The sequence below is a fragment of the Neopsephotus bourkii genome, unplaced genomic scaffold (genome assembly GCF_033783945.1).
Source record: "Neopsephotus bourkii isolate Nb327-2 ecotype Australia unplaced genomic scaffold, CSIRO-AGI_Nbou_v1 NB_1052, whole genome shotgun sequence".
In the NCBI taxonomy this organism is placed as follows: Eukaryota; Metazoa; Chordata; class Aves; order Psittaciformes; family Psittacidae; genus Neopsephotus; species Neopsephotus bourkii.
In genome coordinates, this window is record NW_026901541.1 from 1,610,534 (window position 1) to 1,877,500 (window position 266,967).

The following is a 266,967-nucleotide window of genomic DNA, read 5'->3' on the forward strand; positions in this document are numbered from 1 at the left end:
GGCAAACTTGTTTGCTTTTTGGAATTGGCCAAATTCCAGAAAGCAAATGGTTCTGAGATTTGGAAGAGACTAAGCAAAAACCCCTTCAGCAGCAGGTATTTTACAGCTCTGTAAGCAATGCCATGCCAAGGCCTCTACACATGTATTCCAAATGTTCCAGTGTTTCTCCCTATGCCTCTAAACAGATTCGTAGTGGCCTCAGAAAGCAGAGGACTTTGGTTTAGACAACTGTAATCAGATGTTAGTACAGTTTCTTGTTTCCTATCAGTGGCATGTACACTTCAGTAGTGGTGGAAAACACGCTCTTTGCAAAAAAATACTGTTTGATTTACCATTCTTTCCTGGTATTCTTTACTGTTCCAATGCAATACAATTCATCATGCTAATTCTTACGAGAAAACGCATTTCTTGACAGGTGCATACCGTTGCCTGACTCCTAATTCATGATTTATAATCTTCTTAAATCACTGGTCTATTTGGGATTTGATGGAATCAGGAGTTGTATGTTTACTGAGAAGGGCAATCACGAAAGAATAACTACCGCATTGCTGCTTCCTCGGCTCTGGAAATTTATAGCAACTCATTCAGAGAAGAGAAACAAAGTACATTTTAAAGTGTAAAATTCTTTGTCTGCCCATCACACTCAGCTGCATTAAGCTGCATGACACACATACTTCATAGATCTCCATCAAAAGTTCAGCTGCAAGAGCACAGCCTTATTTGGCTGTAGTGACAGTAATGTCAGTGTAACTGCCCTTGATGTTAACACCTTCCACAAAGTTGAAGTTACTCACCTGGTTTATTTTCGTTTCATATTTTCTATCCTCTTCAAGAGGTTGAATACTAATACTGGTTCTTGAACATAGGCAGACAGGTCACATTTTGAAAGCTGTGTTTACAAAATGCATGTCTTATCTTCTTGAAATGAAAGCATGGATTTTGCCATTGAGTACTTTCCTCTGATGAGCTAAGATAAGGATGTAACTACACATACAAACAATTACACAGAAATATTCATTCGAGAGGACATATACCACTCTAGAAAAAGAAAATTTGAAGGCAGTCTGTATCTCTAATATAATATGCATATCAGTAATGTGATAATTTTGCAAAAAATAAGGAATGAAATGTGGCTAAGCAAGAAACCATGTAGGTCAAAGTGCCTTAAAAGATTACCTTCCTGGGTAATGCTGGCAAAGACCACCTAACTCAATTTTGCAGAGGAACACAAATCTTGGAAATTGTATCTAAAAAGCAAGTAGCTCTGATAATTTGGAATGACTGTGATGGAATATAACTTTTGGGAATCCAAAAAGAATATAATGGTTTGTCAACAAATTCCTTTGTGGTTTCTGCTTGTTCTTGATTAGCCTCTTTTGCTCCCTATGTCTGTTCTTGTGTCAGCTCTCCCTGTTTCTTGACAAGTCCTTTACTTAGTGTTCATTCTGTAATGTAAAACCTTGGCAGACATAGATGGATGTAATCTCAAAATGTTAGCTACCTGAGCTGCTTTGCTCCTCCTTGTGCCCACAAACTTTCTAGACATATATTGAAAATGTGCATTTCCTGTTTCCTTAATAGCAGTAGAGCATATTAATTTTGACTGTCAGAGATTACAAGTTCTTCTCCAAATAGTAATTTAAACATCAGGAACTGCTGTAATTTTAAACTTGGTTTTGAAATGTGTGCTTTATGAAAGATCTGGTTCTGGGATAAAACTTAATTAAGTGGTCACAAGATGATTCAATTTAAGATAAAGGGGAAAATTAAGGTAGTTTTGCAACTAAGCTCCCTGATTTTGAAAGCACAATTGGTGATGATTTCATAGGACTTATCACTGAAATCAGCTGCATGAAGTTTAGGGACTTGAATGTAGAAGTTGTAACCTGGAGCTATACAAAAAAGAAGCTGAAACCTACTGGACGAATAGGAAAAAAGTGAGTACCAGAGACTATTTTAGCTTGGTAAACCACTTCTCTCTAGTACAGAACGCAGTGGGGCAACATGAGGAATGCCAAAAATTAAACTGACTCAAAGTTCACAGAGAACTTCAAAGTAAATGACAAAAGGTTTTGAGATGTACAATGTATCTGAGGACAAAGAAAGGAAAGTTTGATCAACTGTATGGAAATGTGATGCTGGTATGAACCCAAAAGGAAAGGTTGGGTCCAATAAGGTTTGTATACTAATCAACACCCAGTCAGGAGTGCCCATGCAGTTATTTGTTATGCATTGACTGAGGAAAGGTAAGTACTGTTAATGCAATTTGTAGCACCAGAAGGCTGTAGAGTTCAGGCATACGTGAGACTTAACAGAGAGCATGAAAGGGTATTCTAAAATGATGTTTGTCTTCTAGATTTAAGCATCCTATTTAGGGCTACAGAAAGTGTCCCAGTGAGGCCTGGATTGGTTTCTGTGCTTAGTACATACCTTACACTTTGGGATGTGGCTGACTGGCTCATGGCTTCCTTAGCTAAGATAGGGAAGAGGAATAAATGGAAAAAAACAACAGTCATTTCTGCAGAATTATTAATTAAAGCAGTCAGCAAAGATGTGACTGGAGTGACATCCCATTCCTCGACTTGTGTAAATCCAAACCTCCAGCTCCTCGGTAAATCCTGCAGACTCCATGACAAGTGAATTAGGGAGCAGGTGTGCTGGAGACACACTTCAGCCTCTGTCCTTGTCAGCCACACAGCTGCCAATGCAAGATTCATGATTTCAGAAAAGACATTAGACCTGACTTTGGGGTCTAACAGGTAAGCGATGTAGTCAGACAGGAAGACACCTAACATCATCTCATCTTTCAGTTCTTGTTATATCCAGTGAAACAGGATAAAAGGCTGAAACAATTTTGGTTTAAGGAGCCATCTAAACACAGGCCGATATAGAGAGTCTAAGCTTGTGTTATCTTTATTGCTCAAAATCAGTAAAGCAGAAAAGCTTCCATCTGGCTTGTTCACCCCTCATAACTGATACCAGCACTTAGTGGGGCACAAAGTCCTTCTGCAGTGCACAAAACTTTTTCAGAGTCTTCAGGGTGATATTAAAGCAAAAAATGACATAGCATCTTTATAATTTCCACATGAGTGAGGAAATCAATGCCTCTTGCCATATAGTGCAGAAGCAATCTGTGCAGGGTTCGCTTTGTGGATGCAGATTTGGGCTCTTTCTCCCATGGCAATGCTTCAGTGCTTTTGTATCCTTCAGTTTCCAAAAGGTGCCTGCAGTGTGACCACGCTTCTGGAACTGCTTCTTTCTACCAGGGCCTCGAGGGAGTCATTGTCACTAGGCCAGTCTCACAAATTAAAAATTCCTGCATCTCTAATGACTGGATCATCTGCAAAATCTTTTAATCTAATTTCCAAATGTTTCAAAGTAACAGGAGTCCCATTCTCTGCTGGAGAAAAGGAACAGCAGGTCTACCAGTTCCCCTGTTTCTTGAGTAGCAGCAGAGCTTTTACCTTCCTCAGGAGGCAGTTGTAAATCTGTTGATTACCTCAGGGTTCAGATGGAGCAAAGCCAACAGATTTGCTAAGATGTTTGAACTGACCTGTATTTGGAAACTCAGGCTTGGTGTTCATGTAGATGGTATCTACTTCAAAATCTCTTATGTTTTCCATGCAGTTTCAAACAGATGGAGTGTTTTAAATTGCAAGGCAGTAGTGTTACTCCTTATTTAAAATGCAAACAAAAAGCCTTTAAAAAGCCCAGTTCTTCTTTAAAACTCCATTGCAATGATTTTGCTGAAAAATCTCTAATGGATTCAGTTCAGGCATACTACAAATGTGCCACAGATTGGGCCTGTGGAGGATAACATAATAGTACTTAAGAAGTTTATTACGTCTCACAAAGTGTCCTGTAGTCACTCACAAGGTTATGTAGTAAGATCCTAATATTGCAAGAACAAACTGATTTTTTTCTTGCAATTATTTTGCAGTGATGTCAAGTGATGTCAAGCCTTAATGTGCAAGTATCATCAATAATCATTGCTCAGGTTTGCAAAGTCCACAAATCTAAATAACTTAGTTATGCAGATATTTAACATTACATCATCTAAATTAATGGAGGGCCCAGGCATCTACATACCCCTGCCAGTCTCAAGTCCAAAGGCTGATGTCCTATATTACAGCAATCCTGGGAAGGTCAAGGTCCTGTACAACCAAATGCAACAGGAAGAGTTAAGCTTATTATGAACATATTAATGTCACAAGCAATAGCAGATAAAACAGAAAACAAAATTATCTGGTTCATAAAGCAGAGCTAAGTGATGTCCTAATGCTCTCACCAGCTATTTGGTGTGTGGTAGCCACTGCCATTAGGCTGATGGCACTTTTAATGCAACAGCTACATCACATTCTTGGGTCTTGTATTTGTCTGGACATGGTCCCTCTTCACTTCTTTCATCAGCCAGTAGCAAGTGGCTTGGCATAGAAACCGCAGTAGGCACCAGAACTGTCCAATGTGGATACACAGAAACACATGGAAGAGAAAAGTCAAATGTTCCCCATACTTCATGGTCTTTGCTGTCTTCTCCCATTCACCTCTAACCACCCTTCATCTCAGAGTCCTCAAAGCATGGCTCTGCCCTCAGTTTCTCCAGAAACTGCAGCAGTAACACTTCAGAGAGACAAGATGGCACAAGATGACCCACTAAATAGCTGTCTTATTCCTACCTAGTTTCTGACTATACTGGACACTCAAGAAGGAAGCATCATTCAGGGTACTCTGTTACCTAGACAGCCTAAAATCATGTCCCCGGCACTGCTTGATTTACAAGTACAAAAGAGGTGTTAATCTGTCAAAGGCATACCCAGCAAAACAGCATTAGCAAACAAGGTTTTTGGTGTTGGCCGGATGTCCTGCGACTCTTCTGCAGAGATGGTCCCAGCAGTCTAGCCTGCTTGCTCTGGGGGAGGGAAAAACACTTCCCAGGACTCTTAGGGAGGCATGCAGGCTGCCAGAGTTGTCAATGTGGAAAGGCACCATCCCTGACAGAAAACTAACTTTGCTCTTCCATGTCTAAGAAAAGAAATCTTCCTGGGTTTGCCCTGGAAGCATACCAAAGTATGGTTTTGGCCTGCAACAAACTGCGAGCTCCTTCTGCAACGTGGGTGAAAAACAAACAGGCCTTGAGGCATACAGGGAGCTTACATATCTTGGTTTGTCCTTGGGGCTTTCTCATTAGATAGTTGTGTGTTGTTCTAACCACACTAGCTGGCTGAGTTGCCTTGGCTGAGCTGGCTGAAGGCAAAAGCCATAGGCAAAAGGCCCATTTAATTCAGGAGTCTACTGTGAAAGGTATAGCCAGGGAAGTTTCATCTGGTATCATGGAGTCTTTCAGACCCCTGGCAGCCAAGTTCTGCTATCCAGTGCCAAATTTCTGAGCTTTCTACAATGATCTGAGGGTGACAGTCCCTATGTTGCTGTGTCTTGAGAGACCTACAGGGAGCATGAGGTTGTCTTTCTCTGGGTGCAGGCTAGAAGGGTCTACATTTGCCCACGACCGTTATGAGGAGAATGAAAATATTCTATGAGCAATGGTAACTGGTTTCTGTTGGGTTGCAAATACATCTTGTTGCAGATAGGCCTTACTGCCCAAAGTACTCCATTCTCCTGGCTTTGCCTATGTCCCCCAAAAGGATGTGCTGTCTGCCATCCAGTGATCTGAGCTCTTCTGAATTTGGAGCACCCAAAGAGGCATACAGGCTTCCTGCCAAAAGCCAGGGATAGAGGGAAGCACATGGCTCACTGTAGGGGTGTAGGTGGGGAGGCAGAAAGGTCCTGCCCCACACCAGAATTTGGGCAGGCTGGGCTTACAGGAATGGGTTCAGGTCAGTGACTCTGGCAGGGTTGCCAGGTACACTTCAGGAAATCTTTTGGGACAATATGGAAAAGTTATTAGCCTGGGGACTGGTGCTTGATTTTTACCTCCTGTTTTCCTATTAGACCTTGATGGATAAAGGCACAAGGTGATTGTGTAACATAGTCAGCCAGTGCACATGGTGCACATACATGGAGTGTGTGGCACAGGCACCATGTGGGAGAGGTGGGGAGCATGGTACACTTTTGGGCCCTGCCACTGCAATAGCTTTGCAGCATACACAGTGTTCTCTTAGGGAAAACTGCCTGTTTGAGTAGCTCTTCCTTTTTTAAAATGGTTGTTGCAGGTGTTATTGGTGTTGCTCATCTTTCACACTATGGTTAAAGCACTTGAGCAAGAAGTGTGCATTTAATGTGCATAGCAGGGATAAATGGCATCTTATTTCTTTGTAATTAAAAAAACCCACAAACAACTAAACACAAAAACCACTCACATTTAAATATCTAAAATTTAATTTTTTTATTTGTCTGCTGTGATATTTTATGCCAGATCAGTTTCTGGGCAGGAGAGGAGACCAACTGGAGGGAGGCAGTTGTGTGTAGCTGTTCAGGGAAGTGGATTCATCTATGTCTGTGTAAGAGTAAATGAAGTGCATGCTTTTGATCTCGATTGCATCCTCTGACTAATATGGAAATGTAATAATAAAAATCTGCTTATAATAAAAATGAAAAGGTTAATTATTCCAGTGCCTGTGCAGATGTTATTGATAATGCCTTTTGTGTGAAAGAACATGAACAAAACGGACCCTGGACTTTTAAAGAGACCAAAAAAAAAAAAAAAGGAAGAACACCAATAGTGTGCCAAGTTTTAAAAAGAGAAACCCTTAAGGGGAAGAAAAATAGGAAGATTGAGAGTGTAGAGTGAAAAAGCAAATATTAAAAACTATGAAGAAAATCTTGTCACTACCACATTCATTAGAAAAATTCTATCCTGAGTACCCTTTGTAAAATATCAAAGTTTTATACCCCAGCAACAAATAAGAAACATAAATGAAATCAGGAGGGTTGAATTACATTATATATTTCATCAGTTAAGTCTTGAGTTACTTGCATCCTCAGCCTATAAATGCACTGATTCTAGAAGACAAAAATGTCCTTTTATAGGAGCAGATGAGTAGAAATCTTTGAAACAGATACTGCCAAAATCCAGTAATAAATATAACATCCTTGATTTGAAAAGCCTACTTAGGGCAGCGATTCTCAGAAGGTTTCCTGTGAGAAGAGGCATGAGCCAGGCAAGAGCTAGGGGGCCCTGGAGCTGAGGGGCAGCACTGCTGAGTTACAGAACCAGCAGGAAAAGTCGGGGATGTCTGCCATGTGCTATCCAATTTTATTTCAGGAAAACCCCACATGCCACATGTACCACAAGATTCAGAAATGCTAGTTTGGAGTCAGTTTAAAAAGAAAACATGAACTTGTAGCCCTAGAGGAGCCAAGAAATGATGCCTGCTAGTCACAGAAAAGGGATGTTGATAAAAAGCCAAATAGTGATAAATTTAAATGTGGGCTCAGAGAAATGAAATGCAGCGAGAGATTGCTTCAGGCTTAATAAAATCTAAATTAAAAGTTTGGGGTCTAACAAATTTTTAACTTTTTCGAGGGGATAGATAGAGGAGGACTATCTGTATTGTTGAGTTAGTATGAAAGGAAACACAGGGAAGGGGGTATGCAGGGATCAAGGTACGCCAAAGAGAAAAATAATATATAATCATAATAAAAATAAATTATTTTCTGAACATTCCTTGGATCATAGCTTTCTCAAACCATGTTGCAAAATGTTCAGTGGTCTTTTATGGAAGACAAGTAACTCTGGCAAGACAATTTGTTACGGATTTATGAAACTGTGTCAATAAAAATCCAAATTGAAATTGCAAAAGCAAAGAAAAATATTTTTTTATGTTAAATAAAATGTTTTAGTAATTCTCTTTGAAATCACTTTTCAGTCTGGAATTTCTTTTAAGATCAAAAATGCAAAGTGCTCAGATTCACAGGCTGAATAAAAAGCTTTCTTCAACCTGAAATTAACCTTTTCTGTGAAATTGCCACCAAATAAGAATTAAAAAAGTATCATTCACATAGGTTCATCCATGCATCTAACCACCAAAAGAGCATCATTTTTCCACTTCCCTTACTGCTTTCACTCTCTATCTTCTGTCATTTATTATCATTTAATCATGCCACCATTCATCCAAGCAAGAGCTGAACTGTGCTTGTTGTCGCATGATTAGGTAGCAAAACCTTTAAATTAACTGTTTCACTAAAGAAACCTATTAGATTAAAGGCATAAATATAAAAGGGTTTAATCGAATATTTATCCAGTGCAGTCAACCAGGAAAAAAATGGTTGCCATGGCAGCCAAAATTTCCCTGTACAAGTGTCGGGAGCTGCGATAGTTCACTGGTCAAGCCACAAACTTGGGAGGCCCTGCTACTACAGACTTCCTCTTTGGAAGGAATGTTGGAATAGGTAGGAATGTAGCATAGGTATCTCTCTGCTTTCTTCTCTACTCGTTCAGCTGACACCAAACTTAAGTGTGTGCCGTCTTTTAAGTTGCAATCTGCTAAAGAACATGTACCTTTCTGCCTTCTGTATTGGTCCCTTGTCACCAGTACAAATTAGGTCCACCCTAAACATGCTTTGCAAATGATCTTAGCATCATGTCCCATTGGGGAGATAAGGATGTGCTCAGCCTAAGTGTTTTGCTTTATGACCTGTAATAGTTCTCAGCTTGAAGTAAAATGCTAAACATATGTACTGGCTATTGTAGGGCAGCATGAGCAGAAACTGAAATGCAGGCTTATATAGGCATTTATGGAATTAGGCCGTCATATCACCACTGCTTTGATGTGTGATTTTTCTCCTTGCGGCAAAGGCAACAAGAACTGTTTCTATGTTTCTTTTGTAATGATGACAAACCTTTACAGAAAAGTACATTATGTGAAATGTCAGCTAGCTCACATAAAAGTGACAACGTGTCACTTTATATGTGATCTGGACTCCCAGCTGCTTAAATCCTCCTGAATAAGAGTTGCAGAGATGCTTAGTGATGTATTTTGTATTTAGACTTACCTGAAGGCTTGTACAAAGAATGGGAACAGGCTTTGGAGCTCACTGGGAGCTTAGTAGGATGCTAGTTTTGTTTTCATTTCCAAAAGCCCTATTTACTCCTATTTACCTGTTTGAGTGCTCTCACTCTAATTTATATTTAGATATGTCCAACAAAACATCTGGGTGTACTGAATTACTCCTGCTGAACAGAAACTGTGCAGGAGGAAGTGGAGAGCACTTACCCAGTTCACTTAGTTACAAATGTTCCGATGCAGAAATTAATAATGCCACGCTTCTCTTATTCTGGGTGGGCCTTCTTCCTTCAAAGAATGACCTTTCTATAAGGGAATATAATTCTTACAAAATTACTAAAGGAAAATATTTTTTAAATTTTTGCAGGTTAAATGACTCATTCAAAAGGTCATTATTTAATGTGTAGAACAAAAGCTGGCAAGATTATTCTTATTCTTTTCCTGTGATAATGTAGCTTCTGGGAATGCTGCTCCTGAAGGAGGAGTACTATGCCAGTACTAGACAATTAAAGAATGAAAAGGATAGTCAATGCCCAGAGGAGCTCAGCATTAAACTATGAAGACAGTGATTTGTCCAATCCTCTTGTAAACTCTGCATTATAAAGATTACTTCTTAGGAAAATGACTGGTCACTAAGGTTTTTTACTCTCCATTTTCCTCTGTTGAGAGGGGCAAGAAGGAAGAGCCATGTAGGTGCCACGGTGGAGGGGGGATTCAAAAGATCTCATACACATTGCTAGCAGCATGGCAGGTTTATGGAAAACTAATTCAGTCAGAGGCTCCTGTTAGGTGTTGCCTGCACTTAGGAGGTGGGAAAATTTGGTCTTTCCTTTTAGTTACTGCCAGAGAGAGAGGTGGTGCTTTTGTGCAATCCTCTGATGGCTGGTCATCTCCTTTGAAGATGATCTGGAGAAGAAAGGCGCACACATGGTAGCACCAACTTTCTGTCAGGAGAGACGATCGCGTAGCATTTGGCTGCTGTGGAGTGTATTTTGAAGTGTATAAAATGCATTTAGTCACAGAAACTGAATTACAGCGATATAGCCTAAATCCATCCCCTGCACAGAGATATGTGCCCAAATCTACCCCACCTATTACTGCCTGGTCACAACCAAGGGAATTTGTAAGAGTTTCCTCTCTGTCAAATTGGTCTTGAATTTCAGTTGTTGTCAGGACCTGATGCATATTGGTGGCATCTATTTGACACTTCACCATCTGCTGGTCATTTTAGTACCTGACACAACCATCCTCCTTCCCTGTTCCACTTTCATGGTTAACCTCACCTCATGCTTGGTCTTCTACCCTTCTACCTCATTTTCCTTGCTTCTCCCTCTGGCACCAGTTTGGTCCCACATCCTTTGCAAGCCTTGGAGAATACTTGCCCCCTTCTTACATACAGCCTTTCTTCTGTTCTTATTCTCTGTGGTTCATCTAGCAGTCCTTACTACCACAACTGTTGTTCTTATGCTGACATTTCTAACTTCATGGTTTTCTCCTTGTGCTGTGCCTGGAACTACTGTTCCTCTTCTGAAAACATCCACAGCCTTTTTATGTCTTTCTGGTCTAGGTTGAAAGACCATCAGAATGAAGATAGAGGCAGAGGATTTGATCAGAGAAGTAAGAATTGTCTGGTAAGGATGAAGACACTGATAAAGATTGAGATTTAATGAATGCAAACACGGCCACAGGATTTCCAGGAACGCTTTGCAATTTAAAAGCAAAAGGAAAAGGTGCATATGTGAAAGTTTACATCTGGCCAGTTCAAGTCACAGCATGGGAGTGCTCCCAAATCTCTCACCAACACTAACCTTTTGCACATTAGCAAACGCAAGTACTCTTATCTCCCACAGAATAGGGCACTGTGAGTTAGTTTTGTGTGATGCATCTGAGAGCATGACATTCCCCTCTCTTTTTTACATTTACCCACGTGCCTGTTCTCTCAGGACTACACCCACTCTTGGACATGAAGTCCTTGGCCCACAGGAAGTACCATGAAGTACGGAATACAAAGTGCGCATCCCCAGGGTGACAGAGAGTACAGTAACATGTATCTGTGGTCGGTTCTCTACTTTGTCTTCCATAAACTATCGCTAAATTCAAGTTCCCAGTGCTTGCCTTCCAAGTGCACTGTTGCTTGCTCTCAGAGATCTAAATAAATGCCTAAATGACTCATGCAAACATCTTTCCACCACAGAGGAAATAGAATGTCCCTCTGTAAGAGCAAGCTATGTAGAAGACGAAGTTTTCCATCTTGGTTTGTCTGAGGCTGAGAAACAAATAGTCACAGCAAGGGAGCACTAAGGAAGACCTCACTGCCTTCTGCTCTAACCACAATATGTAATGCTTCAAGCTTTTTTTCTGTAACCTAAACACAGCTGTGGGCATATTAGCTTGAAGTTGCACTAAATCAAAACAGATTGTGAGCAAGAATAAACAACACTTGACATATTAGTCATGGTACTTAAGATGTTGCTAGAAGATACCCAGATTCAACAGTGATTAAGATGTTGTAAGAATATACACACAGAGAAACAGTGGGTATGTAAATATCCTTGGTGCCTGTGAGGGATTTGAATCATAGGTTGTAAATTAGGTTGGAATTAGGTTGGAAAAGACCCTTAAAATCATCGGGTCCAACTGTTAACCCAACACTGCCTATCCAACACTAAACCACGTCCCAGCTGCCACATCTAAACATCTTTTAAATCCCTCCAGGTATAGTGACTCCACCACTCCCCTGGGCAGCCTGTTCCAGTGCTTGGCAACCCTTTCAGGAAAGACATTTTTCCTAATATCCAATCTAAAACCTCCCCTGACACAACTTGAGGCCATTCCCTCTTGTCCTGTCACTTGCTACCTAGGGAAAAAGAGACTGACACTGACCTCAGTACAACCTAGTTGTAGAGAGCTGTAGAGAGCAAGAAGGTCTTCCCTCATCCTCCTTTTCTCCAGACTAAACAATCTGTGGTACTTAATTTTGCTTAAATTTACCATTTTAATGTAAACCAAATAAATTAGCACAAATATAATACAATAATTACATTACAAATATTATAAAACTCTGGCTCATAAAATGCATCCCATTTAGAAAAATCTATACTCTTATGGAGTCCACCCTTGCTTGAAATACCCCAGACACATGTTAGGCAGCCAAGAAAGAATTGAGAAGAGCCTTACAAGAGTTGTGTGCTTAGGTGAGGAGGATACGAAGATATCCTGCAGGCCAAGGATATGTGGACTCCAAAAATTGTTTTTTGGGAGCTCTGCATTGGCAGGTGGTCTGCTGAGAGCTGTGCCCAGTAGTGTCAGAGAAAGTTCTCTTTCTTCTTTTTCTGATGCCCCAGAAAAGTGGGAATTCTGCGTGACCCAGACAAAAGGTCAGGCTGTGGACGTACACATGCTAGACCCTGGTGAGGCAGCTGAGAACTAAGGAAGACCTAGTGGTAATAGTGTTGACAGACTGCACTGGCCAAGGCTGAGAGCAACTACGTTTGCAGTCATTTGACCTTGTTTGTGTTCTGATTTGACTGTCCATACTTCACAGCAAGTGCCTCATACACAGGTCACAAAATATGTGACATACTTTGAAGATGGCTCTGCTGGTCTTAGCTTATTTCTTTTAGAACAGAACTGCATTACCCATTTTCATGGGTCTCTAGCTTTCCAGTAAAGTATTGAAAACTGGGTAAAGCATCCTCTTCTTTCTCAGCATAAAAATGAAGAATAATTATGATTTTTTTAATTGTCATTTTTAATTACTATTATCTTCCTGCATGCAGCATCTTGCTAGAATGCTGGGTCTCTGTCTGTGCCTTCTGTTATTTAAAGCTAACTGTATATGTACATGCAGTGGTACTTGACTTTGCATTGAGGTTCTTATTAAAGATAGAAATCAAGTTTTCAGAGTGCAGTGTGAGTGTGTTTCTTTTGCTATTAAAATTTATGAGAGTGCTTAATTTTGGGACCTCTAAATATTACTGCACCTGTCAGTATTCTAGCTATTTTCCATCTTCATCCAGGATGCTGGATGACATTAGGCTTTTGCTTAGGCCATTGCTGGCAGCAAATACTACCCAGGCATCTCAGAAAAAAGTGGAAAAAAAAAATATATTTTTTAGAGTCATTGTTACTGGAAGAAATTTGAAGATCTCTAGTCTATAGATCTGAAAGTGCATACATCTATAGATCTGAAGTTACCATCTGCAATTACTATTTTGAGGTTGGAAGTACTGTCTTATAACAAAATAAATTGTTTTAATTATGTCCCACCTCCCATCATAGTTGATATAACTATGGTATAACATAGGGCAAAAGCCACACTGTGCCACTCAATTTAAGCAAGCTTTTCTGTGGGTTTATGTTACAGAAAGAAAAAACCCTCAGATCTATGTAGTAACCTATGAATTTGTCTGTGTTGTCTTCTGTCCCCTGGCTGTTGCCAAAAATAACTTTCTTAAACATAAGTCTGGGAATGCCAGATGAAATACGATGAGGATCCAGATGACCTTGATGGTGACGTTTGGTTATGAAAAGTGACCTACATGCCTTTTCTTCTCAACCTTGTTGATTATTTGCATTATTACTAGAGGGAAAGGAATTCTTCTGGGAAGAAAGGCAGTTTTGTTTGAGCATTTGTACATTGTTTATTTTTCTGATTTTAGCATAGAAGCTGAGTGGCTTCAAGAACAACCGGAAACATCTGGGACATAACGGTGGACCTGCTGACTGTTTTGCTGTGTAACTTGTAAATGCCTGAGTGCTCATGATCTGCATTTTCCTTTCTTCTTTACTCCTCAGGAAAGGGAAACCTTCCATGGTTCCACTTCTGATGTCTCTCCTCTCCCTCTTGCCTATTCAGGTTGACACTAAACGAAACAGATCATGCAACAGAAACCATGTTGCGTAAATGAATGTGGAAAATGCAAGAGAATGCTGTAATCAAGAAAAGCTTTGAAAGAAGCACAGGTTTTACTAACTCAATTGGAAGAATGTTGTTTGTTTGTTCCTAGTCACTTTTGAAAACAGAGGTTTCTAACCAAAGCCACGTGAATTCTGCATTTTTCAGTGTTGTATGTCCTAAATGTTGCTGTAGAAAATTAAGACAAAATTTATACTCGGATTAAAAGGATCTTTTGATCCTCCAATCTGTACCTCAAGGGCACAGTATCACTGCAATCAGACCTACATGAATGGAAGTGGAAATCAACCATTCACCTCCAGGCTCTGAGAAGACATTTCAAAAAATAATTTCCCCTTTGTTGTGTGGAAGTTGTGACAAAACCCTGGCAATCTTGCCTAGTCAAATGAGTCCATGGGCACTGGCATTCACAGAAAACACAGATGTCAGGAGGTCAGTTAATCCACTTTCTACCCTTCGATTTAGGTTGCCTATGTTGCGCAAACATCATAGCAGAGATTATAGAAACATAGAATAATAGACTGTCTCAAGTTGGAAGGGACCCAGAAGGATCATTGAGTCCAACTCCCTGTTCCTAGCAGAAACAACCTAATCTATTTTTTAAATGTCAGGGATGAGAAGTCTTCATTTCCCTAGGCCATCAGTCAGTCTGCACAATGCTTACACAAGTTTGTTTTCTGTTTGCTGACTCACCCTTGCCCTGAAACAAGTTCAATTTAATTTTTCTGTTACTGTAATTCACTGTTGCTTGGAGATTATCCTGGGCTGTGTGGGCTAGTATTAAGCTAAAAAAGCAAGAGATCAGGATAGGAAAAAGGCAAACAAAGGGCAAGATTTTCTGCAACATACTGTTTGAAAGAGAATGTAAAGAAAAACTTTGCTCTTCGGAAGCTGTATTATCAATATTAGAGATGTGGGTTAAAAAATTGAACACTTGAAACAGTAATAATAGAAGCAGGAAGTTTAATGTCTATTACCTCATGAGACTAGAACAGTGAGATAAGCTCTTAGCTGCTTAGGAATATAGGAGGAGGGCTATGTAGCTCAGGACAGCAATATTGTAAAAACACATTATTTGGTGTTTTAACTAATAGCACAGGGAGCTGCTGCTGAAGGCCTGCTGCAAGCTCATCCAAATTACTGGACAGAAGTATCAGTCTCTAAGCATCTGTGCAAGAAGTATGGAGATGAAATTGTTAAGGGCAGCTGAACAGGTGGTAGGCGTGTAAATTTTAACTTTATTACAACATTTTCTGATACTTTTCTACTGCATCAAATATTTAATAGAAAGTAACTGGTTTTGAACCTCAGCAGGTAATCAGTACAAACTATTTGCTATGGATAAATGATTTTAACATAGTTTTGTGTAAAGCAAGTAAGTGGACATCAAAACATCAAAAGAACTAAAGTATGAAAGTTATCAGAAATATATAGTGTGTGTATATGTGTGTGTATGTGACAATTAGAAAGACAAATGTGAATGGAAATTAAAGGTTCTTTAGGGAGAATCATATTGGCCAAAATAACCTTATTGTGTTAGTCAAAAGATGGAGAGGACTCTGGCTTAAACCCCAGACTGATTCAGAAGTGAAGATGGTAAGGGTGAGATTCAGTAGTTTAAACATAGGTGCCCACTGTCAATTATAAGGCATCAGACACATGAGCACAGGCTGAGGAGATGTAACACAGTTAATGGAAGACCTGAAACCTGGAGTGGTAACTTGTGGCTGAGTGGAATACCCCACCATGTCTAAGATGGAAGAAGGCACCTCTGCTTAGACACCTGAACTGCACCTTAATTTAAAGAGAATGAATAAGTCAATTAGTATAAATAAGAAACTGTGGCATGTATAAAATTAACATGGGGATGTAGTAAAAGATATGAGGAAAATAGAGATGGCTAGTGGGGTAACAAGAAGAAATAGGAAGAGAAGCTGAGGTATCCCACTCTGATCACCAGACTGAAATAGCAAAACTACTTACAGCTTGGTTCTGCAGCACTGACATTTGTGTTCTGCAGCTTAACAAGAACAGGCTGCTATGTCTGTATTGCAGAAGGATGAGAAGCGACTCTCGTGGATACGTCAGTGAGATGATGAAACAGGCCACCGGATAGTGAGAAGCTGGGCTGACAGCCAGTGGGACAGCCTGTGTTCTTGCCTGTGGCATGGCAGCAAATAAGGCTGCCTGTTTGTTTTCTCAGGCAGGCATACAGTCCGCCTTTCTGCCTGGCTTCAATCAAAAAAACATTAAACTCAAACAATGTACTGTTGTAAAGCCTTCACATTCTGCTATCATAGCTTGTCTCTGGGAAACTACTCCCTCTGATGTCTTGCAAACAGCTTTGAATCTGACTCTGTCCCTAATACTGCCTCGGAGACACCATGTAGTGCTCAGCAAATCTTTAATACATTCTTTTCAGACACACTCGTGCATGTCCTGGTTCTCTAGGTGACTCTCAAGGCCCTGCGGTATGACGTGGTGAAATTGTTCAGCCCTGAAATCAATGGCTGTTTGTCTGAAAGGGAGAGGTTATAGGGCTACATCCTCCACAAGAGTAAGCTTTCCTATTGCATAATAGGAATTTCCTATTACATAATCCTAGTGAGGTTCCTATTGCATAACAGGGATCAGTGGCTGTATTTCACCTTAAGGTCCACACTCTTCTTCATTCACCATCTGGGATTCGGTTGAAACTGCCCAATTATCTTCTCAGGGTTCTCAGAACAGCAGTTTGTGAACTCCTGGTACTTTAGTGATAAGTGCCACAGAAAATGCACATAAAGAAACTAGTCAGTCTGACTGCATTCAGAATGAGAAGAGAGTAGAGCGAGGGTTTCAAGCCACACATTGTACAAATGCTTAATGAGTGACTATGGTCATTCTTGTGCAGTGAATAAACAGGGAATCTTGTGTGTTTTCATGTTGGGACACCCTCTGTGATCATAGAATTGATTTCCTTAGCACAGTGTATATGCATAACAGGTTTAATGCAGATGCAACTGCCTTAATTTGGCCATTACCCTATTTGAGTAGTTGGCTTTGCTAGACTGTTACCTGTATTGCAGATTTACTAAGCCGCACATAGTGTGTTTATATCTTGCTTTTCTCTCTCTCTAAACCAGAAAGATTATTAATTTCATTACTCTGTTATTTTTCCTTCCCCTTCCCGTCCATATGCAGTCTCAGATTTTCTTGAGCATTTTAGTTGCTAATTGCTTCACACTTCTTTATTACTGCCTTGGTTTCTAATGGTTGTTTGCACACTTGACAGACAAGAGTTACAGATTCATTTGGCTTTCAGGGTATTATGGGGTTTGCTGAATTTTATTTTCCCCTTCCTTTTTATTTTTTCCTGCTCCAAGAATTTGCAGGGTGTTTTGTTTTGGACTTATAAGTAAACCCTAATACCTATTTTAAAACCAAGTAGTGCCAACATTTGTTGCTGATAAGTCCAGCAAAGGAAAAATGTACTTCTTAAGGTTTGATCTTTGTCCTTTTCCTACCATTACAATCACACTGCAAAAAAATGACTTTAATATTTTGCTTTAATACTTTTAACTGCATTTTTTAAATAAATTAAATGTTCATGACCCGTATTCTATTTCCTTGCCCAAACTAAGAAATGTTTGTATAATCTTTCATTGCATACCTACTTCACAAAGGTAGTGTTTCATGAAGTCAGTTTTAGATTTACATCTTCCTTTCTCTCACTGCTTGACCCAAACTTTACTGGTGGTTTGGGACTTGCACGGGGCTGTCATACCTTTTAACTCTCCTATCGGTACCAAGTTAGACAAATTTGCTTCACAGAAATCTAAGCCTGACAGATTTTGCTGATGGGCAGAGCTTTTTTTTTTTTTTGTATGTTTTGGGAGATTATTCAAATTAATTATTCAGGTTCTGGAATACATGTCCTTTCAAACCACTGCACCATTTCTGTAAGTTTATTTCCTTGTTTTAATCTGGAAGGATCACAGACAGTTGTTGACAGGTGTACTACTTAGTGCTTGAAAAATTCTGTGACATGTTGTCTATGCTCAAGCAGTGCATGCTGCTGCCAACCTCATCACTGTTTACTGACAGCAAGCTTAAGCTTGATTTGTCTGGCTTATGGTTATCATAACATCCTTGCAAGCGTGAATTGATGCTGCTCCTTCAATAATACAGTGTGGCCCAGACTCTACCCCTTTTATCTCAACAACATTGTCAACTCCAATGCCTCTAAGGTAAGTCAGATGCCACCCCTGTAAACTGTTTCACTGGCAATGCATTTTAGTGGGAAGAGACAGGGCTGGTTGCATGAGATGAATACACAGAACATAAGAGTGGTGCCTGTCTTGGGGCTGGCTTAGCTGGGCTGGAAAGAAGCCCAGGAGTTCAGGACTGTGATTAGTTGTACGAAGTCTGGGTGGAGGATATAGCCGTGTATATCAGGGGACAACACTAGGTTCAACCTGAAATACAGGAGATTCCTTCTGAAGACTGAGGGTGGTCAAGCACTGGCACAGGTTGCCCAGAGAAGTTGTGGAGACCTTGGAGACCTTCAAAATCTCTCTGGGCATGGTCCTGACAACTGCCTTTAGGCTATCCTGCTCAAGCAGCAGGGTTGGACCAGATGACCTCAGAGGTCCCTTTCAACCACAGCCATCCTGTGATTCTGAGACCACAGAAAAATAGCCAGTATGGCAGGGACCCATACTGCCAATTACATTGTCATGCAGATTAGCAGTTCTTTGTTAAAGATACATGTCCCGCAGTCACTTGCAGTTTCCTCTACTCTCTTCGGTTGTACTCCCGGTGGCAAGCACAGTGACAGTAGTGCAAAGAAGTCTGGTGGTCACTTGCTGAACTTTCGAGAATGGCTTCAAGGATTTCTGCAAGGTACCATCTCCTGGAATATTTAATTCCTACTACTAGCTACTCTTTCATTTGCACCACCAAACTATCCTAAATGTTGTTAAACAATGAGGAGTCTTTTTGGTTTTATTTTATTTTATTTTTTTTTACAGAATCATAGAATCACAGAATGGTTTGGGTTGGAAGGGACCTTAAAGGTTATCCAGTTCCAACCCCTGCGATGGAAACGGACACCTTTCACTAGACCAGGTTGCTCAAAGCCCCATCCAACCGGGCCTTGAACTCTGACAGGGCTGGGTCAATGGAACCATCTGCAACATCTGGGAAGGAGAGGTGACAGCAAGCATTGCTGGTGATATTTGGTCCTATTAAGCGGACTCACCCCTCACCCTTAGTGTGTTTTTCTACCCCAAAAGGCGCTTGGCACCGTGCTCTTCGAGGAGATGCATTCCATCTGGAAGGGACACACACAGAGGCGAGAAACCAGGGGCAGAAGAGCGAAGTACCCCCAGCCCGAGGCTGCCTCCACGCTGAGGTGACCCATCGTGCGGCACTCGTCCCCAGCCGGTGGAGACGCGGACAGCCTGAGGGGCGGATCCCGCCCGGCGCGGCCTCCGGGGCTGCCCGGCGCCTCAGCTCCGCGCTGTGGCGGGAGCCGCGGGCGAGCTGGGCCGGCAGGAGGCGTCCTGCGGCGGGAGGGAGGGACGAGGCGGGGGTGCCAGCGCTCCCGGAAACAGCGCCGGCCGGCGGCACAGCGGCGGCGGCTGCCGCGGTGGGAAGTCGCTTCTGGTCCTGCGCCCTCGCCGGGACGGGTTGGCGCGGCGGGCGGCATGGAAGCGGTGCCCCGCGAGGAGAAGCCCAACCCGCTGCGGGATGCCAACCTCTGCTCCCGGCTCTTCTTCTGGTGAGCGCCCGGTCTAAGGCACGGGGGAGGGCGGCGGCGCTGTGCCGAGGCTTAGAGCCGCTCGCCTCACTTCACTTCACCTCGCCTCACCTCACCTGGTCGCTGGGCTGCGGGGCCCAGCCCGCGGGGACGGGGTGTATGTGCTGAGCTCCGGGTGAGGGCAGCTCGGGAGGGTCCGGGCGCCTCGGCTGCGGGCGGGGGGATGGGAGGTGCCTGCCGGCGCTGGTAGTGCCGGCTGCCGGTAGTGACTGTGCAGTCGCGGCTTGGCGCCGGCGTGTCAGCCGTGCCGGCCGGGCGGCCGCTCGCACGCAGGTGGCTTCTGGAGTGCGGCGAAGTCTCCTAAGGTGAAGCCGGCAGCCCGCGACGGGCGGGAATCCCCGGCGGCGGTCCGGGGACAGCGCAGCCCTCGGCCTGCACGCCTCCGGCGGCCCCGTCGCCCCGCTGGAACACGTGTTCGATTCCCTGGGGAGCTGCGGAAGCGTCCTCCGCCGCTCTCCGCTTCCTTGCCCGGGTCCCCCCGGCCGCGTAGGGGCTGCAGGGCTCCTCCCTGGCACTGCTCCTCTTCCCCGCTTTCATAACGGATCGCGGCCAGGTATTGCTCATCTCGTCAGGGTTTGCTAATCTTGATTTCGGTGTGGGGCTTTCCCCCGCTTGAACGAGGTGGTTTCTGAGCTGAATAGCGGCGTGGGAGTTTCCCTATGGCGGGGCAGCAGCCTGGCTGCTCCCATCCCCGATTCAGCTGCAGTCAGTCTGCTGATTTGGCCCTGGGGAGGCTTAGGGCATAGCAGAATGAAGGCAGGGTCTGCAGAAGTGCTCCACGAGCTTCCGTGGGAGCAGATGACTGCTGGTCCAAAGTTAGTGCTTGTGCTCTTACCAGTGGAGACTTTGGCATGGGTATGTAATAATAACTCAGAGCAGTGAGGAATTAACAGCTCAACAGTGTAGTTGCTTAGAAATACAACTGGAAAAGAGGTGCAAAATGAAATGGCAGAACTTCGAGCTTGGCTGTCTTAGCAGATCCTCTTTGGAAGAGAGCAGTTACAGAGGTAGTGTAGATTGTTCATCACCTCCTTTAGCCAGAGTCAGGGTCATACTGTGTTCTGTGGGGGAGGAGGGAGAAGGAAGAGGTGTATGGCAGGTGGGGCTCTTTTTTTGGAAGCCTCTGAAACAGAAGTGAAAACCACTTTGATCCTATAAGTGACTCAGAGCAGGTGCAGAAATCCCTTTTGAAAGGTAGAGAGATTTTAAAAGCCCTGACAAATTTTAACTAAATATATTTTCAGTTGTGGAGATGGCCTTAGAGGTACTCTGTGCAGAAAGGGGAAAAAAAGGAGGTTGTGCAGAACTCTATGTTCAGTATTTTGACTTGTAGTTTCTTTTTTGATACTGGGGTAACAGTGTTGGAAATAGCTTTGCTAGGAATCCCAGGCAGAATGGGATGGGATGAACCTTGGTTGGCCATGTAGCTTTCCAGAGCTCCTTCTGTTCAGTACCCTTTCCTTTGCTCTGGAGTCTTGTGGTGGTACTGGTTGTTTCGCCAGAAACAGCCCAGCTGGAAGTGGAAAAGGAAGTGTGTGGTGCTCATAGCTAGGTTTCTGACGGATCATATCATCCTTTTTTAACCCTTCTCTATTAGTCTGAATGTATTGCAGTGAAGTGTTCAACAGCAACAACAAAGTACCTTAAATTTCCCACTTTTTGGGTGGACACCTGAAACGTTCCTTTTACCCCAGACATGTTTGTAGGTTCTCACTGTGCAAAGGGGAGGGTAGGTAGAAGTCTGTGCTGCAGGATGACAGGCCTGCTGAAAGGCCAGAGATTGACTGTGACTTCATGCTTTGCAGTCAAATGGTAGTCTGTAACTTTAGGGCTTGTGCTTTGAAAAAGGGTTTAGTGGGATATGAAAAGCTTTAAAATGCTCTGTGTACTGGTTTCAGGCTTTCACAGCTGTATAATTCACAAGAGTGGAAAAACCGTTTTAAAATCTCTTTTACCTGTGTTGTATGTCATAATGAAAAATACCTGTATATCCTTGATGTTTACTAGCCGGAAAGCATTAGTATTTTCTTAGTGAAAGTTTCGGGTGAAATGTTGTCTGCAGTGGCTTAAATTGAGTAAGCAGAGGCTGTCACTTTTCTGCAGGTTAATATTGTTTTATATGAAATCAAGGAAGTATTGAAACACACTGCATGAGCTATAAATCTCACTTTAGGGGTGGCTTCAGGAATTGCTCTTCATTTCTCCAAAGTATATAGCATCTGACAGCTGTATGAGTACTGCTTTGGTGCTGCTTCATTTTAACTGCCATCTCGCACAGGATGTTCCAAAATGTTTTTTTTCCGAAGAACTGGAAAAGCAGTGCTTGAGGAGGGCTGGCCTGGGAGTAGCCACAACCACCATGTGATTGCTCAAGTGTGCCTGCTCTGCTCTCCCAAATCCCAGGTGCTGGCTGCTTGTTATTAATGAGGGTAGAAAGTAGGGCATTGCAGGTAGCTAGGCAAGGGTTCTTCTTGCATTTATTTTACTTATATTCTGCTCCAGAAGTGCAATTTCACCATTGTAAGGAAGCATACTCTCATTTGTTGCCGGTGGTGCAGAAGAAAAGCTAAAATTATTGCCTGGCAGAAACAGGATCAAACTCACAGGAGAAAAGAAGTCATGTTTTCATTGAATTATAAAATGAAGGTAATGAGTGTGTAGGCTGAAGACACATTCTTCTCCCATTGTTCAAAGCTTGTCTTCTTGCTTTTGGGTTGTGACTTTGACAAGTATGAGCTTGATGAACATTAAATGCTCTAGTAGCACATTCATGGGAAAGAGGAGCATCTGGATTGTGTATGAATATTGTTATTTTTATAATGCATCCCTTGTGTAATATTAGTCTGCATGTCTCAAGAATAAAAAGGTATTTCTGACAGAAGTATAAAGATCAGGGCAGTCCCAAAATATTCTTGTTATCCCTGTATCTCACTGAGTTGTCTGTATTAACACAGGATTATCAAGCTCAGGTTGTTGTTCTGGATGTTCCAGATGTGACTCTGAAGGTCAGTAGTTACTCTAGTAAGTTCTCATGCTCACCAAACATCTTTAAGTTCAGGATGGTAGTTCAGTTGTAAAGTTAGCAGAGCTGGGGTATATTTCTGGTTTAGTTCATCTATATTTTGTTGTGGTTTTGGTTTGTTGGGGTTTTTTTTATATTTTTTTTTTATTGCCGGCTCAGCTTGCTGGTAAGAATGAAGGCTTTGAAGGATGGATAGGAGGATTTTCTGTCTTTTTTAGGTATGTCCAAGGAAGAGAATTCAGTATTTCTTATGTTCAGACAGTTACTCTGTTGTAGAAACTGTTTTGAGTGCAAAAAGCCTTGTACTCCATACTTAGAGAACAGCATTTTCACACGTTTTTTTCTGCTGGGGATGGTGATGGGGAGTATTAGTAACTGTACTAATAAATCAATAATAAAAGAGTATCTTTTCTAAATATTAACACATCTTTGAGCTTGCATGTTCATTAAGCAGCAGGTGTATTTTTATTTGCTTATAGCGTTTGCTCCCTTGGGTTGTCAAAGGTACTCTAACCATACAGCAGTTGAATTTTTATGCACTCTGTTGTTCAGGCATCAAGTCTACTTCAGTGGAGAGTTACTGAACATGGGCTGTGATTAAAGTTTTAGAAAACTTTTGGCCTGTTAATAACATGAGAAGGAGGGCAAGCTGGAACACCCTGGAAAGGGTATCTGGTGGTTTTGCTCAGAAAAAGAAAAGAAATTAAAGTCCTGCTAATTTTAATACATTGTAATGTATTTTTAATAATAATTACTTACCCATCACAGACTTGCTGTGACTATGACACATTCTTGGCTCCTTTGGAGCACTGGATGCTATCAGCATCCTGAAGCTGGGTGCATTTTACATCATCACTTGACATGTGGCAGCTGCCATTAAAATAGCTGCATTAAAACATGAACTGAAAACTTGCCCCTAGGCATCTGTGCAGTTAATGATCCCAAGGAAGAAACAATTGGTTTATGATTACCTTTTGGTGTCTGGACAGCATTGTTCTTGGCTTGCTAAGCATGTGCTTTAGGGAAAATGACAAAACCACTAAGTCTTCTTCACATCTCTGACTTGGAGCGCAGTGAGAGAAGAGTGAAAAAAATCTTTACCTTCGGATTGAAATGTGGACTGAATGAGGTAAACACAGGCATGTGAGTCCAGGGATTTTAATCGATGACAGCACAGTATGTAGCTGTCTGACCAAAGGCATTCATGTTGCATACCTCCTGTGTAGCAGAATAAATCTGCACGCTTTCCTTAATATCTTCCTTCTCTCTCACCCTTTAGCTTAGAACCAGAAGGGCCAGTGACTGATTTAGTTGGGCTTCTGAGTAGGCCAAAGTATCACCTGCATTTTAGTCCTGTAATGTTGCTCTCTACAAAAGCATGTCTTGCCTTGCACTGAATGAAGTTAGGGAGAGAATTCTTTGTGTTGCTTGGAAGTTCCAGCCTGAGTCCAGCAGTGCCACCGTTAAAATTGTTCCATGTGCCTTACTTTGTCAGTGAATAGATTTATCAGTGAGGATTTTACATGTTCTTCAGGTAGCAAATGAGTATTTCAGTAGCATCAGTCATTGTAATTTGCCATCCTACCAATTCCCTTAAATTGGTGATGGTGGTGACTCTGAAATATGCCAGTTTGTAAAGATCTCTAAGGAAGCTAGATTTTACTTCATTTATTGACTTACTGGTGCAGGACAATTGTGGTACTGTAAGAAACTCTAAAGAAATATGTAAGTATCTGCAGTATAGGTAAACAGAAACCACATTTTCAATACCTAAAGAATGAAATGGCACTTTTTCTCAATTGAAAGAAGACTGAGGATCATCCATACAACTTTGTTTGAAGATAATGCCTTTTCATTTGTCAGATACTTAGTATCCTATAATCAAATTTGAATCATTCAGTGTCTTGAACTACTGCATTTATCTGTAAGTTTTGCTTGTTTGAATTGCAAGGTAGCTGTATTATGCAGAAGATACTGTTGACAATCACTGTTTATGAGCTAGTGAGGTTAAAATACGGGGGTAAAGAGTGCTAAATAGATTATATCATGTACAGCAGTGTGTATAAATATCATAATGTTAGCACTTGCTATCTACAGTAAATATCTGTGCTCAGATACACAATCAGATGAGCTGTTTTGAGTACAACACCAAACTTTTTTGCCTTTGGAATGCCTTAAGTAAAGCATGCTGTAGCATTCAGAAGAAATATCCCTCTTAAGTCCTTCAAAACTTAAAAATTAGGAGTATGTTGTGCCGTGTTTTTTTTTCCGTTTTTTCCAGAAATCTTTTTTTGTCCCCACTTCTAGAAAATTTGTCAAGGCTGTAAGTAGAGTGGAGAGGGAGATAACACGGTTAGATTCTGGGAATAGAAGCTTAAAAAGACCAGTCATCGGGTTTTGGGGGTTGTTTTTTGTATCCCTGATACTAGACCACTTGTAATACCAGTGTGAATTCACAGGTGATTTTAAATCTTCCATTACTTGTCAAAAAGGAAGTTAATACAGAAAACTGCTACCATTAGGTTTTAGTAGTTGTGTTTTCTTTTAGATATTGAAATCAGAGACCATTATGCTGAAGCAAACTTTCTGCTTAACACTGGTTTCAGGGTCTGAGCCTTTTTCTTGTTGTTGGTTATTGCTTTTTGCTATTAAACACGTATGGAAGGTGTTAACAATTTTTAGGTGCACTCTGGCTAAGTTGTTTCAGTGGTATCTGCTTTTTTTCCCCCTTTCCCCTTTCCTTGCTCTGTTTGTACTTTTTCTTGCCATCTGGAACATCAGGAAGTACATTAGAGTAATCAAGTATCTCATACCTGGCTGATGAAGGGTAGCTGAACAGCATGAAAATAGCCTGCAATAAATGCAGTTAAGTACCAATTGAGTTACTGTCAGCACCAGAAAGTGGATGTTCAGCAACTTAGCTGCTTATGCTGTGCTGTGAAAAAGCACCAGCTCAGAAGATGAGATGAAGCTGAGTATCAAAGGTTAATACAGTCTGGCATTGCAACTGGAAGCCTGAAGGGTGTTTTTGAGTTAACATGGCTTTGAAGTAATTTCATTGTATTCCTATTTTTATTTACTGTAAGCAATGAGAAAATCTACTGTTCAGGCTGCAGTAAGCCAGGGAGGGAAGTTGCAACAAAAACACCAGTTGAAAAACATCTCAAGAAATAACTAGAACTGACTGTGTTTATTAACTGTAGGTGACTGCGTTGATAAGGGACGTGGGAAAAGGCAGCTTACTGAAGAGAATGAGTGAGCGTGTGAAACACAGATAGGTTTAAAAAAAAATGACATGATGATTACAAACTATTGCAGTGATAATTACAAATTTTTGCAAAATAACACTGGAGACTGTCAGTGTATGTCCTTCTGTCTCTACATCCCATCCCAGCAGTGCTCCTGTGGACTGAAAGCAAGTACACAGCAGTGTTAGATTTGCACTGCTGATGTAGAACTGCAGCTCACAAAGGTGGATAATGAGCAGTACAACAAAGCAGGTGGACAGCTGAAGTAAGCTTTGGAGGATAATCAATATGGATTTATAACCAAAGGTCCCATGAGGAAACCCCATTTATTAAAAACAACCAACCAACCAAACCAAAACAAAACAAACAAGCTCCAAAGCAGGTAATGAAAGAGAACGAAATACGTGTTACTCTGCAGATTAGAGTTGAAGTAGTGCTTCCAAGCTGCTTAGAGAAATGAAATCCCAGTAGAGGAATTTGAGTGAAGAAAGACTCTCCTGTGCAACTGTTGAAAAATAACTGCAAATTGAATGTAAACAGATGATGCTTGTAATGTAATGCACAAATAGGCTTAAGAGGAATGGGGAAAATGGCGTTCTTAAGCCACTTCCTTAAGGAATTAGTTGATGAGGGTATAACGGATGTGGCTGTAAAATTACCCAGAAGTTAAACTTCTGGGTACAAATAAAGAAGGACGAAATTAAAAGATTTTTCTAAGTAGAAAAGCAGCCCATGTAGATTGATTTTTCTGACTTGGCTTGTGATAAAGCAGAGGCTTTTGGGAAACTGGTGAGAGCAACATTTTGCACTTATGCAGAGGAAGGTACTGAAATGTGTACGTGACTGACTATGGTGATACTATTGTGTGGCTGGTCAGGGCAATGGAAGCTGGTGGGTGTATGTCTGCCCAACAAACCCATCCTTTGATCCTGGGGTGTTTTTTTATTTGTGCCAGCTTTGTAACGTAATTCCAAATTTATAATGTAATTTGTAATGTAATTCCAAATGTGTCTTGGCTGATGTTCTGTGACAAACTTTCTCAGTTCATGAAGAGCTTGCAATATATGCCTGCATTTCTGGAAAGCTCTGCAAGCCTGCTCTGCAGTGCGAGAATGGTACTTTTTGGATCATTTGCAAGCAGGATATGATATAAATCCAGAGGTGCAGCAGGTCCTGTCCCTGGGTTAATGGACTAGTTCAGCTGGACACTGCTTTTAGTTTAATGAACTTACGTGTAATGTATTCTGGCTGAAAAGAAATTATTCTGGGATACTAGGAAACCTGATTTCAAAGTTTTCTCATTTAGGAAGTTGTATTTCATGTATGAAACAGAGTAGTGTGACTGTCCTGATTGTGTAAGGACTGTGCCTTTCAGATAGGGCCTGAGCCTCTCACACACTGTCTCTGTGAAGAAGGGGGTGACTTGAGACCTCCCCTTGATGTCTCATTTCTCTTACAAGGGTATGGAAACAGTGAGCTTTTTCTGAAGATCTTAGAGTGGTTCTGAAATTCTTTTGGAATTGCTCTAATTGCAGCTGCTAAAAAATTGCACTTTCCTGAACAACTACGTAAATTGTGGCTGGTTGACTGTTGTAATATTACAGGGTGTGTAATCCAGGAGTAGGGAACTGCAGGAAGTGAATGTTTATATTGTGGTCTTTGTGTATCTGCTAGTTCAGAAATGAATCACTTTCCTTTTTTATCAGTGCCCAAGGTACTGCTGTAAAGGTGAAAAGCTTTTTGGGGTCAGAGCAGTGAGTTTTGCAGTTGGCTATCTCTTGGGTTTGCACAAGGTTACAGGGGGGATTTTTTAAATTTGATTTTTAATCTATTCCTAGCGACATCAGTATTCTGGCAATAGCAGGGACTAATTCTGGGCTTCTTTCCAGACTGATGTCTTTGATCAGCTAATCATCTTGATAGAAAAAAGGCATTCCCAGTAGAACAGAAGGTACTCAGGATTCTTCCAGATACTCAGATTTTTGTGTGTAGTTTGTGCTAGGAAAAATTTGGGCTAAGCTCTTTGAAAAGCATCATGTGAGCCCTGTGTTTTTAAGAGTGTCTAAAATGAGGTGATGTGTAAAGAACCAAATAATCATGCAAAATTCTTAGCAAACAGGAAGATACCTGGGAAAAGAGAAGACAGTGGCTAATGGGTCCCATTTTTATTTGAGTTGAACAGCTTCTTCAGAGAGAAATACGGAAATGTGGTACTGAGGTGTGAGTCTTTACACCATGTTGTTTTTCTTCAGGCAACAGATTGCTAGCAAGTCTATTTTATACCCTGTCCTTGGGATAATAGTAGTTTGCATCACTGTCAATATATTCCCTCAATTTCTCTCGGTCATCTTTAATTTTGTTCATTGTTTTAGCTTTTTTATTAAAGAATAATGCAGCTTGCACAGGTTTTGTGTTCATAGCAAATTCTATTTTTCATTGGGCTTCCTCCCCAACCTCCCACTTGAAGAGATCAGTGTTATCTGATGTCTGTTTGGACAAAAGACAGGCCACTCTAACAAGTAGTCTTTCTTCATGGATAAGTTCAGGTTTCAGGGATGTTCTTTATGTAGGCCATTGCGTTACTTGCCAGCTTCCTTTAACAGTCCTCTTACAGCACTCTTTAATTTAACTGAGCCTTCAGGCAAGAGAAGGGCTTGGTTCGTTTGCTTGTTAGGAGTGTGTGACTCCAGTAACAGCAGGCTGTGTGAAATTGGTTGGTCTCAATTCTGCTCTAAATGCATAGATTCCACTGGGTGTAATCTAGATGTAGCATCCTGGTGGAAATTACTTTAATGATTGAATATGAACATTTGCTAAGTCTTCTGTCTGAAAGCGGACCTACTGATGTGAAGTTCAGCGCTTATCAGTGAGATGTGAAACTTGAACTGCTCTTGCTGTACAAAGAAATTGCAATGGACAAATAGAAGACCTCATTCTTGGGTAAAAGCTCTTCAAGGATTAAGCGCAATTTCAGAAGAAAACTTTTTAAACACCTTCTAAAGATCTTCAAGTATAGTCTACAGTAACACAACATGCTGTTAAAAGCTTTTGTATTCTCAAGACCTCCACAGTAGTAGTACATCCTGAAGATGAGTGTTCTGGGGGAGAGTAGTCAGAAAGCCCAACAATGGGTGATTATTCTATGTTGGTTCTTTTTGTCACATCCCCCCGCCCCCAACCCTGCAGAAACGTGGACTTCTGCTGAGTCTTTGCCATGTTGTCCATCATAATAAATGAGTCACAAAATGAATTACTATGGCTTTCTGCATACTCTACAATCCTTGCCTTCTTTAATGTCAACATATGGGTTATAGTGCAATGTATTACCATTTTCAAAATTATGGATTAAACTAATGGAAAAACGTGAGAAGCCTTGAATTTGCACTAGGTCTCATTGGAATTCATAGTCTGAAAACCTTCAGATTTTGGGCAGTTTTTACCCTGCACTATTATCTCCATCTGCTACTTCATTTGGAAAATCAGTCTGATGGTATGTACAGTGCTTGATTGGTGTGGAGATGAGGGGACAGAAGGGATTTGGTACAAATTGTAAGAACTCAGTGGAGGTGGGTATATCATCAGTAAGTATTTTAGAGAGTCAAGGCCAAAGGGTAAGTTAGATTATTCTAAGGAATTCTGTAGACTCGAGACCATTCAGTTGTGTTTCACCTGGTTGCTTTGGACATGAACTACACTATGGCTGTGGTCCACACTTTCTGCTGCTGTTGACTGCAGCGCTGTTTAAAACTGGTATTAGGAGCAGTCGCTCTCAATAGCAACATTGTTCCTCCTGTGGCTCGGTTGTGGTTTTTTGAAAAGTGAAAGTAAAGGAATGGTGTTCTACAGAGTAACATTAAGAGCATTGTTTTGTTTCTTCAAAGTGTATGCTAAAATATATTTTTAAGTGTTTTTTATTCTCCTCTGTGCATTCTCCTACGTGCCAGTAATGGACAGCACTATTCAGCACGGGTGAGGCCACACAGTTCTGGGCTCCCCAGTGCAAGAGAGACATGGGCATACTTGAGAGAGTCAGAGGATGATGCAGGGGCTGGAGCATCTCTCCTATGAGGAAGGGCTGGGAGAACTGGGACTGTCCAGCCTGGGGAAGAGGAGGGTCAGGGGGATCTCATCAATGTATTTAAATACCTGAAGGGAGGGTGCAAGGTAGGCAGAGGTAAGCTCTTTTCAGTAGTGCCCAGAGGCAGTGGATTCAAGCTGAAACACAGGAGGTTCCCTCTGAACATCAGGAAATACTTTTTCACTGTGAACTTTAGTGAGCATTAGCACAGGTTGCCAAGGGAGGTTGTGGAGCCTCCATCCTTGGTCATACTCAAAAGCTGCCTGGAAATGACCCTGGACAGCAGCTCTAGGTGGCCCTGCTTGAGCAGGGAGGTTGGACCAGATGAGTTAGAGAGGTCCCTTCTAACCAACCCCAGCATTTTTGTGATTCTGTAATAAATATTTATGCTCCTTGTTAAATGTCAGAATGATTTTTGTTTTCACCACCTTGGCAACAGTAGCTGGTGGAATCTCGTAACCATTTCCAAAGATGTGAGAAGGATTTATGCCTTTATTTTCCTGAAGGAACTGCCTCATCCTGATTCTCACGGTAAAAGAGCTGGGGAAGAGAACTTGTTCTCTATTCTTCCCTGTCAGACAGACCTGTGACTTGTTTATGGAGTAACTCTTTAATATTGATGTTGCTAGAGGAGGAACACTTGGTATCAGCCACATGAGTCAACTGAAGTCTGTAGATCTTTCCCATAACTGTCTGTCCTGGAGCACACAGAGCGTCTCTTGTCCAGAAGCCTGAAATTGTTTGAATGGCCTTGAGGGTATTTGCATCATGTCTACTTTTTACCTGTGGTTGGCTGCAAGAACTGTGGCTGAAGAAGTATTTCAGTGGAGCAGAGTCATTGTGTCAAACCAGGCAGAAGCTCTTCTGCTGGTTGGAGCAGTTGATCTTTGAGAGACTTTGTTAGGACCTGTAGGGAAGTTGTGGCAGGGATTGGAGCCCTGGTGCTATTTGACCGTAGAGTCCAAGCACCAGACTTGTCTGACAAGTACTTTCTGTTTCTAATTGTGCCTTTAACATACATTTAGGATTTAACAGCTCACATACACAAATCTTTAGTACTCACTCCAAGAGTTTAAAAAGGGCTGTTAGGCATCAAAGATGCTACTCTAAGGATAAACTCTTAATCTTTGAATGAGTCACACAAACACTGTGCTAACATGCTATGCAGTGAAGGTAAAACACTATTAAATCCCATTTGTTATAAGCAGTTGTGCCATGGAGACTGTGAAAAAGATTTTTGCAACAGTTCTGTCTTCAGTGAAACTCTCTGAACCCCTTCTTCTAGGATTCAGCCTGCCCCTCCACCTCAGAACTAATCAACAAACTTCTTATAAACCAGTGTATACAAAATGTAATTGGAACATGCCCGAGCAAGAAATGCAAAGCTAGTTGATGAGTATTCATAACCACTGTTGTGGTTGTGAATAAAGAAATGCCCTCATTGTAAACCATCCCGGTTTTGAATTCTCACATGTAGGCATTCCAGAAGATAATACACTTCACCTAGTGCACCAGGTGCTCTTTTAAAAACTATGTTGATGAAGTCAGGGGATAATTAAGCATCAGATACTAAACAGCAGTTATGAGCTTTCACAGGCAATAGAAACTGCACAGACACCTTGCAGTGAGTGCAAGAATATGTTTTCCTAAACAGATCCATTCCTGACCTCTTGCTTCTGATCATGTTGACCAGCTGAGAAAGCACTTGTAGTAAACAGGCCTGACACCCAAAATCTGCATTTCTTCTGGAAACCAGCTATCATGGATTTGGTAGAGAGACAGACTAAGTGGCAAACTGCAAGTTTCCTAACTCCCTAGCAAGTTGATCCCACTTGATGCCTGTTTCAGAGGTGTCATTCTCTTTTGGTCCATCTCATGATTAGCTTGGTCAGTTTTGTGCTTTCTGCCATGCATCAGTCTGCTCTGTGGAGTGCAGCTGAAACTGTTTGGATCTTCTTGACCTGTGTTTCAGGCTTGAAGAAGGATCTAGATGCATAAAAGCTAGTCTTACTGTTCCCTGACAGTATTATTTGAACTATCAAAATGCTGCATTTTCCAACAAACCTACAGTAGCACCATTAAAGTTTGTCTTCAAAGTGCTGTCATAAAATACTGAGCTTTTAAAAATCTGTCCACTAAGAAAACTGAGCTGTTAAGACAACATTTTCCTTTTTGGAATCTACACGCTCTGACTGCGTGCTTTTTGTTCGTATTTTCAAACATGGCTAATATCACTTCTAGTAATAATCCATTATTTACCCATTTTTACATGAGTGGTTGTCTCTGAGTTACTGACCTAATTGCTGTCAAGATGGTAGTTAACAGCAGTTAGGTTTTTTCCTCATGTAAGTGAATAGTCATGGTAGTTACAAAAATGTCTTTTAACGTGTATTACCATTTTATTTACAACTCTGTCAATATTTTAATAGTTGGATTAGGTTCTGTGTTTTTTCCTAAATATTTAAAGGAATGCTAATTTTCCTTAAACATATGGAAACACTGTAAGAAAACAGTTGCCTTAAGGCCAAGAAGAATTCTGCTGGCTGTCAAATAGGGTGCTATGGGCATAAAAAGCTTTAGGAAATGGAAAACATTTTCCCATTTGTGAAAGGGAGGTGACTTAATTCTTAGGTAAGAGAAAAGTGCAGTAAAATGCACGGGTGTTGGGTGATGCAGGAGAAGAGGAGGCAGGAAAGGGATAAAAGAATTAATAAGTAAAGAAACTACTCTTTTGGTTTGCTGATCAGTTTATTAATAATTTGTATGTAAATAGGTGGTTGAATCCCATATTTATCATTGGCCATAAACGGAAGCTTGAAGAAGATGATATGTATAAAGTGCTGCCAGAAGATTCCTCAGAGAAGCTTGGAGAAGAACTGCAGTGGTAAGAAGGAAAATAATTGTTCCCTTTTATTGAATTTCTGCTGGGGAAAGCAAGAGTTTTATTTCTGGGCTAAAATTAGAAGAGGTGGTTGTAAAGTTTAACAAAGTCTGCTGTCAAAAATGCTGATGAACTAACGGCAATATTTAGAACTTGTTTACCATGGAAGCATTTTAATGTTTTTTCAAGTTATACATTATGAAAATGCATTAGTCTTTCAGTTATGTTGTTTATAATTAATCTGACACTTCGCAGAATGCTTGGAAAAGAACACTTTTCATCAACTGTTACTGCTGTAATCCATAATAAATTAATGTGAGCCTTCTGTCCATGAGTAGAATAGCTGTGGAAACTTGAAATTTCTCTCTGTGAAAGTGGAGGAAAATCTTAGGGTTTTTACTTTGTTGTTTTCGGTTTTGACACAAACTGAATTAAGTGACAGCTGTCTACCCTTTATGTATGTGTGCATATAAATGTATGTATGTTGAAAATACGCCCCTCTTTAGTGAAGTGGATAGAATGCCTTGAACATCTGAAGCTTGTGTCTAGGAGGTGTTTTTAGTTTGTTATAAATACTCTTTCATGGACTGTGTACCAAGTCATGTTATTATGAACCCAGGAAGATCTCTCTCTTTTTTAATAGTGAAATATCTTCCAAGAATAACAGTTTGTCGATTGTCTTGAACCTTGCAATAGCTAACATTTTTGTCCTCAAATAATCTTTTGTTAAATATAATTGGAGGAAGTGGTGTCTCCTGGTGAAAGGTGGCCTCTGTATTAGGGAATTGTGGTCTTGCTGTTTCTTGCCATTACACTGAAGGTAGAGCAAATCAAGTTTTCTGATAGTTTGGTTGGGGTGAGAGACTCTTCAACAAGTAAAAAAAATCTGGGAATGAATGATTATGACAGGTCATGCATCATCCTGCTCTGGATGAGTTAACTGAAGGAAAAGGGTAGGTGATAACCTCACAGGAGTGCAGCTTTTAACATCTCTGTAGCTGGAGAGCTTTGCCAAGTTCTACAGCTGTGTCTTGAAGTTCAAGGAGTTAGCTGTGGAGGAAGATGGACTCTTTCCAATGATTCTTACAGTAAAAGCACACACTTTCCATGAGTCAGGAAATGGTAGAAAATACAGCATGCCAAAAAAAAAAAAAAAAGAAAAAAGAGTGGTTTTTAATTCTGTAGTGTACCTGGCCAAGAAGCACACAATATAATTCATAAATAGCCACCTAAGGAAGTAGCCTTTTCTCTTGGGCCAGCAAACACAGGAGAATCTACACAGTTTCAATTTTGATTCCAAAGTATTTAGACAGTAACTCTCTAACCCTTCAAGGGGGTTAAAAAAACAGAAAGTTTTATTATCCATACTGTATGCCTCAAACTTGTGTGCTGTGTTGCAAAATAATTTGGCTCTCATGCCTTAGACTCATTTCAGCTCTCAAACTAACAAGGTCAGAAAGTCTGGCAAGAAATATTTAGCCTCCAGAAGAAAGGGTGAGTATCCTGTCTGATAACAGCATGCTTTAAGAAGTCTGCTTAAGTTCTGATACTTTCTTCTTAAAATTGTGCTGCTTGTTACTGTCTTTGATTTTAATGTGAACAGATTGCTCCCTCCTTGTGGGCAGACACACGGTGATGCAAAGGTCTTTGCCACTCTGCTGCTGTAATCCTTGCCTTCAGAGAGACATGTGGAGTGTTAGGTGACAAAACTGCTGCAGAGAGTTGCGTTTGTGCCATATCTGCTTGTCCTCATCAAAGCACGTGGTAGGAAAAAGAAAGATCAGGGCATGAGAAGAGGTTGTTCATCACGGCCTCCCTTGGGAAGTGCAGTGCTTATATGACAGTGAAGACAGCCCATGCTTCCTCAGTTTAGTCCGTAGTCAGGAGATCATATGGTGTTAGGCTCTTAACTAAGTTAAGTGTCTGTCTGAACTGATAGAAGAGGAAAAAAAGGGTTCCTCATCAGCAAGTATGTCAAAGGCAATAGTAGCCAACAGTGATGAATTGTTTGTGGTTGTGCAAGGACGAATAGGCCTATAATAGTGTACTATGTGTTTATGTGAATGAGAAAACATGACTATCTGTTAATTTTGTGTTGTATAAAAGTGAGCACGGCAATCTGTCTGTATATCTGAAAGTATTTTATTCCAGGTAATTGTCTTGTGGTTTTACTTCTGTTCTCCATCACGTTTGTGTTCTGTTTGTCAGGTACTGGGATAAAGAGGTGCAAAAAGCAAAAAAGAGAGGGAAAATGCCACATTTGACAAAAGCCATTATTCTTTGTTACTGGAAATCCTATTTAGTTTTTGGGATTTTCACAATGATTGAGGTAAGTGGAGTAAAATGTCATACAACACACTTCGTAGGTAAGAGCAGTGTGAAGCTTGGCCTCTTAGATTGCATGATACATCCTGGTGACTTCATGCTGCGCTGTTCATAGAACCTGTAATGTTCATGTACTCTCTCAGAAAAGTAAAACTCTCTTACTCTCAGAAAAGTGAAAAAGAGCCATAGCTCTATAGAGAATGAAAAATTTGAGTCATAACTGCAGGATTATGGATGTGGAACACAGAGCTGATTTCAGTGCAATGTTTTTGAGACATTACAAGCCCTTGACTTGCATTGTAAGGCTTAGCAGTGTTTTATGTATCTGAGTGGGGTGCCCAATAAAAAAAGGTTTTTCTTGCTATATGTAGATGACTGTAAAGGACACACTGTCATCAGTGTAGTACATACTAACTTTTATAACATCACAGTTTTTATTGGCAATTGCGAGTTCTTTTTAAAGAATCAGCTAAATTTTAATGTGGAACATAGTTCTTTCGAATTACGTGTTGACAAAAATTTTCATTTTGGAGCGCAATAAAGATAATATGGGATGGGACTTGCAGCAGTACTTGGCTCTTGTTTGCTTGGTTACAAGCTTGGGCAGCATCGTGTGATATCAAATTGTTAATATTTTTTTCCCCTTCTTTTTCTTTCAGGAAACCCTCAAAACAATTCAGCCAATATTTTTGGGAAAAATTATTAGTTATTTTGAAAACTATGATCCCTCAGATGAGGTAGCTGTGAATTTTGCATATTGCTACGCAGCTGCTCTGTCTGTGTGCACGCTTATTCTAGCTATAATGCACCACTTATACTTCTATCATGTACAGCGGGCTGGCATGAAGCTGAGGGTAGCTATGTGTCATATGATTTATCGGAAGGTAAGCAAACGTGTTTATGGTATATTTGGCATTCGACAGCTTTTTCATTAGGGGAGTTTAAAAATACAGTTATTTGTTCTGTTCATGCTTGCAGTTCCATTGAAGCTTTGTAAAAATGTAACTCATGCCAGTATATATCAGACCATAAACGTACATATGTGCTCTTGCTCTCTCTTTGGTCATATGGTGTTTGAATGACAGCTTCAGGCCTCCTAGAGAAAGTGAATTAAATAGCCCTAAAGACTAGGTAGAGGTTCTGATTTTTGCCTGCTGGTGCTGTTGGAAAGGGGCCTTGCCATTGCTGGTTTGTGTGCTGGAGCTGTCAGAAGCAGTTAGGATACAGCAGAAGAGGGGCAAAGCTCTCCCAGGGAATGCTGGCAGTTACTCAGCCCTGCAGGTTCAGCCCTGGAGAGGATGTTATACTTGGCTGTCATCACCTGCTTCAGTTCTCTCAGGTGTCTGGGAGCCGCTTCACTGTCGTTTCCCCCACGACGCTTTTGTGGTTAATGGTGGGATTTGTTTATATTGGTTTTTCAGCAGTGCTGTAGAACTGGTGAGTTGCCTCCTTTGTGGGTCAGAGAGGCTGCCCCCCTCTCGAGCCATCCGTCAGGTTAGTTTAGGGACAGGCAGCAGTACTGCAGTACTGCTACTGCCCCCTCCGGACTGGACGAGATAATTACTGATTACTTCGTTAGTATCCCGACTGCTTTGGTATGAGGAAAGAGGGGCGTGGGCACAGGAGACACGGTTCAGAACCATGCTGAATTCTAAAGGTAGGTTAGAGCCATTTTTTAGTGTCAGTTACTGGTTTTATTGTGGGAGCACTGGAGTCCTTCATTAAAGCCAATGAAGTGGAGGGATGTACATTTAGTAAGCTGTGATTTTTTGCTCTGTGTGTCCTGATCAAGAAATAGCTGTCTTTGACTACAGATGGAGCTGAGGCCACTCTGAGATGGACAAGAGAAGTTACAGGGATTACTTCCAGGAAGGAGCGGAGTGACATCCAGGATGATACATGGGCTCTTGTGTGCTCTGAGGAACAAGCAACCCAAGCATATATATATATGCTTTCCTCTTCTGAAGCTGTTGGCAGTAACCAAACCATTGAGCTGGTTTCCACTTCCAAGTGGGAAGTCCCTGCTGGGGATGTTGGAAGGGAAAATGCTCTATTTTTTTTTTTTTTTGCTTTAGTACTGCTAGAGTTGTGACCTGCCAGCAAAGATGTTTAATTGAAGAATCAGGACTGCAAAGTTTCTTTAGAATGTGAAGAAATTCATGCTAATTTAGCCATTCAACATAGCTACCATGCAGTTAAGGCAAACTCTTGTACTACTGGTATGGTCATGCAAAGGTTTTGGACAAAGCAGTAAAGTGAGGAGAGTAAAATTGTCCCCGTTGCAAGTGGTGATTTCTTTCCATGCATATATTTATTCTCCTCCCTCTTCTGATACTTTGGAAATTATCCTCTGGGAGCTCATCTCTAACATGGCACACTGCTTTCTTGTACATAAACATCTCTCTCTAAGGTATTAATTTGCTAAACTGATTATCATAACAGAGTTTGAAGTTCATGAAATATGTATATAGCGATGTTGTTTTTTGCTGTGTTGATATTAGCTTAGAAGCTTGGAAAAGAAATGTTCATAATATGCACCCTTATTTCTAGAGATGTGATTAAATAGAAAATTAATCTCCCCTCATAAGTGTTTACTCCTGAGGGTGGAGGCTGAGGTCACATCAGAACATTGATAAACTTTTCTAACCATTTGCCCTCCTTATCTGAGGCTTATAGATAGGTCATACTTCCTCTTTATCCTCATAGAGACCTTTGAAAGAATCTGGATGCTGATTTACTAATACTTTTGCAGTGTGTGTTAATTGCTGTAGTAAATACAAACTTGGATTTTCAAGGGTTAATGGTTGAGTGAGAGAGCATCCTTAATGGAGAACTTATGCTCATAATTCTTAAGTTTTAAACTCTTTTTCATTTCCTGGAAAGTTAAAATGCCATTTGTAAAACCCCTGTATTCAAACACTAAGGTGTTTTGTGATCAGTAAGAAGTATTAGTGATGCACACAGGAAGCTTGTAACAAAAATGAAAACTGAATCTGTTTTGTGACTCAGTCTCGTGTGTTAAAACAAAAGGCTACTTATGGTATTGAGGTTCAGAATAAACACTAAAGCAGTTTAAAGTGTGAAGTAGTTAGTTGAGACTGAAAGCTGCCAAAAAAAGTGTAAGCAGTTATTTGACCAAGCAGTTTTATTATTCTTTTCTGTGGTCAGTTTTCCCTTTTTAATGTGCTTTTGAATTAACTTTTGGGGGCAGAGAAAGGTTAAAACACTAAGATGGGAGTATGGGAGGCAAAAAAATGGTTAAAAAATTGAAGTTGGGCCACTGCAATTACATCTTTGGGGTAAAAAAAAAAAGTAACCTAAACATCAAGTGTACGAACCATTCCATTAGTCCATATAATTAAAACCTATTTTTCTTGAGAGAGGGTGCTTGCTGGGAAATACATCTGTACAGAAAATTTATAGACAGAAAGTCAAGCAGATCTTTGTGCTGAAAACAGGCAGATAATTGGCAAATGTAAAATAAAATTAAATTCAAGGTGCAGTTGCTTTTAAAAAGGTGTGTGGCTCTAGATTCGTATTTCTTACCTTCAGGGTGAGTTTTAAATGTTAAGGTCAAAATTCAGTCAGCTGATCGGAGCTAGACCAGCTAGAGCCGCAGCCGGCACGCTTCAGCGACCGCGAGGTTCAACTGAGATTAGGAAAATCAGCGAGGATAACGCAGAGCCATCGCGATTCCCGAAGCCCCAGCAGCCCTTGCGAGAGAGCGGCTGACAGTGCGGAGGGGCGTTCCCACGGTGACAGCGGGAGATTTAAAAGCAGATGAAACTCGTTACTAGCATTCAGTCAGCTGATCGGAGCTAGCCCAGCTAGAGCCGCAGCCGGCACGCTACAGCGACCGCGAGCTTCTACCGAGATTAGGAAAATCAGCGGGGATAGCGGAGAGGCATCGCGATTCCCGACATTTCGCGATTCCCGAAGCCCCAGCAGCCCTTGCGAGAGAGCGGCTGACGTGGCGGGGGCGTTCCCACGGTGGCGGCGACCACCCCCCTGCCCCTTCACTTGAAAGAGCCTTTGAGAGTGCAGCGACACCAGGTGCAGGGATGAGCAAGTAGGTCGTTTTGCTGACCAATATGGTCGTCTCCAGAAAGAGAGCTAGCAGTAAGAAGACTGTAGCAACTCAGACCGAGACCCTGTCCCAAACCGTGGCTGTTCAGGCCTCTGGATGCAGGGAGTACCGGAGCCTGCTACTGCTGGGGGAGGGAGGACAGCATTCCACCTGCGTGAGGTGTGAGCAGGTAGAAGATCTGCTTAGCTTGGTGGCAAAACTTAAGGAGGAGGTTGAGACGCTGAGGATCATCAGGGAGTGTGAAAGGGAGATCGACTGCTGGAGTAACTCCCTGGCGGGCCAGTTGGAACAGCTCCAGGGTGATACCCCCCAAAAGGGGATGGACCCCCTGCCCTCTCAGACAGAGGGGGATAGCCCGAGACAGCCCCTTCCCTGTAGCTGTTGCGCGGAGGTAGGGGACCAAAAAGATGACGAGGGTTGGAAGCGACTTCCGGTTTGGCGTCGTGGGCAGCCCTCCTCCCTTCCTGCCCTGCTTCCCCAGGTGTCCCTCCGTAATAGGTTTGAGGCATTGGATCTTGAAGGAAAGGTAGGTGAGGATGTGGTGCAAGGCCCGCCTACAAGGCCACATAGGAAAAGGCGGTCGACTTCGCACCTCAAGACTGCCTCTGGTAAGAAAGAAAGAAAGAAGGGTCATTGTAGTAGGTGATTCCATTCTGAAGGAACAGAGGGCCTGATATGCAGAGTTGACCCTCATCACAGGGAAGTGTGTAGTCTGCCTGGAGCCCGGATCAGGGATATCTAGTTGGGAGTCTAGTTGGAGGCCTGTATCTAGTGGAGTTCCTCAAGGGTCAGTACTGGGACCAGTATTATTTAATATATTCATCAATGATTTAGGTGAGGGAATTGAGTGTACTATCAGCAAGTTTGCTGATGACACTAAGCTGGGAGGGGTGGCCGACACGCCAGAAGGCTGTGCTGCCATCCAGCGAGACCTGGACAGGATGGAGAGTTGGGCGGGGAATAACTTGATGAAATATAACAAGGGAAAGTGTAGAGTCCTGCATCTGGGCAGGAACAACCCCAGGTTCCAGTATAGGTTGGGGAACGACCTGTTAGAGAGCAGTGTAGGGGAGAGGGACCTGGGGGTCCTAGTGGACGACAGGATGACCATGAGCCGACACTGTGCCCTTGTGGCCAAGAAGGCCAATGGCATCCTGGGGTGTATTAGAAGGGGGGTGGTTAGTAGGTCGAGAGAGGTCCTCCTTCCCCTCTACTCTGCCCTGGTGAGACCTCATCTGGAATACTGTGTCCAGTTCTGGGCCCCTCAGTTCAAGAAGGACAGGGACCTGCTGGAGAGAGTCCAGTGCAGGGCAACTAAGATGATTAAGGGAGTGGAGCATCTCCCTTATGAGGAAAGACTGAGGGAGCTGGGTCTCTATAGTTTGGAGAAGAGGAGATTGAGGGGTGACCTTATTAGTGTATATAAATATATAAAGGGGGAGTGTCACGAGGATGGAGCCAGGCTCTTCTCAGTGGCAAACAACGATAGGACAAGGGGAAATGGGTACAAACTGGAACACAAGAGGTTCCACTTAAACTTGAGAAGAAACTTCTTCTCAGTGAGGGTGACAGAACACTGGAACAGGCTGCCCAGGGAGGTTGTGGAGTCTCCTTCTCTGGAGGCATTCAAAACCCACCTGGACACGTGCCTGTGTAACCTTATCTAGGTGTTCCTGCTCCGGCAGGGGGATTGGACTAGATGATCTTCTGAGGTCCCTTCCAATCTCTAGCATACTGTGATACTGTGAAAACAGTACCAAAGTCAGTATACTGACTTTGGCTGGGATACAGTTAATTTTCTTTATAGCAGCTCCTATGGTATGTGGTACATGTTTCAGATGTAGTAGAAAGGGAAAGTACCAAAACAGAACTTTGGGGAGAAATTGGTTATATTAGTAAAACTGCTGCTTTGTGTCTGATGTTTCCATTTCCTTCTGCGTCCTTTGCAGTCTAAACAGGTCCATTCAGCCAGGAAAATGTAAGGCTTATTTCACTTTAAAAAAAAAATAAAAAAATTAAAACCCAGTGCTACTTCAGAAGTGGTTTTGAAGCAGGAAGGGAAGAAGACTAAAATTGCATTAGCACTGACAATGGAAAAGGCTGTGTTTTCCTGGAGAAGACAAACCAGTCACAGATGAACTACCTCCTTTTGGCTCAGATGCTTGCTATCTTGGTCAGAATGAACTAGGGTAATACATTTTGAAAGTGTTTTTGCTGTATCTGAAATAGCTGGGAAGAGGTCAGAAAGGTGATTCAGGTGATGTGTCCCAGACGTACCCAGGCTGTGGACCACTAGCAAGACACCGGTGCAGTGTTCTGCTGGGTGGCTGAAGTGGACTTGAAATGGCAGATACATCTGTGTTGTAAAGGAGTACGTAGCAATAGGTGCTGTAAACATGCTCTGGTGGGCAACTTCTTCTAATCTACACATCATTTGAACTCCTATTATTATGGTCTACCGATATCTTAACAGCTTTTCTAGGAGCTTGTCAACCTTGATCTGTGTTGTGGAGTAAACATGATGGAAAAGTGGATGTGCTGTGACAGTGATACCTGCAGCAGCTTCTCTGGGGATTTCAGATGTATGGGAAACAAGCTTAAGACAGGGAATGAAGCAATCATTTTCTCAAATAATTTAATCTTGTCTTTCATATACACAGTATTCTAGATTTATTATTGGAATCTCAGAGGAATTTCTTAGTGGGGTTCTAAATGTTTCTGGCTCTTGGTTTCAATGTTAGGGTTGGGATTCTCTCTGTGATTAGTAGCTTTGTAAAACAGCAGTGAGATGCAAGAAATGTACAGTCCTTTGAAATTATATTTTGAATAGTACTTTGATATCTGATGTTTTTGCACCTGATTTGAAATATTGGAACAGAATTTTTGAAACAGTTGATACTTTTGAGGTTAGATTATTGATCAGAAAGCAATCCTAACACTAAGTTTTTGGAGAGGGAGAAGTAGATGTGCACTGCCTAAAAATTGAAGTGTTTTGGAGGAGTGAACTATTCTGTTACGGGAAAATATGTAACATGTTTTTATATGTTTTTAATATTTTTTTTTTTACTTGTGCTGCAAAACTGTATTCTCTTTCCAGCAGGAGGAGAAGGAAGCAGGGTCTGTAATCTATAATTCTGAGCAATTTCAATTTGGATCTTTGCAGTCCTGTTCAGACTGCATATTTCCAGATGCTATTTTTTAGGGGATATTGTATGATCACATACTATTTTCTGCTGATCAACTTATTTATTAACCTATAGAAATATTTGTATTTACTCTTTTTGCTTTTCACAGCATGTGCTAAACTTCATTTAATGTTCTTTAGAAATCTTACGATTTTACAAGAGTTATTAAGGAGGGAAGTTTTTAAAGGGATATTAACTCATTTGCAAAGACAGAAAGCACAGTTTGCAGCATTAGCAAGAACTGATAGTGTAAAACACATAACTTGAGGTTTTTGTCTTCAGTCAGGAATCTTATTCAAAACAAAATTCTTTCAGTTGGCCAAACATTGTCCTGATTTTAATTTGGTCTTCAGGTGGAGTACTCTGCTTCTGTTTTGAAGTAGTGTATGGGAGAGCAATGCAAATAAAAAGTTACAGGCTCTTTTGTTTAGTTTTGATAACTTGCTATGTTGGTTTTTTCCCATTTTTAATCTCTTCAGACATGAAAATGGTTACAGCACTTCTGTTTTCCACAGTCCTTCCCTAAACTTTATTTTATACTCTCTTCTTCAGAATGTTTAACCTAACCCACATGTTACCTAAGGTTCTTGAACTGTGCCCAGGTATTCACAGGCAAAAGCTGAGATATGCCTTCAGCTTTTGCCCTGGTGTTGTATTTGTGTATCGAGGCTTCTGCGTATAGATGTACTGTGCTCTGTGAGCTGTGACAATTTTGATTGTTCTTTTTTAGGCACTTCGTCTCAGTAATGTGGCTATGGCAAAAACTACCACTGGTCAAATAGTAAATCTTCTGTCAAATGATGTGAACAAGTTTGATCAGGTAGGAATATTAAAGGTCTTTCCAAGAGGCTGTTGAAGTTGTGGTGTTTTGAGTTAAGAAGTTTTGTTTACAACTGGTGATTGTTTCCTATGAACATTTCTTCTAGCTCTTTCTTAAACATCATACAAAGAGAAATACTCTCTTAAAAGATGGGCGGAAAACATACCTTTTTTTTTTCCCCTCCTTAAGTGTTTTCGGAGGCTCAGAGAAGTATTGGTTGAAGATAAAACAAAATCAGTGTGGTAATTTTCTACTTTTCTGGAGGTTAGACACCTCCATGTACATTAAGGTCTCTGAATCTGGTGCCAAACTCTCACTGGATGCCTCAGTACCTGTTGCAGGCAAAGGTGTTTCTTTAACTTTGTGTTATTAAGGTTTAATTTTTTAAGGTAAGACCAAAAGCTAATTTTTCTTTCTTAACTGTTTGCCTAGGTGACGATTTTCTTGCACTTCCTGTGGGCTGGACCAATTCAAGCTGTAGCAGTAACAGTACTTCTCTGGATGGAGATAGGCCCATCATGTCTTGCAGGAATGGCAGTTCTAATTATTCTTCTTCCTGTCCAGACCTGCATTGGGAGGCTTTTTTCTTCCCTAAGGTAAGGTTGCATGTGTTGGGTTGTAGGTTTTTTTATGTCCTGGATTTTAAAATGGACATACCTGATGGAGGCAGAGTACTGCTGCTGTCTGGTGAGGGTTTTTTTTTGCATTGTCTTTCGTCTTTGCCTGTGTTTTTCGTAGTTGATAATGTGAGAATTCTGAATTCCTGTTTAGGGACTTGAAGTAGACATTTTTCCAGACACGCAGAAAATATCTGCTACTCATTAGCTGTCCATTATACTAGAAGAGCTGGGCTACTTCTGTAGCTTACTTGCTGTAGATGTAGGCATAGAATTTTATAACTTCTTGAGCTTTGCCTTCCTGCATTGATACTTAAGGAGTGGTTACTACAAAGGCAGTACTGTCAGGCCTACTGTAGTTTTGATTTAATGGGGATGTACAGGAATTGCAGCAGAAAGCTTTGAAAGTTTCATGTTTGAAGGTCTTGCTGTCACCCCTCCAAGACATAGATGCAGAGAGGAAAATGGGAAGGAACTGAGAGAGAGAGGAAGAAAAGAATTACGGTGATGGTTTTGATGTCAGCTATGAGGTTTCTAACTGTAAGGTTTTAGGCTGTGGAGATACAGAATGAGTTTGCAGTAACTATCCATTATCTGACAAATTTAATTTGTTTTTTTTTCTGACTTCCCCCTAAAAGAAAGACTTGCCTCAAGTGAGGATATTGAATTATCTTCAATGTTCTGTCTTTCAGACTTTCTTGTGTATTTAATCGTGCTCTACTTTCATTATCAATTTGTAAATAGCCTTTACATCTAGATGGGAATATGTTTATGTTTGCTATTTACACATGCGTAGTAACGTTAACTCATTCTTGCCGCGTTTATTCACGGTGAATTGGTTCCTTCTAGCTCTTTCAGTCAGTGAAACTCTTTAATGAGTTACGTGTTGTTTTCATGTTGTATTTTAAGATGATTTTCTGAAAGTATTGAGACTGGCATTGCTGTTGCATGGCTAGGTATGAAGAGAGAGCTGAACTATGAAAGGAGACTAACTTGTAGATTTCCTTCTATTTGTAATCATTGTGATAGTCTTCAGTTATGGGCTGTTTCTCAAATAATGAGCCATTCAGTGTTCTCTGTCAAATTCTTCATGCTTTTTTATGACAAAATCTGTTTGTGGAACACTTTCAATATATTATTACTTGTGCATTTTCACTGCATGTGTAATATGCATGCGTAAGTATTGAGCTACTTCACTGTTGGGATTTTTTGAGTTTTAAGTTTTTTAGGTTTTGGGCTTTGAGTCAATAGTTAAAATGCTTAGTACTTAACTAGTGCCTTGTCCATGGTGGTAAGCATTATTATCCCCATTTTACAGATGGGAAACTGAGGCACAAACAGATTAAGGGACTTGTCCAGGGTCAGACAACAAGGTGACAAAAATCTCTTCTCTAAGGTATGTATTTTTATAGTTAAGCAGTGGCAGTGTAATGTTATTTGGGTTTTTCCCCCCATTCATTAACAGCCACTTGTTTGGATGCAGTGCAAGGGAAAGAATCTTAACTAAAAGAGCTTTTGTTTGTCTATGGGTGCATAAAAATGTGCAGTGACCAGAAGGAGTTAATGGAAAAGCTGAAGTGGATTCCAGCTCTGTAATGATGGGTATATTCACATGGCAGTTGCTGGCAATCTGCATGGATTTAAGGAAAACAGCCTATAAGGAAGTAATTTAAGGATTAAAGCTTTTGCTAAAATCCAGACACACTCAGTGTGGCAGTTAATTTGTGCTATTATTCATCTTTATACTTGGGACCCAGTCCTGTAAACACATACATGCACACCAGCGTATGATGCAGGCATGAGCTTCAGTGCTGTAGGAGTTTGCAGAAACAGACTCAGTATCCTATAGAATGGTATGCAGTATATTATGAAGTGTTGCTTTTACCTGCAGAGGTACTAGGAATTTTATAAAATACATGACCTGATACATTATTTGAGAAATAGTTCAATTATTGGACTGAAGACCATTGTATATGTATTTATTCACAAGAACTCAATCCTTTCACCACTTAGCCATGCAACTGTTATATTCTGATTTAAAGCCATTTTAGTTTTTTGTAAGGTAAAATCTGTTACTTATGACAGACTTGATTAAAACTGACCAAATATGCCTCATAATGGCAAAAAAATCTGCAACTTGCTTAATTTAGAATGGTTACGAGTGTCATAAAGGGAACTTCTCAGACACTTGCAGAAGCGTGAACAACATATGTTAAGTTTTGCCTTTTGCTGTGACAGTGAGTGTATGGGGAGGAAAGAATGAGCTCTCTCAGTCTTTGAGCAGTTGTTTTTCTTATTGCTGTCCCTTTTTGAAAAAGGGAAAGAGGATTTAGCAAAGATAATCTTGTTCATGTCAGTACAGTTGGTGCAGGCAAAGCTGTCTTCCTCAGTCTTAATAAGAAATCTTGATTGTATTAGGGCCAAGTTTCTACATTGCTTTTGTTAGTTTTCTTGTATAAATATTTCTTCTTGCATAAATACCCTGCTTCAGTCATCTAACCGTTTATGAACACTGGTGTTGAGAAGTTGTTTTTCGTAAAGTTGAGCAGGCGCTTGAAATTCTTTCTACTTAAGTGTTTTAAACATTGCTGTTTCTTCCAGAGTGTCGGAGAAATGTGACAGGCAGGCAGGTTAAGCTGACAAAACCCAGCTCCCTTCTGAAGAGCTTTTTAAAAGTTTATTAATTTATTTTTATTTTAAGTATGATTTCTGAATCTTAACTTTTGTTGCTATATACAAAGTCAGAAATCCAGCAGGGGAAGGCGTGTTTTATCAAAATAAGGCCTACCTTAGCTCACTATGTGTGAAGTAAGTTTATCTACATGAGTGAATTCAGAATTGTAATAGGCTTTATTAGCATGGTTTGTACAGTCATTATGTGGCGTCTAACTTTCAATGCTTTTTCCTAATTAAAACTGTGACTTTATTATTTAATTATATATTTTTTCCCATTTGTTCATCAGTGCAAACTTAAAATAGATTATTTACTTTAGTGATAATTGCAGTTAATGCTTAAATAATATTAATTTGTTAAAGCCATATCTAGATTAGCTCTCCTAAATTATAGCTCATGTACTGTTACTAAGTAATCTTTGCTTTTGAGTTAATCTGAAAAAGACACACACAGAGGCCAAGTTTCTTTAGCAACATCAGAAGAGTCTTATGAGAATGATTGTTGTTCTGCCTTTTCAAAACAATTTTTAAAAGTAATTCTCTGATTTTTGCTTAGTCCTAAATTCTATAATTGTAATTTTTTTCTTTTGAGTTGTTTTTTTTGTTGTTGTTGGTTTTTTTGGGGTTTTTGGTTTGTTTTTTTTTTACACAAATACATAGTTCAAAGAATACCATGTATTTGTGCAAGCTGACATATAACTGAGCATTAAATCAACTTAGTTCCTTGAGAACAGGGGATATCGGGAATGCAGATACACCAAGTCTCTCTGCTGTGTGTCAGCTTTAAGATGCTCTTTTAGGAAGACCCTTCAGTGCAATTAAAATTATATGAATCCTCTATACAAGTCAAAGCAGAAACTTCATTGTTATGCCATTGTAAATACTCTTCTTTTGAGAATAAGAGTTTTTACTTTGTGCTATTTACAGGAGCAAGACAGCTGCCTTAACAGATGTCAGAATTAGGACCATGAATGAAGTCATAAGTGGCATGAAGATAATAAAGATGTATGCTTGGGAAAAATCATTTGCGGAACTTGTGAATGGTTTAAGAAGGTAATCCTGGAAGGATACAGCTTGGTATATGATCAATATCTGTTTCCATTTTTTTTACTTGTCAATAATTGTATTATTTTGTACTTTAAAGTGCAGTTTACTTGAACTTTGGTTTGTTTTTATTTTAGAACTTTCTATAGTTTTAGAGTGAAGTAATGAAAATACAATCTAATGGCACAGAAAAAGGAAAAAAACCTCTGATATTTATAAACTGTGTTTTTATGCTTCCTTTTATGCTGTGTTTAAAACCAGCAACTGATAAACTTGTAGTAGTTGTAATTAAACTATTTCATCCCCAGTTGTGTAAACTAGTAACAGGTAGCCAAGAAGCAAGACATTTCCCTCCTGAGAAATATATGAAATCTGACTTTCTGTCCTAAATGATAGCATCTGCAGGTAGCACTCTTGCTTCTCTTTCTGTGTTTTGAAGTATTGCTCAAGCCATCTGGAAGGTGGAGGGGAGAAAGACAGCAGCTCAGAAATTCCCTAGTTGTTCAACTGGCAAGGCCAGCTGATTTGGTATCCCGAGACATTTCATTTCTGAGGTCCATCAGTATCTGATGAAAACTAATTCATTAAATGACATTTTCAATCAGTATTTGTGCTTTTACTTAACAGTATGAGAGCATTCAGTACTAAAGAATGGTAGTTCAGGTGAATATTTCTCATTTAATTTTCATGTTATGTCTGGCGTGAGTAGATTGTTATTCTGCTGTAGATTCTGATTTTTTTTTTAATTTGTTTTACTTTTTTAAAGGATTTTTTTTTCCTTCATATCTATGTACAAGCTTGCAAACTTGCTAATGTTTCCTGAGACATTTCTTCCCATGCACATAATAATTTCCTCCTTCAGGTGTTAGGATCTTGTGCTGATTGAATGTTCTTGATTGATTGAAAGCTTTGCTGTCTTGCGTGGAGCCAGAGAGGATATTTCTTGATTAAAAGCTTCCTCAGTGGACATATTCACATCACTAAACTTTAGATTTCCAAATTCAATGCATCGTTAGGGTTAGAGGCTTCCTTTTTAATGACAGAAAGAAGCTCTTCCAAAACACATTCTGAGCCCTCTTTCTTTTCTTTAAATTTGCTGTGGAAAACTGTAGTTAAGTCTTCAATTCAGCCAGGTGATTTATTGCCCAGTATTTTGCAGTGGCCCTTGACAGTTGCTCAAGGTGACATCTGAGCCTTGTCCATTGCTCTTTTTTTCCTGTGGCTGTTCTTATTAGTTTTGCGTTTGTGCCCTAAAACCGTGTAGTATATTATATACAGCCTGCGGGTAGGCTGTAATTTATCTGATTTTTATGGAGAGTAGCACAAAGAACTTGCTGATTATTTGCAGATAGTAGAGAGGATTATTAAGGATTATTAGAGGGTGGGAAAAGTGTTTCATCCAGGATTGTTGAAGTAATTGAATTAGACCCAATTCAAATATTTTACATACAAGTGTTCTTTCACTGTACTCTGGAGATCAGAGACTGTGAGCCCTTAAGCTGAAAAAATGTCTTTGAAACTCTGAAAGTCTGTCAATTCATCCAATTTGGCAAGTATAGTGGGAAAGTTGCTTGACTAGTTTTCCAGGAGAGCGTCTCTCCTCCTTCTCTCTGTTAAGTGAAAATTTACTTCAAATTGTATCATCATAACTTGAGTTTCTAATCTTACTGTGGAAGATAATAAAAAATGGTGAAGAATTTCCTTGAGAATTGCCCGAATATTTGGGAGGAGAAATTAGAAATTGTTTCAGAATTTTGTATTTGATATTATTTCAAGCAGATAAAGTCATAGAATCATAGAATAGTTAGGGTTGCAAAGGGCCTTAAGATCATTTAGTTCCAACCCCCTGCCATGGGCAGGGACACCACACACTAAACCATGTCACCCAAGACTCTCTCCAGCCTGGCCTTGAACAGTGCCAGGGATGGACCATTCACAGCTTCCCTGGGCAGCCCATTACAGTGCCTCACTACACTCGCAGTAAAGAACCTCCTCCTTATATCCAATCTAAACTTACCGTGTTTTAAGTTTGAGCCCGTTACCTGTTGTCCCTAATGAAGAGTCTCTCCCCAGCATTCCTATAGCCTTCCTTCAGATACTGGAAGGCTGCTATGAGGTCTCCACGCAGCCTTCTCCAGGCTGAACACCCCCAACTTTCTCAGTCTATCTTCATATGGGAGATGCTCCAGTCACCTGACCATCCTCGTGGCGCTCCTCTGGACTTGTTCCAACAGATCCATGTCATTTTTATGTTAAGGACACCAGAACTGCACACAATACTCCAAGTGAGGTCTCACAAGAGCAGAGTAGAGGGGCAGGATCACCTCCTTCGACCTGCTGGTCACGCTCCTTTTGATGCAGCCCAGAATACAGTTGGCTTTCTGGGCTGCAAGCACACACTGAAGCCGGCTCATGTTCATTTTCCCATCAACCAAGTCCTTCTCCACAGGGCTGCTCTGAATCTCTTCTCTGACCAATCTGTAGCTGTGCCTGGGATTGCTCCAACCCAGGTGTAGGACCTTGCAGTTGTCTTGGTTAAACTTCATGAGATTGGCATCAGCCCACCTCACAAGCATGTCGAGATCCCACTGGATGGCATTCCTTCCCTCCAGTGTATCAACCGAACCACACAGCTTGGTGTCATCGGCAAACTTGCTGAGAACGCACTCAATCCCACTGTCTGTGTCACTGACGAAGATGTTAAACCAGACCGGTCCCAGCACTGATCCCCGAGGGACACCACTCGTTACTGGTCTCAAGCTGGACATTGAGCCATTGACCACAACTCTTTGTGTGCGGCCATCCAGCCAGTTCTTTATCCACCGAGTGGTCCATCCATCAAATTGATGTCTCTGCAATTTAGAGACAAGGATGTTGTGTGGGACAGTGTTGAGTGCTTTGCACAAGTCCAGGTAGATGACATCAACTGCTTTACCCCTGTCCATCAGTTCTGTAGCCCCATCATAGAAGGCCACCAAATTGGTGAGGCAGGATTTCCCCTTAGTGAAGCCATGCTGGCTGTCACCAAGCACCTTGTTGTTTTTCATGTGCCTTGGCATGCCTTCCAGGAGAATCTGCTCGAAGATTTTGCTAGGCACAGAGGTGAGACTGACTGGTCTGTATTTCCCTGGGTCATCCATTTTCCCCTTCTTAAAAATGGGGGTTATATTTCCCTTTTTCCAGTGATCAGGAACTTCACCTGACTGCCATGATTTTTCAAATATGATGGCCAGTGGCTTAACAACTTAATTTGCCAGCTCCTTCGGGACCTATCTGCAGATGAATGTCATCAGGCCCATGGACTCTTGCACGTTCAGGTTCTTAAGATGGTCTCTAACCAGATCCTCTCCTACAGTGGGCCTAAGGTCTTCATCCCCACAGTCCCTGCATCTGCCTTCCAAGATTTGGGTGGTGTGGTCATTTGCCAGTGAAGACTGAGGCAAAGAAGTCATTAAGAACCTCAGCCTTCTCCAAATCCAGGGTAGTCAAGATACATGGGGAAGGAGTAAGTTGTTATGCTGCTCTTGATAAAGGAAGACTTAGGTTAGTAAGAAGTTCAGACTGGCGGCATCCACATTGTAAATAATGTAGTAACCTTTTAAGGGTTGGACTTCGTGAGTCATTTTGAAGTGGAAACTGACGTTTAAGTGAAGTGGAACATACACATCAGCGGCTTTTCAGTTGCTGGAGGGAGACTCGTGTCTGTGCAGTACTTCAGTCACATTTAGGGTAAAGGTTGGCAGAACAATTGGCCTTGCAGATCAGTGTTTCTTGAATTATGAATCTGAATTCCTAGAGAAATTGAAAAAACCCCACAAACCATGAACAGGGTCCAGATCACAAAGGGTTTAAACTGAGATCGAAGAAAATATTGCAAATACTGTGATCCAGCTTGAGGAACAACAGCTGAATAATAGCAGATTATTTTAATGTAGAGTAACGTAGATTAGTATGTGAAAATTATGACCATGTCTGGGTCGTACGTAAACTCTTGATCCTTTGGAAGTTGCCCTATTTTTTCAACTCCTGCATATGTGTTGATCTTAAAAGTTTTGTGACTGAGCTCTACTGGATTTTGGTATTGAAACAATACAGAGTTTGTGGGTGCTTAGCTTTTATATAGAGGTTTTTTCCTCTTTGCTCTTACATGCAACCCAGGAAGATTCAGAGCAAATTAGAATCTGAATTAAATACTGGTTTGACCAAAGCAGAAGAAAAAAAAGTATTTTGGTTTTCTGTCTCCCAAAAATAACTATTTTCTATAGCTACTAAAATATTAAATGTAATAATTTTCCCCACTCGGTTTCTAAGCCATTTAAGTCGTCTTTGTTATTTACCATATAATATACTTAACAGTTCTTTACATGTGAGTTGGGGGGGTCCAACCGGAAGAGAAAGGACATGAAAGTAAAATCTGAGAGTTGTTTTCCTTCATCCAGTTGTTAAGGGCAACTCTAACGAGAAAGTTTGATGTGACTTTTTATTTTGCATTTTTAGGAAGGAGATTGCCATGATTATGAAAAGCTCCTACCTTCGAGGACTGAACTTAGCCTCCTTCTTTGTGGCAAGCAAAATCACAGTGTTCATGACTTTCATGGCATATGTACTACTTGGCAATGTTATCTCTGCAAGTCGTGTATTTGTTGCAGTGTCCCTGTATGGCGCGGTAAGACTGACAGTAACGCTGTTCTTCCCTTCGGCTGTTGAGAGAGTATCTGAGGCAGTGGTTAGCATACGACGAATCAAGGTACGGTTATCAATTTGGATGGTATGTGGATTTCTTCTCTTAGTCTAACATTGTTTTAATGTCACAGACAGCAGCAGCCTTCAGTTTTGCAGTTGGATTTCTAACGAAACAGCTTATTTTGAAAGCTGAATGTGTTGCTGTGTATGTGTGTGCAAAAACATGACGTGTACTCTGAGGCTGTCTGAAATGTAGGAGATAAGAGCACTTGGAAAAAGGTGTTGTAGACATTTTTTAAGTAAGAGGAACATGTGTACAGACAGTTAAAGATATCACGGCTCATTGCAGGGGATTGGACTGGATGACCTTTGAAGATTCCTTCCAACCCAAAGTATTCTCTGATTCTGTGATCTGCTTCCTCTTAGATACTGAACGTAGGACATCGACAGCTATCTCATGTCTGCAAAGTCTTAGCTCAGTTAACTTCTTAACTAAGCTGAGTTAGTTAACTTGTTAAGTCTTGGCTGCGAAGATCAAGATCTTCCTTCTTTTCTCAAAATATTGTCTGCTAGAGCCTGTTTGAGGTCTTTGTGCTTTGTGATTCAAAGCATGATAGATTTTTTCTGGTTTTGTCTTAAAATTGGCTTAACTCTTACCCTTGAATGTCTTTAGAATTTACCCCTTTCCTTTCTAAATGTGTTTGAGCTATTTATAAATGAGGCATCATGAAAAGTGTGCCAGGACTGTGGCTGTGGGACAAAAGTGCATGTTCATGCAACTTGAAGGAAAGGTTCTCTGGCTGGGCTGTAATGCAGAAGTACAGTAGTGAAAGTGTAACGAATCAGTTATGCAGACATAAGCAGTTTAATTTTTTTTATTAATGCCCTGGACTTTAAAAGGAGAAGTTAGGTGATCTGCAGCTACCTTTGTCACTTGGAGAATGCTTAATAAGGGCAGTTAACAGCTTCTTACCATGACCTCATTTTCTTCTGAGTGAAACAACATAAACCTTTACCATGAAAGCAGTGGAATTCTAAGGTATTGCAGTGAAGTTTTCACTTCTTGCATGGAAAGATGGAATCAAGCAATTCTAAGATTTGTCAGTGTTTCAGGGAGAAGACAGGGTGGGTTCTTGTGGTCCATTTGCTTCAGGAGTTCTGTTTTATTGAGTGGATGGTTTTTACAGTCCTGTAGTACTTCAATGCTACTAAATCTACACCTTTGGGGGGTTTTGGAGGGGACAGTTAGCTAGTTAGAGGGACCCTGTTGAAAGAGTTGTGCACTGTTTTGGAAATGCAGTTCTTTGATCAGTTTGTGTTTGGTTCCCCTGCTCCCTTAGTGTTTGTATGCTGCTTAGGTTCCCTTTCTTTCCTTAGTCTCACAATAGGCTTTTCTCTGTTCTTTTTTTCTTCCGTTTCTTTTTTATTGCAGAACTTTCTGATGCTTGATGAGGTCTCGCACTTCAAACCACAACTGCACGATAATAATGAGAATGTCATTATTCATGCTCAGGATTTGACTTGCTATTGGGATAAGGTAAATTTACTTCTACTAAATGTGAAGTATATTGGCACTGCAGTCATTCAAAGTCTGAAACGTGATGTCTGTGTGTATGTATAGTGTGCTAATGTTTTTTTGTTTCATCTTTTGTATATGAGAATCTATTTAGTGTGTTAAGGTAACTCTGTGGAATAGTACTGAAAACACTACCAAGTGCATTTAAAATCAGCTATTCCTGAATATTAATGAATATCTGTGTGTTTCTTTGTGAAAGTATCTCTTAACAGGGCTGTATTGTAACTGAGGTACTTAAATTGGAATTAAGCACAGTAAGGTAGACCTAAGCATGTGGGGTTTTGTTTTTTTTTCTGTAAACTAAATATTGATCAGTCCATTGGTCTTGAATCAGTTCAATATTATACTACTTAGAATGGAAAGCTTTAGATATTAGACTGCATGTGTTTGTTACTCTGTGTATTTTAATTGAGACTGTTCAGCTACAAATTTTTCTCTGCTTAAAATGCACCAAACCCACCAAAATGGCTAGAAAAAGGAACAACACAGAGCTGATAGATCTGTTCTGTATCCTTTTCTGTAAGAAAGGCAAAGGTTGACTGTTGTCTCTCTTTTAAAACTGCGATTTGCTGTGGTAAGCAGCAATTTGTGATGAATTATTTTATGTCTTATGAGCTGCCAATATCCTTGCTCAAGACAGGCTTGAGTCTCCATAACAAATGGTGGAAGCTCTAAAAATGAATTTTGTATGTAAATGTAATGCAAATAAGACATGTCACATATTGCCCTTTATATACTTTCTTCCCATACGTGTGCTGTGTCCCAAGGAAAATAAAGTGTGAAAACATGAGAATCTACCTGATACTACTACTCAGCTACAAAAAAAAAGAATTGCTGTATTATTGAGCTTTACTTTCTAAAGAGTTGTCTCTGCAACATAAATCTTTGAGATATTGAGTGAATTCTTATGAAGTAGTTGATATTAAATTTAATGGTGAATACATTCTAATGCAAAATGGACTGTATGTTTCAGTCTCTTGTTTTCTTCTCAAACCAACGCAGGTAGCACTGTTAACAATTTATAGGAAATGGTTGCATAAGATGCCCATAAAATACCTTCTTTTTTTCCAAGACTTGTTTATATTGCATAAGGCAGGGCAGTGCAACTAGAATTACTGGTTGCCTTTAGATTTTAAAAGCACCAAACCAGCAAACCACCCACCAAACTGTTACTGTAACTTTAATTTTGTATTTAATGCTGTGTGCATGGGAGAACAGTTCTCCCAGAACTATTAAGAGCTGCTCAGAAAGTTTCTCCTACATAACTCTTACAGTGATGCAAAGTAATTATAGAGTTTCTCACCGAAAAGATGATGAGCTCTGAGAGAGTGGAGTTAGGAAAGGAGTAATAAAAATACTCTATCCTTTCTCAAGTAACTGACTTAGCTTGCTACCCTGGCAAGGTTTCTCAAGACTCCTTGGATCTCTGTACAGCTGCATGATAATTTTTTTACTTTAAAGATTGTGTGCTAAAAGAGATACTAAAAATAACTCCCCAAAACACAGCCCATGAAACCAAAATCACTGGAAGCAAAAAAAGGGATTATTAGCTAGACTTTTAGGAAAACAAGCTAACATGGTGTATTGCAGTTTATCAAAAGATAAAGAAAGCCAATTAATTAATGGTCACAGTCATGTTTTAGTAAGACAAGTGTTATCTTGAGTCCCACAGGCTAGTCTGGTACCAGCATGGAACTAGGGATTCTTCACTAGGGCTTTTTTACTGCTGTGCCTTAAATTTACAGAACAGTGTCTGCTCAGCTGAGCAACTTCAGATTTAAAATTAAAGCATTTGAACAGAGGCCAGATTTATCCCTTGTAATTTTAGTCACTTAAATGTGGAGCCTCAGCAGTATAGGACTTCTGTGCAACAAACGATCTCTGTATCCCGTAGGTGGGATGAATTGTTTTTTCTCTCGTCTGTAGGATATGTAAGATCTGCCCAAGCTCACCGAAGGTGTTGCTGTCCCTCAGGGGATCATTCTTGTATCCTGTCCTCACACTCTGTGTATCTGTTCCCTCCCTTGTGCTGGTATTAATGCATGTATTTGTGGTCCCGTGGTGAACCAGTTCAGAGGGATAATGCAATAGAAAATGAATCACTTCTGACATGATATATTTTCTGATAACTGAGTCCCATGACCAGCCTGTCTGCAAGATCAGGCAAGAACAAATGGCAGAAGAAGGGAAGTGAAAGACACAGATAATTGACAGGGCACAGGAGAGCTGGGACATTTGTGGTAATGAGCTGTCAGATAACTTAGTTGGAATATTAGTTTGTGCTCTAATTTAAGTGCCTCAATTTAGTGTCTAAAAATAGGTGTGATGAATTCAGGACAAATTGCCTTTAATTGTAAGGAATGCTATTTTGCAAAAAATACCGTGCCCCTTAGGTGTTTGCTTTCCTTTTGTATAGGTTGTTTGACATCCTGCAATACTACTTTCATATTTGGGCAATAGTTTAGAATCTTGTTGAAAATTTCTATAATGCTTTTGGGCTCTTAGAATCTATATTTAAAAAAACAAACCTGAGCATGAGAGAAGATATATTTGCACTTTGATGAATACAAAAGCACAACCTCAAGAGATCTGAAGAAAGACTTGTGTCTGAAAGCTTAAACTTAGTAAGAGATGTTTTTCTCTTCCTACAAGCTTTGCAGTGGGAAAAAAAAAAAAAACAAACCCCAAGAACACTCAGCTGTCATAAGCTGGTAATGTTTCCCTGACCTTAGCACTAGCTGAGCACCTCAACTCTGTACTCTGGAGGGAGAAATCAGATTCATGGTAAAATGCTGATTGGGAGCGGGGTGGAGGAAAGGAAAAAAGCCTCGTTGATGCCACCTTGTGGACAGCAGAAGTAGTTCTGCAGAGTTGCACAACGTGCGCACATTTGGGTTCCCAGCGTGACTCTCATCTGTGAACCCTGTGATGCTTCTGCGAGGTGGGAGCTGTGGTGGGGGACATGCTCGGGACACGGTGCTGCCTGACTGAGTATCTGTCCTGGCACAGGTAGACGCGTGTTCTAGCCCAGCTCTCCCAGCCATCCTGTGTATGGGTGGGTACTCTCCCTGTGTCTCTCCCAAATAATTTGGAATTAGTTACAAGCTTCCCCTTTTTGCAGTTCTAGAACTCAGTCGTGCAGCATCATTCATGTGGGGTTAGGTGGTGGCCTCTTCAGCCTTGACCTGTAAAAGGTGGATGGAGATTTTAAGCAGTCTGCAAGTTGTTAAGTACACTGAATATTCTTCACCGTGCTCTCCTTTCTTGGAGCTTAAGACCAGGGTTTGTTTGGAATATTTGTACCAATAGAAATGCTACTTCATTTTATTATTTTTTTTAATGCATACATTTTCCTGTTTGCATTTTAGTGTCAGTCATGCTTAGTGTGGTCTAAGATGCATGTAAAGGCGTATCCTGTTAGAAGGGTGTTTTGCTTTAATGAGAGGGAGCTGCACCAGCCCCTTAGCTATTAAAGTCATGAGCATCCTTTTTTCCCACAAGAAAAAGGCATTTTTACAACCTTGATAGGAGAGGTGCAAAATATGTTGGGAAATAAGCTCTTATCAGTAGTGTAACATAAAGGATAAGCATGCTAAAAAAGGAATGTTAAACAGGCAATCCTAAGGTAGTATGTATTCACACAAATAACCCATTATGTTGTCTGTGAAAAGTCCCTGAGAATCCATGATATACAAGATGAAGTTATGTAAATCAAACAGCATTTTACTGTTTTCACTTCAGATAGAGCCTTGACTAGAGCAGATGGAGACCTGACTTTCCTAGGGCTCCACGAGCATTTCAGCCCTCCTCTTTTCCAGCATTTGTGTGGCTACTCAGTGTTGCCAGATGTGCCATTCTGGAGCTGTGAATGCTGGTGCGGTGGCCAGCACAGAGCTCTTGTTTCTGAGGCTGCTGCCTCAGCCTTGTGCTGAGCTGCAGCAGGGATGTGTGGGCTTTGAGAAAGCATTGGTTCTGCTGCCTTGGTATGCATTATTCCTTGAACCCTGTTTTGTCTGCATTACTTGTTTGAGGTGAAGGATTAGGGTCTTTTGAAAGTGTGAATTACTGAAGAAGCAGAATGTATGCCTGAAAATATGGTGGGCATATGGGTTGCTAATTTGTAGTGATTCGTGTACATTGTTTTATAAAGATTGTTTTGATGGTGCATATTTCATTACTGAAGAAGCCTAACTTTTTCTCAAATCCATAGAATTTAGAAAACCCAGCACTTCAACAAATTTCTTTTACTGTCAGACGAGGGGAATTACTGGCTGTGATTGGTCCTGTAGGAGCTGGAAAAGTAAGTCTTAATGTTTAATCCATTCTGTAGTGGTTTTATGAGTGTTAAACATGACTAGAAACTTGAAAATGTATGGTTCTTTTCTTTGTATAATAACACACTTCAAGATACTGGCATTCAAGACAGGCAGATGTCCTTCTGGGAGTGGGAAGGTGATGGTTCAGAGTTAAACAGTGCTTTGTGTGTTGCTTCTAGGCTGTGTGTAAAGGGTACAGGTGCTTTTCTGCTAGCAATAGTTTGAGTGACAGGGTGGAATAGGCCATCATAGCAATAAACACTGCTCAATCTCTGTGATGCCTTTATTGCAAGCTTTTTACTGTTTTACTCTTTTCCAGTCTTCACTCTTAAGTGCTGTGCTTGGTGAGCTGCCTAAAGACAAAGGTTTGATAAACGTTACTGGAAGAATTGCTTATGTTTCTCAGCAGCCTTGGGTGTTTTCTGGTACAGTAAGAAGTAATATACTGTTTGACAAGGAATATGAGAAAGAAAAATACGAAAAAGTTTTAAAAGTCTGTGCTCTTAAAAAGGTACGAGTTTCTCTTGGTATGTTTTATTTTCAGAAGCTTTATTTTTATCTTGATGTCCTTTCAGACTTGTGGTACATACTGCAATATATAATATATACAATTGATTGTGATGAGTAGCATGTGAAGTAAGTCCTGTCGCTTAACAGATTCATTTAGGACAACTGTGAAAGCAAGTTTTTGTAATTCTTGAAATTTCCACTAGAGGGAGTTGTAGCTTGCGTGAAGCACGGATGCATTTGTTAAAAGCTATTCCCAATTATTTAATTTCATAATCATGTTTAGTGCTTTTTGCTGGTATTAAGGTAGGTCTGTGTGTAAATGCAATGAAAGGTGGAAGACAATTGATCAGGCTAGCACTATTTGTGACTACCTTTCTGTAAATAACCTTTATGTTGTTTGGGTTTTTTTAGGTAAATGTAATGTATATCATGTATTATGCATTGCTATCAGCTATCAAAAGAACCTTAGTGCTATATATTGGAGAACTTGCTGAACCCTAGTAGTTCTGTGGAAAAATATTTTTGAAAGGTCTGTGTGCAAAGGAGTTTGTACATGAGATATAGAAGAGGATTAAGCCAGATTTGTCAAGAAACAGACATTTTGCTTGGCAGCTAAAATGGTTTTATGCAGCATGTTACGATATTCCTGTCAGCAGCTACACAGGTGAAAAGCAGATGGTTACTCTGATGAAAATTCTTTTGCAAGGTTTTCACACATGGTAGATAGAGTTTTAATATCTCCTGCTGATAGTTACTCATATGTTGTTGTCTAAACTTAAGGTTTCAGTGAGTTTAAAAGACAGCAAACTGCATTTAAAAAAACGCATTTCATACTTGATGGTAGATTTGCTTTCATAGTTTTCTTTCAAATTTATGTATCTTAGAAAAAGTTGTGAAAAAACCGTCAGAATATGTTTTATAGCTTAATATAAAAAAACTTCAGTATTTCCTGAATAAGAAATACAATAATATGATATGCCTGTGGCAGGGGGGTTGGAACTAGATGATCTTAAGGTCCTTTCCAACCCAAACCATTCTGATTCTGTGATATGGAACAATGTATAATTTTGTTCTGTTACTCATAGTTCTAAGCCCTGTAAATTAACCAATCAGTGTGATGAACGTTGTGGTTATTTCTCTTGTAACATTGCAGTAAGAATAAATGATGCATTGCAGTTCTTAGGGACATTGGCAAAATAATATACTGATACTAATTAGTTCAGTTTTATTTATTGTGACAGCTAATTCTGTTCTAGTAAAAAATAACTAATTTTCTGTTGTACATCATCATTATCCCTTTTAATACTGAGAATTAAGTAGTGCACTTCCCTCTGGTAAAGCTATAGAAAAAGTGAATTTTTAAGATCTCACCTGTTTTTCCTGCTTTCTTAATTATCTTTTGCTTAAGATCCAAAGTCATAAAGTAACTGCAGATATTTGATTTAGTATGAATCCTTGTATTTTAATGTGAGATGATAAGTTAATGCGTTTCAAATAGGAAAATGCTATGTTGAAGCAGCTTTTTCAGTCTTTGAAGTTAAAATCATTAAGAAAATAATTATCTTGATATCTCTTCTTTGGCATCCACAGGACTTGGAATTATTAGCAAATGGGGACCTAACAGTAATAGGAGATCGTGGAGCTACACTGAGCGGGGGACAGAAGGCCCGTGTAAATCTTGCCAGGTTATTGCTTTCTGCTGTTTCTAAAATTAACAAATTGTCAGACTTAGTCACTAAAGTAAACAAATGCGAGACTTCATGATACTGACTTTTCCTTAAACCTTTCAGAGCTGTGTATCAGGATGCAGACATCTATCTTTTGGATGATCCACTGAGTGCAGTCGATGCTGAAGTTGGAAGACATTTGTTTGAAAAGTATGTTACTGCTTCATTTTAATTTAAAATACAACTGTTACCTTCTAATTCCTTATAGAAAACTTTGAGAGAGTATTCCTGGGGAGATGGATCTCTTCACAAAACTTAATGCATTCACTTTCTGCATTTATTTTTCCTCTATTTTATGTATTTGGAAGATCTATAGGGTTTTTTTCCTCTCTGTCTTTCATTTTTTCTTTATTTTAAAAGTCCCGTAAAAGTCTCTTTTGCAGATACAATTAGAATTATTTTTAAGGGAATGCATGACATATTCTTGAGGAAAATGTCAGATTTCATACGTGAGAATAGGGGTGTATGACTATTAGTAGCGGATGAATGCTAATATCGGGTGGGATTTTAAATCACTTGCTAGTTTGCAGCTTTATTTGCATAGTAATAAGCACTTAATTCACGTAGCTAAAGAAAAAGATAGAATGATCTTAGTTCTTTGAGCGATTTTTCATTTTGGTTCTTGAGTGCTTGATACTTCTTTTGGGTAGGTGAAACAGGGAACTGTGGCCCGCAGAGTGACTGTGGATAGCAGAAATAGAGGAAAAGAGAATGTATAAACTTGCTATACATGAAAGACAGATACTGGACCTTCCTCCATTCCTGAAGAAATAGGGTAGTATTCATTAAAAGTCAGGTTCCCTTCTCAATGAATTTCTTCTTCTCTCTCTCTTCTTTCAAACTGCCTAATCTGTGGCACATAGTGGGTATGAGAATAATCCAGTTATTCACGGTCAGTGTTTTGTCCTTGTTCTTCATAGCCTGCAGCTCTTGGTATCAAAAGGTATAATATGGAATTTATTAGGAGTAGAAGGAAAAACTTTCAGTGGGGTTTGGTTGAAACCTTAAATGAGAGCATTTTCTTAAATGTACTTACACCCTTTGAAATCCACGGTCCAAATACATGAATTAATTTGGTTTTACTGTTGTTCCCTCCTCTCCACCCCTAGAGAATCATAAAAACTTGTATTGCAGAAATGGTTGTAGAATTTGCACTGACTAGCATTGCATTTGTGTTTTACCCCATTTAGTATCTAAATTTGAAAATAGTACATCCTACTGATGTTTGCAATTTCAACTTTAGAGATCCCTCCAAAACCCCATCCACGTTTTATTTTATTGATTTCTTCAAATAGCTACTGTTTGTTTCCATCAGCCAGTATGGAGTAAGAATGTTATGATTCATAGGCTTCATGTTCATTAATTCTGTGCAGGATCGTTTTCACCTCCCATGACTGATAGATGGAGTTCATTACTTCTGTAGTTCACATACTCTATCAAATTCCTTTAATGCCTGTTGAAGCTATCTTAGGCTTTAGCTGCTGCTTTCCTGTTTCTGCACAACATTGCTCTACAACTCCAACATTTGACTGTATCAGTGCCTGAGTTCTGAAAGTTCACCCACCGGAGATGTTAACCTGTCTCTCCCGTAAGTCTTAAGGTCTTTTCACCTTAAAGAGGAAAACAGGAAAGTACAGTAGTGCCTTGTGAAGGAGGTAGGTTTGCCTTCTCAGTTTATTCTATGTTTTATGTGGGCTGTAACATTGGAAGGATCTACATCCTACTGTGAAACTGAAAGTCTGCATTTTTGTGTGTGCAGAACCATAGAAGAGCAGAGATACCATTGCTCTGCGAACACAGTGTATGTTTTGCTGATAAATGTGTGGAGATGAAGAGGAATAAGGAGATTATCTTGAAGAATTTGAAACTCTGAAAAGTAGCTGGGTTTCTTTCACTTTTGTTTACTTTTCCTCCCCAACTTAGATCAGTTTGAGCAAAACAGATAAAAGCATTTTATGGAGAAAGCAAATGGGGTAGGGTGGCAAGGGAAACTGAGCAATGCCTCCCTCTTGAAGATCTTAAGGGAGGGCTTTTTTACTAACATGTTGTCTTCTGAGGCCTTTGTGGCAGCTACAAAAGGTGCTGGGATTAATAGAGAGAGTGTTACGTTCACTTTGAAAAGCATGGCAGGGCATGTTCTTTAATGCTTCCTGAGTAGTCCTAGGCATGTCGAGAAGAGAGAGAACTTGGGCAAGAATGATTTCTTAGAACATGCTGCTGAGGAATGTCCGAGACACCACTTCATGCAAGCCTCCCCCAGGAGTCCAAACCACGAGGCATAAAACAATGGAAAACATGGAAGAAATGGGGCTTTGTTTAATGAAAATCTGAAATGGATATTGTTCAGTTCACTCTCTTTTTATTTTTTTGCTTTTCCTTGTTATTTTATATTAATTTTTAATTTTTTTTAGAAGTGTCTCGTCTCTGTGTTTACATCAAAGATAGGTATATTCCTAGTAATTTCCTGAGGCTGTGGTCTGTGGATGGCTGATTCATTACATGTGTTGCTTCTCCCATTCTGTTCAGCTACTGCAGTAAACATTTTACAATATATGAATACTTTTCAAGTGAGAGAGAAGGCGAGAGCACAGCTTCAGTAGGAAGGAAGTCCATGATACTTTTAAGGGGCTGTGTCTTGAGAAAGTTTCTTCATAACATAGACAAGTTGTACTGTGGATGATGAAGCACATAAAGCCAGCTTTCCAATGACTTCCTCTCTCATGGTCAGATTCTGTGGGTCTTCTAAGGTATGAACTGGAGATTCCCTATTTCTGTGTTATTTTTAGCCTCTTTTCTTGTGAGTTCTTTTGATAGTTAACAGTAGGCATGCTACAGTCTTTGCTCAGTGGGGAGGCACCACTACAGTTCTATGTTTTTGTATATATTTGTGTGTATATGAAAATATGCATATACATACATATACATATATACATATATATAAAAATAAAAATAGCTTTTCATTAACTTTTTAGGATGATACTTTGGGACCTCTAATTTTGAAATGCAGGACAGTCATACAGATACAGAAGTACTTTTCTTTGTATGATGAAGCTTGGCATAGCCTGTGATGTTCTAAGAAAATCATTTAGTTGTGCCTGGTTAGCAAGCAAAGAAGTAGAAACAGCATAGTAGAAGTAGGTGTGGATTTTCCTGTGTCTGGCAGACCAAGAAATTTCCTGCTCTCCCTGTGCATCTTTGTAAACATATGTCTATTAATTACATGGTTTCACATAATGTTTGGATAGAAATTAAATTGTGTCCCATTATCAGTGATACTGACTCAAACATGGTGTTTTTAAGAGTGAGATTTGTATTCTGTCCGTCTGTGGAGTCCGATGCTCTTCTCTAGTTACTGTTCTTGTATCTTCTCTGATGACAGGAGCTGTGTGGCAGTCTCAGCCTGATTTCTTTCTGTTCCTCCTCTGTGCTTGTGAGAGTTGCAGGACAGTTCAGTAATCTTTTAGAATCAGACCTTAATTTGTGATGGTACTTGGGAGTGGTCTGCACAGGTGTGTCATTCCTGCTGTGAAACAGAATTCTGCAAATTTATACTTCTTTTTAAGCAGGAGGCTGTTTTGAAGGTATGGTCATTTGTCTTTTCTTTCTCACTTTTGCCTCTGGAACCAGATAAAAGCTGCAGAAGAAATCACTGCATTTATCACAGCACAGTAGTGAACTTTAGCATCTGTCAGATGGAGCACCTCAGTAATAAGGCCGTGGCTTCCTGTAGGAACTCAAAGGACATGTACCTGGGAAATGGGTCATGAGATAACCCTTGAGGCTGACTGGAGAGTCACCTGGCAAGTTGACCAGGTGTCCTGGAATATAAACTCTCTCTATTACCATCTGAGGTAACCGAGCATTCTTCTGCAAGAAGGGGACGGGAGCAGACATGGTTTTGTAGCAATGGTGTCCCTCATAATTGCGGAAAAATGTGAGGAAGAATTGACATGTGCTGACAGCACAGGAGAGTGGCAAATGCTATCATGAGAAGTTAATGACTTAAGAGATACTGAGTTCCTCAGTGGACTCTTACCTAAGTCCCAGAAATGCTTGAGGGGAGGAGCAAAATGAAGTAGGGAAAATGAGTAAAAGAATTATTTAATTTTGTTTTTCATTAGATAACACAGATCTGAAGGTTTACTTTGTCTGTTTAAAGTAATTTGTTCTTTGGAACTCTTACGAGTTCATGAATGCTTCCAGTCCTGTATCTCAAAAGAGGGTATGCTTATAGATCATAGAATCGTACAATGGTTTGGGGTGGAAGGGACTGTGAAGATCATCTGGTTCCAACTCCCCTGCCATGGGCAGGGACACTTTCCACTAGACAAGGTTGCTCAAAGCCCCATCCATCCTGTCCTTGAATACCTCCAGGGATGGGACATCTAATGTAAAACTGCATCTCTAATCATGTTGCTCTTTTTTAATATTGGAACTTTGAGGAAAAAGTACTGTTACAGTGGTGTAGGTGATTAAAAGAAAGCAGAGCTCATCAGTCCTGTAAAACTAGCAGATAAAAACTAGCATGTCTCGTTTCTGTAGAGGGATTACAGACACAAAGTGTGTCAAAGGAACCAAGCAGAAGTAACTCTGGCATTTACTTGGCTGGTGCTGTGTTTAAAGGTATAGATGTATTACATGAATCTATGACATACTTTGTACTCTGATGACAAATGTACAGAGGAGTTGGTGTGTAAAATTAAGGATTTCACTCTGTCCCCCCTTCAGGTAGGATCTCTGTAAATCAAGGGTATCTGTAAGGCGTTCCACTTTGTGTTTTTCTCCTGGTCCATGCCCATATGCCTCTCGATACCACTGCAGAGGTTACAGCCAAACTTGCATGCCCTCTACATCTTTTTTTTTGTATTACAGGTGTTACTCCTGAATACTTATTAGTCATACCTTTACATTTATATGATACAATTGAAATTCCAGGAACTTTGTTGTATATATTGTAGGGAATTAGTATGTTGTAGTAATGTTGCTTAGGGTTGTAGTAATTACTGTAGTAATGTTGGGGAGGTTGGGCTTTTTGCTGTTGTTTTTTTGCTTGTTTTTTGAATTTTTTTGCATTTTTTTTTTCAGAAAGTGAAAAGCATAATTGTGATCACTGCTCATTGTGTGTTTTTCAAAACCTGAAGTTTTAGGTTTTATCTCACCAAAATGTTTTGAGGTTGTGTGAGGTTTTTTGGTGGAGTTTTTTTTGTTTTTTTTTTTTTAATTTGTGTCTTTTTTGTTTGTTTGTTTGTTTTATTTTAAATACCACAAAATCAGGGAAAAAAAGAAAAAAACTAAACCCACTTGTAGAACCCCAGTGTAGTTGTGTGCTTTAATGGTGTGCGTGCAGTTGCAAAACAGGATTATGAATACTAAACCAGAAATGGGCTCAAGAGGGAGGTATGCAAATTCCTGTAGGAAAAGTTCACAAAGAGCAACTTAAACACCAAGATCTCTGGCTCAGAAAGTCCCTAATAGATGGACTCTGGAAGCTGGAAATGTCTACCAAAGGAAGCATCACTGTGTGTTTATGTATATACTTTCTCTAGGTATCCACTGCTGACTGGTGCCTGGGACAGCGTAATGTTAATGGGACTGTACGTTAGCCCAGAGGGGGCAGGGGCTTCTCATGAGATGTGGAGTTAAATGGCTAGCGAGCACAGAAATAGAAAAAGCATAGTAGAAGTAGGTTTTTTTTTGTCTCTAGCAAACATATCACACTTTTTTTTTTTGTGAACTTCAAAATGTACAAAACCAACTGAGAAATTCTTTTCCCTAAGCCACTTAAATGTAAAGGGAGAGGAGAGGAAAGGAAATGTAGTAAGTATATTAATATAGCAAAGGCTTTGTGCCTGTGAGCACTTCTGTATGCTTTAATTTCATTTCAGTGGTTACTTTTATTGAAATAAAGTTAGCTAAAGTTAAACTGGGATGTGAACTTTCAAAAAGGAGAGGAAAAAAGAATGACAAGGAAGAAATTAGAATCATTAAAGAGGAGACGCTTTGCAGAGGTGAAAGAAAGCTGGTTCTTGGAGATAAAAACTTAAAAAAGATTAAAGAACAACTTGTCTCAAATAAAAGAAAACCTGATAGGGAAGGAAGAACAAATGAGGATTTGTATGCAGGAAAGTGCCAAGATGCTGCCTTTGCAACACTGTGTTGTTGGTGGCCGCCGTCCGAGAAAGTGTCTTCTGCTGCATGCTCTGCAGTAGCAAAGCTCAAGCTAATTGATATTTTTTTCTAATTATAGAGAAGTTTGTTGTCAAAGAGCAAGCTGTTGTTTTTTTAGTGGGCAATAGTGCAACATGCAGAAAACCCCATCAAACATCTGGCCGGAACACTTGTTAAGTTTAAATTGTTTCTAGCTTGGGGAAGAGGATGCAACTTTCATAGTCCCTTCATTCCCCCTTTTCTTGTACTGAAGAGGCTGAAGAACCTTTGGTTCTTCTCTGTCTGGATCTCATCTGGCTGTGTGCACACTCATGTATGTGTTCGTGTATTTAATAAGTGTGGCAATGGTGACTACAATTTGTGTAATAGTTTGTCTTGTTGTTATGCATTAAATGTGGTGGCAGTCTAACAGTATGCCTCTTGAGAGTTAACAGAGAAGCACAAAGAAGGTGAACTTTGTGGGGCTTTAGACATCAAGTAAAAAGGCAGTGGCAGTCTGGGCATACTCCAGCAGATGTTGGAACCCTCGGACCTGATACGTAGCCTGCCAAAGCAGGCCTTCCCTGGATTCTCTGTATCCCTGAGGAAGGGCAACGCTGTCAGATGGTGTTTCACCTGCAACAGGGTGCTTCACCTAGAATCGATAGTTGCTTTTCTTCAGCTACACAGAGCAGTATTTCTAAAAGGAGATGTATTATGAACCTAAGCCTTAGTGAACCTGTTAAAAATATAAGTACTTATGGACTGGTTTGTTTTGTGTTTGTTTTTTTTTTCTCAGTTCTAAGACAATACCAGGTTCTAGTAGAATTCACTGAGTTCTCTGGGTTTTATGCCAGCCCTTTTATCACATTCAGTTTTGCTGAGCCTTTCTTTGAAGTCTGGCTTCAACCTATGGCAGCCAAGGCACTGTACAAACTAAATGCTTACTGTAAACTGCAGAGTGGATGCTGTCAAGTGGGAGGGAGGATATTTTAAAAAAGGAAATAATTTAAAAGGTTTTGAACATAAAACCCAAGTAATTCAATGTTTTGAAACAGACGTTAAGTATCTACGTAGTATTTTACTAGTTTTGCAACTTCAGTGTTTCATGATGATACAGTATTTTAAATGGCAAAATTTTCTACTGAGCTGTCTGAGCAGTGAGTTGTTTAACTTGGTAATAGATCTAAGTATACCCTCTTTGTTGCGATTTTTCCTCCCTTTGCTCATGCCATTGAATTGTGACAATTTTTCTACTCCCCTGTTATCAACACACTATTCAGCTAGCTTCTTTCTACCCAGATAGACATGAAATCGAGAGGTGTTGTTTTTTTAAAAGTCGCACTTGAGTGAACTGATGTATCGGTGGAAGTATAAATTTCCACAGAGGTAATTTTTGCCTTCTCTCCTGAGATCAGGATCATGCAGGATGCTGTGCTGACAGCTCGCACAGTTCTGAGTGGTTTGCTCTGATGCTGTGATAATCCACTCTTTTTCTTTTCTATCCCCACCCCCCCCCAGTGCACACTTAAAGTGCAGTGGACTCACTGTGATTCAGGATCGAGGTTTAAAGGTTTTCAGCCATCAGATTTTCTAGTGGCTAGCTTGTATGTCTAACAGCTTATAGGACATCTGGCGCACAGAAAATTCAGTGATGAAAGTGGTATATAGGCTTTGGGGCTATGTAACAGAAAGATAGATCTCTTCACGGTAAATACCTGATACATTCTGTTTTGGCAGCTTTCCTGCTAGGCCTTTCCTGTAGCCTCTCTGATCTTTGTCCAGTTCTCTGGGTAGGTTTTGTTGAAGATTGTTTTGTTTTGTGTCTTTAGCTTGTGCTATAGCTGCCGTGTGGCTTGTTTCAGTGACTGCTAAGGTGGACAGTAAGCACACCAGAATAATATTCCCTCAGAGGGCTTGGTGTATGAATAGTTGCAACTGCTGAAATAGTTATGCAGCTGCATATACCTTGATTAATTGTTATCTTGGTTGGCCACCTTAGAATGACATCGTGGTCTTTATAATTTCTTCTTGAATGCTGCATAGCCAGCATGTAACTTTCTCACAAAGAGTGTTGCCTTTAACTTCATTTTACCATGCTTATTTGGAACACTAATATACTTTCTATATGTAATTATACTGCCTAGTACTAGTACTAACCACTTTATACTTTATTTCCTGCAGTCTTTGTAGGAGTGATAAAATAGATGTTAAAAGCTGTGTGTGGAGTTAATTGGATGTATATGAATAAATGAAACCCAGTAAGCAATATGATATCATTGCTGTCAATATAATGTTCTTTTTCTGCCTTGCTCCCCTTACTACTTATATTTGCATTTCTGCACTGAATTTCTGGTATTGGATTGCTGTGGTTTTCCTTTTGGTATTTTTTGACAAAACCAAAAGGGAGATGATTTGGGAGTGGGTGTTTGCTTTTCCATTGTGGTGAGTGCCACCCTCCTGCGTCATGTTAGCAAATGGGAGTTAGCATGTTAGCAAAAATAAGCCGACAGGACAGATCTGTGGAGAAAAACATGTGGTGCAAAGGAGCCTGTGCAGTTCAGAAGATTCTGCTTTCAGCGGGCTTCAGCCTGGCCCTTCAGGCCTCATGCCTCGTTGGCTGAATACTGATCAGGGATGCTACTGAAGTGTGTGTTCCCACTTGGTTTTGTCTAGAAGTCCAGCTCATGAGCCCCAATACTACTGAACAGTATGAGCAATGGCAGATTGAGTTGAGACAACTGGGAGATGATCTTCAAAAAGGCACTCCTGATGCAAATGGCAAATGCTAATGTGTAAACTTTCACTGGACAGTTCAGTTATACACAATATCACTTTTCCTTGTTTTCTTAAGAGAGCGAGTAGTTGAGAAAGGGAGACAAACCTCTTGAAGGGTTCTGTGTGGTGAAGGCAGTGCTGGTAGTCGTAGATGTCAGTTGTGTCTGTGCTGTCCCCGTTGTACATGAAGAGTGTGCTTGCAGACCTTTGCACTTGTAAACTGTTGCTCCACTGCTATGGTTTTGGATTGGTTTTGGTTGTTTTTTTTTCTCTGGGAGCTTTTCAAAGCTCTGCTGAAAAGATACCAGGTATATTTTCTGCTAAAACTGTACTGGATTGAGCTGCGCTTGCCAAGTGTTTCTGGTGTGCCTGGTCCCTTCATTGCTCTCTCCAAATCCTAGACTTCTGGGAAAGCCTCTAGGCTAAGCAGGTGAGGTACTTGAGAAGGTAGGTAAGCCCTCATTCCATGGGAAAAGGTCAGAGATGGCTGAAGGGTTTTGCTCCTCTTCCTCAATACATACCTGGGTAGAGTACAAATCAGTAGTACTGTATGTTCTTCCAGAACTCTCAGTGGCTCACTGTTAACAGTTGCTCTGAAAGCTCATCGCAAATAAGTTACTTTTATTTCCTGTATTTTTCCATAACTGCCCACAGTGTGCTACCCTGCTTTCTCTTTCTATTAGTTTAATTTTTGTTAAATACCCTCTTTGCAATTCATTTTATGACATGTACGTTTATTAGGAGGATGTTCAAGACAATTTTAATGAAATTTCTGTAAGGTATTTCCTCCTTTTTCATCCAGACCATATGCGTCTGTTTTTTTCCTGCCTTGAAAGCTTACAAAGTTAAATAAGGAACGTGTTTGTTAAGTGTAACTTTTACAAATCTCACATACATGGGCTTTTTTTTTTTTTTCTTATTTTAAACACTGTATAATTGAAGTCAGATACAGTCAAAATGTTTTAGGAAACTTCATTTTTAATTAATTTTTCCATTTCTTTGCAGATGTATTTGTCAGGCCTTACATCAAAAGATCTCTGTGTTAGTCACTCACCAGTTACAATACCTCCGTGCTGCAAATCAGATTCTAATTCTAAAAGATGTAAGTGATTTCAGTGTCTATACTTTTATATCTCACATACTTTCTAATTACCCTTTTAATTTAAGAAGGAAAAAAAACAGTGGTTAAAGGGTTTTGCTTTTAGTTTGTAAATATATTTTCTGTCTACTAATGATTATAAATGTTCTTAAATATTTGTAATTATTAATAAATTTTTTCTTAGAATACCCTCCCTGAGAAATGTTTCTGAATTCTCATATATATAAATGTAATCTTATATACTGATTTTCATCTTACATATGTATAATATAATGTGAGAGAATCACTTATTTTGAGACCATGTTAATGCTTTGATTTTATTCTTGTTCCTTAACACTTCTGAGTGAAATAAGAACTATGTTGATTTTGCAGCCAGTCCCTTTTTTAAATTAGGGCTGAGAAATGGTCATAGCTACCTTTTGAGAATGAGCCGAGAACTGTTTCCTTCCAAACTTTGTTGTACCAGATGTTCACAGGTAGAGGGGGAATGCGAGAGCTTTAGCTGGGGTTCTTTTTCTTTTTTTAAGTTTGGTTAATGAAGTGTATGAAATTACTTTTGGTCCATCACAGTGCGGCAAAATAGGACACCAGCAGTCTTTTTCCACCCATTAAAATCTCTTTAAAAGTTACAGTACTTTCTGGAAATGAGTTTATGATAGAGATGTAGAAAGTGTGTAAATGTCCTGTGTTGCTCTTTGTAGATCTGTGAGGACCAGAAAATTAAGTTGCTGTTTCCCCCTAGCCTGGGTTAATATAAAAAGACTGATATTTACGTATGTAGCTCAACAGCTTGTACTAAAGCTGCATGGCTGTCTCCTGCAGCTTCTCCAAGGAGGCAATCCTGACATGGCTGTAGCTCGGACTTCTGTCATCCTGTTTATATGCTCCTTAGCCTGGTTAGTTGACAGAAAGGGCCTGGTTTAGAGGGTGAAGAGCTTGTTTCTGTGCTTCTAAATGAAAAAATGGTAGGTAGAGGCTTCAGTTCAGTTACTGAAGCAGGATGCGTGCTCAGCAACTGCAAAACTCCAGAGGCAGCAAGGCTAGATAGGAAAAATTGTCCTTTATGGAAAGTATATAATGAAGATAATCAAAGCTTATATTAATTGTAGGGTAAAATGGTGGGGAAAGGTACCTATTCAGAGTTCCTGAGATCTGGCATCGACTTTGCTTCCCTTTTGAAAAAAGATGAAGAGGTAGAACAGCCATCGGTTCCAGGAACCCCCAACCTGAAGTCTGCCCGGAGCCGAACCTTCTCGGAGTCCTCTGTCTGGTCCCAGGATTCTTCTGTCCACTCACAGAAAGATGGGGCAGTGGAACAACAACCTGTGAGTGCTCAAAGGGTAGATGTGTGTCAATTCTTGTTTGGCTGTTTTTTAACGTAAGCTTCAATAAGGACTTTCACTGCTGCGTTTGAGTTTCAGGGATTGTTGGACTGCATTAGCAGGTGAGAGCTTGCCCATGGCGGATCTGCCCCAGCACTGTGAGGCTGGCAGCCCTGTCACCTGGGCTGCAGAGGGCAGGCATCCCACAGCTCTGAACTGTTCTGTTCAAACCCAGCACAGTGAGATTGTTCAGATTCAGCATCAGCTCTGCCGATCATTCAAGACACCACATTGTGCTTCCTTCATCCTGTCCTCCAGAAGCGGTGCTTCAAAGTACCACGTATTGGATGGCTGCTGTGCGTTTGCGCAGTGCTGGACTCAAATTAACACTTTCCATGAAATCTGGAGCTCTAGAAAGGGGTGGCTTTATGCAAAACCTACATTTGCATGGCTGGCATTAATATACACACATGATCTTGAGCTGGCTCTCAGGGTGTAACCTTGGGGCACCCCAGTATTGCTCTCCCAGCCTTTCTGATGGTGAAAACAGAATGCTTTGTGTGGTGCCAGCTTGAATTGAAGGTGCCTTGTTTTCTCCTTTGCTGCACAGTGTAAAAGCAGATGTAAAGTTTCTGTACCAGAGGTGGCCTTCTGCCAATGTGTTTATTACATTCACATAAAAGAGTACAGGAGCCCTGTGACCCTGCTGGGCTTGTGCTAGCATTGCAGCCATGGAACAACTGGAACAAGTAATCCTTGTGTGTCCCTGACACCTTTATGCAATAAGACTTAATAAAAACAACAACAAAAAAGGATGCTACAGACTTTCTGTTACCTTTTTTGAGGAATATTTTTATCCCCAAAGCAGTAAATTTAGCTGGCATTATTAATGTCCCAGTGGTGACTCCACTAGTAAATCCACAGAGATGTGACACACTTTTTAGCAGCATTGGAGCTGTAGGATAGGGGTGAGGGCTGGAGAAACAAGTAACTGAGATGGGCTTCTCTTCTTTCATGGGTGAGTAGGTGGGATTTCTCCTTTCACATATGAGTCATATGTGTAAATACTACCACTCGTGTACAGCTAAGTCTGCTGACAATGAAATCAAGTGTTACGTGTCCACTGAATTGGCATTAGTTTTTCTATCACATGTACTGTAAAAAAAAGAAGAAGTTTCTGAATTAGAATAATTCTTTTACATTCTTTATGCCTGTCTCATTTTTTCCTTTTGTGTCTTTCAGTGAACTGCATCTGTTGTTTGCTTAGTACGATTTGTTGTTTTACTTGTTTTCCCTATTAATGGATGTGTTGTTGGTACTTGCAAGGGGGTGATTAAAACTTCATGGGTAATTTGTATATTCTGAGCATATGTTGATTGATTTTAGTGCACACTTAAGAGTATTTGAATACTTTTCTGAGAAGGAAAGGTTACACACACTTGCATTCTGAAAACAGAATCTTTCCCAGATCAAGCCCTTAGCTTCCAGTGCTGTTATGTCTGAAGGTAGCGAAGAAATAGAAATACCATAAGCAAATGAATGCCTGGTTTAGCAGCCAGTTGGTGTAAATATTTCTGGCTGTAAATGAAGCCATGTTACGTTCTGTGATGCAAGGCAAAATAAAATCCTCACAGTGTCTTTTGCAGAGCAGATTTTTCAGTATTACTGAGACATTCTTTTTGTCAAAGCTATAGTTCTGATATAAGTTTTTAAATGCATCATCACTTTATCTCCTTATTTAATTGTTTGCTAATTCTGAACCCTGGTGTTCCAAGTGGCTTAGTCAGAGTCTGTAACTGTGAGGTTGATGGGTTTTATTCTGAGGTCTTTTGGGTTGTTTTGTTTCGTTTTTCAGGCTGAAAATGCACTTGCTGCAGTGCCAGAGGAGAGTCGTTCTGAGGGAAAAATAACCTTTAAGATTTACAGAAAATATTTTACTGCAGGAGCAAACTGCTTTGTGATCTGTATACTCATAGTATTCAACATTTTGGCACAGGTAAGATGTCAGGAGCCACAAATAGTATTAAATGTATTTGGAGGTGTTTTTTTGTGGGTTTTTTTTTCCCCCTTTTTAACATAGTGTATTCTTGTTACTGTGATGTTTCATCTAAAATGTTTGGGAACATGGTGTTCTTCCATGGTTTTATAGTGTATTTGATCAAATTTTATGTATCAGCATGGAGTTTTGGTACAGCATTGAGAAGTCCCACACTGGTAGTTAAGTCACCAGTTTTAATATTTGAATAAAATATTTTCCTGGCAGCATGGCAGAGAAATTATAAGCCAGTCTAATTTTTGCAGAGAATAAAATCACAAGATTTCTAAAGTAGTGTTTAATAAACCTGAAAATTCAGTGTGTTTCCAGTTGAGGGTAGAGAAGGTGGGTATGGGAGGACAGAGTCTGACAGAAGTGTTAGAAGAAAAGCTCATCTGCTGATAGGTACAGGTTATGAGAAGGGCTCGGAGAGTTGCTGTTTGCCAGAATAGGAAGGATGAGGAAGAGGATAAGCAAGTACTGTGTATAATATAAACTGTAGCAGGTAGGTAAAATAATTTTAAAAGGGAAAATGATTTTGAAACTTACTGAAAGAAGTGGTGAGCTGAGGAAGCTGTGAGAAGATAGCTTATTGCCTTTTTCTCTGTTTCCTGCTGAGAAAGCTTAAAATAATTTCATGAAAATTATTGGTCTTGGCTGTAAAATACATTCTGTATATTTAGACACGTTACTTCCTTTTTGCTTGTCTGTGATTTGAGTCTGTTGGAAAGATAGCTGAGCAAGATCAAATCTCTGCAGTAGACCACCCAGAACTTTAAATTCATGTGAACAGAGGTGTATTTTGAGATAAATGACCCTGTTACAAGTTTGTAGTCACCTCTCAGCACAGAAGGAAGGTGGCAGTAGGAGTTTTCCCTTCCTTCTCTCCTCTCATCCTCCTTCAACCTTCTTTCTGGTAATTATCTCCTGTAAACACAAATTTCTGGACTGGTAACATCAGAAACTTTGTTAATCAAAAAGCATTTTGGAATATCTCTAGTGGTAAATTTAGGAACTGAAAAAAATTAGTTCTTTAATGTGCAATTAACATACATTAGGAAGATCTACTGTATTTTGTTTGCTTAAGTGTAATGCCTTCCTTTAGTTTGCTATCACGCAAGGGAATTTAAGGTAACCTGTTTCTTTGTAGAGGGATCTAATGCACCTTCTAATGTGCTTTGCAAATTGCTGCTGGTCTTGAAAGACTGGATGGCATGCTTTCCTGAATGTGTGATGTTTTCCCAGAGAACATAAAAGAATAGCGAGGGAATTTAATTTTCTAATATTTTGCTTTGTTTTTTTTTTTTTCATTTTGTAAAATGATTCTTGTATTTGCTTTTTTACTGAAGGTGGCATATGTGCTCCAGGACTGGTGGCTTTCTTACTGGTGAGTTGATGACAAGAACTGGTCAGTCAGATGCTGTTTGTCTAATAAAAATCAATGTTGTATAGGTGGCGGGTGTGTGTGTGTGTGTGTGTGGAGCCTGTTTTAGGAAACTTCAGAGTGTGCTTGATTGTTTTATGAGCCTCACTCATTTTGGGTGGGGTAGGGCTGGGGGAATCTTAAATTTCATGCTGAAGTGTAGCCTGTGATTGTTTCCGCTTATGGTGTGATGCATGACAGCATCTGTACATGGGATCTTTTGAACTCAAGATTTCAGCAGAGTTGAATCTAGAAACAGTTTAATGTCCGCAGGAATATTTGCATCATATGATTTGATGATTGTTATCTTCTGTATGTATTTCCACAGGGCATATCATCAAGAAAATTTGAATGTCACAACAAATGTAAATAATGGAGCAAATGAGACTGAACATCTAGACCTTAACTTTTATTTGGGAATTTATGCAGGTAGTCTTATATGCATGTTTGTGTGTCTGAAGAACTATTTATTATCTGACCTATCATAACAGTTTCAAGAGGTGCGAAGCAGCGGCAGCGTGGGGAAGTGTGATTTCTAGCAGTAACTGAGTAATGCCTTAACAGATCAGGAGCCTGAGTCTTGCTTCCTGACTAAATTAATTGGAATAAATAGGAGAAAAATCAAACAGAAGAAATAGGTTGAATGGAGACTGTTATTAATTTACTCTGGCTGGATTGTGGGAAGTAAACTACGAATTGAGTATTCAAAAAGTCAGTCACTGTAAGGTTGTGGTTATTGTCTATACTAATAGGTCATTTGAGCTAAATCTTCAGTCATTATATGGATGGGCAAGAGGGATTAGAAATGGATCTTCATTCTGTGCTATTCTAAAACTTGACATGACTGCATTCCTTTTGACATGCCATACCAAAAGAACCAGTTTCTAAAAGCATCCTAGATGGGTATGCAAAACAGGATGTTAAAAAACATTTCAGTGTATTTCATAAGGTAGCCATATGCTTCTGAATATCCAGCAAAGAGCATTGGTCCTTCCATGCAGGCATCCAGACATCTTGAAATACTGCTCTGAAATGTAGTAAACATTGGCATAGAAAAAATGATGTGTAGACAAACATGCTGTCAGACTTTGCTGTTTAGCACTTCTGGTGATGTACAGTTTTGTATGGCATGGTAATTTCTTGATGGAGATGTAAATAACAGATCTGAGAAAACAGGTGGAATACCAGAAGTTTATGCATTGAATATATTCAGAAACATCTCTCATGGGTGAGAGGATAAGCAAAGATTTTTTTGTTTGGTTTTGTTTTTTTGGGGGGGAATCCATGTGATCTAATTGCTTGACAGAAAACATTGTGCTTGGCCTGGGAAACAACAATTAAGGAGCCAAAATAAACTTGGCTCTTATTTTTGATGTGTAATGTCTTATTTCATGAGCTGTTCCAGGGGACTTCACAGTATGATTAATTGTGGCAGAGTTGGCTTTCTCTGGACATATAACCTGAAACACCTTATGGAAAGATTCATCCTTTAAGGCAAATGTCGTTTTAGGTAGCAGAACAGCAGAAGTTACCTTTAGATTGAAATCTTCCTTCTGATGGCTTAGTGAGATATCTGCAATAGTTGGACAGATAGCATTGACTTACCGACACAGAATTGTAAGTGAAGTTGATAAAATTATGAAAAGGTAGTACATTTCATATGAAATACGTCACAATCTAACTTACTTTTTTCTATAACCTCTGAAACTGTATACAATAATTTGGTATTTTTATTTCTGATTATCAGTGTTTGGAAAAAGAAAAATGTCACAATGGTTAGATGAGATATTAGGAAGAATTTCCTTACCATGAGGGTGGTGAGTCACTGGCACAGGCTGCCCAAGGAAGTTGTGGCTGCCCCATCCCTGGCAGTGTTCAAGGCCAGCCTGGACAGGGCTTTGAGCACCCTGGTCTAGTGAAAGGTGTCCCTGCCCATGGCAAGGAGGTTACAACTAGATGAGCTTTAAGATCCCTTCTGAACTATTCTGTGGTTCTATAGTTCCTTGTAAGTCCTTGTTATTTCTAAAAGACAAAGATGTAAAAGAGTAAAATTTCTGTTAATGGGAAACCTTGCTGGCCAGAACTGTTGTACCAACTCCCCACCTTTTCTATAGAGTGAGCACGCAGAGTTCTTGTCTTTTTCATACTGAGGTGGTAAACTTGTAAATGGGGAAAACAAAAACCTTCAGCATGAGACAGACTGGATTAAGGACCTTGAAAATAGGTCTCATTAATCCCCCTTTTCCATAGCCACTAGGTCTTTTCAAGTGATTTGTTTGGTGACAGTCATGCCAGCAGCTTCCAATGGCTTCCAAGCCTGAGCAAAGTTGTTACAGAAATGTGGGCTTCCTAGGACATGCTCCCTTCCTCCCATTGCTCCAGCAGACTGCTGTTAGGTAGAAGCTCTGCCACAGCCTCCTGCTTAGTGTCTCTTCTGCTCCTTTTTTATATGACTCAGCTTTTCTGTTGGGTACATGCAGTTCCTCTTGGAAAAGTTGTTTTCCTCTGCGTGGCCCAGAATGCAGCGTTCTGGACAAAGCAGACAAACTCTTGTCCTTTTCTTAAAAACTGCACTGTGCAGAACATGGGCAATAAACTGCAAGCAGACAAAGGAAATATTGATACCTTTTCTTGTATCCTGGGAGGATGCAGCAGTGAGCAGAATGGAATAACTGATTGCCTTAACCATATCATATAATTTCAAACCTCACTCTTTCCCACTGCTACTATAGCTGTACCTGAATTGCATCCAGTTTTAACCTGTCCTTAGAATAGGTAATGGTAGGGTTTAACTTCAGGGTATCCTCAAGGCCTGAGCATCTGGGCTTGTGGTGCCTATGCTTAGTTTCTGGAGCAGATCACGTGGAGTCTGGAAGCACTGCCAAATGTAAGGTTGACACCTTCATTGACTGGGAATTTGGGCAGCCACACTGAAGACTGCACACAGCAAACAGGGCAGCAGCAATCTCATCATTCTTTGTTTTCATTTTTTGCCCTGTAGCACGCTTGTCTTATAAGTGGAGATGTGCCTAGAAGAAAGACAAACAATGTGCAGACCAATTCCCTAGAAGGGCTCTATTTCATGTGGCATAAGGGATGCATCTTACACTGTGTTAAAGAAATACACATAATTTAAATTACTTGATGTGGTTTACAAGGGGAAGAATGGCATGAGTGGTTTGGGCTGATTGAGAGTAACTCAAGGTTGCCTCTAAATAGCCTTGTGTATATTACTTGGTTAATACCTGCTGGCAGGTGTTGAATCTTCACAGTGACCTCTGCAAGCCACAATTATACACAGCACTGTGAAAAAAATTTCTTAGCAGAGCTCTTATGCAGAAGGTTTCAAAACAGATTTATTTCATGGGCTAATAGGCTTTCCTGCATTTCTGTAAAGTACCAATTCTTTCAAACTGAAAAAGATAAATTGTTTCAATCAATGATATCATAGTAACTGAAGCTAAGGTCAAATATAAGATATATATGTTCTGTGCTCAGTCTGAGTCCCTAGGCTTAAGTTTGGATTCTTGCTGTATACAGAAGTTGTCAAAATTTGGTTTTAATTAATTTTTTTTTTAATTCCTTTCCTTGTGAAAAATCCACATCTTTATGTACGCTCTGTCCATGTTGTTCTAATTTCAGGTTTAACGGTAGCTACAATACTGTTTGGCATAATAAGAAGTCTTCTGGTGTTTCAAGTTCTTGTTAATTCTGGTCAGACCTTGCACAACAAAATGTTTCAGTCCATTTTGAGAGCTCCTGTCTTGTTCTTTGACAGAAATCCTATAGGTAAGTATAATAGTAAAAAATCCCTGAACATTTCATGTACCTCATTGATACGTTAACTATACTGTTTCTGGGCAATTATTTTCTTACCGTATTTTTACATGTTTGTTGGTTGGTTTTTTTTTTTTGTTTTTTTTTTTTTTAACTTACTTAAAATCTTTAACAGTGTGGTTTTTTTAAAAGTCAGAATGTTGGCTGCTTGCTGATGGTTGATCTTACCTCTTCAAATACAGCCTACAGAAATAATGAATTACCTGTGTCTTTGGTGTTGTACATTGACCTGCTAGTTGCATTGGTGCTCTGACTGATTTACACAGAACTGTCTTCCATATACTGAATATCTATGCATGTATTTTTGTGGGGATGCCTTCTTGTGTTTTTCCTTGAAAGCTTAACCCCAACTATTATTTCCCATTTTAAAAAAATAGTTGTAGGCGTGTGTGCTACTTCAGTTTATAGAAACACTGTAGCTTACTATCCTTCTGGAATTCACAGAAGTGTGGAACATGCAAGTTAAAACTGTAATCCATATCCATATTAACAAATTTTCTTCTTTCAAAGGAAAAAAGATAGAAGTTGGAGCAGGGTTAAGAGGGTGGGGAGGTGAGGTGGTAGTGATTTACTAGCTAGTTTTACACGAGAAACAGGAATCTGGTGGTCTTCACTCCCTTGAAGAAAAGGAACGTAGGCTTGTTCTCATAGTTCCAGAAGCCATTGAATGATTGTAGGATCATATACTGTTTAATCATGTAAGACAGCAATGGCTTTATTGGTCAAAGAAATTAGTAACATTTTCAGGAAAAAAAGTACTACTCGTGGAGAAAAGATTCATGTCCGTAATATGATAAATGAAACACATACAGTTTCCCCTTAAAAAAACCCTTGAAGAATCTAGAACTGCAGAAGTTTAAAGCTGTTGTTACATGGTCTGCTGGTACTATTGACTCTGCTGCAGTGTAAATTCAAGTCCACTGTAAAGCACTATAAGTGAAGCCATAAGCTCAAGAGACAGGTTAGTGAAGAGCTAGTGAGAACACATGTATCAGAAGAAATCGTAGTACTGATGGATTTTGTTGTCAGGTAGGCAGGGATTTTCCTCTGTTCTCCCTTTATTTTTTGCGTGTGTATGTGCAGCTTATGCAGTAACTATTTTTGAGGGAATACATAATCATCTTGTAAGAATGCCCGTAAATCTGGCTCATCATAACAAACTATGAACTCCAGAGTAAACATCAGGGGCAATGTGGAGTAAGGTTGCTTTGTAACACTGTGAAGCTCAAATTAGCAGTGCTTTCTGAAAGTGACATTCATAGAACCTGCCTGTCGCTGGTATTCATACACTGTTGTGACTTACAGATGTGTGTTTCTGCTTATGAGCAGATATGTTATAATAGAAGATTAACTTCAGTGTGCATATATTTCTTGCCCTTCATCTTTCTTTTGATCAGGTAGCATGCAAAGGTACTGCTGTTCTGATATATACATCTTTTGAAAAGGGAAAAGATGACATGTGAGATGATGGTCTTGTTCAGCTCTGCAGCATGTAGCAGTTTTTCAATTCTGGTTTAATATCTGTGTTTCATTGTCTGAATTACACGTGGTTTTACTGTGCATTTACCTTTTCAAACTTCAGACACTTTTTTTTTTTCGTTGGGGTGAGATTTTTTTTAAAGTAGAAGTATTTTTTTTCCCTATCTTTATTTGATATGCCTTAGTATGAAAGACATACTAAAAAGAAATTGAAATTATTAAAGGCTCTTTCTTTCTAGGGTTATATTTGTAATAGCCAAGCCAAGATATTAATTGTTCTATCTCATGTTTAGCAAAGCTGGCATTGCAGTGTCAGATCTGTCATTTTAGCATCCAGCATGTTCTCAGTATTTGCATGAGGTCTCTAAGACCTTAGCAGAAGCAGTTGCTGAACTGATTTAGGCTCTTTTATTTACCTCAAAATAATCAATTAAAAAAATGCCATGGCAAGTATTTTGAACACAGTGTTCCATGTTCCAAAGTTGAGGAAGGAAACTTAAATAAATAGACATCCCAAGCTCTCAATAGTTCTTATTGGGGAAGCAGGCTAATGAGCAGCATCAGGGAGTCGGCATTAGGAAATGGAAATATGTGGTGAATCATGACATGTCTGTCAGCTCCCCACAGTGAAGATCCAATCAGTCGTGGTGAATAAATGAGATGACTTATTTCTAAAAGAATTATGCTTTGTGAATCAGTTTAGGCATGAGCCCAGGATCTCTCTTTACAGATTACATTAGCAATATATAGGGATGGGAGGGTTGTAAAAGAAACAGTAACAAGCATTTTGCCCAGATGATACAAGAATTTGAGTGTATTTTTGGAACCTGGATTACATAGCAGAGAAGAAGAGGAATATGAGGACCCCTCTCCTTTCTCCCTTCCCACCCTAAAATATTTGTATGTACACAGATTTCAGCTTTCTGTAGTTTGGCACAGGTCTAAAAATAATCAGATGTTACTGTTGTTTTGCATTGGAAGAGCCTTATTAATAAATGACTGTCACTTAAGTACTTAACCTAACCCTATTGATCTGGTAATCCTTAGTGATTAAAGCTTCCTGTGTAATCCAGAATTCAAAAAGAATGATCAGATATTTATGACTGAAACTTAAATTTTATCAGCAGACATCTGTACAGAGTCACTTAAATGGCTGTAGTGAAAGCTAGATGGGAAGTTAGAGATGAAGTGGTTGTATTTTGGGTTTTTCACATCTGACTTGTCTGTGTTGATTTGTTTATTTTTTGGAGTGTAGAATTTGACTCTCTTAGAACTTCCTTTGCTCCTCTATCCATATCACAGTAAGAGAATTGCATGCGTGTCAAGGTATCTATAAGGAGGAAAACGTGGATGTTTTCTGCTTCCTAGGGAATGCTTTACGTATTTTCTCTTCATGTGTCACTTGCAGCAAGGGGTTGATTCCTGTGCATGTCTAGCACAAGAGGGCAGCATGAGCTGTTTTATCCCAGTCTAGCATTACAACAGCTTATTAGGATAAGCAAATTTATCTGTTATGGTTTTAGAGGTGATATTTGAGGAGTGAATTGTCAACCTCTCCATTGAGCAATACTAATGTCGTTCTGTTCAGCAGTCCTCATTATCTGCAAGTATAATATTTTCTCTTGATCTTTTTACACAGTAAGCCTTTCAGCTTCATGTGATGTTGAGTTCAGGAACTTTGTTGGCTTTGTAATTAGGGTTATCTGACTTTTGGCCAATACAGAGTTTGATGCTTTGGTTCTGTCAAGGAGACATTCTTCCGTTATTACTGCTTTTAATTTCTTTTTCAAGATGTTTGTAAGATTTCAAAACAAATTTGATAGAAAGCTAGATAAAAGGGACTAGGACTTCAGCAGCAATGACTTGAATTGGGAGTTCCCTGTTTTGAAATTAGTTTCTTCTTGGTATCTTAGGAGATCCCAGTTTTGACAAGCTTCAGGATTTGATTCAAGATTACTTGCTTAGCTTGTAAATGAAGTGTTCTTTTCTGGGATTTGGGAACAGATTTCTTAGAGAAGTGATGCTAATGTGTAACTGCATTGCTTTCGGTAATGGTAGTTTTAGTGGAGATAGTGTGTAATTTTGAATTGCATTGAGTTTAGGAAACTGAACCCTGCTGCTGCTGTGTTGCTGGGTGCTGTGAGAGTGAATGAATGAGATGCATTAATTTGTTCAGATAAAATAGAAATCTTCCCCCTCCAGAGATCTGTCTAAAATTCAAATTGAACCAGAACCGCTACACAAATGCATATGAAAATCTAGCTTTTCTTTTTTGTATCTCTCCAAACTCTTGGTTCTGACAGTTCGTAGAAGGAGGAGATACATTTTGGCAGACATAACAGCATTTCTGGCCTTCCTGGAAACAGAAAGCACTGAGTTGTGTCATGACTGTCCTCTGTCTGTTAAATTAGCAGATTTTCTTTTGGTTTTCCCCACAAATGCTTCATGGAAGCATTAAATAAATATTGATCCCTTTGGGTGTTTACCTAGATTTTGAGATTTGTCCAGGTTATAAGGAGAAATATTTTCCTGTTTAGTAGCCAGTAATGACATGCTGAACTAGCTAATAGCAGCATATAAAAGCAAATTCCAAATATTAAAAGATAAACATGTGAAAGAAGGCTGTTGTTATAATGAAGAGTTTGCTTTTCTTTAAGGCATAAGGATTTTAATTATGGTGTTCATAAATCAAGTGTTGAAATGCCTCTAATTTGACAGAGAAAGTTTCTTTATAGGATTAAAAGCATGTTCGTCAATGCACAAGTGCCTATCTGCATTTTATCTGACAGAAGCTTCAAATGGGCGATGTTGTTAAAGTGTTTAAACCATATAATATTTGCAACAAGTATGATATTTCAGCAGTCTGAAAATTACAATGCTGATAATGAGGTTGTTAAATTATACTCTATCAGTTGGATAGTGAGACTGCTGTAGTTAGTGTACATTAATGTATGCTTGTTCACACAAGTGATTCTGCTGAACAAGTAGCATGTTTAAACAAGAAATACTGGTCTTAAACCCTGTGATTTACAGTAGGTGGTGTTTTGGCATATCATGCAGTTAACAAAGCAAAGCTTCATGTTAAAATATTTCGTTTGTAGTCTCATTCATCACTGATATAAATATTCAGTAGCAATGCCAGAAAATGCATTGTATTCCTATTTGACTCAATGACTCAGTTGCTTCCCTTTTTGTTTTCTTTTTTGGAAACAAGATCTGTGCTCTTTCTGATGAAGTTTTCAGATACTTCCTTGTGGTCAAGGTGAATTCTGCAAGATTGTGAAAAACTATATCAGCTCTTTTGACAGGTTTCATGTCCTCTTAAGCTAATACAAGAAAATACATTGTCCTTAAAGCAGTAGAGGCTTTGTTTTTTTTGACTCTCTGTGCCAAGCTCTAAAGCACATTCACGTGTGCGCAGGTTTGTTAGTTTGTGTTGAAAAGAAGTCCCTATAGGACAGCCTTTTGTTGTAAAATAAAAACACACATTCTCTCTTCCGTGTTGGTAATCACTTGCATTTGTTGTTATTAAGATGGCAACACAATAGATTCCATCAATCATCAAGATCCTTAACAACCACACAGCGTTGTAAATATTGTGTTTGGGTGTTTGAGTGGAACAACTCGTCGCTGAAGTAGGTGTGATAATTAAAACCTGTTAGGTTGCCACATGTGTTTAAAAAAAAAAAAAAACCCAAACAAAACCAGCTTTAATGTTTTTTCATGTAACAATGGTGATATGTACTTTAAACCTTATCAGGCTGTGATAATTAAATGATACTTTGTGGGAGTTGCTCATTTACTGTTCATATTATCGTGGCTTTTGTTAAGAGTTTAAATAGTCTTATGCTTCCACGTGTTCTATCACCATTATGATTCTGTCAGGAACCTTATAAAGTTGATTGCTATAGGAGTAGTCTTTAAAGTTAGTAAATAGTACTCCGGGCTTATGTTTACATTTATTATCTATTAGCATAACTCAATTCAACTCTATCCTATTTTTCTCAGCAATAATGGAATGAAACTTGGCCGTAAACTGATGAGACAAGCCCATTACGCTTTCAGTTCACCGAGTCAGTGCTCACCCTATTTATGCTTAATATGTGAGATAAAATTAAAAGGTTTATGGAAAGGCTGTTTGTGGGAGGGGACAGGATATTATTTGATAGGGAAATAGCGTGAAGCTTGTTCTGACAACCACTTCCAAGTGCAGTCCCCTGCCTTGCCTGCACAGGATTTCACGTCCCTTCTGAGAGATTTTCTATCTCCTTCACATTAATATCCCCTGGTGGGGAAAAAGGCCTGCTGTGAAACTCATTTCTGACCATATGCTGACCTGCCCAGATACTGCAAAGTCTAGTTTTTTCATTTGCTAAAGCCACTGCAGAGAGAGCTGCTCCCACCCCACCTCAGCCAAGCAAAAAGGAGGCACGAAGCAGTTGACCAAGACAGAGAAACCTAATTAAAAGTACGGGCTTTAGAAGACTGCACAGAATCTGTTCAGAGGCATATCTTCCCTTCAGGTGTAGAGGGAGAGTAAAAATGGATTTATATTTTAGTCTTGCATAGGTGGCAGACTTATTTTGATGACATTTGTGAATGAAGAAGGAAGGAAATACTGTTTGGAGATACTTGAAAACAGAGGGAGGGACTGCAATAATATAAATGGAAAAATTGCAAGGGGCTTAAAGAGGGCCTAGCTGAGGTGATGCAGCTGAAAATAAGCTTTAGGAGATAATCCAAAATGGAAGAGTGTTTTTGGTTTTGATAATAACTATTTTAAATATATGGGGTTGGAGGGTCTTCTATTTTTAATCTGCTTAAAAATTTCTGGATGCTGTAGTGACTGTTGTGGATAGTTGGGGATTGGAGGCACTACATGGGTAGGACCTCCTCTCTTGCTGTTCATGGATGCCTGTTCTGGGTGGGAAATGAGCATTTATGAGAAATGCAGAAAAACTTAATCAAAACGCCACTTTTATTCCACCTTGGAAGAAGGCAGAAGCATTTCCATGAGAAGTATTTTGGGGAAGAGGAGGGCAGGGGTAATGAATAGCCAGGTGGTGAGAGCATGTATGTGGAACATGGGGAAGGCCGCCCGGATCTTCTCACTCTCTGATTTAATATGAGCCTTGAACATGTGGCTTCCCCATCCCAGATGAAAGCCTTTCACATCAGGCTCTTGGCTCCATTGGGCACTTCCCTGTGCTGTAACCTTACATTACTGTCTCTTCTGAACACACAGACACAGTTGGACCACTGTGGTGTTTGCAGAAAAACCAGCCCGTTTTGGTGGTCTTGTGTGTGGGTTTTTTAATCTAAATGGCTGTAAATGAAAACAAAATAAATACTATCACAGTGCAGACTCATTTCATTAGCACTGTTCTGCTTTATACTGCACAGAAATCTTTCTCCCAGATGATCCTAGGTAATTTGCACTGCAGCATCTGGTTGAATTAATTAGTCATTTATTTATTTATTTAGATTGCCAGCATGTTGCAGATTATGCAACAACTGAAGATTAGTTTGTGCCTGTGGTGATCTTGGAGAGTGTTTGGAAACAAAAGGCACTTCTCAATCCAAAATTAAAATTGTAGTGTAGAAAAGAATGGATATTGTATGTGACTCTGCCTGTTCTGGCATTCCAGAGTGAAAACCAAAGGATAGAAATCAACGGTTAGGGAAGTGAAGGTATTGAATGGAGCTCAACTTCAGTGTGCTGCTCAGTTTGAAAAATACAAACTCTCTCGAGTTAATTACTAAGCTATTTGTGAATAGTACAACATTACTTGCTTGCTTCCACCCTGTCGTCCCCAGGTGTTTCTTGGGTTTTTCTTGTCAGAATTGGTAGTTAGTTTGTTAGATGCTTTCAGGTTTTGATTTCTGCTGTCATTTTATGCAAGGTAATGTTACATTTGGAGGAGGCAGCATTACAACAAACTGCATATGTTGACAGCTACCAGTCTTAAGAGAGCTTTGCAAAGTGCTTTAAAATAGCATCAAGCATATAAACAACATTTTTCTTTATTAGTTACTGGACAATAGTCCTGTAATTTTAATAGCAGTATGTAATAGACATTAATTATCACTTGTGGCAAAACCAGCCTTGAGGTAGGTAGCTTGAAACTGGAAACAGCAGGTTTGTGGAGGTTTGTTATAATGATCATTTAAATGATATTGTTGAGAGCATTTGCCATGGCTTTTGACTGCAGCTTGAACAGAATATTTAGCTGTGGTGGTCCCCAGTGAAAGGCTGTGAAGTGAGGAGATTTCTGAAATGTTTGGGGAAGCTGAGGCTGCTTCAGCTGTTACTCACCTAATGCTGGAGAGAAGATTGTATTACAGAGCCAGCAGGTGAAGCAAGCTGACTGGTGTATGGGAGAAGTGTGTCCAAGTCTTCATTCTCAAGTGTTCGGTTCAGAGTAGCAGTATATTGTATACTAAGAAGGTGATTTTGGTTTTGTTGGACTTTTCACTGCTATAAAAAACTCGTGAACAACTACTGACCTGCTTGTTTTCTAATTGTAGCATCCCCTCATCCTTCCTTATTTGCTAGTTAAAAAACATAGGGTTCACTAATACTCCTCAATCTTGAGCTTTTATTCCGTGCTACTTGTGCAACATTTATGACATTCATAAGCTCAAAGGAAGTTTAAACTCATCATAAGTTCATGGTTTTTCTGTTCTCCGGCAGGGTCCTTGTCAGTTTTCACCCACCATGTTCCTGAATTTGTCCTCTGCTTTCTGTGTCTGGGAATGGTACTTTTCCATCTCTCCCAACCCCTTTACCCTGTCTTCTGCATACACCCTGCCCTTGTTCAAGCATAAATCTTCACTAGGCTATGTTAATGTTGGGGCACAGAGTGCACAGTGATCTGAAGGTGCATGGAAAACTGAGAAGGTGAAGATTTGGATGATGGACATCAGTGCTGGCAATTACAAGGTATAATGGATGGAGGATAGATGGCTTAACTCTCAGTTTTCTTTTTATCAGATGTCATAAGATTTCTGTGTGTGGCAAACCTGTTTTTTCTCAATGAAGTTACTGTCTGTTTAATATGCAAATGATGCAATGCAGAATACTGCTAATTCGTGCGTAGGCAAGAAAAACCCCTCTGCTTTGTGGTAAGCTTTCCTTCATTGGGAATACATGTTCCTTTGTCCCTGTGTTTATTAATTTCTCAGCATAATTTCATGTTTTTCAGTTTGAATGTTCACAACCCCAAATAGACACAATTCAGTTTAAATTTTCAGACAGATTCCTACATCTGTTTTTAAGATGTCATAAGTAATTTCTTGTACAGGAATACTGTTCCTGCCCCATCCTATCTAGGACATGCCCAGAGGACAGTAAGTGATTAGATGCTGAGGCATTTGCTCTGTGTTGGATTTTTTATTTTTTTCCCTCTTTCCTTTTTAATTTGAACATTTAAAGCTGTAAATAAACTTTATACTATCTCATTCATCTCTTCTTCTACTGCACTTATTTTATGTTTATAATCTGTCATGTTAGTCTATAGAGAGAAGGTGGTGAGTGTCTGTCTTCACTTAGCGAGATTTGGTTTAGAATGTTGAATGTTTTATATGCAGCAATCTTCTCATTACATGGGATAATGACCAATTTCAGAAGTACCTTTGCTGTCTATCACTTGTGTTTGCTTTCTCTTCCCTCCCACTGAAATAGGGAATATATCCTTAATGCTAGACAACTTAATGAAAAATCTTCTATTTTTGTTATGATGGGTAAGCATGAGTAAATCTGTGCATTGCCTAATGAGATAGGAGCTGAACTTTCTTTCCTTTTACAGAAGGAGAAACTAAAAGCAAACTGAAGTGCTGGGGTTCCCAGGCCTGTTCAGATCAGATTTGCTGTATGGCACTTACTTGGTTAAGTTATTGTAAAGTATGAAGTACAAACGGCATCTTTGTTATGGTAAGATTATTCTTTCAGAAATAGAGGTTAAGGGTTCAGTGAGTAAAATAAACCATTTCCTGGCATAAAATAATAGAACTGCTTCAAATCCATTATTATTCCTAGTTTGTAGCTGTTTAGGATTCCACTTTGAAGAGTATTTATATTGAGGAATGGCCAAGTAAAGCGGGGTGTTCACAAAGGTTAACATTAGCCTGGGTTTAGTAGGTACATAATAGAGAGAAAGGCTCTTCCAGGGCATTACCAAGAACACAGTGTTAGGTTTTTGCTCTGAGTTTCAGTGGAGAAGAGCTGTCTTTCCTACTGGATACAATGTGGGAGTTCAGGGTACCTAGCTGTCTGTGTAATTAAACATGGGTATCTTAAAATCTTTAGTGTTCCGAATTAACCACTAAACTAAGAGAAAGGAATGAGCCATGATAATAATATTTATTTTTACTTACGCAAAACCACACACATCTAGAGGAGAAGATCATTTTTGAGACCATTGAAGGAACCTGAAGATGGACAAATCCATGGGACATGGTGAGGTGCATCCACGGTCCTGAAGGAAGTGATGGATGAAATGGCTAAGCCACTGTCCATCATGTCCAGTGAAGTTTCCCCTTTTCCAGTCTAATGACTGGAGAAGTCCCATTTCCAGTCTAATGACTGGAAATGAGGAAATATAACCCTCATTTTTTAAACGGGAAAAAAGGAAGACCCAGGGAACTACAGGCCAGTCAGTGTCACCTTGTTGCTTGGCAAGATCACGGAGCAGATCCTTCTGGAAACTATGCCAAGGCACATAGAAAATAAGCAGGTGATTGGTCATGGCCAACATAGCCTCACTAAGTGCAGATCATGCCTTACAAATTTGGTGGCCTTCTATGCCAGGGTTACAGCCATGGTGGACAAGGGAAGAGCGACAGATGCCATCTACCAGGACTTGTGCAACGCATTTGACACTTCGTGCATGATATCCTTGCCTGGAGGGGCATGGATTTGTTGGGTGGACCACTTGGTGGATAAGGAATCAGTTGGATGGTTGCACTTAAAATAGTTGTGGTCAAAGGCTTGACATCCAAATGGAGACCAGTGACAAGTGGTGTTCCTCAGGGGTTGGTATGGGGACCAAGTGCTGTCTTTGTCAGTGAGATGGACATTGAGATTGAGTGTGCCATCAGCAAGTCTGCCAACAACACCAAGCTGTTGTGCAGTCCACACACTGGGGGGAGGGAATGCGATCCACAGGGACCTTGACAAGTCTTGAGAAGTAGGCCTATGTGAACCTCATGAAGTTCAGTAAGGCCAAGTGCAAGGTCCTGTGTGTGGGTCACGGCAGTCCCAAGCACAAGTACAAGTTGGACAGAGAACAGATTGAGAGCAGCCTTGAGCAGATGGACTCGGGGGTGCTGGTTGGCTTAAAGCTCATCATGACCAGGCAACATGCACTTGCAGCCCAGAAAGACAACTGCAGGCTGTGCTGCATCAAAAAAATTGTGAGCAGCAGGTCAAGGGAGGGGATTTCACCCTCTGCTCCTCTTTGGTGAGACCCCAGCTGCAGTGCTGTGTCCAGCTCTGGGGCCCTCAACCTGTTCAACCCTGTTGGAGCAAGTCAAGAGGAGGGCCATGAAGATGTTCAGAGGGCTGGAGCACCTCCTGTATGAAGACAGGCTGAGAGAGCTGTGCTTGTTCAGCCTGGAGAAGAGAAAGCTGCGTGGAGACCTTAGAGCAGCTTCCAGTACCTAAAATTGCCTACAAGAAATTTAGAGAGTGACTTTTTACAAGGACATGTAGTAACAGGGCAAGGGGGGGTGGCTTTAAACTAGAGGAGGGTAGATTTAGATTAGGAAGAAGCTCTTTACTGTGAGGGTGGTAAGACACCGACACAGGTTGCCCAGAGAAGGTGTGGCTGCCCCATTCCTGGCAGTGTTCAAGGCCAGGCTGGATGTGGCTTTGAGCACCCTGGTCAAGTGGAAGGTATCCCTGCCTATGGCAGGGGCATTGGAAATAGATGATCTTTTAGGTCACTTTCAACCCAAACCAGTCTATGTATTATTGTATTATTCCATTATTCCTTCATTCTTTTGATTCTAGTCTATGATATAAAAATATATACTACTATTTATATATATTTTTAAACCCCATATGCTTTGCCTGATGTTAGCAGCTTCTTTTTTTTTTTCCCTTCCTTCATTCCCCGATCTCTTAGAAGAACAATTCTGGTGCCCCCCAGTCTCAACAACTGGCCAGAACTGAACAACTACTGTTAGCCTTCCAGAATGGTTGTGGTTGTTTCCTGACTGAAAAATGGTAAAATGGTTTAAGGAAGAGTTAGTAAACCGTTATCTTTAGTCAGTTAATATTCCTTTACGCTTGAAGAAAAAATGTGTTTGATGCTTATTTAGGACAAAAAATATCTGCGGAAACATCTGCAGGTTGAAAGCACCAGAACTATGAAACATAGTTGGTTTTAGCTTTAGAATCTTTTTTTCTACTGAACCAAGAACATAGTGGGAACATTTTGTCCCCGGTATTTTCAACAGAAAACTAGTTACAGTAGACTTATTCTAATATTAAGAAATCTTATCTAAGAAGTGCTTTGAAAATAAAAGCAAATTGCAGACAAAAAGTGCCTTGAGCTTTTTTGTAAAGCTGACAAGTTTTAATATTCCAAATATCTAGTGACAGTGATCTTTTTTCATAATCAAGCTTCAAGTATGATTTAATACTGAATTCAAAGCCATTCACTAAATGCCACTTACATTTAAGCTCCTAAAAATCCCCAACAGAAAAATGGGAAAAACAATCCAAACATTTTTTTTTAATGGAGATAAGAAAAATAAACTCTGCTGCACCTCAATTTAATAACCAGTTTTGCTCAGTCACTACCAAAGGCTTAAGAAACAGTGTTTAGAAGTGATTGTTCAGAAATAAGTGTTTCTCAAAGATTATGAGGGCTTATACAGATGATTTTGTTCATCTGCTGAGTGTTTGAGAGTAGAAATGTCCAATCTGACACTTTCCAGAAATGTTTGCTTAAGAAAGAAAGGTTCCCGTGGAAAAATAGAATTTCATTAATTGATTTCCCGTCTTAGCAATTCAATAAAGCAATATTAATACATACTTCCAATAGGGACATGAACAGTTTGTGAAATGCAAAATCCCAAGTTTCTGAAATGGTCTGTTTTCAGCTTAAAATATAGTGCTGTGAGCACTGCTTAATTTGCTAATACCCTGCTTCTGTTGTTTATGGTTCTTATGAGATACAAATTGTTCAAATGCTTTCCTGACTGCTTTTTTATTAACTATAAAGTAGGCATGGAAGAGTTTTGAATAGAAATCTTATGTATTTTTCAATTAAATGGGCAGCAGAAGAACAGGTTAGTATTATGGTTCCTGGAAAAACAGAAGAATATATTCTGTCTTTGACTCCATGAGGAGTCAATACAAGAATATTATCACAGCCAGTGACTTCCAGCACTGGAATAGAACAGAATTTGCAGACTTCTTTGGGTTGTATCTGGATTACTGCAGAGTAAATGTGATTACTTTTAGCACGGAAGAAAAAGGCTTAAAAGGCCCTTTGCACCCCTTATGTTTGGTGTACACCAGTGATTAATGCTTGTCGTCCATGTCATCTTTAAAGGGATGGTGGTTCCTCATAATGGAGCTTCACCAGCAAGATAGACAAAGCATGCTGTTGGTATAAGAAGAAGCGTGATGGCTATAACGTTTGCTCCTTAGACCAAACTTGCCTCTTGCTATGTGCGTTTCTGCTGTAATACCAAAGCAATTCAGAGAGGAAGCAGAGGGAGGAAGGCAGTTATTCTAATTAGTGGATCTAGACTACCCTCAAAGGCTCTGATGCTTCGATCTAATTCGGTCTTCTGATTTTCTGTTGATTCTTCCAAATGCTTCAGACTTACTCAGACAAAAGCCTCTTTCTTCACAATTGTCAAATTTCATTGAATTTCAAGTCTTGGTGATAGAGCTTAATTGTCAGCAAAATAAGTCTTGGTTTCTGTAAATTGTTTGATCCTCAATTGGTTTAGAAGTGACAATATACTTTCTTTTACAGGGTTTAGATATTGTTTCCATGTGGCATATGGAGCAGAGTTGGACCAACTAAAGAAATTATTTCAACTGTTTTCTGTCAGGAGGGCTTAGACAAAGAGCTTAGTCTCACATCCTTTAGAGTTCAAGTATCTGCCACTAGGGGCAAAAATTATTTTCCTGTAGGCATTCATCTTTTATTGTAGATTTACTGTGCTGCTTCACTTGGTTGATAATCTAATTTAAACCTCAGAGATGAGTCATACCTCCTCAATGGGATTCACAGCTAGTTTAAATTCTCTGATGTCAGAAGTTTTCAGTTCTTCCAGGGTCTCTTTTCTGAACTTAATGGTCTTTTGGGTGTCTGAATGCACCAAGGAGGAACAAATGTGACCCATGCAAGTGGTGACGCTTCAGTGATACTGTTTTACGACATATCTCAGGGTTTTTTTGTCAATATTTATTTGGGGGTTTAGGTCAGGGAATTTGGGATGTCTTGACTTAGTTTAGGTTCTAATTGTACCAAGTGGTGCCTGTGAGGAGATTTCTGTAGGTACGAGGGTGGTACCCAAATGAAGTAAGGAACCTTCTGTAAGGTAGAATAGACCTCGCCATATGGATCATGTGCTGTACTAGAGACTTTTGTAAGACCAGCACCTTCTATACCAACTGTGGTATGACAGTTTTCCAGAAAAACGTATTGGAGTCTCCTTTCTTTGGAAAAAAACGGCCAAGCCCCCAGTTGTCCAGAAGGCTCTGCAAGATGTTTGAGTGATCCAAACACTTCAGCTTGTTTGTGACCTTCTCCTGAAAGCATGAACATTGCATAGCTGACCACTAAGAACTTCAGGGATTGAACATTCATATTTGGAATGTGAATTGCTATTTAAGGACTTCCGTCCCAGAGTCAGTCAAGGACAAAATAGACATACAGAAAGTTAAGAGGTGTTGGAAATACCATTCACCTGTGATGAAAAGTTTATTGGATGCTTTTCATATGCTTTTAAAAGTTAAGCTACATTTTTAAAACCATGAGAGCCAACATTTGTTCAAGTATTTTATCTACAATGCTAAGGTGTTACTAATTAATACTCAGTAATATTAATAGTGGTAGGGCTATTGACACAATTTTGCCTTCTGTGGAGTTTTTTTTCTGCTTGAAGTTATCCTTTTGCTTTGTGTGTTTTAATAAGGTATCCACAAATGTATCCAGAATCAAGTCCTGTGCTTATGCTGGTTTGTGAAGAGGGAAGGAAAACCACAATTTTCCCTAATTTAATTTCATGATTATATGTGTATTTTTCCATTTTAATCCTGAATGCTGTCTTATCAGAGATTTGGTTAATGCCTTTTTTCACACAGAATAATGGCAACGCAGTTGTTTTGAAACAGCCTTTCCCAAGGTGTCTGGAACCAGATTATGATCAGTGATTGTTTCAAAATTTGTAGTGTTTATTCCAAAATTATAAATTGTGCTTTAGATCCATGGGAGGATCTTATACATGTCTGTATACTGGATACAAATACCTGAAAAGTACGTATTTTTGTTACAGACTTGCGCTGCTCTTCTAGTTGTCCAGTTTCTTGCAGTCCTGGAACTTCCTTCATTCTGATGTGCCTGATGTAGTTTTAGCAGAGAAGCTGCTGGTTAAAAAAAAAAAAAACAAAAACAAAACAACAACAAAAAAAATTGTTGAAAATGGATGTCAGAGAAAAATGAATGCATAAACAGGTGAACTGTTAAGACCTGCAGTTCTGTAGTTAGAGGAGTGAAATATGCGCCTGTAAGAGTAGTTTGAAGCAAGGAGTAACTGAACTCCTCTGAATTGTTCTCTAAAGGCATGTCTCAATATATAGTGAGTCTTGCCTCATCTGACTTAAGTATAATCTTGTGAACAACTTGTGAACAACTTACACTTGCATCAAACAGGGCTGTGCAGTATGTGCTGGGTGCACTTTGCAATCTCCCTCCAGGCGACAGTGGCCTTTTGATTTCCACAGTTCTAATTTGGGAAATATTTCAGAACATAATCTCATTTGCTGTAAGGATTTCCCATGGTTTTCAATGTAAAGCACGCTTCCTGTGGCCTATATGGCTCATGTGTAGTTATTGTAGTTCCACAATCTGGCTCTTTTTGTCCCTCTGTTTCCAAAACATTAATTCAAGACACTCTTATAGTTGAAGTGTGGCAAGTGTTGCAGCCATCTTTTGTTCACCTTATGTTCTCACTTGCTTTACCCAAAACTCTTCTACGTTTCCTAGCCTATGCCTCACCATGTCAGGCTTCATGTCTTGGTTGTGTGTGCAGTGACATTCTCTCCTCTATTTCAAGTGTGCTTATTTGTATCAAGAGGTTGTGTCTTTCTGTGGTGAAAGGGAATGGAAGAAGCAATGTTGAAGAAAGAGGGAGGAGAGGAAGTGGGGAACGGATATGCAGTGAATGAATCAGAGGGTGAAGGAGAGGGCACGTGCAAGCAGCCAGTTTGCACAGGGCAAAAATTCAAGTCAATATGTACAAAGCTCTCTCGATACCCAAACATCCCAAGTTTGGCAACTTCTGCGACTGTTTCTACAAGCTAGCCTTCTGACAGTTCTGTCTTGGAGCTCCTCCCATGGGCCAGATGGAGAAGAGGCTTTTTCTTATGTTATGACCCCAGTATACTTTGATGTAGTCTACCAGGAGGTGTTGGAAGGAGTGTGGCTTCATTTGAGCATTAGCCTTTTTCCCATGCAAAGCTTTTACTATTTCTGCACCTGGTAACCGGAGCTGTTGGCACATTGCTGGTTTTTTTTCCTCCCTCCATCATCATTTCGCTGCTTTGTCTTTCATGCTTACATCTTTGTAACTTCCTGCTCTCTGTTCAGTGAAGTTCATCCACAAGCTGGCTCTTCCTCATCTTAAAATCATCTCTCAAGATACACCAGTATCATTGTAACCGCAGTATAACTATGCGCTGTCAGTAGTTAAACATATGGGTGGAGAAACTCATTAATTCTGTGACCTCTTTGTTTTCATGTACTTTAAAAAAAAAGGTAAAAAGGCACACATCTTGTCCTGCAACTTTCTGTTCCAGCTTACTGCTACGTCTTCCCTTTGCTCATTGTTCCTTTTATAGTCACTTCTGCTGGTTTCTCTTAACTAACACAACAAACACTTCAGGGCAGAGCATGCTGCTGACTACGTGATGATACAGTGTTCATCCTAGTGAGGTTCTGCCTCGCACTTCAGATATATTAATCCTCTTTGGGGTGTTTCTGTCATGAAAATAACAAATGTCAGTGTTCTCAGGAGTCCCTGGTTGTGGGCAGCACTTCAATATTTTTGCCTATTTATTTATTTAGGAGTTCATAGTGCTGGACAGCTGTAAATCAGAGCTTCACAGTGATGTCTGTCTTTGAATTGAACAAAGACAAAATAGATTGTAAATTGTATTCACTTTTGCTTGAGTGACTGTTCAGTGAAGCCATTTTTTCCTACTGGCTCTGTTTTCTGGTTACAGAAGAGTGAAATGTTGCTGTTAACATACTTAGGTTTATCATTCCAAGCTTCTTTCTTATTATTTAAAAGCCATGAAAATTAGGAAGTTATAGGTCTATGTTAGATTTTTCCTTCATTTTAAGCATCATTTATGTAATATGTTTTTAAAATAATTTGACATATAGCATTCAGCTGTCAAAAAGTCTAGGGGGATGAATTTAAGGTACATCTCTGCATGAGCATTAAAGGTTCTTTAGTTTCCATTTATACACTGTGAGAGCTTTAGTATGGTCAGCAGATACTTACTCCCCTTTTGCAGCTACTTCTAGCATGTTTTTCCTTTTTCGTTTTTGAGCTGAAGCTTTCTAATAGTTGCCCAGTAGAGGGGGTACAATAAAGTCAGATGCTGTGCAATATGACTTTTAAAAATATTCAGCATTTAATAATTTAATGATTAAAATTCCTTTCTTTTAATGTACTGAATGTAACACACAGTAGAGAAAAGGTCATATTTTGGGGTTTTTTATCATTTAAATGTATATTATACACCACATTTCCACTTCAGTGTTGATAATTATAATTTCAATTGTAAAGAAGTTTACATTATAGTAGTATTTTTTTCCCCTCAGAAGCTGATGGCCCAAAGAAACGCATTGTCAGACTGTATCTGGATTCTTTTAGACAGCTTTTCTTGTTGGTTGCCTTCATCTTTTCTGAGACAAAGGATTGTTAGTTGTTTCTCAGGCAAGATTTGCAAGTGGAATTTGGTGCCAGTTACAGATGCGAAGAGGAGGTGAAGTCATTCCCCCTTATACCCTACAGACTGCTCTGCAGGGACGGATCCATTCCATGCTTTAAATCAGGAAAAAAAAAAAAAAACCAAGAAAAAGGGGGGTGTGTGCGTTGAATCCAGCTATCCAGCTGTAGTTTCTCCCATGCTGGTTGCTGTAGCCTTCAGGCACACACTCATTTGCCTTCTTCCAGTGCCATACTTACTTACTGATTCATGCAAACGGCAAGCAGCAGAGACTGAAAGAGGCCTACCGCAGAATTGTCTCTAATAGAGCAGTTAACACTCTCCTGGAGAGGTGGGTGACCCGCATTCAGTACATGATCAGTGACTGGTAAATACAGCACGTTGGCTTGCATCTCTGCCCAGCCTTCACCTCTCATGTAACTGTCCTGGCCCATGGGCTTGTCCAAACCTTTGTAAAAACACAGCAGGTTTGCCAATAGCAGATTTCACAAGCAAATGCTTTGATTATTTTCACAGCAAACTAAGAGATGCAGTTCTAATTTTCTGATGTTTATACTAGAATTTCCCTTGAGTTCAGTAGTAATGGCATTTCATAGGAGACAGGAAAAGTCCTCTCTGAAAATTATACAGTTTCATCCACTGGAAATTCTGGATAGCTAAAATTGTGTTGATGCAGCAGCTTTTTTTTATGGTATGAGTAGTTAAAAAGGAGAAGTATTCCAGGAATCATTCTATGGGTACATGATGAATGAACTTTAGAGAGAATCTCTCCTTGCCAAACAATTCACATTTTCCAGAAGAGGAGAGAAAGAAAAAGAAACTGAAGCTAAAGAAAGACGAGTGATTGAACGAAAGGAGTATGCCAAGCAGAAGACAGGGGTTTACAAAGTCAGATGAAGACATGAAATGCCTCTGCTGTTTGAGCTGCCCAGAGGCTTTATCCCCAGAATGGATGGGCTTAGGTAGAGGCCAGAAGTCTTGGCTTGGCTTTCACAGCAACAGTCTGTATAGAATTCCTTTCCATGGTTTCAGAAAAGGAAGAAAATCAATAGATTACGTCAGAATCATGCTCTTCAGTGTGTAGGAGGGGATCTGAATATATATAATCAGTAAAATACTAGATAATAGTTGTTTTCTGAATGATAACTGCTTTAGACAGATAGCAATTTCATCTGAAGAGCTAAGGAGGCAAAGCTTCGTATTCGGTAATGTTCTATTTGGTTATTTTCATCTAAGACTGGAGTGATGATTGAGTCTTTCTAACTTCAAAAATAGAGAAGGTAAGAAAAATGTTAGAAAGAAGAAAATTAAGATTATTATTCAATTAATTATTCATTGAATTATCTTTAGGAGATGGACTGGTAAGAAAATCAATAAATATGAGTGGATTTGCCAGAGCTGTGTGATATTCCCCCCCCTCATATTTTCTGAAATACAATATTTAAAGGCTATTCTGTATCTAGTCTTGATAATAGAAATAGCACAGGAAAACTCCTTTTGCTGTTGGAAAAACCTTGTGAGAAAGGTGACATATATTTCTATTTTTGTTTTAATCCTTGTATTGATGTAAAATTATATATACCCTCAGATCTGAACGTAGCTCCAAAAGCTGTTTTTTCTCCTCTCATGTAATAATTCCAGCAACAGAATACTCTTCAGGTAATTCAGCCCATCCTGATTTGTAGTGTTCAGTTTAGTTCTTTGTAAGCCCCCCCTCCAGCAAAACAACACTTGGGACGTATTTCCAATCCAAATCGGATTTATAGCAGAAAAGAGAACTAGGCTGCACAAATGCTCTTTCAGAAGTGGGCATGTTTGTGGTTAAATAGTTTAGCAAAGAATGAAATTCATAATCCTGCTAGTAAAAAGCCGATATGAGATTGTATTTCTTACTTAACTATTGTCTGTTTCTATTATAGTGATGCTTTGTATTGTGGTGAGGAGTTGAAGCAGGTAACTTGACATCTGGAATAGAGAAAGAAGGTAGTGTAAATCAACAGAAAATTCTGTACATAGTGTACAATTTAACAACTTTCTAAAGGCCAGTTGATAAGAAACTGCAAGTGGTTACTATTTTTTATTTATTTTTTCCCCTTCAGGAAGGGGAAGGAAGCCAGTGTGAACTCTTCATGTACCTCCTCCTTCGTATAAATACTTTTATTTGGTTCAGTTGAGCTACGTGCCTTAAAATCTCTTACTGCTTATGTTGTAGTATGCAGCAGAAATTAAGCTGTGCTGTTATTTCAGCAGCACATTACAGTTGGTGGCTTGGTTTTAGTTTTTGATTTGTTTCAGTATGTTGAAGTGTTCATTAAGCTCAGGATAACTTAAAATAGCTCCAGCAAATAAAAATGAGTTTAAAAAGCAACAGAAAGGATAACCAGAGGTTAACTTGTGGAGTTGTTAGAGCTTTGTTCTGGCATCTTCATCACAGAATTACTTATTAAAGGTTTAATATTACTTCAGGGGTTGGGGGAGGGGGCAGGTGTGTGTTTTCATTGTCTTTCTAATTGTAAAGCAGAGAGGTAGCTTTGTACTCAGGCTATGGAATGGAAAGTTGTTTTATAGCCACAAGTTTGTTCTTCTGAAGGATGCCAGTTACTTACATTCACAATAAATTACAAAAGAAAAAAAACTGTGAAAGTTATTGGGGTAGGAGGTAATATTGCAGAGACCAGGAATTTGAAAGTTGCTAATGAATACATTCTCTTAGAGCTATCGTGCTTTTGTGGAAGACATCTTTTTGTTAGCAAGTAGAATACAGCACCAAAGTTAAATTCTGTTTGCAAATTCAGTTCCAGCTGCAATTGTAGCCAACTTGGTTACTTGGTAATACATAATACGAAAAGCATTTACAATGCAGAAGGTATTTCAAGATTTCTCATGAAAACAGTTTGAGAAAAAAGGCAAGTTATGCTTCTTTTTTTTTTTTCCCCACCCTCCCAATCAAGATGTTTTTTTGTGTGTGCTTTAGTTTTTAACAAAGGCTTTATATATCCCTTCTATATTGTATCATAAGCGAGGAGGTAAACTTTGGTTGATGATAACTGGTGTTAATACATATACCCTTTTGAGCACACCCAGGGAAAAAAAAAAGACTAATCAACTGTACCACATAATTTAGCAAAGAGTTAAGCTGGCTTGCATGGAGCATTGTCCTGTTTTGATTTTCTACAAGCAGAGTAATTCTAATCATTAAAATAGGTGCCATAAAAATATGTGTGTTTCTAGTGGGCTGTAAAGTTCAAGAAACAACTGTACAGTTAGGACCAATGTATTCGTGCTAGGTAATTTAGACAGTAGACAGTTTGCTAACATCAGGAGTAAAAATAGAAATTAATTTCCAGAGAAGCCTTTTTTCAGTTCTTATCTTTGTCAGAGTTATCCTTCTTTCTTTAAATCCTAAATCCTACACTTAAAAATAAGATCAGACACAGTGTTCACATTTTCTTCTCATTCCCTAGCTGTTTTCCTGTTTGACAGCATTCGTGTAAAAAGTCCTTTTCAAGTAGTAAATTAATTTGGATAGAAGGCATCCCACCTGAATTCATTACATGCTGGCAGTTTAGATAAATGGATATTATGATCTCAGCATATTTTTGCCCAGCACCACTGTGCCCATTTGCAAATGTCTAAGGAAGCGATAATATTCCTGTCAGTTTCAGACGGCTAAAGAAAAAAAAACAGGGTAGATTTTCTTATTTATATTTATAGGATGCCTGTGGGGAAGACAGTAATGCTGTATATATGGCAGTTTGTGTGGACTTGTGGTGCTAAACATATATTAAAAAAAGATAACAGACCTATTGACGTTTCTTTGTAGAAATATAGAAGAAAAACCAGAATAGATCAGTAATTGACAGCTATGCAGGAGATGCATTTCCAGATTTCTTTCTGAATAAATATTTCACAAATTTACAGTTCCTTTCAAAGTCAGTAATCCATCTTTAATTATTTTCTTGATTTCATAGTTGTATTTTACAAGTTTGATGTAATGTCTGATTCCTGCCAACGTTTGATATGGACAATCCACTTTGTCGCTGCTTTGAAATAGAAGGCTGCTTGTAGTTGCAGCACTTTTTCCTTTTTTCTGTTTTTTTTTTTTTTCAGCATATGTGTGCGAACTGAGCACGGCTGAAGACTTATCAGTTACTGAATGCCATAGCTTAACAGCACGATGTGTGGGGAGCTGTCAATTTATACCACTGAGAGAATGGGAAACATATGTAGTGTAGTTAAACTGATGGGCATGTAAACGTTCCCAATTCTATACAGCTATTTCTTTTATTCCTACCTTTGAGTATGCTTTTATCACCACATACATGCTTCTGAGCATTATTTTACTACTGTGTGTGCATTTAAAATGTGTTCAGTTTAATAAACTGTAATTCAGACTGCTAAAGTACATGCCCCATCCCTGGGAGTGTTCTAGGCCAGCCTGGATGGGGCTTTGGGCAACCATGCAGGGGGGTTAGAACTAGGTGATCTCCAAGGTCCTTTCCAACCCAGCTATTCTATGTTGTGTGATTTCCCTCTTTCGGGTAATTTAACACCTCTACTTATATGCAAAGTAAGGTCTGTTGTAGCACAGTGATGGCATCATGCTGCTGTGGCCACCTTGGTGCTGGTGCTGTGCATCCATCGTGCAGATTGTACCTCAGTATATGGTGTCAGCAGAGTGTGGTGTCCTGGGAGCCTTTCCTCCTTGCCGAGTAAAGTAGGTGGCCATGAGGTGTGTGCTTTCGACTAGCTTAGCATGAAGCCCTCTAAATTAGAAGAGCTTCTCTGTGGCATGACTGCCTTCAGGCAAGTCTGCAGTCCCCGTTGGGCTTGCTTACATGTATGCCTGACTACCTTCTTGAATTGGGTCCTAGGAGTACAAGTAGCTTTCAGGTGGGTTTCTGTGAGTTTGCAGCAAGGGGTGCTAAAAACACAGAATTGTTAGGGCTGGAAGGAACCCCCCTGCCAAGGCAGGGCCACCTAGAACAGGTTATACAGGAACACGTCCAGGCGGGTTTTGAATGTCTCCAGAGAGGGAGACTTCACAGCCCTCCTGGCAGCCTGATCCAGTGCTGTGCCACGTAACTTAACGTAAAGTTGTGCTTCCTTATTTTGAGATGTAACTTCTTGTGTTCTAGTTTATGGCCATTGCTCCTCAATCTGTTGCTGGATGCCACTGAAAAGAGTCTGGCGCCATCCTCCTGGCACCCACCTTTGAGTGGAGTGTTAATGAGATAGGAGTATGTAATTTGTTACCTTTTCTGCATGGAGGCTGGGGGGTGTTCCTGGCTTCACTGTTGCAGAGTAGGTAGGGAGATTTGGAACACTTCCCCCCCTAGTAAGTGCAATGTACTTGTGAAAATTGATATTTGGGCTAATTGCCATGGAGGAGTTTAGGTTACTATGCAAAGCAGTATTTATTAATAACATTTACGTATTGAACTAAAGTGCGATGCAATTAGAATTCTGTGTTGAGGATTAGCCTTATCTCAGAGGAGAGAAAGACTCCAGGAGCATGCATCCATGCACACAGAAGTGGCAAAAGCTTTCTATCCCTGGAAGGTGCTTCGATCAAACCATTTTTCTTTTCCAAAGAGGCGAATCGAAGAACTAGAGAAGTAGCAACAAAGTATTTCAGCAGTGTGTGATGAAGCAAGTGGGTACAAAGGCTTTGTAAGCTCTTTGCGAGGTATGTAAAATCAATCTGCCCACTCTGTTGTGTTACACAGAAGTATTTCAGTGAGTGCACTGGCCGACAAAGTATACTAGAAATGCCCAAATACATTTAGAAATAATACACTGCTGCTCTTAGGGTCCTTGGAATTTAGGTTGCACAACACTGAATGCTATGGGTGGCATTTGGCTGTTTCACTGGAGGATCCCAGTTTCTTGTTTAAAAAAAAGCCAAACCCAAACCTTTTCTTTTCTGGTGTTTACATCCCAAGTGTTGATTCAGTTTGGATTATATTTCTTTCATCATGAAGTATGTATAAACATTTTAAATAGGTGTGGCACACTGTCAAGTGTTTTCATTATTTGGATGACAGGTTTGAACATCTATTCCAAAGCATCAGTAGGCACCTGCAGAAGCAAAGTGGGTATGTAGCACCTGAACACATTCTGATTCATGCAATTAAAGCAGTTTACAGAGTGGGACAGAAAAGAATATCACATACTGAAGTTTGATGTCTTTTTCATGGAGAACAAAAGAGGTTTGATTCTTTCACTTCAAGTTTAGCCTAACTATTGTGTAGTGGAGGAGGTTTAATGAATCATTGTTTAACTTTCATACTGCCAAGTATTTGACCATTAAATAGTCTGAAATGTGTACATAGCACTTTGGTGACAGACCCTTATTTAACTGTGATTAATTGGCATTGAATAGTTATTTAATTACTTCGGAAGAAATCTAACAACAGTGTGTGTTCTGATTAAGTTATTTGAGTAAAAACAAACACAGGACTGTTGAAGAGAGCACGTTCCCTTTTGCAGCTTGCTACTGACGCTGCACACCACATGGAAGCCTGAGTGATTAAAAAGGCAGATACTATTCATGAGTTTGGATGCTGTTGTAACATCGGCATGCTTAGTTCTTGGTTTCTTAAAAGACTTTTTTGTTAGTGCTTTCTCGAAATCTCCTTTGCCTTACAAGTTTTTGTGTGTTCTTTTTGCTTTTGAAGCCCAGAGTGAAACTTCCTAGGATAAGTAAAGGATGCAAATACTAAGTGAGCTTGAAGAGTTTTGTAAATCGAAAATACTAGACTAGATCTAAGAATTGTTGTCTTTTGGCATATATCCGTATCACAGAATGCTTACTTAAGGTATTTGGGGGGTTTGAAAGTGTGAAGTATTGTGGGAAGGTGGTGTTGATAGTCTGTAAGTTTCGGAGAGAAGGATATTAAAAGTTCTGGAGAGGAAAATATTTTTTCTTTGTGGGGGAATGAGTCATGCAGGTGAAATGGTTTCTTTAATCTGAAGAACCATTCCCAAAAGTTAGGTTTGCAAATCCTAGTAGAAACTATAGTCATAACTGTAGGCATTTTGAGTCCTGACTCAAAATGGCTACTTGAACTTCCCTATCTGGAATGTTTCCTCTTGCTTCCATGTTTAATAATGCATAAGCGAGCCACTGATTTTATTGTGCTTCCAGTACGTGGAAACAGTTGTTTCTTCATACCTTGCGAAATCTACGTGTAGGCATCCTTACAAATGTAGCAATCACTCTGGAAGCAGTATCACAGTGGCTATGGCACATTTTGCAGATATTTCCAAAGCACAGCACTTCTACTTGGAGTTGCACACTCTGGTATATGGTGAGTGAACTTGCTTTTGTAGGTTACCGTAGCTTGCTTCTGCATAGGACAGATGCCAAATAAAATGCCAATTCAGTTATATCCGTATGAACAGGATCTGAAATACATCTCTCTATACAGTCAGTGGGGTAATATCGTTGAATACCAGCAGTAACAAAAATAGGGCTAAGGCTTGTGGCTCTGTCACTTGCTTTAGCAGTAGAAAAGCATTAATGGTCACCGAATTAATGTTACAAGGTGGAGATGTGAAACTCTTAGCAAGAAGCGAGGTATTTTTCTAGGCTTCATGACTTCAGTTGACGTTTTTCAGAATTACTGTGTGCAAACACTAAATAAATCATAAGTAACTTTTTTTCAGTAACTTGAAAATCTGAAAATCTAAAAAAAAAAAAAAAAAAAAGAAGTTCTGCTACCAGAGATTCACCTGAATGCTTATTTGAGAAGGACCTGGTTCATGTCCCCACTGTTGAAATTGCTTTAGTTGTATCAGGTGGAGTGTAAAAGGCTTCAGTTGTTGAGGTCTGTCTTTTTCATATATTGTTTCTTTTGCTCACTCATATCTTAGTCTATATCATTTTACAGAATTACTGTATTTACATTTTAAAGAGGATTAGCGAGATTAAAAGATGTTTCCATGTTTTATTGATAATGTCAGATTAATTTCCACTTTCCTAGTGGCAGCTCACAGTTCAGTCAGAACACAGTCTATAGAAATAGTGTTATAATTAACAATTTAATAAAGTGATTGCCAAAAATACAGTTTTGGCAATTGATTAGCAGCTTGATTACCAATGGGAATTGGAGTAGTTGGTGGTTAGTGGAAGCACAGAAGAGATAGTAAAGCTAGAGGACTACTGAGGCCAGCTCAGGTGAGCTAGGCTTTTCTTTCAGACCATGTTCTTCAAAGAACTTCCCTGGAAGAGGTGTTGCTGTGGATGGAAATACTGCTGCAGTTGCTGTTGATCTCCAGCATGAAAGCAAGTATTCAGCAGCTCTCATGTTATATATATACCAGCCTTTTACCCATGAAAGCACAAGGACAGATTCGTATCATGCTTGCAGCCTAAAGCTCTTGTTACAACACAAATTTTCTCAGAAAATGGTTGGAGGTTGTCACAGCTTTCTCCTAAGCTCTTCTCCTAAGCTCTTCTCCTTGACACCCAGTCATAGAATGTGTGGGAATGGTTCAAAGTTGAACCAGCAGAGATTTAAACTGGTCATTAGGAAGCATTTCTTTACTGAGAGGGTGATCAAACACTGGAATAGGCTTCCTAGAGAGGTGGTCAATGCCCCAAGCCTGTCAGTGTTTAAGAGGCATTTGGATAAACTTTTAGTCAGCCTTGAACTGGTTAGGCAGTTGGACTAGGTGATTGCTGTAGGTCCCTTCCAACTGAAATGTCGTGTCCTGTCATATCCACAGTTAATGAAAAATCCTAAACCAAAACCCAGACTCACAATCAGCAAATTCCTCCTTGAGCAACATTACCAGGTGATTCTTCTATAGAAATCTCAGGGGAGGAAAATAACAGCTAAATTCTGAGATACTGCTGGAACTGAAACAACCCAAGAGTTAAATCCCTTTTCACAGCAAGCAACATTACATTGAGTTTGTAATGGCCTCTCTAGCCCTTCAGGCCTTGTCTGTACCATACAAAATGAGAGTAAGCACAGTGCTTTTCCAGGAACAAGTTTGTATGTGCTCTCCCACCTGTGGGATGATGGTGATTGTAAACGCATTGCTTGATTCCTGGATGTGCTGGCATTGACCTGACTTGTGCTGTGGCTATGGAAAGTAGCCAGCCTGAGTGACCTTGCTGCCTCCCTGTAGTGTTGCAGATGGTTTGTGCAGTAGCTTCTTACATCAGTCTGAAAACACTGCAAATAAAACTTATTTGGGGTTAAGAGACGAAGGGAGATTCTACAGCCGAAATAAGGTGGGATTTGCTCTCTATGGGAATAATCTTTTGCCCTTGTGTACAGTTTGCAATTGGTGGGTCTCAGAGCATTTCACAGGGGAGCCTGACACTGTCATCTTCCTTGCTCTGCTCTTCAGTTTGTAAAATAAAGTGAAGTCACTCAGGCAAGTAACTATTCTATGATTCCATGATACAGATTGTTAATACTTTGACCCAGTCCAATGTGCCATTTTGCTTCCCTCCTGGACAAGCTGCTAAGGAAAGTCCTGTCAGAAGGAAGCATTTAACCTCTTTGAATGATCCTCTTTTTTTCCCGGTGAAGTCTTGGTTATTTGAAAATAACCTGAATGGGATATTTAGGGATATGCTTACAGCATGCATGCCGTATGTGCTAGATCACTTGCCCACAGCTAGTCTCTGTGTAAGGAAGTCAGAGGAAAAGGAAACATGAAAAAAAAACTGCCTTGGAGTTCCTTCTGATGTGTCTACCCCAATAGGAAATAAGTGAAAGGGGGCATCCACAGCTGCCATTCCCAGTAAAACACATGAAGGAGATGCTGTCTTGTGCTGTTATATACCCTTCCACTTCCATGTGCAAAGCATAAAAATATAGATAAATTCTACTGTTTTCTGCCTTAAGTAACTGCTTTTGGTGTTAAAGTACTGCAGTATAAGCTGTTACTCATCGGTATCTCTCTTTGGAGCCTTGTCCCAGGCCTTAGCAGAGCATGTTTTGTATATTGTTCGGTGTGGAAGAGAAATTCCCTTAAAAGAAGTCAGTATTACGCAACAAAATCCATAATCCTGAGGCAGCTGTGAACAGAAAACTAAAACAATGATTGCTACAGAAGTTACTTCAGTATCTTTTATCTTTGAATTACGTCTCCAACGCACTCCTTGGAAACTTTAAACTGAACTACTTTCAGTTTAATGAGCTCCTTTGAAAAGAAAAAGAAAAGTCTTTTGTTGCCAATGCAGTGAATGTGTTTGTACCAGTTAGAAGTAATAACTGAATCAAGATATATGTAGATAAAAAAAGCAAAGTGAATGCATGTACGGGCATTACACACCTTAGAAAAGGCCAGATTCCCATCCTTAGCTTAGTTTCTTTCCTGGTGAGTAGAGAGATCGATTAATAGCGAAAGATACTAATCCACTTACAGGTGGCAGCGTTGTGACTTTGTTACAGAGCTCTTGCTGTAACTGAATTTTTCACTCAAGTAGAACTTGGGAAAATAGAGAAGCATAAATGCTTCACTGACAGCAGATTAAAATTTGTTTTATTAGCTTTAATAAAGATCAGTATTGTCAGGGTTTTGAATGAGTATAAATGTAAGGCTGCATAAAATCTGCCTCAAGTTTCATTTCAGAAATGCCTGAAATTTGAACCCACATATAATGGTGGAGGCGTGGGAACAGAAATGCTAAAAAGGATCAGTTAGATCAACTAGGATCTATCTGGGACATGTGAGCACTAGTGAGTTTCAGAATAGGAGCAAATTCTGGCTGATGTTACTTGATGAAACTTGCACTAAGTTATCCGAACTGTAAACCTTTACCTGCACATGCTGAGCATATAAAGCACATTTTACGTCTTAAATTCTATTGAACTATTATCTTCAAAGCCCATTTTATTTTTTTTTTCATAGCATTTTAAGCACAGAGTTTATATCTGGGTAGAAGACATTTGTAAAAAAGTATTCTTCAAAATACATTGCAGTGGTTGTAAAAGATTCCCTTCATGGTGGTTTCAGAAGTTGTCTTTTTATCTTTAGATTCCAGCTGTTTCCTTTTAACTGTTACTAAAATGGTAAAACATGGTGTGTTTGAGATATTTTGATCTTTTCTGGAATTATATTTACTTTCTTTTTCTTTTCTTCTCCAACTCTGTTTCTGTAGGAAGAATCCTGAATCGTTTCTCCAAAGATATTGGCCACCTGGATGACTTGCTTCCATTGACATTTTTGGACTTTGTGCAGGTAATTTCAGTTGCTGCTGTCACAGCCTTCTGCACTGCATTCTGAATTTATATTCCCGTATGCTTTGGTGAAGATCAGCTATTTGTCACAGATGTAGCTGAGTTGAAAGAAAGTACTTGTTTGTGAAAGAAGGGTGTGGTTGAAATTTAATGTGTCGGTAAAAAGCTAACATGAGTAATAACTGGGAGGTAGGAGTGGCTATACACAGCTTGCTATTATGTCAGGATTTCAGTTCATAGTAGCTACATGCTTGGTAAATTGCTCCTGATTTGCCTTCAAGCAATCTGGCAAACTTATTGCTGTTATAAGAAATATGTCCATAGTAAAGAAACAATCAACTTGCATGAAAAGATAGCACAGATTAACCTAATTAAATGTCTACTTCCACAAAGAATCAAATGCTTACCACACCATTTTGGATTAAAATAGGTGTGGCTATTTACAAAGAAAAGATTAGTAGTAATAGGGTGAATATAATAGCCTTAATAGGAACAAGTGAAATAAGTTGCTGCAGACAAGAAAGATGGACAAAGCACTGAGATTTTGGTGGCGATGAAAGGATAAGGGATTATATATGACATCAAGGTGATTTTTCTGTTGCAGTTGCTATTTAATCCTCCTTATAAAAAATGTGGAAGGATAAAGCTGAAAAAAAAAAAAAGTGTGCTGTACAAAAATAACATGAATCACACACAATCATGGAGACTAGAGAAGGCAGTGACTTGGATCCACTTAGTGGATCAGAGCTGTCATGCTCAAATCAGAAAGGTTTCTTAAGGCGCTGTTGCTAACTTCTCTTTGTCTCTTAGAGATAACTTGTTCAGGATCTAAACCTTGTTTTGACTTCTTTAAAAATAAGCCAAAGACACTGTGGGTTGAGCAGTTTAATCGTGTTAGTGCTGAACTCTTGAAAATATGAAAGAAAAAGGTATGTTCCAAGGAGTGAGTTAAAAACACTTTTTAAGATAAAGTTTTTCCTAGTTTGTTTAAGTTGTTAAAGTTAAGATGTATGTTTATTTTGCAAAGCATTGCAGTGCCACATGGCATTTTTGGGGAAGAAAGGAAGGTGGTGTGTTTTACCTGTCACTTAAAGTGATTGGGGTTTTTTGAGAGTTAGGGAGTGAATTTCAAGATTTTGAGTTCATGGGCTTTTAAGGCCCTGACAAACCCTTTCCTGAAAGTACAATATAAACATCTTTCTGTAATATACCACTTGTTTTCTCCTGGTTATACAGATTGAGCATCTTCTTCAGTCTGTCTCATTAGACAGACTGTTTTACTTTTTCAGGTCTCTTGGGACAATACATATTTCTTTTTTTGGATGGAAGATCAGGCTGTCCTGTGATCATTATCCTCTTCTCTTAGCGTAGGATTTAACATCCACAAAGTCAAAACCATCTCTTGCACAGTGCTCCTTGGCTGTTAGAGTAAGCAGTGCAGTGGGGTTCGTCCCCTCTACGGCACTCATCACCATATATGTTCATACTACACATGGCCAGAGCATCCTTTGGATGCTGTGGCTTTGATACAATGATTAGCCCTTGTCCCTAGTTCTGTGCACTTTCAGTAATGTGAGAGTTGTGTTGCAGCCCACTTGCGTGGTGTTTTCTTAGCAAGAAACTGAGTGGGTGTCCTGCATGCCCTGGCATGTGGCTTAAAGGCATGTGGGGTTGTCTGAGGATGCAAAATTTGCTGGGAAAGTATTAGAGAAGTCTGCATAAGCAGAGGGAGACAAAATTGGTGTGGTCTTGTCCGTGCTCCCCTTTGGGAGCAGACCCTGAAGCAAACTGTTTTGAGAATTACACTCTTCCCTTTTTCCGAGGGAATCAACTGGTTTGCTCCAAAAGAAAACTAAGGAAGGAGACTACCTGTATGCACGGCACATACAAAGGGCTGAATCATCTACTAGCAGATTGGAAAACTTAAGTTATTTGACCAGTATGTAGATACTTTAGGCGGCTGAATCATCTACTAGCAGATTGGAAAACTTAAGTTATTTGACCAGTATGTAGATACTTTAGGCTGTATATGCTTACCAAAACTTAACTAGTTTGGGATGAAAGAATGAAGGGTGTTGCTCTCTATGTGACTGTTTTCTTCTTTCAGACTCCTGCTGTAATCTGCATTTTTGTAAACATTTCCCCTCATGTTGATTAGTTTTTGCATTTCCTTTAAATTGGCTTTTGAATTATTTCTCAATTCCAAACTTTGAATTCTGAGTGAAAAGTTTTCCTTCTTAAAAAAACGAAGTAGATGTTACATGTCCAGTACACTGTTAAAAAGATACTATGCTTCAAACTTTGCCTGTTTGGCATCAGAAAAGAAAATTTAGGAACTTATTGTTGACTAATAGTGTGCTGCTGTCCATAAGACAAAAGCACTTCCTTCTTGGCAGGTTTCCTCAAACTTACTGTTCTTGATCAGCAGTCTTGTTGGTTAGTGGATGCCTTTTGAAATTCAATAGCAAAGATATATTTATTTATGAAGAAGCATAGATTTTTTTACACAGGATAACTGTTATCAATTATGATAGAGATCTTTTGTCACTTGTTTTGTTTGCAGGTGTCTTTTATAAGACTTTATAATCCCTTCAGGAAGAAATATTTTCTCCCTTCTAAAAACAGTATTAGCTAAATATAAAAGCCCTGATCCCAGCCATTGTTGCTGATTCTTTGAGAGACATTTCCCAACATTCATTGTTTAAATGGTTGTCAGGAGAAATCAAGTGAAACTTAATAAACAATGCAGTAACTGGTTCATCTTACTTTGTGTGTAGAAGCTTTTCTTGAGCGGATTTTCATTGAAGAAGTGGTCGTTTTTTTGAGTTACTGCTAAGATCATTGTGAAGCATTCCACTCTTTTACTATATTGGCAAGTGAGTGTATAATTTCTGCACAGATAAACACAGTGTGATTGGACACCCAAAACCTACAAGATCAGCCCATCTAAATACCTACAGATAAATAAATAAAATCTACTAGTTTTGAAATTTTATAGTTGCACTGAGTAGAGATTTTAAAGCAATGCTAAAAATTGATAGTGTTCTTTTTAGAGTGCCTAATAAGATTTATACACTGAACAGCAGTCATAATGAGCATGATGAGTCTAGACAGCTATACTGGATGAAAATTAATTCTTTCAGCTAAAAGAGTTTAATTTTTTTGCATCTTCCATTGGGTCAATGAAGAAGAAACGGTTCTCTTCAAGATAGTAGATAGTTACTGTACACTTACTTGTTAACGGCAAAAAAAAGTGTATGTGGCAAGCACAAAAATGCATCATAGACCTTGTGTATTCTGAAAGTGTTCTAGAGTTTGCAAAACTGTTGCTTTGCAATAACTCCCAAAGTGGCAGTTCTCACTGCCTTTGAGTTTAAATGCCATCCTTTCTTGGCTTTTAAGTGCACTAAAATATAGCACACCTACTTTAAAGAGACTGAGGGCAGGAGGGGCAGTCCTCACTAGAATGAGGCAGTCATATTTTAACTTATGAATTTCAGCAGTATATGAGACATGCCATGTTAGTGCAGTTATCTTTTTTTTTTGTAGAAATTACTGCTGTAGCCACAAGATTTATAAATAAAAAATAAGTCTCTTTTATGAGAACACAGGTATGGCTATGTTCGACTACATGGCTTTTAACAGGGCTCTGTGAGTAGATCTGAAGGATAGAAACTGAAAAGAAACCAAAGCTAGGTAATGCAGCTGAGATTCTCTTTAGTTGTGTGCGTACAGTCCAGTTCAAAGGTCATTGAAATAAAAATATGCACTTTACAGTCCGCAGCCTAAGCCTGGGCCTTGTCTTCTGTAATGGAGCATGGCTAGCTGTAAAGTTCCATACCAGATCTCCTGAAAAACAAAAAGCAATGCTATGTTCATTTATTTAACCAAATATGGCACTCAGTATGTTTGTAAATCAGGTAGTAATTAGTGTTTGTGGGTTGATTCAGGTAGTCAGAAAGCTGAATGAACTTGTTTGGTGAAGATGATGTTTGGGTTTCTTTGTGAGCTAACATATTTTTTTAGTTACTTGCCATAGTACTGTTAACCTCAGTTCTGCATCTTGCTTTCTTTTTTCTGAGTTAAGGATTTGTGGCAGGTGTTTTCCAGCTAAGTTGCCATCTCCTCAGGTGAAGGGTCACTTGTGTGAAGGCCATCACAGTGCTTTAGAACTTTCTAAGAGGACTTAAAAATCTACTTCATGTAGATACGTGTGCTTTATTCGTGTATTTGTTAGTTTAATCAGAGGGCGGGCCTGACAGCAGCCTCAAAGAGCTACCCAAATACTTGCAGAAATGCTCCCTTGTTACAAATTTGATCATCCTACGAGTAAGTCCAAAGGGAGTTAAGGAACTCAGGGGCCATATAAGACAACTGGGATTTTGTTACTTAATTTTCTTAGGCTTCTCTGAAAATACCAGCTGATTTACTCAGTGTTATAACCAACTGTTGTTCCTCCTCTTGCCTTAAGCTCTGTGGGAGTACAAGGTTCTGTTGATGTGGACTTCACTGGTAGGTGTGGGGCTTGTAGTTTAAAATATCCTGGTTAAAATGCATAGCAATGTCTAGCTCAAAGCAGCACTAATAAAACACACTATATAGAGTCAGGAAAAGGTCAGCTGAGGAATAGAATAAAAGAATTTAACAGGGAAGTATTGGGAATTAAGAATCCAGTATCTTTAATAGTATTTTAGGTACATTAGCCCCGATGTTCCTAAGTGGCCAGTATTTTGGATGCCCTGTTTTTGAGAATTCATCAAAATGAGTTTTATTTTTAGTCCCTGAATCTCACTTTGACTTGAGATAGATCTGCAGAGGCTTAACATCTTTAAATAGTGATATTGGGTGATGCAGGATGAGTACCCAAACTGATAAAACTATTGGTTGAAAATTATGTGTGTAAACTGATGGAATATATAGGACAGTGAAACATATTTCAGACTTCTTTTTTTAGTTTTGTTAATTATTATGATAAATTTTAAAGGGATTTTTTTCTCTAGTTTCTTGCCCTTTTAATTCTTCAGGGATATTATTACTTGTTAACAGAGTTGATTTTCTGCTTTTGTTTCCAGTGAATTTGAGTAACTTAATGTGATGGCCCCTTCATTTTGATTTCTTACCCTATGCTGGATTGAGGGGGGAAAAAATCATGATCTGTTTTGTTTCTGGAGAACACTGTGAACATGTGAACTATCTTGAAAAAGGGCAATGATTTATTGAGGAAAACTGAATTGCAAAACCTTTTTCCTCCCCAAAATCAACAGCTTGACTGAGCTTAAATAACTGACTTTTCATATCCTTTCATCACACACAAAGACCTAATCCTGAGACTACTTGAGCCACCAATGTAGGCTGCGGCTGAGACCACCACTGAATGTGCCATTCCCTTCTCACTACACACAAAACACATTGACTGCAGCTTTATGAAGTGAAAATGCTGAAGAAAAGGAAAATGTGAAGGAGGTGTCCACAGTCATTTCTTTTTTCAAGGGAAAAAGAAAGAAAAGAAAGGAAAATAAAAGCTGCTGCATCTGGATATTAGGAACAAAAAGTGCCTCAGACTGGAATAATAGCTTGGGTCACTTGCTTTCGTATGTGCACAAGAGTGGAACTGCCGTCCCTTGTTTCAGTACCACTGACCCCTGCATTTTTTTGTGTGAAGATGTCAGGGAAAGTGTGTAGAAGGAATTCCAGGATCTTTTAGTTTAACAATGACGTTATTTTGTGATTTCTGTGAGAGATGGGGTTCTGGGGGTTTGTTGTGTTGTTTATCCACTTTAGCCAGGTTTTGTATGTATGTGTGCATGTGTGAGTTTTAAGAGAGATTTCTGTTCATTTAATAGTAGCTTGTTCTGTGTGTTTGCATGGGTGCATCTAAAATATGATCATAAATATGCTGTCAGAAAATAACAGATGTGAGATTTGTGTGGGATCTGTGTTAAATGTCAGCATATTCTCTTTAGCCTGGTACATAGAGCAGACCTGTATCTTGGAGACACCTTTTGGTTTCGCTTCTGCTGAATCCTGATAGTTTTGTTTGATGGTTAGATCACAAGATTCTGCAGCTGTGCTGAGGTTTAAACAAAAAATAAAATAATAAAAAAACCTAACAGTTGCCTGGTGGCATTTGACTACTGAAATCTCATGTAACACTCTGTCTGCAGAACTGATGTTCTAACTTCACGTTCCCAAGAAGCATGGTACAGTGCGTTTTTCTAGTGCATAATGACAGACCAGTTAAAATGTAAAGAAAAATAATGTGGTATATATTTTTCATTGGTTATTTTTGAATTTTAATTTCAAAAAAGGTTAAAATTATTATTAAAACTGATTTTTAGTATAGTTATTTGATGTATTCTATGTGCTTACATACAGAAGGTTATACATGTTATTGTTAAATGAACGAAGTAAAGACTGTCCATCCTGCCTTCCTAGTCATCACCATCATCCTTCTCCCCCTTCCCTCTCCTTTCCCTCTCCCCAGAAAAAAGGGGAGCGGGAGGTTGAGGGGGAATAGGAGGCTTGGTTTGTGCTTGTGTCTCCCAGACCAACATGCAGGAGCTGTGAGTTTAGCACAGTCAGTTGTCTAAATAATGCAGTTCTTTATTGACCTTTCATTCCACTGTCCCTGAATGCCTTGATTGTTAAGTCCCAGTAGCCAATTAGTCTTGTTGATGGTGACCAGCAGTGGAGATAATCTATGCCAAAGCTATTGCTGGTCTTTATGCTGTACCTGTCATCGATTCCTTTGAATGTAAGGATCAGTGTCTTGCATCATATGGACTGCTTATTTACTCAGACTGATGGTATGTGCATGGGATAAAACACGTAAAGGCTAGAGTTGCTGCTGATAGTTGGATTCATGTTTATACACAGACCTTTGTTTTCTAGGGAAGGCTAAAGTTCTGTTCTCGCTATAGCAGTCATATGTAATCAAGTTCATTCCTTTCCCTCAGGCCATTTTTTTCCCCCTATTTATATTTGTGTGTAGAATTTTTGTAAGAAAAAGTATGCATGTCATTCTCCACGTATTAATGTCAAGGCCATAGGTATCATTGCAGTAACAAAAATTAAATGTGTAACTTTCTTAAGTTTTTTATTTTCTTAGCATTAATAAGATTTTAAGATGCAGCCCCGTATCTAACATGGGAAAGCAGATAAAGTAATACTGGAAAATGTGGTTTTATTACCTTTTGCCCCTTGCTTCCTTATGTTTCCTTTACCACTTTTCTGCTTTTCTTTTTTTATTTGACCATTTTCCTTTTTGTTTCCATACTTCTCCATCTATAAGGTAAATGTAGATAATACTTTTGTAATTGGGCTATTCCTTCTGTTTTCTCAATGGTGTGTAGAATACTGGTGTTTTGAATATAATACTTGGGGGAAAATAAAGCTAGCTTTCACCTGCTGGAATTATGTCTTCTCTATTCCTTTTTCTAGAGCACATGAGCATTGTAAGGTGCAGCCTTCCTTGTCATTTCTCTAACATTTTAAGCACATTGCGGCTTAGTGGTAGGAAGACAGAAATGTAGTTTTTCTTGTGGTAGTTTGGTGCGTTGGATTGAAACCTGTAAATACAAATTTCAGTCAGGTTTCAATAGTCTCTTCTTCAAATTGGCTTCTCTGTTTTGTTTTATCAGATTACTCTCAAGACATTTTCAGCTACTCGAAGGCAGGATAGTTGTGTGGAGGTCCAGTGATGTGCCCCCATTCTGTGTGGTTTGGAAATTTCTCCCCTTTTGGTTATGGTGGAGAAGTTCCAGAGAGAGACTCCATTTGTCTGGGGCTCTTTGTGTCTGTTGGAAGGTATTTTCTTGTTGCCTTTCTTATTCTGAAAGAGGGCAAAGAAATACTCTGATGTCAGTGAACTTATGTTCTGCAGTCCTCTCCTTTTCTTTTTGGTCCATATCTCTGTATTATATTACTTTTGCTTTTGGTGCCAAAGTGGAAATTTGCTTTACTGTTATTATTAGGTACCTAACCTGAGTTTTTAAGCATTATTGCAGCCTTTCATATCTGTAGCTCAAACTGACGATTATTCTTAAGACTTCTGAAGATCATTAACATTTCTAACACTTCGCAGTAGCTAGAAATCTTTTAATTCTGCTGTCAGTCATAACAGTGTAACAATCCTGTTCCAAATGGTGATAAGTACAAATCTAGATTGCCTTAAACTGCTGATATGCTATAGATAGGACAATGTGTGCTTACAAATTAGGATTTCACTGTTCGGCAAAAGGACTTCCAGAGATTTCTCTTTTGATTCAAGAAGGAGGGAGAAACTTGGAGGTAATTTGAATTACTAAGCGATATAGCTGGTGTGTGTGGGTGTGTGTGTGTGTGTGTGTGTGTGTTAAATCATTATGCGTATTTATGCTCAAAACAAACATGATCAAGGAATTATCATTAGCAAAAAAAGGACTGCATCTCATAGGAATGTGTTGCCAGGGTTATGTGTGCATCTCATGCAGAACATTAAGAACTTTTTTTCTCACTGAAACTGATACCATGGCTGTCTGGTGAACTCTGCAGCTCATTTGAAAACTCCAGATGAGGCACCGGAACAGGCTGCCCAAGGAACTTGTGAATGCTCCATCCCTGGCAGCGTTCAAGGCCAGGTTGGACAGGGTTTTGAGCAACCTGGTCTAGTGGAAGGTGTCCCTGCCCATGGCAGGGGTTTGGAACTGGATGACCTTTAAGGTCCTTTTCAGCCCAAACCATTCTCTGATTCTGTGACTTTGTTCTTTAGAAGGTAGAGGCTGCAGTATGGGCAGGTTTATACAGCAAAAGATGAGAGTTCAGCTGGGAACTGAATGTTACAAGTCTTTGGGAAGCTTATAGCTGAATTACAGGATAGTTTTGTATAATTAAAAAAAAATTATTCACTTTGATTGCATTCTTGAAATAGTAAAAGTTTTTGTGTTAAGAAAGGAAGGATCTTTCACAGGCTTGATAGTAACTGTTCCTGCACTGTGGAAAACAGGATGCTGAGTGAATCCATTTTCTTCCACAGTTATATCCCTAAATCTTTTTTTCTTTCTGTTTTTCTTAATTGGGTTTTGAAATCAGTCTAATGTTTAAATAAGCAGAGCTCTTACTATGAAAGCAACTCGTATGCTAAAATAACGGGTTTAGATTTTCCCTTCTAAATGTGCTCAGTTTGGTACCTGATGCAGTTGTCCGTCCTCCTCTTAAACATAATGTAATACTGGGAAAATATCTTAATACTGAGAAAAATATTTTTTCATTTTTCTCACTGATAGAAAGTCTGGACTTTTGGGGTCAGACCTGGTATCAGTTACTTACTTTGGTAAGGGTGTCTTTGTTGATGGTTCATGTAAAGGAAAGTCTTCCTGATGACTTGTGGAAAGTCTTCCTGATGGTCCATGCACAGCATGGATAAGGGATTATATATGGGCCACAGGAAATAATGTTTGTTCTCCACCAAGGAGGTTTCTTTTTACTTCTTGAAATGCCACTGGGTTCAGTACCTGCAAACCATTGCTAAACAGGGTGAAACCTGATGGTGGTGGTGAGAAGCTGGTGCCGGTTAGTTAAAATATGACTGCTGAAAACGTCAGGCCATTGTTAAGCTTCCCGGAGCCGAGTGATCACTGAGCAGAATGTAGTACTGAAGGATTACCAGCCAGGAGTTTATTTTGACTAGGAAAACAGTATTTTGTAGCTCTATCAGAGTGGCAAAGCTCAGGGGAAGTTAGGAAAAAAAACCCAAAGACAGGCTAAAAAGCTTTTTTTGCATATCTGCTATGAAAGAGTATGACCAGAAAAGAGCAGAAGGTAGTTTTATTTTTCAGGATAGCTGGTGCTGGAGTCCTTCATTTTTCATAGTTGTATTTTACTGGGGCAGAAGGGCCGCTGTGGAACTTACAGAAATATGAACATTACTTCATTCCACCTAAAAATAAATACATGAATAGTGTATTTTAAATAGCAAGAACAAATACTGAAATGCTTAAAAGATTCTAATTGCTGTAAAACTGAAGAGCCGCATCGCTGAAGAGCTGATACTGCTTTTAACAGTAGAGCCCACAGTTCAAATGTAGAACAAAGCTTTTAAAGTTGCTGAAAGACCCAGAATTGACTTCTGGCAAAACAGTTAGACTTGGCTGAGCAGAAAAGGTCATGCAGTTGAAAATGAGGTATTCCTGGGGAGGATACAGGGCTGCTCCAGCATTATGGCCACAGAGGTCTAGAGGCCTGGGGCAGGAAAGTGCAAATAGCTCAAAGACAGAGTTTGCAAAACTGTGACATATGGGACAGCAACATCTGCGGCAAGCAAAATTCTGCCATACATTTAGAAAAACTGGGAAAAAAATGGGCACAGCGTGAATGAAAAGGTTAAGATATTATCATGAGCTGTGGAGAATCCCTCACAGGAACAGTGGACAGTATTTTAGCAAATAAGTGAATAGGTTAGGCCATAAGAACGCTGAATAATGTCATGCAGGGTCACAGCAGTGGTCTGTCTAGGCCAGTGGTCTTTCTCCAGCAGTAGCAATAAGAAATGCTGTTTGGGGAGAGCATGAGAACCTGTCTGCTTTTTGTGGTCCATTCCCTGTTTGGTACTCCAGCATTCACAGTTTTGTACTGGGGGTGTCAAAAGACCTGTCCCTTTTCAGTCCTTTTACTACCCGTTTTTAGTGTCATTTTGTATCAGCTTGTAGAATCTCCTGCAATCTAATGGCCTGAAACCAGTGAGATACTTGTTGCTTTTTGTTTTGTTTGATATTTATGTGCCTATTCTATGGGTGGGGGGGAAAACTCAAAACGCAACAAGAATTACCACAGAGAGAAAAACTGCTTTTAGAAGGACTGTCAGTGGGATAAGATCGAGGACAAATATTGGTGAATTAGCATCTGCTGGTAAAGTGCTAATAAGCATATGAGCAAAGAACTAAGTAGAGAATAAACCATTTGTAGTAGTACTAAAGAGAAAAGTACCCATTGTTGAATCAAATGTTTTGATTTCATCAGGGTCTCTGCTCAGTGGGGATGTCTTGGGTTTATGTAGCCTGGGAAGAGTTTTGGAAATGACTTCTAAGATGTAGTAGGGGAGCAGAAATTGCCAAGCCATTCTTTATTTTCCTTTAAAACTATCAGTTATTTGGCAGTAGGAATTGATAGAGGAGATAAAAAAAATGCATTGCTTTGGGAATCTTAAAGCAAGTGGAGCAGCCAACAAAGGGGCCACACTTGGCAATGGTGGGGGTACTGGAGTCACAGACCCACTAAATTACTATGGCAAGGGATGCTTTCCACTACCTGAGAAGTAGTTCCTGGGAGGGTTGGATGGTGCCAGACATTTTTCTGTACTGTTTCAGACAGGTTCTGTCAAGAATTGTGCAAAAAGCAAAGCATGTGTGTGTGCATGTTCTACACTCTGATTAATGCTGTTTCCTCAAGCAGCCATGTAAAATTGTGCTTGGTGTCTGAGGTGTTCCACATGTCATGGTACAAAAAGCACTATAGTTTATGTGAATAGTTTGTGTGTGTGTGCTTTTTTTTCCTTGGGAAAAGAACAGTGTCAGGATATAGCTATAAGCATATAGGGACTGCATATATTTACAAGAGTTGACAACAAACTTAGCACTGCTGAACGACAAAAATGTATTAACTTTTTACATGATTTATATAAGCAGATCAGAATAAAGGTATAACTAACTTCCTGCAACCTTAAGAGGAACTCTCACTTCTGTATAGATCCTCATTGCAAAGTTGGGCCTTGCTGCCCACATCAGTGGGAACACTTTTGTGCAGAAGTGCCTAGTGGGCACAAGGTGCAACAGAAGAAAAGCATTTGAGAAAAGCAAATTAAAGGTCCTTTTCAGATTTTTACTGCTCATAAATAGAAAAATACATTGTCCACAGACATCCATGAGACAGTTGGCACTGTCCTTTTTTGTGTGACAGTATTGATTTCCATGTACAGTGGGTGTACAAACAGGAGCTGCAAGCAGAGATGCGTAAGTAAAGACCATAGCTTTGGTTCTGCTAAAAGCTTGATTTTTCATGGAAAAGCTGTATTAGCTGCAAGTAGCCAAAGGGCCCTAGCAACTAATTTTTTTACTGTAGCCAAAGGGCCCTAGCAACTAATGTTTTACATGAGTGAAGATAATTCATGATAAAAAAGAAAATAACCTCTATATGATGTAGGAACATAATGCAGAGTTTTAAAGGACAAGTATTTTGAGTGTCTGGCAGCATCAGGAAATCCTGGGCTTGATTTCTGAAGCATCAATATCTGGAAGTCTCAGACAGCATATGGGCTGTAAGTTTCGAGAACTGCTATTGGGATTGAGACCTGCATACGCTAGTTAAGCTTCTTGGCCCAGGGTGCCCAGGAGGCCTATTTCTAGCCTTTGTTGTAGACTTAAGAGATTATTGATGATAGGATGTTGTTTAAATACAACAGAATAGTGGCAGTGCCAATGTATCAAAGAAAACACCCTTTTTAATATAAGGTCACTTGTTAAAGAACAATTGGACACAGTTTGCCACAAAACTCAAAACAAATATTAAGGCTTCTAACTTAATGGCAGAATGCATGCCAAGTCAATGAATGAGCATGTTGGTGGCACTGAAAACATTTGCCCTGAGGAGCTAAGTATATGCTTGTTCACTTGGAAAAACAATGATACAGAAAGACTATCTTAAAGAGACAAGAGCAAAGAGAAGGTACTGGCATTAAGGATGTGATTGGGAATTTCAGATACATTTCTGTGATATATCTGACATGCATTCAGGCCATTTGCAGTGACATATGGATTTAGTTAGGTAACCTCTTGCCAACTAATTGCAAATAGCAGGATGCAGAAGAGGAGAGGGTGTCTCATAGGAGATAAGACAAGCTTGCTGGTTTTGAAGCTTTTAGAGCTGGCAGCATTTAATTCTTACTTTTTTTCTTTCACTCACTTTATCTGAAATTACTGGTTTCATTTCTTTTCCAGCTGTGCCTTTTTTTCCTCTCAGTCCATTGGTTGTCTTTTCTTTGTACTCCTAGTTTTCTTGTGGATGCACATTTTCCTAAAGCTGAATTAGCACTGGCTGAGAGCTGCCATTCCTGTTAAAGATTGCTGTCACTGGTTGCTTCAGAAAAGGAAAACATCCAAGATGTCTTTTAAATATTGGAGTTATGTGCAGCATTGTACTCCTGAGCCTTCATTGCTTTTTCTCTCAAGCCAGATCTGTTCCTGACAGTTTGAGGCAAGCAACAGTACAAACAGCCATATGTCCTTTTTTTTTTTTTTTTAACCAGTTCCAAAAGAAAACCCATAAATTTCATTAAAAGGTAGTTTAAAGACAAGACTACACGCCTCAACTCAGGCACTTTAAGTGAATAAAATGAAGTAGAGCTGCTTATGTCCAGGGCTTGCGGTACAAAGGTAAATGGTTTCTATTTGGATGTTTGCTGGTTTTTTTTTGTAATCAAGGACAAAACCATCAAAAAATGTCTAGTGTGGTTTGATACGCTGCTCTGGATGCAGCTGGCCCGAGTGAAATGTTTATCACTCTGATCTGCTCATTGCAATGAAACTTCTCCCTAGGGGAGCTTGTCCTCTGGTATGCCAGTGTAACCCACAGCCTCTGCAGCTGTGCTTTAACAGAGCTGCAGGACTGTCAGTCCAGACAGTCCAGTTTGCAGAAGCATGTTAGAAAATACAGTAAAGTGTTCAAGGAAAAAGAGAATGTCAGAACTGGATTAGGGATTGATTGTGCATGCAGTTATTTGGCACAGCCAACGAGGAAATAGTTTTAGTAAGGGGGAGGGGAGGAGGAGGAAAGGTGATGCCAAGCAAGTATGAACAGAGTGGGGTTTTGTAGTTTCTTGACCTGGCTTTGCTTCAGACAGCACAGCCTGACTGAGAGTGCCCTAAGTTAATGCAGTCAAGGTTGCAAACTTGAAATCCAGGGTATGCGCTGTTGCTGTTCTTAAATCTATATGGGTTCATGGCAGTGTCCATGGGTAATATAAGACTTGGGAGTGCATACTGGGGTCCAAGGAGTAGGAGCTGGGGGTGGGAGCAGGATTGGTGTATTGACTTCTGATTAAATACTGGTAAAACCAGTCATGGAACACTGCAGTTCTTGGGTGGAATTTGGCTGCAGATTCAGTCATCAAAATTCAGGTATCTCCTCGTTGTGCTTTAGATCCTTACTTTGCTGTAGTCAGTGTACGTCTGCTTGATACAGTTAGTGGACTCTTGACAGCCATAGGGTCATCAGGTATCCACATAAAGTTTAGATGAATCACTTTCTAAGCTAAACTAGGACAGGAGTTTCACTGTGTAAGTCACATGTAGACTCCCTTATTCAAGTTTCTGAGTCTCAAATCCCATCCCTTGGCCTCCACTTGTTCATTAGAGATCCTAACAAGTCACTGGCTGCAAGTCCAGAATGGTGTGGTTCCTATGGTAGTAGGTGCTATATCATAGCTGTCAGACCCATGTGGATGACAGAGCACACCATGAACTTACAGACACAGGACTGTGTTGTACCCTTTATGTGTATATTTTATCAGAGATGCTGAAATACACTGTAAGGTCCATTTAAAAAAACAGACAAAAAATCCCCCACAAAACTCCTTTTAGTTATGGAAGAAAATGGCAGACCTCAAGGATCTGATTCCATGGAGCTCATTAGAGGGAAGACAGAGAGCTGTCTCATGGTTACTTTCATGAGGACATAAAGGACTCTTGGGGTTCAGAATGGGGTTGTACATGAAGGCCAGGTGCCTTTTTCAATGACTTACTTAAGCCAAATTTGAAATACTGAGATCAGGTTATAACTGATATGGAGGGGCAGTGATCTGTGGAGTGGAAGGGCAGACATTCTTACGAGACATCTTGAACTCTAGATCTTGCTTTTGCATTTTTCTGCTGTCAATTTTATTAAATGACTTCAAATGTCTTACAATTTGTCATAAGCGTTTTAACATATGAATGTTACAATTTCTGCAAACAAAGGCAAGGGCTTTTAGCTTTTGATATATGTAAGCTTGTGATAAATGTGTAGCTTACAGCTTTTAATTCCCATGGTTTTCTAGGTTGTTTGTTTTTTTGGTGTGTTGTTGTTTTTTTTTTCCCTTGCATTAAATGGTTTTCAGTTGTGTGCTTGTGGTACAGGAATACCTTGTTCTCCTAGATCAAGACCTGTTTGAGATAGAAACTCCAGGATGTCACTCAGCACTTATAAGAATGAGGAATATGTAGGTCATCAGAAGATAAAGGGAAAACACACGTTTCACAACCTAATGTGCTGATCAGAGCATTCACTTCCCCAGAGGTTAGAGGAGGGTCTGCTTGCTCCAGTAAGACAGGAGATTTCCTGAGGAAAATCAAGAACAGAGTGACTGACCAAAGCATGAGGGAAATCTCTTGGCTTTTTTTCCAGCAAGAAGACTTCAACAGAAACAGCACATGTGGTTTTTTTGTACTCTAGGGTATGTGCAGTCTGTGAGTGGGAGAGGATAGTTTCTCCAGGGAAACAAAAGCAGATTTGAAGGTGGACAATCTGGCTCCATTGGGAAGCAAATTAGGTTTCTCCATCCTGGTGTTTTCAGTCTCAGTAGTGTGTGCATCTGTTGTCTTTTGTGTAAGGTGTCCTTGGTTCCAATACTGTGCAGATAGCTATCAAATGTAATTAATTGTCTCCCTTTTAAGAAAGCTTTGGCTATTAGTTTCTGCAGAGTCCTTACAGAAGACTTGTAAAGGTGGAAATTAAGAAATACAGTAAAAGGTGCTAGTTCTGTAGGCCATATGTCTTTTACATAGGGAATTTTTGCCAGCTTAGCCTTTGGATGCAACTTCTAATTGTAAGCTGATTCTGCTAGACAAGGTCTAGATGCCCAGTCCTGAGCTTTTCTTGCTGTGCAAACTGAATACCTAGCTCACCGCTTGTCTCCAGAGAGAAGAGCAGTCAGACTACTCGTGTTATCATTATCATCAGCCTGCTGATTACCTCGGGTCCTCCAGCTTGTGCACAGGGAACCTGCTCACAGCTGGGGCAGTCTCCAGATGAAGAAGTTAGCTGTCTCTTGTGAAACTCAGGAGCTAGAACCTTTACCTTACCTCACACCGTAGCTACATGATTACAGTCTGCAAGTGGTTGTGTCTGGCTTTCAGACTGCTTCATTAAGAGTTAATTTGTATGCACGTTTGGTTTTCAAAAAAAAAAACAACACACATGACTGATCCACCCTATCATAAATTTTTATAATGATAAGGTGGTGCGGGCTCATCTGAAATTCCTTCCAAAGGCGGCGTCAGATTTTTACTTTAGTCATCCTAACCAGCTTTTCCTTCCCTGTATTTTTGCCGTAGCAAGGCTTTGTTTACATGAGATGGATCCTAATAGTTCTACTCCCACTTCCACCCCCACCAGCTCTTTGAACATATTGTAGATTATCATTACTAAAAGTTCAGATTGGCTTCTTTTTTTTCTTTTTTTTTTTTTGGAGCATTTATTGTCCTTGAATTCTTCTCCTTAAAGCACCTTCCTCAATGCTTCAGGTTTGCGGCTGATGGTATGAGGAGTCAGAAGTAATTCACGTAACGGAGGGAGAAGGGGAAGGCAGCAGGTGCATAAATCTGACTGTGGAGTAAGTTGTCAGAAGGAAGGAATGGATTTCAGTCTCCGTTTGCTGATGAGGATAGAGGTGGGGGAGTCTTTAGAAATTAGCTAGTGTGTGGATGGTTGACAGGCTTGGTGGAAACAACAGCTAGGGAAAACAGTGATCTAGACAGGAGAAAATTTGGAGGAGGTCAGGAATCATTATTTCCTTTCTCATCATCCTGCAGTAAAAATTCCATGTTTACAAGGTTTTAAGGAGCGCGGGAGAAGCAGAAGGTAGGAAAGGGCTGACAGCAGTGCTGGTGAGGAGTTAAGGTGCTTTGTTTTGCTTTGTGCTGACATAAGCATGTGCATAATTGATGCAAGTGAAATACCGTGCACTCTTGCTGCTACCTTACCTCCTCGTTATGAAATCTAGGTAAAATGTTCACAATCTACTGCTTGTATCTAGAAGGTCAGACAGCATGATGTCATCAGCACCTTAACCCACAGATGAGCAGTGTAGTGGTAATGCAGCTTCCTTGAGAGCTCCTACCCTGTACCTCCTCTATAGCTACTTTCCATAATAGTTTTATGAGACCCTATAATGTGTGTTCAGGATCTATGAAATGCAGGGCTTTACCCTGATAAATCCTCTATCGTGAGCCAGGATCTTGCCTAGAGCCAAAGACTAAATTGTGCCGACTCATGCAGTCGTAATGGATAAAGTGTGTGGGTTTGCTGTTTTGTCAGGTGAAACTAGGGTAAAGTCAAAGAAGCCTCAAGAAGACTAAAAGAAACAGATGTAGGGGAAGCAGTTGTGCTCTGGTTTGGCTTTAGAACATGGGGGGAAGGGGGGAGTGGCGGCTACCAGAAGCATAACAAGAAATAGAGTGTTTCCCAGGCACTACCATTGAAAGTGTTTGGAAGTCCAGGTAGCTCTCCGGTATCTGACCTTAGCTGACATATAGCTTAACTTCTCCAACTTGATGCACAGAGAAAGGGATGGAAGCCTTTTTGCCATAATACATTCATTCTTGAGACCCAGTGGCCACTAGTGAATTTTTGGGATCCAGAAATCAGGCGACCACAAAATTCAGCTGGAATCTACTTGTACATCGAAAGGGATGATGAAGAAGGTGGCTCCTTTACAGTCCAGAAAATGCAGACCCGTTAGAAAATATTGACATTTCTAAATAATTTGTTAATGAAAATCATACAGCAACTTAGTGTTGAGCTAAAATTTCAGTTGGCTGGGTTTTGTACGGGGCGGGTTTTTCTTTGTGTGGTGGGGTTTTCCCCTCCCCTCTTCTTTTAAGGAGCAAAAGGCTTCACCCTGATTTCAGTGTGCCACACTTACATACATACATACACACACAGCTGGTGTTCTGAAAGAAATCTGTCTGCAGATAATGCTTTTCATAGTGTATTCAAACTGGAAGTTGGATGTGAAGGTTGTCAAGTGGTCTGCAGGGAATGGGAGATTTAATTCCGGAGGCTGGACTAGGATCCACTGTCCTAAGCCACAAAGCTTCATTCTGCATCATGTCTAGTTTTCTAAGAGTAAATTCAGGTTTACCCCAGCCTGAATCTCATACGCTAAAGTAAACCTGGCAAAACTAGCTTCTTGTGATGCTTCTTGCAGTGTTCAACATTTTATTTGTAACATTTCCCAATGCAGGCCTTTGGGATGAAAAAGCTCACTTTCTCCGATACTGGGTTTTCTTTCTAAATGGGACATAGCTTTTTATACGCAAGTTACAAGTCTGTGTTGAAAGTTCTTCCAACTGTCAAGTCTTTCAACTGAAAGTCAGTCTTTGAACAGTTTATTTCTACTTGGAATGAAAAGCATATCCCTGATTCACCAGATAGCTTGGGTCCATTAAAGATTAGTTGCCCATTAATCATCTATTACTTTGTTACAGCAGTCACAGACACACGCTAATGTTCAGTCCACTGGTTTTGTAAGGACGTTTCTTAAAGAACAAGTTATGTAGAAGAAAACCATAAACTACACAATTAGTCAGATTTGGTATTACTGTGAATTCTTCAAGTTGCTTAAAAATAGATGTCGCTTATATGTTATACAATGTATCAGCTCTTAAATTTGGTCGTTATGTTTAAATATTTAAGTGTTTCAATAGTGTTAAATAGTTTTATACTTGCTCTAAATTAAGTTCTTCTGGCAAAGAGTTTTTTATTTTGTTTCTATTGTGCTCCAGACTCTCCTACAGATTTTTGGTGTGGTGGCTGTGGCTGTGGCAGTGATTCCTTGGATACTCATCCCCTTAATTCCACTATTTATTCTTTTCATTTTTCTTCGACGATATTTCTTAGACACTTCAAGAGATATTAAACGTCTAGAATCCACAAGTATGTAGTTTGGCGGGACATAATGTTAGCTCGAAGCCTGCTTATTATTATGCGAAATGCTAGTATTTTATAGACAATCCATCAAGGATTTTTTTCTTTTCTATGCAAATAACTTCTTTATTGCTTTGGTTCAACTAGTGAATTACATGCTTAGCTCCTGTTTTGCATAATGATAAACTTTGGGTATGTCAGTTTTGCTACCTGTAAGTAAAGCTAGTTCAGGACATGCTAAGTCGCTGGTCATTCAGACCTTGCATGCACATACTAATGGTGTTTCTGACCTAATGTGGCTCTTGTGCTTGACTGTAGCTTCACTATGATACGAAATATTAAGCATTATGAATAACAAACATGGGTGCCTCATACCATTAATAAAGCTCAAAGAGTTTCTTCAGTGACAGCTATTGTTAAAGACGTAAGACATTTTTGTATAAATTAATATGCCTGTCTGTCTGACTGGTTCTAATTGAGTAAGAGGACTATGGTTAAAAACACTGCATATTTATTCTAAGAGGATGCAGTACAGTAACTTGTGTGGTTAAATATAAAGTAGCAGGATTAAAGATTAGTGTGCTACAAAAAGAATTAAATGTTGTCCTTCAGCTATTGCTAAGTTATTCTCGTTTTCCTTTGTAGCTAGAAGTCCAGTGTTCTCCCACTTGTCGTCATCCCTCCAGGGACTTTGGACTATTCGGGCTTTGAAAGCAGAGGAAAGATTTCAAAAATTATTTGATGCACACCAAGACCTCCACTCAGGTTTGTGATGAATTGACGTGAAAAAATCAAATCTTTGCTCTGTAGGAGGGAAATATCTTGTGCCCTCAGCGACATGTATGTAATGTGCATTAAACTCAGTAGGAGCTGTGCATTCGTCTCTTTAGGGTAAAATTTCTCTATTAGAACAAAAACGTTCCTATCTGTCTAGATTTTGAGAGTTTACTTTGGGCTGTAATACGATTTGAGATAGCCACGCACATGTTTTAACAATGTCTAAGATAAACAATTTAAAGTATGCCTGATAAGAATATTTAAAGAATAATTTTTGACGTTTTCTTGGATTCAGTCTTTAAAAAGAGGGGGGGGTAGGGTGAAGGAACAAGCTCTATTATGAAGCATTTAATATTAAGTAGAGTGCTAGGAGTAGGCAGAGATGATTATTATAAATCATCTTGGAAAAGTTTCATAACTCTCACTTCTTTTTTACTTTGAGGAGCTTTCAGGGCTCAAATCTAATATATGGTATTAACATGACTAGAAGGTGTAAAATATTAGTATTCTGCAAGCATAAGTTATACGATTCAGGTTTACATTGTGATTCTTTGCCTTCTATCAATGGGATGTTCTCTCTTACAGTGTTTTTCAAGATGCAGTAGAATTAAAGTTTGCAATAGTGTGTTTGTTAACTAAGGTCTTGTATTTCCTTTGTCACAAGGCATACAAGTATGTTCTGTGGCTTTTTTAAAATTTACAGACTTCTAAGGTTTCAGACCAGCCCAGTTCGTCTTTTCTGAAGCACAGCTTACCACAGGCTGTAGAATTGCACACACTGAGCTCTGTGTAGGGCCCAGTAAGTTGTGACCAGGGAAGCATATCTTCCAGGGAGGCACCCCTAGCTTTGCATTCCCCATTTCTTATTATCTTCAAGTCATTAGTTATCTGACCAAATCAATGTTACAGCAGCTGATAGCAAGGGAACACAAAGTTGTTCCTTAAGCTTTTTAGTAAAAGACATGATTAGTCAATAAACTGTGTATAAAAGCTTCACTATAAAAAGAGAACTGTAACCTTTAGAAGAAATATTTTATTGTATTTTAAGGTCAGGTCTAGGGATCACAAACACACTATTTTCCGGTCGATTTTATGCATCTCTCTAATAAAACTGTCAATATCTCCCCTCCTGGGCAGTTCAGGAACCTGCTTTTGAGATCAAGTTTCAGTGCTTACAGTTGCATTCTTTTGTCTACCCACTTGCTTCATCTTGGTGTCTTTTCCACCAGAGTATTTGAGGTACAACAGCTTGTTTAGCATGTATGTAGTTTTTGGTCCTTTGAGAGAATATTGAGCCAGTAGTGTGCCTGGGTAGAAAAGGCAGCCAGCAACATCTGTGCTGAATTAACAGGACCAGAGCCAGTGGAAGGAGGAAAGTGATTATCCCCCTCAGCACTTGTTAGCCCACATCTGGAATACTGCATCCAGTTTTGGACCCCCCAGATGCAGGAAACACTCTAACAAACTGAAGTGCGTTCAGTGGAGGGGCCACTAAGATCGTCAGGGACTAACAGGAGACATCTCCCTATGAGGAGAGATTGAGGAAACTGGGTTTGTTTAACTTGCAGAAGAGAAGGCTTATGGAAGATTTAATAGCTGCCGTCCAGTACCTGCAAGGATGTTGCCAAGAAGATAGGCTCTTCACGGTGGTGCATGGTGGGAGGAGCAATAAAAGGGCATATGACTGTCTGTAGACCATGTAAAATGTCTTGTTTAATGCAACCAGCTCCTAAATGTGTGGTTGGGCATAAGCAGCCACAGTTGGTGTAGATTTGACTAAGAGGTCACCAACTGTGGACCTTACCCATCTTGTCATCCTCTCTTTCCCTCAGCTGTGCTCCAGAACTTACATGGAGTTCCATTGTCTGATTTGATCACTTCATTATCTGGTTATCCAAAATGATCTGTCTTAAAATCAGACTTACCTCCTCCATTTATATGTAAAAGGAAGATTACTTTCCATTGAATCTTTCCCAGCACTGGGCTACGAAACATTGAAAGAGTTGAAATAGCACTGATCTTTAGCAAGGAGATTACGACAAGTAATTGTATAATCACAGAGTGTCTTGGGTTTGAAGGGATCTTAAAGATCATCTAGCTCCAACCCCCACACCACAGGCAGGTACACCTTCCACTAGACCAGGGTGCTCAAAGCTATGTCCAGCCTGACCTTGAACACTGCCTGGGATGGGGCAGCCACAGCTTCTCTGGAAGCCAGTGTCTCACCACTCTCACAGTACAGAACTTCCTCCTAATATCTAATCTAAATTTATCCTCTTTTAAAGCCATTCCCCCTTGTCCTGCCACTACATGCCTTTGTATAAAGTCCCTCTCCATGTTTCTTATATGGCCCCTTTAGGTACTGAAAGGCTGCTGTAAGGTCTCCCCTAGCCTGTCTCCATAGGAGAGGTGCTCCAGCCCTCTGATCATCTTCATGGACCTCCTCTGGACTTCCTGTCCATATCCTTCGTGTGGTGTTGGCCCCAGAGCTGTACACAGCACTGCAAGTGGGCTGGATGTAGTCTGGTCATTTTACCATTTGGCTTTTTGCAAACCAACACCTCTAGGTCTTTCTGCTTAGGGCTTCTCTCAATCCATTCTCTGCCCAGCCTGTATTTGGGATTGCCCTGACCAGGGTGCAGGGCCTTGAGCTTGGCCTTGTTGAACCTCATGAGGTTCACACTGGCCCTTCTGTCAAGCATGTCAGGGTCCCTTCTTCCCTCCAGTGTGTTGACCGCACCGCACAGCTTGGTTTCGTTGGCAAACTTGCGGAGGGTGGACTCAGTCCTACTATCCATGGCGCCAACATGAACAATGAAGAAAGGGTTGGAATGGTGGGTTGGAATGGTAACCTTCTGCTGTGACTAAGTAGCAGCTGGAACAGTTCATCCAACTGCAGCCTAAGCAATAAATAATGCCATATTTTGTTATGGCTACTTCTGGTTTTGGCCCTGAATCAAACATTTTGCCTTCTGTATTGCAGTGTCTTTTCCTGCTATCTGCTGTATCCTGTACTGTAGCATGTTTGTCTGAACTGGAATTTAGCACCGAATTTGGACACCTGGATATGAGTGCCCAGTGGAGATGTCCACCTGTGAGCTTCACTGAGAGTGAATACATGCATTTAGTCACTTGCATAGTTCTGTAGCTCCTCTGGCTGTATAGAGTAGCTCTTACGGGAGCTTAACCAGCTGCAGCTGCCTTCCAAACGTTTGGCTCTGATGGTTGTGTTGTGATACGTTTTAGCTAAAACCCTGTGGACTGTAGTCCAGCTACACCAAATGTCGTTGTACTTCTGCTTTTGTATAAGGTTCCTGAATCCACTAGAGTTTAAAAAAAGGCTTCCACTTAAAATAAACGGACCATACTTCAGGCTGTAAGGTTTTTTTCCCTTATTACTGTATGTTCTACTAGCTGTGGTTGCTATTGTGATTCCTAATAGTGTGAAAACTAGATGAGGCCATTTCAGGAAAACTGGACAGTATTCTGATCACCGTCAGGCCATGGTGATCATGCACTTGAAGATGGCAATGTTGGAGGGTTTTTAACAACTTATATTAACATTAATGATAATTACACAGCTCAGTTTTCTAATAATCCCCTGGTTTTATGTCTTTGTAAAATACACTTTAGAGGCCTGGTTTCTATTTTTGACAACCTCGAGGTGGTTTGCTGTACGTCTGGATGCCATCTGTGCCATTTTTGTAATAGTGGTTGCTTTTGGTTCCCTGGTTCTCGCCAAAAGTAAGTACAGATGTTAGCAAAAGTTCACCCAGTAATTACCATGTATAGTAATGTCTAATTCTTTTTCATAATTTGCTGTTTCTAATTGTTTAAGGGCTGTAATTAAGTTAAATGTTTCTTTCTAGATCATGATCTCTTCCTCGGTCTAAGGCACTGGGGCTGTATCTGCTTCCCAGCAAATACTGGAGGTAGTTCAGACATCTTTTGGGGTTAGGCATACATCTACGATCACCCCCAAATGTGCAAACTAGCAGATCTGTAGTCTTCACTTCTGAGATTCAGACCAATATGAACAAATAAATCTTTTTCCCCACCTTTGGTTTGTTGGTTGTTGTTTTGGGGTTTTTTTTTTTTGGGGGGGGGTCCTACAGGGCTTTCCTTCACATACTGAAATGCCCTCAGAGCTGCTTCTTAACAACTTTCTTCCATTCTACACTGGCACAGTGGGCCAAAAGGCAAGCTAAAATTCCTAGGGATACTCTTATGGTAACTTGGATCAGCAGGATAGGCCAGTTCCAGAAAGAAAATCGCCTCGTAAAAATACATTTTGTATTCACTGTCACTCATGAACTGTCATTAGTGTATGCATCATCGAGGATGTAATTGGGCTAGATGTACTAGAATGAGATAGTCATCTAAAATATGAAGGAAGAAGTAATTATCTTGGACATGAAAATTAGTGCTAATTTGCTGGTTTTGTTTCTTTTCTTTTTCCTTTGGATAAGTTCTGTAAATGCATGTGTTTTAAAATTTGAACACTCTGTGCTGCTCAACACTGAAAATCTTAAACTGGGTTTGATGTTATTAGAATGCAAAAAGACAAGTCAGAACAATGGTCCTGAATCTTTCTTTGCCTCTGAATAAGGAGTAGCTCTCTTGAAGTCAGTAGAGATGTGCCAGGATAAAGTTCAAGTAAGTCAGAGGACAGCCATGCTTAATGCTTAATACTGGGCCAGACAGAACTCATTTTGCGAGAATAGACCTACTGAACACAATGAATGCTTATATAAACAAGGAAAGAAATATTCTGTCCTGTTACTTTATCTCATCACTTACAAGAGTGCAAAGTGGTATAAAGATGTTTGGAACTTTGAAATCAATTTACACTAATTTTTTACTTAAATTTAGGGGCTGATCCTATTCTTTTAGAAAAAATGTTAAAAGTTACTAATGTTCAGCCAGATAGGGATGACTGTAACAAGCTGCGTAAGTATGGTCTTGAGACTGAACCTCAGTTTTTAGATAAAATGACAGGACAAGGAGAATTGGGACAATCTTTTCAAATATAATTTCCAAAACGTACCTAAAAAAATGCAGGAAGTAGCTGTTCTGCCTGGAGCTACTCATTGTGCAGATGGCAAGTAAGGTGTAACCAAACAGAATCCTGGCTGTGATGCTTCCACCATGTAAGCAACTTCATGAAAGTGAAGTTAACTAGGATTTTGTGTAATTACCGGTGTACTTATTTGATTCTCTTCTTTCCTTGTTGTGCAGCTCTGAATGCTGGACAGGTTGGTTTGGCGCTATCCTATGCAATCACCCTCATGGGAACATTCCAGTGGGGTGTTAGACAAAGTGCTGAAGTTGAAAACCTGGTAATGTTTTTTTCTTCCTTCTCACCTCTTGGTTCCTTTTCATGGTTGTGACATGAGGCCTTAAGGATGGGATTCTTCTTAACTATCTTAGGACATTAATACCTTAGCAAGCAATTGGAGCACCACTTACAGTCCATAAAGAAAAATAGCCTCTTCAGGGGTATAATTTGTCTTGGTGATTTTGACTGTCTGTTGAGATGAATTGTGCCTAGTGAGTTTTCCTCTCTATTCAAAGTAAGAGAGGTTTTATAATCTCCCTTTACAACAGCAGATAGAGACTGTCTAGTTACATTGTAGACAATTGCGTTACAACTTGCTAAAATTACAAGATATAACTCCCTCTCTATAAATGAGATTTTACATTTAATTTTTCTTTTAGATTTGGGGGTTTAAATGTATTAAAAATTTATTTATATCTGTCATGGCATTTTTAGGGTCCTGTTAATTCATTGTAGATTCACAACTCTTAATTTGTTGTGAGTTAACAAATACTTGAAAGTGTTTATGTTCTGCTGAGAGGACTGTGTGTTTTCCAAACTTTAGCAAGTGAAATGCCTTCCACCAATTGACACTATTTACTAGCATGTTTCAGTTGCCTATTTACTTTCTTAAGTTAATATATAAAAAGACTAAAAAAAGAACATCCTAAGCATAAACTGGAGGGGTTTTGTGTTGCTTTGACAACTCAAGGTTACTTGTAATTATTATTTGCTGACCATAGTCTAGGAAATACACGTAGTCCTTTTGTAGAAGTTACAAAGCCATGTTTAGTAACAGGTAAAATTCATAATAATGGTAGATTAGTATTTTTTTGTTGTCTGGCACACTGCTTCTTCAGAGCATTTGTCAGACATGAATACATTAGTGGTGACAGACTTTGTTGAGAAATGGGAAGAAAGCTTTTGTTTTTTTTCTTACCAGTTGGGAACTTCTGGAAGTGTCAGTCTCTGGGACTCTTATGTAGAGAGTTACTCTCTTGGAGGCTGTGATTCAGGAATACTTTGAAGGAGAAAGGCTTGCCATTCACTAAGCTGACTTTGATGTGGAGTGATGATCATTATATGGAGCTGTGAAACTTCTTTCACAGGTGGACGGTCACCAAAACCCCCTTGTTATTAAAGTTTGATTACATTTGGGGGAAGCAGGAACTTTACCTCTCTGTTCTACTCTGTCATTCCTTCCTTACGTGCTTTTCCTTGGAGCTTAGTTTGTAGAATGGAAAGGGTAGATGGCAACAAGAAACTTGCTGCCTGGTGACCTCTGCCTTTAAAGCCACTCCAGGCAAGATACGCCTACTGAATATCTTTATGATGTTTGTTTCTTTATTTCAGTATTCATCTGTGGGTGGATACTGTTAAAGACAATTAGTAGTATTGAGAAGATGTATGGATGAGGATGCACATCAGAGCCTAAACAGAACTTTTAATATTTGCCCAATGGGAAAAAAAATGTGTAGATAGCTCAACTTCTGTTTCTCTTCCTTCCTGTAAGATTAGAGCATCAGCAAATCACAGAATCAGAATAGTTAGGGTTGGAAAGGACCTTATGATCATCTAGTTATTGTAGTTTCTTTTGTATCTGGCATAAAATACATGGGCAAAAAGTTTTATTGCATGTAAGTCACTAACAGTATGGTGACAGCTGTCTTGGATTGTGGAGTTGCTTGTGACAGGTATTTAGAAGATTTTCTAGGGGTGAGCACAGTGGTAATGATGAGGACAAAAATGGGATGATGAAGCCAATAAGTTGATTCTAGTAGCTATTGTGCATCTGCATGTAGCTTATACAGCAGTTTCATTTCTAGCCTTTGTTTTCCCAGCACACAATAAAAGGGTGTCATCTTGGTCAAGACTGACAGACAACTCATAGCTCAGATTTCTTAATACTTGTGGGTGTACTTAGATTTGTAATTAATCCCACTGGTTAGACATGAATGTTTATGTATGGATTTATGCATCATGATAGATCTGGGTCTGTAGTAGGCCATGAGATGCATTCTTCCCACTTTTTCAGTTGTATAAAGTAAGCATAGGATGCTACCAAATAATCTTATCTGTGATTAAAAAAAAACCAATCCTCTTTAATAATTTGAATTGAATCTTTATAATAAAAAATATCCACAAACATAATTATATGCATGTAATATTTGCAATATATGCAGTAAGCTGAAATTTATGTAATATCTGAATATATGAAATATATTGTGTAATTTATGAAATATATGTCTTCTTTCCTCCCGTTAGATGATATCAGCAGAAAGAGTAATGGAATACACAGAACTTGAAAAAGAAGCTCCTTGGGAAACCAGCAAGCATCCACCACCTGAATGGCCAAACCAAGGAATGATAGCATTTGAAAATGTTAACTTCACTTACAGTCTGGATGGACCTTTGGTGTTAAGACATTTGTCTGTTTTAATTAAACCAAAAGAAAAGGTATGTATATGGCTGTCTGTAGGCATGCACAGAAATTAAGCAAAGATGATAAACTGACACGAGGCTGTGTGATAAAAATGCATTATAAAATACATGGATGTTAGGAAATTAGTAAGTGTTCTTTTAAAGAATAAGCCTTAGTCATATTTAAAAACAAAAGTTGGAGCCTATTTATTTCCTGTAAGTGTAGCATGCATGCCTCTGGGAACATGACATTTCTGTGTCAAAAAAGAAAAAAAGGGGGTTATTTGGTAATATCCTAAAAAAAATGGGTTTCCTTGGGAAGTGGCAGACATTCAAAACGCTGACTAAGGCCAAAATGTTTGTTCAAATCCGAAGTAAATGGAGCTGTGTTAGGAAACTGTGGATTCAGTAGAGGGAACATTAATGGAACAAAGGATGTCAGCAGACAAAGGTGAGCAATGACAATTGAAAATAAGGAATGTACGTGCTCTAGCACAGAGCCCCAGATAGAAGAGAGAAGAAAGAAATATAAATCAGACGTATAACTTTAAAATTGGGGATTTTATTTCAATCCCTTTTGGCTACCAATCCAATTAGCTGTTGCCATTAATTAGATTGGTAGCCAAAAGAAACATAGAAATAAAACTCTTCTTCCTCTGCAAATTTGACTCTTCCTCCCCAGTTTTGACACTATCGCAGTTGAAAGAGGGCTGCAGGGAAGGTCTCCCCCACAGATAAAATTAAATTAGAGCCTTGCAGTGTTAATTCGTGTTTTGCTACATTTCAAACACACATGTACTTTTTTGATTAGGATATCTTCCCTAGGAGGCTAGTTCAACTCTCTACAATCATTACCCTGGCCTCATTTGTAACATGCTTTTCCATTCAGTCCCAAATCTCTTTCATTCCTCAAGTGGACCTTCTAATAACATGCATGTTACACAAATTGAGCCCAGCTTTGCTGCATAGAGATGATCTCATGGAATTAGGTGTGGGTGAGTTAAAAATGGTGTTTAAGAAGAGCAGCAAAGGGGATGTTTATCTGCTGTCTTTTATTGCCTATGGGCCATCTCTAGCTGTTATGTATCATTCCAATGTAATGGCAGACAAGAACATTTGCATTTTTTAGTGAGAGACAGAAACAAAATAAAAAATGAAAGCAAGAAATATTAGCAGTGTATGACTCAGTCCTAGGTGGGGGCAGAAGGAGGAGGGATGATCGGGGGGTATTTATTTTTGCTGGGTGGTTATGCTGTGGTTTTGTCACCCTGAACTGAATTGCCCCCTTTGAAACTGTTGCTAAAAACTTCATGTTTGCGTTCTATGATGTTGTGCACAATACTGCAGTAGACTGCCACTGTGTAAAATAAATCTCCCAAGCGTCTGTGCTCCTTATACTGGTTTTAATTACTGAGAAGTGTCTCTTCAGAACCAGGTTTCCAGATGCTCTAGGGATTCTGCCCATACGCCTTTTTTTGAGAGCTCTTATTCATGCTCACATGCTTGGCTTATACAGACTTCTGGTGGCTGCAGCACCACTGGCAGTTTGACTTGAGTTTAAGCTTCTGCGGTGCTTGTAGTTCTGCCCATCCAGTGCCCACTTTGGGAAGCCATAGGTACGGTCAGAATGGAGGAAGTGATTACTAGTAGATCAGTTGTGGGTTAGGGTCTCTTTTGTCTCAGCATTCAGGATTTCCCTACTATCAAAGCAGGCTAGGAATGATCCTCTGTTTTAACCATCTTTGCTCATGTAGCATAGTCTGCCAGGGACAGACTGCGGAGTGCTCACATAAGGAGTACTGCCAGCAGCCGACTGTGATTAACCTCTTTAGCTGCTATAGCTGCAGCAGGAAAAGGTTAGCCTCAGGTTTTAAACACCACTATCTTTGTTTCAGGGTGCTTATGAGTACTTATTGACTAAATCATTGTTAAATGTACCTTGTCCTGACAGATCCTAAATCTGAAGGTTTGACTCCATGAAAAAGTTAGGAGGGTGAGAGTCCAGATTTACGGCATGGCAGCTGTTCGTGTAAATACTGTCACAGCATAGCAGGAAAGGGAGGTTGCCTGAGGGATAACAAAGACATGGGCAGTTTCAGTGGAGTAACTGACGTGCTGTAAATCTCACTCCCATTTGTTGTGCAGCTCTACTTTGATGTACAAGTGACGCTTGAGTAATGATAAGCCCAGCATGGCAGGTGTACTCCTGGATATGCACATGGCTCGCAGCAGCCCACAGAATCATGGCCATGTGATTCCTGTTAGGTAGCTGGGACTTCCATTTCCAGACCATCACTGTATTTGCGCTGGCTGGGAACAGAGACCTCTGAAGAATACGATGTATTGAAAAATAAGTAAATGTGTATAGTGAGAGCTGTTTCACATTCATGTCAATTTTCAGCAGCCTGTAGTCAATTGGACCAAAAATACATAGACTTCTCTAAATACTGAAGAGCACAGTCCTTTCATTTGATGCCAAACTGAAAGTGGGATTTTGACAATATGCAGAACAGCTGCATTTTTATTTTAAGTATCAAATGTATTTTTTGTGTTTTTTTCTTTATATCCTTAATACAATACTTTATATTACTGACATTTATAGAGGAACAATTGAACTTTTGTTTTCACAACTGTGGGTGTCTGTGTTCTCTATTCAGCATTTTCTTTCTGAGCTATAGTGTATCTGTTCAGAACTATTTTTCCTTTGTTTCACTGATAGAATTTCGAATGCTAGACATTTTATCATTTATTGTAGCAGATTTGCTTAAATTAGGCTGTATCTTTAATAATAAGCACAGTATAAATGTTAATTAGTTTATATACAATAGTAAAATAATGAATTGTTGGACGAAATTGTTGAATTGGAAAATGGAAGTGTAAAATGCCTTTTAGATTGTGCAGTGTAAGTTGCTCCTTGCAGTATACTTTTTATAGTGTTTTGTGAAGTTTTGATGAAATGTGGGCACTGTTGCTTTGTCTGAGCTTGGTGTCTCTGACTGTTAACAAGTTTCTCCTTCCTGTTCCATGTAGTTTCCTGTGCTTAATTTCATTCTAGCAGTTACACATCTGAGTCTCAGGCAGTGGGTAGTTGCCCTCTGGTGTCTGTACATATACTCATGAATATCTTCACATTTCTTCCTCCCTTCTGCACCCCAGTCACTTCAGCAGGCTATATTGTGCATGTTTAATCCTCATAAATCCTTCCTCATCAAATCAGTATCTCCAACCTGTATTAAGTTTACGTTGCACTTCTCTGAACTCTTTCCAGTGTGTTGATTTCTTTCTGGAAATGCAGCGATTAGGAGTGCAGGAAGTAACAAATCCTGCCAGATCAGATCTGTGTGGAGGGTTACGCCCATCACCTTCTCTGGTACAGCTGATTGCTATACATTGTTTTCTCTAAGAATCCTTTACCTGAAGACAACATTTAAATAAAAAAGTTTGCTCTTCAAGTAGTATTTAATCACCACTAATTATGTGTCTCCTTTCAGTTATTAATGGGCCTCCTTTCTCCCAAGGGTTAGTTTCATATGAAATATTTGTAGGTCTCAACCTCTTGTTCGTTAAATTTAGCAATCCTGTATTTTGCATTGTCTCTACCTTTTTTTTTTTTAAATCATTATTTGTTCACATTGCATACAGCTTCTGATTTTAATTTGGGAACATGCAGAAGCCTGAATCACTGTGAATTTATTACTCACTTTTCCTTCAGTTTGGAAAGGAATTGCAGCTTGCTCAGATGGCCTTGTAGCTTCAATACTTGTGCCCTCTCTGTTGAAGCTGTCTGAAGCATGAATAATACAGTTTACAGTCATGCTGGTTTTGGCTTTAGAATTTGGCTGCTTTAAAGTACTTCACCTTAATCATGCTAACCAAAATCAGTCTTAAGTTATTTAAATTGGAGTTACTGCTCTTACATTGTTCCCAAAGTGCTTTATGGGAGTCAGTCCTTTTTTTGGGTTGAAAAGTAGATGTATGCCTGACTTTATTTGCCTAACATCACCCAGAAAAGCAGGCTTAGTATAAAAACTAGCAGCCTTGAATAGCATTACTCTATATACCAAGCCACTTTATCTTTTTTTCCACAATAAAACACCACACTTCAAGGGAAGACCTTTCACCTTCTACTATGATCCAGGAAACTGTTGGGTACCCAAATGTCACCTGAATCCAGACTGATTTTGTGCGGAGATTTTTTCCTCTTGAAAACAAATGTTAATTATAGAGAAGTTTTATTTGGTGCTTGTTCTACTATGAATCCTGTGATGTAAAACTATTTCTTGACACATTAATTTGTCCTGAAAAACTCATGGTTTAATTGTACAAGCTTGGCTTGCTCTGTAGGTTGGAATAGTGGGAAGAACTGGAGCTGGGAAAAGCTCCCTGATAGCAGCCCTCTTTCGCTTAGCGGAACCTGAAGGAAGGATTTGGATTGATAAGTACTTGACATCAGAGCTAGGACTCCACGACTTGCGGAAGAAAATTTCAATTATACCTCAGGTAAGAGTGTGACGTGGTCTACCCTAAGCATTTTCACCACAGTATTTGAAATGCTTTGCAGGGATATGTTCCCCCTGCACCCCTCTATGCAGTAGACATAGAAACTTCAGTGAGGCATTATTCTTACTTGAGTAAGCTTTTGATTATTTTAAGATAAACAGAATCAGTATCGGGGACCGTGGCATCTTCTTCCTAATTTTGTCCCGTCTGTTCCTCTGGAATACTTGTGCATAGGTGTTAGCAGCATGCTGTCCTGTAGTCTGGGGAAAAGCAGAGCAAGTCTGACAAGAATAGACTGATCTTCAGTAGTCCTCTGGGGTCACTTGATCCTTTAGCAGCAGTTCCTGCTTGATGTGTTGGTTGAAGCTTCCTTACTAAGGGACTCTGAGTGACATCTGGTAAAAATGGTAATGGACAGTGGTTCTAAGCCTCTCTTACCTGCTGCTTTTTTTAGTTTTCCATTTCCAAGAATAGGAGTCAGAGAACAGAAGCAGTTATGCTATTATCAAAACACAGGTACTCCCCCAGCAGCTGGATTGTTGCCTAATGCAGGATGTCTTTTGTTTCTGCAGGCTGAAGGCTTTGTTATTACGCAGTGGAGGTACTCACTGGAACTAGGCATCTTTTGTATATAAAGAGAACTTTATGTGGATTTAAGTTTGTTTTTTTTTGTTGTTTGTGTGCAGTGTTCTTTTCTCCTGAAAGCAGATGATCATCAGTTCATTCAAGGTCTATAGCTTTTTTAAAGCCTTGCCTATAACTAGTGCAAGTGGTTTCTACCTCCAGAAGAATTCAACCCAGTTGAATAAAATAGAGTACTGAGACAGGAAGACTGCTAGTTTAACATACTTTCTACATTTTGAGTGATACAGAATGCTCAAAGTTCACTGCATTTAATTATACATGTTGGGGTGGGTTTGGGCTTTTTTTCATATATTGGTCTGTTGCCATAGCTATAAAACTATTTTAATCCAGTTGTATTTTGTGATTTTATCAAGTTTATATACATGATAGGGCTTTCATTATAGTCCCAAAGGGTTTTAAGTGTCTGAAGGCTAGCAGGTAGCATTTCTTTTCCACATAAGGGAAGACTTGTTTCCACTAAAAATAAGCAAAACTATGGAGTGGTGGTAATAAGAAGAAGAGGAGGGCTTGAAATAAGGTTTATACTGTAGTAAACTGAGTGATAGGTATTGTCTTGTACTGCATTAATAGTAGTGTCAATGATAGAAATAGTAATGTAACATCAGGTAGTTATTTTGCAGCGCATACCTTCATAATTAGTAGGAAGCTAAGAAAGCAGAGGGAGAGATGCTTATTAAAATTATAACATCAAACAAGCTAAATAGAACCATTCCTAGAGAGTGATGAGGCAAGACTGAAGTTTTCTTATATGTTAAGTTTAAATACCTACCTGGAGAAATAAAAATGTGCTTAGGCTTCTAATTGCTTGCTTGGATGGAGCTCTGTGAAGGCTGTGTTTGTAAATCTTTCCTATGCAAATGTTGTCTGCCTCCCTGACTGCAAGCATTTTTACAACAATTATTTACAGGTTTGTCTTATTACTTGCCTCTCATAAACCAGTCTATTTTAAATAATAATCTGTGTCAGAAATGATAATTAAAAAATATCCTTATCTTCTGTTGCAGTGTGTCTGTTGTTAGGACTTTTATAATAGTTATGAACCCTTTATAAATTCAGCCAACCTATAAAAATGGATTGAAAAAGAAAATAAACATAATAATACCTTCAAAACACCCCAAATGGTGTATTACAATATGTATTGGTAAACAAATTACTTCCTAGGTGTTTTTGGAAGAAAAAAATTCTTTAGCCTGTTAATGTTTTTTTAAATCCTTTGTTCATTCAGCAGGCTTTTTAGTGTCATGTTGCTAATGCAGCAGATACCGTCAAGTAATTGGCATGCTATGTCAAGATATGCACGTGTTCTTTTACATTGCCTGTGGCATGTTCTCTTTGTTAATCATTTTATACCACTCACAGTGGTTTAGAAATTAAGACATAATGAAAGGGTTAAGGTCTAAATTCTGCTCCAGTTTGCTGCAGCCCTTTGGAGCTGGCCACCGCTAGGGTTAGATGGAGCGTAAGTCACAACAGAGGTTAATCTCAAAATAAGCTGCAGTTATCAAGTGTAAGTTGACTTCATTTCCTTGGGCAGGTAAAAAAGAAAACATTTTGCATAAGATCTCTCCAGTTTAAAGAAGACTGACAACATGATGTATGGTCTCCATTTATGATTTAGCACTGTTACAGCATATGAGTTGTTACTGTCTTTATGTGTAGTACTAAGAGGAGTTTAGCCCTAAAGTAGCGTCAGTGCATGACTCTCAGGTCTAGCAACTCACATTTGTGAGTACTGCTGCTTAAGAAGTTCTGCACCAAAAGTTGTCTTCCTGCTTCTCAAACACTACATTTTCCAGTGTGAATTAATTTATGCCAGTTTGATTAATGATGTTATTGGTCTGATTGGGAACTGAAGTAGGACAAACTTACTTCGACCACAGGTAAACCCACATTGGTACCTGAATAGGAGAAAGTACTGATTTGACTCCCTGATGTATTTAGAGTGAGAACTTTGCCCAGCAGTGCTCCAGTTCTAAGTAAGTTTGCTTTGATGCTGTGGCAGTATAGATTAACTTCTGTGTGTATACGTTTAAAAGTTATATTGAAATGGTGAAAGCTTAATTCCTCTTAGGCTCTGGTGGTAAAATTGAAGGGCATTTATGGTATGAAATGAAAAAAAGCACCGACAACTAGCTAGAGAAGGAAAACCATTTTGAGCTCTTTTATTCCTCTCTGGTTTATGTACTTCAAAAACAAATTTTCAAAACTGCCCAAATGTAATTTAGGAGTGTAAGCTCATTGACAGTGGTAGCTGCTGGTTTTCATTAACAATACCAGGAGGACAGCAGTGATTTCATGTAAGTATATATATATATAGCTTGTGGCATCAAAACAGTGGCATGTAAATACCCGTTTGAGTGCCAACATAACTGTGTACAGCAATTTACAAACAGACCTGTCCTGTTTGGTAAATTACCTTCATACAGACTGGTGGAACACTTGCCTCCCCCTCCTCATTTAAGTAAGCTATTGTGAAATACTCATTTGCATTTCATAAAAGATGGCTGCTTTTTGGACATTTCTGTGCTATTTGTTGATATAGGTTAGTTCTGTTTATTATTATATTATCTATTGCAATATAAAACCTGTGTTTGTAATGGAATGCTTATTTTACTGGGTTTTAGGAGCCTGTTTTGTTCACTGGAACTATGAGGAAAAACTTAGATCCTTTCAATGAATACACCGATGAAGAGCTGTGGAGTGCCTTGGAAGAGGTGACTTACTAAATCTAATAATACACGTCTGATTTTACAAGCCAGATAACACTACAGTGCTTGTGTGCATTTGGTTTTAGATGTTTTCATCAAGTTTGGTAATGGCATAGCTGTTGATGGCGAAAGGTAGACTGGTGTGTGTGTGTGTTTGCATGTGTGTGTAGACATGTATTGTTATGTAAGCCTTTTATGAAAAAATGATCCTTTAGGATGATGCTTTGGTTACATTTTGATTCATATCTTACTTTTAATGAACATTAATAGATTCTTAACAATGTGCTTTAATGTTTCTAGAGTTCTAATAGCTGACACACTCTGTAATCCAAGTTGGCACTTACTCATTTTGTGTCAGAATATAAAAGGTAAACCCTGCATACTTATTGTTGTGTCATCAGGCACACAATAGCTGATTTAAAAGAGAGTTACTCATCCTACAGTATGTTGACATGTCAACAGGTGCAACTGAAAGAGGCCGTGGAAGATCTACCTAATAAAATGGAGACGCAGCTGGCAGAATCTGGATCTAATTTTAGTGTTGGTCAGAGACAGCTGGTGTGTCTTGCCAGAGCAGTTCTAAAAAAAAACCGGATCCTTATCATCGATGAAGCAACAGCAAATGTGGACCCAAGGTAAAAACAAAATCTGTCATGTTAAGATGGGCTGGTTTTCTTCTAATATGGTCATCTGTACTGTAGAGGTGAACTTAATGCGTCATATTTCTTGTAGTTTGTATCGCTATTTTTTGTTTTTTAATGATAGCATCATAAATTGTCTGTTCAAAGTGGGGTGGTTGAGCTTTGGCTACAGAGCACATAATATAAACTAAGCCTTCAAAATATGCCTAATTTCAGTGCATTCCACAGAGCATGGAAATTAATATTCAAAGTTTGTTTGTCCTGCAGCTAGAGACGAGAAGACAAGAACCTCTTTGGAAATGCACATCAGTAACATCAGAATAGCCATGAAACAAGTTGAGTTCTGTTGATTGCTCAAAGAAATGCCTGTTGGAAATGAAGATGTAAAAATTAATTAATTAATTACTCTCACCACCACCACCCCCTAAAAAAAAAATAAATAAAAGAAAGGTGAAAAATGGCTGTAAGCAAAACTGGATACTTCTGGTTATGAGATGCTGTGCCTTCAGATGGCTCATATGCCAGTTTAATAAGTTACAGATAAAACAGGGGTGAGGGAGGAAAGGTAAGCTGTCCTAAACACCAGAGGAATTGCAAAACAGATTTGGAGATGTTTAAAGCTACAGGAGGGACTCATCCATCATTCATTATTTTGTCTTGTATAATGCAGGCAGGGAGAACTTTCCTGAATTCATTCCTGTTTGAACTAGAGTTGTACTTCTAGAAGAACATCCAACCTCAATAGAAAAAAAAATTCAATGACAACCCTTGTTAAACTGTTCCAATAGCTAAGTACCCCCACTGTTAATTTTTGAAACATTTGAAACGCTGGTGGAAATATTTTAGAAACAATGCTGCAAACGTACTGCATCAATTAGTTTGAGCTGAATATATAGTTCCAACAAACTATGGCTTGAGGGAGAACTCAAGAGGACAATAACACAGCAAGTCCCTCAAACAGATGCATTAAGGATTTTGTATGTCATCTGGGCGTGACTCATTTTTATAACATCTTCTTGGGGGAGAAGTGGTGCCACTAGGGTAGCTTTGCAGTTCAGCTGACAGTGTATTTCTAAAACCTTTAGAGAAGTGCATTCCCTTCCCAGAGGTTCTATTTTTCTTTTTTTTTCTTTTTTTCTTTTTGGACTATTAGTTTATTTTTGACTGAGCTCTGATAGATTAACTGTGATTAATCATAGCTCTGGAAATTTAATACCATCTTACTCATCCTCCCTATCTCACATGTGTGTGTTCTCAACTTGCACTATCCATTTAATTGATCTTGATTAATGTGTGCTGCAATATATATTATAATAAGGTAAATGTTTGTTTGTATCAACTCTAGGCATAACAATACAAATAATAACTTGGAACTTCTTCTTTGAATTCAGTTTGCATTACAGTCATTATTACCTTTTCCTTAATGTGTTGCTATAACTAGAGCCAAGTATTTTTCAGCTGTGCAATCTGATAGGACGCTCATCAGGAAGTGCTGATGTGGGTTGCTTAACTGAGCAGTCAGGCATTTTTGGCATGTAAGGGAAACCTTCTCTTCTGATGCACAACCCCCATTCCTGGCACCCTTGTCTCTAGCCTGGCGGCAAGCGCGCATCACATCAAGCACCTGGGATAGAAAACCATGGGGAGCAGCCGCTGGCTCTGGAGATATTATTTCTTGTTTTGTTGTTTTTCTGGCTCTTGATCTCTTCGCCTCAAGTGCTGCTGCAACTGTGTCCCTTCTCCAATTCAGCCTAGAAGCACATGTGAGAAAGGCAAGGTTTGGGGTGGGAGAAGGAGAAGGAAGGGTGAGGTGACATGAGGCAGTAGATATTATAGCAGGGTGAGAGTTCATTCTTCTCCTTCCTTCTTACATCTTCCAGCTCCCATATGTACCCTTATTTTCCCTCTTGCTCTTCATAGCTACCAGCAGTTATGCAGCAGGGGTGTCAGTGCTGTCGTGAGGGAAAGGAGGAGCTTGCCATAAAGAAGGTTGCCCTAAGTCAGACTACTTGCATGTTTTACGTGATGACTGAGTGACATTTAATTTGATCTTACCTTCTTGGTCCTGAAGCTGTCATTCTCACCCCAAAAAGTGGAGTCATTTGAAAGCAGTTGAACCATTCTGGAAAGCTGTATGATATGTGGAGCAGAAGAGCTGAAAATCTTTCTGTGGTTGCTTTAGTGATATATTGAAACAAAATCCTTAGTAACGGAGACTCTTTTCAACTACTCAGTGAGTTGAACTTACAGAGCTTTCTGCACACTGGCTACAATATGGCGCATTAGCTCATATTTTTACCACTTATAGAAGACAAAACTTATTAGGACCATTCCACTGCCACCTTTCTACATTGGTTGTTTATTAAGTCTGGTAAAAACAGCCACTGCACATAGTTCAGTTCATTAAACACCTTAAATCAGCTTAACCTTGTCAGGTTTAACCTTTTGTTACATCTTACTGCTGTTTGTATTTGCTTCTCTTTTGGAGAAATTATCTAAAGCCACTCAGGAATTGTGTAGTGTGAGATACACTTCCAGGACAAGCCCAAGAAAACATTAGACTGAAGATAATGGCTTATCCAATGTTCCTTTCAGCAGCTTGGTTGCCTCTCATTCAGGTTGTATTTATTCTTGCTCTTCAGATAGTTTTCTTTTTACACAGTCAGTGACTTCAGGTTATACCAGATCTGGTGTTGCTGTGAAACTTGGTGTTAGGATCCTCAACCCATGATGCCAGTGGGACAGCCATACCACCATTTTGTGTTTTCTTATTGTACTGCTCCTTGTGATGGGGAGTACTGTGGTTCCCATTTTCATATAATCAGATTAGGGTTGAGCTGTTGTCATCCAGCAGCCTGGTTTTGGTATTCAGGTTACATCTTTGGTTTCTAATATACCTGAAAGATGATGGGGTTTGATCCACTGAGGTGGCTGATGGAATCACTTGGCATTTGCGAAGCCACTTGCTCAGTGTGGTAGGTTCCACAAAGGGTCCATTTAAATCCTTAAAAAAAGGCAGCAATGCTGGTTCGTTTGGCACTTTTCTAGAGGCTAGACTGCTCTAGATACAGTCTTTGCACTCTGTCAGCATATAATTCTGTACACAGATCCTTTTCTTAGTCTTAAGATTTTCTTGCTTTTCCTGCCTTTTTCCCAAGATTCTCCTAGAGGTTACTGGTTGTGCTTCTGCCTGCCACCCCAAAAAAAAAAACTGTACTACAAGATCTACCATGAGCTGTAAAGAGGATCTGATCGAGTTCCTGTCAGTGGACATGTCTACATGAGATTTCATACTGGTATTTGAAGATGGAGCTATTAGATCTGTTTCTGATTCCTTTGTAGTCTCATTTTTGCAACATTTGTCACACCCACAATCTGGCCAGCAGTTTCTTATTACGGAAAAGCTTATATTCAAGAAATACCTGTTTAAGATAATAGTTTGATAGTATCTATCTGAGAATGAGGAATAGGTTTTATTGTAAATGTAGGAAGAGGTGGTGCTCTAAGGAATGCATGTAATAAAGGGAGATACAATAAATGAATGCAGAGGACAGGGATGTTCAAGGGTGAGGCATTCTTCTCAGATAACAATAGGAGTAACCTGAGAGTTACAAATCATTTTGAGCCGTTTAAAAAGTTGTTTCCAAAATCCCTGAGTAAGCTGTGATTCTCTGTGCTCTGTAGTAGCTCTGCATGAAACCTCACCTTGAGCTTGACTATAAGGAAAGAAAAAGGCTTTCTTTACATACTTCTGAGAAGTATTGAGGCTTTTGTTTCTGTTTTGCCATTCTAACATTTACAGAGAACACATCCTGCCATCTGTGTAAGCCTCTCCCCTACCGGGTGTTCTCATGTGTTGCCATGATTTTTCCGTTCAGAAAGGGAGAGCAGTCAAGTCACTGAGGCATTGCTGAGAAGATAACAAAATCAGATACATGCATTTAACACTGAAAGCGGTGATATTGGTGTGATGTGGGGCATTGATGATGAACGACTTCTTTTCTCAAGAAAACTGTTAACACACAAGGATAAAGAGCATGGCTCTGTCCTGATTTTTCCTGTCTCTTTCCTTGACTGCATACTAGCATGGTTTTCCATGACTGCATAGTAGCCTTGGTTCAAGTGAGGAACACCTGCTTCCCACCATGTTCTTCATCTGCTTTTAGGAAGCAGAAGGACTAAGTCTTCTCAGACTGTGACCCAGAACCTGGTTTGCTTAAGCTCATGACAGAGCTTAAATGTTTCTGGCCCCGGATGAAGACAACAGTCAGCATGCGTGGGAACTGTTACTTAACTGTTTAGTCTTCCTTCTCTATGATCATTCTGTCATCAGCAGGCATCTGTCTATTCCTTTGTCATGCTGATTGCTTAAACTGTAACAGAACTTACTTTCAGTCAGTCCTTCAGCCCGTGTGAGCTTGTGCTTTCTGCTGTGGAAACTTAGAGGTTAATCCATTTTTCTAAGTCATCATGTTCTTTTGAAGTTGCTTTGTCTGCCTTTTATTGCTAGTGCCTCCTGACATGGTGGCATCAGAGCAATTCTTTTTGCTTAATTTATTAAGTGATACTAAATACTTATCATGTGCAGACGGAGTCAATGTAGAAAATATTGTCCTTCTGTCTAAAAAAATAATTTGTCAGAGGAAGACATGTATTGTGTGGATCTTTATTGTATTTTATTTGATTTTTCCAGTTACTTTTAACAATTTGAAGAAATGAGGCTTTGTAAGCAACTGGTTGAAGCCAACATGGCTGCCTAAATATACCGGTTTATCCAGATATCTTCTTTGTCTTGTTTTAACCCTTTCTACAGCATTTATTATTCTCCAGTCATTATATATAAAAGTACCATTTAATGGTTTAATAGAAATCGTGGGAATCAGAAACTCTAAAACTTCTAGGCTGGAGCTTCCTAACTCCAGCTGGAGCTAACTAACCCCAGTATGCTTTGAGTTCTTTGCATCTCCCTTCTATCCCGCATGCAAATTTTAATTCCTGTACCTTTTTCCCCATTGTCATCACTCATTGGTTTGGGTTTTTTTTGAAGGCTAATGGGCGATATGTGAGTATTCACATGGCCTGGCTTTGTGCCAGGGTTGGAAGCCAAGGCTTCCTATGCAATGTGAACTGCCTCTAGAGGGCATTCATCACCTGATGGCTGCCTAATTCAAGGGCTCCTTCCAGCCATGCCTTTCCCCTTTCGTTGACTAAAGAGAGGACTATATAGATTTCCACATGTAAGCCTGACTTGTATGCTCTATGTTAAGTAGTGTCAATGCTTCTCTTGTACAGTTTGTTACTTGAATACTCTCCAGTTTTCTGACTATCGCACCTCTTTTACCATAATGCTTATTGATACAGCTAAAGAATTTTTGTGGTTTATTCATCTTTTAGTATAATTTTATTTCCTTTTCACTGTTCTCGGCTTTGTGACAGTTAATCACGTTAATAACCCTGTCCTTCGGTGTCTGCGCTCTATCTTAGTTTTCATTCTTTACAAATCTTGTGCTTCCTCCTGATACTCTTTTCTTAGGTGGTTAATTAATGTAGTAGAATGAGGCTCTTAACTTAAAAGCTCTTATTCCTTTCCTTGGATTGTATGTTCCAGTTAACACTTTTGATTAATGGAATATGCCCGATTTTCTTTTTTCTGTATTCAGGTTCTTGAGCTACTGCAGTCCTACTTTAGTTTACCAGCCACCTTCTCTACATAACCATCTTTTGCAGTTGAGATCAAGACCCTTGATTATAGTCTGTCTTGTGTTCGTTCTTCAGTTGATCTATTGCAATGAAGGATATTTACTTTCACCAACTTTTCTTCACTGCTTAAGCAAACTAATGCTTGAAAGAAAATGGCAATTACCTTTTTTTTCCATGTAAAAATCCCTAGAAATATCTGGTGGGATAATTTTTCTCTTTCTGTAATCAAAGCCTGAGAAGTTAGTCTCCTGAAATGAAACCTATTGGTCTACTTGCATGAAGAAACTCTTTCATCCTCAGATATTTAGAGAATACATTTTTAGAGTATGTTTCATGCTTTGCCCCCAAGTCATCTAATGTAATGAGAGGAAGAAGTACTATAACGACCTCATAAACGTATTTCCTGCTATACAGTCATGTTTGATGAAGTCGTAAAATCTGCCTGCCGATCAGTTATCTATGCAAATATCTTATTTTTGTCTGCATTGCTCTTGCTGTGTTTCAGAACAGATGAGTTCATTCAGAAGACGATCCGCGAAAAGTTTGCTCACTGCACAGTGCTGACCATTGCACACCGCTTGAACACCATTATTGACAGTGACAGGATTATGGTAAGACAGTTAACTAGTTAATTATTTAATTTTTTTTCTGTTTTCTTTTCCCTGAAGAGGAGTGCTGTTATTGATTCTTTCTTCTTAGTTTATATCCAAAAGTGGTCAGAAGTTGAAGTTGTTCTTCAGGCTTATCCTAGTTAACCTAGTTACTGTGATTTGCAACTCATAAAACCATAGAAGTAATGACCTGAAAAGACTTCTTACATTGTCTGGCCCTGTGGTTTCCTACCTGTGAGGCATGAACCCATTGCAGGTGAGGAGCAACAGCAGACCTGAGCAAGTAAACTTTGCCAACACTAGGAGACTGTGAAGACACACCCAAGAGGCTCTGGACAGAGTCAGCTGGATTCAGTCAGGTCTATTAATTCAGTCTCGGTGGGCTGAAGGAGGCAGTGACAATAGTTAGTGGTGTGGGATGTGTGAGGAGGAAGTGGTAGAGGTTCTGGGGCAGGAGACATGGAGGTAAGGAGGCAGCAGCTGCCCTGGGGCAAGGGTGGTGGTGGGAGAAGTGGAACTAGACTGGTGAGGTAATGAACACTGCCAGCTTTCTAAAGCAAGGTTCAAACAGAAAAGATGAAGTATCACCAATTCAACAGTCTCTGGCCACCTTTGTTTCCAACAGAGCAGCAATAGTCTTTGCCACTGTGAAGTACCTTCTGTGCTATTTTGTCTGCTGCACAGTGTGTTGCACACACATAGAAATTAAGAAGTACTTGCAGATTATTTTCATAAAGGCAGTGGTCTTCCCTAGGCTCTCAGGAGATCAGGCTGGTCTGTGTCCTTGAAATGATGTGCAGCCTGCAGGTTTGCAATTTTCTGCAGTAGGAACAGGAGCCCTTTGCAAGCATTTTCTTCACAGCCAGTTAATGAAGTAGCTGACAGTGGGAAAACCGTGTTCATGAGTGGAACTCAAATTTAACTGGGCTTCAATCAGAAATTACCCTTCACCTCCCGGTGGTAACTTTAAAAAATTACTTTCTTCAACTTTTCCTTTGTGAAAATGAAGCATGTTAATTCTTTCAGTTTTTTTAGTGGATACTCAACAGCATTTTAAAATTTGTGATTGAGTTACAGTGATTATCTGAAGTACGCAAAATGAAACAATTTGGTCTACTGAGGTGAGTGGTGTTCTGAGCAGCAGAATAGATTGTGAACTGAGTGATTATAGTTTACTTGCAAAGAAAGAAACCAGCAGAACTGCCATAAGTAGTCATATAATTGCAAGCATTTAATGTATAATAAATAAATATTTTCTTCACTGGTGAATACCTCCCCACAGGTCTAATGGATATGCTGGTGTTTGCTACAACTAAAGTGAACAAAAGATTTGTGAGGAAACAACTGTGACCTAATTAATAGCTGTGTGTGCTTGTTAGCTGTCCAAAGGGATTTCTGTGGGTTTTGGTTCATTAACTACCATTAACATGTTATGCACAGAATGCTCTTTCCATGAAGATGTTTTGATGGGTTTACCTTTAATACACAGTTGTAATGAAAACAAAACGTTTTGTTTACTTTTTTGCCAAAAAACATTGGAACAAAGCATATCTCCCCAAATTGCTCAGTGTTCTTAACAACTATGTAGCCGCTCTACTGCATTTTTAGAGTCTGTACATTATTCTTAAGCTTATGTGGTTTCAGTTTAGCCACTGTTCATATTTTGTTTCCTAAAAAAGCATTTATGTTCATACATTGTCTGATAGTCTTTTTTGAATGCCTTTGACCTCTTCAGAGCATTAAAGAACAGATTTGCAAGATGATGTGCCTTTCAGTCCACAGTTATTAGTAACTCTTAAATATTTTTCACCTTTTCACATTGCTCCACTTTGATCTTACAGATTTCTGTAATTTTGGAAGGAAAAAAGAAGGGTGATAAGGGAGAAAGGGGTGAAAGGAGCTACTGATACTGTTTCTGGACAAATCAGAAATATGATCACATATTTATAATGATCAGAGTTATGGCACATGTGCTTTTGTTACACGTTTAATTACTTCAGTTTAGTCAGGCATGTAACACCTAGTGGGAATATAGCAGAATTTTAGAAGAGTAAGAAAAGTACATGCTAAAAATGCAAGGAAAAATAATAGAAGACTTAAGTATTAATGAGTGCCTTAACAATAAAAAGAGCATTCATAGAAAAATTAATTAATTACTTAAGTATGACAGAATTTGAGAGGACTCAGCTGAAGAAAGCTTTCAGTGTGTTTTAAAATTTGGTTAGTCAATAATGTGTTTTAGTAATTCACAAGTCTAAATTGATGCAGATTCTTAAGAGTAAACATGCACAAACCAAAATGCATTGTTCTTCCATTACTTGGTATTATTAAAAACTCTAGGTTTGTTTCTTCTTCAGCTGAGACCTCTAGTGCAATAATGGCTTCATTATATATTATTATTCATTATAAGCCGTCCGAAATCTCAGTTGTTTGCTATCATGGTAAATTTGTTAGGAAGCTAGGGAAGAAGATGGAACCTGGCAGTTGGAATATTAGCAATTGTCTTTTGAAAAATAATGAGTAAAGTTATTTTTCAAAGAATTTTGAACAAACTTGTTCAACTCTCTTAACCCAGTCTCTGAAGTCCAAGCCCATTACTGAATAAGCATATATAACCTGAACATAAACTAGGGTTTCCCTCCCTTCCCATGAAATCAGTTTGAAAGAAACCTCAGGAGGTCTCTAGTGTAACCTCCTGCTCAAAGCAAGGTCAGCACTAATTTCAGATCAGGTTGCTTGGGGCTTTTTCCAGTTGGGTCTTGAAGACATTGAAAGTTCAGGATTCCAGAGTCTTTCTGGGCAATCTGCCCCAATGTTTAGTTATCTGCCATGAAATCTGGTTTTTTTTTCCTTAATCCAGTTGAAACTTCCCTTCATTTTAGGGCAGTTGTTTCTCATTTTCCACTGTGTATCTCACTAAAGACCCTGCTCATGTCCTGTAACTTCCTTTAAGTATGGCAAGATAGTCCTCTGAAGCCATCTGTTCTCCCGGGTGAACAAGCACGGCTCCATCAGCCTCTTCCTGTAGGTCAAGTGCTCCAGTCCACTGTCCATGCTGGTGACACTGTTTCAAACTTGCTCCAATTTACCCTCATCTTTCTTGTATTGAGGGATCAAAACTGGTCACCGTATTCCAGATCAGATCTGATGCGTGCTGAATAAAGCTGTTCCCTTGATCTGCCCTCTTGTTAATACTCTTGGCACACTGCTTCACTCCTGTTAACTTATTCAACACTGGGATCCCACTACCTTTTCAGCACAGCTGATGCCTGGGCAGTTACTCCCCTACCGGTATTGTTGCAGGGGGTCAGTCCATTCCAGTTTCAGAACTTTGTGCATCATTGTTGAGAGTCATGAAGTTCATGCTGACCCGTTCTTTTAGCCTGTCTAGGTCAAAATAGCTTTGAATGTCATGGGATCATAGGATGGTTAGGGTTGGAAAGGACCTTAAGATCATCTAGTTCCAGCCCCCCTGCCATGGGCAGGCATGCCTCACACTAGACCATGTGACATGTCAACCCTGTCTTAAGCGTATTTACTGTAATCTCAGGTTTGGCGTTGTCCACAAGCTTTTGATTTAATTATTTTAATTGCTGGTTAAATCAGAACTTTCCAAAAAGAACTTATTCACATTTATGGTTAATCCAAACATTAAAAAAAAAAAAAAAAAAAGAAACAAAATAATTTTGAGAAAGTCATGAGAAAATGTCAAGTTGGATGAGTATGGAAATAGGAACTGAACGTGAACTGTTGCATGTCTGCTCACACCCATCGTAATAACCGGTTCTATTTTAGAAGAGAAGAAAAGCCTACTGGAATAGGAAAAAAAGGAAGAACAGAATACATTTTATACAACTGTAGACAAATCTGGCCTCAGGAGTTGTTTTAATTCTCGTTTGTTCCATTCCCAAAACCATGCCTATGGTTTCATAATCCAGGTCACGCCTTAAGAGTATTTCCATTATATCTATCTTAGTGATAAACACATTTTATCAGAACTTCAAACGCTTAAAATCATTGAGGGAAGAGCTGTATTGTGTAACGTGATACTCTCTAACCCAATCACCTCAATGAGTAATACTACATTGCACTTGCATAGGACCTTTCATCTGGAAATTGTAACGCTCTTTATAAACATTAATTAATTAAACTTCAAACACCTGGGTGAGATAGGGAAGTATCCATACAATCTTTGGAACCAAAGTTGGAAAGACTTGTTAAGTCAGACCATCAAATAATACTACCATAAAATTATAATCCAGCGGTTTTCAACCTCCTTCCCCCTCTCCCCTGTGCCTTCCCTCACTGGTGCTCCAGTGTCTCATAGGACATCTTCTCATTCCTTTTTCATTAGTTTGAGAACTCAGGTTGTAACTCCTCCCATAAGGTGCTAGCAGTACCTGGTTTTAGCTTTTTGGCACAAGCAGCCACACTGTTCCTTGGCAGAAGAGGAGGATGGTATAAATGAATATGCCTCTTTTGTGATGGCAAATCCTGGCAGAACCTCATCTCAGGCTTGCTCCACTGGCCCCTCATTCCACATAGCTTCCCTACCACCACAACAGCTGCTTCCCTATCCTGTCCTCACCTTAGAGATCAGGGTCCTTTTACATAAATTGCATCTGCAGCCAGGAGGCACCACTCCCAAGACTTCCAGTGGTATCTCGTAAAAACCTCATCACCCACTCCTCCCCCTCCTATCTGCTCCTTCTCCAGCTTGAGAAATACTTCTTAGAAACTGTGTTTTTGCAGAGGGAAAACTGAAGCATACAGAAGTTGAGGCTCACCCAGGGACATAGTGGATCAGTAGCAAATTAAGTATATGCATCTAGCAAGAGCCTGATGGCAGTTGTGTGCTCTATGTGCTATGCCATGGTATTTCTGTAGGAAAGCCACAGAGCAGTCAAAACTTGTGTGTTTTCCAATGACAAGGATGTTTCTCCACAGAGACTTTTCATATCAATGCAATACTTCTTTGAAATGGAAACTCTTTATGCAGGCAGAACTTGATCTAGTAATTAAATCTGTCATTCAAATAGGAAGTTTTTGATGAAGAGAATCACGGGAAGAGATTTGATTTATTTATGGGAAAACCTGTTGTGGTTACATTCTGAAATGAGTAACATTCAGGGTAACAATACAATGTACTTCACAGCTAGACTTGAGTTGTTTTTTTAGTCAATAGAAAATGACTTCCCACATCTCCCCTGTTCAGTTGTTCTCATGTTTCCGGCATTGCATTTACCATGGTGGAACATCCAAGACTCATAAATCAGGTACTGTGTTTCATGCATGGTAGACATCTAACCTCAGCAGGGCAATCAGTCCACCAAGAGTAGGTGTGAACATCTTGAAAGCAAATGGAAAACTCTGGAGAGAGATCGAGGCAGTTTGCATGGTGAAAGGGGAGTCACCTACAGCTGGATAAAAAATGCTGTGCAGTAGACAAGATCTGGGTGCTTGTCTCTCTATGGATTCTGCTATCTGACCCAGTATTACACATTAATATCTATTCATCCAGTTCGAGATGGGACAGCAGCGTTATTAGACACCTAAGCAGCATCATGATAGTGATGGCAGTGCTGCCCTTCCTTAGCTTGGGGATGGCGGCATTCTTCCAGGAATTACAGAAATCTGTGTTCTGCATTGTCCTCTGTCTGAAGCTATCTGGATGCAATGCTCCCTGTTCCCTGGAAAGTGCTGTACCCACCAGTGTACACACGGCAGTCAGGTTAAGGCCAGTCTCCACACTTCCTTTTGAAGCCGTATGCTGCCAGAAATGTAAGAGTCATGGAGCTAGAGGGAGAATAAGCGTGAAGGAGTCTGAATGCAGCCCAGTGAGAAGCAGAGCTTTTGAAGTAGTGGGGAGCCCTAGCTGACCTACTGATACATTCGTGTGAGCTTTTGCTGCTGTGGCCCAACTTCAGATGGAGTTGTGGAGAATGTAGGAAGGTAGTGGTGGTACACTTAAATTAGTAAGACAGACTTAAAGCTTTAAGTGCTGCGGCTCTTCCTTTAGTAGCTCTTTTTCGCCACTTATTTAAATGTTGCTGCTGAAAAATGAATGTATTTTACAGTAAATCTTACACATTCTGTTTAGGGGGAATTATGTAAGTCACAACATACAGAAATGTGTAGTCCTTGCTGTTGACCAGTTCCTTGTGAAAACTGCGTGTTACTTTTGGTGTTGACTCTCACATCTTAAGTGTGTATGTGTAGGGCTGTTTTCTTGATGGAGAGCTACCTGTTGACAGATACAGGCCATCAAGTGCATAAGATAGCTAAGAGAGATCAGTTGACAAGGCCATAAATTTTCCTGGAACCTGGGATGGTAAAACATGAAGTGTTATGAAAAGCAGAAGTAATTAGGTCCACACTCAGAACTGCTTTTCAGACCTTCAAAGCTCTGAAGTAAGAGAACTGCAAGGGTATAAAACGGGTTTGTTTGGGGTGGGGTTTTTTTGTTCTGTAACAGAGCTGAAAGGGTTTTTGACCCTCTTATTAGCCCAGTATTCAGAGTGTAGTAAAATATAATGTATTATACTTGTGCTGTTGAAGTCTGTTCTGTTAAAGAATTTTAAGGAACTTAATGGATTGTAGTAGAATCATAGAATAGTTAGGGTTGGAAAGGACCTTAAGATCATCAAGTTCCAACCCCCCTGCCATGGGCAGGGACACCTTGCTCTAAACCATGCCACCCAAGGCTCTGTCCAACCTGGCCTTGAACACTGCCAGGGATGGAGCATTCACAACCTCCCTGGGTAACCTATTCCAGTGCCTCACCAATCTCACAGTAAAGAACTTTATTTTTATCCAACCTGAAGTTCTCTTGTTTAAGTTTGAACTCATTATCCTTTGTCCTATCACCACAGTCCCTGATGAAGAGTCCCTCTCCAGCATCCAAATGAAAGCCGAATTTTTGAAACTAGGTACCTAATTCTTCACAGGAGTCTTAAAGTACCTGTGGGTCTGAAACCAGCAATCTGCAGTAAAGTAGCTAAATTCATATTTATGCCCCTGCTGTCATTATTCAAAAGGAACAAACACGAAAAAAATTCCTTTTTTGACTAAGCCTCTGTCTTGAAAATATGCAGTATTAGGACTAAATTTATTTCTTTTTATTCAACCTGAATATTACACCTGGCCCAGGTGTCTGTACAATGAGTCAAGATCACAATGATCTTGAAAAGATACTAGGATTGTTGGTTCTCTTTGCCAGTTTTAAGCCACATCTCTCCAAAACATTGGCATCTTTGAGTTCTTTAGAGCTGCTCCCGTCTCAGTAGGGCTTCCCAGCAAGATTCTTTTGCCTAAATAAAACAGCTGATGATTACAGCAGTACTTCAGCTGAGAGCATTCAGATGAAGAGCTGGATTACTGCAGGGAGTGAAGCCAGTGTCTGATGAACTGTCAGTCGTTAGTGTGTGAATGTGTTTCCATCAGGGTAAGGACAGGACAGTTGGACATGGACCTGCTTCAGCGAGTCTAGAGGAGGGCTGTGAAGATGATCAGAGGAATGGATCACCTCTGCTATGGAAACAGGCTGAGAGAGTTTGGCTTGTTCAGCATGGAGAAGGCTCCAGGGAGGCCATGTAAGCAGCCTTCTAGTACCTAAAGGGGGCCTCAAGAAATCTGGAGAGGGACCTTTTACAAGGGCATGTAGTGACAGGGCAAGGGGGAATGGCTTTAACCTGAAAGGGGATAGATTTAGATTAGACATTAGGAAGCAATTCTTCCCTGTGAGGGTGGTGAAGCGCTGGCACAGGTTTCCCAGAGAAGCTGTGGCTGCTCTATCACTGGCAGTGTTCAAGGCCAGGCTGGATGGGGCTTTGAGCACCCTGGTCTAGTGGAAGGTGTCCCTGCCCATGGCAGGGGGGATGGAACTGGGTGAGTTTTAAGGTCCCTTCCAACCCAAACCATTCTAACACATCTGTGGAGAATGATAGGGTTTTTTTCTCCCTCAGAGTTGCTATATTGTTTAAAAACAAATTAGCACAGGACATGCTGGTGGCTGAGGCTTTGAACAGAGAGTTTCTGATAAGGTGAAACTGTGTGCATGGCAGCTGAGCCACAAGTTCATTGACATCCAGAACTGATAAAACAAGAGACATGCCCAGTCATCTGCAACAATATTCCTTAACCTCTTGAAAAATACAATATCCTTGTAGCTTATCTAACTTCGTAAGACTCTCAAAAGCCTTATTAGAGAGTAGGATTTCTGAAACCAAAGTGTATCTTTCGTCACTTCAGGGCCACATTTGAGCCATTCTGCAATCCCAATTGAGAAATGTGGCTTTACTGTGATGGAAACAGTCATTACTGATTGACCAAGGGAGAGTTTTGTCAGCATTTACTGCTGCTGGTAAGAGCTGGCGTGAGGTTTCTTTATACTTTCTAAGGCAAAGGTTGAACTTGCACTGGTATATCAGATGTTTTGAGGTGAGGAAACTGAACAATACAAGAGATAATCTGCAGTGGCTGGTTAACAGGCTTCTTCCCTCCAACAGGATACAGGAGAAGTTAATATATAGTGATTATCAGTAGAATAAGACTCATTACTACATATATAATTGATATTTTTTCCCCACAACATTCCAGACAGCTTACAGTGGCATGCCATCAGATGGAGAAAAAGAAGGTAGAATTTTAAGCCCCTGCAAGAAAAGTAAAGATAACTCATACGTGAAACAATTTATCAGGCAGTGTTGCGTGCTCGATTTTCCCTGAGTTATAGCTCAAGGATAATTTCAGTTTAAAGAAATCTTCTATTTCTGGTTACAGAACAAAATGACTGAAGTTTCCTTTCCTGTGAAGCAGGGGAAGGTGAGCAGGTGGTACATGGCAAAGCCCAGGGACCAGTGCCAGGTTCGTCATTGTTACAACAAAGTTAAGCTCTGCTGAGATGAGATATTTGGAAAGACTGAAAATAATCATTCAGATTATACAAAGGTAAATGCCCAAGTGTGCTCTGTTTGTACATGTGATATATGACAAGTACATTATTTGGCACCAAATTTGTCTGGAATTACTGGTAAAGTAATTTGCATAGGAACCCTGAAGAAGCTTGGGGAATGCTTAGGTTAAGCCTGAGGAATGAAAAGAAACAAAACGAAAATCCAGAGGACAGCCAAACATAGCCCCACTACTAAAAAAAGAAAACCAAAAGGGAGAGGGAGAGACACCTTTAAAATAATTCCCGAGTTATGTTTGTAGCCTTTTTAGTGTTCTTCAGTGTTCACACACCTGTTCAGATAGGTGGATATTTATAAATGATTCTTCAGAGAAGTTTGTACGTGTTTCTGATTTGTTTGGACAAACCATGATGAGATAGGAGACAGAAGAGACATGCCTGTATCTGAGCTCCATGCCAACTGGAGCACAGGCTGTTGACTCTTTCCCACAAATATGTATTGTCTTGTGTAAATATATTTCTTATAATATGATGTAACCAGAAGCATCTCCTGAATATTATCCTCTCCCCTGAACTTTATTGGAGATCATCTTGATGTATGCTCTCTGAGGAAAACATTGTTCAAAGTTGTATTCCTAGCAGAGTTTTGAACTTTAATAATAATTTTGCTGTTTGGTGACGTCTTCTCCAAGTCTAAATTAAATCAGATGTATTCCCTAGGAGATAATTTGCTTGAATTATTTTCCTTTTGAATAGGAAATAAAAACATTTATGATCAACTCTTAAATGTCCTGTTTTCCCTCTGGCTTTATGGTGAAGATGAACGTGAATAGGAATACTAGTCATTCCTCAATAATAATTGAAATAAATTCCCATGTCCCCCTCCTCTGTTGCTGGACACGTCCAACCTTGGACTGTTGTTTTTTTTCTCAGAATGTTTTATAACTATTGTTCTCTTGGTTTGTCTGTTTTTGTTGCTGAAAGTTAGAAAATGCAGGATTTAGAACTTTCTTTTTTATGTCTATGGATAGCCATAAATACATGGTATTTGTTACAGCATTTTTAAGGGTACATGTTCTTTCTGTAGGTAATGACATCTATTTTGCTTATACTGATCAGCAAAGAAGACTTTAAATTCACTTAATAAATGAATGTGTACTTTGCCAAAATCCTGTGCAACAAACCCATGTAGATTAGTTGCAGGAATCATCAGGGCAAAGAGGTGCTGCTTTTGAAGTTTCTGCTGGAAACTGGACTATTTTTATGTATTATCCTCATCATTTGTTGTCTCGTTTCTCTCTTTTCCGTGTGAAATGGATCTCTGGTTTATTTTTCACTGTTTTATGTTTTCCTTTTTGTCTTCCCTCCGCTGCTTTTTTTGTCATGGTTGATACATTAGACTATGAGGCTGTGGAATGAAATGCTGCAAAATTTGGTCCGGGGGAAGCCTAGGCATATGTCGTGAAGATAGATACCCTGGTAGGGTACACACAGGGCAAAATGGACAACTATTTTATAGTTGCCAAATCTTACACATATTTAGTTCAGCAACAGTCTTCTGGCATAGGCAAGTAGTCTTTCTGTCCTAGCTAGAGTTAACAGAAACACATTTAAATGTCTAATACTCCATTTTCACATTTGCCTTTGCGGGTTAGACAAATTCAAATGCTGCTTTTCTATTTCTCTGTCCTTCTCTGACATGCTTTTAATCTCACTCCTTCTATGGTATTTTGTGCCCCTCTGTCTAACGAAGTGCTGTTCAAAACTGTGTTGCCTTCTGCCCAACGTGGTGCTTATGCTTCTGAAGAGATCACATCTGGGATAAGCAGCCATCGCCCCAACCTATTCAATGAGGTTGAAACATTAGGTGGAGTGGAATTAGGTGGCAGGAGAGGATTTTGCTCAAGAACATAGTATCTGAGCCCTGTTTGAACTTAAGATGTCTGAATAGTTCTGCTTGAGTAGGGATAATGTGGATAGCTGTAAGTAAAGAGCAGTTTCACCGTACAAAGGATGTGAGCAGTTTCCATTGAATAAGAATTTTTCTGCCTGCCTTTTTTTTTTTTTTTTTGCCAATTTTGTAGATTTTGTACTGTTAAAATTACTCTTTGACTTGAGAAAATCCTGTTGAAGTCATAAGGATGTGGTACAAAGGCAACAACAGTTGAGGCGAGGTAAAACAAGCTGCCACTGCAAGACGGTGGCAAATCTGGCCCTGGTTTATGTATGACTGAGTACTTTGGCTATATATAGCTTTTTTGTGTTTGTTTTTATTTTACTCTGGGCTGTCTAAGCATTTCACAGGCAGTTAACTCCCACAGAATGATTGCGAGTCTTTATTTGGTGTGTTTTACAAAGACTCAGACCGAGTAGCTGAAAAGTTGAGCGATTTGTCCAAAATCCCCCTCTCAGTATCTGTGTTAAAGCCTATAACACAGTCCAAGTCTGATTCAGAGTCACGTGCTCCTGCGTGTGTCCTCAGTTAATCACCCTGCCGATCTGATTTCGCCAGCTACAAGCTTCTCTGGCTTTTCTGTATCAAGTTCCACTGGTACAACTGCCTTGGAACACATCTGGGTTCAATTCGGTCATGTTGTGCAGTGATAAGCATTGCATGCAGGTTGATCAGAAAATATGTGGCTGGTAAACACCAGATTCCACCTTTCCTGAATGATTAGCTGGCTTTTTGAAGTCCTAATGAATTTAATTTGGCTTGGAGTCAGTGAGTAAGAGTATGCAAAGCCTTAGCCAAAGTACCTATTTATTTATTTAAATTTTATCAGCACATATTTCTTCAAAGAAGAGTACCTATCTCTTTGTCTAAGCGCTTTTTAATACATGCATAAGTATATAAACGTATAACTACCAAGTAAATCAGCTTGGATTTTCTCCATTGTCTCATAGATGACAGCAGTTAATAGAAACAGTGTTTTTCCATGGTGAGTAGGGTTTATGGAGTGTTCCTGACTTGTAGGAAAGATGTTGTCTGTTCAGTTTCATTCTTCGTTTTTCATTTCAATTTTTTTTAGAAAAAAGGACCACAGTTTGTTTTCCCTGTGTTTTGTTCTGTCTGTTTTCATAACACAAGTTTGGTTTTATTCACCGAGAAAGGATATGAGCAAATTAATGATTTGTTTAAATGTGAATAGAATTTTTCTCGCTCTATCTGTTCATCTTCTGCACTTGGCTGTTTAAAACTTGTCAAGGAAAAGTGAATTTTCCTTCTTTTCCCCAGGTTCTCTGGAGCAGAAAGATTGTCCATGTTTGTGGTTGTTCCAGATAGTTCCAAAATGGATGTTAAAATTCGAATACCACAGTAATATAAATTTTTAAAGCCCCATTACTTTTTCTGTTGTAGTTCTTTGCTTGTGAGAGACACATTTAATGTCGATGCTTTTTGTTTTCTTTCTTAAGGAGTGGTTACATAATCTAGTGCTATGCTGAAAAATACTCATTCAAAGCACTAGAAGCATCCTGTTTAATTCTTAAGTTGAATTGTATATGGTAAATTAATTTGTTTCATTTTTTATGAAGCTGTCCTTAACTGTGACATATTGGAGAATTGTAAAAGATTGCGATTAAAGTTGCCATTAATTCTTGAATATTCAGATTAAATAGGATAGGAGTAAACACACTGAAAAAGGAACATGTGTGCAGGTATACCTTTGCAGGTGAAATACTGCATCTGTTGTGTATTGTGAGGCACTGGCACAGGTTGCCCAGAGAAGCTGTGGCTGCCCCATCCCTGGCAGTGTTCAAGGCCAGGTTGGACAGGGCTTTGAGCAACCTGGTCTAGTGGAAGGTGTCCCTGCCTGTGGCGGAGGGCTTGGACCTGGGTGAGCTTTAAGGTCCCTTCCAACCAAAACCATTCTGTGATTCTGTGATGATATTCCAAAATTTTTCCATGACCACTTTCCTCAGCTGTATACCAAACAGCACTGGAAATGGCTTTCAAAGGAAGATCATCGTATAACTTGGGTGCTCTAAGATACAAGCTTTTGAAAATATAAAACAATTCCTCGTAGGTTTCTGTGCATACAGTTTATAAAATGAGATGTAATTATGCTGCTGTTGTTGGCTGAGTTATTTTCCATTCAAATGAAATGTACTTAACTGAACCGGAAGAGAAGGAGTAGGTACCTTTCCCTTAGTGCTGGGTCCCTCGTGTCAAACTTGAGTCAAATGAGATCGTGCCTGTGATTTTCACACCAGTGCAGGTGAAGGGATCAGCTCAGATGTCCTGCTTCTCTGCAGGTTTTGTCTTTAACAGGGGTCCAGGCCACCTGGAGATCTCCTTGGCCATCTGCTTTAAGGACTTCTACAGGCAAAGTGCAAGGTTGATACTTTCCTCACAGGGCTTTTAATTTGTCTGGAAGCTTATTGGAGTTTATTTTTCTAACAGATGTTTGCAAACTAGTTTTGTTATTTTGGAAGTTGTCCTCGTAACACCTTTTATCCATTTCTCTCCTGAAATCAACAGCTCCAGATTTTTAGATCCTTTTTTTCCTACAAGTATGTACACCACAAGTATGGCTGGGGTTATGAGTGCTTGAAGTCCCTCTGTTGCAGCGATATCTTTTTCAATAGCATGCCATGTGCATTCAGTTTTTCATTTATGTAAGAACAAAACTGTATTCTGAATTACTTTGTTTTCTCACATTAATTCTTTTTTCTTTTTTTTTTTGCTTGACTGTTCCAACGCGTGGACTAAAGTGCTGAACTTGTAGACTGATACCCAAATCTCTTTCTTGAGTCAATACCATTAATTTATAAGCCAGTTAAGTATCTGAGTGCATTGCATTTGTCAATATTGACTTTTTCCTGGTATAGTGTTTCTTATTCTCTTAGGTTAGTTAAGTGTATCTGAATCTCCTCTGGTCTAGACTTACCTGCACATTTTTGTGTCATTTGCAGGTTTGTTGCTTTTCTGCTAACTCCTTTTTCTGATGACTAGCTTATACATAGCTACCACATATGCCAGAACAACGTAGTTCCCACCAGTTCCTACCTGTTCAGCTTTCCGTGGAGGAAAATGCAGTTTATTTCTAATATCTGTTTTCTGCCCAAGTTCTTGAGAAGTTTTTATCCCTTGTGACACAGCTGTTTAGTTACACCAGATACTTCTCTGGAAGTGCATATAAACCATTTCTCCTTTCGTTTTCTTTTGGTCCATTAAGAATTAGATCTGTGAGACACAATTTACTTTTTCTAAAACTGCAGAGAACAAATTCCACCTGTGATCTGTGTGTCTTCTTGTATTTTAATGATTACTTAAACTAAATTGCTGTCTTATCTCAAAATATATATGCTAGTCTAAGTCCCCTAAATGAATCCTGTGAGGCTTTTCAATATCCAACTGCAATATTTGTTACCATGCAGTCCTTAAATAGTCACTAGTATAAGAATATTTTCTTAGCAGTTGTCAGCTTATTCTTAATTTTTTCTAATATTTTTGACTGTGCCCTGTGGCTTACTGACTTAATGCCTTTTTAATTTCTCTGTTGTTTTTTTTCTTCTCCCTTACTCTCTTTTGGGTACCCATGTCCTTGGTGGCGTCTCATCTTTTTTTATGTAGAAAGAATAGGTTCAGAGTATCTTCCTAATACGTAGTTAGCAAAAACTTATGCAATAAATTGTTTATCTTTTCAGCAACACCCTCATTTTCTTTAATTACATCTTCACCTCCTCTAATCCAAAAGACCTACTTATTCGTCCTTAACCGTCTTGGTGGTTATTGCGTGGTTTTTACCCACAGGTGTTTACTTCAGAGCCCATTTTAGGCCTTTGTTTCTTTCTTACACAATGAATCTTATAATCTGCTTTGTTGGCTTCACAAACATTGTATTTCCATATTCTGCATAACTTTGCATTGGATTCCTATAGGTGGAATGGCTGTAGGGCACTCTAAAATCGCACAACAGGTCTATAAACTGAGAAAGTGCTATGCCAGTTTGAAGAGGACATGTTTCATTTTCAGGATGCAAAATTCACCTTAGCACTTAAAGTGCATACATTTCCCCCTTGCTTGTAGTCTCTAACATACGGTTTTGAATTTCTTATGTTAATACATTGGTTTCTTCTGATTTAACAGGTTTTAGATGCAGGAAGACTGAAAGAATATGGTGAACCTTACATTTTGCTGCAAGAACAAGATGGTTTGTTTTACAAAATGGTGCAACAAGTGGGCAAGACTGAAGCAGCTTCTCTGATTGAAACAGCAAAACGGGTAATTTTAAAAGAAGGGATAATGAAGTTTGTCTCTGCAGGTCGTTTGTCTCAAGTTAGCATGTTCAGTGTTGTAATAAGCCTTGCACCAAAGAGGCTGTTGGCATTGAAAGGCAAAGCTGCCATTTTCCATGCTTTTTTTAGTGGGATATACACAGACTTCCAAACAATAAGTATATATATATATATATACCCTGAGTTTACAGTCTGTTTGGATTTCTTGCATCCTTCTGTATGCACACAAAACCGTAAGTGCAAATAATATGTGACATAATCACCTGTGCTGGGCATTGATCTTAGAAAAACTTGCCCTAAAAACATGTTAGGGCTGCAGAGTCCAGTATTTGCTATTTCTGTATTATTTAAAAGAACCCATCAAATTTTAGTTTGAGGTTCTGTATGTGCATTATATAATGGCTTCTGGGGGTGGGAACACGTTCTTACTTTTGTGCTTTCTCTTACATCGTTCTTGTACCCTTGCTCTGTTGTGCACATAGGATGGGCAGAGCTCAGTTAAGAAACAGCTGTGAATGTTTTGTTGCCTCCTTGTTCCCTACAAGGCTCTGTGCCTGATTTACTGCTTACTATTCAAATCCTACTCTTGAGTACAGAATTATTAATGTAATTGTGAGCATTCCTCTGGCAATCGAAATGTTTAAGACACATCACTGGATTAACTTTCATAATATGCCTTAGAGGTCTCGTATCATCTCTACTTTTCAGGTGGAAAGCTGAAGCAGAGATAAGATGATAAAAAAATGACCTGTGATTGATGGCTAGCTGTTGGCTTGGTTTCTTTTTTTCTTGCTGACTTACCACACAGGATGTCCAGAGCAAGGTTTTACTGATTGGTGTCAGCGAAGTTTCAGTATGGCTTTAGTTGAGACTGCCAGTGATTGGCTTCATAGTCATGTAACTTTACTTTCAGCATGCAAGTGAGACATGTAGCAACCTAAGAGAGCCTTTTCAAGACAAGAGGCACAGATTTTACCTCTAGTCTTTATGCTTTCCTCTCCTCAATGTGTGCAGCAGAGCTAGTGGAATACAAACTCAGAACTGTTTGAGGAGACCAATAGGTAGGAAGCAAAACACAATAAAGACAGGAAACAAAATACCAGTTGCCTGACTATTTCCTAGTAAAAATAGACACATTTCCAGTGAGTTGGAGGAAAGTGAAAAATGGTGCTGTCAGGGAGGCTGTGTGCTTGTGTCTGGATGCTATTCTACTGGACTTTTTGAAGATTAGGGAAGAGATTTCTGTGTCTGTTCATATTCTTAGAGATTTGTTAGAGCTGCTGAAAACTTTTTTTGAGAGAGAGAGTTTTTCAAGTGAAGCTTTGTGGCTAAGAGCGTACACTGTAAATTAATGTGTGCCACTAATTGCAGAACTGAGGAAACAGCTTTGTGCTTAACTAGGCTGTGTAATGAGTCCTGCTGTCATCCTGCATTGCTGCAATGTAACTTCTTATATTTTATTACTAGAAAAGAGTGGGTTAGTCATATTTTTTTATGGTGTGTGTATGGCAATTTGGAGCTTATATAAATAATGTTTAAAAGGATAACTTCAAATTCATTGACCAGTGTTTGTGAAGGGCAGCTTCTCAAGGCTTGATCCTTGGACTGGCAAGAGGTGAGGCTGTCCAGCTGTCATCCGTGGAGGTTTAGCCGTGTCCTGCTGTCTCTTCTTCCTTCCCTGCAGCTCTTCTCAATTGCACAATTGCATTCAAAGATAATTCAAAATACATAAAAATAATTGCCTGATGTTACTTGCCCATATAGTCATCTGCAGTTACCACATCAATGTTATGTGATTTTGTACAGGAAGGGAAGAGATCCAGGAACCAGTCTCTGCTGAAATGTGGTTTGATGAAAAGCTTTGCTAACTCCCAGGCTAGAAGGCAGATACAAGCTTTAGCATCTGCCAAGAATGCAAAGCATGGTTCTTATCCACACTCAGCCCAAAAATACGGGAATCAAGAGACTATATCTCCAGTCAGCAGCTACCCAGAAGCACAGACAGTTCTTTCTGTTTGAAGGACTTGGACATTATTTTGAGGTTGTTGTTATTGCTCTCCCTTGTGCTTCATGCATACTTCCAGAGAAGTTGCTTAGTCAGAAGAGCTAATTCCAATGGCTTTTCTTTTTATGCTAGTAAGCCTGTTACATGTATTGCTTTTGGTCTCATACATTCCTCCTGTGGTTACTAAGAATTGTTTTTATGAAGAACAGCTTTTTTTCTGTTGTTGAAAAACAGCATGTTGCACATAAAAAGAAATGGTAATATGACATATATACATATTTTTCAAAAGACATTACAGTGGGTTGCTAAGCATAATGGTTTGGAATGTGGCCATGCTTTGGCAATGATTATTTGATTTATTGCATTTTGAGCCTGAATCTTGCACAGAATGAACTTGTACCAAGAGCTGCTTTCAGTAAGGTGAGACTTTAAATGCATTTTCTGGAACAGTGTGGATTCTGCGTTTATCCTCTAAATACAAATTAAGAATGAAGGGGGCTGCACATCTTAAACTGAAAGACTAACTTTGACATGTTGGAAGAAACCTAACTTTCACAAAAATCTTGTGGGCATCTTAGCTAAGATTGAAGCTATTGCTGGAACGTCAGCTCAGGCTTCTGCATTGATCCAACACTGCTGTTTGTATGTCTGTCTTGGTCACTCAGTATCCCCATTTTTTGTGCAAATGTCAAAGAGAGCAACATAGGCACAGTTCAAATTGGAGACTGCTGAGTACTTATTAGCTAGCCTGTGAGCCTGACTGCAGTGGAGTTGTGCTTGACATTGTGAGACCCTGTTTCTATCTTTGCTCAGTTTACAAGAAGCTGTTGACAAAAAATCCCACGGGAAAGTGAGAAACGGTCATCAAACAGTTAAAAAGGAAAAAAACCCATTCCAGGGTTTACCATTCAGGTAAACAAAAGTTGGTGTGTTCTCTGTGCTCTTGGCAGCATTGAGAGAAGCTTTTCCGCAAGCTTCAGTGGCATCAGGATAGGGGTGGTTTTTTGTCAATCAGTTTTTGAGTACTTTGGGGGAAAAATAAGGGAAAAATAAAATAGTGAAAATTATTTTATTTTACTTTAAAGCTATGACAGGTGTTTAAATATTAAAATATGAGGTGTTAGCTCACCTCAGTGATTACTTTTTAAAAGGTTGCAGCTCTGTTGGCAGTGGAAAAGACTTGTATAAAGGCTTGGGCATTTAATATCTTGAGGGATTGGGCTCAGGGGAGGAATTGCAATGAGACAGTTGAAAAGCCGCTGCCGTTTCATTACATCTCTAGTAATGTGCCAAGGTTTTCTATTAACTTTCCATTAAAAAAAAAATCCCATTCAAAAGCTGCACTAAAAGTATGCCAAAGTTTTATGTTTTAAACCAGGAACAGTATGCGAATACACAACTGAGGCTGCCGTCTCTGCAGTATATGTGCGGGCAGGCGCCTGATTAACTTTCCTCAGTTGCATCCGCTCGTGGCTTTTTACTGAGGAATGCCTTTTAACAGGACTTCCAGTTCCTTTGTTGATTCAAATCAGACCTTAATATTCTTTGAGAGTTGTAACGATGCATATGTCCTGTGCTAGCGCATGTGCACAGAAGACGACAGTGGTATTTACAAGAACGTGTTTTTAGAATGACTTATTTCTGTTTTATCCCACGTGTCTTAGACATGTAGTCATACATATGAAAAGGACACTATTATCAACCTAACTGAATTTTGTTGACAACACTCTCAACTTGTAGAAATGTTTCCTAAGCCATAGTCAAAGCAGTCTGACTGAGAGACCTAACTCGTGACACGTGTCAGCTTCAGAAAGATAGTGTATTTTCTGTTTTAAAAGACTCAAACAAAACTTTTCACATTCCTCTTTGAAAAAATTGCATTTGAAGTCCTTTTTCACCCAAACACATTTTTAGATAAGAGCACGGAAGTCTTGACATTATTTCATTTTGTTATGCGCATCTGTCAAGGAACAGAGATACGATACAGCTACTAAAAACTGATGATTGTGGAACAGTGAAACTTGACAGCATTTCATTTCCTTTATGTTCTGATTATACATTTATCAGGAAACCTGTATCTCTTGAGCTAGAAATTGGTAGAATTCAGGAGCTCAAAGGCTTGGCAAAGAACTGTCCTATTATTTGGTATCATCTTACATTTTAGAGAAGTTGCTTGGTTGAGTCATTGTTAAAAGCTTTTGCTTCTCCTTTCATTATTGTGGTTCACTATCCAGAGATCACATTTCTATAGGCCCTGTAACTGCTTTGCAGCACAAATTAAACGCTGGGATATTTCATACATATACCTTGAAGTTTCAATGGTTGTCAATCATAGTTTGTAAAATATAGGGATTACAACCTGATATTAACATCCAAATCCATTGTGTTCATTTTATGTGTGAAAATGAGAAACCCTTGTGCAGACGCAAGATTTCACAGCTTCTTTGTCATCCTGTTTTTAATTTATCTCCATGTTTTGAGCTAGTAAAATGATTTTACTTATCAGTTTAATGTAAAGTGATAAAACATATCTGTTTATCTGAATTACCAGAATTTGAGCGGATCTACAGGTTGTGTGGGATTTTTCTCACGCTTCTTTATAATGGAAGATCATATAACAATTTTACTAATTCTCCAGTGACGCAGAGTTACTGAATGCCACCAACCTGAAGTTCCTGATGGGATTCCTTAAGGACAGGCATTTACCTCCAGAAATTTTATTTGAAACTAAAAAGGTGTTGGATACACAGTTACTTACAGGATCTCATCTTTTTTCCCAGGTTTACTTCAGTAAGAATTACCCTGAAGTTGTTCAGAATGGTCAGCTTGCCACTGACTCCTCCTTGGATCCTTCCTCAGGATTATGCATAACCGAAACTGCACTGTGATTCCCGATATCCGAAACTGTTTTCCATAGAATGTAAACCTGAGATCACCTAAGCTCAGTGACAGTGTTTGCAAGTGTCGGTGGGAGAGGAAAAGGAAGGGGCGATTCTTTGCACTGGACATCCTTCCTGTTTAATACTGAGAAGAACATTTTTACTCTCCCTCTCTAATTTCAGTGCAATATGTTTTCCTTTCCAACTAATTCTGTTTGCATTGCAAATGAAATTTGGCAGACTTGGTTTTTATTTGAAAGTTACGTGGTAGAGATCTCTTTTTATTTAAACAGGTGCAGGACACCTGACAGGTCTAGGGTGTGTATTTGGAGATTATTATAAAATAGGAGTGTGTCCTTTTTCTCTTTCAGTAATATTTGGAGAGCAAGCAAAATGAAATTTTTTCGATGTCACTTTAGCATGACAGCTATGTCTAAACAGCAGATTTGGTAGGCTACAGCTTAGTTGTCTAGTGCAGCTGTCTTTCTACCTGTCATAAGTAGCTATGCAGGTTGGTAGAGAAAATGATTGAACAAGCCAAAAACACTTTTTCTTTTTGATAGCAAAAATTACTTTATACTTATTTTTTGATAAATGATTCAAATAATGCTGTTCAAGATGAATGTAAATATTAAGTTCTATTTTGCTAAAATCCATATGCTGAAAAATCAAATCCCAATCTTCTGTATTTTAGAAGAAGATCACCACGTTTGCACTGAAACGATATTTAAATAATTTAACATACATTCCTCTTTTTATCCAGGTTATCAAAGAAAAAAAGGTATTAAAATAACTTGAGGAAATGTTTGAATGACATGTCATTATACCGAAATACCGTGTAATACAAAGTTATCTTCAGCACAACACATTGAAATGTATACATTATTTGCATTTATTGTGCCTTAATATTTGTGCCTTCAAGCCAAAGCCGTAACTGCAGGGTACACAACAAATTCATTAACTCTATGTTAAAAATATGTAACCTAGGTATATTTAAAGTTTTGCATCAGGGGTTCTGTTGAACTCGAGCTGTTTGAAGTTACCATCCTACCAGAAGAGGTAGGAAAGTACAACCTGTAGTTTTGAATGGCTGTTGCTGATAGCGAGAGGAATGCAGTGGGAGAGGGAGGTTAGGTATTCATAAGTTACATCCTGATTCAGCAAACAAAGGCACTGTTCCCATGTTTAAAGAGAAAAACAGGAAGTGCTGCGCTGCTTCAGATTTTTTTCATGTTTAGTGAGATACCTGCTCTTTGAGGTCCAGTAGAAAATAAATCTGTTTATGTTAACTGTTTAAAGGGCACAGAAGAGACTGAAAGGCAACAGTTCTCTCTGGGACGTGGAAAATACTGTGCTTTTTAAAACATACTGGAGATACTTGCTGTTATCTTTGTAAGACAAACATTTACTCACTGTTAACCTAGTGGTCTGAAAGTAAGGCAAACACGAATGTTTCTCATTTCAAGCAGTTCTGCTGGCAAATAACTAATTCAAATACAGAATTACTCTCCTTGTCAAGAAGTAAATTGAGGCCAAAGCCTATGTGCCTCAACACAAGAGCTCATCTGAAGAACTTTGTTCCGCTCTGGAGTCAGCCCAGTGGCAAAAGGCAGAATCCTCATTCCCCTGGTGCAGCATCTTCCCTGTGGTGAGGCTTGCTGTCCTGCTATGAGATCCAGGGAGAGAGGGGAAGACCTCTTACTACCTGCAGTGCTTCCCCTTGTGGGTGGGGGAAGCAAACATCAGACATCTGGTTTGGCTAATAACATCCTCTTCTGTTAGCAAGAAGTTATAAAATGAAAGGCTCTTGTCCCTAGTCTTGCAGGTTCTAACACTTCTGTGTTGTGTAGTACCTTATGCTACAGTAAATCCCACCGAGATCAGTGGAACTGAACTTCATGCAGTGATATGCAGCATGAGGCTTGTACTACACCCGGTGCTAATTAGCAGATAGTCAGGGACAGCTACATGTCCCCAGAGCCATGTAGCACAGATTGTCTCATGTAAGCAGTGCTTATGGCTGATCCTTCTCAGAGCACACCAGCCACATCCACTTTCTGTATCACTTGGCCCTTGTTCTTCTCCAGGTTCATGCTGTCCACTTAATGAACTTAACTAGTGTGTTTCATTGTGGTTTCTTTTTTGATTCAAATTGTCTGACATAAGGATGGAGCTGTTCTGCAGCTCAATAGAGTGATGTTTGTATTGCAGAGGTATGTGAAGACGTAGAGAAGTGTTTTGAGTGCATAAAGTCACATAGGATAATGCTGGGAGACTGTGTAGCATGAGGAAAGTTTAACCTTGCATGGTCTTGTCTGTACCTGCCTTTTTGGAAGGATCCATGGTGTGAACCATGTCCAAACTGTGCTCGAGCTTTGCCATGGAGAGACCTGGCTGGAGTGGTCTAAAAGAGGGCTAGGGTGGGCTGACCAGTAAGGTAGTGTAGACACTTAATGGAGTCTGGTGCTTGAGCTCATTTGTTTACCTTTTTTATTGAGCACTGTGGACATATCCAGAGTCTAATTGCATTTTGCAGTAGTGAATTCTTTTTATTCTAAGTAGTTACTTCTAACAAGAGAGTAAATATGGTGTATATTATGCTGAGACTTTTAAATACTCTAAGAGAACAGTACGTTCTCCTGGCCATATACCTTGAGTTTATATTTTTATATCAGAACCAAGGAGATATGCATGCGTAAACCAAGGGTATAATTACAGTTTTAGTTCATTTCAGCTCTGAAATGAATCTGTGGTAAGTCATATTTCAGAGCAGAGCTCCAAAACACTGGCTGCTGCAGACTCACTGGTATGAGACCCTGACAGATCTAGCTGTCAGTCTCTAAGCTAGAATTAATTTCATCCTGTAGCTTTCTGAATGTGCACAAAAATGTTAGGTATCTCTGAAAATTCTGATTCTGCTCCTTCACATGTCTTGGCAGGGCATTACTAGCTGTAGGTATCAAATATCAGTATAAGAGAAAACAAAATCACACTTGAAACCCATGAATTGCTGGGTAGGACAACTGTTGGTGAGTCATTTGTGTCTGTCATTGGCATTATACCACCTTTATAGTTTAACAAAAATATTTTAATCAGGAAATTGTTTTTTAGGTTCTTTGTTGGGTTTTGTTGTTGATAGTTGCTTTGTTTAGGTGGCTGTTGGGTCACCTTTTAAAGAAAAGTTCAAATAGTTCTGAATTTCCCCTTGGAAAATTTTCATGGTTTATTTGAAAATGGCAAAGCTGGAAACTACATTCCTTCATGGGAATCTTGGGAAAAGAGCTGTCTTCTGAGTTATTCAAGCCTTTAAAATACTTCTTCACCATGAGGTGCCTTAAAGTATTCCAGAGTCTTATTTGTAATAAATACAATTTTATACAGTAATACTGAAAATCATCAGTTACAGAACTGTTGCTTATTTGGTGTAAAAGACCAGGAACAGCCTCTACTTCTGATCTCAAGAATTGTCCTTCAGACATTCATTTTGGTGTATTTTTCCTCCACCTGTCCTCAAAAGACCACCGGGAGAGTCAAAACAGTTCTCAAGGATAGGATATCTTGTGTTTTGCGTATTTTAAGGGCAAAATCCTCTTTAGTGAACTGAACCAGAGCTCATTTGCCAGAGAGGCTGGTCTTCTGCGATGCTGTTCACGCTGCCCTTTGGAAGAGGGAGGACCTTCTTCTGACCATTATCAGTAATGCTGGCTGCTTAAGTGCTGTTGACTGTTTCTTTTAACCTTCCCAATACACATTTAAAATAGGATTGCAGAAAGAATCAGAAGGGGACAAAAGATCCAAATGTTACAGAAACTCCCAAAAATGCTGCTTTTTGTGTTGTCTGACACTTTGGAATATCTCACTTTCAAGTTTGCCTCTTTGGAGGGGGGGAGGGGGACAAAAAGTTGAAATCACTTATTTCCTGTGATGGTGATGAGCATCTGACACTTTAGCAGAAGAATGTGGCTTTCCGTTGTATGTGTTTTACACTGTGTAACAGCACACCGCTTTTTCATCATTTTAACTTGGCTTTCGTTTTGGTTTGGTTTTTGCATTTGTGTAATAATTTGATTTTGGTATTGCTATGGAATGATTTCCTTTGTTGATGTCCATGTGACAACTCCTGTCCTACAATAAAAGGCATTTCTCAGAAGTGTGCAGGAGTCTCTTGTCATTGTGAATGTGTGGTTGGTGGCAGAAATGCTGGGCTGAGCTCAATCAGATCATGCCAGGAATCTCCAAACAGCTGTTGGTGGCGTCACCAGCTCCAAGAGCTGATAATCCTCCATGTGGAGCTAAAACAGTGACACCTTGCAGCTTGGTTTTACCAGGCATCTTCAATCTTGAGATCTCTTGAATCACAATAGCAAGCTTTTTGCTTCAATGACAAGGGCTAAAAACTAATCCAAATAGAGTTTTTAAAACTGCAGCAGAAGAACCACTGCAGTTGAGCAACTGCAGATCAGGTTAAGCCTCTGCCTCAAGCAGCTGGCAAGTGCAATGGACTGGACAGCCAAAAGGTGGAACGTTAATGGACACAGCAGTGAAGTAGGTTAGCAGCACAACTCCAAAATCTGGTGCCATCTCTCAATCCTGTACTACTATGTGATGAATTTGTTGCTTAATTTTTTAACAAGACACTCTAAAATTGCTTATTCCTGTGTGAAGTTTCTTCCAATGTCTACTGACTTAGGCTTTTGAATCTACTACTTTGATGCAGGGTTTTAGTACACCTCAAACACGAGGAAGAATGAAGAACTTCTTTACACTGAGGGTGGCAGAGCACTGGAACAGGAGGGTTGTGGAGTCTCCCTCTCTGGAGACATTCAGTCCCGCCTGGATGTGTTCCTGTGTAACCTGCGCTGGGTGACCCTGCCTTGGCATGGCGATTGGACAGATGATCTCCAGAGGCCCCTTCCAACCCTAACGATTATGTGATTCATGTTACTACCAAAAGTGCCTCACGACCGCCATGCAGCTGACTTAATTGCCTGTAAGTGAATTTGGCTTAGGTTGTCACAGCACAAGTCACTTGTGTTATGTGTGATATCCTAGAACATGCACTTGCCGAAGTTGTGTGCTCCTGCACACACAACGAAGTGTTCATGCAATTATCTCATAGAAATGGGTGAGGCAGAGTTATTTGCTTGCCAGTTGGAGAGCTGCTGATACATAGCAAAGTTTTATGAATTTACCCACTAAATAAGCATGAATTTCATAAGTTCAGTGTACAAAGCTGGTTCATAGATTCGGAGCAATATTGATTTAGAAAAAAATAGGGCCAAACGCTGACCTCTGAAATGAGGTTTCCACTGCCTGCACCTTGGCACCACTTGTCTCCCAGAATTGCCTGGTATCAATAGCCTCACCCATTTTGAGACAAAATTCCCTGTGGATCTTAGCCACAGATCCAGCACGTGCTCAAAAGTACAATAACCTTGAGAAGGAACTGGAGGCTGTCCCAGAGCTGTTCAGGAGCTGGGACACATCCTACTCTCAAGTTAGCAGTGCAGGCTCCTTGGATGATACCTGCTTTCTTCAAATAGCTGGATTAGAAGCTGTAACAGACCCCTTGTCCCTTCCCTGTGTGGGATACTGTGGTATTTTAGAGCATGCATTCAGGAAGCAGGAGATAGGGGTTGCAGGCTTTCCTTAGCCTGAGCCGCTTGGACCTTTATGCCTTCTGCATGACCAAAACATAATATTCAGGATGTTGTTGATAGGTATATTCACCATGAGCAAATGATGTGGGGGATTATTTCCTTTGGGACAAAGGATACCCCAGGTTCAGGTCCCAGTTCCAGGGAGTATTTATGCATTTTATTCAACAATTGTAAGCAGAAACCCCAGGAGGAGCTGGGGATGCTACTCCAGGGCTTGCTTCAACATAGCTGGGGTCTCACTGGGCAGCAGGATCCATGTGCCTGTGTTCACCCCTGCTGTCCCGTCCCAGCTGGGCAGAGGTGGCTGAGACCATTTCTCCTGCAGTGCAGAATCCTGCTGGGTTTTGTAGGTGCTTTATCTGCTGGGCAGATCTACAAAAGCAAACGCGCTTCTGCTTCCCCAAGGATGCTGCTGCCCACACCGCTGCCACTGCTGTGTGGACCTCTGCTCTGGATGGGATGCTCTCTGTACCCAGCTGTTCTCCGCTGCTGCTCCTCATGCAACATATGGGCAGTGAGTCTCCCTGTAGACCAAGATTGTCCTTGGAATCAATAAAGCTCCTAACAGGAGAGCTCTGAAATACTAGCTGGAGCCTCTGCATTGACTGTACCTGCGGAATAAGCTCCCAGTTTATGCTATTTCAATTACTGTGTTGCAGCCAAGGGCATGTGTATCACCTGGTCACCAACACCCAAATTTAATGCCTGAAGTGTGGCTGGTGGACTGTGTCAGGCACAGGAGACTTACAAAGGAGCCAAGACCTTTTTCTTCCTTCCCCCCCCCCACACTTCTTTTTTTTTTTTCTTTACCTTTTTTTTTTTTTTCCTTTTTTGCCTTTTTTTCCTTTTGGTTTAGTTTTGCAGACTTGATGTGGGGAATTAAAGTGGGGTGGGACTGTGAAAAATTGTTCCCTTTATTTAATTCCAGTAAGCTTTGTATCTCACAATCGAAGCACAGATAGCAAATAAAGGAAGGAGTTATTTATCCTGAGAATAGCCTGAAGAAAATCATGCCAGTTGACATTCTTCGAGGAGCTCTGGCTTTTGCAGGAAAGGCCCATAATTACCTTGTAGTTTTAAATGGAGTTGGGTGGGAAACAGCCTCAGATTTATTAGTCAAAGTTTCATTGTCAGCAAGAGCTTGCTCTTGAATATTACAGGCCTGGATTTTCTTTTTAACATAAATGCCAGGCATGAATAGGGCCAGCGAGTGCTGTCGAACTGTTTCTTGAAAACATTGCCGGGATACCAAAAAAGAGGATTTTTCCCCTCTTCCTGCCCAGCTGCGAGGAATGTTCTTCATTCTGTACCGGCATTGTACCAAGAATATGGACCGCTCTGTGTTTTGGTTGATTTAACATGTATGCACTTTTGCAGAGTAGTGATTTCCGTGAGTGGAGTTATGCAAGTAATTCACTGTGAGTCATTCATGCAGTGAATTAAGCGCCTCTTCCCACAACCAGGTCCTCTCCTGACAATCATGCCTTTTTTTTTTTTTCCTCTTTGTGTGTGTGGGGGGAATTACTCAACAAATCCTTTTGCAATTACTGTTAAGCATTCTGCATAGAGCACACATTTGTGTATGGGGTTAATGTTTATCAATCTTTTTGAGTCGTTTTCACAATAGAGAACAGAAACTACATGCTATTTATTGTCTCTCAGTTGGTTGGTGCAAATACCCATACCTGTGAATTTAAAGTTTGGTTTGGGGCATGCACTTGTTAGTTCATTTCTGTGAGTATCCACATCGCTAAAGCTAGGTTTACCTGAATGGCGTGTCACGTCATGCATGCACATCGACACAGAAGGAAAGAGAATCTGCATTTTTCAAATAGTTTCATGGAAAAGCCTCTGCTACCATTTCCAGCAGCGACTGAGAGAGACCACCGCGGCCTGGGGACAGCTCTGCACATGCCAAGAGGACATAGAGAGCAACGCGTTGCCCGCAGTCTGCTGGGACGAGCAGGGCTGGAAGGAGTCTCCATGCACTGGTTTTACTTGCTGAGGTTCGTTGTGCATTTCTGTGCTTGCAAGAAGTTGCAACAGATGCTGTGCAGAACCAGTTCTCATTGCTGAAAGCAGAAAGTGAAAGGCCAAGTGTTGCCGGTAAGCAGGAGTAGATGTTTATCCTGTGCCAGGCATGGCTGCAGCCTGTTCCCCTCAGGTGTTGTACCTGACAGTGCACTGGATGACTCTGCCTCGGCCCATTTTGAGTAATCAGGCTCAGTTTGGAGGAGGAGGAGCCCTCCAAAAAGGGGAAACTTCTAGGGAGAGCTTCCTAGAGTGTGATGGAAGCAACAACAAGGCTCCTCTTGGAGGTCTCTGCCTTGCAAGCAAGAGTCATAGACTCACAGAACAGTTTGGGTTGGAAGGGACCTTCAAAGCTCATCTAGTCCAACCTCCCTGCAATGAGCAGGGACATCTTCAACTATATCAGGTTGGCCAGAACCACATCCATCCTGGCCTTGAATGTCTGCAGGGATGATGCATCCACCACCTCTCTGGCCAACCTGTGCCAGTGTTTTACCATCCTCACTGACAAGCTGTTTTTTATCTCGCATCCAGCCTGAATCTCCCCTCTTTTAGTTCAAAACCATCACCCTTTGTCCTATCACATTGCTCTTTTCTCTTTCAAGGTGCATGCTGGAGTGATGTGGCTGTGACCACATGGAGTCACATGGCTGACACTCCTGAGTGCTCTGCAAGGAAAGTGTGACAGCCCACAGTGCTCAGGAGAACCCCCTAATGGCTCAGTGAACTGGCTAATGGGAAAGCTTTTGCTGCAGCCTGATGAATGTGAGTGCAATGGTTACTCAGAATCATAGAATCATAGAATAGTTAGGGTTGGAAAGGACCTTAGGATCCAACCCCCCTGCCCCGTCTACTTAACAGAGAGACGTGTGGATCTCTGGGAGATGATTTTGCTGGGCTGCCAAAGGAATGGGCAATAAACCAGCCAGAGCTGCTGATGCTGTTGTCACAGATTTACCAGCAAGGCTGCTTTTCCTTCCAGCTTTTATTCTTTTGGTTTCATTTTGTTCTCAAGAAGCAATTATCGGTTCATCCTTTCCCTGGAACCGATACTGGGGCAAGCTTCTATCAGATATTGCTATGTGTAATGTGCCTTTTCGTGACTTCTCCTTGGTGGATGAGAGCTGCCAAGCTCACATGATATTTAAGCCCTGTGTAACTGTGGCTACTGTTCTTGGGAGCTGTTCAGGGCTTTCATTCATCCATCCTGAGGGGACTGTAATAAAGACTGGCCCCTGCTGTTAAATTGTTTGCATAATTCCTTTTTTCTTTTTTCTTTTCTTCTTTTTTTCCTCGACTGGGGAAGTTGATCTTACACTGGGAGAAATATCAGCTGTGCTAAAGTTTTGACACCTAATAATATCATAACTGAGTAAATCAAGCTGAGTGTGTCCCTCTTCTCTAATCCATTGCCTTGAAGTTGAGGAAAGCGCTTGATTTCCCACTTTGATTTATCTGGATGGCCCTTAATCCTGATTTTAGCAAGGAGCTGATTTATTGTCTATCGTCAGGGAGGGGACGTTAATTCCCCATCTGCCATTCAGTGTGCCCATTTAGAAAGAAAGAAACCTCCTCTGCTGTAGGTAGGATCAAAACCAAAGGGTATAAACTGCACTGAAATCCGTGTGTTCAGGCAACTTGCCTGGAAAACTCAACTCTGCTGTTGTTTAACCCTGTATTTGCCTGGAAACATTAGAAACCCCTGACTCTGTACCCTGGAGCTTACCCAGGTACCAAGCTCCATGGCTCTGCAGAGCTGCCAAGACCAGGCAGCATGGTGCCTCATGCCCACCTGGCAGGAAGCAAATGGATGCTGTTTAGGGGCTTAGAGGGCCCTCATACCCACACATGGCACCTCCCCATGCAATGCTGTGGCAGCTCCAGCTCCAAAGGGTAGCTCATATGTGGGCATCCGCAGAGCAAGTGGGAGCAGGGCAAAGGAGGACCCAGCCTGCAGCCTCCTGAGGAGGTGACTTCAGGGGCAGGGTGCTCAGGGGTCCTGCAGGCAAAGACCCTTGCTAGTACCACCTTGCTGGAAGCCTTTCCTAGAGTCACGGTGCCAGTGAGAGAGGAGGAGGTTGGGTGCCATAACCCGCAGTCAGTGCGAGCCTGCTTGGGGCATCAGGGGAGCGAGGAGGGAGCCTGCTCCCTGGTGACAGCCTCAGAGCCCGGTTTCGGCACCAGGCACACTCTCCCTCCTCCCTCCTCTGTGTCTGGAATTCCTCGCTGCGGAGCGTGGCTGTTTCAAAGCAGGGGTGGAGGAGGATCCTCCGCCCAAGGTAGCCTCCAGCCTGGTTGTTGGGCCGCTCTCATGGGGTGCGGGAGACGGGGGTTTGGGCCCCTCGGGCTGAGGCGGGAGAGGAGCCCAGGCCTCCCACTTCCTCAGCATATACTTTGAATACGGAGGCATTGTATAATAAAAGCTATCACCACCTTTTCTTCTTCCTGCTTTGTTTTTAGAAGACTGATCTGTGTGGAGTCTCTTGAAAGGAAGGGCGTAGGTACCAATCTCCAGGAGAAGATTTCAGACAATGCATCCCAAGCAGACAGGATTGCCTCACTCCAGCCTCAAGGGGCTTTTAGTGCGAGGGAGGATTGCAGATACACGCTTGTCCTCCACTTTTCCTATTGCTTGGATGTAAGCAGCTTTGCGCTCCCTTCAAGAAGGTCCCACTGTGTCCTGCCAGCCCTCTTGGGTTCAACTCTGAAGCACCCAGCTTTCGCCATCAACCACGTAGGGAGTGCAGTTCACAAGATGCTGGAGGCCAGATCACCTTTAAGTCAGGGATTTCAGCACCCAAACTTCTCCTGAATTTAACCTTCATTTCGCTAGTTAACTCAGCTTGTCAAATCCAGGTGGAATGACTTGCCTTTTTGACAAAACACTGGGGATAGAAGTTAGAGCAAGATGTGCTTGTGTAAGTGCATAAGCAGGTAAGGCAATTTTTGTTGCTTTGAAAACTTGAGAAGACTTTAGACTAGAAACAAACCTCCACAAGTAACCTTAATCATTACACTCTGTGAAGACTCATTTGAAATTGTCTGGGCAATCAATTCTGATGTAGCTCTTTGGCTGGAAAAGCCCAGACAGTCCCAAATGTCTCTTTGATAGAGAATCATACAAAGATTCAAGTTTCAATTGCTCTGATCAAGCAAAATGTTCCCTGCCCTAACTGAGCAGGGAGAAGTCTCTGTTTCCCAAAGCGTAAATGTGTTTCACATGGTGCCTATTAGTCAATGGAGTCAAGGCTGGATCACCATCAACTTTTATAACTTGCACTCAGTGGTGAGATTATATAAATCCATATATATGTCTCAATTTATCCATATATCTCTCCAGGATGTTTGAAAATTCATGGCTGTCAGGTGGAGCCCTGGTGACTGGAAAAAGGGAAACATTGAATCCATTTCTAAAAGGGTAGAAAGGAAGACCCTGGGAGACTCAACAAGGTGAAGTGCAGGGTCCTGCACCTGGGTCAGGGCAGCCCCTGCTATTACTACAGGCTGGGCAGAGAAGAGATTCAGAGCAGCCCTGCGGAGAAGGACTTGGGGGTGCTGGTCAATGAGAAAATGAACATGAGCTAGCAGTGTGTGCTTGCAGCCCAGAAAGCCAACCGTATCCTGGGCTGCATCAAAAGGAGTGTGACCAGCAGGTCCAAGGAGGTGATCTTGCCCCTTTATTCTGCTCTTGTGAGACCTCACCTGGAGTACTGTGTGCAGTTCTGATGTCCTTAACATAAAAAGGACATGAAACTGTTGGAAGAAGTGCAGAGGAGGACCATGAGGATGATCAGGGGACTGGAGCACCTCCCGTATGAAGACAGGCTGAGAAAGTTGGGGTTGTTCAGCCTGGAGAAGAGAAGGCTGCGTGGAGACCTCATAGCAGCCTTCCAGTATCTGAAGGGGGTCTATAATAAAGATGGAGACAAGCTTTTTAGCAGGACCTGTTGTGATAGGACAATGCGTAATGGTTTTAAACTAAAAGATGGAAGATTTAAACTAGGTATAGGGAAGAAATTCTTCCCTGTGAGACTGGTGAAGCGCTGGCACAGTTTGCCCAGTGTAGCTGTGGCTGCCCCATCCCTGACAGTGTTCAAGGCCAGGTTGGGCGGGGCTTTGAGCAACCTGGTCTAGTGGAAGGTGTCCCTGCCTGTGGCAGGGGGATTAGAACTTGATGATCTTTAAAAGTCCCTTCCAAACCAAACCATTCTGTGATTCTATAAAGCAAAGCTTGTGAAAATGTGGTCTTGCAACTTTGAAAATTTTATGTCTAACCTGTTTTTAAAGCATTTCAGCTATGAAAATCTAGTATTTCCCCCTCATTTTCTGGGCAGAAGCCTCACTCCAGAGTGGAGGAAGCCAGCTCAGCAGTGGGGTCTTCATGGAAGATTGAAGTTTTTGTCTTACTGCAGCAGATACTGCAGATGAAAGGAGATCAGGCAACAAGATGAAGAAAAGATGTCACTGTCCTTGCCATACTTCTGTCCAGAGAAGTCCCTAAAGGAGTGCAAGGACCCCCCTAGCACCCCTTTATCTGATTAGGTTCATTTTCATCCACACTGGTTCCCTCCACTGTTCTCCCCAGGCATTTTTCAGTCTTGATCGCTACTACACTATAGACACCAGCTCTGATAGAGGGGATTGAGGCTTTCTTCACCTTTGGAAACAGTCAAGAAAGCTGAAAGGCATTAAATAGAAGCCTTTCCCGGGATGTCCTGAAAGGCTAGTGTATATTTGAGGAAAATCAACCACAGTAGAAATGGCCGGTTACCCTGAGCCTGGACTGACTGCCCAAATACGAAGCTTCACAGTCCCTTGGATAGTTTTTGCCAGGTATTGTGATGAGAGGCTGCTCTGATACCATCAGGAGATGCTCATCGCAGTGAAATAAAAGAAAGAAGGTATTATAGAGGATCATTTCAATACCTGACACTCTTACACTTGGCTAATTGTATTTGTTCATTAAGATAAAGATCAGCATTCAGCTTCTCCTACATTTAGGTCAGCCTTCCAGCACATTTGCACTTGCAAGGGTGAGCTGCTTTAATGAGGGATAATGAAACTTGCTACGCATTGCATCATGACTTCTGTGTTAATATCATTTACACATGATAAGATGCAAATAGTATTGACCGTCAGTGCACAATGCTTAATGCTCTAAGCCCACACATACACATGTGCTAAAACTAATCTTCCTAACAGTAAACAAAATATACATCTGTGCCTCTCTCCAGCCTCCTGAGAATGCTCATTTTCCCTAAACTACAAGGTGCACCGGCTCTACCCACAGAGCCAAGCAAACAGGTTGCCAGTGGCTCAAAAGGGCTTTGACTCCTGTCCTCATTCCCTGCTTGCAGTTCACAGAGACATGACAGTGCCATGAAACCTTATTGTAAACAACCCTTGTTAGGCAGACCCAGAATGCTCTGTTTGACAGGTGTTCAGAGGGCATTTCTGATGCGTAACTCCAGTTTCTCTCCCAATGCACTTTGGGTGTCCAAGGCCTGCTTGTCCATCTTCTGTAGGCACTCTGTATTTTGAAATGGGCAGCTCGGCTAAATGGTAGTCAGTAGACATGCATAAACTCTTCATTCTTTAAGCTTCTTTAAATTGCAAGAGGGTAGATTTAGATTAAATATTAGGAAGAAGTTCTTTACTGTGAGGGTGGTGAGGCACTGGCACAGGTTGTCCAGAGAAGCTGTGGCTGCCCCATCCCTGACAGTGTTCAAAGCCAGTTTGGATGGGGCTTGAGCAACCTGGTCTAATGGAAGATGTGCCTGCCCAAACAAGATATTAAGCTGAAGTGGGATCAATTAGTGACTAGCCATCTTCAGTGAATAAATGTTCCCTGGAAGTTAAATGGGCCCACATGTATTTTAAGAAATGCAGATTAAGCATGTAGTGAAAATTAAATGTATTTAATTGTAATTCTGTTGTGGGAAGCTTGGTTCACATCAGAATAACTGAACCTCTTTCAGGTATCTTAATACCATGTGGGTGTTCATATTTCTGAGAGTGAATAATCTCCAGGTTGCACTGCTTTTTGAGAGTGCTGTCTCTGAACTGTATTATTTTAGGGACTTTCTGCATCTTTGGTTCCCTGAGAGGTGCAATCTTCTTTTAATCAACTTTTCTTACTCTCTGCATGTAAAGAAACTTGCATTACTTCAAGACTGATGAAGAATTGTCTTTGGAAATTTCTCCCCAGCCTTATGAAATGCAGGGTCACAGCACCTATTTCCTATTTCTCAGTGCTATTGGCAAAACACTGCCTTGGGTTTTAATGATCCAGAAAATGCAACAGGCAGCAGTTGTCAGGAGAAACCATAGAGTTGTGTAGGACATGATCTCTGGGGAGATGTCCCACTGGTAAGGAAACCCTGAGGAGCAGCTGAACAAGCTCAGTGTCTTTCGAAGGTGCTTTTCTCCTTTGATTACGTATGCTCTTCTTTCAAGAGAGCTGCTTCACGAAGCTAGTAAGATTTATCTTCCCAGTGCCTACCAGCATATTCTCACCATGGACAGGCAAAGACTTAGCAGACAAGGTTTGCTCTCTGGAGAAATGTCCCAGCCTTTGCCACTAGCTAAGCCTGGTGTGCTCGAAGCTGATCAGAGAGTGCTCAGTGCTGAACATGAATGTGCCCTTTAGACACTTCTTTGCCCATCTGAAGCTTGGGAATATATTCCTGTGCCTACCTGCAATCATATATTCCCACAGCAGCCATAAGGTGAAAAATGTTTTTATTTAACATCTGTGAAAGCAGATATTGTTCATATTTATTGCGTTAACAGTGTGCATTAGAAGGCAGAGGCTGTATGTACACCCAAGGTGAAAAAGTATGCAAGTTTTCTGAGCAGACCAAGGTGCCCACTGGCTGTTTGAGTCAAAGAGCTGAAGGGACATGGCCTCCTCAAAGCAGCCAAATGCAGTTCTTGACACCTGGACAGCGTACTCAACATGAGGATTATTAGATCCTTGCTGTGATACCTTCACTTGGGGAAAGCCTTGGCTCCATTCACTCCGGTGAACTGAAACTTGGGTGAATCAGCCTCCCTCAGACCATGCAGCCTGATTCACGTGCTAGGAATCCAGCCTCTCCTTACTGCACAACAGCAAACAGAAGCTCCAGCAGTGGAGTTGCCTTTAGTATCAGCTCTGAAAGTGTTTTTGTACACGAGCCACAGGGGTGAAATCTTTTGAATGGTGGTGGTGGAAATGTGTCCTGGATTACTCTGACTGACAGGATTTGTTAAGAATGAGGCTGTGGACATAGGGGGTGAGCCCGTGCTCCTAAAAAGAGGGTGTGGAGGTTTTGTTCTCTACCAGTAAGTTAGAGGGTTTGAGCTCTGTGCTGCAATCAAGCATGCTTTGAAGTGGGTGTACCCCTTGGCACGGCTCTGGCCCATGACAGCTAACACCCTCCTAGGCAGCACAGGGTGTAGCACTGATCAGACTCTGCTCTTCAGGGGCCCTATGGATGAGGTCAAGTGTTGTGGAGGGGAAAGTGTTTACCCATGAATCTGCAAGTCCTTCTGACACAGAAAGGCTTTGCCATGCGGGTGCTAGAAACCCCTTTCACACCCGGTAGTGTGTGCATGAACATACATACACTGGACTGGGAAGTACGGGTATGTGATACCTACATGCACATATATGCATAGACACATACATGTAGGTACACACACACATGCATGCACTGCAATTTATGCAATACCCAATTTTAGTGTTATAGTCACTTATATTGTAGACCAAGAAATGTGGCTTGTTTCCTTTTTTTGGAGAAGGTAGGCCAACCCCCCCTAATTTTAATGGGTCTCCCTTTCTGAGCATCAGTACAACACCGTCATGAGCTGGTTTTTCTCCCCCAAGGATGACGGCACTGGGCTGAATCATCATAGTGCTACAGCCCCTCTACATTTTGTTTCTGGCCAGAGCAGGGTTGCTAAAGCCTATCTTCAACTTCTCTCCCACCACCTCCCAGGCACCCAGTTTTGCTACCTCCCTTTTGTATAATTCTCTGGACTCCTCTCCAGCAAAGACTCACTTACAGACAAAGAATGCTATCGTACCATTTGCCGAAATTCTCATGGATGAGAAAATTAACACCACCCCCCTCCTTTTTTGTTGTTGCCATGGTCACAGGAAAGGAATTAAAGCATCAAAGCCTTCCATTTCCTGATGATGGATTAAGGAAATTATTAATTTGTCTTATAAAAAGGCAGGTTGTGTCTCTGCAATTAATGTTAGAGGGCCCTTCATGAGGGGAATTTCAGCCTCCTGGGCGGAGAAGGCTAAAGCATCTGCTTATTCACCAGCTTAGATAGATGGGGCTGCTTTGGGGGTCTGTGTTTCACCTCCTGCCTTCATTAAGTCACTGCAGATAGGATTTGGCTGCCTAGGCAGTGGTTTCTTTGGGGCACAGGATTAAAAATTCAAGCTTCCCTATAAATTAAGCTCTCTCATTTATCCATTTTTTTATGTTCCATCCATGATCTCTCAGGATTTTTCCTTTGCAGGATGAGGAAGAGAAAACTTAAAAAAAATGTACTTATACGTAACTGTCTTTGATATGTTCCTACTCATCCCCTACCCTGCTTTTCTGGCTCCCTGGCACCCAGTGACTACCTACGGGTGAGGTAGCTGTTTATATGGGAGCTCTTTACAAAGGTTGGTTCTACAGTGGGATGCCTTCCCCTAGGGCTGCCTGTGCTTGCAGGACACAATGGGGAGGAAAATACATTACTCTGCTTCTGTTATAGAAAACTCTTTTTCTTCACTTTTTTTTCACCATTCCTTTTTTTTTTTCCTAAACAATTGCAGAAAATATGGGTTTGATTCCCAGTGTTTGCCTTTGAAATTAGGCTAGGAGAAAAAGAGAGCACCAAGACATGGAGACTTTGATCTTCAGACTCATCAAAGCCCACTTGGCTCCACAGAGAGTCTCATTGTCCCAGGCTTCATTTCATCAGACTGCCTGAACAGAAAGGTGCTGCTTCAGCCTTCCACTGCTGGCAGCGGTGCTGTCTGATGACAGAACGTAGCACGCCATGCAGACTCTTTCAAACTCATCCTTTCATATTTCTTCTTGGTGCGTTCAGGTAATTTGGCCCTTTTATTTACCTGAGCCCTTTTTCTTCTTCCTGAAAGGGAATGCCTTAATGCTTCCTATTGAAACCTATGGAAGTAAATTGTTGCAAGAGAATACGTGGTGAGCTAGTGCCGGACGGGGTAAAGGGAGGATGAGCAGTGTTTGTGACATGGAGCGGTGCCTCATGCTAACCTCGTAGCTCATCCCTTTGATATGGTGTCTCTCAGGTGCTGTGCTTTGCCTGCCTTGCCGCAGGAAATGCAGGAACTTGTTTGTCACTTTTCCCTACGCTGAAAGGGCACAAAGGAGGAATGGATCTTTTCTCTGAGGGGTAAGCTCCCCTTTGCCTTTGATCTGCTTTATGGGAGTCTCTTTCCTCTCTGAATGAAAAAACAACCCAAAGCCAGGCCTACTTCTTGGAAAAGCTGTATGCAATTTGGGAACTCAAAAGGAGTTTGCATACTCGCCATATTTCTATGAATAATGCAGTGCTGTGTTCCCAGTGGCCACATTCAGACCACACTCAGCCCTGATATCTTTCTTGAAGACACTGCCGCAGTCAGGAAGGCTCCTTCAGTTGATTGAAAGATATGAAATGCATGTTTCTGGGCTTGATGGATCTGTAATTAAGATCTTTAAAATCAATGTTGTAACTCCATGAAGGATGTTTCTTTGGCACTAAACAGGCCAAATGACCTACTGTTCTCAGACACTGAGCTATATTCCTCGAGGTCTCAGTCACTGGAGATAAAACCCATATTTAGCTCTATATTTGTGCGATGATCCTGGTCATATTGGTGTTATAACAGCACATTAGCATGCGAATAGACGAATTTGTAAACAACAGAAACCTACAGAGTCTTAAAAAGTTAAATGTTTCACCATGTGTACCCTGGGTGTATTTATACATTAGTTAAGCCCACCTGGAAGTGTTCCATAGTGTATCAGTGCCATTTATTTTTCTTTTCTCCAACAATGGGTGCACAATGTACAGGGTTGAAAATGGACCTCAAAAAACTTTACCTTCTCCACAGATAGCCTTTGAGGACTCAGAAACACTGATACAATCTTCTCTGCCATGCCTTTTCTCTCCAGCTCTGTTGAGTAATTGACTTGGTAGCCCTGGTGGCACCTCAACACTTCCGCAGCCCTTGATACTGAGCTCTTTTTGGCCAGCCTTCAGCAAGTGCAAATTGCGCAATCCTGTCGATCTTTAATTTCTCCATATTCCATACCAGAAAGTCATAATGCTCATCATAATCTCTCCTTATGCTGTTGTGAGTGACCAGACGCCAGTGGCCATGAGCAGATAATACTTCGTGTTTAACAGCAGAAGCATGGGGAAAGAAAGGTTTATCTACCAAAGGAGAGGCGAAAAGAACAGGGAGACATCATGCAAGAACCCTTTACCTAGGCCACAGAAAATCTCATCTTGCCTTCTGATTTCCTTCCTCCCATGCTCTAGAAAGACCCAACATAAGTCCCCAGGGGAAGTTTGCAAATATCTTCTGAACCATGACAGTCCTGCTGTGAGCATACTAGAAACTGTTTGGCTACATAAAAAGGAAGGCAGGTTACGTGGGAAAGCATGGCTGGTGTATTGAGGAAGGATAATTTCGTTGTTTTGTAGAGACAACCAATGCAAAATTTGTTTTAAAGCCCACAGAAAATGAAAAAAAAAAAAAAAGAGTAGTAGCCTGATAAAATAGATTAAATATATTGGAGGGGAAAAATGCAATTTCCTGCTCAATTTACTACCACAAAGTCAGCTGGCAAAATAATGGCAAAACCTATAAAACTCTGCAGAAAGACCTACTGTGGCACATGGGATGCTGCTGATGAGGAATGCTGAGCTTTCAGCAGCAAAGCCAACAGGAGAGTGAATCTGGTTCTTCTCCTGTACCATGGTAGCATGAAGGATATTATCATAAGCTGCTGAAGGTACCTGAGCAAGGACCATGACAGGGACATCTTCAACTAGATCAGGTTGCCCAGAACCACATCCAGCCTGGTCTTGAATGTCTCCAGGGATGGTTCATCCACCACCTCTCTGGCCAGACGGTGCCAGTATTTTACCACCCTCACTGTAAAACATTTCTTCTTCACATCCAGCCTGAATCTCCCCTCTTTTAGTTTAAAACCATCACCCCTTCATCCTATCACAACAGGCCCTGATAAAGAATCTCTCCCCACCTTTCTTATAGGCCCCTTTTAAGAACTGAAAGGCCACAAAAAGGTTTCCCTGGAGCCTTCTCTTCTCTAGGCTGAACAAACCCAACTCTCTCAGCCTGTGGTGCTCCCCAGGAGAGGTGCTCCCCAGTCTTATCACCCTTGTGGGCCTCTTCTGAACCCTCTCCAACAGGTCCATGTCTTTCCTCTACTGAGGACTCCAGAGCTGGACACAGTACTCCAGGTGGGGTCTCACCAGTGCAGAGTAGAGGGGCAGAATAATTGCAGTGCTGAGCAGGAGACAGAGGAGTCCAAAGCGGGCAGAAGCATGTCACTGTGCAAGGGGACCTCCCCTTAGCCACCTACGCACAGATTTAAAGGTAAGTGTTTGAAAAGGTGTAATAGCAAAGGGCATCTCTGGAGAGACTGCTGCTTAGGGAAGGATAGAGAGAAATCACTCCTGCAGGATGGGAGACTAAATAAAAATATGCATGCTGCGGACACAGATAGTGCTGCAGACTGTGAGACTGGGATAGCCAGTTTAGAAATATTCATCTTGTGCAAGATGGATAGAAATATAATCTGGTTAACACCCTGGGTAGTGGGGAGAGACTGCAGATGAATGTGGATATAGGATCATCATCACACAGTGGCTGTCATCCTGCTTTGTCAGTATTAAAAAATCCATCAGTGGCATTGCACTAATGCAGTTGCTGGTGTCACTGAAGATTTAGAACTTCAGAAAGATGGAAAAAGCCAGGACTGGGGCTGGGTATCTGTGTCGTAGCAAGAGGGGGATGTCCAGCACTGCAGAAGCAGAAAAAGCCAGTGAAATCAAGCTGGTCTGAACCTGGAGTATCATAGAACCAACTAGTTTAGAAAAGACCCTTAAGATCACGAAGTCCAACCATTATGCCAGGAGTAGTGCTGCCCTGCCTCTGCCCAGTACCTAATTATATGGCCCAGTTCAGTCCAGGTGCATCCCTATACTGGGATGTCTCTTGGAGGAGTTTTGCCACCTCAGGCGCCTTCAGTGTGGTGAGGGCTTGCTCTTGCACCTCTCCACAACTCTCATCCAGACGCCTCCAGTTAGAGAGGATGACTAGTGATGCAGCTATGTGAAATATTCAAGGAGAGGATCGCTGGATCCTGGGGAACATGAGTCACTGTTTCATATTTGGCACCCTGGGTCCCACCACAAGAGCGTGCTTCAGCACATAGCAGAGAAGCTTTCATGTCTCGGGTTGTGGCAGAGGGTTGCAAAAGACTGTCACGGATATTATCTCAATAGCAATTCCTGGCCACACCAAAGTGGTTGGGTTTTTTAAAATGGTTATGGTAATAGTTTACTGGGTTACTAATTAGTCTATTAATTTTGAAATGGTTCAGAACAAGGTTGAAAAATGATGATTCATATGTATTGTTTGTCAAGAAATATTTCAGAGAGGACAACTACTCGTTACAAGTATATCACGTTATGAAATCAACAGAAGAAGAAAAAAAGAAGAAAAAACCCACAGAAAAGAATAAAAAACCTGAGGAACACTATTCACCTACCAGGAAAGGAAAAAAACAGACCACATTACATGTTCGGGAAATTCATATGGATGATATGAAAATAAAATGTATCTCTCGCATTCTCTAAGTGTTGTAAGAAGAAATAAACTTACGCCTCTCATCTTCTGCTCTTACCATCAATTGCATTTCTTTTGTTTCCTGGTGCATGATTATACACAACTGCCTTTAAAAAAGAGGGTCATCTCCCTTGTTCATTACTCGCTAATCCTAGTCCTATGCTCAGGTGTAATGCCGTTTCTCAGTCAGATTTCTCAGAGATTAGAATACTCCCTCAGAGGCAAATTCACTGATAGACTCCAGGAATTAGAACAATGGCAACAATTCCACTTGGTCTCAATGAAGTGTAACATATTGGTGCTGGAAAGCTGAACATGAGGCTGTTTTAACACCTCCTGTTGTACTTTTATGATATTAAGGGCTCCTTTTTGTGATCACTAGAAAATACACTATTAGTTAGTATAAATATTAGTATTTCTTGTAGCGTGATACTGAATGCAGTATATACAAAAATATATAATATAATACTAAATATTACTTTAATGAACAGACTTTCTGATGCAGAGGTAAGGCATGCAAACATGGCTTCTCGGGCCTGGTAAATGCAGGGGGTTTATGGCTTCAGAAAATTTTCAGAACAAGGAGGAACAGATTGTTCCTGGTTTCCAAAGAGCCTCCATCCAGGCAGCAGGATAATGAAAAGAGGGAAAAGTACCTGTCTGAAGTTTTGTGGGTTGGGCAATCACTGGACACCATTACAACCTCTCTGAGCAGCACTTTCCCAGTCTCTGACAGGCTTGTGTGTAGTCTAGCCCATCTCCTTCCCCTGGGAAATGCGCTCAGCAGCCACTAACCCCATGGCATTTACCCAGGTCCTTCCTTGAGGTACCCATACAGCTGCCTTTTAACCACCATTGGGCTCTGTGTTCACTATGCTGCTACTGACTGCACCTCCCGTTCATATTGCTCCTGTTGCTGGAAAATGCCTGCTGTGCCTTCGTGCAGAGCTGCTAGGGCAGGTGCCCTCCCCAGCTGGAAAACCTGACTCCCATCCCAGGCTTCCCTGCCTGGTAAGTGCACTCTAATTTGCATTCCTCCCGAGTTAGTAAGCTCAAGCTTAGCCTTGAATCCTTCTTGAGAATCCTGGACTGATTCATTTTCCCCCTGAAGAAGCTCCTCATAAACTCTGGCTCACCCCACACACATGCATTTCATTTTAATTAAAAAATACCTTGCTGGCATGACAAGCTATACAAGTTTTGCTAAAATATTAAATAATAATAAAAAAAAGACCTCAGAACCCTCAGGTCTCTGTCACAGAGAGATACAATACATCAAACATCTGTCCAGAACAGAACTAAGGAGAGTCATAGCATTTGGAGGTTTAACTTCTTTCCATTTATCATTGTGACGTGTTTTGGATTTGGAGGCAAGTTGCTTTGCAGCCTACTCCACCTTTTTCTTTTCTTTTTTTTGCTCCCATACCTATGCAAAGGTTTTTCTCACCATTTTTTCAATGAAAAGTCTTTTACTACTTGTAATTTTTAATATTTTTTTTCTTTAAGAAAATCTCTTCCTCATATTTCCACCTCTTTTGGGCATAGAAATAGGATGCATTTCTCCATTTCAGTTCCTCCCCTATCACATTAGTTGCTTGGTGATTTCTTTTCAGTTCTGCACTGTGCTTTGCCTCTTCCAATTTCCACTCCTAGCTTACAGTCATTGATTCTTTATATGCTGTGGATCTGCTCCAAGCTGGCACATTTCACCCTGTGAAGCTATCCATTAGTCTCAAAGAGCTATTTAAAACTCTTCAGCAAGTCCATCTTTGGGGCTTTAATATATCTGTGACAGTGACCTATATGGTTTTGCTGTAGGGTTAGGCCTGGGGATGGAAACATGCTTCTGCTCCTCATACTCCAGAGTCCCAGGCTCCCTGTCCCAGTGCTGCGGAAGAGGTATAATTCACAGAAAATTGTGTGAAGTATTGAGAGCTGTGTAAGCAAGCCCATAGAAATGCAGAGCAGTGAGGTGGAGCATAGGTACCACTCCTGGTATGTGGTCAGGCAACTTCAGCTGTTGGGGTTCTTAGCCAGCATCTTTTTGGGGTGTTAAGAGAAAGCAAATGAGAGCAAGCAGTCAGGGAAAGCCCATCCTGGAAGTGCTCAAGGCCAGGTTGGATGGGGCTTCAAGCAACCTGGTCTAGTGGAAGGTGTCTCTGCCCAGGGCTGAGAGGCTGAAACCCCAACCCAAACCATTCTACTATTATATGAAAGGCATTCTGTGATGTAATCCAGCACAGGGACACTGCTGAACGACTGCTGCAGAGGTGTGTTAAAAAGGGTGCTTCATCTGCATGATTAGCCCTGATGTTGTAACCCCTATCTGAAGATATTACCAGGACAATCTTGGTGGTGTGCTGTGCAAGCACATCAGCTGCAGCCCACAGTCCACAGTCTGAGCATTTGGGCACCCAGCAGAGGAACAAGGGACCTAGGTAAGAATTCCTAGTTAGCTACTTCTGATGCCAAGAGAGTACCTTAATCACAAAGTGCTGAGTGCACCTTGGAGCATCTTTCTGCCACCTTGGTTAAGGCAAGTTGCCATGCAGAGAAGCTGTCAAACTATAGGAGACCAGGGAGATGGTGAACAAACGCTAAAAGGAGCGCATGAATGCCACTGTGCAAGCCACTGGTTTGTTCAGGTGTTGGAGTCCTAGTTTTGTTATCCAGCTGATGTTGGTCATCATCTGTGGTGAACCACAGCTGAGCTTGGCTGGCCATGTATTGCAGCTGCTGGTGTGCTGGAGATTCAGGGCTGAAACTAGGAGCAGCAGTCAGGTAAGTGCAACACTGTGCTTGAGCAACTCGGTTTCCCCTCTCAGTCTGGACCAAGCGCTCTGCCTTGCTGACAGAGCTATTACCACTCTCAACTCCACCACTACCTTATCTGCTGCTGACATAAGGATCACCCCTCTGTGCTTCAGCTCAAAGCTCAGACATTTCTGGAGGTGTCCCCAGGCAATTTGTTTTGGTAGCAGGGTGCATGTTAGTGTAACTTCCTATCTCCAAACTAGTATTTTAATCTGGTTTAGAAGGTCTCTTGCACTGACAGTCTTCTGGAGTGCATTTCTTGACCATATAAATTCCTTTGCTCTTCATCCATGCACTTAATTTCAAGAGCAAACCACCTGCATGGCAGAGGCGTTCCACCTCTGAGCCATGTTGCTGAGGTTTCCAAAAGTGTGGTCTAGTAGATTTAATATTTATTGTTATTTGTAGAGCATTTAATACTTATATCTTGCCTATATAGCAAATAAACATGTTTGAAGCATGCAGTAGCTCAAGTAAACAAAGTCCAGATAGACAGCAATAACAGACTGCATACAAAGAGGGGGAAAGGCATCAAGGCAATGTCATGAAGCCATGACATTTCTCACATCTTTGTACTGAAAAAACAGAAACAGCATCTGCAGAGACTCTTAGGCACTGTCTGAGATGATGGTCAGCACCATAAATGGTGGAGAAGGAGGTAAAAAACTGTATTGTGCAGAATTACAGTGCTAATTGTTCCTTAGGGAAGAACTGTCCAACATGGCCCTGAACACTGTCAGGGATGGGGCAGCCACACTGTTCCAGTGTTTCACCACCCCCACAGTAAAAGGCCTTGGGACCTTAGTTTACCATCCTGTAGGCGCTCAGCCCCCTCCAATGCCCTCAGCCGTAAGTGCTGACCTGGAGCCTTTTGAGTGCCTAGAGAAGAGGTGTCAAGGCAGGCCTCTGAAAGGTCAGTGTCTTACAGAGAGCTGGCCATAGGCATGATCCCTTGTGGATGTGTTCAGCCCATGCTGATGAAGAAAGCCTCTGTACCAGCCTGCTCTTCAAGACAGCATCCCCCCGGCTCCTCCTCAGAGGCCTCTGCAACCACAAGACATACTGAAAAATACTTTTTTAGGCAGTTTCCTTTACCACTAGCCTCCTTGTGCTGGAATGTATCCTGGGTTTTATTCTAGCTATTGCACCATGACTCTCAATATTTATGCTGTCCATATAATACTAAGCCCATTTTTACACCCTCTTTTTCTAGCCTCAGTGGTATCTGTGGCTTGAGGTCCCACACGTTCATTTTACCCTGTTTAATAAACTATGTCCTTTAGCATCTCCCTAATTCATACAGCATAAAATAGTAGGTTGCATTTCATTTACCTTGCCCGTGTTTCCTATTATTCATTTCTTCTCAAAACTTGTGCCCTGGTTTTTCAGTCAAGCATTCATCCTCTCCCTTCTTGTCCAGTTTGAAGCCAAAGATTAGCCCTGAACACACGCATTTCCGTGTGTGCTTCTAGGTTACAGCTTCAACATTCTCTCCTAGATAGTTTTGAAACCGTCAAAGCATAACTTGCTTCCAAGTTCCCTGGGCTCCTGTTCCACTCCCCTCTGCCATGGGCCTTTCCCTCCTCCTCCCTCAGGGGTTTCCCATGCCCAGCCCATGCAGAAGGGCCCCATTTTTTGTCTTCTGAGATGGCTCAATTCCCTCACAACCAACAATGCTTATGAGAGGCGAAGTTTCTGGAGAAACTGCAAGTCAAACAAGGGGTCTCTCAGGAAGCCGGGATGAAGCAAGGGCACCCTTGACAAAATCTGGGGGGTTACTGCGTGTTGGCTTCCCCTCTCTTTACAATATTTGGGGTTTAGGCTATGACGGAAAGTTTCACAGCTTCTGTTTCATTGCATGATTAGACAAAGCGTGTCAAGAAAACAGAGGGAAACACACGCTCCTCACTTTTTCTAGGGCACGTCCGAGGAATTTGCCCCATTTCCCACTTTACACTCCTGTTCTGAGAAGGAAAAGGTTACACTGTTATCAATGAAGTGGCAAGTAATGAGACTACTGGTGAAGTTTTTAGACCTAGAAGAGCACCGCGTGGGATTGGCTGGCAAAAAAGACAGTGTGGTGGACCCGGGAGTACAGCTGGCTATGTAAACCCTCACAGAAACATAGGCTGGCACTGTTTTCTTCTGTGGTGTGACTTTCATTCTCTTACCTTTAAATGTCTGTAGGTGTTTCCAATTAAATCAATTTTGCAGAGACTTGGGATAGCTGTAAAAATGTGCCAACTCTGCAGATATTTAAGCTGTGAGGTTCCCATCCAGATGGGATTTTTAAAACGAAACTTTGTGCAACTGTCAGTGCAGGATTACTTTTTGTTCCCTGGGCTTTCTTCCTATTGAGAAGTTTGAGTGTGTGGCTCTGTGTGTGTACACATGCATCTGTGGTCTCTGCTGATTCAAAACTAGAGTGATGAGGGTGCCTTATAGATTAAAGATCATGGAGAAGGTTTCTTGGAACAGAAAATTAAGAATACTTTGTCTTTTTCTCTCTTTCAGAATTTCATTTTATCTATATGCATGGTTTTAACAGCTTCACTCCCACCTGTAAATAAATAAATACATAAACAAGCAAATGCTGGGGTTTAGTGTGCTGGGAGGCAGGTACTGAAGCTGGATTTGTGTGGCTGAGGCTCCACACACTGAACTGAACGTAATTGCCTCTAGTTCCTATGCACAGCATCTAATTTTTGTGGATTTAAAAGTCCTTAAGTGCTCATTGCCATGATGGATCATAACAGCTTTTGAGGCAGTTTGCAGCACCAACGTGGTAAAAGATGTTCATTTACAACTACTCTGCATACATGCATTTTTCTCCAACTGTGACAGACCGTCAGTACTGGCCACTGTAATAAAGGGGATCCATTACAGACACTCATGTTCCCAGAAGAGAAGTCTTGTAAGAAAGTGAGCTATCTGCACACAGACACACATTTTTCCTATTACACACTGAAAGTCTTCAGCTGAAACAAGACAAGAACAGGGTAGCCTGGTACCTCTTCTAGGCTAAGAGGTTACAGTGTGGGAGCCTTAACCTAAACCGGTGTTGCCTGGCATCTCCATCAACCCTGTTTTATGCAGTGTGAGGCAGAGGCACTGAGGGCTTTCATAAGTCTGCTCTTAATCACATCTGCGTCTAGGTACTGCAGATGGTAGGAACTTCCATCAGGGGTCTCTGGCTAGCAGATTATCTTTACACATCATGTGAGCGATACATGGGAATTCACAGAAGCCTGAGGAAGGAGTTTGAGCTTTTTCATTCTATATGGGGCAAATCTGGGGCCAGAGGGGACATGGGCCTATGAACACGTTGCACATGTGTCTGTACAGGGAGCCTTTGCATGGATATCCCAATCCACCACAGTGCCAAGACTCCCTGGAGTGATCCCACCTGTGCATGCAGAGCCTAAAAGCACCACCTCGAAACACAAAGAAGCACAAACCAGTGGCTAGATCTAGACTTTGGCCAAGCTGCTAAAATCATGGTTGCTGAGTGCTGTAAAAATCACAGGATCACGTCTGGAAGTGATGTATGGGATGTGTCAGGAAGTCACCTTCTCCATGTTTCATTTTATGGCTGCTGCTGGGTGAGCACTCTGTGTCTGCAAGGGGCTTCGCTCAGAGGGTCTTGGCTGCCTCTTGCCTAGACAAGCTTTGGTAAGTTGGATGAAGAACAGATACACCTGGAAAGCACAAATCTAATCACTTTATTTTTTGGAGACTCTGAAGCACCACAGCCGGTAAGGTAAGGAAAGGGTTGTGAAGAGGCACAAAATCCAAGGTACCAAAAGCCAAGCTGTGCTCCGGGGAGGATCTACCTTCTGCTGCACATGGGCACAAAAATCCTGGAGAGATGGAGTCACTTGAGGGGACAGGTTAGCAGCGTGCTTCTTTCTGTCAGAAAAACAGGTCTTCTCAGCTGGAGAAAGCTGCTCACAGCCCTCTCCTTGTCTGCATGGGGGTCCTTTCTGTATAACGTGAAGCAAGGGGGAGGGCAAAACCCAGTTTCAGCTTCTAATAAATACCCAGGGTACGTGCACCAGGGTATGAGCTCAATATATGTAGTGCGTGCTCAATGTATAATACAGTACTGACACCTGTGACAGAAAATAGGCGTCTACAGCATATTTGTAGCACGTGTTGCACAGCTCAACATATGTCTCTCACAGATACATATGGTATTATCTATACATTTATCACATGCATGTGTGCTTACCTACTTACAGATCTATACTTTTCTATAGAAAAAAGGCCGTTTTTTAAATTTCTGCATCGTAGCTATATAGCACATACAGATCAGAGGATTGTTTTGATAATTTTACAGGGTTTTTTGATTAAATTAGAAATATGTAAATTGCCTGGAGCCTGAGAAGCCTAAGCATAATTTTCAGAGTGATTTAGGAAGAGTTACCCTTATGCAAATGAATTTTGTACTGGCTTTTCTGAACTGAACCTGATTATTTCTATACATATATATATATACATATATAAAATTTAAGTGCTTCAAAATGCTTATTTATGGTCTCTGTCTGAACGCAATGATTTGAATTTTTGTGGCACACAGATACCAGCTCTAGTGGGAGCCAAGATGCCAGCCCCACTTCTGGAAAAATGAAAAAAAGACAAACTTGGCAACCATGGTATAAAATTGCTCAAAATGCCCATAAATCCTAAGCGTCAGGTGCCCCGATTCTGTGAAAGTGTTTGTGGTGGGAGAACAAGGCTGCGTAAGGGCTGTGTACTGTTAGGCAGGCTTGCAGTGCATGCAGGCTTCCAGTGCGGCTGCGTTTCCACGAAATGCTCTCTGTGTGGTATAGTTTTTATCCATCATGCTTTGGGTCATAAGACATTGGTTAATGCATCCTTTCCCAAACAAGTGCCAGCAAAACCTTTATACTCTGCCCCAGCAGAGGCTATTCTGTGTATGCTACCTTTTATTAAAGAAATATTTTGGAACACTTGCAGAGAGTTTTTAATAACGTTATTGGCACTCCAGCCTTCTGCCTCTAAAGCCAGATGACCTGGGGCTCTGTAAACACCGGCAACACTTTCTTCAAGTCGGTAGCCTTATTGACTTCAACTCTGTACAGTACCTGTAGCAAAACCAAGAGTGCAACTCAACCACATGAATAGGGCTTGGGTTTTTTTCCACTTTAAAACCTTTCACCATATATCATACTGTCATAATTCTGTGTTACAAGAAAGCTCAGGAATTTCCAGGATGACAAGCAAGCATCCTACTGGAAAGCTAAAATTCCCCCCTCACTTGGTGGAAACCTCTCCAACCTCCATTTACCACATGGAAAATCTTCAAGTTGGTCCCAAGCAAAACCTGTGTTGAGCCTTGACTACTGCATTGCTGAAGAAGTCGGAATACAAGGATTTAGCCCAACAGCCTTGGCAAGTTTCAGTAGCCTTTTGTATAGGATTCCCAATCTAATGCCTGCTGCAACCAGGAGCTGCATGCCAGCTGGTGGCAGGAAACATGGTGGTGGTGGTAGTGGTTAACTCTTGGGCTAGCTGAGGACATAAAGTACTGTAGACCTTTAACCACCTGCAGAATCAGGGATTTGGTAGGAAAGGAGGGAATTTTTACCTGGTGAATCAAATTTAAATGGAAAAAATAAAATAAATGGCAGCTGCTGTGAGCTTGGGAATAGGGAGAGTAGAGAAGTGTGTGAGATGGGACAGAAAACGCAGGTGACTATGCCTGGAAGGCATAAAAACTTAATTTAATATGCAGCTTTGCAATTTATCACATACCGATCATCTTTGCATGTATTGTGCATGAATGTGTGCAAACAGACAGGAAGATGCTGAGGGCATGTGGATACATGCGGACCCACATGCACACAGCAGGGCCATGGGAAAGCTGCTGCAGTACCTTGAGTACCACCTCCATCATCACTGCATCTCTGGGGCTGGAGGCAGCCAAGCACTCCTGGGTGGTTTTACACCAGCACGGTGACAGGAGCAGTGTGCCTGAGATTTTTCCTCCCAAGGGAGGGAGCACAACAGGTGCTGGCTTTTCCCGCTTGCTGGGTTGAAGTAGGGCATTGCCATCCCCTATTGCCTCCAGGCTTCCTCCATGCAGCACCTGGGAGGCAGAGCCTGCCTTCCCCTTACTTGACATGCTGCTGCTGTAGAGAAAATAGATGTTGCCAACCCCTCCAACCTGGCAGGGCTCCCTGGCAGCTGCAGAGCTCCATCTGAAAATAGTGGGGCCATGCAGATTTGGGGGTGTCTGTGGAGGGAGAGCAGGGCAACCAGCGACTTCAAGTGGGTGCCATGGCAAAAGCCCCCAGTCCTCACATGCTTTTGCTTGATCCGTTTCACTAAGACCAGGACTGGGAATGGGGGCCACCTCCAGCCTTCTTGTTGTGGCTGTACACAGTGCTGTGAGTTAGCAAGAGATGTGGCTTGGGGTACAGTCCTTCACTCCCTCCACTTGCTGCACTGTGAAGGAGAAAACGTTCTGCATCCTGTGTTCTGCATCCCACACTCCTCATCCTGCATCCTACATCCCGTGTGGGACACAGTGGAGGGAGGAGGGGCATCCCTGCCTGGTAGCAAGGGGTGCTTTTACCCTGGTGCTGGGAAAACTAGAGGGGTCCTGAGCTGCTTTAATGACAGGCTGCCCTGTGTGCTCAGCTCAGTTACAACAGAAAGCACAGTCAGTCACCAGAGTCAAGGGAAGTATGTGGCGGTGCTGGCTCCCAGCTTGGTGCCTGCTCTGAGGAAAACAACCTTGAGCATGCAGATAGGATGAAGCCTGCCCATCCCAGTGAGCCTGGGACAGGGACATGTTGTCTTTGGGAGCCGGCCTGTAAACAAGCACCTGACTGTGCATCTGACCTGAGTCAGCCCCTGCCTTCCCTCCCTGCTGCCAAGGAAATTTGGGAGGCAAAGTCCCTCCCCAGGCTGCCAGTCCCTTTGTTGGGAGCTGGGAAGAAAACCCGTCAAAGTTGAGGAGGAGGAAAGGTGTGCCGAAAACTGAATTGCAAAGTAGGAAAGCAATTTCGGCTGAGCCAAAGTGTCCTGAATTCCCTACTTGGGAAAATAAAAATGACGGTGTGAATCTGCAGCCTAAGAGCTTTCCTAAAAGTGTCAATGATTTCCATATACAAAGAATTTATTTTAGCCTGGGATTTCAATGTGAAGTGATTCGACTACGGGAAGTAGGACCACTTTACTGCTGTTCACAAATTCACATGCATTTATTCTGCTGAAAATTTGATATAGGGCATTTTTTGTATTCCCATTTATCGCTTGCCAAGAAATAATTAAGAATAGGAGCTAGAAGATTAATTTTAAATAAAAAATCTTCTCAAATGAAAATGTCAGGTCATAAAAATTCCTTTTAAATCGTAACAGCATATAAATCTTTGAAATTAACCATGTAATTACAATGTCTATCAACTTTTACCTTGAGCTTTGAGCCTCTCTTTTTAATCTCCCATTCTTTTTTAATGAATAGCTATTTTGAAATTAAAAAGTACTGTTCATTACACATGCCCCACTATAATAGGGTTTTTATCATATTTGCTCTATTTAAAAATACTTGCTACTTTGTAATTATTCACACGCCGATCCCTTCCTATATTGAGTAGAAAATAAAAAATGAAATAGAAGTCAAAGGTGCTTTAGAGCTGAATGATTTACACAATTCATTAAGGACGGTGATTTTTCAGTTAGCATCAGATTAAATGGTTACTTACTCTCAAATAGCCCTTGGGGAGTTGAATTGCTGGGTAGCAAACAGATTAAAGTTTGCATTGAAAGAAAAATTGAATTCAGAGGTAATCAATAGCATAATAGGGGCAGTGAGTGGTGCCTGCTGCCTGAAATGAAATTACCATATTTTTAATCTTAATTTTCCACTCTGTTTATCTGACAGTGTGGATGTGCAATCCAAACAGATAATGAGAGATTTGAATCCTGACCTCACTGTACAGTTCTTTAAAAAAACTGAGCAAGTGCAAATGTTTTCCTTAAAAATGTATGCCATCATAATATATGTCGGCAAAGCCCTTCCTAAACTTCATTCGCGAAGTCAAGCCATGATGATGATGATGACATGTCGTGGTTTAACCCATCCAGACAGCTTGTTACCCCCCCCCTCTTCTTGCCCTCCCCCTACTCCTGGGGGACGGAGAGGAGAATCAGAAAGAATGCAACTCCCACGGGTTGAGATAAGAACAGTTTAGTAACTAAGGTATAACACAAATCACTACTGCTACCACCAATAATAGTAATGATAAAGGAAATAACAAGGGAAGAGAATACAACACCCCATCACCAGGTGACCGATAACTTGCCCCCCCAGCCCGATCAAGCACCGACCCATACCTCCTCCAACCCTGCAGTCCACCTAGCCCTTCCGGGTAACTCCCAGTTACATCCTGGGCATGACGTGCTGTGGTATGGAATACCTCTTTGGTCAGTTTGGGTCAGGTGTCCTGTCTCTGCTTCCTCCCGGCCTCCCCTCCTCCCTGGCAGAGCATGAGACTCACAAAGTCCTTGGCCAAACCAAAACATCACCTCTATCAGCTTTGTTCCGAGCCCGAAAGTCAAAACACAGCACTGCACCAGCTACCAAGAAGGAGAAAAAATGACTGCTGCTGCTAAACCCAGGACAGTGGGATATTGACACTGCTGTCCTCTGGAGTGCTTGTTTTCAGTGATTAAATGCTGTGATCTGTGATTACTTTGTGCAGGGATGTCAGAGCTGCTGGCCAGGACTATGGGAGGGACACTAGCTCAGCAGCTGTAGCTCTCTGGTCTCTCAGGTCCTAATGTCTGAAATTCATTTTCTGCCGGCTATATGGTGGGGGGGTGGAAATTGCCTATTTATGTATATACTTCTGCTGCACAAATTACAATAATTAATCCCATTACTATTGTTGTCCTGATTCAGAAACATTTAATTAGATCAATATGTAGTGCTTACAGAGTTACCCTCTCCGTAAGCACTATATTAAGGAGCCACCAAATTTGTGAGGGGTAGTAAGACATGAGTTATTATACAAAGCATGACTAGCAAAGTTGGGAGGTAAAGTGAATTATCTTCGTAGCTAAAGAAGACGGATAATGGAAAGCGTGATTGTATCAGAGATCCAGCAAAGCCAGTTGGTGCGGATATATGGAAATCTGAAATGTAAATAATACCCATTGTAAGTATAACATCCGCAGTCTTTTAAAATGCAAATGTAATGATAGAGACGTTTTTGTAAAAAACATAGAAGAATTTGGGAACAAAGCATGATTTTAAAATTGTAATATATTAACATAGCTGACACAACCAGAACACAGAAAAATATAATGATGCAACCTCCTCTTGACAAACATCCCCAAAGATTTCTTAATTCCATGGAATAGGAAACCTCAAAATATTCCTGGTGTTTGTTGCTTAACCCAAACACAGCGTCAACCATTTGCATTTTGATGAGAACCAGCAAGATGGTATGTGCAGTATCAGAGCCTGATCCTGCCTGATAGTCAGATTACTGGCATGTAGCAAGATTATTTGTGTCCCCCAGCCTTGCAGGGATCAGGCCCTAGAAACAGAATTTAGGAAGTTTTTAAGTGTGTGCACATGTGCCTGTGTGATGGATGGGTGGGTTACCTGAACCGGAGTATGTCAGGCCTTGGCGGTGTATTTATTGGTGACAACTATCATGTTCTCTGGAGAATAAGCGTCTCTCTATGGTACAATTTCCACATTTGATTACAGTCTGAATTGGACTTTGCACTTTTCTAACACCACCACTGGGAGACTCTCCTTGTGCTTCTCCCCAGATATTTGTATCAAGGATTATTTTGGCCTCACATGAGAGGTTAGCATTTTAACCAGTCATTAGCTATTTAAAACAGCTCTTTAGCTATTTTTATTTTTTTAAAATAGCTCATTAGCTATTTTTAGGTATTTTCAGGTTTTGGTTTGGGGAGTTGTTTTTGTCTGGTTGGATTCTGGTTGAGTTTTTGTTTGTTTGTTTGTTTGATTGATCTTTTACTACAATACAACATAGAAGGAGAGTCTTTATTTTCACAAATGCTGGGTTCTCACAGATGCTGTTGCAGTTGTTGCTGTCTGCAAGATTTTGCTCCTCCTGAGAACTAGGTGCGTATAAAGAGCTGAAGGACTGCTGAGCAATAAGCACAAGACCCTCCCTCTCTGTGAGGATCTGCATCTTCATGGGGGTCACGTTTCTTGATCTCTAGCTTGACAGAAGGCAAGGAGGGTACACCTCACAGCAGATCTTTCAAAAACACCCCTAAGTCAGATCCTTCTTTCCATGCATGCACCAGTGAATAGCAGATTGATTTACAGGGATGAAAGCTGTGGTCCACAAGCATCCTCAAACTTTTCCCTTTCATAGTGATTTCTACAAGTTGGAGCAGGGATATAATGCATAGCTGTTGCCTGATCAGGTGTTCTTCACCAGACATGGCTCTCTTTGCCCTTCCCCTTAAAACTATATCAGACAGATCTAATAACATGCTGATTCACTCTTAACTTCCCCTCTTTGAACACCGTTTGGATGCTTAGGTGGAAACAACACAAAAAAGCTTCTTCGCTTAGAGGTACCAAACCTTGGGGGCTCTGTAAGATCAAATCCCTGAAGGCTCAGAGAAAGCCTTCGGTTACTTGCAGGGAGCAAAAATAGTAAAACTGCTGCTGCAAAAATTAATAAAGAAAGTGGAAATTGCCACAGAAATACCACCCCACCCCCCACATCAAAAATTAAAACACAGCAAACAAAAGGAATGCCTGTAGTGATAAAATACTGAAACTGATGTCGTGAGATTTCCTCCATTGCCTTCCTTAAAGAAGTACTCTAATGTAGAAGTACTTCTTAGAGAACTTGTTCTTACCCCGGAGAAGCTGATAGCAAAAAAGAACTTGAGAAGAAAATTAAAAATGATTGCAAGTTAAAAAAAATACTTCAGACATGTGTATCGTCCAGTATCCCCACCCTGTAAGTATGGGGGCAAATTACACACTGTGTAATGCCAGAGGGACAGAGCTGGAATATCCCAGTTCAGTTCCTACACATGGCAAGAGTTTAGGATTTGATACAAAGAAATATAATACAGCAGAAATGTAGTTCAGTGCATGCTAACAGAGAAATCTGCAATTATTTGTTAACGCCTATTAATATTTTTCTTCTAAGTCATGATTTGTCAGGTGTCTTTCATGGTGCTATTCTTCTTCCCTTACTTAATGTTTACATGGATGAAGGCTCTGATGCAGCACTATGGAAATTGATGAAAGTTTATCACTGACTTCTGTGGGAGCAAGATCAGGATCAAAATGCACATGGAGATTTCTCCAGTCTTAATTCCCAGTTAGTGTCTGATCCAATGAGAGGATGGGTGAGACTATGGTAATACCATGAAAACTATTGCTTTTGTAAACGCACTCTCTTTCCCCTTTTTCTGATTTCAAACCTGCTGATGGCTCAAATGCTGTAATTATACAAGTATTTCTAGCATGAATGGTCATAAAATCATAGAATAATTTGAGTTGGAAAGGACCTAAAGATCATCTAGTTCCACCCCCCCTGCCATCAGCAGGGACACCTCACACTAAACCATGCCACCCAAGGCTTTCTCCAACCTGGCCTTGAACACTGCCAGGGATGGAGCATTCACAACTTCCCTGGGCAGCCCATTCCAGCACCTCACCACCCTCACAATAAAGAATCTCTTCCTTATATCCAATCTAAACTTCCCCTGTTTAAGTTTTAACCTGTTATCCCTTGTCCTGTCACTACAGTCCCTAATGAAGAGTCCCTCCCCAGCATCCCTATAGGCCCCCTTCAGATACTGGAAGGCTGCTATGAGGTCTCCAAGCAGCCTTCTCTTCTCCAGGCTGAACAGCCCCAACTTTCTCAGCCTGTCTTCATACGGGAGGTGCTCCAGTCCCCTGATCATCCTCATGGGCTCCTCTGGACTTGTTCCAACAGTTTCATGTCCTTTTTATGTTGAGGACACCAGAACTGCACACAATACTCCAAGTGAGGTCTCACGAGAGCAGAATAAAGGGGCAGGATCACCTCCTTCGACCTGCTGGTCACACTCCTTTTGATGCAGCCCAGGATACAGTTGGCTTTCTGGTCTGCAAGCACACACTGACGGCTCATGTTCATTTTCTCATCGACCAGCACCCCCAAGTCCTTCTCCACAGGGCTGCTCTGAATCTCTTGTCTGCCCAGCCTGTAGCTGTGTCTGGGATTGCTCTGACCCAGGTGCAGGACCTTGCACTTGTCATGGTTAAACTTCATGAGGTTGGCATCAGCCCACCTCACAAGCGTGTCAAGGTCCCTCTGGATGGCATTCCTTCCCTCCAGTGTATCAACCGAACCACACAGCTTGGTGTCATCGGCAAACTTGCTGAGGGCACACTCAATCCCACTGTCCCTGTCACCAACAAAGATGTTGAACAAGACTGGTTCCAACACCAATCCCTGAGGGACACCCCTTGTTACTGGTCTCCAGCCGGACATTGAGCCACCGACCACAACTCTTTGCATGCAGCCATCCAGCCAGTTCTTTATCCACCGAGTGGTCCATCCATCAAATTGATGTCTCTCCAATTTAGAGACAAGGATGTCGTGTGGGACAGTGTTGAATGCTTTGCACAAGTCCAGGTAGATGACATCAACTGCTCTACCGCTGTCCATCAGTTCTGTAGCCCCATCATAAAAGGCCACTGAATTGGTCAGGCAGGATTTTCCCTTAGTGAAGCCATGCTGGCTGTCACCAAGCACCTTGTTGATTTTCATGTGCCTTAGCATGCCTTCCAGGAGAATCTGCTCCAAGATTTTGCCAGGCACAGAGGTGAGACTGACTGGTCTGTAGTTCCCTGGGTAAATAGTCATGCATGATAAATTATAATGCCTTTTCCATTGAATAGTTAAATACATGATGTTGAAATTTGCTTTTCTTTTTTGCACACACTTTTGTTACTAAAATTAAAATATACTGCAATACTTGGAGAGTGAATGTAAAAGATGTGTAATGGTGGCAGAAGCAATTCTACTGTGATCAAACATTCATGACACTATGCACCCACCTTTAGCAAGAAGACAGTACCCAAAATATTCACATAATTATAACCCATGCTGTCAGCAGACATTTAAGATGACATTATTTTCATATTAATCTTTGAGCAGTGCATTGAGGTGATGCTTTGTCACTTCCATATGGTCAATGACATGAGTTCCCCTCAGAATTGCCAATATCTCACTGAGTCACTTGCTTTACCATATTTCTTTGAAACTGTTTTCTCCTGAAATCACTATATCTGCTGTGTTTGTCACATCCGTTAATATAAAATAGAATTAATTGATATTAGCAGTATTTTTTAAAATTGCTAAAAAGTCTTGACATGAGAAACAGCTTTGATTCATGATGTGAGTTTCAGATTTGCTCTCCTTATTCTGCAAACTATTTCAGCTAAAGATGACATAGAAATATAGGTAACAACATAGTTTTCCACAGTTATGGAGAGTCTACAAACCTGCTGAAGTTGAAGAGCTTGTTTGGGGCTAGTGAAATAAGAGACTATCTAGAAGAGATGTCAGTGGGAGAAGCAATATGGCTGCGTATTTTTCCCTATGTAAACACCCAGCTACCATTTGAGGAATATTATAAAGTCCAATGTGAGTAACACTTAGTCTTTTAGCTTTCTTTTAAAAAAGGGAGGTCTATAGTTGTAACTGCTCTTTGCATTGTGCTATCTGTGAGTTCATCAAACTCCTTATCACCACTTTAAAGTGCTGGTCTCTGAGACTTGGCAATATTGCTAATAAACACCTATTGAAATGGAAAGTGGCTAAAAAACTGTTTGAACTTCTTTCCTGTCTTCTGGCTATAGAGGTATAGTCCAAGTGAACGCTGGGGTTTATAAGAGCACAAAAGCTTTCTTCTGCCCATGTACCTGCAGTCACCACTTTAAGTATATTGAGCTTCAGAGCACACAAAGGAGAGGCAGAAAATCCAAAACAATCTCTTCCCTTTCACTTCTTAAATCCTGACATGCTCCATCACCTCTTCAAAATAGTGAGCTGCCCTTCCCTAAAATGGAGAAAAGAAACAAAATCAAATGCAAAACAATGAAGAAGGGATAATCTGATCCTTAAATAAGGAGACATGTTGCTTGGGGCTTAAGCGGGGTAAAGTTTCACAATGATGTCACCTTCTTCTGAGAATATGACCCCCATGAGAGGTGAAGAGTGAAATATAAATACCACTAATCCATTGTGTTTGTATATCTCTTAAATATGTGCCAAGTTTGGCATGGCTGAGTCCACCAACTGTCTGGCAAACTAGGAAGTCTTCACTACAGGTTTTGAATGGGCAGTATTCACAGAAATCAAATGGCTGCTCTTCTGACTGAATTACAGCTCATTGATGCATATTCTTTAAAACAAGACCTCTTTTTTGGTCTTATTTCTAACAAAGCTAAGTTTGATTTTCACATACAAAACCAGAGGAGACCTTGATTTTCGCACAGACAGCAACATCCTCCACATGTAGTGGTTTCCACAGTCCTAAGTTAAAAATCGTGTGTGTGAAGCTCATTGTTTGCTTGTTTGTTTGAAGTATCTGCTCCAATCCAAACAGGAATACATTCAGGAAAGTCCTGTGCAATAGAGGGTCTTGGAGTAGATGACACAATGGTTTCTCTTAGGTTATCTATGTGTTGGTAAGGTGGAAGAGAGCTACAACAGCACAGATTTGTATTCTTAGGAGATATTCATTAAATATATTGGGACTAGAAAAGCTTTAAGGTTTTTGAGGATATGTGTGGATAACCTTGTTATTGAATATCCTTGGAGAGACCCCTATGTTAGTGTAGTGGGAACAGAAATGGAAACTGATTAAGAAACTACTGTCCAAGCTCTTTCTGTTGTTCACATGAAGCCTGTTTACTTTTAAGACCAGCAACATATGAAGAACAAATATGGATTGAAGTTTAAAAATATATTTATTTAAAAGCACAAGTGCTTCTAGGTTTAACAGCTGGTAGAGGACCAGAATCTGCTGCTCCATCTCACAGAACTGGAAGGAGATGAGTGCTTTGCCACTTGGGCCAGGGAATTAATTTAATCCAGCATTCCTCTGCAGACAGCTTTACTGAGGAGGACACAGAGAGAAGGAGGATGAAGGAAAAACAACCTTTGGCAAAAATGTGGTATCCCAGGAGGCATGGCTTTTCCATGCAAGGGTAGATCCTGCAAAATCCTTTTCTGTGAACTTGAGTAATGCTTTTTTGCCCAGCTCCCACCTGGCCAATTCTGCAGGCATTTTTGTTTCTTTCCCACTTGTTCTCTTTTTTACTGCATTAAAAAAGGTTTCTTGTTTTTGTTGGTAAGCACTTTCACAACCTGATATTATCCATCCTTTCATCTCTATTTTTAGTAGGTCACCACTAATTTTGACTTGGCAGAATATTCCTATTTTCAATGTTAAAATTGTGCACAGGTACTCTTGGACTTTTTCTAGTGCCTGGGAAGAGTTTCCTGTGATGATCTCAAGATTATCAGTCAACACTGATTCCTTCTACTGCTCCAGGTTCTGCATTTTGCTTGGAGCAGACACTGCTAGTTTCTGTAGAGTGCAGTACTTATCATGAGTAAATCCTAACACAAGGCTGAGGCTCCTGGTTGGTCCAACAGCACCAATTCATTAATATGTAAAGCAGGAAAGGCTAAATATTTGTACATTACATTGATCTGGTTCCCACATTCGTTCGTGAAGACTGAAGTCTCTGAAGAGCAGGAAATGTCTTACTGTCTGCCTATGTAGGGAGGTGGGTAATGTCTCGTAGCGACTCACTCAGGCGTCTCAACATGTGTCTAGCATCATTTTAGATGTCTAAAAGCATCAAAGACATCCATGTGGGCTGGGAGGTATGACACAGCACCGGACAGGACCTGCTGTGGAGAGACCATGGAGGCCAGGTAAGATACACCAAAGCAGCTGACGTGACCCTGTGCACCTCTCATTAGGCTGCGAACCCCATCAGAGCGACCTTCCATGAGCCATGTTGGAGGGCCATGTCAGGCTGGAGCGTGTCAGTACATGGGTGCTTCTCTGCAGAGGCTGGAAAATGTGCCAGCAAACAACAAAAGTACTCAAGGAACTTTAAAGTTTCAGCCTAACTTTTATTCAGCTGTTAATTAAGCCAGTGGCTGCGTCTAGACTGTGGGACCTGGGAGTGCTGCCAAATGCCGGTACACAGCATGTACCCACCCTGCTGCATCCTGGCTTCAGCCTGGGATGTGATGCCCATGTTTGCTACCCATGATGCCTAGCACCAACAGGAGCCCCAGCACATGCTCATCAGTGCTGGATCTGACCACCACTGCCGGGAGCCTCACAATGCACAGCCAAAGGTTAGTTAGGACATGGCCTCTGTCATCAAAATAGAAGATGACTTTACTTTCCAAATAGTTTTATAATCCCCTCAAATGATAGGTTGAAAATGTTCAAAACCAGTCTTCTAGCCATGCTAATGAAATGCTAATAAAGTAGCACATCCAAGTCCCACTAGCTTTAAGAAATTAAGCAGGCAGCTGAACTCACCCTCATGGTAAAGTGAAGTGATATTTAGTGACTTTCAACAGACACCAATTATCTGCATTAACAGAAGGGAGAGCCAAACTTTGTTACTCAGTGTGCTGAACAAAAGATATGGATCAAGCCATCAAACACAAGAGCTTCTCATTAGGCAAAATGAAGAAGTTGGGTCACTACTTCAAAGTCAACAGTTTTAATCTGACTCAAAAATTTCATTTTCTCTGACTCAAGCTGCAGATCTAACTTGCTACAAAAATTGTGTTTTCAGTCTTGTTTCGGATTTATACGCATTTAAGGATGTCTCCTGGAATGGCCTCAGTGTCTGATGTACGATCTAGATAACTTCATGCTGTGGGGCTCATCTGTACATAATACAGGAGAACTGTGAGAAGGAGAAAGAAAATCTTTCCTGGGAAGTAATGGGAAATACAAGAACTGGAAGCAGGGTTTAAGAGCAGTCTGAGGACAAGGACAGAGCAAGCGGCATAAGTCAAGAAACTTGTGTTGCTTGAGTAAATCAACTCCTGTTTACTTCATCTCACAGCACTTCTTCAAGGTTGGTGGATAGTTCTCCATTTAGAAGTGGATGGCAAAAAAAGTACAAGTTAATGATATCAGAGTCATTTTCCCCCTGAATATGTGCCAGCTAGAGGTAGCATATACCCAGATATGGGGGAGAAACAGAAGAAGCAGTCTGAGAAGAAATTCATCTCATCATAAGAGATACACCCTACAAAACATGCATTCTTCTCCCTTGACTGAGATGAAACTTCAGAACAGTCGGCTCATGCACAGCCATCTAAACGTTGGGAAAGAGAAAGGCAGTGCAGATGTTCCCTGCCAAGCATAGGGAAGCTGCCCATAAGCCTCTGCAGCTTTTCCTTATGGTCAGGTATATCACTGAGGAGAAGCCACGTACTACACCAAGATCTCTGCTTCCTGAAGACATGCAAACACTCCAGCTGAGACCTTTGTTTTAGCAGCAGGTCCAGACCCTGTGTTTGTTTTGTGGAACAGAGACTGCCATGTGGTCAGAAAGCCACTGAGATAGCATAGACAAAAGCACATCAGTCATGTTTGTGGGTACTGGTGTGATAACATCAACCTGGGGCTTTGCAGGACAGCATCCAAAGGAGACCAAATCAGCAACATAACTAGAAGTCACTCCAAGTGCAAGCAATCTGCCCCTGTTTTGGGGTAGGCAAGAAAGTGTCTGTCTCTAAGGATTGCTACCTAATTTAAACAGGGGAGATACAGGTTAGATGTAAGGAAGAAATTGTTTACTGTGAGGGTGGTGAGGCACTGGCACAGGTTGCCCAGAGAAGCTGTGGCTGCCCCATCCCTGGCAGTGTTCAAAGCCAGGTTGGACGGGGCTTTGAGCAACCTGGTCTAGTGGAAGGTGTCCCTGCCTATGGCAGGGGGGTTGAAACTGGTTGATCTTTAAGTCTTTTCCAACCCAAACCATTCTATGGTTCTGTGATTCTATTTCAAGTACTGAAGAGTAGCTAAACTTCAGAGATGGACCCATTTTAGAGATCAAAGGAGAAAGCAAATTCCCTCACTGCCCGTACAGCTGTTCTACCCAAAACTTTGTATAATAAAGAATTACTGGCAAGACAGGCTTTTTTTTTTTCCAGGAGTAAAGTCTTGCTATCAATCTAAGAAAAACTATCTGGAACTGAGACACCTGCCATAATATTATTTTTATTTGATGCTGTATTTCATTTGAGCTTGACTTGAAAAGGACATGTGTGCTTGTGTGCGTTAGAAAAACGTCATATTTAACTGTGGAAAGCAGAGTCAGTGGTCATGAGAACTTTTACCATGTGGCAAGTGTATAATCTCTCTGTAACACCAGACCATAATATATAATATATAGCTGGGAACTGAGCAGAAAGGAGAAAATCAGTCATTTACAAGTAGTCCCTTGTGCCGTACCTTTATTACAGAAAGGTTTTGCATACAGTCTGTCTTGCCAGGTTTTAGTGTGCCACTCTGCAAATGAAAGGGGGAAGAATTGCATAGGCAGAGGCTTCCTGGACAGAGGTTATAATTTCTCTCCCTGTTAATGATTAGTCCTGTGAAAAAGAAAATAATTCACACAGTATGGGGCACATAACCTACTGTATATATAGGTTAGCAGTGATATAAAGCCCTGACGGTGCTAGTAAATGAGTTATAGCAGCTAGCCCGGATGGCTGCAAGTCTTACAGGTATCACTCACATTTGGATCAATACATAACAGCAATTCACATGCATTTGCCAGACCAGGATCTTTAAAATTTTAGTGACTACGGTTGTACAGCTATTCAGGATAATTCTTCCTAGGTGCTAGCAGTGGTAGTAAATATTTATATTTATATTATGTTGGTGTCCAAAGGAACCATAGGAGAGCATTAGGCATAGAACTCTATAAAAAAGATATAATCCCTTCCCTGTGGAGTTAACCATCTAGAGGACACAAATAAAGGGTAGAAGAATGGGAATAAAATGTACATGCAAATGAGCATAGCAATGAATTGGGGCAGCTTTGCGAGTTGTAGGATTTTTCTGTATTATTCTTTTAAAGAAGCTATAAGGATACACAATGGTTGCTATCAAGTCATTGGGAAACACCAGGGGACTGAAATTCATTTTTGTTTCATAAAAGTGGGTTTATTTAAACTTTTTACTCATTTTTGATATTTTTTTAAGAGAAAGGTGAAAAAAAAAACACGAAACAAGATATCTGGAGAGGGACTTTTTACAAAGGCATATAGTGAGAGGCCAAGGAGTGGCTTTAAGCTGACAGCAAGGAGGTTTAGATTAGTTATTTGGAAATTTCTTTACTGTGAGGGTGGTGAGACACTGGCACAGGTTGCCCAGAGAAGCTGTGGCTGCCCCATCCCTGGCAGTGTCCAAGGTCATGTTGAATGGAGCTTTGAGCACCGTGGTCTAGTGGGAGGTGTCCCTGCCTATGGCAGGAGGTTGGAACTGGATGAGCTTTGAGGTCTCTTCTGACCCAAACCATTCTGTGACTCTGCGATAAAATACAGCAATTTCTGATTCTTCAGATGGGTAAACACTGGACCACAATTTTATTATCTATAATATACCAAGGAATGGGCTGTAATTTTCAAGTCATGTGCATATATGTTCAAGCTATATAAGTGAGAGATCCAGCTCTCTGGGCACTGTCACACCTGGTTTTAGTACAGAGCTCATGCAGCTCTGCATCCCCTGACATCCACCCTGACATCCACTCCTCTCCTCTCCTCATGGGGCTGTGTAGAAAGCAAACCTCTCACAAGTGCACGTACACACCTGATGATCCATTCCTGCTCCTTAAAGGAAAATAAGTTAAAAAATCAGGGTTAAGGTATGCCTCTCCCCTTTCCAAGCTCTGGTGGAAGAAGGGAGGAGGAGGGTCCCCTGCTTTTGGGGAGGTTACAGGGCCAATGGCCATCGCTTGTGGGCTGCCAGCTCTGTGGTGCTGCTGTGCAGCTGGGAGAGACAAGCGGTGACGGGGGCTGCCCCTGCTCCAGAGCCATCCCTGCTGCCCAGAGGAGCAGCTCTGGTGGTGGGCAAGCCCCAGCAGGAAAGAAGAGCATTCATATTTGGTATTTAGCTCCTGAGTTTAGCTTCCTGATTTGTTGATTGTTTACCAGTTAAAGTGGAGTTCTTGGGGTGGATATTAGCAAAGAAGGAATTAATTAGGCAACTTCTGTAATCCTGTCAACACTTCTCTGGCTTGCTAGCACAAGCTGAGGCATTTTCACATTTTATTCTTCTTTATTCTGAGCATTTCCCAGGTAACAGGGAAAGCAAAGAAAACCACAGCCTCCCCATAACTGACTCCCCATAACTTACCTTGACACTGAAATAAAACTGCTTTTTCTCACATTTTGTTGGCACAACTCCTCTCGTTTTTGATTCATTTCAGGGCATCCTGCAATCCTGGAGCTGATCTAAAGAGGCCTTGCTTTGCATGTATCTGTGTCTTATGAAACATACTCTCCATCAGTCTCCAGGAAATAAGATGTCCTAAGACACTGGAGCAAAGCAGGGCTTCAAGCAATGCAGTAACATTTTTTCATTGTTTAACTTAAATAATGAAGGCTTTGTTTCGTTCTGGTTTTTATTTTTAAATGCTGGAAGTGAAATATGGTAGTGATGTTTGAATTATGAGCAATGTCACTTATTCTTTTTCTTCTTAAGAGTCAATATAGTGATGTTCTGAGCTACAGTGCTTTTAGCTGTATGATGATTAGCTAGATTTTGGGCATAAATAGGTAAAAAGAAGGATGGCCAAGAACACTAATGCTTTTTTTGTGTGCTACTTTCTGGAAAATTTGATTCTTGTTTATTGTAGTTTGTCCTTTTCCTACATCACAAGAGTAAGAGTTAATTAAAGAAACAAAGAGCATACACAAGCATAATATAAAGTTGGCAACTTAAATTTACATAACTTGAATTCTTCATTTGAGAGACAGAAATAAAAAACTTCCCTCCAGGAATTCATCAAACAAAAGTTCTTTGGATTTTGTCTTTTTAACATTGCAGACAAAATCCTCATTGCCCAAAAGCAGAAGGAAACTTGAGAGACTGTAACTGCAGGAAGGGGAAGAAGGAGGTTTAAGTAATCTGAGACATATTAGAAATTCATTCTAAAATTAGAGGGACAGACATTATTACCTATTCTGACCCTAAATGGCTTTGTCTGAATGTCTGTTTCTTTGGGAAGGCTACAGAGAGCTGCTCCTTTGGAGAAAGCTGTTTGGTAACTGCCAGTGTCTCCTGCTAAATGACCCAACAAGGGCAGTCTTCTTCTGGCGAAGTCAGGTTAGAAATGGCACTCCTCATCATTCCCATTCTGGGTGTTCTTTTTATTTCTCTGTTTTTACTGCTGTTTCTGCTACTGGCATAAACCACATCTCCCTTCCCTGCAATAGATTTTCATTATAACTGGCTTTGGTGCTATATTTTCTAAGCTCCTTTTCTTCTTGCAGTTTCTTGTTTGGTCTGTGCTCACAAACAAAAACCCCTCCTCACAGCTGAAAGTATTGCACTGAACCAAAGAGCTTTCTGTTTTCTAGCTCAGAAATGAAATACTACAGGTGTGTCTGCAAGTGTCAAGTGGAAAAAAAAAAACAACAAAAACCCCCAAACCAAACCCCCCAAACACAACAAAATAACATGGAAATGATAAAAACAATAGTGGCATTAGAAAGGTTTGTTTATTCATATGATAATGGGCAGCTTTAATGTGAACTTTTTACATAGTTGAGCCAGTGAGATCAATTTAATCCGGGTGGGTTATTCTTCTCTTAGTGTAAAAGACCATTGATTCCTTCTATTGGCTCAGTGAGGGAGCTCTTCAGCACAGTGGCATGCTGAGGAAACTGGTTGAAAGCCACTGAAATCAGCAGGAGCCTTTTAATTGACTCTGAATCAGGCCCCAACACTGTACATAACTGCTCTCCTTTTGCAAAACTTTCTGTTTCTCAAAGACAATTGGATTACCTAAATAAAACTCAGTTTTCCCATTCAAATTTTCTGTGCGAATCAACTCTTCATGGAGAAAATACTTTGCTTTCACTACATCTTCTGTGTGTTTAAATTCTGTAAGTGTTGCCATTTACAATCGCTTCATCATCCTTTGTTCAGGTGACTAATTATAATAAAATGTATTTCATGCATAAAACAGTATGAGACTCGTTTTTATACATTTCATTTAATTATTTTTTACTGTGACAAATCACATTGTTAGAAATGTAGTAACAGATGGGGTGGATTTTAAAGTCAGTATAAATTATTACTCCTTAATTTTTGCAAGTGTTGAAGAATTTAATTGTCTCCATTCAAATTTTTGGCTTTACTCCTGTGGTTTGACTTGTTAGGATTCCAGACATGCAACACAAGGAACAGGGAATTTCTGGACTGTGCAGTGTCTTTGGGGAAAAAAAAAAAAAAAAGAAGAAGAAGAAAGAAAAAAAAAAAAGAAAAACAAAAGAAAATCCTAAGGAGGAAAGGAAGTTAAGACAAATGGAAGGTCTGAACAGAAGCGCTCAAAATGGCCTGTCCCAGAGCAAGGGTTAGGATTTTGAAGGGCTCTTGTTGAATAGCCTTGCTTGTTAGGAGCAGCAGAAGCAGGGCTCTCTTGTATTGCCCACATACCATTTACAAGGAAATAAAGGGTCTGAGTGTGACCCTGGTCCAGGAGTGGGGGAAACTCTTATCCAAGTATAAAACACATCTTGGGTAGCTCCAGTTAGCAGTCAAACAGTGTTTCAGGGTGCATTTCTTTCCTTTCCTTTTCCTTTTCCTTTTCATTTCCTTTCCTTTCCTCTCCTCTCCTCCCCTCCCCTCTCCTCTTTTCCTTTCCCTTTCCTTTCCTTTTCCTTTCCTTTCCTTTTCCTTTCCTTTTCCTTTCCTTTCCTTTTCCTTTCCTTTCCTTTTCCTTTCCTTTCCTTTCCTTTCCTTTCCTTTCCTTTCCTTTCCTTTCCTTTCCTTTCCTTTCCTTTCCTTTCCTTTCCTTTCCTTTCCTTTCCTTTCCTTTCCTTTCCTTTCCTTTCCTTTCCTTTCCTTTCCTTTCCTTTCCTCCCCTCCCCTCGCCTCCCCTCCCCTCCCCTCCCCTCCCCTCTTTTCCTCCCCTTTCCTTTCCCCTTTCCTTCCCTTCCTTTCCCTTTTGTTCTCTTCCCTTCCCTTTCTTTCCCTTCCCTTTCCATTTTCTCTCTCCTCTCCTTTCTTTTGATCACCCATTGCTCAAAACCTGTCACCATTCTTCTCAAATTCTCCCCCCCACACACACTTTGATATATAGCACTCCAAACCCTGCTCCTGATGCTCCTGGAAAAGCCACCAACAACAAATCTCAGCTTACGACCTTTTCACAATTCCCTTTCTCCACACTTTGTTTCACCACAGTTGTTTTTCAGACTCTGCCTGTTTACACCCCATGCTGTGTTTATGCTGGTAGTAAGTTGTCTAAACATAGGTGTAGAATGTCCCACCTGCCTTGGCCTATACTGAAAGGGAAAGCCCTAGGCAGCTGTCTTGGATACAGTTAGATGTCTAAAATCACTCTGAAATTCGTGTTTGATCAGCCAGGTACTACCCCACGTGAAAGAGCATTAGCTGCCTTTAGTGACTGAAAAACTACACCGTGTGTCCACCTCTCGGGCATCTGAAGCTCCTTGCAGTTCTCATGATGGTCTTTGTGCTGCCCAAGCTTAACCTACCTGAATAGCTCACTTCATGAGGCAACATCAGGGGTCTTTGAGAAAAGTTTCCTTGATCAGGCAATGATCAGAAAAATTTGTCAGTGAGAAACAGATAAATGGGTAGGTTTAACAGAGGAGCAGACTGAGCACGACTGACCCAACTGCCTCCTCCTGTCCCATCAGCCCCTGGAGTGATGCCCTGCAACAACATTGGCTTTCCTGATGGGCTTGGCACACTCATTCCACTTTTGGATCCACAATTCCCTTGTAGTACTCCTCAGATGTCTCCTTATGCCCCCGCCTGAACAAAGGCTTGTGCCCACATTCTTGAGGGGGTGGAAGACTATGCCTGTGCTCCAAATGAAGTAGAGATATTATTTACATTGGCACTTGCTGTTTTCAGCGCCCCTAATGTCTGCCCATGAAGCTTCATTCATACACAGAGCACACATGATACAAAGCAAGCATACAGGTGTGTGGAATAAATTCCATTATGTGTGCTATTCTACTTCTGAAGATAAAAACCACATTAAATTAATGAGGAATGTCATCAAGTCCTAGCAAGTGATTAAGTGCATAGATCTGTGGCCATAACACTGCGGTGTTGACTAGCAGGCTGCTGTTTCTGACTTGCCTGCCAGTTTTGAACTGGTATTAGAGAATTTGGAACTCTAGATTTAGAGTTCGGTTTTGAAAGATCAGCTGATTCAGAGATTAGGAAACATTAGTACAGCTTCTGTACCCATTATCCTTCTGATTTGAATGTTCTCTGTTTTACATCAGCTAATGATTTAAGTGCCATTAGATATCTTTGTATGACATCCAATGTGAAATAATCAACTAGCTTAGTGTAACATTGGTCCCATCAATCAAACTCCCTATTCCTCCCAGAGCATTGTTAATGAAACATTAGTAAGAAAGCCCACAGACCCTAGCATAGAATTAGAATTGAGGGGGTGAGAGGTGACATTTCATTACTCAGTTTTCTGTCTTGGAGTCTCATTTCATTTCAACAAAGAGTTTGGAAGGGACATTTGCTCAGAAAAATGTTTCATAACTCCTATGTTATCTGTCCTAACTCTTATTTGTGTTTAAGCTGATTTGCTGATAGTATGGCAACATCCAATGGACAAGAAAGGCACCTTTTAAAAACATACCTCATTCTGAAGCTCGACATGGCTCCTTCGAGGAAGGATACTGGTGAGTCTTTATGTCCTCGTGTTCTTTGTGGGGAGATGGGTGCCAACTCCAAAAGCATTATTTTTAGTAACAAACTCTGTTGTTACAATGGAGCTAAATACAGAAGTTGCTCCTCGTGGTTTTGCCTGACTGATTTGTGGGTGAGGGTGAAAATGTGTGGGTATGAAATAAAACCGTTAACACTCGTTAACAGGGGACAAAACAAGGGGAAGTGAGCAGCATGGAAGGGACCTAGAGCATTTAGTCATCTTCCTCTCCAATGGCTGAAGCCTCCAGAGAGACAGTGGGGATCTGCTGAAGTGGAAACTGATCAAGCAACAAGCAGAGACCTCTGGAGAGGGACAGAAAGAGGAGCTGGGGTGCAGGAAGGTCCACAGCAATCTGAGGAGCAGCCAGGCAAGAAGGGGCCAGTGTTTGTTTTGTGGAGTTAGATTTTGTGAAGTTAATAATAAAGGCAAACCCCCAGAAAGGTGCAAAGTTAGAAAGCAAGGCTGTCTGCACGTCTTCTGTTCAAAGCAGAGCAGGGGCTCCAGCTGCTTGGGGAGCCACCTTTCTTTGAAACAATTTTAAGGTGAAAATTTCAGCCCTTTGTGCAACCAGTTAAACCTTTTCTAATTCCCCTTTAATTTTGGAGTACTCAAAAAGCTCTCAGCATTTTTGCAGGTAATGAGCATTTTTTACATTCTTTAATGAGCTCTTCTACTGAGAGATCAGGATTGAATTTTTTGTTAATATACATGGAAAAGGGACATTAACTCATTCTGAGGAAAAGATGATCAGGAATCATGGAATGGTAAAGATCTGAAGAGACCTTGAAGCTCATCCAGTTCCAACCCCCCTGCCATGGTCAGGGACACCTTCCACTAGATCAAGTTCCTCAAAGCCCCATCCAACCTGGCCTTGAACACTGCCGGAGATGGGGCAGCCACAGATTCTGTGGGAAACCTGTGCCAGTGTCTCACCTTCCTCACAGTGAATAATTTCTTCCTATTATCTAATGTAAATCTCCCCTCTGTCAGCTTAAAGCCATTCCCTCTTGTTCTCTCACTACATGCTCTTGTGAAGTCCCTCTCCAGCTTTCACGTAGGCCCCCTTTCGGTACTGGAAGGCTGCAGTGATGTTTAACCTGTTCTTATAATTATTACCTAAAGTTCATAAACCCTCAGACGGGAATGGCTCCTTTTAAGACTGTTTGTGCTAAATATGAAGTCTTTTTCAATCACGCACAAGCTCCATTCAATGCTGCACAAAAAGCTGAAGTCTCCTCCACTCTACTGCATTGTCCCAGTGCACAGGAAACTCCATCCAGGCAGCTGTAGTGGAAAGGCTTGAGATAGATTGCTGTTATTCTTTGAAGATTTGTGTCGTATTAAATAGGCAAAAAAAAATGCCCTTCTGCTTGTGAAGAAGAGGGACACTATAATAGGTTCAGACTTTTGTGTGGAGGAGTCGAAATGTGGCACCAAAGTCTGAAAGGGGTTTAATTAACAGCTTGGTTTTGCCAGACTTTTCTAGTGAAGAACTAACTTAGCTTATGGACTATAACTCCAAAAAAGAACTATTGATATGTTAATTGTATATGATTATGAATGGTTATTTATGGCATTGGATCTCTCTGCTAAACCAATTATGCTCTATTTGTGAGATTTGCATTATACTGCATCCATGGCATTTAATTAAACTTCTATTTCTCTTCTTTCTTTTTGTTTCTTTTTGTTTTTCTTTTCCAGCCTTAAATGTATGATGAACTACACTAGTCACTCAGTGGTTAAAGCTGAAATCAGCTATTCATTCGATCATCCTCACATACATCATACTTGGTTTGCTCTTCCCAGAAAATCTTAGCTGTGTCCCCTTAAATATTAACTCACCAAGTTACCAGCTCAAACTCCATGAATTTTTATAATCATATTTTACATATTTCTAGAACTAGATGGATCAGTCACTCTGACTCTAAAGGTGAAAACCATCTTCTCTATTTTAATGTATGTTTAAATATATTTATATAAATGTAAAGGGAATGTTTAAAAACAGCATAATGGCACAGCATGCTATAATCTGAGTGTTTCTTTTGGTCTCCTTCTGCCAGTTAATAAACAGCGTATAAAGTCAGCTGCATAACCAATGCTCTAATACAGAACATATCAAAAGGTTTGCGTGGGTGAGGTAAATTGGGCTGATAGTGAGTCAGGAGCTGGCTGGATCCCTCATTTGTTCATTCAGAGAATTTTTAATGTAGAACTAATTTTCAAGTAGTTGAATTTTTGTAAAGAAAATGAAATCCTTAAGGGGGCAATTTAGCTGGAATCCTCTGAAACAGTTCAACATGGATTGCCTTTTCGCAGCTGTTTCATGTGGAAAAGGATCTTAGGTTTTCATTCCCTTGACACCTGCTTTCTGTTTCTTTTCTGTAAGTGTATTACAGTGCACCTATTGAAAGAACTGACAGTGGTTAGTGGAGAAGTGGATTAAATCATGATATAGGATATGCTCCTTTGTTACTCGAAACTTGCTTAGCTTCCTACTCACAGTGTTAGTGCCAAAAACTTTGGTTTGGGGATTTTTGTAGCTGAAGTGTCCAGAAGTGGGAGTAAAGAGGTACATATCCATCCTCCCTGCAGCCCCTCATGTGCACTGGTTCCTGTATTATTAGGGCAGGGTGCTAAGAAACCAAGAGTACAGAAGCTGACCCTCCAGTCCACATATATATATATACATATACATGTGTGTGTGCATACATACATATATATATATAATTCTACTGCTCAGGCAGTGACAAACAACATAGAGCCAGTTCTTCAGTTTCAGAAGATAATAATAATATCCTCTTCCTGGCCACAATGCTAGTCATCACAGCCTTTTGCCAAATAACAGGCCTAAGTGGCCTGGAGGTCTTTCTGTGGACACTATTCCAGATTCAGTTTCCCAAAGAACATTTTGAAACATGCCAGTGCTAAAACATTTTCAGTCTTACTCAGAAAAACTCTCGCTAACAAAATCTGACTCTGGGACCTCTGTTCTTAGGGAACCTGAGTCCCTTTTCTCTCAGCCAAAGTCTCAGCAGAAACAAGTTTCAGCATCTTGCTTGCATCTGAAGCGCAAGATTCAAAAGGTACAAAACACAAAGCAGGAACAATTTGAAACTATTTTCTATTATGTGTCATCATAGGAATGGTAGAACATAGTTGGAATAATTGTATCAGAAGGAAAACTCTTTAATTAGGTTCCTTCTACTGTTACAAATTAGCAAACAAAGTAGGACCACTGCAAGAGCATTTATTTAGCCTGATTGTTGGGGCAAGTACAAAAGTGTTTATCGTCATGACATTACTGAGGGAGCCATTGCTAGAATCTAGTTTGAGATAGCTGAGGGGAAAAAAATATAGCTCTTATTTCAACTGGGGCAATTTGCAAATACCCAAACCTTTTATTGTTTGAAGGGTTCATTTTACGACACAGAACCTGTAGTTACTGCACCCCAAAAGTTCTTTTTTTATGATTAGCTGAAGCACAGACAAATCATGTAAAAGACAATTGTACACTTTCTTGTGTTGCTTTATGGGCTCTAAGTGCCTACAAAAAAGGATTCCTTATGCTTTAATTTCTCTTTATTTTTTTGACTGTAAAGACCCATGGGGTAAATGCCAGTCCCACAATCCTGCAGTTATATGGTTACTGTCAGCCTGCTCAAATGATGCTTCCTGTTCATTAGGCGTCCTTTCATCTAACAACAATGTACTGGCTTTGCTGCAATTCTTAGTCAACGCCCATCTCTTCAATAGCCTGTGAATAGTATTAAATAGTGTTTATGCTAGCTATTGTTGCCTTTTGTGTGGTTTGTCTAATTCACAGAGAAAAGTCTGCTTTTGTGGTCTAAGGCTGGCTACGTCATGGCACGCCATGTGCCTTCTGATGGGATCCATTCCTGCTGAGTGATAACATTACAGGCCTGAACTCCTTTGCAATACAATCCAGCATTCTTAACACAGTCAATACACTCACAGGCAATCTAGTTTACTCTATATTAAGAGGTTTAGGGAGACAAAGCTCATCTAAATACCTGCTTGTGAAACAAATAAGATGAATTCAACTGATTTGAGAATTACTCCCCAGCTCCCACACCACTGCACAACGAGCACTGAAATAAAAAATTAAAAGAAAAAAAATACTGAAGCTGTGCAAAGAATGCCCAGATATCCCAGGTAGTCATTGTGCTTACACACACGCACAGAACGCATTTCAGCAAATAAGGTGGCATTGCTGTTCCTGGTTATTGTTCAAGATGAAGCTCAATAATAGAGCCAAAGCGGCTGCTTTTCTTTGCTTAAACTACTCACAAAAGAGAAAGGATATTGTATGGATGATTACATTATCCCGTAGCTCAGGAGTCTTTGCAGGGCAGGTATGTTGCTGTGTTTTGAAAGGGCTTTTGATGTAAGCAGATCATTAGAGGCTCAATGTGTAACTGATCCTTAGCTGTCTCTGGCTTTTGGTGCGTACGGGTTATTCTTGTCTAACCATATGCTCCTTGTTCTAGGTATCTAAAATCTTATTGTTCTCCGTTCCTCCCTTCCTCCCTCAATCCCTCCCTCCAGCCTCATCACAGCACAGCCAGAGCTGGTTTCCAGCTTGCCTTGGGAAGCATACAAATACACACAAATGCAACTGGAAAGTGAGGCTTACACTGCTAAACAGTGCTATTTGTTTGTCCCAGGAGCTGTTATCCTCAGTGCGTCACGCTTTGAACAAGATCAAGAGTAGCTTCTAAAAAAATATGGCAGTGAAAAGAATGCACACAAATAATAATTATTACTGTGTAGCTGCTCAAGGTATAATACCCTCCATGGCCAGAAGCAAGCAGGGAGGCAGGGGACAGGGTGGGGCTGGGAGTAGGTGGAGGCTGAACTTTGTTGTCTGTGCATCATAAGAGAGCATTGCAGAGTGCCCTCCTGATCAGCATAACAAAGGAGGTCCATCATACCTGCTCTTCCCTGAGGTATTATGGGCCAGATCCACAAAGACATTTAGGACTGTAAAGCCCCTGGCAAACAAGAGGTGCTGGGGTGAGCAGCCACAGACAACTTGCAGATAGACTTCTCCACCTGAAGTGGCCACTTTTTAGAGTCAATTGGTAAAGAATACTTACTTCATCCTCGTGTTCACCTCTGACATTGGGCTATTGAAATACACCCTATAAGTCCTTATTTCTTGCCGTTACTAGTAGAAAGTAGGAAAACAAGCCCAGGAATGGACACTGTAGACACCTATCTGAAGTTTGGAAAGGCGAATCCCACCCGCACATATTTCAGTGCTTGTGTGGGTCTGGAGCTCCAGGTTCTGTCGTCCTCCTGGGCCTCGTAGCTGGTTTTTCCAGATAGATAGCATAGAAAAGGCATGAAGTCCTTATTAATTCCTGGGTTTTTTTAAAGCTTCTGAGTGCCTCCAAGCTACACAGAAGGCAGTCATTCTTTCCATCTTAGCGTGAAAAATGAATAAGAAAAATCTGCCTGTCATAACAACATTAAAGCATTTCCTGAATTACAGCCCTGACTTCTGAATGAGGGTGTTTGCCTGAAATGAGTCAGTGCAAGTGGAAAAGCATGTTGCCAAAAACCAAGGAGGAACCTGGCAGTCTAGAGTAGTTGCTAGATAAGAGCTTTTTCCCCTGTATTCAGATCACCTTCCTATGAAAACAAGTGGACCAAATGCTCACCCAGAGTCAATGAGAGAGCCTATGCCCTGCACAAATGCATTGCCTTATTTTGCTCCTGAGAATGAAGGAGGTGGGCTTTGACTAAAGCTTTCAGCAGAAGGCATTGGAAATGAACTAGGGTTGTCAGGAAAGCTCATTGATTTTGCAGGACCCATCCAAGTTGTGCATTATAGTTTGGAGGAAGAGCACTCCCCCTTTAAAAGATAATTTTTCAATGTACTGCCCATGTTTGTGCTTTTGTGCAAGCAATAATGGTTTCATAAACGTTTTATGTGATCAGCGTTTAGCAATATATGGGAAGTTGGCAATTCTGACTAGATTTTACAGATACCAACTTTTTTTGCCATTAATACTTTTTTCTTTCTATTTATGTTCCCAGATTGATTTCCAATAGTTAAAATTTAAACAATAAAGGCAACTTCAGTTTTCAAGTCTGCAAATAGGATGGGCAATGTATGCAACCTCCTCATTGACTGAGTCTTCTGTTTTTATAGATTCACCCTCTTGAAAGAATCATTAAACACCAGAGAAAATGATTTGTTGCCATTGATTACATGACATACTGCTCTGACATACACAGTTTTTATATCTAAGTTATTAATTATGTTGTTAATGTAATTTGCAGACCATGAGATAAATCATTCGGCTTCTGACTGTATATTACTGGATATGTTGCATATATAAATACATCTTTGGGTGGGAAGGGAACTGTTACCAAGAATAATAGATTAGAAGGCTACTAGTTTGCTTTATAAATCATTATCAGCTCAGGAAAACTTCCTCTGCCCATTTATCTTATTACCTTGAAAATACTGAGTTTCTCAACAATTCTGTCATTTATGTTCTGCGGCAGTACACATAAACACTTCGTTTCAATAATACAGAGGAAACTCTTGCAATTGTTCTGTTCATACTCTATCTTCATTCTCTCAAGTATTTCACAGGTTAGTAAGCTACAAGACATAGAAATCAAAGCTTAATTTCAGTCTTCCTAAAGGCTCTTTCTCCTCTTCTGGTGGTGCTAGCTTAATTCTCTGTAACTTTCTTTTCCCAGAAAGGATTGCCAAGAAATTAATTATGACAGCCAGTGTCATGAATGCGTGCTGCAGTAAGCTGCTGCCACTAGTGATGGACTCATGCACTGCAAAGTGGAGGTCTCTGCGTTTGTACCAACAAATTGTTTTTTAAAGTCCCCCCTGGTTTGTACTTCATTTCCACAGGTCTAGCTCTTTCCTTAGTTTCAGAAGGGTTTAACAGCAACTATTCAGCAGTTACCCTGGGAGCACACTGCAGATTATGCATGCTTGCCTGACATTTGACAGATGCCCTTAGAAGGTTCAGTTTCCTTTTCATGGACTCTGAGGGGTTGAGGAGGGTGGAGGGCTAGAAACATTTTTGAAGTGAGTGACATATGTTTAAATGTCAAGGCAATCTTACTGAATCACTAAGTACAACCCTTGTACATTGAAACAGGAACTAGGTGAGAAATATCCTTTTTAGTTAGAGCTAAGAATTCACATCTTTCCATATTCTTGAACCCAGAGATGACATAGTCCTTCATTTGGAGGGGAAGCTGAATGCCGAAGACTAGATTTTGTTGCTAGTATATACTAAGACTCCTTTAAAAGTCTCTCCACATGTGAATAGTGAATAAAACATGGGTTTTAACAGGTATTGCCAAAAGTGCAAAACTCAAGGAGGTAAACTTTCTCCCCCCCTGCTCAGCTCTTCCACGCAGAGTTTGACATTGAGTGTTGGCACAGTAATGATGAGCAGAGCCACAGTTACAGCTGGAATATGGTCTGAGTGTAAAGAAAAAATTATTCATCTTACCTCTTAGAAAACCAGAAAATTCTACAGCCTGAAATGAGCCCAAAACACTTTGTTGTTTGTTTTAGCAGCTTTTTTTAGTTCAGGAAATATTCAGCATCTCAATAACAGGGCTTGATAAAAAGGAGTTTAATATCATGACTGAAATTCAGCCTACAGTCATTCCCAAATCGAAACAGCAAGGTGGCCTTGAAGAAGGAAGGTGCTCCTGGTTTCAGAGCTGGGCATACATCCTGGAGGAGTCCTGCCTGCAGAAGGGGACACACACACATGCACCTCTTCCCCTTCCTTTGCCCTGGGGCCCACCAAGAGGAAAGTTTTGTGCTCAAACTACATGCAAGTCCACCTTCAAATGTGTCTTCAGATCCTGGTGCAGATGGCTAGGGAACTGAAGTCAGGAGCATGCTCACATGCATTTCAGCAGGTAAAATTTGTAGACCTTAAAAGTTGGTAGGTCGTTCTGGAAAATGGCTGGCTTAAATGTAATCATTACCGGGTGTCCAGATCTCTCTTAAAACCAACAGAAGAATTCCTCTTGTCAATGTTGATGCAGGCGTGAACCCCTCTACCAGACATTATGCCTGGTTTTAATGAATCCATTATTCGAAGTATTGTATATTAATTTCATGTTCATACAGAACTTGCAGTATCAGTCAGAGTAAGGAATGGGGCAGGCAGCCCTGGTTCAAGGTTCAGAGCCTAGCAATCTTTATCAATCTCACACCTGATTTGTCCTGAGAAGATATTGCCAATTATGTCATGGTAGCTGGAGGTAGATAGATATCGCCTAGGGAGGAAAAAAATGGCCACCATCATTTTGACTTGTCATCTAAATTGAATTTGAACTCAGCTCTCTAGAGAAACACGTCCACTGCATTAAACAACTGGGGGAATTAATGCTCTCATCGATCCTGCTCGTCATTACAGGCATGTATGCTTGCATCTGCATCTGACTTCTTCATCTTAGGGAGTCAAAAATGTGGCCCCAAAAGGGCAGAGGGTGCTGGTCTCCCCAGCTGTGCAAAACAGTGCTTAACCCTGCTGCTGGTCTCAGAATGCCTCTGGGTTCATACTGATGTGAATAAGTGGAAGCAGAGGTTGGTGATGGATGAGATGCAGGGGGAAATTCCCCTTATTAGTGTCAGTGTCTCCTTTTGCATGCAAGTAGAAAGAGGAAAATTAAAACAACAGTGTCAGTTAATGTTGATGAACAAGCTTAAAATTCAAGTTTACGTTATAAAATACACCTCAGAAATTTATGGTTTGCTACGCATTTGTATGATACAAAGTTCTAGGAGGAGTGTCTGTAATAAGAAAATAGTTCCTACCTATCAGATGACAGCTGCACATTTTGCAGGGGCCACAGCTATAGTACAGTGCAAGCTACAGTCAAATATTCAGTAGTTGCATCTGGACTTCCCTACTCAGACAATCTGGAATGAAGGCCCTTAATTGATATATGTTGTACTTACTCCCAGAAGAGTCCTTTTTTATTATTATTTTCTCCAAAGTTTTTTTAAAGATCATTTGAAGATAGAGGATGGAACACACACGACTTCAGGGAGATCACGTTTCTATTCTTGCTGCTTTGAAATGTTAAAAAGTTTTTTAAAAGGTCTCTATGATTGTCTGGCCAACCAAATATATCGATATGTAAAAGATTTATCTGCTAAAGACAACTTCTTTCTGTTTTATTTTGTTCTCCTTATACAGAATAGCACTTTTTTGTAAGAGGATTAAAGTATACATTGATTAAAATGTATGAAAAAATTTGTTCCAGAAAACTGAGAGCAACCTTTTTACGATAACAGTTTATACACACAATTGCCTTTCTGACTGATAAGGAGGGCAGAAGGTAGATGAGCAGGGAGGAAGGAACAGCGTCCTAGGAGTGATGACAAAAGGTGCTGGAAGGATCCCAGATTATCAGCACAATGTAGGAAGGGGGTGGAGGCCAGCATGCAAATGTTCTTTGCTGTGTGCAGCTTGTGTGAGGGCTCTGATGGATGTGGGGAATTAGGTTAGGCTAACACAATACTGACAAGATGTAAAAAGGGGAGGGAAGTCATCAAAAAAGCCCAGGAGATTGGGGAAGAGAAACAGTATCACAGAACCATAGAAGCAAAGAGGCATGGAATCACAGAATGGCTTGGGCTGGAAAAGACCTTAAAGATCATCCAGTTCCAACCCTCCTGCCATGGGCAGGGACACCTTCTGATAGACCAGGTTGCTCCAAACACTGTCCAACCTGGCCTTGAACACTTGCAGGGATGGAGCATCCACAGCTGCTCTGGGCAACATGTTCCAGTGTCTCATACACACACAGTAAAAACTTTCTTCCTATTATCTAATGTAAAACTACTCTCTTGCAGTTTAAAGTCATTCCCCTTTTCCTATCACCATAAGCCTTTGTAAATAGTCACTCTCCAGATTTTTCGTAGGACCCTTTTAGGTACTAGAAAGCCACTATAAGGTCTCCTCAGAGCCAGGATGAACAAACCCAGCTCTCTCAGCCTGCCTTCATAGGAGAGGTGCTCCAGCCCTTTGATCATCTCTGTAGTCCTCCTCTGGATGTGTTCCAGTAGGTCTGCATCCTTCTTGTGCTGGGGGCCCCAGAGCAGAATACAGACCCATCTGGGCTCTCACAGGAAGGAGCAGAGGAAGAGAATCACCTCTTTCAAGGTTTTCCTGCTGATCATGCTCCTTTTGATGCAGCCTGGGATATTGTTGGCTTTTTGTGTTGCAAGGACACACTGAAGCCGGCTCCCATCAAGTTTCTCATCAACCAACAGCCCCAAGTCCTTCTCTGCAGGGCTGCTCTAAATCTCTTCTCTGCTCAGCCTGTAGCTGTGCCTGGGATTGCCCCAATCCAGGTGCAGGGCCTTGCACTTAGCCTTATTGAACTTCGTGTGGTTAACGTTGGCCCACCTCACAAGCGTGTCAAGGTCCCTCTGGATGGCATTCCTTCCCCCCAGTGTGTCAACCGCATATCAGCAAACTTTTCCTTGTTGCTGACATGATGTTAAACAGTCTCAGTCCCAACACCAGCCCCTGAGGAACACCACTCATCGCTGGTCTCCACTTGGACATTGAGCTGTTGGCTGCAACCCTTTGAGTGCAACCATCCAGCCAACTCCTTATCCACCAAGTGATCCCTCTGTAAAATCCACGTCTCCCCAACTCAGAGGCAAGGATAACATGAGGGAAAGTGTCAAATGCTTTGCAAAAGTCCAGGTAGATGGCATGAGTCACTCATCCCTTGTCCCTCTTCATCCGCAATGACCAAAGATTCTCTTTCCATCCTCCAACAGATGAATTCATCAGCCCCCAGTAGATCATGCAAGTCCAATATTGTTTAAGACCACTATTGTTTGAGTAAATCCATCTGAAAACTGGCTAAATTGTTTATTTCTGTTCTTTCTCCTTATTAGATGATTTTAGATCTTCATTCTGAGCCTGCAAAACTAACTTCGAACATTCAGGGTAAATCTATTCACAAGCTATTTTCTAATACACCTTGAATAATAGCTAAGAAATTAAATCAACCCCCAAACCACCCATAGCCTTCTTTTCTTCCCTCACCATGCACTCCTTACTGAGGAAGTTGCGAGGCAAACATAGTGTTGTCTGTTAATAAAATGTACATAGATAAAAGACATAAAATTAACATATCACAAGATTAAGAAATCACAAATTCTATTCAGTCTTCTGTTCCAGTAGCCTTCCTGTCAGTTATTAATTTGACCTTTGCAAATACTCTTTGCAGTACGTCACATGGTTATAAATCAGAGATGCCTTCAAAACTGTGCACTAATCTCCAAAATACTAAAACAGCCTCATAGTGTAAAGTCAAGTGTTCAGCCTCTGGTAATGCAATTTAAAGTGCATTGGTCTCCATAGGCTTAGAGAATAGTTTTGCCTAAGGTTGCATGGCAAGCGTGGAGTGCAGCTGGAGAAGGACGCAGTTTACATGACTTGTAAGTTCCTCACCTCTAGAGACACCTTCTATCTTCTTGACACTCATTGTTATGTTCTCTTTCATGACTGATTTATAACCTCAAGCTTGTCTATGGTAACATTTGTAAATTTTAGGTCTTTAAAATTGCAAGTCAAAAAAGGGGTAGAGAATATTTTTAAGAACTGCATAGCTCACTCTTTCTAGACTTCCTTATTCACAAAACAGACCACTAATATTTTAGGTAAGAGAGAGTAACTGACAGAAGTAAAATTTGTTATTTTTTTATCGCCCAGACATACAGAAAGGGGAAAAAATTCCAGTGTTAGTAGTATGCCATCTACTATCAGCTAGGCCTGCAGACTCGATCCATGGGTATTATTTGTGACTCTGCCAGTGTGTTCATCCTGGGAGATACAGGCAAAATGTATGTCGTTTGGTGTACCTGTACTGAAAAGAAGCAATACATCCCTGTTCAAGGCCAGGTTGGATGGGGCTTTGAGCAACCTGATCTAGTGGGAGATGTCCCTGCCCATGGCAGGGGGGTTGGAACTAGATGATCTTTAAGGTCTCTTCCAACCCAAACAGTTCTGTGATTCTATAATACAGAGTGGGTGACTCCTGGGTGTGTCAAAACCGAGACAAAATTGTAGGTTTTGTTCCCTGCAATCTGATGTTAACTCGTACACAAACACCAACAATGACTTAGATCAGTTTAACGATTTTCTGCCTCTCAAACAAGCCACCATAAATGACATGGGGTGTACTCTCAGCCTGCAGAAGGGACAAGGAATGGTGTTTCTGGGAAAATCTCAGCAAAAGCAAACTGCTTAACAAGCAGCTTATTAAGACCCAGTAAATCAATCCCATTCCAGCACCTGCCCTTAGCACTGCCATCAGACAGTTCTTTATGGCACAAGGAAAGGTTTTGCCAAGTCCCCAGGATCCATACAATGAGTGCAAAAGGCAGCTTTGCTTTTCACCTTGCAAATCACTCCCAGCATATGCATTATCCTCTTTTTGTGTTTCAGCTAAATCCAAGGACCTGGGGTATTTAGGCACCTAAAGCTGCAGATAGGCATCTGCAGGCACTGATGTGCCTCTCCAGATCTGCCCAGAGGCCTGCTGTCTAGATGCTGTTACTAGTTTTCTGAACCACATCCCTCTTTGCCAGCACATTAGCCCATTTATCTTCATTTAAAAACATGTTGCAGAGCAGTTAGCAGCTTCATGAGGAACTGTTGACATTGCTAATGTTTACGGATTAGAAAATGTTAGTTCCGCGCAAATTATACTTAATTGCTGTTGTAGGATAATAATTATTTTTCATTAATAGAGTCCTAAATCCTTTAAAGTCTTAAAGACTGTATATCTCATTATGTTACACAGTACAAAACCAGTGAAACCCTTTCATTAATTCATTAATGATTAGTTAGAAAAGCAATGTGACAGATTATTATACATGTTACCAAGTACTATTAGTACACTCATACACACAGCTTAATTTCAAACTTTAATATTAGAGTTTTAGTTCTTCAACCATGGAAATTGAGTAGAAAATGGCTATGAAGATAAATTTTCATTTAATATTTTTTCTTCAACTGCATTTTCTACAATGTACTTTTTTTTGCAATTCAAACAATAAGAAAAAAAAGTCTTTAAGATGGAAAATTACTTCTTTTTTTTTAATATTTAAAGCTAGGTGCCATTTAGTTAATGGACTTCCAGTCAGGCAAAATGTTAAAATCAACAGTGCCATACCTTTTAAAAGTGGGGAACCCTCTCTCAACCCAGTTGAGAGAACACCCAGAAGCACTTCAGCAACTAAATCAAGCCTTCACTTCAGGACTTCACCACTCTCCCAGTGTACAAATGCCAGAAAAATCAGGTTAAAGGGAATCAAAAAACATCACCTTATGAAAGAGAATGAGAGAGAGCATGAATCTTGTTCTCTACACTCTTATGTCTCAAGAAGAGACAAGGGGGTACACCTAGCATATAATGTGTAGTAGTACAGCAGTCTGGGATGGGGCCAGGCAAATAGCACCCTAAAAGTTCCTTTATCATCCCCTGTGACTCTACCTCACAGATCTACACCTCAGGCACAGACAGCTGCTTCTTTTGGTGGGAAAGCTGAGACTATGTGCTGAGTGGTGAGCACTTCCTGAGTCAGGTTCTACTGCTAACTCCTGTGTGCGCGACCACACCACTAAGGTGGCACTGGTAATAGCTGTTGGCAAAGAAGATGTTTTGTGGGACATTCTGGAGTAACTTTTGCCTGGTGGAGAGGACTCTTTTTCTAAGCTTAAAATGGAAGGATCACACAGACCAACTCCTCTGCATAAATAGAATATTATGGGAAAATGCACTATAACAAACCTTGGAGGACACCTGTCAGACACCAGTCATTTTCTTCCTTTCCAATCACTGCATGGTGGTGGGTGGTCTTTGGTGATTACAGGACTCTGCTCAGCTGTACCTGCATTAAATAGAGAGCTCCAACATTCAAGAAAACTTTGTCGAAATATAGGCTTTCTGTTCCACAGGAAATTCCAACCTTTTGAAATGTCCTTGGATCCTTTGATCACACTGCAATATCAAGTCATGGAACTATTATTACATCCATGCCAATTTAAAAAAAAAAAAAAAAAAAACTTTTAAAAATATTTGTTCCATTCAAAATTTTAATGTCAAATTGTAATACAGAAAATTACTGAAAAAATGAAATCAGAACTTGGTGACTTAAACAAGTTGAAGTCAAAGTCTCAACACTTTCATTTAGAAAACATTGTTAATGTTGTGTGATTGCAAAACTGTTGATATTTTCTTGAGTGTACTGTTCAGAAAGTTCTTCCATCAGAAATGTTTTGTACTTGTGAAGTTATTTAGAGCAAATAGTTTCACATGCTCTAATGAGCTGTATATGAAGACAGAAGACGTGCATTTAACCAGCAGTGTTTTTCTCCACCCCATGCTCAACAGAATGCTAAATAAATTCCCTTATTTGCTTCACTTGCATCTTCTGGGGACTGTAATATGTGGTAAACATTATTAGTGCTTTACATTGACATCTCTGTGGAAGAAGGACTCGGCATGAGCCAGCAGTGTGCACTCGCAGCCTAGAAAGCCAACCGTGTCCTGGACTGCATCAAAAGGAGCGTGACCAGCAGGTTGAAGGAGGCGACCCTGCCCCTTTACTCTGCTCTCGTGAGACCTCACTTGGAGTATTGTGTGCAGTTCTGGTGTCCTCAAACATAAAAAGGACATGGAACTGTTGGAACAAGTCCAGAGGAGGGGCACAAGGATGATCAGGCGACTAGAGCACCTCCTGTATGAAGAGAGTCTGACAAAGTTGGGGCTGTTCAGCCTGGAGGAGAGAAGGCTGAGTGGAGACCTCATAGCAGCCTTCCAGTATCTGAAGGGGGCCTATAAGGATGCTGGGGAGGGACTCTTCATTAGGGACTGTAGTGCTAGAACAAGGGGTAACGGGTTCAAACTTAAACAGGGGAAGTTTAGGCTGGATATGAGAAAGAAATTCTTTACTGTGAGGTTGGTGAGGCACTGCCATGGGTTGCCCAGGGAAGTTGTGAATGATCCATCCCTGGCACTGTTCAAGGCCAGGTTGGACAAAGCTTTGGTTTAGTGTGAGGTGTCCCTGCTGATGACAGGGGGTTAGAACTAGATGATCTTAAGGTCCTTTCCAACCCTAACTATTCTATGATTCTTACTACAGGGTGTAAATTATCTCTGACTTTCTGGAAGGAGAGTCCCAGACTGTGGCTGGGAACACCAGGACCTGGGTTGTCCCTGCAGGCCAGCAACTGTTTGGGAACCTTTTTTAGTGCACACTGTAAATCCTGAGGATGTACAGAAAACTTTGGTTTCTATGATGCTTTCTAAACCACAGGAATATATTTAACACATTAATAAAGGGGGAAAAAAGCCAAACAAACACTAGAAATAATCCAGTTCCTGTCATCTCTCTTGATTTTTCACTTTGTAGACTTCTTTATGGATTAAAAAACTTTTTTTCTTCTTCTTGTAAAGGGTGTTCATTGAAGCTTGTCCAATAGATGGTATCACCCTTTCCAAAGTCTATGCTATGGGAGGCCTATGGAAGCATATCTGCTCAAGGCATTCATGCAAATTATTACTTACTGCCCTATATGCTCATAAATTAATAGCTTCTCTGTGGATGAAAAACAGAAATTAGACAACCATTAAGGTTGAACAATGTATAAAGAATATTAAATATTAATATACGAAATGAAAAAATATTGCAAGAGATATGAATAGATATGCCAGGAGCATAACAAGCCAAACCTAGGAATGTAAATAATAAAAACATGTTTTCAGCTAGATATTCTGGATGGTTTAGTATTCAAATTAAAGTTTGTTTTCCCATTCAATAAAAACAAAACAAAAACTATTTACCGTTGTTGCCTTATTTGCATGGGAGTTCATTTTCCTCCCATGAACAGAAATGGATCTTAAGCAGAGGGGAACCAGGATGGAAAGGCCACTTTCTAATTGGTGTCTTTTTCAAGGAGCATTTCAGTGAGGTGTGGACGTCAGCTCTGCAAATTCAAGAGCAAGAATACCCCTTACAATTTTAAACGTGATTTGAATGAATAATTGTGGAGCTAGCTTGTGCATTTTAATGATTTGCATCAGCAGCAACAATAACATTGAAATGGAAATTGGATGAAGAGTTTACTTAGTAGTAGGATAAGGTAGCCTGTTGATAAAGTGTTGCGGCTTCAACACAGCAATACAACTGCATGTGTCACTTGTCTCTGTCGATGATGACACTCGTCAGAGTCCCATTGGAGCTACAGGACCTATCAGCAGCTGTGAAAAATCCTGTTAAAAAGACCTGATTTCTTTGTGGATCCAGGTCCATTCTTTAAATCCATTACACTCTGTCCAGCTTCATCTTATTTCTGCTAATTCTGAATTAAATATTACTGCTCTGTGTCCCTGTGAGAATTATTGCAAAGGTGCTCTGTATGGATTTTGATCTTTACTGTAGATTGCTTCAGCCAGACCAGTCCTTGACACAGCCTCCTGTTAGGTCCCTAAGAGTGACAAGTGCTCCCATTACAAATATATATTTAGCGAAACACTGGATGAAGCATATCCTTGCTCCTATAGACTCAGTTTTATACAGTTTCATTTAGCCATTATGGTGTTCATTTCCAAGAGCTCTTGTAGGACTGCATCATAGTGTACTTCCCAAGAACTCTAAGTCCACTCCTGCATAAATCCTCGTGCAAATCCCACCAAGACACAACAGCACCTGACTTTTAAATTGCACACACACAGTTGTATGGGCTTTGCTCTAGTTAGGGCACTGAATCATGGCTGTTGCCATGCGGTGGGTTGTTTTGTGGGTTTCATGGGAATGAGAAAACAGTAGGAAGGAATTTGGTATATCTGAATCCTGACCAAACTTCAGTGCTGGTAGAAAAATGTTTCAAAATGACTGCTGTATTTCTATAAAACACAGTAAGCACACAAGGCAAGATACCAATCCTTTTAAGGGCACAGGAGAGTAAAGTCTAGCTGCCATAGTGCTTGGGGCTGCATCCAACATCGAGAAAATCCAAACTAACATTGTGCAACTGTACTATCAGACAGGGTCAATCAGGTTCAGCTCCAAAGGAGGTGGCATCTGCTACCTACCTCATGTTTTAGTAAATAGTCTGGTTTTTATGTGACAAGTGCAACACAGATACAAATTAATGGGAAAAGAAAAGCCCCAATTGTCCATTTGTGTCATATTGCAAACTGCTGGGTGAAAAACAGCCCAGCATCATTTAATCATCCTGTTTTCCCTACCCCTTTTCACTTATTACATTCATTACTGGTCACAAAAGACTGCTCACAAAACAGCTAGTGATTTTAATTTAATGCATCCTTTCTAAAACCTGCAGGGAAATTAAAGGAGGGAGCAACCTGGGGAGGGCTGGGGAGCAGGAGGGGGAAATGGGGCTTGGCACATCTGAGGCTTTAAATGTTAACAGTCAAATATTTCCCAAATAGATCTGAGCTGACCCTAAACACATTGGGAGGGCTTAACTCATTAGTTTGCAAATTGAGTCAAATTGACACAAGGAGTTTCCTCACAGTGCTTTTAAATCTCTGATGGATGCTGGTGAGTGACCTCTCAATCTGACAGGCCAACAGTTGCCAAACGATCGCAATATCACAAAATCCAGTAAAACAAACTACCCAGGCAGATCATCAGGGGCTGTTGCAGGGGTTTTTCCCCACATTATGCAAAAGGTTATTGTTGCCACCTCCACCTAAATTTACAGGCAGTATTGGTTTACGAACAGATAACTGAGAGCAGCAACCAACAAATCCAATTAGGACAGGGTGTAATATTCGGGAAACATTACAATATTTGGTTGAGGCTATAGAAAGCCCACAGATCACCTGGGGAGCATTGCTCTAGCAAACAGTATCTTTCCAAATTGTTCCATGCTAGCCAGTACAGGCGTTTTGCTGGTTGTTTCCTCATCTGATGAAATCAATAGAAAGGCTCCCATTGACATTAATTAGAAGGGTGAGAAGAGAGAAATACGCACCATGAGGGAGGCTGAAAGGGGCTGTGCTGCATGAGCATGACCTGGGGACAAGGCACAGCTCACCACAGCTGGAGGAATGGGATTTACTGCCTCAGCAAGAAGTTCACACTGGGGTGTCTGCCCAGGAGCCTGGTGCCGATGCTGGCAAAGCCTGAGGAGCTGTTGCTCTGCCCAGACAGAGGTGCCTGGCTCCCTCTGAGCTCCCTCAACCTCAGATCTCCAGCAGCTGCCATGGGAGCCTCAGCATCCAGCTCACCCTAGGCTCCTGCATGCTCTTTTGCCTGAACCCATATATCCTGAGTGTCTTTCTGCTTTGCCAGCTATTTGCCTCCTCTTTCAGAAGGGTGCTGCAATCACTAGATGCCTGTTTCTGGCCAGAAATGATGCAGGAAGAAAAGTCCTGCTCCCACAGACAAGCTCCAAAGGACCTTGATGGCTCCACTATCTACCACTAGGAAAAGCTCTTGGTGACTGGTTTTGACAGCAGGTTGTCAAGGATGCATCACAACTACTTAGTTTTCAGAAACTTCACAGCGACCTGGGGGGGAGTGGCGGGGGGGGGGGGGGGGATGATATGATGATATTACAGAACTCTGAAAAGGCTGTTTAAATATGAGTTTGACAAGGTAGATTTGTCCAAAGCATACAGTATAAAAGTCCTCCAACACACTACTGTATGCATCTTCCTTAGGATGCAGTCGAAAGTCTGTTGGTCTTGACTCGACTTCAAAGTCACCTGGCTTGGAAATGGGTCTCAGCGCTTATTTTTGTCTTTTCTACATTCAAAGTGTGTTTCTGGTATTTTACTCAAGGCTCTCCAGAAGATTTCCTCTGTATTCTCACACCTTGTACACCCTCCTGCCAGGAAAAATGTCTGCCGTCATGCCCTTGTCAAGTAACTCAGGAGTTACCAGTTAAATGCTCGCTTGTGACAATAACCAAAGAATGAAGGCAACCAGCCTTGGGAGACCAATTAAGCCATGTGGTTCTTTTGACAGTCCATGTCCTGAAGTACAGCCTGTTGAATACAAAAGGGAAAAATCTGTCCTTAGAAATACTTCTCTGCATCCTAACACTAAGGATATGGATATGGGAACTAATTACTCCCTGCTAGCAAAGTGTGAATGTGACTCAAAGCTGACTGGCTTTAATTGCTCCTCTCCCCGCAGTAAATTCTCCCTCTCTAGGCTGGCTATTTACCCCTCATTTACCTGCTGAGGAGGAAACTCTCCTGCATGCATCCCACAGTAAGAACTAGTGCACTGGCAGTTATTGCAGGGCAGCTGACTTATGGTAAGTTATGCTGGACAGAGCCATATATATATGGACAGAGACTTGGGTGGCATGGTTTAGTGGGAGGTGTCCCTGCCAGTGACAGGGGGGTTGGATCTAGATGATCTTAAGGTCCTTTCCAACCCTAACTATTCTATGATTCTATGATTCTAAGTCTACATCTCCTCCTCCCTCAGAGTAACTTGTTTGTGTGACTATCCTGTAAGCCTAGAAAATTAATTTAGCAGCCAAAATAGCAGTGAGCTAGGTCTAATAAAAGACTTCAGCACTTCCACACCCAACTGTCTGCCCAGTGCAGAGATCAGAGCCCAGCTTAGGGGTCCAAAATCTCAGCTCAGTGTCACCGTCACATCCAACAATAGGTACTAAAGCGTGACTTGTAGGTAGCTCAGTATTGCCTCATGGCTGACTGCAAATCATTTCATTGGTGCAGTAGCATGAATTGTGTCACCTTTACTTTGACTATTTACCTGACAAAATTATTCTGCAATGTGATCTGGTTTTGTTAATCCTGGCTGGAGTTCCTGTTTTCTCCTAAAAACTAATTTCGATAAATAGCTGTGCAAAATTTGTCTTTTTTTTTTTGGGGGGGGGGGGCAGGAGGGGAAGGGAGAAGAAGGCCACAGGAAATTACATGTTGAACTTCAGTGTGCTCTGCCTCATCACTTATTTGTTCTCCTTGCCTTTTATTAGTTGGTGTTATACTTCCCATTACACTCCATTTATTTCTGTTGTGTTGAAGAACTTTTGGTTGCCTCTTATGTCCCTTGCTAATTGAAACGTATTTTGTGTCTTAGCTTTTTTGATTTTATCTCTGCCATGTAACCCCCAGTTTGGTGGGAGAATTTTAACAAGGGTCTTTTCAAGAGGCTTTGCAGATTCTCCTGCCAATGAAGCAAACCATTGTGCTGTAAACACATCCAGGACTGCCTCATGATTGTGGGTTAGTGTGCTCCTCATCCTAATTACCTATAGGAAAAGAGTGTGCAGAAACGTTGTGAAAACCTTGCCTTCTCTTCCTTCACCTCTCTGTTCTATTCTCGCATCCTTGGTGTCTAGATTTTTGCCACTTCTCAGTATCTCATTGCACAGTCCTTTTTGTCTGCCTCCTCTCTCGAAATGAATGCAGCGTCTGTTCCCTTCCCTGCTGAAACACCTGAGGCCTCCTCTCATACTTGTTGCTCTTCTCTACTCTGTTTCTCCTGCTCTGATGCCCATCTTGTAAAACAGCACTTGGCATAAACACACCATTTCAGGTGTGGTCTTACATCTTCCAGCTGCTGCCAGGCAAGAACTTGATTTCCAAGTTCAAATCTACTCCTCTCTGATCTTGGAATGTATTCAGTGGTGCAGCAGCCCCATCGGGATCCTTATCCTGGTCATCTGGGAAAAATCCTTTTGTCTGTGCAAAAATGCTTGGTCACCATTTGCTGCAACAAAGTACCCTTGGCACACACCTATTTCTATTTGCCTTTTTAGACTCTAGTCATGTTAGAGTAAGACCTATTCACCCAGTTTTTCTGCTGTAGCACCACTCACATGATGGCTGCTGCCCTAAGATATAATAATAACTGTTAATCAGCTGAGTGCTTGAAACAGAAGAGCTTTCTTATTTGTGTGGCCGAGGGAAGCTCTCTCAGTGTAGGAAAACTCACTTCTCCACAGGGATAAAATGAAACCTGTGGGAAGAAGCTTTTGTATGGGCTTTAAAAATTTTAGATCTCTGAGATAAATCAATGGCTCAGCCCTGAACTCTCTTTTTGAGATAATCCCCCACTAATCTGACAAGACAGTAACCCATACCAAATTCTCCAGATGAAATCACATCTAGTCTTTAATGGCTCCTTCATTGGCATTGCGCAGCCCCCAGGTACAGCAATGTGCCCAAGTGGTGGCCTGGTGGCATCCCAACAGAGACCTGATCATTCCTCCTCATCCTACCCTCCTCCTTTCCCAGCTCTATGGCTCTGGGAAAGGGCCTCCACAGCACCCACTGCAGCAAAAAGGCAACACAGCTGGGGTGAGTTGATGACTGGAGCCTTTATTTAAAGGAGGATGAACACGAATGTTCCCACTGTAGAACACATTTTTGGCTCCCCAGCCTGGGTCGCAGGGTTTGGGATCACATGGGTTGGTATCTGCCATGCTAGAGAGTAGTCAACTTCATAGAGAGTTTGAATGGTTGAGTTTGGAGGTGAAATACCCTGCTGAATGATGACAGGGATACCTGATTTGTAATTATTTGGAAATTGCAAATACAGCAAGCAAGAACACCTTCTGTATTTCATTTCATTGTTACAGGTGTTAAAAATCAACAGAACTTAAAAAATATCTGTACATATTTAACATCTGTTACTTCTTTTCTAATCCTTTAAATCCCTTAATTTACTCCAAAGTAGTTTAAACTGTTATCAACCTCTTTTGAGGGCTCTACATCTTAATCACAACTATATGGCAAATATTTAATGATACAGTAAGCATTTAGGAACTACTTAGGAATCAAATGATAATACCGAAATAGAGGTTTCATATGATTGCAGAGACTAAAGGATTAGAAATCAGATTTAAATGGATCCAAAGGGCAAATTCAAAGACTTCAAACAGCTTTTTAAAAACAAGATGCTGTAGTTTGGAAAAAAAAAAAAAAAGAATCTAAAATAAATTTGCTGATGATCTCTCCTCCAGAAAAATTCTATCATTTCATCAAGCTTATTTATTTATTTAAACTGCCTTTGAAGCTCTTTTATTTCAAGGAAAAAAAGAAAAAATATTTCAACTGCATACATTACAGAAGGGGGAAAATAACACCCATGTAAAACCTCAGTGGGAACTTTCTCTTTTTCTGTTTCATGAACAGTAAACATTTCCCCAGAGCTGCTTTTGAGTTTTGTGGTAAGTTGAGCCTCCAGGTAAATCCTGAGAGGGAATGAAGTGTTGAGAAATTACACACACTGACAAGATGGGAAGTTGATCTTCATGTTGAGGAAGTGTGCTTGAGGGGGATCCGGTGGAGCATCCACAGGGTAACTGGCTCTCAGCAGCAGCACCCCAATGGAGGTCCAGTGCTCAGTGCAGTTGCTGACACATGGATGAGCAGTGCTACCCAAAGTGTCCAGCATGTCCAACATGTCCCTACAGGGCTGGCAAGTACACAGCACCTCAGGGAGACCTGTGACATGGCATAGCCTTGGCTGGCCAGTTAGTGCCAGGTTAGAGTTACACACTTGATCACCCCTCAGCAGGAACATCAAGGTAAGGCACTGTGCTAATGTGACCATACCACTGCCATTGCTAGAGCCTCTCTTCATGGAGCTGGCTTGAGCACCCCTGCACCATGCCAAAGGATTCACTGTGGGCTCACCAAAGTGTGGAGTCACTGTTTCAGGCCAGCATATATTCTCCTCATCTCCCTTTTCTCCAAGATGTGATAAGGTTGGGTCTGAACCTGTGGGATGCTCGTTATCTCCAAGAGCCGCTAAACACATTTAGGATTAGGTTCTGCAACAGTTTTAAGTTTCCATTCGTTTGGTTTTTTTTTTAATCCTGAGTTAGATTTTGTCTGGTTTCCTGCCTGGAGCTAGCTCGCTAAAGGTTCGGATAAGCACTGGTGCCAGAAGAAGGGAGGGGAAAGGAATGCACAGCCCAGAGTCAGGAGGGAGGGTGGATCACCTCATCCTCAGCCACCCTGAAGCAGCACCTTCTGAAGATGAGCATGGCTTTATTTTATTTATGACACTGATCCTTAAACCAAGCCCATAACCAAACACAGCCAGCTACAATGTAAGCTCCACTGTTCCTCTCCTACAAAGCATCCCAAATAGGGAGTAAGTGCTGACATAAGGACAGAGACCACACCACTGCTTTATTCCTTTGGGAGGAGGGTTAGTAGCTGAACAGGAACAAACCCCATGTCTTCCAGGATTTGTGGACAGGATGCAATGGGAGGCAGGAGGACAAGACAGGGGGACTAGTGCTGGAGATGCTAAGCCTGCAAGTGATGTGCTGGCTACTTTTCCTCCTTGCTCCAGGTTTCACTGTGTTGCTGTTAGCTCAAAAACAGTAGCAGTGATCAACCTTCATGGATCACAGATCCAACAGAAATCCTGCAGAGGGATGGGGGAACCAAGGAGTGAGATTAGCACGCCAGGAGGTAGGGAGCATTTCCAGGTGGATTTCTGCTTGGACTGGGACAAGAGGTGAGTACAGCCTATGTCGTTGACCCATCTCTTCCTACTATGCCTTTTTCCACCCCAAAAGCCTGGTGATGTAATCCTTACTTAAAGGGATTTGCATACTAGGTGGCTACTACTTGCTAGGACTTTTATTGTGGGGGAGCTCTCTCCTTTTCTATTTTCATCTCTCTGCACAAAACCTTGAACTGGAGAGTCATCACGTAATAAATACCAAGAACACAAGGAATACCACTGCCTGTAGACAAAAATCGCATTTAGTTTAACAGTGATCTGAAAGAGTATATTTAGATTACATTTTGCCATCATCGAAACTTCTGTCTTACAAAAAGGTAAAACCAGTCTTTGTTAGGTGTGTGCTTTGAATGGGAAAGTCAGGAGTTTATGGATTTGAGAGGCTCTTTTGCTAATGCTTTGACGCTTAGAATACTAGAAAGAAGAAAAGTCTTGTGAACAAAAGACTGGCTGTGTCTTTCATTCCTGCTCACACATCTTCCACCGTCTCCAAACAAACTCAGCTCAGGTGTTTTAGGCTCCTATAAACTTCACAGGCAAAGTTTAAGAAACAAGATGAATTCAAAAGAGTTTATGTTGTCAGCTACAAGGGTAAAAAAAATGTTATCGGCTGTTTAAGCACTGCTGACTAATGTATATTCAAAAGCAAATCAACACAGTCGAACCCACTCTTCAAGCATCAAGGAAACCAGATGAGACCAGTGTCTCAGAGATATGGTGTCAAAAGACTTGGGTTTGTTTTTTTCAGGCAGTGGATGGCAGGGGAGAATCGCATTAAAATGTAATGTTTGTCAATGGCAGTGATAAAAAAAGAAAACTTCCCTGGCCGTTGCTGGCTGCTGCATGCAGCAATCTGAATACATTGGTAATGTGAGGGACTGATTAGTCCTGTAAGGCTGCCTACAGGTTAGCAGGCCTCATTTCAAATCTCTGACAGCAATATGTGTCGTTTCATGCTTCATCCTCATTCCCCATGTTCAACACAAACTGGGGTCACTCTATATATGGAAATCACTGTCTTCAGGGCAAAAAAATTAAAAAAGGTGAGATTGCCGCTTTAACCTCACTGGCCTCAGAAAATATGTTTTAGTCTGATACATTATACTAGCAGGAATTATTTATCAAGAAGATACAAGCTCGATATTTCAGAAATAATGAGATGTTCTGGTTTTGCAGCTGAAATTTTATGGTCCAGAGAGCATCAGCTATGAATCCAGAGAATGAAGTAAACTCGCAATGAATGATACACAGCATGCAGCTGAAATAAAATGGCTGTGCAAAGGGTAATATGGAAGTTATAACACAGTGCAAAGCTCACTATGTCTAAAGTGCCTTTGTTGCCAGAGACAGATGTTTTGAAGACAATGAAGGCACAAGATGGTCACAGCATTTATTGAGGGAAGTTTTGCCCAGGAAACAAATTGTCCGATGAGAAACCTTAGTCATTAGCCCTCAAATCCTGCAGCTTAGAATACCTGCTGAAGAATTCATGGCAAGATAATTCAGTATCAGAAATGCAATGTTTGAGTATTGAATGTGGAGAGATCAGGTAGGCTGTAGCAAAGGCTGGAGGTTTTCTCCCAGTATGGGGTGGATTTTCACTCATACCTTCGTTTTACTAGAACAAAAGCAGGTATATAAATCAGTGCCATTTTACACCACTTGTTTCCTAGCAGAAGTGCATGATTTGAGCAAGATGGTGAGGGAGCTATGTCTGACCTCAATATACTTTTGTCTGACTTTGTTTAGCTTATTTCTTGTCTGATCAAACAAGCTGAGCAAAGAGGTTCCATTTAGTGTTTTATTATTCTTGGGTTAGGGTTCAGCAGGAGTATTTAAATGTCAGGCACAGAATCAGTTACCACATGCATACTGCTATTCAAAGTAATTACTTTGTTTGACATGGCTTGTGGGGATTATAAACTCCATGTGACCTAATGAGGACAGGAGCACAGCCATGAAGAGCAGCAGTCAGCCTTCGCAGCTTCTCACATCCCTACAAGGTCAACATGAAGCTGCTTTGTATCTACCAAAGATAACAGGGCTTAGACCAGGGACTCAACCCCTGGCAGCAACATAGAGTCCTGTCCTTGCAACACCCAGCCCTCTCCCACACCTGCTTTGCTGTCTACTGGCACAGGCTGGTGGCAGTTTATGATTTGCTTTCTCGGTTTTTCATAGAATCATAGAATAGTTAGGGTTGGAAAGGACCTTAAGATCACCTAGCTCCAACCCCCCTGCCATGGGCTGTAAAGTTTATACCTGTAAAACTTCAAAAAAGAATCGCAAAGTTTCATAGGATGAGACCTACCACTGTTGTAACCTGGCAGCGCTGGGGAGGTGAACTGAAAATGAGCAGGGATACCAAGGGGCTTACAAGAAAGCTGGAGAGGGACTTTTTACAAAGGCATGTAGAGATATCACAAGAGGAAATAGTTTTAAACTGAAAGAAGGGAGAGAAATTCTTCATTGTGAGGGTGGTGAGGCACTGGCACAGGTTGCCCAGAGAAGCTGTGGCTGCCCCATCCCTGGCAGTGTTCAAAGCCAGGTTGGATGGGGCTTTGATTCACCTGCTCTAGTGGAAGGTGTCCCTGCCCATGGCAGGGGGGTTGGAACTGGGTGATCTTTAAGGTCCCTCCCAACCATTCTATGATTCTATGATCATACCAAAAACTTAGATCATCACAGTCTGCAGGCTGGTGACCTTAGGAAAGTACACAGTGAGCTCCTTCTTCTCTTATTTCAGGCTGTTCAAAGCTACCTGAACAGCACATCCAACTCCCAGTGGCAGTGTTTACCTCATGGACCTCAGGGTGAGGTCCACCACAGGTATTTGGGAAAATGATGGTGAGGAGAGGGTAATGATGAATAGGGTGATGAACATCAATCCTGCCTAAAACCCAGACTTCATCCAGATTGCTATCATCAGACACCAAAAAGAGGAAGTTTAGTAAGAGGGAAGAAACTAAGCAAGGAACAAGAAAACAAATACTTTGTGCTACAAAATGTATTCAGTCTGTCAACTTTAACTGGTCGAACCCACCAGGAAGGCTCCTCTTTGCTGACAAAGGACAGGCCCATGATACAGCACTGCAAAGGAGCTGGGCACTCCGTTATATAAAAGCAGTGATGTTACTTTGGGCACCATGAAGTGTCCTGCTGGCCTCCAGCCATCTCTCCAGAAGAGCATGGGTCTTAGTCCTGTGCTGTCTCCTTCAGACCATGCAGAAATGTGGGATACCCAGTATATGTCACAGCCATTGAATCCTTTGCTGGTAAAACCGTGTGCTATGGCTAACCCTCTTGTATTTTCAGGCATTTTTATTCAACATAACTATTTAGCAGCTCTTAAGTCTGTGCAAAGATCATAAGACTGCACGTAACAGACCCAGGCCAATGTAAACGTGGTGTGTGTTCTAACCAGTCTAGTTAAGGTCCAAATCCTGCACAGATCTGAGCTACTACTACAGGTGCTCATACCCAGACCATTCCCAAATAAGTTCCTAGCCTCTGGCATCCATTTCTGAGTGGCCTTTAGACCCACTCAACATCTACAGTGCCTCCAAGCCATATTCCTCTTCACAGAACCCTGAAATTAGAGAAGTAAGGCCTGGATGTGCAAGGACAGCTTTTCCAAGAGAGCACATGGTGTTGGAGCTAAGACCTTTAAAACATGGAGGCATTTTTTAGGTTTAGTTGCACTACATGTATAAACAGAAGAACACAGCTCCTTGGAGCTGTTCTGGAAGATCTTCTCATCAGCATAGAGCTTGGACTGAGAGATACTAATGAATAAGAGCAGAACTTAGTTCAATATCAAATTATTCTGAAGTATAATTCAAAGCTGCTTCATGTGATTCAATCCAGGGCAAAACAGATCACGAAAATAATCTCTGCTTTTTTCCATTGTCAATACGCTCATAGCCAGCAGCTAGGTAAATCTTCGGTGCCAGGTGAAACTCTAAGTCTGTAAGGTGGGCTCAAGACACACTCTTGAATACCAATTAAGAAGAACCTGAATCTTTTCTCACTCAATGGCTACAATGAACTCTGTTTTATCCTGAATAAATTAATGAATTGAATAGGCCAATATAATTCAACACGAAGAAGTTTATCACTGAGGAAAAGCCACTGTAGGCCTCTGAATAATGGCAATGCACTGAATCACCCACCAGCTACTCCAGCTCTGGACAAAAGTTTTGTTACTGCTCTGTCTTTCACACCAATGACATCTTTGAAGAATGGGCATTCTTTTCAAAGAGGGTTTCAGCTCTGTGGGTGACTTGGGCCTGAAAGACCTGGTATAAAGTGGCATAATGCAATGAAAATAAAGCATCTGTTGTCCTGGATCTGCTTCTGGATTTCTTATTTCTAAACATTTATCCTCAGTTTACAGGTGGAACCACTTCCTCATTAAACTAAAATGGATATCCCTGTTTCAAGATCATCTGACCTCATTTTAGGCTCCCAACATTTCACCCAAGTCAGAAATCCAAACGCCCTGGCTTTTTTAATGCAGTCAAAGCAGAGGAGGAGAAACTTCCAGAGAGGAGATCTTGCATCCTAGCTTGGCTGTCTCCACTGGGTCGGTAACCTTACATGATATGAGTGTGGGTCCTCTCCTCTCTGACATTCTGCCATGGACTGCAACATGTCCTGTTTGCTTTACCCAAGGACTCTGCTTGTCAAGCCCATCCAGCTTTGAGCAATGCAAAGATGATAGCATCTGTAAGTACAAACAGAGCAACCACCTGGCTCTAAAGAGGAATTGCTTAGTATTACCATCACATGCTTGTCCAGCTACAGTTGACGGTGATGTTCTTATTGCTAGTAAGCATGCTGGAGTTTGGCCTAATAATTAATACAAAGAAGCACAAAGTTGATTTTGACACTGGAAGAATTGAAAAGAAAAACCATGTACAAAATTGTGTCAAGAGGAAGGAAAAAAGAAGAAAAGTTCATCTGAAGGTGACTGTTTCAGAGCTGTTGCTTGTTCTTTGGATCAGACTCATGTTTTACTTAATGTGATTGATTTTCCTTCTTTACTTTTTTTTTTTCTTATTTTGAGTCTGGAATCTGTGCAATCCGTTTCTGCAGAAAACAAAATGCATTTTTGAAATGCTGATTTTCTGCAATTAGTTTCTGATTTTTCATATTTGTCCTTCACTCCAAGGCTTTTGAGACTCCATCAAGCAGCATTTTTGAGACACTATGGGAAAAAAAAATCCTTACAAAACAAAAACAGTATTTTCAGAATTCCACTCTACTGCTTTCAGACTATTTCCATCAGCCCTCTTATTCATTTTGATTTATTTCCATCCATAAGCAGACTAACGCTTTTCTATGCTTTTATTGTTCTTCAAGAATAGGCCTTCTATTGGAGAAAAATAATGTCTCTACGACCACCACTTTGCTCAATGCAGATCTTCATTAATCTGCAGCCACAGTACAGGCTTTTAGCAGCAAGCACTTTTGATGGGAATTGAATTTGATACTGCATTATGGTTGTAGGGCTTCTCACAATAGACTGTGTTCTTTTCTGTGTCTGTGCACAATCAGAGAGACCCAATTAAATAATTTGGTGCAATAATGGAGAACAAAAGAGTATGAGGGCTTAAAGTGAGGGCTTCAGCATTTGTATTCTCCCTTTTCTGTATCATGTTAATTAATTTGCCTGAAAACCAAAAGAAAGAACATAATGTGAAAAGCATAGCTCATCTACAACATGGAGGCCCTTTAAATGCAGATACCATACCAAATCAACATGTAACAAAGGAACATTCTTTGCATTTCCATAAGAAAAAAAAAAAAATAAAGTTTCCAGCTAATGTTGAGTGGTCCTGGCTGTGGCTACTGGAAATAACAGTAGCTATTTGGGGAGAAAAAAAAACAAGTATTAAGAGTGGGAAAATGCTTTGTGCCCTGTGATAACATCTACAAATAAATACACAGATTTGAAGCCTAATTGGTGGGTAGAAAATAACTGGACCCAACAGAAACAGAGATCTCAACCTTTCTGGGCCTCTAACTACTTTTATTTTCTGGGTTCGATTATAGTCCATTCTTCCCATAAGACAGCTCAAATCAGACACTTACAGCCCCTGCTCCTGTGTTTGACACAGAAACTCCAACAGTATTTCAGTGGGCACTATGGCAGTCTCTGCTCCAATGTCATTGCAGTCTGCAACTGTATTTATCCGGCAGAAAAGATCCATTTACCTCCTGCTGGAACAAATACTGTGGCCCAGTGGTCAGGCAGTCCTTAGTCACTCCTTGGAGCCTGGAGGTCAATGTCAGTGAGCTCAGATTATTTGCAGCTCAGATGGCAGGAGTTACACTGCAGTGCTATCTCCTGCCTTGTCCTCTCTAAAGGCAAACCCTAAACCTGGCAGTTATATGTTTTTCTTGTAATCGTTTATGCCATTAATTGTTTGAAATCCTAAAAGATACAAACCCATAGCTTATTCTATTGTCTCTTGTTTGTTAGCAAATGAAAAAAAGAATATTTGCAGAGCTGTGATTGAATTGGATTCATTATTATTACCTATTAAACATTTCTTTAGGGATATTAGGGGGAACAATTTATCTAAAGGTTATGAATCTTATTTCACAGTATATTAATAAAAAGCACCTCATCTGCTTAAAAATATGATCACAAATTGGGTTTTCAATTGGTTTATAAATTTACACAATTGTGTCTTCTTGAAAAAGAAAGGTACATGTCTTAGCTAGTACAACTATCTTCATTCTAGCTGGAAGAAAGCTTCCTAGGATCAGCCCTGTTGTATCTCCCCACCTCTACAGAAAACTGTTTAGTTTTGGGTTTGAGGTATACAGCAGTTTCGCAACTGCAGCTGTCAGGCTACCTGCATATCACACATCCTACTAGGAGTACTGCAAATGATCACCACATCACCTCTCATCAAGGTGTATTACATACCTTTGCTGCTACAGTGCCCTACTTCCCAGCAGAGGTGTCTTTTTATATCAGCATTCCTCCTGAATATTACTTGTGTTGACAAGTTACTAGAATGAAACCCGGGTGGGAGGATCTGGAGATATCACAAATGGCTAAGATATTTGTGGCTTTTAATCATTGGAATTACCTGTGCATTTACAAACAATTTTTTTTTTTTTACAAGCTAGGGGTCTTATCTTCCTCCCTTCTCCTTAAACTTATTAAATATATCACAACAACAGCATGCTGCTTTTTTCATCGTCATTCATTCTCAACATCAACTTTGCTGGGAAACACCACCACCAGCAACCCTGGAGCAGCACGGGATGCTGAAGCCCTACCTATCAGCCTGTTTGTGTGTGCTATCATGACAAGTGCTGCTCATTTCAGTAGGTCTTCAGCCCATAATTAAAATATATGAGGCTTACAGTTGTTATGTTTCTACTTCCAGCATGGAGCCATGAAAACAGAATGTCCTCCTTGGATCTTAGTGAGTTACTTCCAAACCAACACTAAAAAAAAAAAAAAAAAAAAAAAAAAAGGCATTTCTTCATATTCTCAGTTAATTCAGTCTTAAAGTGTCACACTTATTCAGCAGCAGTTAAAATAGGCTGTGATGAGAGCATGACAATTTCCAGCTAAACTAGAGGATAATTAGAAATGCCCTGTAGCAGGCAAGTCAGTGCTTCAATTTATTTGCTGTTTATTACCAAGTCCCTGCCCCTTGGGTGTAATGACTGTAAAGCAGCACCTGCAGCTTCCCAGTGTTTGATTTAGTGCTGTAAATGGTGCTCAGAGAGTAGATTAAGCTGGAATGTGATCAAACCTTATTTGCAATCCGATTATACAAACTGCTCCTTGCACTGACCAGATTGAAGTAATTTCCCTATAGAAACGTTACACTCACTTTGGTGTAAAAATGATTAACATTTGCTGACTGTAGGTCAGCCTTTCACTTCCAGTGTAATTCTTTATCAGGCAGGATGCCCATCTTTTTCTTGTGTTTGCCACATTTGTGTGCCACGCGGTATTTAACCAATGGATATAATCAACCCCCTTTTTTTTCAGGTCTTGTTGATGAATGATTGTAATAAATAAGCACTCCAGCATAAGCAGATTAAACCATTTTTTTCCCCCGTTTGATTGTTCAGCAGTATTGACATGCTTAATGATCTAACAGAGAGCAGCTACAGAATGAAGGAATTTCCATATTTTACTGAAAACGGCTATTGAGGTATTTATAAACAAACAGCGGAGTACACACGTGGTGCTTTAACTTCAGTTCTGGGCAGGATTGCTGGGCACCCACATCAATCCAAGAACTAACCTACATTTCTTTCAAAAAGTGCTTAAATACCGATTGCCACTACTAATCCTTCACTCCTAAATAATCAGCAACATAAGGCTTCTTGGTTCCCAGTAGCCTTTCTGGGTTGGGCTTTTTTTTGCACCATATCAGGAATTCTGGAAGTGAAAACTGTTTCTCAGACAATTAGCCTCTGGTAATGAAATGCAACCAAATATATTCTACACACTGAAAGCAAACACTTGGCTCTCCACATATTTCTGTGACAATCAAAGAAATATTTTAGCTTGAAATGCATTATCAAGCCTGACTCAAATACCAGCAATAACATGTTTTGTTGTATAACATTTTTAAGCTGATTTTCTACAGACATTTTAGCTGTAACCCTTTAGAGACCATGGTTCTTAAGGTTTCACACTTCACCACATTCACATGCAGTCCCCTGAGCTGAGAGATGGGAGAATATAGCTCCTGCCCTGATCAACAGTCTTTGGAAAGAGATTCCTGCAGCAGCTTGCAATATGTACCAGGTACAGTCATGCAGGGTACATACATACCATCCAGGAATCCCCAAATACGCTGTTGTCAAATATGTCACTGTCAAATAGCCGTGCTCACCTGGTGACAGCTAGCAATTCGTTCCCACTTGGCTCCCATGCAAAGGCAGGGCTGAGGCAGTGCTTGTGTTTGTCCCAGCACAGCTCAGAGGGGCCACACATGGGTTTCTCTGACATATATATCTTTTGGCTATTTTTTATGATACCTGAAAGATTAACTCTTAATTAAGTCATGCCAAAAATATCCATTTAACTTCAGCATTTTTAAGCTTCCTGAAACAAGTGTTGAGGAAATTAACATCTGCAAGACAGTGGGATGAGTTATGAATTTACTTATATGCCTTTAATTTTACTCTCTGATTGGAAAGAGAGAAAACTGGGCCTTGATGGATCTCTTCATCAAAGTCAATTTTATCCTACTCCCGCTGGAAAGAAGTCAGATCCTTCCACCCATTGCAAAGGACATCAGACCAGCCTGTTACCGTGCAAATAGAAGGCTTTCTGAAGGTCACAGCAATCACCTATAACAGAACACAAGAGCTGAGTTTCATGAGAACAACTGGTCACAACAAAACGATTTGTAATACAGCTTTTCTTTGGTTTTACAGCAGCAATTCACTTTCGTTTGGACAGAGGTACGGATGTCCAGGAGAATGCCATACAGGTATGTGGGGATGTTGCATCATCCCCACTTGGTTCATAAAGATAGGTCTTTGCTATAAAGCTGAGGAGAAATATTTTAATGGCCCTGATAGGAAATTACATGGCTTAGTGTTTCACAAATGAAGCTCCTTTTCTCCTGGCCCTGTGCAATGTCAAAAAGAAATAATGAATATTTGCTTTTTCCCTCTTACAGGGGCCAAACCAGAGACCCGATGACACTCTGATTCCCCAAGTCTCACTAAATGAGCAGGCAATGTAAAGTTGTCCACATGGATAGCAGGACTCAGGTGACAGGGCTTTTGCCCAGAGCAGCACAATGGGACCAGTATCAGAGTAGGCAGAAAACAGCTTGGTATTTAAATGCCTGTAGCAAAAATATGGAATTACGTGACTACAGCCTCTTGTACCTCAAATAGATTGGAAAAAAAGCATTTTAAGAGACTCCTTCAGTCAATTTATAAGCTGAATGACTCCCTAAACATAGGAGATACATTTTCTGCTTTTGCTGTTTCTTTATCTTAATTCTTTCTCTGATATTTTGTTTTGGTTAATAAAACAATAGACAGTTGTTTTGGGTTTTTTTTTTTGCTTTTATTTTTTACCATGATACATATGACATTTTGAGTTACTATTGATGGGAAGTTTAGACCAGTTTGAAAATTATCATGCTGGGAGCTGTTTGTTGTCAATAAGAATCTGTGTGTCTGTGTGGGGAAGGAAAGTAAGATTCCAAGCATCTGGACCCATCAGCCTTCATTTTGGGGAAAATGAGACTTCTGTTTCAATGCGAAAAGATCCGAAAAGGTATCTCAGAAACTGTCCAACCATCCCCACTTCTGGCAAACTATTCCCTTTTTTTAAGTGAGCAAGGGGGAAGGTGAGCCATCCTTGGGAATGCTAGGTTTTCCAAAGTTTGACATCTACTGCAGAAAAGATCCTGTGCTCAAGTAGCATGGCGATCCTAACTGCCACTTTAGATTTTCCTGTTGTGTTTTTCGGCATGTTGTGCTGGGTGTCTCCCAGCATCCCACTCTTGCAGTCATTTTCTATATGCTTTTTCTTTATTTATTTAGGCCAGCAGAAGAGATTTTGCAGTGCTAACAATCCCCAGGGCCTGGTTATGGCTGAGGAAAAGCTTGTCTTTAATTTGTACCTACCCTTCCAAGGGGGTTCAGGAAAGCCTCCGGAGGTTGTGTCAGGGGGAAGGGAGCTGCTTTTCACAAAGGACTGCCTCTTCCATTAGCCTCTTGCTCACTCCAGCAGCCAGCAAGGGTGGGAAGGGAAGTGACAGCCTAACAGCCCCTGCAATGATTTCAAATAAGGCAACAGTCTGTTGTTCTGTTGGTGGTGAGTCAAATACACCGAGTTATATGTTTAACATACAGGCTGGTTATTTGTACAGCAGTTGTCCTTATATCTGCAGTCATTATCTTGCCACTGCCTCTTTTTTTCTCCAAGCTAATTGGAGGTTGCCCTGTGTTTACAGTGGATCATACAGTGAGTGCTGAGGTGTTTCAATACTTCAGATAAATGAAGACAAATGTGCTGATGAATGTTTTCAGGTGTGGCTCGAGGCTGAGCACACATAGGATTGCTCTTGGGATGTGCTAGTCTTCTATGTTCCAAAAATTAGTCCTACCTGAAGCTATTCGTATCAGGTACTTTGAAAGCAATTTAACAGACCAAGTTAAATCTTACTTTGCAAAGCTGAAAGTTCATATCAGTTATTAGACACCACTAGGCTTTACTGTCCCTGATGGAACCCGCATTCCCCTGCCTGCTGTGGTGGCATGGCTGGCCTGGGGTCTCTACAGAACCTTGCCCCTCCTCACAGGGCAGCTCCATTCCTCCTGTGCCCTCGCAGCGAGCCCAGGTACTCATGCACAGGGCTGTGGGTGAGTGTCCCGGAAAAAGTCTGTCCCATGGGTGCTCTCAGAGGCCCAACAACAGCAACAGCCCAAACAGCACTTCTGCTGGTGGCAGGCTGTGATTTCACACCCTCTTCTGTAGATTTCGGTGTTTGAATCTTCTGTGTGTGGATGGTTAGGAAGTCCAGGTAAGGACAAAACTGTATGGTTTCACATGTGCAGACCTGCCTACAAACCTGTGCTGTTTCAGACTGGCCATGCTTCCTCACCGGCTCACAAACCAAGCTGTACATTTTGGCATGCACAAAACACAGACAGGTTCTTACAATGTGAAAGCAGCAGGTGGGCACTGTCAAATTCATTTCTGATTCTCGTTTGAGGCAAGCTTTGGGCCCAGATGGAGAGAGTTCTTGAAATACAACCAAAATGTGTAACACATACACTGGAAATGTACACTGCGTGTCTTACATGCACTGAGGTCAATGTTATTTGACTGAGAAGGACGTTGGTTGCATTTTAACACTTGTCCTTTCCTCTCATAGCCAACATTTGGATACTTACAGCTACACATGGCCATGGCTGATGAGTAGTCACCTGCTCCTGTGACAAAAATTAAAGCACTTTAGAGTGTGACAGCAATGTCACAGCCACGGACAACTTAAATGTTGCAATCCCTCTGTCACTCAACTCATATAAACAAGCACTTTTGTATCAGCTCCATCATTATTACTGCCCTTGGTTGAGTCCAAGGGCTGGTTGAGAGGTAGTTATCAGTTGCAAATGTAGTATTTAGAGTTGCAACCTGATATAGATTAATTGCAGAGGGACCTCCAGAGGTTTCGTCTCACTGCAAAATCCAGTGGGAACATCAAGAGAATGAAAAGCCACCGTATAATTCACCACTGACCTAGAGAATCTGGCCTTCCGCATCTGCTTATAACCTCTCCTTCTCTCCTATGGAAAAAGCAGGAATGCAGCAGTGGTGGTTCCAGGAAGTCATTTGCTTTTGCTTTCCTTTAAATCCAGGACTGAGGTTTCCAGCTCTGTGAACCCCAGGACTCAGAGGAAAAGGGAACACCTGCCCTGGGGTGCAGATGGGCCTTCAAGGAAAGCTGACATACTTCTTCCTCACCTTCTTCCCAGGGCAGGCCCAGGCTGCCACACACACCCAGCTGTGCAAAAAGCAGAAAAGATTAATCTTGAAGGAAATAAATTATTGCAGAAATGACATTAGCTCAGCACCATCAGAAGCTAATTGCTGGCCTCATTAGGCAACATCATTAATACTCAGGGATGAATGGGATATCCTGCTGTCCTGGTTTGGGCTGGGATAGAGTTAATACTCTTCCTAGTAGCTGGTACAGTGCTGTGTTTCGGCTTCAGCCCCAGAACAATGCTAATAGCACACCAATGTTTTAGTTGTTGCTAAGTAATGCTTACTCCAATCAAGGATTTTTCAGTCTCTCATGTTCTGACAGTGAGAAGGGGCACAGGAAGCCAGGAAGAAGCAGAGACAGGACACCTGACCCAAACTAGCCAAAGGCGTATTCCATACCACAGCATGTCATGCCCACTATAAACAGGGGGCAGTAACCCAGAAAGCCCAGATCACTGCTCAGGTCTGGCTGGGTATCAGTCAGAGGGTGGTGAGCAATTGTATTGTGCACCACTTGTGTTTACAGGGTTTTATTCCTCTCAATTTTTTACCTCCCTTTTCATCATCATCATCATAATCATCATCATTAATTACTTTATTTCAATTATTAAACTGTTCTTATCTCAACACATGGGTTTTACCTTTTTCTGATTCTATCCCACCAGGTAGGGGGTTTTGAGTGCGTAAGTGGTTGTGTGGTACCTAATTGCTGGCTGAGGTTAAACCACAGCACCTGCAAAACAAAATGGGTGGCATGGTGCAGAAGTCTGATGAAATATGCAATAGAAAATGCCATGGTGGGAGGTGGGGGGATTACTCACAAGAAATTCTATTGCTAGCTTGGAGATTCCCATTTGGAAGAAAGTGAGAAGGGGAAAGATGTGAGTATGTCAGCTGGTCAAAGCTTCACAACTGAGCTGCCAGTTGTGAAGCAGCCAAGAAAAAAGCAGGGGAAAAAAGGCCAAAAAAAAAGAAAAAACTCAAAGGCACCAGCCAAGGTATTGCCTGTAAATGCAGGGAAAGGCTAAAGCCAGAACAGTGAGGGAAGAGGTGCCAAACTGGGACAAGTAAGTCCATGATGCTGCAGCTGCTGCCATCGCTGCCATGCAGGCAGTGGAGCTGCTGGTCACCTGGACCGTGGACAGAGGGGCTGGGGAGAGTGGGGCATCAGCAGGCAGAAACGAGTACAGAGGAAGGCTCCTTGGATCACTGGTTAAAAGGAGATCCTCTGTTAAAAGAAGATATTGCATGTGCTTGTCCTGCTTGGTCCAGCAAATCAAAGCTGAAGCAGGATACAGCTGCTCTCTACATCAGGGAGTAATGCACAGGGCAGAAGAGCAATTTGAAGGACAATGTTGGCACAAGAATAAATAGAGTTGAGCTGAACCTAGCCAAGTTTCAGCTGAAAGTCAAAAGATTTTGAGAGTCATGACGTTCTGGAATAACAATTGCATATGGGAAAATGAGAGACTTTTTAAGAAGGAGCAGAATAGTTTTACAAAACAAACTGATGCTTGAGGCAGAGAAAGCTCCTGTGCCTCTTGTTTTCCAAGGGACCCTGGCATGCAGAGTGGGGTCTTCGTAGCTCATTCTTTCCCCCCTTGAAACACATTAGCCCAACCACATGATGGTGACTGCCTGAGGGTCCCTGTCCAAAACAGGAGAACAGCAGGTGCCCAACAGAGGACAGATGAAACAGAGTATTACCTAAGTACTATCCTCCAGCTAGAAGCAAAAGCTTGAAGCAAATGGAGAGTGGAGTTTCCTAGGTTGCTTTCTTAATGTTTTTTTGGGGGGAGGGGGTTCAGCAAAGTTTTAAAACTTGAACAAAGGAGATTTAGGTTAGATATTAGAAAGGTGTTCTTTACTGTGAGGATGGTGAGGCACTGGAACAGGCTGCCCAGAGAAGCTGTGAATCCTCCATCCCTGGCAGTGTTGAAGGCCAGGTTACACAGAGCCTTGAGCAATCTGGTCTAGTGGAAGGTGCATTGGAATTAGATGATTTTAAGGTCCTTTCCAGCCCGAATCATTCTATGATTCTGCAAGTCTATAAAATGATCTCTGGGCTGTAACTGCAATGTGGAGTTTTAAGTAAGCAGTGTGCAATAACGTGGATTTCCATGCTGTGAACTCAAGAGAAGCACCCAACATAAATTATGCTTTAGAGTACTAGAAAGCCTCCCTAACTGAGGCAGACATAAACTGTTGGCTTACGGATGTTTCCACCACCTAACTATTCTCCTGCGCTGCCAAAGTCCTGTTTCAGCACGCACAGCACCTAACTGAGGAAACACAATCCGGGAACAGCCTGTTCTTCCGGTGTTCCCAAGTTGTAGATAGCAGTCTGAAGGCACTTCCCAGGGTGACACAGTGTTAACAAGACAAGTTAAAGACAGGTGGTACCGTCATAAATAAGAAATATAAGAAAATGTGGAGCACAAGATTCATTTGTAGTAGCTACAATGCTGAATTATTACTTGCCCAGTCCATTTGAGCTTTTTAAACAGAAGCTAAAACATTTTATTCTAACATACCCCCAAAATTGCATCTTTTGAACTCAGCAAGGCAAGTTCATAGAGACTAATACAATCCTTGTCCAGATGACTTTACAGGCAAAGAAACTGTTAAACCAGCTAATTATTGTATTATCGTCAGCAAATTTGTCAATAGTATTAAAGCATGGTGACTGATCTCTAACCTAATGCACCCAGAGATGTCACTACAACCCTTCAAAAGCTTCAAATGGCTTTTAACACAATCTCAGTTTGTCTCTAATAACTGTCATTGTATGCTTTGCCCATCAGAACACTGAAATGGCTTCATGGTGAAAAAGATATAGAGTATCATCCCCATCTTAAGAAATAGGTCACCCTTGAGCACTAAGGTGGATGGTAACAAGCCAGTGCCAGCCCTTGTACTACCTAGTAGGAGGCTATCTTTCAGTATGAATATAGGCAACTGGAGTAGCCTCCATCCAGCTGCCTCTCCCAGTGTCCAGTAATCCTAGTCGTACCTACCAGCACTATGAAGATATCACAGATACCTTATGGAAGGTTCAAAGGACAATAAAGGTTTATGCCTCTGCAGTGACATCTCATCATGATCCTCTTTGACTAGAATGGAGACCTGAAATACCCAGCTTACACTAGACATCAACACTGTAGACTTTTAAATCTGAAAGCCAATGATCTGGAGCTAAATTTCACTTTAGATAGCTGTAGCTAGTTGAGACGAAGGATTTGAGCAGCACTACCCTTCTACATGTAGAACTGTAAATATTATTGACTTCAAATCTTCTTTAAAAATACAAAATAGGATGAAAAAGGGTAAATGCCTTCAAATTTTTTTTTATTTTTATTTTTTTTTAATGACAAACGGAAACCAGTTTGGGTCTGGATTGATGCATAGCCAACCAGTTCCCTTTCATCTCTAACTCATAATATTGTTATCTGAAATCAGCTATGATGTATGCCTTTTCAAATCCTTATTTATGAATTTCACAGTTTGAAGCAAGTGTGACAACTCTGGCACGTACTCATCTCATAAATGAGATACTGTAAGATCTGTGGTGGGGGGGGTTATTTGTTAGAGGATTGTTGATTTCAGGGCAATTCCTATTCGATAGGTGTCTAGAGTACAAATGCTAAGTGGTAACTTGATTGTTTTATCTCTCCTGGTGAACTGGTTCAAATGATTACTCAGTTGTCTGGAGCTTTTGCCGCCTATGATGAAGACAGCTGAGTGAATCTAGATAGGAACACATCTTCTTGCCCTCTCATGTCACGGACACGCTCTGTGCCATTACAAGTGACAAGAAGGAGGCACCCAAAGTACATTTCGCTGATCGAATACGGTGTCTAGATATTTGCAATGCCATAGCTTACCGAGGCACATTGCTGGTTGCTTTTTTAGATCCCTGGACACTGACAACACCATGTATCATCCATCAACATTTCCTTGTTTCTCCTTTAAATTGCCTATCTTCCTACAAGCAAGAGTGAGAAAAAGTAAGAAGAAAATAAAACACAGAAAACAGGAACAAGGAAGGTGATAAAAATATGGGAATATAGGACAGGTAGGGACCTGTCATTCAGTTTAGTCATCTGCTATTGCAAGCACACAGGCCACAATCTAATAATCCACAGGGCTCCATCTCCGGTGCTGTTAGCATTTTGCCCACCTTCCTCCAAATAAAAGATTGATCTAAACCCTTTGCCTTCTGACAGCAGAGAACCCCCTTTCCCAGGCAAAGTTTACCCCTGGCCAGTTTATATCTATTTGTTCTTTTGCCAGCATTCGCTTTAGGTGAAGCAACTCTACTCTGTAAATATGTCAGAGAGGTAAACATCAACAGTGGAGATCAATCACATCTTATTATAAGCAGCTAATGAAGCCAGACTCTTCTAGATCCTTATATGAGAACAGATTCACTTTTCTTCCTAATGATTCTAACTGCGTGGGATTGAACTTTCATGATTGCTATGCCTAAAACCATACATTCAAACTGAGGTGGTACAGATACTTTTTTTCTCCACTGCTGGGAATACCTTGGCTTACTTGACACTGTTAGTGAGTGAGTTGGTATCAGAATCTGCAACCAACCTAAAGATCTGGAAAACCTTTAGCTTAAATTATCTGCAAGTCTTTCTTGTCTGGGGTTCTCCTACGGAAGTGTGATTTGCAAGTGTTGCTCCTGTTGAAACTCTCTCTTTTTTGCCTTATTTTTGTAGAATCGTAGCATCGTAGAATGGTTTGGGTTGGAAAAGACCTTAAAATCATCCAGTTCCAACCCCCCTGCATGGGCAGGGACACCCCACACTAGACCAGATTGCTCAAAGCCCCATCCAACCTGGCCCTGAACACTGACAGGGATGGAGCATTCACAACTTCCTTGGGCAGCTTGTTCCTGTGCCTCACCACCCTCACAGTAAATAACTTCTTCCTAATATCTAACCTAAATCCCCACAGGTTAAATGGTTTTAAGTTTGTACCCATAACACTTATTTTGACTGTCTTTCTCCTGATTGTGCCTCCGTTACCAGCTTCCATAAAGCACCCATAATTTAGCTGAAGGGTTTTTACAGGCAATGTAATAAGGAACCAAATACTAAGGCACACAAGACACATTATGAAACATGTCACACCTGCTGTATCATCAGCAAATGTTTCTGAAACTGAAGAGTCATCTGCTTTACACCATGTGAAAGTCATGATAACATACAAGAAAAGATGGTGTTTTATTAAAGACAAATAAATGTTATAGATAAATATTCTGTCTTTACCATTATTTTCTTAGTCCACATTTGACTCAGTTTATTAATTATTAAAAAAAATGGAGACAGCCATTCATATAAGTGGAAATTAGAATAGAGTCTCTTTTCTAAAGTGCAGTCCTGTCATTTCACACCTCCTCTGTGAGCAACCCTTAAAACTCTAATGAAAATACTGAATATATATATAGATACAGGCCATGGACTTGAGGTACCGTCAAAGCAAAGTTATAGAAATCCATTATGCAAAGAAGCAAATTATGTCTTTTTCTGCTTCTCAGTAGCAGCATCTTGAACTAAAAGGGAAAGATAACCCAGCTAAAAATACCGATAGCTCAGCAAAACAGCAACTACCCTTCATAATAAAACACATTGATACTGGTCATTCAAAATTTTGGGGGGTTTATATGTTTTTTCCATATCAAGAGACACAAGTTTCTTAATTTACAGATGTATAGATTGCCAACAAACAAACCACTTACTTTTTCTCGTTGGTGGGGCTGTCCTGGATAATACAGAATTCTCCCAAGCCCTGTAAGTAAAATTAGGGTGTTAAAGGACTTTATATAAATTCATTTGGAAAAATAGCTAGATATTGTCAAGATGCAGACACATGCAAGAAAGGTTGTAATGTTCTTAAGGATTACTATCTTTGGTAAATACAAACTTAGTAAAACTAACTGAAATATATAGTTTGGGCTAGTAAAATCTGTAATGCTTCCCCTCACAAAACTAAACCAAGTGTCTTACCATAATTATCTTGCCACCTGTATTCCACAGGAGGACAGAATTGTTTTCCCTTCATCTCAGATGTTATCTTTCCAAAGAGAAGCAGAATGACTGAGCCAACCAGGTTATTTTATTTAGGTGGTGTGTATCAAGTGAAATGGAATTTCCTCGCTGAATAATGAGCATAAGGAAGTGTGTTAGAGCATACTTACAAATAGCTACAGGTCACCTTTAATTTGGGCATATATGGACTTTTCACACTCCTTTTTATAACTGTAAAATTGTCCCTACATAACTTAATTGTAATGAAAATCCATAAGAGAAATACAATAGCATATAACTGGCCTATTATGGCCAGTTTATATATATTGCTTAATGGAGCATATAAAAAACCCAAGGTAAAATTCCCATCACTGGTCATATAACAGGCTGCACACCTTGATCAAAAAAACCCCCACAAACGAAAATCCAGCACAGCAGTGCAAACATCCCATTTGTGTCATCACACACAGGAGTCATTTGGCTTCATGCACCACTTGTAGTAAAGCTGCATGTAGGCTCCTGAGCCACATACATGGATCTCCTAGTGTTCTCTCCGGTTGCTGTAGCACTTGCAACCAAAAGCTTTGTAAAGGAGAGTCAGCTGAGCTTCCCTACACACTCATCAGCTATTAATGTTCCCCACTCTTTCCAGCTGGGGAGGTATTCATTTTCAATGAATAAAGACAAGTGTCATCTCCCTGTGTGTGGCTATATGCTACAGTGGGAAGTTAATTATTTAGCTTCTCAATGCTTGTTGTTGGTTTTGTTTGGTGTTGTGTTTTTTTTTTTTTGTTAATGCTGAGCATATATATGTTTTCTGGTAAATTTGCATGAGACAGTACAGAAATAGAGTCTACCTGATGCAAATCTTCGAACTACAGTCCATGAACATTAAAAGTACATTCTCTTAAGGGTATGCATTTAATGTTTCTAGTTGTCAAAATGTTTGCCTTGTGACACTTTATTAGAAAATATCTGAGCAACAATATATTCCACATGAAATTCCAGCTCCATTGTTGTTTGCCTCCACAGCTAACCTCTAAAAAGGTAGAATAGATTATTCTTCTTATAGGTTTCATTTAAACCAAAGGGATAATGGTGTAGGACAGAGGAGAGAGGAAAAGGGATAGAGGAATTTAGCTGGACTACAGCTGAATATGGAATAGCTTGACTTCCATGAAATGAATAGACACCATTCAGGCACAGATTTCATGGTACAATTGACTACATTGAGGTTAGATGACATATCACCAGTTTTTTTGAGTGTTACAAACCCTTGACTGTGGCATTGTTGTGGTCTTATTCATGGTATTCTTATTTCTCCCTTTCCAAACACCAATAACACCATCACATAGCACAGCAACAGGCAAAGCAAAATTGTCACACCGAACCTGCCCTAAGCTTCACCCTGTCCAGCTCAGATCTCTGACAACAGCAGGCACTCAAAACTCCAAAGACATGTGAACATATCCCCAGTGGGCAAATACAGAATATAGTCCTTTGCACTGAGTCTCATCCCCTCCTTTAATAGTTAGAGGTGAGCTTAAGACCCAACACATGACATTTAATTAAGGATTAATAAACAGTGGAAGTGTAAGCTCTAGATATTCCTTGTATTTCTTGGAGAACACCTGGCACATGATCATGCAGACTGGGCTGATCCCAGCACCACTCATATGAGGGAGGGTCTTTCCATTTCTGTCCACAGGCTCAGGATCAGCTTCAACATTAATGTTTTGGATATACAGAGCAGGACCCAAGCCAGCGTGCAAGCAAGGGGGATAGACTGCCAGCTATGCTCTGCTTCTGTGTGTGCACGTGTCAGAGTGCCTCTATTTAGAGGTGTGTTGTAACTGTAAATTAATGCAGCTGACCAATGATTCAAGGAGGTATAAGTGATGAAAAAGGGAAATTTATTAGTATTTACATATTCAAATCCCTTCACTGGGTTGGATTTATAATCAGAAGTGCCTGGACAACTACTGTGGTTTTATTCATCTATGCAAGGTATTTACAGTATATTTACGGTAACCATTTATAGTTCATGAGCTTTTTTCTTTGCAAACTTTAATTTAATAACTCCTAATATCCTCAGCTGCTTTCACGCACAGTGTGCTTACTGAACTAAAGCCTTCTATTTCCTTCTGAATAGAAACCACTCCTGCACAGACCCTGTGCAGCTAGGGATTTGAGTGCAGTAGACAATTTCAAAGACTGCTCTTTCTATTTAACAATCAGTGCATTAGGCTAAAATATTCACACAGATGCACTAGCAATTGAAAGGGTGTGCGCTGTAGTGACAAGGTCCTTCTGTTACCTGGAACTGTAGAATGATGAATGAGCATTAGTGGAATATTCTTTTGGCCTTTAGGTTTACCTTGATCTTCTCACAGAATACAAATTGACATTATACCCACATTTCTATAGTATTTATTACTGTGGTCATGATGTGAGGGCTTTTTTCAATATGAATAGTGTAAAAGGGGAAACATATTACTGCAAAGAGGCATTATTGTGCTGGGAATGTATAAACAGCCGAGAAGAATAGAGCGACATGCTCATAATGGAAACTGAAAGCTCTTCATTTTGTCCTGATTGTCTACCCTTCCTTTTTAAACAACCTTCCTTTTTCCTAGCTATCAATACAAAGTTCTTTTTGGTAAAATGAAGTGCATTCATGCTGCCTGAAAGAAGCTTTTAAAGTTGATCTGTGCCCACACAAAAGGGAGGCAGTGTTTGAGCACATCAAGTTGAGGAAGCAAACTTGGTCAATGTTCATTACTCATGGCTTGACACTCTGAGCCTCCATATCATTTTGTAAAGAATCAGATAAACTTTCCTTGTGATAAACAACTGAAATAATTTTTCTTAGCTGTCAAGTCCTTTTCTCCCATTTCCAGCCTGTTCTCACACTCTTCCCAGCTCGTAAAAGCAACTGAGCACAGCTCTTTGGACTGATAAATGGGCTCCTTTCAATTGGTGGCAGGCTTCAGGAAAAAGAGATAATCCTGGATAATGTGGACACAGTTTTCATTTCATGTCACCCAATTAAACTGCAATTATCCGGAGTGCAACAGCAGAAAAACTGGAAAGAATGGCTGGAGAATGAGGAGCCCTGGCTCCCTGGGACTCTTTATACTACACACATTAGCCTAGATTTGTTCTATTCTGATAATAAAGTGCCAGTCTAAGCACTTAGCAGCACACAGTGAGAGACAGACCAGCTGCAACCTGTAGCTCGGAATGAAATACTATTGCAAGTGCTCTGGGAAACATCAGTTCGATCCAGAGTAACTTTCTGGGAGATTATTTGCATCAAGAATCCAAAGCCCTGTGCTGTGGTTAATTACATCCAGAGCAATGTGGTCAGGAGGTGTTCTGAACAATGCAGCAAGGTTCAGATTACAGGTAAAACAAGGACAAAAAAAGGCTTAACATGACTCACAGTAGCACTGCAAGCCAAAATAAAGCAGATATCAACCATTTTATTATGAAGGCATGCTGCAGTAACATATCTTATCTCTTCAGCATTTTGGCTGAGATCTAGGGCAGGATGAATTTAATATGTTAATATGTCTTATTAAGTTACCGCTCTTGCAGTAAAATAAACTGGATAATCTAACAGATCTGTTTTATCTCTAATTACCATGATCCTGGTAAACTGCAATTAAATAAACAGATGGAGGTTTCAAGCTTGTGGCCTGGTGCATGGGAACATTTTGGTAATTGAAATGCATATATTTGTTATTATTGCTTTACTTCATTTACCCAGTACTGTGAATGCACGGTGTCTGTGCTGTAGACATGGGCTGTAAGTACAAAGGTGACATCTAAAGTGTCTCCTACAACTAAAAAGCTTTTTTCCTGGAAGTCCCTACTCTTTGCCCTCAGATTGTTTTATTTGGTTTACTCCTATGAGAAGGACCAGACAGGACTACCCCAGACTGTGAGAAAAGCTAGGCAACTTAGCCTATGTTCCCTTTCCTGAGAGGTAAGATAGACTTTAGGGTGTTAGATCACAATACATTACAAACATACAGAGAACCGCTTCTGCTTGGAGTCCCTTCACAGGCTGTGAAGCAGCAGCAGAATGGAGAACCACCATCTTCAGTGGCAACACCTGAAGCTGTGAGCAAGTTCCTGTGCCTGGTGGTGTATCTCAGCCAAGTTCCACACAGGGCCCACCAGCTTTGGTGCACTTAATCAGATGCATCTGCCCTATATAACGGGCAACAAGGCAACAGCAATTCCTCGGTCAGCCTCAGAGTTCTGCGCCATGACTGTGGGACACTCTTGGGTATCGCTTAAGCCTTCATTAGGCACCAGACTTTATGTTTTTGTGTAAGCTGGTATCAAGTGATAAACGATTTTTGCAATATCTTTTTGTTAACAAGCCAGCTAGCAAAAAAGCATGCAACACTTTTGCAGGAAGGACAAGGCAAAATCTCAAGGTTCCTGAATGGAGCACAGCTATTTCAAAGGCAGACAGTTTTCAGACTGGAAATACTTTGTTTTACCTGAATGTTTTAGTTTTGGCCCTATATTCAGGTATTTATCAAATGGAAAAATACATTTCCCCATCCCACCTGGGAAAATCCCAGGTGCAGAAACATTTGGATTCTTAAGAGATGTTAATAAAATTGGGATTTCCCTGTTTCCAAAATAATACCATGCCTCCCACGCTCTTTATTCCATCCCTTCACATTCCTACCTGAAGCAGGTTCTGGGCTGCTTTGAAGATTGCTTTTCTGTTTAAAACTTGAAAGCTACCTTGTTCCTCATGGAGCCTATTTAAATAGCAAAAAGCTGCACCTTGATGTGAGCAGAAGCTGCAGAGTGGAAAGAGGGGCTGTAGAAGGGATATGGGCACTCACACCTGCAGCTGGTGTTAATGGAGCAGTTCAGGTCCTCTGCAGAAGTGGGGGCAGGATTTATTCCAATAGACATACACATTTTAAAGTGTGGCAACTTTCTTTAAACTATTTAGGAGCCTGTAAACCTGTAGGAGCTGTCCTATAAAGAAGGGCAGTCAGAAGAGCCCTACTGGCAGCAACAGAGGTAGCATCATTTTAAGGAACAAATGCATTTTCCTTTTGGAAGCTCCCTCTCAGGGACAAGGTCAGTTGACAGTGATTTGCTCCTCTGAAAAGCAGGGCTAGAAGTTGATACCATTTTTCAAAGCCAATCCTAACACTTCAAAGATGACTAAGACTGAAGAAGCATGGGGAGCCTACGGGAGTTGCCAAAGACTGATATGCATATGTAGGTAAAGGAAAGTGATCATACTTGATTTAAGGAATAAAGGTTGGGCAACAAAGCAAAATAAATCAATCTCTGATGGTTTTAAGAAGAAGAAGGTGAAGTACCTGAGCAATGTTAGTCACTTGTCATGCCTGAGCTCTGTCCTGATGGGAATGTCAAGACATTGATCTTACTAAGTGACATTTATCTATGTAAAAACAGAAATTAGGTCCTGCATATAACACAGTATAGTACATAAGTCTATGTAGCAGAATGCAGAGAGTGTACAGAGTGTATTAATATCATGCATTACCAGCATATAGCACAATGTAATGGGGAATGACATTACATAGTCTTGTTACACTGCTTATGCATAGCAATGTACCCATAAAGAAGGTCCCTTCCCAAGCAGATCTGCAGCCCAAATAGGCAATGGACACAAATTCAAGCCCAACATCTTGAGCTGCTGGGCACAGAACCTGGGCTTTCCAGCTCTTAGCTGTTACCTCCCAGGAACTAGCCAGTGCTGGGTAAGAGATCTGCATATCATTCATATAACTGTTTTATCATCTTTTTCTTATCTTGGAAATACAACAAGAATGTAAGAATAACCAAGCCAGATGCTGACTTCATTTACACCTAGGGAGAAAGGGGAGTCACACCTTTATATATGTCTTTGTTTCCTCATTTCTTTCTCCAAAGATAAATGCTATCACATACTAATCTTCAGGAGAGGTTGATGGATGACGTTTGTAAATCCCTTTGAAAATACATGTATGCTATAAAAGTACATATAGAAAAATATATCTACAATACTTTAAAACATAACTGTGAATGATTCTCCATTCCAGTGTGGAAAAAAATACACTCATGCATTACTAGAGAC

At 40.6% G+C, this 266,967-nt stretch overlaps 1 protein-coding gene across 5 annotated transcripts; it reads left to right on the top strand.

Annotated features, from left to right (window-relative positions):
* Window positions 1-19,452: 19,452 nt before the first annotated feature.
* ABCC4 (ATP binding cassette subfamily C member 4 (PEL blood group)) lies at window positions 19,453-174,448 on the top strand. Of its 5 annotated transcripts, none has more exons than XM_061361080.1 (31): window positions 19,453-19,645; window positions 32,806-32,916; window positions 35,122-35,242; window positions 35,898-36,122; window positions 43,241-43,330; window positions 43,763-43,926; window positions 47,548-47,673; window positions 52,162-52,411; window positions 53,780-53,884; window positions 58,134-58,223; window positions 58,559-58,750; window positions 60,340-60,434; window positions 60,540-60,626; window positions 70,407-70,507; window positions 71,686-71,825; window positions 73,678-73,818; window positions 75,207-75,244; window positions 75,609-75,709; window positions 78,923-79,069; window positions 107,932-108,011; window positions 126,802-126,952; window positions 127,589-127,708; window positions 131,354-131,464; window positions 132,959-133,059; window positions 135,303-135,494; window positions 139,803-139,958; window positions 143,228-143,317; window positions 143,774-143,946; window positions 150,158-150,263; window positions 165,266-165,400; window positions 170,200-174,448. In XM_061361080.1, the coding sequence occupies exons 1-31, from the start codon at window positions 19,572-19,574 to the stop codon at window positions 170,305-170,307; spliced, it is 3,921 nt and encodes a 1,306-aa protein (XP_061217064.1). In that variant the 5' UTR covers window positions 19,453-19,571; the 3' UTR covers window positions 170,308-174,448. The 5 variants fall into 5 exon arrangements, with proteins under 5 accessions (XP_061217064.1, XP_061217063.1, XP_061217066.1 ...); XM_061361079.1 differs by having other exon boundaries at window positions 70,407-70,503; window positions 71,610-71,825; XM_061361081.1 differs by lacking the exon at window positions 19,453-19,645 and adding an exon at window positions 20,135-20,237 and having other exon boundaries at window positions 70,407-70,503; window positions 71,610-71,825.
* Window positions 174,449-266,967: the final 92,519 nt, after the last annotated feature.

What these genes read in the sequence shown, in the direction of transcription:
- ABCC4 (XM_061361079.1), top strand. Translation starts at nt 19,572, where the DNA reads ATGGAAGCGGTGCCCCGCGAGGAGAAGCCCAACCCGCTGCGGGATGCC. An exon ending in TAAACGTCTAGAATCCACAA is followed by an intron (nt 126,953 to 127,588) that starts GTATGTAGTTTG and finishes TTTCCTTTGTAG; the next exon opens with CTAGAAGTCCAGTGTTCTCC. An exon ending in TTCCCTGGTTCTCGCCAAAA is followed by an intron (nt 131,465 to 132,958) that starts GTAAGTACAGAT and finishes CTTGTTGTGCAG; the next exon opens with CTCTGAATGCTGGACAGGTT.